Genomic DNA, 268952 nt, shown 5'->3' on the forward strand with positions numbered 1-268952 from the left:
GATGGCCTTTTCTTCTTCATTGTGGAGTCAGAGTTGTTTGGGAACCACCAGCAACTTCATTTCTCCATCATTACTGTTTAAGTCAATACTCAAAATGGGATTTTTAATCCCAAATTAAGCATTTTGACTCCAAACCTCAGCCAAAAATCAGAGTGCAATGGTTAAAAACACGGGACCCACATGGAACCTGACTACCTGGGTTTGGTTGAAGACTGGCTCTACCCCTTTCTCTGTGCCTCCATTTATTCACATATCCAATAGGGCAATGTGAGCACCTACTTTGTAGGGTGGCTGCAATGCCTCAGAACTCTGCAGACTCTCACCTTAAGGACCAGAACACGAGTGCCCAAATGCCACCCACTCTTTCCCCTCGGAAGGTCTGTCATATGCTATAGCATTTGGGTAATGCATTGCACCAAATGCTCCCAGACTTTGCAAAAGTTTGACTTCAACTCATCTGGGGTTTTCTTTTTTTTAAGATGGTAAAAAAAATAAACAGAAAATAAGCTATGTCAACCAGAATTTAAGCATACAATTTGATGGTATTAATTATTCTCATAATGTTGTGCAACCATCACCTACTACTGTCTAGTTCCAAAATTTGTCATCACCCCAAACTGAAACTGTGTGCCCATTAAACAGTAACTTCCCCTTTTCCTGGCCCCTCCCTGGTAATCACTACTCAACTTCCTGTCTCTATGAATTTCCCTATTCAAGATATTTCATGTATAAGTAGAATCATATAATACTTGTCCTTTTGTGTCTGGCATATTTCACTTAGCATAATGTTTTCCAGGCTCATCCATATTGAAGCATGTATCAGAACTCCATTCCTTTTTACAGCTGAATAAGTGGAGACCACATTTTACTTATCCATTTATCTGTCAGTGGATACATGGGTTGCTTCCACATTTTGGTTACTGTAAATAATGTTGTTATGAATATTAATGTCCAAATACCTGTTGAGTCCCTGCTTTCACTGCTTTGGTGTATAGACCCAGGGATGGAGCTACTGGATCCTATGGTAATTCTACGTTTGACTTTTCAAGGAGACCTCAAACAGCTTTCCACAGAGGCTGCCCCATTCTACATGCCCAGCAGCAAAATTTCTCCACATCCTCTCCATCTCTTGTTTTCAGTAACTCTTTTTTTTTTTTTTTTTTTTTTTACAGAGACAGAGAGAGAGTCAGAGAGAGGAATAGACAGGGACAGACAGACAGGAACGGAGAGATGAGAAGCATCAATTATTAGTTTTTCTTTGTGCATTGTGACACCTTAGTTGTTCATTGATTGTTTTCTCATACATGCCTTGACCGCAGGCCTTCAGCAGGCCGAGTAACCCCTTGCTTGAGCCAGCAACCTTGGGTCCAAGCTGGTGAGCTTTGCTCAAACCAGATGAGCTGGCAACCTCAGGGTCTTGAACCTGGGTCCTCGGCATCCCAGTCCGACGCTCTATCCACTGCGCCACTGCCTGGTCAGGCTGTAACTCATTTTTTTTTTTTTTTTTTTTTTTTTTTGTGACAGAGTCAGACAAAGGGACAGATAGAGACAGACAGGAAAGGAAAGAGATGAGAAGCATCAATTCTTCGTTGTGGCACCTTAGTTGTTCATTGATTGTTTTATCATATATGTCTTGACCGGGGGCTACAGCAGACTGAGTGACTCCTTGCTCGAGCCAGTGACCTTGGGCTCAAGCTGGCGACCTCAGGGTCTCGAACCTGGGTCCTCCGCATCCCAGTCTGACACTCTATCCACTGCACCACCGCCTGGTCAGGCACTCATTTGTTTTTAATGGTACACCAACACTATCCCAACCATTTAGCAAACATATTGTTCTAAAATAGTTGGAGAAATTCTGATTTAGTGGTTCTCCATTAGAGACTACTGTGTATCCCAAAGGGACATTTGACAATGTCTGAAAACGTTTTTAGTTGTCATCACTGGGGACAGGGTGCTATAGGCATCTAGTGTGTAGTGGCCGGGGATGCTGCTCAACATCCTATATGCACAGGACGACCCTCCACACAATGAATTATGTCCCAAAATATCCATAACACCGAGGTTGAGAAACCTTGTTCCAGTTTGAAAGTTAGCCTATAGGCCAGTCATCAAAAACTCAGTTCTGTAGAGTCACAAGATTCCAGAGGAAATTTGGGGCTGCCACGGGAGAAAGTACTGGAGTCCAAGGGGGCAAGGTTTTAGCATCCCACCCCCACTTGTACTAAGGAAACTCTTCATTTAATTATTTTACATATTGAGCTGCCCTGTAATATTTCACTCAAAGTTCTGAATTCTCTTTCTTTTACCTACAAATACATTTTTAAAAGTTATTTTAAAAAAAATGGGAAGAGGACATGAACAGACACTTCTCCCAGGAAGAAATACAAATGGCCAACAGATATATGAAAAGATGCTCATCTTCTTTAGTTATTAGAGAAATGCAAATCAAAACTGCAATGAGATACCACCTCACACCTGTTAGATGAGCTATTATTAACAAGACAGGTAATAGCAAATGTTGGAGAGGTTGTGGAGAAAAAGGAACCCTCATTCACTGTTGGTGGGAATGTAAAGTAGTACAACCATTATGGAAGAAAGTATGGTGGTTCCTCAAAAAACTGCAAATAGAACTACCTTATGACCCAGCAATCCCTCTACTGGGTATATACCCCCAAAACTCAGAAACATTGATACGTAAAGACACATGCAGCCCCATATTCATTGCAGCATTGTTCACAGTGGCCAGGACATGGAAACAACCAAAAAGCCCGTCAATAGATGACTGGATAAAGAAGATGTGGCACATATACACTATGGACTACTACTCAGCCATAAGAAATGATGACATAGGATCATTTACAGCAGCGGTTCTCAACCTGTGGGTCGCGACCCCGGTGGGGGTCGAACGACCAAAACACAGGGTCGCCTAAATATGTATTTTCCGATGGCTTTAGGCGACCCCTGTGTTTTGGTCATTCAACCCCCGCCAGGGTCGTGACCCACAGATTGAGAACCGCTGATTTACAGCAAAATGGTGGGATCTTGATAACATTATATGAAGTGAAATAAGTAAACCAGAAAAAACCAGGAACTGCATTATTCCATGCATAGGTGGGATATAAAAGCGAGACTAAGAGACATTGATAAGAGTGTGGTGGTGGTCCTGGCCAGTTGGCTCAGTGGTAGAGCGTCAGCCTGGCGTGCAGAAGTCCCGGGTTTGATTCCCGGCCAGGGCACACAGGAGAAGCACCCATCTGCTTCTCCACCCCTCCCCCTCTCCTTCCTCTCTGTCTCTCTCTTCCCCTCCCGCAGCCAAGGCTCCATTGGAGCAAAGATGGCCCAGACGCTGAGGATTGCTCCTTGGCCTCTGCCCCAGGCGCTAGAGTGGCTCTGGTCGCAACAGAGCGACGCCCCGGAGGGGCAGAGCATCGCCCCCTGGTGGGCAGAGTGTCGCCCCCTGGTGGGCGTGCCAGGTGGATCCCGGTCGGGCGCATGCGGGAGTCTGTCTGACTGTCTCTCCCCATTTCCAGCTTCAGAAAAATTAAAAAAAAAAAAGAGTGAGGTGGTTACAGGGGGTGGGGGGAGAGGGAGAGGGAAAGGGGGAGGGGGAGGGGGAGGGGCACAAAGAAAACTAGATAGAAGGTGACAGAGGACAGTCTGACTTTGGGTGATGGGTAAGCAACATGATTGATTGACAAGATAACCTGGACATGTTTTCTTTGAACATATGTACCCTGATTTATTGATGTCACCCTAGTAAAATTAATAAAGTTATTTTAATCAAGATGTTTTTGGCTATGAACAACAGAATGCCAAATGAAAAGCAGTTAAAAAAAACAATGACATGTGTGGTGGCGCAGTGGGTAAAAGCATCGACCTGGAACACTGAGGTTGCTGGTTCAAAGCCCCGGGCTTCCCTGGTCAAGGCACATATGGGAGTTGATGCTTTCTGCTCCTCCCTCCCTTCTCTCTCTGTCTCTCTCTCCAAAATGAATAAATAAAATTAAAAAAAAAAAAAAAAGCTAAAAAACAATGACATGTCAATTTTTTTTCAAAGTCTGGAAACAATGAGGTTTAGTAGTTCAACAATATCACCGAGGGCTTGGGCTTCCTTCACCTCTCTGCTTTACCATCCTTGGCTCCTAACCTCAGGCGCGTCTCCTCATGGCGTCAAGCTGACTGCTGCAGATCCAGTCATCACATCCTCACACAGCCAGGTACAGAATCAGGAAAGGATCGTTTATGTCTTTGCACCCAAAAGGATAACCAATCCCCAGAATCCAGGCATCAAACTTCCCTCTGGGGTTCATTTATCAGGGTTGCATCACCTGCTCATGCCTACAGCAATGACTGGCAAAGAGAATAAATCACTATGTTAAACCGAGGCCAATCTAAATTTACTCCCTAAGGCCGGAAAGGGACTACCTTCCCTGAGCTCACAGGCAGGTGAACAACCAAACAATAAATTTTGAAGGCACTAATTAATCTGTAGGTTGTTTTATTGGTGTTTCAAAGGTAATGTCATTTAATTTCAAATGCAAATGACAAAAACCTGTTTCGTTTTGTTTTTAAAGAAAAGAAGGAATTATTAACTCATAATTTAAAAATCCAAGGATAGATATACCTGGATACTGGTAGTCAAATGCCATCACCAAAACTTGACCTTGCTCTAACTCTCAGTTCTTCCCTCCTCAGGGTTGGCTCCATTCCCAGGCTGGTCTCTCCCTCCCCTCCACCCCCACTGTTGGTGAGAGCATGACTCAAAGAAAGTACCAAAGCTGAGTTCTCATAACCAAGTCTGGTTTGGAACAAATCACTGCGGCTAGGGGAATGGCATGCTCTGGTTGGTCATAAATGGATCACATGACTCCCCATCGTGGGGGGGGGGGGGATACAATATAAGCAGGAAGGGTTATGGATGCTAGAATTGCAAAATCAACAAATGCACACTACATAGATGTATGGAAAAAAAGAAACCCTGTATTTTTGGCCTCTAGGTAAACTGGATATTTTAAAAATCAATCAATTCATTCCACAAATATTTGTTGAATGCGAACCATGTGTTAGACACAATGTATGGGGGAGGTAAATAAGACAGTTTCTTCCACAAAGGAAAATAAGCCCCTGCCACTAACCCACGGTGTGACTCTGAATGAGCTCCTCGACCTATCAGATTCTCCTGCTCGTCTTCTATGACCGGAAATGGTTGAAGTGCTTGATTTCTGAGTTCCTTTCCAATTCTGTATTCAATTAATTCCATGACTTCCTTCCTGAAAACTGCTTTGAATATTTTTTTCTAGAGGCTACAAATCAGACCAATTTGATTCTACTTGCATGATTTGTTGCCCACCACAGGGGAACAAATGAAAAAGTAATGAAATTAACTCGGAGCCCCTCAGTGACTGAGCGGCAGGCACCCAGAGCTTACTGACTCTTGCAGCCAGACACCTTACGGGTGACGGAAGGGAGGAAGACCAGTGGAGAAAGGGGTCTAGGTAAGCGGAGCAGGGAAGCCTACCACTGGGGAGGAAGCGCTGGGCTGCAGACATGGCTCTTTCCCAGCTCCAGCCTGGGCAAGCTGCTTCCAAGCCATGTCTACTAGGGTGCTTGGCAAAAACTCATTGGTACCCTCTGCAGACTGCAAGCTAAAATTAGCAGTGGGTGAGAAGCTGACTCCTTCAGAGTGATTGCAGGGCCCTGGAGGTGCTGGCTTCTGCTGATTACTCATGATTCTGGCTTGCTAGGAAATGGTGTCAGGTGCTCAAAATGTTTAGTGACCCTTAAAGGACAGAATAGTGTAGCGAAGCCCAAGTGAATGCATCTGCTCTAACAATCCTTTATTCTTCCCCAAAGTGATGAGCATGGAAATAATCAAGAGGCAAGAGGCTGACAGACCTCGCATGAGGAGTTATGCGGGTTGGGCACTGCACAACTTTAGGGGCACCATGCATATTACAGTCGACGGAAGCCTAGGTAAGTGGTGCCCTCTAGAGTACGCAGTGCTCAACCTACACAACAAAACCAGGTGAAAAAGCAGCCATGCTAGTAATTCAGAGATTTTCAATCAATGAACACATGATTTTTATATTGATCCTGTACTGAAGTGACATTTTGGATACTCTGAGTTAAATGAAATACACTATGAATTCCATCTGTTTCTTTTTACCTTTCCTAATGTGGCTACTAGAAAATTTTAAATTACACATGTGGCCTGCATTATATTTCTACTGGAATCATCAAAGGTCCCTGGCAGGATTGGGCCCGCTGCTCAGTGGTAATTCTCCATCACACCCTTTTCTGTCTTCCCTTGCCTGTCTCACTCTCACTTTCTCTCTCCCTCACTGAATTGCGTGGGTTCGCCTCCCAAGTAAACTAACAACCCAAATCTCATCTCAAAGCACGTTTCAGGAGTAAACTGAAAAACAGACTTACTATGTACAGGGAACCACACTAGTATCTTTCCTTACTGCTTATGTGCTCAACTTGCATATGACCCAGTGGAGAAATAAAGAAACCAACACCAAAAGGTTAAATACCAGATTAAAATAACAAAATGAGAAATGGGCATGATTACCTGCCAACTCAGAAGTACAGAAAGTAAGTGCTAAGAGCTTCAAGGAGAAATGGTATTAATATGGAGTGGTGTGGTTGGGGAAGGAGAATTCTGCTTGGTCCCATGAGAGCTAATGGCTCAGCTTGCTGCCAAAGAAAGTGGTGTGAGATGTTAAGTCTGAGCAAAGATCTAGAATCAAGGAATGACTTTAGTGCTGATGGTTTGTGCTGTGTATTTTTGGGGAGGACGTTTTGAACTGCACTGTGCGTGTGTGTGTGTGTGTGTGTGTGTGTATTGGGAGTGAGGCAGGATGCTAGATCTGTTTCTCTTATTTCACTCATTTTTCCTGGGGAACAAAGTTGGCAGGGGGTAGCAAAGCTGCCTATTTCAAAAAGCCCCAACAAAGCACACTTTCCAGAAAGGGATCAAACGTTCCACCCCTTTTCCACGAGAGCCATGCTTTTTGTGGCTGAGATGAGCAATTGTAAATGTCACCGTAGTAGGGGCAGGTATCCATTCTGTGAGCGTTACTGACCGCTCGCTCACTCGGTACCAGGCACTGTTGGAACAGCAGTGCAGCAAGCAACAAGCCAATGTTTTGCAACTTTCAGGAGAAAGAAATACCCGCTGCCACCATTCAGTACTTTAAAATATCAGCAGTAAATAAGCCCAAAAGTACATAAAGGAAATAATTAAAATGTCCTGAAGGATAGACATTTTGGTAGTGTTAACCCTTCTCTTATTTACTGTTCCCCTTTATAGGAAGAAATGATATCTATCTAAAGAGTCCAGAGTTAGTTTGCATTGAAGAGAGTGTACTGAATACAGTATTCCCCTGCAGAATAACAAACCCATGTCAAAAACCAGGGATAGTGCTGTCCAAGGTACCACCAGGAGCTTCTCAGTGAGTCCAAGCTGGGCTTTCAACATAATTATAATTCCCCTTTCACTTTACAGAGGTAACACCATGCCTTCAAAATGTGGGTGGGAGTCACAATCTATAATTACACATGTGTGTGTATTAAAAATAGCTTTTCTTCCATTTATTCTTATTTTAAATGTCCTGTTCTGATTTAAAGGTAAGTTCTTTTATAATACATAGAATCAGAGAGCTAAGGTTTTCTCTCCATTCAGTTCAAATGGTTCTAGAGCGCATTTCATCTCGTAGATGTTCTTTCTTATACCCTGTTTGAGTGTGGAAGGTGAAAATTCAACTCTCTGCAAAGATCAGAGGGCAACGTAAATGACTAAAATGGAACATCTGAAATAGCAACTGACATGGCATCTGTGCTGGGGAGACAATAGACATGATGGGGACTGATTACTAGGAGAGCATGTGTGCTGTCGAAATGGAGAAGTTTGTATTCAGCTCCGGCCATATGTCCCTGCAGGATGACAGACACAGTCTTACGAAGTTATCTGATTATTCAGAGCTCAAAAATCTCTCAATTTCAATTTTTAAAAAATTAATTCAATTTCTTACAATTCACTGTGTGAGCCAAAGAGAACATCTGTGGACTGAATCCTATCCAGACTTCTACTTTGCAGCCTCTGTCCAATGTAAACTCCCGTTTGAAATCTCACAAACTTAGAAAATTGAAAGATGTAAAAATGGTATCTTCTTTCCCATTTCACAGACAGGAAAATTAAGGTACAAAACAACATATTAAATTTCAATTTTTTTGGAACCCCAAACATGTTACCAAGTACACTAAATTAAAAACAAACATCAAACACTAGACAATTCAACAGTTTGTGAACACTTAGAACATGAATTCGCTACAAAAAATATATCATGGATTGAGCACAGTACTTAGTATAAGGTGCTCTATAAATGTGTATTGTAGAAACTGCCAAATGAATGTCAATATAGATACATTTCATGGCTGTGTATCATACCAGTGTTGAATAAAGTTCTTTGAATCATACCAACTTAGAATTGTGCCAAAAAACAGCTTACTATCTATATGTATGACATTCTCTCAGCCTCAGTTTCTTCATCTGTAAAATGGGAATATATAACCTGCCATGTTAGAAGGATCTGAGGTAATACACTATACCATACACATATACACATTAAAAAATATGTTATATATATTAAATGTAATATATATATAATGCCCATTATTTTAACTACACACAGATTACTACACTGGTAAGTCAGCAGAATGTAGAAGAAACACCTAAAGTTTCATGAGAAGGTCACGAGTTTTAGAATTAATCCAAATTGAGTTAGAATCTAGTTCTGCCACTTACCAGCTTGGCTACCCTGAATAAGTTAAACTCTTTAATAGTACCTACTCCTCCTTCATACAGCTACTGTAAAAATTAAAAAATAATAGAGTACCTACTCTATGCCAGGCACTGAGCCAGGCCATTTGCTTCCTTTTGTTCATTTATTTTATGTAGAGCGCTTAGCCCCACCTGGACTAGAGTAAGAGCACAACAAAGAGTAGGGAGTGTTATTATCAGCATACCTGAATGGCAATGAGGCACTTGGCATTGCTCAGGGCAGTCCTGTGAGTATAATAAAGAAACGTGGACTGGATGTGATTATAATGGAGTTAGTAAAAGAGTTGATGATACACACCATGGAGAAAATACTGGATAAAGAGCCAAAAGAGACCTGAGTGATCACTTAGCACTGGGGCAGGAAACATTTTTTCTGCAAAGGGTAAACAGTAAATATTTTTGGCTTTTGGGGACAGTCTCTATGGCAACTACTCAGCTCTTCTCTTTTCATCGTGGGCAATAATACATAAACTTATTGGTGTGGCTGTGTTCCAATAAAACTTTATTTATACAAACAGGCAGCAGACTGGACTTGGCTTGTGAGTTGAGGTTTGCTGACTGACGGCTGGTTTAGAATAAAAAGATGATGACATGCAATATGATAAATTACCATTAAGTTCAAGAAACTTACCGCACAAACACTGAAACCCTTGGGATTTAAACCAAAACTCAGGACAATCATGGTAGGCGAGATAAAAACAAAATCACTAAAGTGATTTTAAGTGAAAGAATTCTACTGTAGTCTGCTCTGGATGGACCATGCCTAAGTCAGTTCCAGGAAAAGTAATGTGAATTGAAGCATGTTCAACTGAGCATGATGATAAAACATCCAAGCAGAGATGGCGCCTATGTTCCATGTGGTGTGTCTGCCACCACACCCCATCCCCAATCAATTGCAAGGAGCTTGTGTGGAAAAGGATTCTGAGACTTCACATCTGGGCCTGGAGAGTGAGGGCCCTGACTGATTAGTAATGCCTGCTGTGGGTATAAATGGGGAGAGTACCAATAAGTGAGCCACATAATCGCCAACTCTAAAACCACATCACATGAGGACAAATAGGTAGCAGATAAATAGAATCACCCTCTCAAAAAGTTGTATAACCCAAAAATCTTTAAGCTGGCAAGACAGTACTACACTTTCTAAATATTAATCTGATCTTGCTAATAATGGACATGACATTTCCAAAATAGTTTTTATTCCAGTGGACAGCAGGGGGCTGGCCGAGAACACCTCTGAATAGTCTTCCCAGCCCTGCACGAGACTCTGATTTTTCAAGATGCCTCATTGTACTATCACAGCTATGTTCCAGGTGGCTTAGTCTTCCCAACAGCTTTGCTTTGAAGATATCATGAATATTTAAACATACTTTAGGCTAAACATTTTTCATGTTTCTCAATTCACCCACAGTCCAAAGGTGGGTTTTATTTGGCAAGGAGGCTCATTTTTGAGATGTGAGTGTGTGTACATATATGCATATAAACCCACAGGCATTGGGTTATATACATACATTCAGACCTTAAAGGTGTGTGCATGTAAATTACTCCTCTTAAATCTTGACACTCAGCTCTGAAGTCAAAGTTAAAGGCCATTGAAATGTCTTCAGGCACAAACCAGCAGCTTTTCAGTATGTAAAGATGTATGAAGTATTTGAAATGACCTACTCATGTTCCCACTGCATTTATTCATAGACTGTGACCTCAGAACCACAGTGACTGTGAAATAGCCAATGTCCCCTTCATTGTCTCAATGAGCAAGAGGCTGAATGGAGTTACAGAAAGTCCCAGAGAGAGGTAGGGGCAGGCAAAGCACCAAGGGGTGAAGTAAAGAGGGTTAGTAAAGTACACATATGTGTTTTTTTCTCTTTTCCATAAAACCCCACCAAAATAATTAGAAAGGTGTTCGTTTTGTCTTTTGTTTTAGGACTTCACCCACCAGAATGGAAAAAATAGGTAAGGAAAAACTAAATTGTAGGAACTGAATACAGAGGAAAAAGACATAACAAAATCCTAAGCAAAGTCGAGAATCATGAATTAGCAGCACACAAGCCCACATAAAGGTACCTCTAGAAATGAAAGTGCAGGCAGTGGGAATGGTTGAGATTCAGTTTAAGAAGCTTAGTCAGTTCCCCAGATCTGCTTCCCCACTTCATGCAGCAAGACAGCCCAGCTCCCAGCCTGGCATGAGCCTGGAGAGTCCTTCTCCAGAGAAGGTGAAGCAAAAGGTCTCTGGATGAAAGCACTCTAGCACCAAATACCACTTTTTTAAAGGAAAAGAGGGATGAAAAATCAAAAACAAACACAGCTCTTTAAAAAATTCCTTTTAATGAAAGAGCAAAAGTGAAACTCAATAGAAAGAACAGAAAATAAAGTTAAGGAAATCTCCCAGAACAGAAAGTAAAAAGACAGACATAGAAGTAAAAGAACTTTAAAGACTGTTATAGGAAGTCTACTATCCAAGTAACAGGAATCCCCAACTAAAAGAACAGAGAAAACAGAGGGGAGGGTGTCATCCATTATATTAGTTACCTACTGCTGCATAACAAATTGTCCCAATGGCTCAACAACCATTCATTCTCTTACCCAGTTTCTGAGGGTCAGGAATCTATAAGCAGCTTAGTTGTGTAGTTCTGGCTTTAATGCCTCTCATGAGGTTGCAGTCAAGTTGTCATCAGGGGCTGCATTCTCATCTGAGGGCTGAAGTGGGGCTGGAGAACTTGCTTCTAAGATGACTAACACACATTTATTGGCAGAAGCCTCAAGTTGCTAGCTGGCTGTTGACAGAAATTTCAGTTCCTTGCCACATGAGCCTCCCATAGGACTCCTTCACACAGTAGCTGGCTTCCCCCAAAGAAAGTGATCAAAGAGAGCAAGATCAAAATAGAAGCCACAATGTCTTTGATACCCCAATCTCAGAAGCAAATTTGCCATTAGTTTTGCTGTATGCTATTGGTCAGAAACCAACCCTGGTGCAATAGTGAGAGCAGAATGCATAAGGGTATGACTATAAGGAAGCAAGGATCACTAGGGCCATCTTGGAGTCTAGCCACCACATCCATGTAATGTGTGTATTTATGTATATTTTAATTCTCAGACTGCAAGGGCACAAGTTTCCAGAGCCAAAAAAAAAAAAAAAAAAGCCCACTGACTGCTTAGCACAATGGGCCAAGGTCTAGCTAGCATCATGAAACTACATAACACCAAATATCCTACAAGCTCACAAAGATGTTAAAGTCAGATCACCAAAGAAGATACAGAGCTGGCCAACGAGTAAATGAAAAGTGGCTGAACATCACTAATGATCAAAGAAATGCAAATCAAAACCACAATGAGAGATCACCTCACATCTGTTAGAATAGCCATTATCAAAAAAAGGTAAGTGTTGATGGGAATGTAAGTTGGAACAGACACTACAAATAACAGTATAGAAAGGCCTCAAATAAACTAAAAATAGAACTACCGTATGATCCAGCAATTCCATTTCTGGTTTATATCCAAAAGAGATGAAATCACCATCTTGAAGAGATACCTGCATCCCCCACAACCATAGCAGCATTATTCACAATAGCCAAGACATGGAAACAGCCTAAGCATCCACTGATGGATGGATTTTTTTAAATGTGGTATACACAATGGAATATTATTCAGCCACAAAAAGAACAAAATCCTACTATTTGCAACAATATGAATGAAACTTGAGGGCATTAGCCCAAGTGAAATAAGACAGAGAAAAACAAATTCTTATATGATATTACTTATATAGGGAATCTAAAAAGAAAAGAACTCATAGAGACAAAGAGTTGACTAGTGGTCGCTGAGAGCAGAGGAATGGGGGAAATGGGTAAAGATGGTCAGAGAGCTAACTTACAGTTACAAGATAAAAATATGTTGGGGATGTAATGGACAGCATGGTGACTATAGTTAACAACATGACAGTGTACACTAGAAAGTTGCTAAAAGAGTAGATCTTAAACGTTCCCATACACAAAATGATAGATGTTGAGGTGATGGATATGTTAACTGACCTTATTGTGGTAATCACTTCACAATATATACATATATCAAATCACATTGTACACCTTAAACTTACATAGTATTATATGTCAATTATATCACAATAAATCCAGGGAAAAAGTTTTTAAGTCAGATCAAAGAATCAATCATCAGAATGACCTCAGGCTTCTCAAGGGCAACCCTGGAAGCTAGAAAACCATACACAATGCCTTCAAAATCCTGCAGGAAAATTATTTCCAAGCTAGAATTAAACCCACCATAATGGAGAGTACTGGAGAGGAAACAACCAAATTTTAGAAGCTGGAAAGTAAATTTTTCTACAAAACCAGCATCTTAAAATTGACAGTGGAGAAAGCTGAGAATAATGAATTAGCAACACAAGGAACCTCTAGATATGGAGGAGAAGGGAGGGAGGGGCCGGCTGAACTATGCTTTAAGTGCTAAGCACTTAGTAAGCCTTTTCAATTCTGGAAATGCATGGGCGTAAATTCTGGGAATTAAACATGAAGTTATACCAACCAAACTATCAAGAAGTAAGTTGAACAGAACAAAAGTATTTTCAATCCTGCTTGGTCAGTTACTGTAAGATGTGCATCTAAATGTCTTAGGGCAGATTTAGACACATGGTGAAAAGTTTGAGGTCGAATTCCTAGTAAGTACACAGAAAACCAGGCAAACAACAAAAATGACAAAAAGAAATACAAGATAATTAATTATTAACTCCTGGGGGAGCACTGTCAAGGGAAGAAAAAGCAATCATAGTTTACAACATGGCTCAGCTGTGACAAGTGTTCATAGTCATAATGATGGAAACACTCAATGCTGACCTAATCAAAATTATGAAATAATGATATTGGGGGAATAGGGGATAACTTCCACAGTGGGAATTTAATAGAGATGCCTAGAACTGGACTATGTCACATTAGTAATAAGTAGCTAGCGATAGAAGCTAAATACCAAAACAATCAGCTAAAAGAGGTGAAAGGTTGCTTCTGGGAGGGGAAATGAAGGAGAGAACAGGACTACTATATTTTGTGGTTAACTTTGTCTACAAATCCTTTGACTTTCTAAATTACAGATGAATGGCTTTGATCTTAGAGATTAATATGCTGCGATGAGAAATGATGAACCAATAGCCAACCATTCATTCGACAAGCATTTAATGTGTTATACTAGTATACCAATCCCTGGGGATTTTAGGGTGGGGTGATCCACTCCCTGCCCTGCCTGGCTCAGTCCAGTGGGTTTCTCAACACAGCCAGGGGTTAATTCAACCTCCTCTCCAGTGAGGAATTAATAAAGACAGATGTCTGGACATCTGCCTGTCTTGCATTTCAAGGTTTGTAGCTAGTGGTTTCTACTGGCTTGCCCTGGGCAGGGGTAGCCTTGGAACGTTGCTATGGGTTTGGCCTCAAGGCCTGATGGTACCTGAGCAGTTGGGGCAGACAACTGCTAAAATAACAACAGCCTCTAATATGGGTAGCCCTCGGTTTTCTAAGCACTAGTGACCTAAGGCTTGTTTCAAGCACGAGGGTCATTGTGCCGGCTGATTTGCTTGTATGACCTTTTTAATCCTCACAATAAACCTCTGGGGTGGCTACTAGTATTATCCCCACTTTCTAGATGAGGAAATAGGAGCCCAGAAAGGTTATATGACTTGCTTAAGGTCACACAACTTGGAAGCTGCAGAATTTAATTTCAAACCCAAGCCTAAAATCCATGCCCTTCAACCTCAAGAACAGAATTCTCAACTACTGGATTAATCATTGCAAGACCTGGATACTAGCTCTTGCTCCATCATTAATCAGCCATGATTAACGGCAAGTCCCTTCCATTCTCAGTGTCTGTTTCATATGTGAAAAATGGAGACGGCTGGCTCGGCTGACAACTAAGCATCCTTTATCCTTTGGCAGTCTATGTTAGGAGGGGGGAAGCCGATGGGAAAAGGAAATATGTGAATGTGGTACAGAGATGAACATTCTTTCTTCCTCTGAGCCTCAATTTCCTCATCTGTGAACTGGGAATCACTAAGACACACATCACAAGGCTATTGAGTGCATTAGGTAAGATAATGTATGAGAAGTACTTAGCATGCACCCAGGCACATGGTATATGCTCAGTAAGCACCAGTCCCTACTCGTATAATGTGCTGACAACCCCACCGTGCATGGACTCCTGAAAGCTCCCACTTCAGGTAAGGTCAAAGCACCATGTTTGTGAGAAGAACGATCAAAGCAGAAGAACAGTAGTCAAACAAAATTACTAACAGGGAAGTGTGCTGTTGCCCTTTATGGGTTTTACATATGAGTTAGTTTACGAATACTTTCAGGAGCATGTGAGTGTGAAATTGGAAAGCGTCACTGCAGGACTGCCACGAGCCACCACACCAGCCATATAAAAGGGGGAGGCAGAAGGAACGGGGTGGGCCGGGGAAAGGAGAAAGAAAGGAGAAAGGCAGAAGGTAAAGGACAAAAGACACCGGGCTGGGGAACAAACATTTTAAACTTCAAAGCTCATTCATCCAGATTTATTGTTGAACACACACTCTTATTTGACTTGTTAAACATGCCCTCCATTCTTCCGCCTCTGTGCTTTCGCTCCAGCCATTTCCTCTGTGTGAAATTCCCGTTTCTAATTAGGGACGCTGCTCAAGGTCCACCTAGGTTCCAGACCAAGGCTGAATGTTCTTTTCTTTCTTTCAGAATTGTAAAGCATTCATGGTAAATAAGAATATCAAACTTCGGGTCAGCAAGACCTGCTTGGGCCAACTTGAGGCAAGTTTTGGAACCTCTCTGAATCTCAGGTTCCCAGCCTGTAAAAGGCAGATATGGTAGCCCAACCTCCAGGGTTACAATAAGTGAGATCATGCATGTGGGGTGCTTACCCATCTGCTCAATAAATGCCAGTTGCTTTTCTTTTCTGTCGCCCACCTTCTCTCCATGCCTCGAGTGTGGCTCCTGTTACGCTGAACTTGAATTACTGACAGCCATGACCATCCATCCCACTGTCCCCAAGGGAAGGGGGACCCTGCTTCTATTTCTCTCTGAATCCCCAACATACCGTAAGTGCTCAATAAGTGTCATCTGAATAAAAGAAAATGACTATAACAGCCTCAAGCTCCTAGTTATTATTTCAAGTAGAGGAAAAACCACCCCCAGCAGTAAGCTACAGGTGACCAGATGAGCATGGCAAGGTTTTCTGTCTTGTTTGGGAGGAGATTGAGGCCCTCCAGGAACCCATTCTCCGGTAGGGGCGGGGGTCCCTTTGGCTCCAATAATAATGTAAACAAGAACAACAACAAACAATGAACATGTACTGAAGACTAGCTATGTTCCAAACACTACTGCTAAGTGCTTTAACCATAATAAATTAGTTAACTCCTCAAAGCAAATTCATGGAAAAGGGACAATCCTCAACCCCATTTTACAGAAGAAGCTGAGTAGGGTGACCAGCTGTCCCAGTTTGTCTGGGTCTGAGGGGATGCCCGAGAGGCAAGACTCCCAATGCTAAAACCAGAAATGTCACAAGCTCACTGGGGTGAGTGTAGCCCACCAATGAAGCACACACATGAAGCAAATGTCCTGAGGTTAATATAAGGAAAAACCAGGATTATGAGCCCAGGACCCTGATCACCTACCTATACAGGCACAGATGGAAGCAAAGGATGACAAATGAGCCTGGTTATAAAGGGGGCAGCCCACCACACTTCCCAGCACCCAGTCTAAAGCAAGTCAACACTCAAGCGGTTGTGCCAACTGTGTTCTAGCCAGGTATGGCCTGTAGCTAACAACACGACCTTGGCCAAGTCATTTATTATCTACAGAAAACTGGACCACACTGCTGAGTCTCCGCTTTTGAGATACAGGGGAGAACCTCAGTTATTTTCACCTTCAAAATAAGGGGTCAAATTAAATCAGGGATGGCAAATAAATTGGCTCCCTTGCCCATAGCAGACAAATGTAATTAAGCCAGTCCTTCCCAACTCTACTTGACCTTGGGCCTCAGAATCCTTCTCAACCCGGCACACTGGGCATTCACAACCCATTTGTAAGAGCTGATGCTTAAGCATGATCTCCTAAGCCAGAAGCTTCATCTTCATAGTCTATTGGCACTGAACTAGCTTCCTGAAATCATCCTGGTCTCTGGATTTAGCCCTTAGACTCACATCTAAGGACAGGAAGCAGACAGAAATGCAGCAGCAATGGCGATGGAAGGGACAGTCTCTGAAGATTGGGCACTCGCCGCACGCAGTCGTACACCTCACAGTACAGCACAGTGAAGGACAGCAGGGACTCTGGGGACCACCTAGACTCAGAATCCTGGCTCGCCATTCACTAGTGTGACTTAGGCAAGTTATTTAACCTCTGTTTCTCAATTTCCTTACCTACAAAATGAGGGTGACAACAGTCCCTACCTCATGGGGTTATTCTGAGGATAAATAGATAATATGGGCAGGTATATATGTGTAGAACTCTTAGTACATTGTGTTATGTGTGTTAATACTATCAGAATTCCCAAAACCACTCTGAGTTAGAGACTATTATTTAACAGATGAAGACACAGGTTCAGAGAGATCAAGCTGCCCAAGGTCACACAACTAGTTAAGCAGTGAAGTCAGAATCCAATATCAATTGCAAAGCCTTCACTTTGCCACACTGCATCCTAGTAAACACTCAAATACTTACTAAAAGAATCAATGGGGAAATCAAAGTGATTCTTGATCACGTGCCGGGGCCTGCCGACCCGGGGCACTGCCGTCAGTCCCTGCCTGTTCCCTGCTGGCAATGCCATCCTAGCTGAATCTGGAACATCGCCCGCTTCCACCCCATACTCATCCACACCGTCAGCCTATAGAGATCATGGCACCAGATTTGAGCAGCAGCCTACAGAAAACCGACCACACTGCTGAGTCTCAACTTTTAAGAAATAGGGGAGAACCTTTAAGATTCTGATCCCCTATCAGTAAAGTGAATTATTTTCTAGATCTGTATCTTTTAGGAAATTGAGCACAGATTAGAGAAAATGGGTAAAGGGATTAAGTACGTAGTTATCTATGCTCTATCTTAGCTACCTTACTCCCCTAGAAATTCTCCGAACCATACTGTATCATTTTGTCCTCTTTATTTTTGTTTTTTTGTGAGACAGAGAGGGATAGGTAGGGACAGACAGGAAGGGAGAGAGAAGCATCAATTCGTTGCACACCTTTCTTGTTGACTGCTTCCTCTTATGTGCCTTGACCAGGGGGCAAGCCAAGCCAGCGACCCTTTGCTCAAGCCAGCAACACTGGGCTTCAAACCAGAGACCATGGGGTCCTGTTTATGATCCCACACTCAAGCCAACCACCTCGGGGTTTCAAACGTAGGTCCTCTGCATCCCAGGCTGACGCTCAATCCACTGTGCCACCACCTTGTCAGGCTTGTCTTCTTTTTTAAATATCATTTTGTCTTAATAATCATAGTTACTCACAAAAATATCTGTTCTTCCTAATGCTAAAGTTCCTAAGACTGATATATTTCCCATCATTCTATTATATCCAAAGAGAGTGAGCAGGAAAGGTGCTTACAGCTTTACCAAAGACAGGGCTTGGGGCATTTCAGCTCTGGAAGAGACCAGAAATTGGTCCCATCCCTGCTTCTGCTGAAGACTGCAGGTGCAGGCTGCCAGCTGCAGCTGAGCAGGCAGTTTGAAGCAGGTAGTGTAGAACTGGTGCTCTGTTCAGATTCCACCGTAGGACACATGAAAGGGTCCACCGACATCCAAAGAGCAGTTCTCCATCTACATTTTTAGAAACCAGCTCAATGGCTCCTATCCCAAGTCCTTACTTCATAGATGATAAGAAAGAAAGTGATCTGGAAAATTACAGATCCATTTTCTCCAAAGGCTCTCTCGTTGCTTATTAGCTAAAGTAGGCTTCACAAGAACCAATTACTATCTACATTCTAAACAGTTCCTAGAACTGTTATACTCACATCTTTCCAAAGGAAAGCAATTCCTCAGCCAATGACTACTCTTCCAACTCTATTGCCAAGGGAGGAACCCACAGTTACCCAGTAGGAGAAAGGGTCCTAGCAAATAAGAGTGTTTTCACCTCTAAAATTTTCTCTGTATGTGTGTATAAGAGCACACAAAAACCAACTCCCAGGGAAACGCTGAAGGAAAAAGGTGAAAATGTTCGGTGTAATTTTAACATGAGGGATTTGGGGAAGGGATCTGGCTTAGAATCTGAAAGCACTGGCCACTTGGTATGTTTAACTTGGAGAAATTACTGAACCATCTTCTGTGACTAAGAGAGTCTGCTGCTATCTCTGAACACCGGTGATAACAGTGTGCTGTCTCCAGGGCTGTTATGAGGTTTAAATGAGATAATACAAGCGAAAGGCACAGCTGGAACTGGCATATTATTAACCAGTTGCCTTTCTTCACACATCATTTTGCACTAATAACTCACATTTACAGACAATATCACTAGGCAGTGCTGAGCTCTGTGTTTTCCAGAATTCAGTCTTGGGTTGATTATATTAATAAGTCAGCCTTAAGTTTGAGAGTATTAGTTGTACTCTTCTGATTATTGTGAAGACTGATCCAACGCCTCCTAGGAAGGGTTTAGTGTCCAACATATACAAAGTGCTCAACAAAAGGTAGGTACTAACATCAAAGGCAAGCCCCATTCACCCTGGTAACCAACAGGAAGGTCAGAAGATTGACCCGAATCTGCTTTCCTCTCCCTTTTAGCCACATCCTTTGCTGCTAGCTCTTGCATCCCCTAGCTCACACGAGGGCCTACACCTCGGGACTTGACTCTTCTAGAACAACTATGGAAGGTCCCACCAGCTCAAGGACCCAGCTTGAAGGTTAAGGTGGTTAAAAAAGAGAAAACTAGTCAGACCAGCAATTACCCGAGGGAGGACTCAAAGGAAGCTGATAATGCTATTTCTTGATTTAGAGGCTGGTTCCATGGATGCATTCGCTTTGAGAAAACAGATTCTATAATAAAGAGCTATTCATTTTTCTGTATGAATGCTTTTACAATAAGATTTTTAAATATGACCACCCCCTCCATTATTCAAAGCATAAAAGCAACCCTTCCCAATGGGTGTGTGCCATAACTGGGTTGCAAGCACAACAGGTCAGTTACCTGGGGTAGCAAGCAGCCTCCTCAGTTTGCTCCACAGGAGCTATAGTAACAGAATGGTTTTATGGTAAGATCTGGAGATACTGCTCCAGAGAACCATTCAAACAATGCTCCCTTCAATCACAGAAGTTTACCTCAAGGCTCCTCCTGTGTTACATGCTGCTGAGTTTGCCAGACTCCTGGTGACCTTACGAATGAGTCATGTCCACAATGTCCTGTCCTCAGCAGACCTTCTCAGCTCCTGCAGACTCATGACTCTCTTTTTCCACGGAGTCAGTCCATCTCATATTTGGTCTTCTATTTTCCCCAGCACCACTGTCTTTTTCAAAGAAGTCTGCCATCTCAGGATGCACCGGAAGTAGGACAGCTTCAATTTTGTCATTTTTGCCTCTAGCGATGGTTCAGGCTTAATTTGCTCTCAGACCCACTTGTTCATCTTTCTGGCAGCCCAGGTATCTGTAGAGCTCTCCTCCAACACTGTACTCCTAATGAATCCATTTTTCTCCCAACAGCCTTCTTCACTGTCCAACTTCTGCACCCATATGCAGTAACTGGGAATACAAGGTTTCCTTCCTAAGGTTAGTTTTATTTACTCAATTCATAACCAGATGCTTTTATCCTTTCCAACAAGGACAGAATACACTTCAGTTAAGGGAAGGGTCAACACCCCTGGACTGCTTTTTATAAAACTGAGAGTTAGTCTTTGACATCAATCTTTTATTTTACTCTTTATAACAAGCAAGTGGCTAGTATCCCTCCCTCCTTCCCAACTTCCTTCCCTATAATAACTGGAGGAAAATCTAAAATAAATTTCAATCATTTATCAAGTCAATGGATGTAACACACACTACGTGCTGGTTTGCTCTTCAAAAGTTTATTGTTATTTCTTAAAAAAAAAAACCTATTACTTTTTTAAATTTTACATTCACCTTTCAGAACATTTAATGGTACCAGTTAACGATGGTATTGTATAAAAAACCCACCAGCTGCTTGAAATGGCTGCAAATTTTTATTTTCTTTACCATGTTCTGGTATAAAGTGGTTTGAACTCTTTGGAAAAATTGGCATAACATTAATTACTGAGATTTCAAATTCCCAGATTAGAAACAAGGTTTTTAAATCAGGAGGAAATTTAGTAAAAATTCAAGGCTAAAAGGATATATTAATAGAAAAACAAAAAACAACAATATTGTAAAAAATAGGATTTTCCCCTAAATTGAGTAAAAAAAAAAAAATGCAACCAACCCTCCCCCATATTTCTCTTAGAAAAGCCACCCAATCCTGAACACAGGGTTTCTCATACAAATACAAGTAGCCCAATCTGCAGATCAGCCTCTAGGATCCCACACTGGCTCCAGTTAGAAGCTTTTTAAAAATTGAAGTTACATTAGGTAGTTAGACATCCATAAATATTGGTATTTGAACAAATAAAAATATCCTGGCTTTGGTAAGGCTACAGTAATAGGGAAACTGTTCAAGAAGACACTGGCTTAAGGAAAGAGGGAATTGGGGAAATACACAAAACCCCCAAGAGGAGGTAAAATAAATATCAGGACACATGGATAGCAAACACTGTGTACCTGAGGCAGACGCCTCGAGCGAAACACACTTACGAAAGGTTCATCAGGATCATACACATAAAGGTTCTTCACCAGAATCATACACGTACAGGTTCTTAATCAGAATTGTCGCACCAGCCTTTAACAAAGTATCACTTGCAAGAAAGAGTTTGAATTTGGGAATTCATGCCCTGGGCCCTAATGAAAGACAGACTTTTTTGGAATAAGAATGGCATCTGGGGCTCTGGCCAGTTGGCTCAGTGGTAGAGCAATGGCCTGGCATGTGGAAGTTCCAGGTTAGATTCCTAGCCAGGGCACACAGGAGAAGCACCCATCTGCTTCTCCACCCTTCTCCCTCTCCTTCCTCTCTTGTCTCTCTCTTCCCTTCCTGCAGCCAAGGCTCCATTGGAGCAAAGTTGGCCCAGGCGCTGAGGGCGGCTCCACGGCCTCTGCCTCAGGCACTAGAATGGCTCCAGCCACAACGGAGCAACACCCTGATGGGCAGAGCATTGCCCCCTAGTGGGCATGCAGGGTGGACCCTGGTTGGGCGCATGTAGGAGTCTGTCTGCCTCCCCACCTCTAACTTTGGAAAAATACAAAAAAAAAAAAAAAAAAAAAAAGAAAGAATGGCATCTGGGCTAAAAGACCTCTCTTACTGGAGGAATCACAAAACCTGCTGCCCCTTCTAGTTCACCTTGCCCATTACAAAAGCTCATCTATCTCCTAACAAGGGGGCTCTTCCAGCTCTGGTCACTACAGGGACCTGAGTGGTTAAAATAATGATTTTTCATCTTTGGAACAACTAAATAAAAAATTAATAAATCATCTGAGATCAGGAATATAATTTACTGTGCTGCGTCTCACACCAATGGCACATTTTCCACCATTTTCACTAGATCATGATTTTAAGAGTTGAGAGGACACTGAGGCAGAAGGCAGTGAGGGGGCCACAGCCATACCTAACTGTGGCCTCAAACACCCTCAAATTTACAGACAAGAGAAGGCCAAAATGCCTAGACCCTGGTCTTCAAATGAGGTTACTTCACAAAAGCACTAAAGGAGCCAACAGACAAGGCAAGGAAGAAAGTCAATTGCTGCTTCAATCCCAAACCCCCAATGGTTATCAATATAATCCTTTCCCCTAAAAAACAAGCTTTGGTGCACTGTTAGGAAGACAAGTTAAGACAATTATTGAAAAAAAAACTTCCATGGCAACACATACTAAATAATTTCCATCACAAGGCATTAGATAACAGCCAATAGCTACTGATATTATGAGATGCTACACACACCACAATGACAATTCAGGCAAGAGAGAGCTCCCAAACAGCAAGGGATGCCAAGAAGAAGCAAAAGGTGAGGTCTGTTTACTGTGGACTTTGTTCACTGTAGTCAACATCCTAGTAAAGGGGGTCTGGGGGCAGAGAAAAATCACAAAACGCCCAGGCAACTTTTAATAAACAGCATCATTTATCCTGTTTTTAAATGAGATTCTGACACCAGAAGAAGAAATGAAAGAAAAAATAGATTATAAATTAATACAAAAATGTATCTGTACAGTCTTCACTCTGAACCAGTAAGTTTGGTTTCTGTTGAAGCCAAGACTTTGGAGAAGGTGATTTGCTTGTCATCAGAGCCCCATGACTCACTCTGGGGTGTATACATCAAGAGACGACACCAAGGGAATCACTTGGGACCAAAGGAATTACTTACAAAGATTTCCTAGGATATATAAAGTCTAGTGATTGCCTACAGAGATGCTAAGACTTACTCGAACCCTCAAAACTTTATAAATATCTTAAGGTGTCAACTGGAATATTAAAAACCCCATCACCCAAAGAACCATTCTCTAGCTGTAAGAACAGGGGAGCGGGAGCGCAGGGGAGGCTATTTCATCAGGATTCATCGGGAAGGGTGTCGGTTCAGTGGCAGCCACAGTGGAGCCTTCTGTCTTCGAGCTGGGCCGGACCTCTTAGATCTCCTGGAGGCCGCGAGTGCCAACAACAAGATTCTGTGGGTTTGGAATGGCCCACATGCAATAACGGTCTTGGTGACAAGAGTGCAATCTGAATTAGATCACAGGTTATCGCACCATCAATCTCACCTCCCACCTTCAACAGATTATCCAGGTAACCAGACTACAGCAGAACCACTGCACCTACTGGAGGCAGGGGAAGTAAATTACAAATGAAAGCATCTGAAATGTTCTAGCTCAAGCTAGAATAACTTTGTGCGAATAAACCACTTGCATTAAATAACATTGAAAATATAGTACCTTCAGCACATTATGAATATAAAACGCCCCCTCCCCTGGCCCCAATTACTGCAGAGCACGTAGTTCCCCAGGCAAATTCTTCTGTCGTTCAGCCAGTGGAGTGCATGGCACGCGCCAGATGTTTCACAAGGCATTTATTTCTCCGAGAGGGCCGAGAGCCAGGAGAATTCATCTCCTTTGGCTAGGACCTCTGCCCCACACTTCTAGGGAAACAGCGAATTGAACTCGACAAGGGAAGCAGCTACGTGATTCACTAATCAGATTCAAAATCATAAAACGCACTGCAGAGCATACCCCTTCCTGCTCCTCTTCATGGTAGAAAGACCTAAAGATAGTTCATAAAATGTTCCTTCAAACTCAAAGGAAGCGTTGGGAAAAAAAATAAAAGCACAAAACCAAAAAATAAACAAATAAGTAAATCAAACTCCCAACACTCCTGAAAGTAAAATCGTCTCATGACCAGCGGCCGGAAGTAGTCGAGGCATAAAGAATGGAACAAGGACGGAAGTGACTGGCCACAAAAGCGCCTTGCAGAATCCACAATAGTGTTCTCCATTTTCCAAGGCCAAGGGCAATTCCCAGGTTAAAAACTTTCTATTAAGAAGAAAACAAAACAAAACCAAAAACCACTCCAGAAAAAGGATCAAGGGAAGTAGAGCACTGTGGCAAGTCAAGCCGCTGACCTCCGGCGGATCACGAAGAGCCCACGCTGAAGCTGGCCCAAGTAAATCCGCATCTTGGTGCTGTCGCTTGTCTTTCTCACCCAGATCTGCAGAGGCAAGGAGGGAACAGGATCAGAGGCTGAAACTGAGGAGTAAACCTTCCAGAGCAGGGGTCGGGAACCTTTTTGGCTGAGAGAGCCATGAACGCCACATATTTTAAAATGTAATTCCTTGAAAGCCATACAATGACCTGTGTACGTTACACATTATCCAACAAAAATTTGGTGTTGTCCCAGAGGACAGCTGTGATTGGCTCCAGCCACTGCAACCATGAACATGAGCGGTAGGAAATGAATGGATTGTAATACATAAGAATGTTTTATATTTTTAACATTATTTTTTTTATTAAAGATTTGTCTGCGAGCCAGATGCAGCCATCAAGAGCCACATCTGGCTTGCAAGCCACAGGTTCCCAACCCCTGTTCCAGAACATGAAGACATTTACATAAACTAAGTGTGGGCAGATAACCAGCCCCCTCTGCCTGTCAGCTTGCAAAGCCTTCGAAAGCACCTCCTTGGCCTCTAGCCCTTCTAAAGGCATGCCTCTAATGTGGACAGCAGGCATTGGCCATGAACTCCTTTCTCCCAGCCATCTCACTTACGCCTTGGATGAAGAAATGAAAAGCACAACGATACTGGGTTCCATTTTGGCCTTATCATAAGGATTCTTTTTTATTTGGTTAAACTATAGCATTACCAACATTCAAGATACATATATTCATGAATATAAACTTTCAATCAAATTACGGAATATTTTCCTTACTTCAAAGGACTTCTATATTATAGCCCTTCAACACTCTGGTTTCCTGGCAATTAAGGCTAATGGTTGTGACAGGATAAAAGAGGAAATAATAACAAAAAAGATGCCCATGAGTGAGCTACGGCCCAATTAGGATCACGCAAAGGCTGAATTAGCTTAAGCCAGTCCTTCCCTACTGACCATAGCGTTCTCCCAGAGGGTATCACGTGCGGTAGAACCGAGAATGAACTCTCACGGCAGGGGGACAGCCAGGGCAGCCAGTGCACTCACCGATGGGCAAGCGCTGCCACACCTGAGTGGGGGCTACTGTGTGCCAGACCCCATGCTGATCACACGGAGCCTCCTCATCCTCAGAACTCCCCCATGAAGGAAGTGCATCACCCCCCTTTTATAGAAAAGCAAAGTTGAATCACATACCCAGTGTGAACCCTGGCACCTGACTTCAAAGCCCTCGGTCTTCTCCACTAAACCAGCCCAACTCTTCTCATAGGTTCCTTCATGTGTTTAACATACAATTAGATGAAGCCCAGAGCATAATTTTCTTAAAAATCTGCATCACATATACGTAAGTATAAGTTTACAGATATTATCTTCTCCCTCCCCCACTCAGTTTTCAGATTTTAAAAAAAAGCTTGTTCTCAGTTTCATCTCAATGCCCTCATTGTGATTATTTAGCAATAGAGAGGCTTTAGAGTCAAACACACTGGTTTAGAAATAAAGTTAAAGCCCTCACATGAAGCTGAACCTCTCAAAGACCTTATATTACCATTTTCAACTAAAAACTGACACCAAGGAGGGCTGACCTGGGAAGTCACCAACACACTCAGATGCACCCAGCAAGTCTGCCCAGAGTAAAGTCATGCAAAGGCCAAGCAGCTCCAGTGTCACCTAGGATGTAATCTGAAAAACGAGCTAGAATACTTCCAAGAAGTGAGAGATGTTTTTCCTGTCAGCAGAGGTGCAGGCTTCTGATGCACTGAGGCATATCCCTTCCAGGAGCCATGTCTCAGTGTCTCTGTTTCCTTGTCAGACCTCATTGACACTCTATTATGTCAAAGGGAGAGAACTTTCAAAAGAGAGACAAAAAAAATCTAACTTGCACTTCTATTTTCCTGAAAATCCTGAGGTGCCAGAGAGGACACCAGTGCACCAGATCTGAAGTCAGGTTTAGGTGCTAGGAGGCCAAGCATGCTCCGAGCAGCAGCCCACACACCCAGGTGCAAACACTATTGTGAAATCACAATAGCTCCTGCTGAGGAGCAGCAAGTGGCTCTCTTAGATCCCGTGTTCTGGTTTTGACCTGGCTTGAGGTGATACACAGATCCTGAGCCCAGGGAAGAATGACACTCATTTATCTGGAAGGCTCTCTCTAACTTCTAGGTAAACAATCATTTTGCAAACTAGTCACATTTAAGGGCATTTTGGATTCAGGAAGTTGGGAGAATAGAAGAAGCTTAAGTTATTTCATAATCCTGTTTCATTAGATTTACTGTGCCCTGGCACAAATAAGTCACAGAGGGTAGAGACACAAAAATCAATTTCGTTGCAGACATTTGTGGACTGATAAAAGATCAAGCCAATCCACCTATTAAAGTTTTAAACTTTAACTATAACAAAACAGGTCACACACTGCTGACATCCTCCTAATGAAGGGCCAGTGGGAGAATTCACAGGCTAGTCTTACCATCCTTGAGCACAGCCTCCTGAGCTGACTTCACAACCAGTCGCCATCCCACAGCAGTGACTGGAGGAGACCAACACCTAATGGCACGATGGGAATGACAGCAGGCAAGTAGTGTGGGTGAGGTCAGGTCAGCACCCAGTTATTGAGCACTTACTGAATGCCAAACCCTGTGCCAGGTGCCTCATGGCATCCTCACAGCAAGAAACAAATCTATTAGTACACATGGAAGTTCTAGAGAAGTAACAGAACAAAGATAACAAAGATGGAGTACGCTCCCCAGGCAGGTCCCATTCTCAAAAGCCGCAGCGTTTGAAAGTGCAGACATCACGGACTTGCCTTTTGTTCTTCCTTGTTGTCTAGCTAGTGGTTCCCAACGGCTACGTATAGGAAGCTCAGATACCACAGGAATACACAACCCCACATCTATTGCAGTCAAGCAAAGTAAGGGATTGCCAATGTGCAATTTTGGCCTGAAAGCGCTGGCTTTGGACTCGAACCATGTACAACACACACAATTCCACTGTTTTCTTAATGGCCCTCACACTGCGGGTTTGGTGCCTTTTGCCTTCCTAAAGAGCAATGAAGTCAGTCCCTACCTCATTGGCTCCAACAGAGCTGATCACACAGCTCAGTTTCTGGTTGTCCTTTGACTCCAGATAGATGGCTTGGCTCTTGTGGTACCTGCCAAAAACAAGACACAGGTTTATTTTTTTAACTACTTTATCAAAGTATGACTGAAATGTAAAAAGCTGTATCTATTTAATATATACAATGCTATGAGTTCGGGGATAAGAATATACCTGTGAAACCACACCAACATCAAAGCCATAGACATACTGAGATGGGCAAAAGTAGGTTTACAGTTGTGAGTACATGAAACAGCGTAGTCTTTTATTATTTATTACTATTAACCTGCTTTTGCCCACCCCTGTCTATATCACCTCCCAAAGTTTCCTCCTGCCCTCTTTATTATGATTGTTTTGTGTGTGTGTGTGTGGGGGGGGGGGGGTATGATAAGAACACTCAACACAGCCCTGGCCGGTTGGCTCAGCGGTAGAGCGTCGGCCTGGCGTGCGGGGGACCCGGGTTCGATTCCCGGCCAGGGCACATGGGAGAAGCGCCCATTTGCTTCTCCACCCCCGCCCCCTCCTTCCTCTCTGTCTCTCTCTTCCCCTCCCACAGCCAGGGCTCCATTGGAGCAAGGATGGCCCGGGCACTGGGGATGGCTCCTTGGCCTCTGCCCCAGGCGCTGGGGTGGCTCTGGTAGCAGAGCGATGCCCCGGAGGGGCAGAGTGTAGCCCCCTGGTGGGCAAAGCGTCGCCCCTGGTGGGTGTGCCGGGTGGATCCGGTCAGGCGCATGCGAGAGTCTGTCTGGCTGTCTCTCCCCGTTTCCAGCTTCGGAAGGGTACAAAAAAAAAAAAAGAACACTCAACACAAGATCTATCCTCTTAAAAAAATTTAGGAATACTATAGAGTATTGCTAAAGGCATAGCTTTTTTAGGAAGAAAGGAAGAAAGAAAAAACCACAACAAAAATGTAATTAAAGGAGTCTTAATTGATATTTGAGGAAGAGTCCAGATTTCAGGTTTAATTTAAACGTTTCCAATTGTGGATTAAATTAGATAATCTTCTAAATCTAAAATTTATACTTCTTGGTCCCTCTACAAAAGAAAGGGGAGGGCAAGAAAAGGGCTAGCAAATTAACTGTATATTTACTATTTGATTTGGACTCTATGACTCAGTTCAAAAAGAAAATTACAATTTTTCAAATAAATCTTTTCACCCCAAAAACAATGAAGAAGGCTGGGCAGAGAAAATGAATAGATGGGCTTAAACAACGGTTGTGCTATTTATTTTCTATTTGTCCAAATGAGTCATCAACAAGAAGGCAGGCCAAATTCAGCCCTTACTTTGGTCACTCATTCCACAAATCCTCACTAATCACGTACTATGTACCACTGACTGTGCTGGAGGCAGACAGTGAACAAGGCCACGAGGTCCCTGCCCTCACAGGCCCCCAATACAATGGCAGTGAAGGAGATGAAATAACCACAGCTGGCGAGCAGTAACTAGGTGATGTTCTGAGTATTGTGACACCCAAGAGTATCTAACATGGCCTGGACAGTCAGGAGAGCTGCTCTGAATGGAGCCAACACAACAGATACTCCCCTTTCAGCCCCTATATCTATTCTCTTGACCTATATAGTGCAGGACCATCATCAACTTCTACAAGTTCAGGGACAAGGCTGAGGATGAAAGTGAGGAAGCCAGGGGAAAAGCCCAAATGGGGCAGTAACAGCTGCGACAGGAGGAAGGAGCAGCTGCTGGGTTAGAGGAGCCGGAGACCCGCTGAGCCGCTGCTGGCAGCCCCGGCCTGGGCCAGCCCCTACCTAGTCAAGAGCATAACCTTTGGTTCATGCTGGCTACACAGATCTGGCTTAACAGACCCACGAATTCAAGTAAATTTCGCCAAAACCAAAATGCATCTCCCAGCAAAGCACGGCATCTTATCGTTATTTCTGTGGGAGAAGAAGGCAGGCTGTGTTGCTGATACAATGAAATGATCTACTGCCCAGACATTACAGTAAAGGATGTACTTCACTCCCACAATAAGCTTTTTCCAATCTAGGTTCTAAGCACTCGTTAGCCAGCTATGTTAGAGGCTGAAAACTCAGGTTTCCAAGTCAATTTACTTCCAGAAAACACTGTTAAAAGAAATCGAATCATAAATGCAATTAGAACAGTGAGATTGGTTTAGATCCAGCTTCCAAGTGGCTTTTGGCCAGAGATTAGCTGGTAAACTGGGTTAGGGGACCGTCATTATGCTAAATATGTAATAACACAAGGTTTGGGTTATACAGTGCGTGAGGAACGGCTGAATTAGTTCACAGCAAAACTCAAACTTGAGTTTTCCTCCAACTGTCCTCTGTAAATGGTTAAAACAGAAACATAGAGGGGATAATTTTATGATTTATTAAAGAGATTAAAAAACACAAAACAGGCAACTAGCCTCAAGTAATTCTGATATTACTTTCAAAATACTTGAATAAAGGAAGGTCATAAATGTGGTGCAGAAGTATGTCACTCATAGAAACATGCTCAATATACTGCTAAACACAGAAAAAACACTAAGTCCATTATGTTCCTGTGTTTGTAACAAAACAAATGCATGCTACACATGTATCATACACACAGGAAAAACTGGGTAAATTTATATATTAAAATACATACTAAAATTCTACAAAAATATAAAATGTAAATTAAGAATGGTATTCTTGGCCCTGGCCAGGTTGCTCAGTGGATATAGTGCCAAGCTGGCATGCAAGAGGTTGTAGGTTCAACTCCTAGTCAGACCATGTACGAAAAGCAATCAATGAATACACACTAAAGAGACCAACTAAGTGAAACAATGAGTTGATGCTTCTCTCTCTCTGGTCCTCTTTTTCAAATCAATGGGGAAATTTGTTTTAAAATGGTATTTCTTTTATTGCATAGCTTTCTTTTTTCTAAAATAAACAGGTATTACTTATATTAAAAAGTAAACAGTAAGGCCCTGGCTGGTTGGCTCAGTGGTAGAGCATCAGCCCAGCATGTGGATGCTCTGGGTTCGATTCCTGGGCAGGGCACACAGGGGGAAGCACCCATCTGCTTCTCCACCCCTCCCCCTCTTGCTTCTCTCACTCTCCCTCTCTTCTGTCTCTTCTCTTCCCCTCCTGCAGCCAAGGCTCCATAGCTCCATTGGCCCTGGGCACTGAGGCTGGCTCCATGGCCTCCACCTCAGGTACTAAAAAATAGCTCTGGTTGCAACTGAGCAGGGGCCCCAGATGAGCTGAGCATCACCCCCCTAGTGGGCCTGCCGGGTAGATCCTAGTGGGGATGCATGTGGAAGTCTGTCTCTGCCTCCCCTCCTCTCACCAAATTTAAGAAAAAAAGAGTAAACAGTAATTTCTTTTTTTTTTTTTTTTCTCTGAAGTTGGAAACCGGGAGCAGTCAAGACTGCTGCACGTGCCCGACCGGGAACCACCCGGCATGCCCACCAGGGGGTGATGCTCTGCCCATCTGGGGCATTGCTCTGTTGCATCCAGAGCCATTCTAGCGCCTGAGGCAGAGGCCACAGAGCCATCCTCAGCGCCAACTCTGCTCCAATGGAGCCCTGCTGCGGGAGGGGAAGAGCGAGGCAGAGAGGAAGAAGAGGGGGAAGGGTGGAGAAGCAGATGGGCACTTCTCCTGTGTGCCCTGGCCGGGAATCAAACCTGAGACTCCTGCATGCCAGGCCAACGCTCTACCACTGAGCCAACTGGCCAGGGCCAATTTCTTAATTCTGATACTGGACAATCCCTAAATAAGAAAGATGGGGTAAAAAGAAAATGTAATGTCACAAATTTACTCATTGGGTGTTAAAACTAATAGTTAACTCTGGGAGACTATGCAAACAGTTCTCGTGAGATGTGTTGCATCTTTCTTCAGATGTGCTCAGAGTCCAAACCCCAATACATTTGACTGGCTTAAAGTAAACATCAGGAATAAATAATGCAATCCAGTCTATTATCCCTGAGAAGTGGTCTGGGAATTAAGCATCTGACCACTTTCCCAATGTGCCTGCTCTGGGATCACCAAATGGTGGTGGCTTCAATGTCCACTACCGGTCACTATTTGCTCCACTGGAGAGCTGGCCAGCGTGTTTCCCAAAGCTGCCCACTTCCAACCCAGCTGATTCCCATCTCTTCCTGAAGCAGAGTCTCCGGGACCCCTGGGAGATACTCATGCTCTGCACAATGATCTTAGGAAACCATTATCCCTAGATAGCAAATCTACTAAATATCTGAACTGTCTTGAAAAACTTAAGTTGCCTCAGTGCTCAGAACAGATGTTTTCAAGACAAAAACAAAAAGTATATGACACTCTTCAAATACAAATTCACTTTCCAATTTCTAAAGACTAATGAAGAGCAGGAAAAAAATCAAACCATACTTAGACATAAAAAACGTTACAAAGCAACATCAATAGAATGAAGTTAGTAAAAATGTACATTATCACTTTTTTGCCCATTAATCCATTTTACAAGCTACAACTCATCTCTGCTGAAAAATACTTAGATAGCCTCAGAGGACAAGCCCCAAATGTCAAGCTAACTTTATTACTTTATTACTAATGGAACTTCTGACCTGGGAATCCCTACAATTAAGTTCTTAAAGCTTTGCCTGTACTATTAAACCCAATGAACTAGAGTCACCACTATTATTATGAAAGAAAGCAATTTCTTTAGAAGCTGGGTCAAAAAGTGGAACAGGGATGGGGTAGAATTAATTTAATTTCATATCCTACCGGGAATCCTGATATTAGTATTTCACTTCAAAGGAAAAGACTGTCACAGCTCTAGTACATCAAGAAGTCTCAATTCTAGTTGTAAATATTCACTGTTTTGAATCAACAGTCTTTCGTGTCAGTCGAAGGCTGGAAGGTTCAAGCAACTCAAGCACGTGGGTGACTTCATTTCTGAGTCACATCAGCATCCCCGGATTCAATGTGAGGAGAGAATGAAAGGTGCCAGCAGAATCAGTTAGTTATTTTTAAATATCTGCTACTTCCACAGTAGCTTCTAAGAAGGGTCATTAGTCCAAATCAGAATGTGAGGAAAACTTACAGGAGGATATAAAATGTCTCAAGAGCAGTATAAGACGAAGGCAGAGGGAAGATGCTTATCTTTCAAAATGAAATGTCACTTGATAACTGTTCTTGCCAAGATGGGACGCCTGAACCACACACATTTTGCTGAAGTCATCTGAAACTCAGTAAAACATGTGTTGCCAAAAATACTGTTTCGCCAAAATACTTCACACTGCTGGAAAGAACACAGTGATGCAGCTGACCTCTCGGCCACTGGCCACGAGTTCTAGGAAAGAAGGAGAAATGACAGCCTCCAACTGACAAGGACACAAAGGCAGACACCAGAGCCTGGTGAGACAGGAGGCTGGTTCTGCACTGGTACACACGGCAGCCAGGCTCCCAGTGCGGGAGGGAGGAACCTGACTTTCAACAAATGTGTCACAAACTCTGACTGCCAAGGCCAAAGAGACACACGGAATACAGAAAAAAACAAGTGTCAATACTTAACAATGTAACAAAAGCAGCTTTACATTCACTGATGAAGCAAAATGCTCTCAAAAACCTTATTTTAAAAATGTCTGGCACCACTGTGAGAAAGACAGTGTAAGTCGTTCAAAATGCTTAGGAAGTCTAACAAGCAAACCTGACCACTCTGTTTGAGTCACGAAACACCAGTCGCTGTGGACCTTTTCTTTAGAAAAAAGAATTTTAAAAAAAAATTTTATTTTACAGCATCTTCACCCTGAAGATATTTTATAAAGTCGAAGGATTAAGCTTTAGAAAGAAGAGCCAAAGCAACGCAATTACAAAATGAACATTATTTGAAATATCACATGGCTTTAGGACTCACAGCTCCATAAATATGTTAGCGATCGATCTCATCATTTTTAAAGACATTTCTTATGTGTGGGCTTGATCTTTAAAGGTAATTTGGTTTTCATTATTTGAAACATTCCTCATCTTCCTCTGCTCCCAGTGTGTTGAGCTGGGAGGGCCTGCCATCTAGTGGTGACACGTTCTGATAAGCAGCAAGTACTAAGATGCAAGACTGACGAAGTATAACCAAGTGAGAGGGCGGAAGGCACTGCGGTCAGGCTATCAGGTAGCGCAAGCCTCCACCATCCACTGGGTAGCTAACCCACTGTAACCTAAAAGGGGAAAATGATTTATTTCAGTTATGACCAGATCACTAGGCATTTTTGCCAATTTCAGGAGTACAATATTATAAGGTAACAAAATGTTGGGGTTTCTTCTCTAAGAAAGCTCAACAAAATTCAAATAAGCCATTACTCAAAACTTGGAACCTTCGGTTAAATAAATATATTTTAACTCAAAAGGTCACTATATAGCCATTATAAGTATTAGCGAGGACACAGAAAATCATTCTGTGTATAATCAAGTAGAAAGGTAAAAGAATGCAAATATATGTCCACCATGACTTACAAAGCTGAGGAAGAGCATGCCACTTATGGACAATTAAAGGAATATATCAGAATTAAAAGAACTATAAAAACATGGCAGGATCAGGGTGACTTACCGTATTTTTTGCTCCATAACACCCCCTCCCCCAAAAAAAAACTGGAGAAAAAAAGGCCCGTGTGTCTTACGGAGCAAAAAATATGGTATTTTATTAAATATTTTAACACACCATTTGGTTCAGAATATTTTTTTTCTTATTTTCCTCCTTAAAACCCTACGCATGTCTTATGGTCAGGTATGTCTTATGCAGCGAAAAATACCTAGCAGAATGCCTAGTTACAGAGTAGACAGTAAATGTTTGCTGAATGAATAAATGTGTAAGCTTTTAAGATTCTTTCATATTATTCTGCCATTTCCTTTCCTACAGGGATACTGGTGTTCTGAAGGTTTTCAACCCATCTTTAATCTAAATTAGTAATGTTTTAGGATATAATTCTGTCAAGTCTGTGTCCTGGAACACCCGTCCAGCAGGTATTCTGCCCCAGCAGAAAGCTCCCTCACCTGACTGATTACATCTTAGAGATTTACAGAACACATTAGCATATCAGAGGACACACAGAGGGCTACAATAAAGAAATCCTGAATGAACATGGTCATCCCCCAAAATCATCTGACCACAAAATCCCTTTTCCACAAAACTATTAATTTTAGCACACAGGGACAAAGTTAAGAGAAGACAGAGGACTAATTAAACTGTTGGCCCCAGTCTATAGGGGCCAAACAGAAAATTAAGCCTGCAAATTCTGGTTCAGTAGCAGTGGCATGGAGAGTTAAAGGGGAGCCTCTATCAGAAGAACGCGTTTTGGAACAACACTGCCTTCAGAGATCTAACAAGCAGCATCAACCAAATGATTCCTGATACACATGTAAATGTTACTCCAACTTGAAAAGTAATCAGTGGCCATGCTCTGAATAAACTATAGGGCCAGCCCTCTTTCCAAGTGGTTCTTCTGAGACCCTTACAAATAATCTGTGTTTCTCTACAACATACCATCTTTTATCATAGTACAATTTGCCATCTTCTATCCGGGCTTCAAATCTCTGGGCTGGAGACTCAGCAGGTGTGGCCGGCAAGTGTTCGGGAGAGGATGGGGACGCTGGAGGAACCAAAGAAATATTTCAATGACTAAGCATATAACAAACGCGAGTCCACCAGCTAACATGCTTTAACTGAAATGCTATTACTTAAAACCATGTCAACACAATTTAAAAAAAAAGAAATGCTATTAAAAGGTGCTAATAATCATAATCCTCAAGTCCCTGCAGTTGTAATAAACAGGAGCCCAATAAAAACTTTGTGTAGGACATCTAACAACCCTCAAAACAAACCTTCGACACAAGCAAGGAGACAACCTCACTGAATGGAGGAGAAATTGAGGCTCAGGCAAACTAAGAGATTTGCCCTAGGCCAACTTTGAATAGAACTAAAATCCCAGTCACCATCAGATGCCCAAAAGGGCAAGAATTAGGTAAATCTCTTTAAATTTATAAAAAATGAAATAATTCCTTAGGAATACAAGGCCAAGCAGGCTACTGGGTATGCATAGAATTGCGCTAATAGAGTGCTAGTAACAAGGTGGGTTCTAATGATCTAAATTCACGCACTTACTCAAATAACCCCATTCCCATCATGCCCTCAGGAGGAAATCATTAAAGAAAGAATTATTTTGTTTTCTTCCCCAAGACTCTGGTGAGTGGAGGGATGTGTGAGTAATCAAAGTGCTTAAGACAATAAAAAGCACCTTGTCAGTTCAGAATTCTAACAGTCTAGCAGGCTCTCGGGTGCCGCTGTGAACACTGGGCCAGCCTCTTCCATGAGCTGGAACTGGGAGCCGCCTGCTAGTCCCTGACCCAAGGCAGGCTATGAAAAGCCACGGTGACAGCAGTGCCTAGCACTTAACTTCAGGAAGAGAGGAATACTGAAAAATCCTTCCGGTTTCATTTTCAGAAATGGGTATGGATTTAAATCTCATGGCTAATGCCACACAGAAAGGAAACTTGTCCCAGCCAATCAATCAAATGTCTCTTTTACAATAAATCCTAAGGAAAAGACAAAAATAAACTTAACATAGCCAGGTTAAAAAAAATCAAGGTTGGGTACACATAAGGTTCCTTTCAGCATTCATGATGACTATGACTACTCTTAGGCAAATGATGAGCACTTTATTTTTGAAAATTCCATCAGGTATTCGCATGCTTCTCCAAAAACACAATAAAAAGATTGCACATAAATGTCAATAATATCGTGCACTTACCTGGTCTCTTGGGTGACTTAAGCTGTAGAAAGAACAACAAAAAATCTTAGAGAAAATCATTTCAGATGCAACTTACGATGTCAAAGGTATTAAAATGATTTAACAAGTACCACATGAACAAAGAAGAGCAGAAACCACATCAAGCCTAAGCTTTCAAATAAATCAAAAAATCAAACCATACCTTATTTAACGTTCTCAGATCCTCCATGATCTGTTCATCTGTTAACAAATAGTTCAGCTGGGGTGTTGAGAGTTAAAGAAACCTGTCTGAAAAGCACTATTTCCAAGCAATACAGAATTCAACACAATGGTGCTAGTATTTTAGAATTTTCAAAGTGATTATGTTACGTGGTAGTTTTATAGTAATAGTTTGTCTCTCTGAAGTTTTTGACACCCCCTCATCTTACAAATGTCAATGATGCGAAGGTGGAATGAGCTTCAACAGGTAACTATGTATAAGAACAGTGAGCACAGGCCACGGTAAAGAGATTCATCTGAATTTATGAAGTGCTTTTGTTCTACAGATCCATTTTGTGCAAATGACTATTAGTTCTCAAGAGAACAGAAATAATACTTTCCTATACATCCTCTTCCTATTCTCAGTTTTATGAGTAAAGGAGCTTCTTTATGTCTGACTGAAATCTCATTTGCTTTAACAGTTTGTAATCCAGGGATATATACACAACTGAGGTGGAAAAGGCAGATAGCACTTTCCTCATTTGACAGGTAAAAAAAAATTAAGGCACACGAAATTTTCAGTTGCCCTGAATCTCCAAGTGGGGCCAGGCTGAACTTCCAACATAAAGCACCTTTACAAATAACTGCTCTTTATAAATCCTTCCCGCTAAAAGCAGTAGTACATGAGGACTCCAGTAACAAAATGGCCAACCCCTGCTTTCCAATCAAGGATGACTATTTTCTTTAGGACAACAGCCATGTGTATTCTGTGAAATAGATAGGCAATGGATTCAATGGTCTTAAGGGAAAAAAAAGTGATCAAGCTTGATGCAAATGGATATCAGGAGCAGGTTTTCTCCTCTTGTCTGGAATGGGGACAGGATCATTTGGTCGTCTCCGCAACTTTCTGGTCATGATGGGTTTCACTTCCATAGAATCTGTGGCAGGAATGGAATGGGTCAATCTATCCAACCCCCACTGTAATGAGAACCTCTATAATGTAAGAATGCTTGCCACACAACCACCCAATCAGAATCCTTTTACGGGAGACATCTGGTCTGCATATGGTCCAAGCCAGATGCTCAAAAGAGGGACCCATGCTCAAAAGATTCAGACCAACAGACTGAAGTGCACATCCACTCAGAAGTGCAACCCAGGCTGCAGTCTACCATTTTAACTGTTTGAGGCATCTCTCCAGTACCCGAAAAACCAGGAATGTTCCTCCTCTTTTCTCAAATTTAAAGAGACCACAGAGTCATAAGCACTTGGGATTGGAAGGAACCTTTGGGTCATCTCAGTCGACTAATTCATGCTGTTTCCACGGAGGGCAGGTGGACTGAAGCCCACTGGTATAAAAGGCTCTTTTAAAGGCCAGTAGCCTCAGTGCCAATAATTTTATATGAGATCTTTATTTACAAAAAGGAACTCTTTCTTACTTTATTTAATAACCTTTTGTAGCTACTTGACTGTCAAGAATGATACAATGAGGCCCTGGCCGGGTAGCTCAGCAGTGAGCCTGGCGTGCGGGGGACCCGGGTTCGATTCCCGGCCAGGGCACATAGGAGAAGCGCCCATTTGCTTCTCCACTCCCCCCTCCTTCCTCTCTGTCTCTCTCTTCCCCTCCCGCAGCCGAGGCTCCATTGGAGCAAAGATGGCCCGGGCGCTGGGGATGGCTCCTTGGCCTCTGCCCTAGGCGCTAGAGTGGCTCTGGTTGCGGCAGAGCGATGCCCCGGAGGGGCAGAGCATCGCCCCCTGGTGGGCAGAGCGTTGCCCCTGGTGGGCGTGCCGGGTGGATCCCGGTCGGGCGCATGCGGAGTCTGTCTGACTGTCTCTCCCCATTTCCAGCTTCAGAAAAATACAAAAAAAAAAAAAAGAATGATACAACGAAGGCTAATAATAAAGATCTTTTCTTTCTCCTTGACTTCTCTCCACAGTTTGACACTGGCTGCTGACTCCTGTCACCTTAAACTTTCTCCTCCCCCAGCCACTGCCACACAAATCCCTCCTTCTCTCCTGATTTGCCTCCTTGGGGTTCTTTTTGCTGGCCTGCCCCTCAAAAACTGGTGATCTCTGGGATCCTGTCAGTCTCAGCCTGCATCCCAGTGAATCTCAGATCATCTATCTGCTCCAGCTCCACCCACCTTTCTGAATGGCTACCTATAGTCTACGATGCCACACACTCTCCAGGCTCCAAACCGATTCACTTCTTGTTTCACCCACATCCAAGGCTGCCTCCTCTCCTGCAGTGCAGGGGCATCACATCTATCCATACTTCCAAGCCAGAACAAAATGTGTCATCTGCAACTTGTCTTCCTGCCTCAGGCATCAAATCCATAAGACAATGGCAGTTCTGCCTTTTAACTACCTCTCAGCTCCAACCCCTTATCATATCCTCACCTCCTCAAAGTGATCTCCCTAAGACACAAATCAGATCATTTTGCCTCACTCAGATATTTCAATGGCTCGCCTCTCTAAACAGAATAAAGGCCAAGCCTCATTTCTGGTCTTCCTCACTTTTTTTTTTTTTTTTTAGCAAAGTAGTTTTTAGAATACTTTATTTATTTATTTTATTTTTTACAGAGACAGAGCGAGAGTCAAAGAGAGGGATAGATAGGAACAGACAGACAGAAACACAGAGAGATGAGAAGCATCAATCATCAGTTTTTCGCCGCAGCACTTTAGTTGTTCATTGATTGCTTTCTCATATGTGCCTTGACTGTGGGGCTACAGCAGACTGAGTAACCCCTTGCTCAAGCCAGCAACCTTGGGTCCAAGCTGGCGAGCTTTGCTCAAGCCAGATGAGCCTGCGCTCAAGCTGGCAACCTCGGGGTCCTGAACCTGGGTCCTCTGCATCCCAATCCGACGCTCCATCCACTGCGCCACCGCCTGGTCAGGCCGGTCTTCCTCACTTTTTTATTTTCACGCACCCTACGTGTGAACTTTTAGCTATTTTGCTATTCAAAGGCACCATAGCTTTTATGCCTTTAAGACTCTGCACATACTGTCCTCTCTGCCTAACCTCCTTTCTTCTGCCCAGTAAACTCCTAAACAACATCCCTTGAGAGAACATCCCTTGAGAGCCAGCTTCACAATCCCTTTCTGTGACCACTTATCAGGTGTCCCCAAACTGCAGCCCCTTGAGGCCATTTATCCACCCTCCCCCCCCCTGCCCGCACTTCCAGAAGGGGCACCTCTTTCATTGGTGGTCAGTGAGAGAAGCACTGTATGTGGCAGCCCTCCAACGGTCTGAGGGACAGTGAACTGGCCCCCTGTGTAAAAAGTTTGGGGACTCCTGACAGTAACCAGAGCATTTGTACAAACCTCCACTGCCAAGCACCCCAAAGTATGCAACGTTTCTCACAGCAGATGCTTGAGTTGCACCCCAGCATGGAATCTACCCCCACCCCAGCCTGAGGGTTAACTCGAGATTATGCACACTATCAACATCCTTGCAGAATTCAAATGTAGCCCTTCCACTACGGTAAACTGTGGGATATACATGTATATAATAAAAGTGCACAAAGTCAAGTGACGTTTCTGCATGCTGCTCTTAAAAACAGAAATAGGCAATACTGATTTTTTCACCCAAGAAGAAATGGGGGAAAGTTTTAAGAACCACAAACCTAATGAATATTCATAAAAGCATACTTTGAAGTGGGGGTAGAATGACAAACACACACACACCTTTGGAGAAAAGTGGGGGTGGAGGCTTCTACCCTAAAAGAAATCTCTTCCCCTATGCCAATATGCCACTCTTTTCCAGTGTGACTTACTGGCTGGTGGCTCTGAATCCCAGCTGCAGTATGTGACCTCAGGTAGGCTACATAAATACTCTGTCTCACGTTTTCTCGTGTATGAAATGGAAATATCAATGAAACTGCCCTCAGGGGTTGTGAGGATTAAGTGAGATGACACGTGCAAAGTGCAAAACCCTCAGAACAATGCCTGCCACAATGAGAGTTCAAGCAATGCTGTCTTCCTTACTGTATTTCCAGCCGGGAGAAAACTATACAAAGATCTTTTTAAAAAGTCAAGGCAAAAAAAAAAAAAAAAAGTCAAGGCACAAACAGCTGAAATAAAAGTTAAAGACTTGGGCCTGACCTGTGGTGGCGCAGTGGGTAAAAGCATCGACCTGGAACACTGAGGTCACCCCAGGCTTGCCTGGTCAAGGCACATATGGGAGTTGATGCTTCCTGCTCCTCCCTCTGTTCTATCTCTTTCCTCTCTCTGTCTCTTTCTCTCTCTGTCTCCTCTCTCTAAAAAATTAATAAATAAAATGTAAAAAATAAATAATAAAAAAAAGTTAAAGACTTGAAGGTAACTGATGTCAACTGTGAGGCTCTGCAACATTCACACTCAATTTGGAAAATGGTCTCAAGGGAACTCACCCAACCCTAAAGAGCACCAGAGAAAAAGCATCCAGCTTGTGAACATAATGGCATGTTCTGTCTACCAAAGACAGAGGCCAAGTGCGCCCTACCCTTTGGCTGCCAGGTGGGGGGGGGGGGGGAGTAGGCAATACATGATGACAGTAAGCAAAGTAAAAGCATAGCTGAAGATCTAGTAATAACCCAAATTGTGGCCAATAAAATAAAAAAAAATAATTGAATTACTCACAAATCTGAAGACATAATTGAATTATTCTTATGAAATAGTGAAAATCAATTATTTTATTAGCCTATTCACAACAATAACCTAATCAAATCAATCTGAAAGACTACTTCAGCAGAAGGAAGGTGCTCGGAAGAAGTCTCTAAAACTTATTAGTATGTCCCTACCACCACCCAAGAGATGACAGAGCAGGGAGTGGCCCTGGCCAATGGTCCAGGTGGACGATGTGATCCAGGGTTAGATGAACATAGAAGTATCACAGCCTCAAAGCTATGATAACATGATCTACTTAACGCACTCTGCTCCAATCCCAGATTTGTCTAGTTGACTTCTAAAGTAGATTTTTCAGAGGGATAGGACATCCTGACCACCTGGGTCTGAGTCTGTGGCAAGTGCTTATTACTCACCGGAAGCAATGCAGTCTCCTGTAGAACTAGTAAGAGTCCCATAGGGGCTCAGTCTGGGTTCTCTGATAAAAATCAATCCTGCAGAGCTGACACTCAGACCTTGGAAAGCACCAACCCTGAAGAAGGCACCTGAGAAGGAAATTAGTCTTCCTCTCAGACATGGTGCACCAAGCACAAAGCACCTCTAAACTGGCTCAACTCAGAAAGCCTTCCAGATCCAGGTGACTCCTCACAGGCTTGCTTCAGTGGGGATGCCATTTGCAGAACCTAACTGAACGTCAAACAAACCAATGGCACAAAACAATGAACAAGCAACAAAACTAGGTACACAGCTCCTCTCCAAATCATCTCCTTTAATCGTGCAAAACCTACCGTATTTCCCCATGTATAAGATGCACCTTAATACTAGGGCCCAAAATTTGAAAAAAAAAAAAAAAGTATTACATAAAGTTATTGAACTCAAGTTTTAGTCATCATAAAATTAATACAACTCCTCATCACTGTCAAAATTCCCATCCATTAGCTTGTCCTCATCTGTGTCTGATGACAAATCAGTCTTCAACAATGAGTGCAAAAACAAGCGTGAAAAAGCAGAAACTGTAAGCAAAAAAATCTACAACCACTGTATAAGACACACTCAGTTTTTAGACCCAAAATTTTTTAGAAAAAGGTACGTCTTATATATGGGTAATTATGGTAATGCTTTCCTCACCAGGAAGAAGAGCTGATGGCCAAACCTTACCCAGAGAGGCATTCCTCAGGCATTCCCCCTGCAGCAGCAGGTCTGCTAGCTAAGAGAAGGGAGCACAGGTTGATCTGCACTACATGGTCATTACAGCCGTGTTCCTATGGAGAGACATTCCTGATAACATGAATTACCCACAGTTAACATACAATCACCATTCACTGGCTGGCCTTTTGTTCTGCACTTCCCCAGGCCTGCTCATTCACTCTAGCAACTCACCTGCCTACAATGTCCCCTACAGTAAGGCTTCATTTCAACATACTTCAACTATTAAACTCATACCTGTCTAGCTAGCTGTTGAAAAAAATTAGTTGTAGTACCCCAAAGGAACACCCCTAAGAAAAAATATGGAAGTAGAAAAAAGCTATCACAGAATAGACACTGTAGACCAGTGGTAGTCAACCTGGTCCCTACTGCCCACTAGTGGGCGTTCCAGCTTTCATGGTGGGCAGTAGTGGAGCAACCAAAGTATAAATAAAAAGATAGATTTAACTATAGTAAGTTGTTTTATAAAGATTTATTCTGCCAAACTTAGTGAAAATCCGACATAAAGTACTTGGTAAGTAATTATAATTATATGCTTTAACTTGCTATAACTCTGCTTTATAAATTTTATAAAGTAAAGTTACTTCCCTACTTTATAAATCACCATTACTGTGGAACCGGTGGGTGGTTAGAAAACTTTACTAACAGAGATACAAAAGTAGGTGGTAGGTATAAAAAGACTGACTACCCCTGCTGTAGGAGATTGAAAATTACCCTATATGAGGGTCAGTGTGACATGGGATTAGAATAGAGGCCCAGAGCAATCCCCAGCACACCATTCCCCTCTCCAATGGCTGGCAGGCTCACCAACATCGTAAATCAACGCTGCAGTGAGGATCACAAACAGGTGCCTTAAAAGGTGTGGTGTGGGGTGGGGTGGGGTGGGGTGGGGCCTCCACAATCAAGGCCAGGTCTTTGGAGGCCACACCAGGGTCGGAACAAAGGAACTGATCTTCATTAGGTCAAAGCTGCCCAAGATTCAGGGATGACATTTAAAGAGTGAATCAATCGAGCCCTCCTCTGAACCCTCCACCACATCAAACATCCTGGATTCCACAATGCAGCATCAGTAAAGAACATCCGGAACAAGCCCACTCCACCCAAAATCCAGGTCACCTCTTCCATTCTCGCTCCCCAAATACTTGTGTGGGACTTCCTCTGAACTTGACCTCCAAGGTTCCCCACTCACTGGCATCAATTAGAGACTGGGTGAAACTTACCACTCCTACACCAATGCAACCACAGACATCTTAAAGGTGTTAGAATCGGTAAAAAGAAGCCTGTCAAATTTTTACCTTCATCTGGGAGCCCTGGCTCCCTCCTCCCCCTCCTCCCTCGCCCCTTGACACTGCCATATATTGGGGAAGATGTGGACTGTCATTCTTGTAACTATCACAACACAAGCTCCCTGAGGACACAGACCTTAGCTTTTAGCCTCATTATGTGTCACTTAGTAGCATGTGAATCCATGATGTAGGCAGGGAGTCCACATAATATGGTAGAGTTAAGAAACCAGGCTTGGAGTCAGACAAATTCTGACTTAACCGCCATCTCATTGGTGGCACTTTGAGCAAACAGCTCTCTCTCTCTCTCTCTCTCTTTTTTTTTTTTTTTTTTTTTTTTTACAGATACAGAGAGAGAGACAGACAGGAACGGAGAGAGATGAGAGGCATCAATCATTAGTTTTTCGTTGTGACACCTTAGTTGTTCATTGATTGCTTTCTCATATGTGTGTTGACTGCAGGCCTTCAGCAGACAGAGTAACCCCTTGTTCGAGCCAGTGACCTTGGGTCCAAGCTGGTGAGCTTTTGCTCAAACCAGATGAGCCCATGCTTAAGCTGGCGACTCGGGGTCCCGAACCTGGGTCTTCCGTATCCCAGTCCAATGCTCTATCCATTGCGCCACCACCTGGTCAGGCAAACAGCTCTTTCTCTTAAGCCTGCTTTGCCAAGTCAAGCGACCGGGAGCTGCAGGAACTGAATCAGGTTATAACTCCCCAATCTCTAAGTGCTTCCACTATGCACCAGCTGCTCTTCAAAGCACCTTACAGGCATTATCTCATGTAATCCTTCCCCCAACTCTCCATGGCAGGTTCTACCACCTTATCAAGTAAGAAAATCCACCGCAAAAGTTCATGACAGGGCCAGGGTTCATCCACGTCTGTCCGACTATAGAGGCAGCTCCACTATTTTTATACCTGGCTTAATGTTAGTACTTGGGAAACAGAGCTCTTATTTTGATTTATAATTTACTCAGGGCTCCAGCTATGAACCCAGTATCTTCTGAAGGCAAATAACAGGCTTTTTACTGATGTCATGAGTAGCTTCAACAGGGGCCAGAAGGTTGGAGGATGCCCCTGGTGGGACAAGAACTTACAAAAGAAAATGAAATGGCAGTTAGCTGTAGGAAGGAGAAAAGGCAGATACCCTGAAGTAGGAAGACTGGTGGTGGCTCAGTGGAAGCAGTGTCAGCCTGGGACACTAAGGACCCTGGTTTGAAACCCTGAGGTCGCCAGCTTGAGCAAGGGTCACTGGTTCAGCTTGAGCCCCCTGATCAAGGCACATATGAGAAGCAATCAACGAACAACTAAAGTGATACAACAAGTTGATGCTTCTCATCTCTCTCCCCCACCCTCGTCCTGTCTTTCTCTCAAAATAAAAAAAAATTAAAAATTTTTAAAAATGATAGAGCTCCCCATATTTTCAAGCACATTAAATTCTTATTAATTACTCAGATTACTTATAACTTTGGCCTCAACTGCAGAGAAAAGTCACACTAAAGTAATTCTACCCATAATCTCACTACTTAATGTGGTCCAACCAGCAGCAGCCCCTGGGAGCTGCTTAGAAATGCAGGTTCTCGGGCCCCGTTCCAGAGCCCCAAACCACAATCTGCATTTTATCTAGTTGGAGAAGCACTGACCTTGAACTTATCTTAGGTACTTTACTGACAATATACCTTTCCACACGCACTGCCCAGATGTCATCATAAGTTCTCCACAAGGGGTTTGGCAGTGAGAAGATCCTCCCTAATTCCCATAGAGGTCTGTCAACGCTTCAAGTCCTATTCGGACAAATCAGGTCACCAGATCCACCCAGATTAAGCTTCTCATCAGTCTTATCTCACTTTGTTTTTCAAGAGATCTCCATGTTGCTCCACACAGAGCTGGACAACACTGAAGTTGGGCATCAATCCACAAAGGTGAGATAAGTCACTCAATGAGAGGAATGAAATCAGGACTTTAATCCAACACCATAGCAGCACCATCTGTGGAAATGCTAATTATCCTTCTAGCTCCAGTGCCTTTTCTTCCGACTCTCCATCATTACCTTGGCAGTGCTCTCCATGAAAGGAGTACAAATGGTTTAAGGAAGGACATCGGTACCTTTAATGCCCATGCTGGCTTTGAGCACTTCTGCCATCTATTTTACTGCATTATAAATGACTTCCCCAGTTTATTTGTCTTTTCTACCCTGGCCGGCTCAGTCAGCCTCAAGTCACTGAGAATGCCTCCTGTCCCCGTTAAGATTCTGGCTGTAAACTGTCTGAACAAACAGTGTCTATCGCTTGTCAATAATTAGGATGCCAAATCACAGGTACGGTGGCGATACGCTTTCCTGCAGATGGAAAGGAAGCAGCTATAATCGGCCAATATTTCCCACTGGCCTAATGAAGGCTCCCAAACATCTGGTGGCTCTAGCAAAGAGCAATGAGGCGTCAATGCCAGCCACAGCCCGCGTCAGAGAAAATGGCGCGGGGTCAGTAAATAGGCAGGCTAGCTGGTACTGAACCAGGGTCCACGGTGCTCCTGGTCTAAGTCAGAAAGCAATGAACCAATAACAAGATGGTGTAGTCTGAAGACTCTATCTTAGCATCTATTTTCACCTAAAAAACGTTCCAGAGCTGCTTTCAGAGGCCTTCAAGGAATTCACGCCTTTTGCCAAGTCTCTCAATGAGAAAAGAGCAGAGATTTTCCAAGAGTGAGACTCCCTCTTTAGACACAACCACATTCTCATCGGTGTATCTCAGGGATTGGCGCTAGATGTTTCCATAAATTGGGAGGCCCATCTGCATCATTACTTCACAGCACCAGAAATACAGATGGGGAAACAACACAGCTCTTAACTGTTACTTTGGTTTCAAAGTCAACCCCAGGGCTTACATAAAAACAATGTATTTGCTACAGACCCCTACTAAATCAGCCATGCCAAAGTCCCAGTACCTACAGAATATGATTATAAAAGTTAAATTTGGGTGTGCAGAGGCATGCCACTTACATATCCAAGTGACCAACTCACCATTGACTTTCCTTCTGGTATTTGCTGATAGAAATTTTGCCAAGTTCCAAAATAGCTAATTTGTGCCAATTCCTGCCCTGTATCCTTCTAGGATTCATCAGTCTACACAGAACAACAGAAGAGTCAGCCCCATTGCTTCTTCCTGAGACTTCTATATACAGAATACTAAATCCTAGAAGGCCAGGGAGCAACTGCCTCTGAGTCAATATAACTTTACTACTTTTATAGGAAAGGAGCTCAGTTTAGCTACCCTTCATATCATATCACCTCTTCCTGAAATGTGCACAGTAAGGCCGGGCAGAAGGGATGTAGTAGCACAGATATTACAATCAAGAGCCTTTGTTCTCACATCTAGGTGAAAAGGAAGACAAGGTCTTTTATGTAAGGCAGACTGAAAAAAAGCAGCAGAGGGACTCAAGTAAGTAATCCATGACCATAACCAAAACACAAATATGGCAGCTGACCCAAGAATTAAAGCATAAGCCAGATGTCACGGTTATTATTTTTTTTAAAAAATATTTTTGTGACAGAGACAAGAGAGACAAAGAGAGGGACATATAGGGACAGACAGACAGGAAGGGAGAGAGATAAGAAGCATCAATTCTTCATTGTGGCTACTTAGTTGTTCATTGACTGCTTTCTCATATGTGCCTTGACCTGGGGGGCTACAGCAGAGCGAGTAACCCCTTGTTCAAGCCAGTGACCTTGGGTTTCAAGCCAGTGACCATGGGGCCATGTTTATGATCCCAGCGACCCTGCACTCAAGCCATCTGCCTCGGGGTTTTGAACCTGGGTCCAACATTCTATCCACTGTGCCACCACCTGGTCAGGCACGGTTACTATTGAAGATCTACCAATTCATTGAACACCTGTTATGTTTAGGGCACTGTACTAGGCACTCATGTTTCTAAGCACAATCGTGTGAGATAGGGTATGATCAGTCCCATTTTATAGAGGGGGTAATAGGTTCAGAGAGGTTAAGAGGCTTGACTAAATTCACACAGCCAACATTAAGACAAAATGAGAAATCTGACCTGTCATGTTAAAGCCCACTCTTAGCTTGCTCTGCCTTGATGAGGAACTGAGGCGTATGATAGGAGTTAACTGTACTCCCCCCGCACCGCAGGCCCCGCCACGGGGCTCCCAGCCCTGCTGGTGTTCTTATACCTCCTGTCAGCTCCATCGTTAGCTTTTCATTCTCAATCATTTTCTTCTTTTCCTCTAGCTCAGCAATCAGGTTCTCTTTCAGCTCAACCTTCTTGTCTTCAAATTCTTTCACTGCTGCCTTCTTTTCCTTAATGTAATTTCTTTCCACTTGTTCAGTCTGAGCAAAAAAGAAACACAGGATAGGGGTACATGGCCCTGGCAGCCAGCTCTCCAACGTGAAGTCTGGCCCTGCACCCAAGAGCAAAAAAAACACCTTTCCCAGATGCATGATAAACAGCTGTCCTCACAGACATCTGCAGTGACGGGGTCCTGGGAGCCAGTGCTCCAGTGAACGCATAAACACAAACCACACAACTCCTAATTGTTTTATGTCTATGTCTCTTGCTAGTCAAGTATTTCCCGCATCTTGTATTTTCTGGTGTGTTAAAATGGAACACTAATTCCTAAAGATAGTAAATAAACCCTTTAAAGACACACTTTCAAAGGAAAATACATTCCAGAAGAAATATCTATATTCAAAATTAACTTAGTCAAGATAGCATGAGTTACTGTATTTTTTGATACTTACAGTAAGATAAAGAGCAAGTAGAGTAGATTATTTACTAGGTATCTGAACTCCAAAATACTAAACACTGAAATTACACTAAATAAACACTGCACAGCTTGACCAGGTGGTGGTACAGTGGATAAAGCGTTGGACTGGGACTTGGAGGACCCAGGTTCTAGACCCCGAGGTTGCCAGCTTGAGCGAGGGCTCATCTGGTTTGAGCAAGGCTCACCAGCTTGAGACCAAGGTTGCTGGCTTGAGCAAGGGGTCACTAAGTCTGCTGTAGCTCCCCCCCCCCATCAAGGCACATATGAGAAAGCAATCAATGAACTAAGGTGCCGCAACAAAGAATTGATGCTTCTCATCTCTCTCCCTTCCTGTCTGTCTGTCCTTATCTGTCCCTCTCTCTGTCTCTGTCACCAAAAAAAAAGAGAACATTGCACAAACACCCACTTTCTAAATCTCATCAGGAGCTACAGTGGGTGATGGGCTGTGACTATGTGTGTTGCACTACTTGAGTACTAAAGTGGTTTGCAATAATGTGGCTCTAATAAACCTCATACTCACACGTGGTTCTGATAAATTCACAACCCCCCAAAACCCACCAACACACACAAGCCACCCCAGAAGCAGCACATCATTCAAGATTCTGGCCCTCATCTCTGTACCAAAGCACTGTGCCCCACACAGTCTGCTGAATGAAAGGAAAGTTTTAATCCATCTTTCCTGCTGAGCCAGAGTCTCAGATGTAAAACTGAACTACTGAGCCAATTAAGAAACTGGGCTCCTTTGAGGATCAATATAACAAATTATTAGACCATTACAATTCAGACATACTTCTAAATGGCTTTAATGTAAGATCAAAGCCAACAAGAGAGCCATGAGGGGTGAGTGTCCCCTAGTCCCCTGTGACAAAGCAGAGGCTGCCCAGCAAACAAATGAATAGATGGAATTTCTGAAATTGAGACCAAATGTCCTTTCATCAAACAGAACGATGACAAAGGCTTCCAGCTGGAGGCTTCCCAACTATCTATTTGGTGATAGAAGGAAAGTCTACCAATAGGACAAGCAAGATTCCAGTCTAAGAGCCTGCAAACCCAGAAGATCCATGGTACTTACTTCCAGCTGGAGGAAGAGTTCTGAAAGAGATGAAATGTGCAATTAGATTCGCTAGGCTGTGTCACCTTTCTAGACAGTATGTTAGGATTCATTTAGAAGCAGTAATTGCTTTCTGAAAGCACGATTACCCAGAGCAAATGTTTTCATCAGTAAAGTGCTGATATACATGAAGGGGAAGGATGCAGGAAGCACTCGTGTCTACTTAAAAGCTGGCCCTGAACAGCATCAGCTCTGGCAGTTCTGCCCAAGGGCAAACACAAGCAGCAGGAACCAAACTAACTTGACAAAATAAAAATAAAAGAGTTATCCCTTCTTTCACTCAGTACATAGTCCTACAAGGCAGGATAGGTCAGGAAAAAGCAATACACCTACTCCAGAAGCAGTCAACATTGGTATTTTTAAAGCACTGTGTGAAGAAGGGCTCTGTGTGGTATGGACAGTCCCCAAGAATTCAGGGGACAGAGGTTCTGAGCCCTCCTGGGCTTTCCTCTCAGGTCGCCAAGCCTCTGCTCATGGCCATGCCTCCACCAACGTCCTCTGGTCTAATTCATTCCCAAGTTTCAGATCTAACGCAGCCTCTACCACCAGGCCTTTCCTGAGGACCCCGTCACTCACTAGCCCCTCTCAGACACCTGCAGTATCTACTCCACAGAATCTGATAGCTTATCAGCACCCCAGGTGCCAGGTGATTAGCCACTGTTAATCCAGCAGCTGCCCACACCATGAGACTAAAGACCCTCTACAAACTCAGGACTTGGAGCAAAATAGGTGCCTGGCTTCTAATCTTTCCTGGGTGAAAGTGGAGCTATAGTGTAAGGTCCACAAGTATTATTGGCAAAACAACTGCAGGGGATGCTGTTCACATTTCACCATGACCTCCTCTGCAAATTTGATAGCTCCCATTAAAAAAAAAAAATCATGTATGCACATTCACATATGTCATGTGATTTTGAGAATTTCAGGGACTACACATTAAGAATCTAGATGTCAAATAAGTTGTTGAATGAGAAAATTAATGGAGCAAAGGGACAAGCCACTCATTATTTTCTAACCCTCCCAAAAGCCCTGATCACTGGGAATCTCTGGACACACAGGCACAGGTGCACGCAATACAACATAATCACTCCATGACTGCCTTCAGACTTGGAGCACTCACGAACAGGCCAGACATCTGAAGTCTGTGCCATTCTGAGAAATCACACCTGCACCAACAAGTCAAATTGACAGTACTTAGAGCTGGTGGTGGTGGTTTTAGCAGGTGGATTATCCACAACTAAAGCAGGTGGATTATCTCTGCATGGAATGTGCTTTTTACAGCTCAAGACATGGCTAATTTAGGAGCTCTTCTGCATTTCTATGGAGTGGGAATGTTTATGAAAGATCACAAGAGGACAGGATTGAGAGCAGAATTAAGAAAAACAAGCGTCGGCCTAGCGTGTGGAGGACCCGGGTTCGATTCCCGGCCAGGGCACACAGGAGAAGCGCCCATTTGCTTCTCCACCCCTCCGCCGCGCTTTCCTCTCTGTCTCTCTCTTCCCCTCCCGCTGCCAAGGCTCCATTGGAGCAAAGATGGCCCGGGCGCTGGGCATGGCTCTGTGGCCTCTGCCTCAGGCGCTAGAGTGGCTCTGGTCGCAACATGGCGACGCCCAGGATGGGCAGAGCACCGCCCCCTGGTGGGCAGAGCGTCGCCCCTGGTGGGCGTGCCGGGTGGATCCCGGTCGGGCGCATATGGGAGTCTGTCTGACTATCTCTCCCTGTTTCCAGCTTCAGAAAAATGAAAAAAAAGGAAAAAAAAAAAAAAAAAAAAGAAAAAAAACTGAGTATTCACCCTGCAGCTCTAGCTTAAGAAAATGGATCACATCAATTTTCTGTCCTTACTTACATCGTGAACCAATTCCGTGAGGTAGATTCCCCTCTATAATGGGGAAACTGAGGCTCTATGAGCAAATACCTGCTTAAAGGCATTAGACCAAGTGATAGAAGACCTAGACGTGGGGCCTCATCCTCCATGGCACCACCTCCTTTCCCTGCTAAAACGGAACTCCAGGAAAAGGATTAAGGATTTTAAAGATGTCCCAAAGAGATGTCTCAGGAACTCAGAGTGGAACAGGGTGTGTGGGGGGTAACCTTAAGGGCAGGAGGGCAAAGGCTAATGGCTATACCGCCAGTGTCCCAGCACCCCTCACATCCTTCAGCTCTTGTTTTATCTCTGGTGTCCACTGGGCCTCTCCTCACTGAGGGAGCGAGGGAGGGCTCCAACAGCAGAAAGCCGGAAAGTCACTGCAGCGGAAAGTGCGCCGACAGCAGCCTGAGTTGAAAACCCGACATCACTTTTACCACTGCAAGAACAAACACCACACCGGCATGCTGGCTGATGAGAAGCTTCAAATTTTCACACTTACAAAACACAGAAATCTCTGTTTACTCACTTCAGCCACTACAACTTATTCTTCGTGTGAGTCTTGATTTAACTTACAAGGTTCAATTCAAACCCTTGGGTATTTTTCGTCAATAAAACAGTGAGTTTCCTTAAGTCAAGGACAATGTCTTGGGCTGCTTTATATCAATCACACAGCTTATATGTAGCAGATACTCAACCAATTTTTGATGAATGAATACATTCACGTGTACAACAGACCAAATGCACATCTTTTTCACTAAAGGCTTACGATATTTGATGGAAATAAACAAGAGGACGCGCTTCCTCCCAGGGTGCAGAATACCAGAAGCAGCCAACTCAGCAGGAGTGAAACACCCTGCACTCCGTTCACACGCCAGTCCTCTGATCATCCATTCACCTGCCACACAGACCCAAGAAAGAATGTGCAATTCTTGAGGCTATAGGGGGGACACCCTAAAATTCTCCCCTCAATGGGATATTTGAGACATTTTGGAAAACAGGTCTTATGACCACATTCCATTGATGATCAGCAAAAGGAGGAGAATGTGAAGGTATGTTGCCACTTCAGATAGTGTCTTACCTGCATTTCGTATCCTTTCTTTGTACTGCTGATCGAGTTTTTTCATCCTCTTCTGATATTCCTGTAACGTACCTGATTTTAAGATTTAAAAAAATAAAACGTGACTTTGAAGATGTGCTCTCCTTTTATTCCTAAAATTATTTTCTACCAACAGTGATTGTCTTAATCACATCAGAATGAATGCGAAGCAAGGAAAGGCACCCACAGAGACAACTGGACTCTGGCTCTCAACCAAGAAACAGCAAATTTCACTCAACCCCAGTGAACTGAGACTCTCCAACAAGTGAGCAGTTATAGAAAAGTGCAGAAAATCTAGAGAGATTCTGATCACTTGCTGCCACAGTTCAAGTCAAGAGGCTTTCCTTTCCTGAAAAAACTTCATTCTTCTTCAGTAAAGTAAGGTCTCGATCGGGCATGGCCAACAGTTTTTGCCCCCGGGCCAGATTAGAAAGAAAACTTTATTCACGGGCCGGACAAAATATTAAAATTTAAAAATGTTAAATACAAAAATGATTCATTTAAGTAAACAAAATTTTATTATGTAATTTGTTTATGAATAAATGTGAGTGAAAAAAATTTTAATATACAATATTTTAATAAAAATATATTTTAATAAAAATATTAATTACATACCATATAAATATCCAAACTATATCTCAATTAGTTGAAACAATATTTAATTAATAGAATGAGCTTGAAGGGGTTATATCGCAAATAAAACAACTATTTCGTTTTACAAACAGCCTAGACACGTTTTCAGTTATCAACTGCAGCTATTATCTATGCTACAATGCCACTTGTTCAGCACACTTAACCACAAAAATAACGAAGGGTTTGACCTTGGGTGCGCACTGGCAAACTTCGCCTAAAAGAATGTGGGTTTCACATCGTTGCTAAAGGTCAAACAGTTCATATCAAGTACAGATGAGTACAAAAGCTGTAAATCTTTATAATGAAATTTTTTTTTTTTCATTTTTCTGAAGCTGGAAACAGGGAGAGACAGTCAGACAGACTCCCGCATGTGCCCGACTGGGATCCACCCGGCACGCCCACCATGGGGCGATGCTCTGCCCATCCTGGGCGTCGCCATGTTGCGACCAGAGCCACTCTAGCGCCTGAGGCAGAGGCCACAGAGCCATCCCCAGCGCCCGGGCCATCTTTGCTCCAATGGAGCCTCGGCTGCGGGAGGGGAAGAGAGAGACAGAGAGGAAAGCGCGGCGGAGGGGTGGAGAAGCAAATGGGCGCTTCTCCTGTGTGCCCTGGCTGGGAATCGAACCCGGGTCCTCCGCACGCTAGGCCGACGCTCTACTGCTGAGCCAACCGGCCAGGGCCTATAATGAAATTTTTTTAAAAAATAAAGAAGTATCGTGAATCCATTCAACCAATTATTGGAAGTTAACCCTAGATTAGTCACACATGGAATTCTTTTCCCGTATCACTATCTTCTTTAATATCTCGATTTCCAATAATCAAAGACACTTCCGCTTCTGAGTAGCTGAGATTTTAAAGTAGCGGAGAATATTAAAAATTTAATCGCAGGCCGCATAAACTCATTACACGGGCTGGATTCAGCCCGCAGGCCATATGTTGGCCATGCCTGGTCTAAATCAATGCCATTCTATAGAAGTTCCACTGCAATGATGGACATGTTCTGTGTCACACTGTCAATATGGTAGCCACTAGGCACATGAAATGTGGCTAATGCAACTGGGGAACTGAATTATTAATTTTACTTAATGCTTTAGTAAGGCATACAAGGTTGAGCAAAACTAGGTTTATAGTTGTGAGTATATAAAACACAGTTAATTCTCGTATTACTATTTATTAATTATTATATTATTTTCCATATGAACAACTTTGAAAATCATACTTTACTAACAGAAAATAGTAAAATGTATACTGAGACAGCTAAAACAAGCCAAACCAAATTTAAATCACTCCCAAAGAAAAGTGAAATAAACAGATTTCAAAGATCTATAATATTAGAGAGATATATTTAGAAATGAAAGATTAAAGCATACACCAACCTTCCTGAAGCTGCTGCAACTGTCTCTTGAGAGAAGCTAGTTTGTCCTGATACATCCTATCAAGAAACAAAAGCCACACTTAGACAAAACATTTAACAATTCCAAAATAATCTACACTCAGAAATTACCTGGGCTCTTACAGGAATGTCATCGCATCCTCTAGGAGAGCGGGAAAATACAAGTCTGCTAGCTGGCTTAACCCTTTGAGTGAGGACGTACGTACATGAACGTTCGTAATACTCAAAGGGTTAAAATGTACCAGCAGCTAAAGAGATCAGAAAGGGATATGGGTTCTGTGTTCTTGAATCCTATCCCAACTTTGTAGATTTCTCCTGTGATCCCACCTTTAGAGAATCAGTCTAAAATCTCCAAATATGAGATTACTCAGATTGTAATAAATAAAGAACAATGGTAAACAGAGTTAGGCAAGAACATACAAAGAAAAATTCAAAGCGTGAGGCCACTTTCTCCTAGACATACAGGCTTAAGTAACACACACATGTAGGAAAGGCATCAAACACAGCTCTTACATCAATTCTACAATTAGACTTTAAGTTCCAGAGTAAGATTATGCCTTCAGCACATTTTTCTCTATAGATAGCACAGTTATGTCAGCACTAAGTTAATAAACCTTCGTGTCATTTTTAAAAGCACTAGTTTTTTTAGGATCAAAGAAATAATAGCAATTTAGCAACAACAGTTAAAATGCGTGAATTATTTGCAGCCCAGCTAGATAACAACACATAGCAACACAAAGCAAAAGAAGCCAGCGTGCTATTCCCTCCCCACTGATGCATTACAGGAAATTATTTACTCTTCTAAGACTGTTTGAATGGTAGATTACAAATGTAAGTCACATTTCAGCAATTTTTTTTGCTCTACCTGAAATACACCTCCAATTTAAAAAATATTATTTGCAACCTGAATAAAACACTATTCAACACATAACAGGCACAATAGTTTTTTACTTCACCAAGTAAAGGCTGAAAATACATTGCCTACTATACAGGTTGAGGAAGAGGTAGGCAGATCTGAGCATTACTCAGGATGTCTGGAAATTTTTGATGTACTCTTAATGCTCACTTTGAATCACACAAGACATTCAATTTTAATGAAAATTATTTTCTGTATCACCAAATATTAAAGGCCAGAATCAATGAAAAGATCTCTAAACAATGTTTAATCACCTCAAATACAGGAGGGAATGGGCACGTAAACTATACACAAGAAGTCAATATTTGGAACCCAGTGTATTACATTTTCTACCACACTGAGTGTATCAGACAACGCCTTTGAATTCTGAGCCTGTCTTTGAAAGTGGATATTAACACACTGAAAAAGTAAATAACAAAAAAAAAATTGATTCAGGAAAAAAATAGGTAAGTGAGAATATATTCCAAAATGGTCCAGGTAAATCAGTAAAAAGTCTGAAGAGAACAATTTTTAAAAAGCAAGCAGTTTCAGGGATGAAGCTATGAGAAAACTACACAAAGCAATCCTCCTTCATTCCACACTTTTCACTGAATTCCCCCTTTGGGTTCCAAAGATTGAAAAGGATGACAGAATCCAGAGGATGGGCACAAAACATTTGCAAATAAGACCAATACGGAAAGGAACGTGTACTACCTAGTTTATAGTTTTTAAAAATTCAAATCAAGAGCCTCAAAAATGCATTCAACAAATACTTATCGATCTTTTTTAAAACTGCCTGGCATCTGTGTTCCTGGTAACAGTGAGCGGTCTTAGTTTCCCTGGGCATACTCAGCGTGGCTGTTGAAGACAGTGGGGAGGCTTGGGTGAGTGTGTGACTAGTGGAGAGGGCACTGCAGTGGAGTCCTGCTCTCCAACACAGGTCTCCCTGAGCTCACTGGAATCTAGATACCATAGAGCATGTAGTTAATGCTTGGGGGGGTTTATGCCCATCCGAGAACCAAGTAGCTGTGAAACATCATTTACCCTCTCTGATAGTTTTCACATCTTAAAAAAAAAAAAAGAAAGAAAAGCGGGAAATGGCTCTCTGCTGTTACATGGCCTTATTCCCCTGGGATCATTTCCTCAAGGTTCTTTCTAGCCTGTCTTCAAAAGATTCTTCTTTAGCCCTGGCCGGTTTGCTCAGTGGTAGAGCGTCGGCCCAGAGTGCAGGAGTCCCAGGTTCGATTCCCAGCCAGGGCACACAGGAGAAGCACCCATCTGCTTCTCCACTCCTCCCCCTCTCCTTCCTCTCTCTCTCTCTCTTCCCCTCCCGCAGCCAGGGCTCCATTGGAGCAGGGTTGGCCCAGGCGCTGAGGATGGCTCTGTGGCCTCTGCCTCAGGCACTGGAATGGCTCTGGTTGCAGCAGAGCAAAGCGCCAGATGGGCAGAGCATTGCCCCCTGGTGGGCGTGCCGGATGGATCCCGGTCGGGTGCATGCGGGAGTCTGTCTGACTGCCTCCCTGTTTCCAACTTCAGAAAAGTACAAAAAATAAAAATTAAAAAAAAAAAAAAGATTCTTCTAACAAGACTGATTAAATGTGACAAATTTAGGCCTGACCAGGTGGTGGTGCAGTGGATAGAGCGTCGGACTGGGATGCAGAGGACCCAGGTTCGAGACCCTGAGGTCGCCAGCTTGAGCGCAGGCTCATCTGGTTTGAGTAAGGCTCACCAGCTTGGACCCAAGGTCACTGGCTCTAGCAAGGGGTTGCTTGGTCTGCTGAAGGCCCGTGGTCAAGGCACATATGAGAAAGCAATCAATGAACAACTAAGGTGTCGCAATGCGCAATGAAAAACTAATGATTGATGCTTCTCATCTCTCTCCGTTCCTGTCTGTTCCTGTCTGTCTGTCTGTCCCTCTCTCTGACTCACTCTGTCTCTGTAAAAAATAAATAAATACATAAAATTTAAATGTGACAAATTTAAAGAGGGGAAAGTACACACATACACATGGTCTTTGGAAGCACTATGGTCAAAATCATACACACAAGGTCATTACTGAGATTTCCTTGTCACTTCTATATTCCAAAAAAGGAACCTAAAAAATTATACTCACTGTTCCTTCATTTCTACATAGTCCTCTTCATCATGCTTTGCCAGGTCAGTTTCACTAGCATCCTCAGTGTCTAAGTAAAATCAGGAAAAAAAGGTTTGTTAAAATCAAATCATAGAGCCTGACCGGGCGGTGGTGCAGTGGATAGAGCAGCGGTTCTCAATCTGTGGGTTGCGACCCCAGCGGGGTTGCCTAAAGCCATCGGAAAATACATAATGCTTATCAGGTATTTACATTCCGAATCATAACTGTAGCAAAATCACAGTTATGAAGTAGCCACCAAAATTATTTTTTGGTTTGGGGTCACCGCAATATGAGGAACTGTATTGCGGGGTCACGGCATTAGAAAGGTTGAGAACCACTGGGATAGAGCGTCGGACTGGGATGCAGAAGCCCCAGGTTCAAGACCTCGAGGTCGCCAGCTTGAACACGGGCTTATCTGGTTTGAGCAAAAGCTCACCAGCTTAAGCCCAAGGTCGCTGGCTCGAGCAAGGGGTTACTCGGTCTGCTGAAGGCCTGCGGTCAAGGTATGTATGAGAAAGCAATCAATGAACAATTAAGGTGTTACAATGCACAACGAAAAACTAATGATTGATGCTTCTTATCTCTCCGTTCCTGTCTGTCTGTCCCTGTCTATCCCTCTCTCTGACTCTCTCCTTGTCTCTGTAAATAAAAAAAATCAAATCATAGAGTTGTTATCACCAGACACACTAACTAAACATCTTTTTTTTTTTAACTAAACATCTTTTTAATGAATTCTAGTCAATGCAGGCCTGAGTGAAGCCATCAATGAGAAATATTACACTTACTTCAGAAAAGAAAATGCTATTTCCAACTTCTAAATAGTCACATTTACGTAAAGAGCGTGCTTTTATCGGAAAAGGCAGCCACAAAACAAGGTGCATCAGACACAGGCAGTCACGGGCAAGGCTGCTTCTTCTACAGAACACTGGCAGTTCAGGAAAAGGAGATGTGAGTGTAAGACCGGAAAACTAACTACCAGCAGGCAAGCCTTGGTCACTACTCCAAGACAACCTAATACATACTTTCTGGTATATGCCCAGCTTGAACCCTTACAGATTTTTACATCACATATACACAAAGCAGAATCCAAATCAATGGACTCTAATAACTGAAATATTTTCAAAGCTACAACTACAAGGAGACAAGATGATCACACGGAAACGATTTATTTCAGAACATTTTAAACATTGTTCTTAGAATAAGCAAACAGCTGGAGTGTCTATATATCAACAATCCTACCTTAAGTGGGGGGAATCTATTTTGGCTTCACTGCTCCCCCTTGTGGGCATTAAAGCAGTACAAGAGCCAAGTGATTCACATTTAAAACCTCTGGTTAAGCCTTATCTTCAAACAAGGTTTAACCAAATGCAATGTTTCTCCAACTTTTTATCTGCATCAACAGCAGCCTTTTTAGCGGAGGTCCATTTCTCCACAAACCCTTTCACCCAGAAACCTTCACGGAACTCCTGCATGTGCAGTCACAGCCCTTGGGGAACTGAGTTGAACACAACATGCTCATTTCAGACAACTGGTCTACTCTAGACTTTTGCTCCACAGCCCTACTGTGTGCCAGAATATTCAGCCTATATATTGGTCCCTATCTCCTCTTTCTTCTTCCTTGTCTGTTTCTCCATCTTCGTCCTCGTCCAGCCAGCTCCTTTAATCCCTTCAAAACAGAGATCCTCATACTTTGCTAAAGTGTAAAGCCCAGTTTGAAAAGCAAGCCTCTGAGAGGCAGTAATGACAATGCAGAGCATGAAAACTTAAAAACACAACACCTGGGCGTTATTAAGAAAATCAAATCCCTCCCTTCTCCCTGGGTCGGTTTCTCCAAAGGTGGGGGGAAAAGAAAGAAAAAAAAGACAGTATTTCCTGCGTTACCAGACTTTAAAGTACCAGTATAATACTTAATGTATGTATCTCATTCAGTCCTCACACCTACACTAGGAGTCCTTATTTGTTGGAGAAACTGAAGCTCGCTCATAAGCTTAAGTGAGCTAAGATCAACAGCTGGGTTAATTTAAATGAGCCAAACTTAGACCCACATTTAACTGATTCCAGGTCCTAATTAACCGACCCGTACTGCACCGCCTAAAATGCATTTCCCCGGTTAGAGCGTGCGGTGGGTGGCGGGGGGGGGGGCAACCTGGGATCCGAGGCCGAAAGGTTTTGTACCCTAATCCTCTCAGGAACGAAAAGGGGAGGGACACTCAGTGGAAGGCATTCTCATTCCGAACAGTGAGAACCGAGGTTCACCCACAGACGGTTGGGGAACGAGGGGCAGAACCTTAAAGGGACCTCCGCCAACTGTGACAACAGCTCCTCAAGTCCCTCTTTCCCCCTATCTGTAGGTGCGGCGTGCCCTGAGCTTCCCGCTCCCCCGAACAGGTGGGGTTGCGTCCCGGGGCCGCGCCCCTTCCAGCTGCCCCAAGCCCCGGAGGTCGCGCCGACCCGCCACCGACGGCCAGCAAGCTAACGGACGCGCCTTCATCCGACTCGCGACCGCGGCAACTGCGCTCGTCGTCCTCGGCGCTCTCCAGCTCCTCGTCCTCCTCGGGGTAATACTCCGGGGCCGGTGGCGCTCCGGCCGGGGCCGGCGCCGGAGCCAACAGCCCCGCGGCACTCATGTCGCCTCTGACAGCCGCCGAGAGCGCCACTCGGGGACCGCGGACACCCGCCTTGCGGACTCCACGCCCGCCAAGCGGCACCCGAGGGAGCCGCCAACTTGTGAAGCTAGAACCGTAGTAACCTCTTCCCCGTCGCCGACGAGCTCCGCCCCTCGCGCCCGCGCTCGGCAACGGGGGCCTCGCTCGAGAGGCAACTTCCGGGTCGAGAGCTGCCCGACGACCGCCTGACTGTGCCATTTTTCAAAGAATGAAGAGACCACTGGACGCCTCCTTGACCTTAACCCCAGCCCCTTAACTGCCGCCTTAAAATCCTTAACGGGTAGCGGGTAGGGTCTCTAGAGTTAGGCAAATCCATGGGCAGGCCTGATCATGGCCAGGACCCCTAAGCTCAGAGGCGAATTCCGGAAATAGCCGCCAGGCGGCGCCTGGGGCTAAAGCTAAGGCAAGGATTATTTGAGACTTGAGAGGCAGAGGGTTTGACAGGCTTTTGGCCTGTGGGGGAGGTCTCTTCTTTAAGCAGGTGAACGACATTGAACCTAAACATCTAGAGTTTCCGTGATCATCCCGAAAAAAACGGTGCCTGGCTCCTCCTCTGACTAAAAGACAAGGATGCTGATATTCCATCCTGGAGTGGGCAAAAGATATTTTCCCAGTCCTTAGGAGTCCTTTCAGTTTGTATAGGTTTACCCAATAAGATGTTATCCCAGTTTCACATATGAGAAAAGAGTTGTAACTTGCCCCCCCCCAAAAAAAAAAGCGTACAGTCTGCCTTGTTTAGATTCTCAGAGCCAGGCCCTCTACACAGCTGTCTCATATTTCTTAGAATATTCATGTTTTTAAAGAGGTGGTTCCAATCTAATGACTTAACCAGTTCTAAACTGGCACATTTCCCTACAGGAAGTTAATAAGGCTAATTTAAGGAAGGTGCAATGTGGAAACGAGAGCAGAATCTCTGCATGACTGATTTGTGTGATTCCCTCTGAGTAGAAGGGGACACGGTGCTACAAGCTTTGCTTAATGAACGAATTTAGGATGTCTCTTCTCTAGTTGTAACAAAAAAAGGGACAAGGAAAAAGAGATGTTTTAATGCTCTGTCCATAATAACCCTACTGTCTATGTTGCACCAAGACTCCATAGAAAAAGTAACTTACAGGTAGTCAAGTTGAACACAATGTAAAAAGACGAAGAATCCAATATTCTGATTCTCAAATATTTTGCGACAAAATTTATCTCTGAATTGGGCCCCATAGAGTCTTCTCAAAGTGTAAGATTTTATTCTCATCCCATTTATTTTAACATTTCTTATTTTCTACTTTTTCTGCATTAAAAGCTTGGCTTTATTTGCGAGGGATTTTTTTTCCTCCCAACAAAACTCAAGAATTTCCAAGTTGTAATGGCTGCGATGTCTTTCGAGAAGTTCAGAGATCTTCTGAAGCCCCGTCTAAATAAGAGTCATTTTCAGGGCTCATTGTAAGACCACCATCTATATATAAACTAAGATTTCAGAACTGTCTCTTGTCCAAAGGGTGATGTCATTTTCTGTTTTTATGCTGTTAGATCACATCTAAATTTTTTGTAATCAGCTATATTGAGCAACTTGAGTTCCTATCCATAACAGTAATCACAGACCAGAAAAAGCACCAACATTTTAGAAATGAGTTCATTGATATAATGCATCAAAAAAAAGTTGATGCCATTGCTAATTAGTTTCCATTCGAGACACCTGGATTTTTATTTTGCTTAGGTTTTCTGTTTTCTTGATTGCAAATACCATCTGTTAATGGTCATGCATTTTCTTTTTTACATGAATAGACACAACTGAACACTTGGGTAGTAAAGACTTACCCCATTTTTTCCAATCCATATTGCCAACTTTAGAATTGGTAGGATGAGCTCTTCATAAATACTCTTTAGAGAAGGAGGACCTAGCTATTTTAATATAATGATTTGGGACAGTTTTTCTAAACCTATCAAAATCAAGTTCCCTCAAAGCTAAGTTTTACCAGCTTGAAATGTCTTTGCAACCCTTCCCCAAATGTCACGCAGTTACTTTGCTCGGCAGACATCTACTTCAGAATTAGTCTTAAGGTCCTGCCAGCCCCCTTTTCACAGGCCCTCTCTATGGATCCTAACACTCAAACTTGAAAGGGAAACATTGTAATTAGAATGGGATGTGATTTTAAACACTAGGGAAATTATAGTGTTTAGAACACAAATTTTGTCAGTGGGAGTTAACAAAAATGAGTTAATGCTGGAGAGTTTTCTGAGCGTGAAATCCTATATACACATAGGACAAGGCTTGGGATCAAACTGTTTCCTAAACGAAACAATTTCTTCACAAACACTTAATTGTCAAAGTCCAGAAACTTTGGGGTTTAGGGGTGAGAGTAGCAGTTTCCAGTTTCCTGTATTGTTTAATCAACAAAATAATCACAAAAAACAGAAAAACTCTGTGGAACAGTATGCACTTTCACCCCTGGCAGGCTCCATCTCTCACCTTGGGTCAAGAAAGGGTTCTGGTTATCACAAGTTGCACTTCGGTCGAAGTTTATTATACTTTTGCTATTTGTTCACGCAGACCATTAAAACATGTGGACCTGTAAAAGAATATGTTGACTAGGCTTGCTGAAACCTTGCTGTAGTTAACAAAGTTTCCCCTACACATAGTTCCGGTTCCGCCTGTAATAATGATCAAAACCCACAAACTGATTATTTCTACAGCTTTGCCTTGTACCTATCAAAATGTGCTCCATCAGTGTTGTTTAGCTGTGCAGAGCATGCATCTAGCATATTTCTGTTTCCAAGAGCATTAAACCGAAGTCTATTAAACGCAATACAAGGTAGGGCAGCTTCCTTGAGAAAGGCACACACACAAAAAAAAAATAGTTTAAATCCAGGAAACATTTACAAGTCCTGAGTGAATAAATGCAATAATGATTTCTGGCAGAATTATTTAGAAAGCTGTGCAAGGTCTAGCGTAAGAATGGGGTTCTCCTCAAAGCCTCTAACAGGGTGGTCCAGAGGAGTCCCGAGAGGGCCTTGGCCTCTGGGAGTCTCCCAAGAAAAGTAAAGGCGCAGGGAGGAGTGCCATGAACTTTGACTCCGGTGCAAGGCAAACAAGAAAGACCGCACCCCAAGCGGGACCGTGAGTAACTGAACTAGCAAGGTCTTCCGTGTCTGAAGAAGCCCCGCCCCACCGCACCCCGCCCACCGTCAACTCCGCCAATCCGCAGGCGCCATCGAACTCTCGGCTTCTCAGGCACCTTCAATCAAGTACCTATATCCGGTCCCAGGCCTGTGCCCCGCGATCAAGGAAGGTCAGTAGAGAACCTATCAAAATCGAGCTGGGGGCGTGGTCGGGGGCGCGGGGGGGCGGGCGGACTGAGACCGTGGGGCGGAGCGCGCTCGGCGCAGTCGTGTGCGATTGGCCACCCCTAGCAAGAGCCGCACCTCGGACAGCAGCAGCGGCGGCCGCGGGAGGGTCGGTGTGGCGCCGGGCAGTGGCTGTGGCGGCGGAGTCCTGCGTGAGAGAGTGGGACGCGACGCAAAGACCGCGGGCGGGGGCTCCGCGCGGCCGGCCCGGGCACTCAGCGATCGGAGTCAGGGATCCTCCAGGGGACAAGCGGCAGAAGCGACTCGGGAACAAGTGTGGGAGAGGAAGCGGCAGCGACGCCGGGCCGGGGTGGTGACAGCAGGTCTGAGGTGAGAGCACCAGGGCTCGGGGCGGTGACAGCGTGAGCCGAGGCGAGGGGACCCTGGGCGGAATGAAGTTGGCGAGCGCCCATGTGAAGGGAGTTCCGGGAGCGACTTTGACAGCCAAACTGGGGTGCGGAGACCCCTGGAGGAGCTGGGCAGAGGGTCCGAGGGAGGACCCCCGGAGAGGCAGGGCACAGTGAGTCTGAGGGGGGACCCCCAGAGGGTCCGTACAGCGGGTCTGGAGAGAAGGGACCCCGAGAGGGTCCATACAGCGGGATTGAAGAGAAGGGACCCCGAGAGGGAGCGGGACAGGTGTGAGGGAGGGTCCCCGCGACGGGTGGGACAGCGAGATTGAGGGGCGTCCCCGAGAGCGGCTGGGAGAACAGCTCTGATGCGGTCGGGGTAGCGGGTCTGACGGGAAAGGGGACCTCGAGAGTGCCTGGGACAGCAGGTCGTGGGGGGATAGGTCCCCGAGAGGGACTGGGCCAGCTGGTCTCGGGGTGGGGGACCGAGAGGGGCTCTGAGCTCGCCCGGGCCGTGCAGGGGCGAGGCCGGAGTGCCTGGGTCCGGGTTGCTGCGCGGGGCGACCGGAGCAGCCGGCTGCGCAGAGGAGAGGGGACAGTGCCAGCCGCGGGGTCTGCAGTCAGCCGAGCTCCCTGAGGGTAGCGCGCAAGGCGTGGGACAGCCGGGGCCCCCGTGACTCCGTGGGTGACTCGGTGGAACAGGGATTATGTAATGAAACGTCTGTGTAGAGCGCACGGGCTGGAGTGGCTGGCCGGGGCACCGGTGTCTTGAAACACCGAGAGGGACCTGCTCTCTGGCCCTTCCCATCCGTTTCTTCGAGTTTGGCGTGGATACCTTGAAAGTGAGGGGGCTTCCTGGCCTTCACAGCTTAGTCGGGACGTGAAAAGTGGGAGGGGACTTCGTCCACCCATCCCAAACAAGTTGAAAGGCAAAGGATCCTTTTGGAGACCCCTGCTGGGGATTGATTCGGATGTTTATTTTGGTAGACTTTTTTTTTTTTTTCATCTTAGATTCAACAAGGACCTAAGAAACTTTTTCAGGTTTGGCAGCCCAACGGTATCAATGTCTACAAATGCAGAGACAAAGGAATGTCTACTAAGTTTGACTGTGTAACTTTGACGTGTTGCAGGTAGTAGGAAGGTCAAACTAAATTTTGGAAAGAGCTCTTGGAGTTGCTACACTTAACAAACAGCCCTTTCCAATGAGATTTCTCATCCTAAAAGTGACCAGGACAGAGCTCTAGGCATAATTCCAGGGCAAGTCTAGGAGAGAGATAAGCCTATTTAAACCTGACACTATGCCCTGCTGGGAGGCAAATGTGTATCTATTAAAATGCTAAAACAAATAGAGGAAAGCAATGCAGGGGTGGGGGGCGGGACGACTAGGGGCAGACTACTTAGAGGCGTGTGAAAACTAAACTCATGACCAGGCTGGTGGTTCAGAGTACTTAGGATGTGTTAATACTGCCCGTACTAACTTTCAAAGGGTCTCCTGAATGCACATGCTTTGTTACAGTTGTACCCAGCAGTTTTGCAGGTGAGTTTTTCACCTGTTTTTCTCTGTGTGTTGCTTCTCTTCACCTCTCTCTTTGCAACTTGTTTATTTTTTACAGAAACAGAGTTAGCAAATGATGGTGAATGTGATTACTAGATCATTCAGTTATTTAGATATCTTTGTTTCGGGTTTAGAATATGTTTTATTAGAGACCTTTGTCCATGGTTAGTAGGGGGCAGCTTCAACTAAAAGAAAAAAGGACTGTGTTCTTTCCCAGCGACTTAATGTGGAAGGCTTTCTTATTTAAATCCAAGACCCAACTTTCAGAAGTTATCTTTAGCAGGGTGGTATTAGATGACATGTGCGTTTGGGGATTTTATTTTATATAGGTCACTTCTTTATTTTTTATTTTTTTATTTTTTTAATTTAGTGAGAGGAGGGAAAGCAGAGACAGCTCCAGCATGCTCCCCAACTGGGATCCACCCGGCGAGCCCACTAGGGGGCGATGCTCTGCCCATCTAGGGCACTTGGTCCGTTGCAACTGAAGCCATTTTTTAGGGCCTGAGGCGGAGGCCATGGAGCCATCCTAAGCGCGGGGGGCCAACTCTTCCAATTGAGCCACAGTTGCAGGAGGAGAGAGAGAAAGAGAGAAGCAAGAGGAGTGATGGAGAAGCAGGCGCTTCTCCTGTGTGTCCTGACAGGGAATCAAACTCAAGACATCCACACACCAGGTGATGCTCTACCACTGAGCCACACAGCCAAGGCCAGACCACTTCTTATCTGGCTTCAGAAAGTATGGAACTTCATGTGGTTATAAAAAATCCACCAATCGGAAGTCCTCATCTTAGAACTAGAAGTCATGCAGATAAGAGAAACAAAAACATCAAACATGCCTGACTAGGCGGTGGCGCAGTGAATAGAGCATCGGGCTGGGATGCGGAGGACCCAAGTTCGAGACCCCGAGGTTGTCAGCTTGAGCACAGGCTCATCTGTTTTGAGCAAAAGCTCACCAGCTTGGACCCAAGGTCACTGGCTCGAGCAAGGGGTTACTCTGTCTGCTGAAGGCCCGCGGTCAAGGCACATATGAGAAAGCAATCAATGAACAACTAAGGTGTCCCAACGCGCAACATGAAAAACTTATGATTGATGCTTCTCATCTCTCCGTTCCTGTCTATCCCTCGCTCTGAATCTCTCTGTCTGTAAAATAAAAAAATTTTAAAAAAAGCAAACACAAATTTTAAATATGAGAAAACTATATTTAACATGTATTAAATGTAATTTTTTTACATTAAATTTATTTTTCCAGGACCCTGGGTAGAATTCAAGTAAGAATAAGACATATATTCACTATGCAGCGCATGTAACATGTGAAATGGTCTGTGGAAGGATTGGGAGTCTCAGTACCAGTAATTCTACAAAGTAACAGAACTGTTTGAGCAGATAAGCTCTTTCATCACACTTATTAGCTCATTTTTGACTCGTACAAATGGTAGTTCCTTAAGATAAAACAGGAAATTTACATCCTTATAAGAAAAGAAAGGGTTCTTATACTCCCTTGAATGATTACTAAAGCAGTCATTTCAACCACATTACGTTATGATATTGATCCGGAGATATTAAAGAGAGATTCATTGTAATAGAATTTTTAGTGATGGGTGGGACCTATAATAACTGTTTATTCCTGGAGGAGAGAAGGGTAAGAATTCTATGGGAATTTACTTTCATTTGTTTCACAAAATAAAATACTAGAAGAACTATAAATATGTGAAGTCATTATACCTATGCTCATTTACACTGTTTCTTTTCCATTAAAAAAATGTAATCAAAAGCAGAGATTAAGAAGGAGCTGTACATTCCACATCAATAGTTACAGCAATCACAGAATGCAAGTTCTTTTTGGTTTGTAGTTCTTAAACTGTTAGTTTAGCAGGATGCAAGTGCTGCCCAGTAAATATAATAACCCATTTCACACTTTCTTTACTACTTCAGTCCTATACAGTCAAACTATTGTAATCTCAGAGTCGACTTTAATATCTCATTTTAATGTTTAAGCCACCTTGAATGAAAGTTCTCATTGCTTGCCAGTGTTCAAATGTGTTGGTTTCAGTAGTATAGGAGAATGAATGAAAACCAACTATTGGTACTTTTATTTTGGAGTCTTTGTTAAAAAACCTCTTTCCTTTATAATCTTTTTCTCCACTCTTTGTTTCTTCCTTTCCCCCAAGAAAGAAAACAAACAGATGGAAAGAAAGTTTCCACCTGAAAGTGTTGTTTGACTCCCCCAAGAGAAAAATATTTTCAGATTTCTTTTTATTCTTCAATGAGAGATTCTTGTCAACCAGAGAATAGTTTTGATTTAGTAGTTTTGAGTTGTGGGAATTGTGAAATTAATTGCATTTCACCATAGGGTGTTTAGTTTGTAATTATTTAGCCTTATATTTAGCCATTTAATTGGTTGCTTTGTTATTTATGAGAGTATATTAAAATGTTGTTACTGTTTCTTAAACTTAGCTTAGTAAAAAAAATAATAAGTAATACCACCCATCTAACTATAATTATAGATTAGATATGTTTATTTATAGGCCAAAATGTGATCTAACTTGTTTCTAAACTGTGGGCCTCAAATGAGAAACAACTGTTTAGAATTTTTATGATAACCAGTAGAAATTAAGTTGATGAATTTTATCATTCCAGCTATACAGAGGTGGACAAAAGTAGGTTTACAGATGTAAGTATCCTAAATACAGTCTATTTTTGTATTATTTATTAATTATTGTATTATTTATATTACAACTGTAAACCTGTTGCCCACCCCTGTATGTTGTTAAACTTAAGTACTTTATAAGTCAACATAATTATTTTTTTCTGACTTAAGATTTGTCTGACTTGAGACTTGAAATATATTTCAAGTCTTTCTAAGTTCTTTCTGCATTACAACACAAAGACTGAAGGGTCAGTTTCTTGATTTAACATGCAACAGTCTCCTAACCATTACCAGCTATCTCCCAAATACACATTTTTCATCCCCAGAGTGAGTGAGAAAAAGAAGTGCCTTGGAATGAACATTTTATACCTAGCAAAGCCTACTCCCATTAAACAAAGAGATGTGGCCCGTGTGTGTTTAGCTCACAACATGGAATTTGCAAGCTAGAGTCTAGTGTTTCAGGCTCTTTCACTTCACCTCTGGCCTCAGTGAAATGGTGGGTAGCAAAATCAACCCCACCTTGTATGTTTTGTTATGCTTACTATTTAATTAGTCAGTTATCAAAGTATTCATTGAAAGAGTTTAGTTTTACTTTCTTCCACTATTTTTTTTTACAGGGACAGAGAGAGAGAGAGTCAGAGAGAGGGATAGAGAGGGAAAGACAGACAGGAACGGAGAGATGAGAAGCATCAATCATTAGTTTTTCGTTGCGCATTGCGACACCTTAGTTGTTCATTGATTTTCTCATATGTGCCTTGACCGGGGGCCTTCAGCAGACCGAGTAACCCCTTGCTCAAGCCAGTGACCTTGGGCTCAAGCTGGTGAGCTTTTGCTCAAACCAGATGAACCAGCGCTCAAGCTGGTGACCTCGGGGTCTCGAACCTGGGTCTTCTGCATCCCAATCCGGCACTCTATCCACTGCGCCACCACCCGGTCAGGCTCTTCCACTATTTTTGATGGACAATGGGATAACTTTTTATTCCCAAATCAAACCAGGACTCACATGGTGTATATTTATTTTTATGGAGTATGTTTCACTTTCTGTATAATGACACTAGCTTATATCGATAGCAATCAAGACTATGACAATTCAAATACATTTATTTACCCATTACAATAGATGACACTAATCAAGGCAGAATGCTTTTCTTAAATAAACTAATCACCTAATTAGTCTTGACAGTCAACACACAAAACCAGAATCATAGTTCATGGCTAATTTTACATCTGCTATGGACATTAGCCTTTATTTTTTGAAGGCTGTGTGTATAAATACACAAATATTTCCAAAAACCACATAAGTATAATTTTCAAATGACATAAGTCAAGATGTAATAGCTGAAATACAAAATTACAATATTTTGCTTTAGTTACCTTTATTCTTCCATTGCCTTTTGTGCAAAACGATTCTCTTATGTCATTGTATACCAGTTCCTTGTTTACAAGTGTTTTACCTTTTACTAGACTGTAAACACTTTGAGGGCAGATATGGGTCCAACTTACCTTTGCATCCGCCGTGCCAACTATAGTACCAGGCACAAAGTATGAAGGATGCTCAGTAAATATGAAATGAATGAGTGAATAAATTAATCCTCAACAAATAAGTAGATTATATTTATGTCCATATTTTGTTTCTTATCCTCATTGAGACCTTTTTGTATATCAAAAGGGTGGTAAAAGAGGCAGTGATTTTTTTTGGAACACAAGAACAAACAACCTTATTTATCTACCATATTAAGAAACAGAATGTGCCCTGCGCAGTTGGCTCAGTGGATAGAGCATCAGCCTGGCCTGCGGATATCCCGAGTTATGATCCCTGGTTAGGGCACACATGAGATGGGACCATCTACTTCTCTCCTCCCACCACCTACCCCCCCCCCCACCTTCTCTCTCTCTTCCCCTCTTGCAGCCAGTGGCTTGATTGGTTCGAACATCGGCCTAGGCACTGAGGATAGCTGAGTTGATTGAGCATCGGCCCCAGCAGGGGCTTGCCCGGTGGATCTCAGTCAGTCAGGGTGCATGCTGCAGTCAGTCTCTATCTTCCTCCTCTCACTTAAAAAAAAAAAAGAAAAGGAACAATGCTATATTGGAAGGAGAAAGGGCCTTAGCCTCAGATACCTAGGTACCTATCGTGGCTTTGTTATTATGCCAGCTGGCTGGCACTGGGCAAGTTACTTAAGTCTTAAAGTTCTCATTAATACATACCTCATGGGATTCTTCTAAGGAACAAATGAAGCAATTTATGTAAAGTGCCAAGCACAGTGACAAACACACAAGAAGTATTTAATAAATGGTAGCTGCTTTTTATTTTAATCACGTGAAACAATTTTTTGTTGCTGTTTTTGTTCTACTCCCAGTATCTAATTATTTGCTGAAATTCATGGCTCCCGACACCAACAAAGAATAACTAATAGATTCACACATTGAGACACTAAGGGTAAGTGACTTCCCAAAGTCATACAGACAGTGGCATTGACTGCTGTGACCTAGATCCAGGTTTTAACTCGGTATACTTTCTAGTTTATAACTCTCAAAGGTTCAGGAAGGAGCTAATGAGAGCCTTGATAAGGTGCGAGGGAAGAAGTGCTGTGACCAGGTTTCAGCCTCCTTTTCGTTTTCCTCTTTCCTGCATTTACAGTTGCTCTCTTATTCTCTCTAAAGTCAAACTCTGAATTTGTCACTCTCATGTTCAAATCCTTTAATAATTCCCCATGGCCTACTGAGTTCAGTACAGATTTATCAACCTGTTTTTAGGTTCCTATTGCCCCTATATATATAATTTCCTATGCCCCAATCGGACTGGCCTACTGGGCTGCTTACTGGCCGAGCATTTACTTACTTGCCACCTTCAGGTTTTTGTTCCTGCTGTTTTCCCCCTAGAATGCCTTCTGTCCCTCATTTTATAGACCTACCTCCAGTGTCCTCTTTCAAGAGGCCTTCTCCAATCATCCTCCTTCCCACTCGCTCCTTTGAATTCCCTATGTACTTGCTTTGTTCACTTTCTTATTACACTAATATTCTCTCTAGGGTTCTAGTATAGGGTTTGTACTTGTCTTATCCTTCCAAGATGTCCATCGTATTGGTTTTAAAAGGACAGTGTCTAATACATCTAACCAACTGTCTTATAACTAGTATCTGCTCAGTAAATATTTGTTGAATTGTATTACATTTAAATACTCATTTTAGGTTCAAAGATAGTATTTTAATATATTTATTGCTGCTAGTGCAGATAACAGTGATCTTTTTTCTTTTTTTTCCTTTTTTTTTTTTTTTTTTTTACAGAGACAGAGAGAGGGATAGATAGGGACAGACAGACAGGAATGGAGAGAGATGAGAAGCATCAATCATTAGTTTTTTGTTGCAACACTTTAGTTGTTCATTGATTGCTTTCTCATATGTGCCTTGACCGTGGGGCTACAGCAGACCAAGTAACCCCTTGGGTCTAAGCTGGTGAACTCTTACTCAAACCAGATGAACCCGCACACATGCTGGCGACCTTGGGGGTCTCGAACCTGGGTCCTCTGTATCCCAGTCCAAGCTCTATCCACTGTGCCACCGCGTGGTCAGGCTGATCTTTTTTCTTTTTAAGATTTATTTTTATTTATTCATTTGGGGTGGGAGGAGGAGCAGGAAGCATCAAATCCAATATGTCTTGACCAGGCAAGCCTGGGGTTTCAAACTGGCAACCTCAGTGTTCCAGGTCGATGCTTTATCCACTGAGCCACCACAGGTCAGGCCAGGGATCATTCCAATGTGAAGAATTCACTTCTGAACCTCACAGTTGCTAAATCCAATGGCAGTGGTAGCAAATATGTGGAAATTTGTATGTTCTATTCAGTGTGATAATGGTTCCTACAGTGACCTTTGACTCTGAGTGTTTGGTATTAGTTTTGTTTCCTTGAGTAATGGTTTTGTCAGTAAGAAATGGGTTTTAATTTCAGATCTTTGGAAGTTTGTTTTCCTTTTGCTAGGTATTAGCAACAAATGAAATAAAATTCTCTGTCATTTGCAACAGAAAGTGATTGTTCTCTTGAGTTAGAGGTGGAGGCTGGGAAAGCTCTAAAACTGGTCTTCAAAACAAAATTTCTTTGTTATATAAGCAATTTGTAACCGTGAACAAATAAACTTATTGTTATCCCTAACCTTTCATATTGTATTCTTTTCCATAGTTCTTACTACCTTCCAACATAACAAATACTTTGTATTTTGTTTACTTGTTTGGCTTATATCCCTATGTTAGAATTTAGAGTCTGTGGAAGCAGAGATCTGTGTTTATTCATTGCTGTATCCCCAATTCATAGAACAATGTCTAACATGTAGCAAGTGCTCAATAAGTATTTGTTGATTATAGATACACTTGACTTTTGGACTTTCTCCAATGTATTGGCTAAAAAGTTTTTATTTTAAGCATAAGGAAGTAAAACCCTAAGAAGGTAAAATATAGAAGAATTGGAAGAGCAGAGTTTATCTGTACATTTTACTCTCTGGGTTTTACTTTTTTCTTTTTTTTTTTTTGACCATTCTTGAATTTACTATATATTTGTTTTATTGACTGCAAATAAAATCCATTCCTACCACCACACTATATTTTCAGAGTGTCTCACTCTGGCTAAAATCTAAGAAAACTGTTCATTGTGACAAAATCTAATGGAAGCTTGCTGACTTGACCCTTAGGCATTAAAGACAGTAAGACCAAAATTACAATAAAATTTAGTAGAAGGACATTATCCCATTCAAAGTACTTGACTTGTTTTTGTTAGATGCTGATATGAACACTATTAATTGGTCAAATCAAGCTTCTGATGTTAATTTAGGGTTATCAGTGTTCTGCAAGAACAAGTAATTGAGTTTGAAATGTGTTTTAAGCCTGAATTAAAAGAACTTAATCATTGGTGACTCATGGTGAGAAGATTTTCCTCTTCCCTACTGAAACATATACCAGTGCTTCCAACAGGGCCTTTTTGAAACGGTAAAAACAAAAAGACTCCTACTTTTTTGTACTGGGGTCTGGAAAAGTTCTTTTAGGTTTAAGGTGGTAGCCTGAACTACAGTGCTATTTAGTACTACATGGACTTTCCAAATCTCCATACAAAGTTTTTTAGTCTCTGCCTTTATGCAAGTTTTCTCATTATACGACTATGAAATCATCGAAAGTCTGCTAAATAGGGTATGAATGACCACAGGGATTTTGTTTTGTTCATTACTGTGTTCCTAGTGCCTAGAACAGTGCTTTGCACAGAGAAAGCAGTTAATACATATTTGCTGAGTGAAGTCACATACATTCTTAGTAACAGTGCATCTTAGAAAAATAATGAGTCTGTCGAAATAAATTTTCCCCAGCCCTTTTGAATTAGGTAATTATTAATTCACAATCAGCCTAGTTTGGGAGGCTCTTGGTATTATTAGCCCAAGATAGTTCTGCCCTAATAGTTCTTAGCATTGATTGTGCCAACCTGTAATCTCCTTTAGTGGTTCATTTAAAAAAGGAGGGGTGAATTGGCAACACCCATAGGCACTTGTACCTGTGGGAACCAATGGGAGTTGTAACAGGAAATAACTTAAGCTCTCAATACCGATAGTAATGTGCAGTGCCCAGGTCACGCTGTTTTTATCTGCAGTTCCTTATTAGGATTGTACAAGTTTCTTGATTTTATATATGTGTATAAGTTTAAAAAATAATTAACTTTAAATCTGAAAAAATGTGAATTATTTGCATTTTCTTCATTATCAAGGAATTGGTGAGTTGTCTTCCTTTAATTTCTTTCTTTTCTAATGTGTCCCGGGAAACCTCATTCTGGTACACAGGGTGGGGGACAAATGGAGGTGCAGAAATTAAAACCTAAGTTGATATTATTATCAATTATAATAATCAGTTCTGGTACTTACCTCATTCCATACTGGTAGACGTTGGTAGAATTTCGTAGATTTTTACTTATTTGTTTAGCTTGAGCTAGTTACCCTCTTTGGTAGGAACTGGTGAAGATTCAGGAAAAGTTTTTAGAAAGTTGTTTTCAAAATGTTGAAATATAAAGCTGTAGAAAATGCTGTTGCCGTTAACTGTCTGACCAGGAAGTACTCTCTTCAAGCCTCATTTATAAAACTGTCTGTAATAACTTCCTTTCTCGGGATGAAGGTGCTGATAGCGTGGTGTTGTTCTTACAACTCAAGTTCAGTTTTATCTTTCCTAAGAGATCGAGGGGCAGCTTGTAAAACAAAGCCACCTCGGGGGCAATCTTATTATTGCTGTAGCTAAATAAAGAATTTTTTAAAGTCTGTTAGTGTGTTGGACTGGAAATCTAGGACGTGCTTTTGAGAAGATCTGCTGCTATAAGCTTAGTGTTTTGTTTTATATTCAGCATTTTATTATGAATATGGTTTATGTCTAAATATTGTTAATAAGCTCTTTGTAGAATTTCATGTGACTATGGCCTTAGCTCAAAGTCCAGCTGAGAGTAATCAACCTCAAGTCACTGGATTCATATGCTCTATTTATTTTAATGTGTAGTTTGATATTCTACAAATAAATAATAGTGGAAATCTTTTTCAAAAAAAAAAATTTTTCCCCTTCCTGCTGGATAAATAAGGCAAATACCGAGCTGCAAATAAAATATCGAAATCTTGTCAGAAGAGTCTTTTACAATTTAAATATGCTACACACTGTTTATTAAATAGATGCAGTTTATTCTAATTATTATATTATTACTGTAAAACAATATTTTAAACTTAAGCTACTCAAAATGGCATACTGTTCATCCTAGAGATTTTTAAAAATAACAAAGACACTTCCTATTTTTCTTCTTTTACAGATGGGAAAATAGGAGAGACACCAGAGTAATTTCTTGAATGTAATACCAAATTTAGAGACAGAAAAGTCAGAAGATTTTATCACATTTACTTTGTTTTGTAATTTTTTTTGTTTAAATACATAAGATGTTACTTACTAAATATAAAAAAATAAAATGTCTTAGCAATAATGTAATAATTTATGGGACTACTCTATGAAATGGAATTAGATGAAGTAGGAAAGTAGATCATTTTTAATTTAGTATCTCATAGTTTGTATATTAAGAAGTTAGTACGAAACAGTTAATGCAAAAATATTTTTTAAACCAGGAAATCTACCTTAATAGTTTCTTTACCAACTTCACTAGGCTCTTAGAACAAGGTTTAAATGAAATGTGTGTAACACTGACTTTCAGATTCCTACTTCATTACACGTTAGATGTGTAAATTAAAGTTTTTACAGGTACTTAGGATGCATTTTCATTCAGGAAGTATTGCAGTGAATACTATTGATTTGGGTGCTCAATTCTTTCTAATATATAAAAATGAAATGAAAGCATTCAAATAATCTTTAAAATGTGGTATCACATAGGATGTTTTTTTCCCTTCAAATTGATGAACGTTAAAAATACCAATTATACAGATCTTAGTTTTTATAAATAGAGAGGACTTTTATGATTGTCTGAATGTTATATTAGCACTCCAGATGTATCCCAGTCATAGTTTGAATGGGGCCGGGGCAGAGGATGTGGGTGGGGCTTCAGAGCAGTGACAGATTATTGCAGATTATATTGCTGCCTGCCAAAATACCACTAGTTGGAGGAAAAAGTGGAAGTTACCAACTGCGTCCTATTAATTTATTTAATAGGATGTTTATTTAACCTGTTATAACTGAACCAATTATATAACCAACTGTTTGCTGGTTTCATATACAGATGACAAATTTTAAACTTCTGAATAATTTGACATGCGCTTACTGTTTTATTCTTTATTTTCCCATGGTCATATTCTCTATTTCTCTTCCCTCATGGTCATATTCTTTATCTGTAGTCTGCAAAGATCACACTGATCCTTTTTTGGAAGACCATGTGTTAGCAGAACAAAGAGGGGTGAGGGGATACAAAATCTTAAACTATAATCGCTTCATTTTCTAGTTAAAATATTGCAGAGTTAAAATATATATAAAGTGTCCCATCATATTTAAACAATTTGTATAAAATACTAATTTTTAACAATCGTATCTTACAAAGGAGTTTGTAATTCTCAATTGTTCTGGTTCAGTTTGAAATTGAGATTATGACTGCTGCAACATAAAAGGAAGCTCTGTGGGAGAAATATGACATCTCTGTCCAGATGCATAAGGAGGGAATTACAGTGGAGAGTTATTTTTAGAAGTGTCTTATGAATGTATTTTTTTACTGAGAGGTTAGTTTCTGTTTCAGGGTCGCTGGAAGGAGTTACATAGGTTGTTCAGATCATGGACTATTCTACTAAGAAAATTACTTTTTTAAACATTTTGATGTCACTAGCCAGCCTAGTTAGTTTTGACCTGGCTGATCTAAGTGGGAGCATTTTTTTAAAATGTGACCAAATTGAGATCCTGTCAATGCCATCAAATTGTAATGTAATGTGAGTGTCCTACTAAAAGAGGAGACAGTTAATTCTCATTTCATCACTGTGTCCCATTCTTCAGGAATACAGCAGTGTTTTCTGTATTAAAAGGAAAGGTTAGAAGTGAGTCAGGGAGTCTACCCATTTGTATCACTGATGCAGTTATTAGAATTGATGCTACCCCTTACACTGTGAGTAGCATGTCCAGGTCCCTTATATCTCTTACTTTTCATTTTGGTCACATGTGTTTGAGGTTGGCAGTATAATCTAATGATTAACAAGAGCATATTAGATGGACATGCCTTCCACTTATTAGCTCACTAGCTTAGTGACCTTATACAAATCCCTTACCTCCTGCAGCCTCAGTTTCTTCAACTGTAAAATGGACATAATCACAGTACCTACCTCACGAGATTATTGTGAGGAATAAATGAGATTATATAATAAAGAGCATGAGTTTGGCCACACATTGTGAAGGAAGAGCTCAGTGAATGGTATATTTATTCTTGCTATTTTGGGACATTTCAGTTCTTCTTTTTTTTTTTTTTTGTATTTTTCCGAGCTGGAAACGGGGAGAGACAGTCAGACAGACTCCCGCATGTGCCCGACCGGAATCCACCCGGCATGCCCACCAGGGGGCGATGCTCTGCCCCTCCGGGGCATCCCTCTGTTGCGACCAGAGCCACTCCAGCGCCTGGGGCAGAGGCCGAGGAGCCATCCCCAGCGCCCGGGCCATCCTTGCTCCAATGGAGCCTCGCTGCGGGAGGGGAAGAGAGAGACAGAGAGGAAGGAGAGGGGGAGGGGTGGAGAAGCACATGGGTGCTTCTCCTGTGTACCCTGGCCGGGAATCGAACCCGGGACCCTTTGCACGCCAGGCCGACGCTCTACCACTTAGCCAACCGGCCAGGGCCAGACATTTCAGTTCTTATTCACAGCTCTTCCAGAAAATGACCATGGAAAGATATATATATGAAACCATACACACAATCATGTATAAATAATAGAATTGGTGTTATATTAATAGAAGTATTTAGAATGCAACATGGGAGTAATCCCCTTAACACATTACCTACTTTCTGCCTATTCTCAAGGGAGAGAGGAAGCAGGGAATCAATCGATTATAGATTGAAATATTTATTAGTCAAAAAACGTAATCTGCCAAATTTAGCTTTAGTAACATTTTTCTTTGTTCTTCACTTCTGAGAATTTTCTCAAATTTGATAACTCAGGAAAGCAAGCTGGCAAAGTGCTGATTTCTTAAATTCATTTTCTCAAGAGTTTGTTTTTATCTGACTGGATCACTACCAAATATAGTCAGGATTGTCTCTCAAAATCTTAGATGAGCTGAAAAAAGTTTGGTTTGGGGGGGGGTATATTTTTCCTGGGGAAGCAGGCAGTGAAGAATATATATTTGAGTATAAAAAAAGAATATTTTTCTCTTTTCATTATCTTAGTCTGTGAGGGTTCATGTCCTGTAATAGGTCAGTTAAAATGGCTTATTTACTGAAAAACAACTAATTTTTACATGAGAAGATTTTCATGGGGCTGTGTAGGCAAAGAAGATGTGAAATTTGGGGACACCTGCCTTAAGTTTACTAAACAAAGCAATGAAACTACTTATAGGTCCTTGCAAAACATGTATGCTTTGTGAATATATATGTCTAGTGTTTGAAATTTCTGGGTCCTCTTAATCTGTGGTAAAACCCCTTTACCTGGTAGGCAACCTGTGGAACAGTCTATGTCTCATCCTTGTTTCTGGCACGCCCTAATTTTACAGTCTCAAGGCCCATCACATTGCTGCTAAAATACACTTTATTTCTGTGCACCTGTCCTAAGCAGACCATTATCTCCTCATTCCTGGAGTACCACAACTGCTTTCCTTCATTTCTACCTTTTTCCAACTCATTCTGATTAACCTTCTTTAAATGCTCCTCTTTCAGCATGCACTCCCTTCACTGGATCCCTATTTTCCACATTAATTTTTTGTATTTTTAGTGCGCACACAAGAGAAAGACAGACAGGGACAGACATACAGGAAGGGAAAGAGATAAGCATCAACTTGTTGTTCATTGATTGATTTCTCATTTGTGCCTTGACCAGGGGGCTCCAGTTGAGCCAGTGACCTCTTGTTCAAGCCAGCGACCTTGGGCTCAAGCCAATGACCTTGGGGTCATGTCTATGATCCCATGCTCAGGCCAGCAACCCCATGCTCAAGCCAGATGAGCCCGTGCTGAAGCCCATGACGGGTTTTGGAATTTTGTCCACAGCATCCCATGTCGACACTCTATCCACTGAGCCACCACCTGGTCAGGCCTGTTTATAGCATGAAATCTAACCTCCTTTGCCTGATTTTCAACACTCTTTCTAATCTGTCCCACACTTCTGTCCAGCTTCATTTTTTATGTTCTTTGGCCCATTCTTCTGCTCTATTGAAGTCCTCAGACACACTGTACTTATTCAAGTCTGTGCCTTTGGTACTGTTGTTTACTTCACTCAGAAAGCCTTCCTCCCTTCTCCCTGCCTACTCAGATTTTACCTTGTCTTCTGGACCCTGTGTAAAATTTACTTCCTGTCTGTAGCTTTTCCTGACTATTTCCGCTCTTGCTGTTTTGTGCAAACTTCAGTGACCTTTAAATTAGCAAATTAGTCAATGAAAATGTGCACTGTATCTTATATCACTCAGTGTTTTATCTTTATTAATGATGTAAGCCTTCTGAATACAAGGACTATATCTTGCAATGAAAACTTTCATAGTTCCTAGCATAATGCTGAGGTGTACCTGACTGATTCAAAAGAAAAGAAAGTCAGTCTATTTCATTATACCTTTCTAAGGTGCAATCAACAATCCTAGTAATATTGAAGGGGCCTGAATATTTTTCCAAATTGGGTCAAGTCTGTCACCTCATTTACAGAACAACAGGAGGCAAATAAAGATAATTTTGTAACTGGTTAAGACTGACATGTTTGCTCAATGAGTAATTATGTATATACATGTGTTATCTATTATATGTAGGTATTCATACACACACACACACACACACACACACACACACACGAGATTTTGTTTCCTTTCTTAAAATAAAGTAGCCAGCTTCACTTGGGGAAATTTAGTTTGATATTATCAACTTTCTATACTATCACTCTAAATCAAATATATCAAATTTCATAGAACCAGGAATTATCCAATTCTTTAAGTAATTTAAGTATAATTAAGTTCCTACTGTGTATAATACTGAAATTGATTACATATTCTCTGCCCTCAAAAAACTATTAGAAATTCTATTAGGGAAGACAAAGTATATACTCAGAAGCTTAAACATAGGAATACTTGATAATTCAATTGGATGTCTGTTGCTTTAATTTTCAATCAGTCTCATCTTCTAAAATAATACATGTCTTTTTTGGTATTGATGCCACCCAAATGAAAACTTTTTCTATGATTTCCTCTTCTTTATTTCACTCCCAACCCCCCCCCCCACAGGGACAGAGAGAGAGTCAGAGAGAGGGATAGACAGGGACAGACAGACAGGAACGGAGAGAGATGAGAAGCATCAATCATCAGTTTTTTTGTTGGGACTCCTTAGTTGTTCATTGATTGCTTTCTCATATGTGCCTTGACCACGGGCCTTCAGCAGACCGAGTAACCCCTTGCTTGAGCCAGCGACCTTGAGTCCAAGCTGGTGAGCTTTGCTCAAACCAGATGAGCCCGCGCTCAAGCTGGCAACCTTGGAGGCTCGATCCTGGGTCCTCCGCATCCCAGTCCGACGCTCTATCCACTGTACCACCGCCTGGTCAAGCCCCAATTTTATTGAGATATAATTGATATATAACATTGCATTTATCCAAGGTATACAAATTTATTTGATATATGTATATATTGTGAAATGATTGCCACACTAAGTTTAGTTACCATCAATCATCACACATTATTACCAAGTTTTTTCCTTGTGATGAGTATTTTGAGATTTACTCTCTTAACCACTTTCAAATACACAATATAGTAATGCTAAGTATAATCACCATGCCATGCATTACATTCCCAGAACTTATTTATCTTAGGAGTTTTTACCTTTCAGCCCACTAACTGCCTCTGAAAACCACTAATCTGTTCTCTGTACCTATGAGTTAGGTTTTTTTAGTTTTCTCATGTAAGACGAGGTCTCCATAGTTCAGGGGTTAGAGCACTGGTCTTATAGATTCTACATAAAGTAAGACCAAACAGTGTTTTTCTCGGTCTGATTTATTTCACTTAGCATAATGCTCTGAAGGTCCATCCATGTTGTCGCAAATGGCAGGATTTCCTTCCTTTTATGGCTGCATAATTAAATATATATATATATATCACATTTTCTTTATTCATTTATCCATCGGCGGACACTTAGATTGTTGCCATGGCTTGGCTATTATTATTAATGCTGCATTGAACTTGGAGGTACAGATATCTTTTCAAGATAATGATTTCATTTTCTTTGGATATATACCTAGAAATGGAATTGCTAGATTGTATGATAGTTCTGTTTTTAATTTTTTGAGATACCTCTGTACTGTTTTCCATAGTGGCTGCATTGCTTTATACACCCTGCCTTTTTTATTCATGCTTTCCTTTGTAATCGTGCCAAAGAACAAATAGTACACCCAAACGAAAACTTTTTAAATGCAGAATGTTTTATATAAATAAAAGTATGAATATTTGGAAATGTCTAGTGAATGCGTTGGATTTTGTGTTGATGCTTGGTTGCAGATGCAGCCAGTAACACTAGAACCTTTTTTTTGTTTGTTTGTTTGTTTTTTAGTGAGAGAGAGAGAGACAGACAGGAAGGGAGAGAGATGAGAAACATCAACTTGTAGTCGTGGTACCTTAGTTGTTTGTTGATTGCTTTCTCATATGTGCCTTGACGGGTGGGGGGGCCCTCCAACTGAGTCGGTGACACCTTGCTGAAGCTAGCGACCTTGGGCTTCAAGCAAGCGACCTTTGGGCTCAAGGCAGCAACCATGGGGTCATGTCTATACTCTCATACTCAAGCAGTAACATTGTACTCAAGCTAGATGAGTCCGCGCTCAAGCTGGAAGAATCCACACTCAAGCTGGCGACCTCAGGGCTTTGAACCTCGGTCCTCAACATCCCAGGCCCACACTCTATCCACTGCGCCACCACCAGTCAGGCAACACCATAACCTTTATTCATTTATTTATTTTAAATACTTATTATCTACTTGTGACAGACCTTGTACTAGTGCTGAATAGGACTATGTCTTTTCTTAAAACTTATAAGCAGCCCTGGCCGGTTGGCTCAGTGGTAGAGTATCGGCCTGGCATGCAGAAGTCCCGGGTTTGATTCCCGGCCACGGCACACAGGAGAAGCGCCCATCTGCTTCTCCACCCCTCCCCCTCTCCTTCCTCTCTCTCTCTCTCTTCCCCTCCCGCAGCCAGGCTCCATTGGAGCAAAGATAGCCCGGGCGCTGGGGATGGCTCCTTGGCCTCTGCCCAGGCGCTAGAGTGGCTCTGGTCGCAACAGAGGGATGCCCAGGAGGGGCAGAGCATCGCCCCCTGGTGGGCGTGCCGGGTGGATCCCGGTCTGGCGCATGCGGGAGTTTGTCTGACTGTCTCTCCCCGTTTCTAGCTTCAGAAGGATACAAAACAAAAACAAACTTATAAGCAGAAAATGAAACTATTTACTAATGCAATACTCTGGAGATTCATATGATGCCGGAGAAACACACAGGACGGTCACTGAATCATCCCTTATTCTAATTACCCAAACTAGTTTACAAAATACAATTTCTTTACTCCTGGTTATGCTTCAGACTTAGACCAGTCATATAAACTTGGGCGGAAATAATAACAGTTGCTAGGTATCGAGTGCTTCCTAGATACCAGATATTGCAATAGTGCTTTATATAACAAATATCTCAATGAATTGTAACTCCTATTACTATGTAGGTACAAATACACACACACTTTACAGCAGAGTACACTGGTATTCAGAGATTAGATGTTTGCCCAAAGTCAGTGGAAGAACCTAGACTTTTTTAAAAAATTGATTTTAGAGAGAAAGAAGGGCGAGAAAGAAAAAGAGAGAAACATTGATTTGTTGTGCCATTTATGTTTGCATTTATTGGAGAGGTGGTTTACCTAACAAAGGAAGACAAGGATGAAGGTGATTTGAGTTCACAGAGAAATTTTTTTTTTTTTTTTTGTATTTTTTTCTGAAGCTGGAAACCGGGAGAGACAGACAGACTCCCGCATTCGCCTGACCGGGATCCACCGGGCACGCCCACCAGGGGCCACCCTCTGCCCACAAGGGGGCGATGCTCTGCCCCTCCGGGGCGTCGCTCTGTTGTGACCAGAGCCACTCTAGTGCCTGGGGCAGAGGCCAAGGAGCCATCCCCAGCGCCCAGGCCATCTTTGCTCCAGTGGAGCCTCGGCTGTGGGAGGGGAAGAGAGAGACAGAGAGGAAAGAGAGGGGGAGGGGTGGAGAAGCAGATGGGCGCTTCTCCTGTGTGCCCTGGCCGGGAATCGAACCCGGGACTTCTGCACGCCAGGCCGACGCTCTACCACTGAGCCAACCGGCCAGGGCCACAGAGAAATTTTAAGGAGGAATGGAGAAATATTGAGGAAACTTACATTCAATGGCCTCAATGTAGAATTTATAGTACTAATGTTTATTAGTATACTACAAATGACTAATTTGAATTACCTAAGCCATAAGTAAAAAGATTAAATTCTGTCTTTCTATCTTACATAAATGTCTTTCTTTAGCTGTGTGTTGGATATATCTTTGCCTAGGCTTTTAAATGCATTTTCCTCCCCAAAGCATAGTTCCATGATGTAATACACAGATTACCAGCTAGACCTATTGAGTCCATTTTTTTCCTGCTATTTATTCAAGCTGTGTATTTTGAGTGCTAATAATAGTAGGAACTCAAGTACAGTATTTTGTTTAGAAATTAGGCTATAATCTTCAGTTTGAATTTTATATATAAATGTTTTATTCTCTCTAAAAGATGCCCCAAACTAATATTATTGTATTTTCTATAGAATAGAAATTTGTTAGTGAGTTGTTCTGTAGTGTAGCAAGCACTGTGGCAACATTTCAATCTACACAGTGTTTATTTCATTAAAAGTAATAATAATGAATACTTACAAATGTGAAATTTTAAATCGCATGTTAGAAGATGTTGCAAAATCAGTTTTAGTCCTGATGTTGCCAGTTCCTAGCAAGACTTGTTGGTAAATGGGTGGATATGGAAGCTGAGATCTTCTTCATTTCTTTTTTTTTTTTTTTAATGTATTTTTCTGAAGTGAGAAGCGGGGGGAGAGGCAGACAGACAGACTCCCACATACACCCATCCAGGATCCATTCAGTATGCCCACCAGGGGGCAATGCTCGGCCCCTCTGGTGCTTTGCTCTGGGGCAATCGGAGTTATTCTAGCACCTGAAGCAGGGGCCATGGAGCCATCCTCAGCGCCCGGGGCCAACCTTGCTCCAGTGGAACCTTGGCTGTGGGAGGAGGAGAGAGAGACAGAGAAAGTAGAGGGGGAGGGGTGAAGAAGCAGAGGACGCTTCTCCTGTGTGCCCTGGCCGTTAATCGAACCCGGGATTTCCACACGCCAGGCTGACGCTCTACCACTGAGCCAATCAGCCAGAGCTCCTTCATTTCTTTTAATGTTTTCTCCTTCCCACAAAACTGTAGGAAGTCCTTGACCCAAGAGAGCTCTTACATAATTCTTTTTGTTAAAAATTATTTTATTAACTGCACTTATTGGGATGACATTGGTTCAAAACCATAAAGGTTTCAAGTGTACAACTCAAAACACCATCTGTACACTACATGGTGCACACTCTACCCCAGCAAAGTCTCTTTCTATCCCCATTTCCCCCTTTGTCCACCTCCACTTTGTCCCCAGCCCCCTTTCCCTCTGGCTATTGCCACACTGTTATCGGTGTCTTTGTGTTTTGGGCTAATTCCTTCGCCTTCTTTCATCCAGTTCCCTCACTCTTGTTCCCTCTGACTGCTGTCTGTTTGTTCTGTGTGTCCATGCCTCTGTTTCTATTTTGTTCATCAGTTTATTGTGTTCGTTAGATTCGCATATAAGTGAGATCATATGTTATTTGTTTTTCTCTGACTGGCTTATTTCACTTACCGTAATAATCTCCAGGTCCCTCCATGCTGTCACAAAAGATGAGATTTCTTTGTTTTTCACAACCGCGTAGTATTCCTTTGTGTAAATGGACCACAGCTTTTTTATCCACACATCCACTGAGGGCCACTTGGGCTGAGAAATGCATGCTTTGCTTTTTATTTTAAAAAATAGAAAGCACAGATGAATAATTAGAAGAAAGTTATCTTCTATACTAGCGATTTTCAGCCTTTTTCATCTCATGGCACACATAAACTAATTACTAAAATTGTATCACACCAAAAAGTATATTTTTTGCAAATTTGACAAAACAAAATGGGTATAAACTTTGATTCATTCATACCAGACAGCTATTGTTGTGTTGGCTGTTGTCATTTATTTGACAATCTAAGGGGAAAAAGGTCAGCGCCCTAACTAAATTGGTTGGGTATTGCATGTTTTAAAAACTCTTGTGGCACACTAGTTGAAAATCACCGGTCTATACCCAATATAGTCTGACATATATACCTCCCAGACTTTTTTTTTTAGATATTTTTTTAAATAGTAATTAGGAAGTTTATACTACATACATGGTTTTATAAGGTGTTTTTAACTTTAACAATATATCATTATACCATATTAACAAATACTCATATTTCTATGTCTTAAATATACTGCTTCTCATCATTTTCAAGCCAGCATTGTTATATTCGAGGTAGATTTTTTCCTTAGGTTATATTCTTAGAAATTATTCTAAATAGCTCCTTAGTTATTCTATCTCCAGTACAAGTCTACATTTCTTTCCAGTTATCGGTGGTTCTACAGCAGACAGACCATAAGAACATAGTTTCCAAGAACATGGTTTAATTATTTTTTTCAAATAGGGTGGGTGCATAGCATTATTACACTGTGTGTCCCAACAAAGGCTTCCATTGCCTAAGAATGTTTTCCTTTCCCCTATTAGAAACCCAAGTTAGCAGTGTCTGACAATTCAGTCAACCAACAAGGGCTAAAAAAGGATGCAGACTTATCTCCCTCAGCACATGGCTCTTCCTCGGCCTGCATCTGCTCCAGAGGAACTCCAGCTCCCCTTCTTCCCTGAGACTGTCATCAGCCTTCCTTCCTCTTATATTCCTGCCTATTCACGATCTTTTTGTTCAAGCTTTGCACTTAATTTCCTGGCTATGAGCTTTTCAAAATCACCATTAAGAGCAGAGAGACTTTGGAATTTGTCCAAAGTGACCAATCACTATAATAATTTAATTAACAAATATTTCTTATTCATTATTATCTATCCTTCATTTAATTTATTCTATTTTTTAGGATTTAAAATTTTTTATTCTGATCTGACCTTTAAAATATACATATTTTCATTCTCATCTTCCTTCAAATTTATATCACTACAGTAAATATAAATACAAGTTTAGAAGCTGCTTCCAGAAAGCAGATATGATTCAGTAGGCTTGAATCATTTTAATTAATGACCAGGTGATTGAGGAGCCTAAGCTTGTAAAATTTGCTAAGTGATCTTTTTAACTAGCTAGCATATTCTAATTATCCTTGACAAGGTGAAGGGGTGTGGGTATTAACAAGAGGAAGTTGGCTAGGGGATATATACTGAATGATTCAATAAAGGGCTAAAAAAATAAAATGTAAATATAACGGGGCTTCAGACTTTAAAAAATCATGACAGAGGCCTGACCTGTGGTGGTGCAGGGGATAAAGCGTTGACCTGGAATGCTGAGGTCGCTGGTTCAAAACCCTGGGCTTGCCTGGTCAAGGCACATATGGGAGTTGATGCTTCCTGCTCCTCCCTCCCCTTTCTCTCTCTCTCTCTCTCTCTCTCTTTCACTCTCTCTCCTCTCTAAAAATTAATAAAGTAAAAAGAAAATTTAAAAAAAAATCATGACAGAAAGAGAAATAAATAGTGCTAACTATGGGAAAGTAAACAACTTATTTTTAAAGCTATAATACTATTAATAGTATTATTTGTTGATCATGATTTCTTTCTTTCTTTTTTTTTAAATTTTATTTATTCATTTTTTTAGAGAGGAGAGAGAGAGGGAGAGAGAGAAACAGAGAGAGAGAAGGGGGAGGAGCTGGAAGCATCAACTCCCATATGTGCCTTGACCAGGCAAGCCCAGGGTTTCAAACTGGCGACCTCAGCATTTCCAGGTCGACTCTTTATCCACTGCGCCACCACAGGTCAGGCCGATCATGATTTATTTCTTAGTTAAGACAGAGCCTTATTTATTTTAATTTTTAACTTAATTCTTTCCATTAGTTCCTAATATGTTTTAAGAGAGGAGAGGAGAGAGAGATGATTTTTAAAAAAACATCAAAAAACAGGATACTGTGAGATCAAAAAGTTCTAATTGCCACATAGCTTTTGTGTTATTAAACATACTGTAAAGTGATAGTGCTGATACCACATTTCTTAGATGGGATTTCCATCACTGTCAAAATATGAATAGGTATTGTTGATGTGAACACTGCTTCTCCCCTGTGAGCCAGGTAAAATGGATGGTTGTTTTAGAATGAGATATTCCGCTTGTTCTGTATATTAACAGAGATTTACACCTGCACTTCTAAGTAACTGAACAAATCAACTCTATAATTGTCTTATCTGAATCTAATGGATTATATTTACAATGACACCTGCTCTTACATTGTTTTAAAAGAATTGAGAGCTTGATTTTTGTATGATATTTTGGTAAATCAGAAAAAATTGGAGTGTACACAGGATAAAGGGCAATTGGTACATTAGGAACTCGGCGGGGGGGGGAATTAGTGAAGTTATATAAACAATAAAAATCAACAGGATTAGAAGTAAATTTGAAAAGTCCATACAAAGTTTCTTATGTTGTAGAACTTGGAACAATTAAGATCTAACAAATTTTTATAAGATGCTTTGAGTTTAAAAAGAAATTGTTTTAATTCATTTTAGAGAGGAGAGACGGAGAGAGAGAGAGGTGGGGAGGAGCAGGAAGCATCAACTCCCGTATGTGCCTTGACCAGGGAAGCCCAGGGTTTCAAACCAGGGAGCTCAGTGTTCCAGGTCTATGCTTTATGCACTGTGCCACCACAGGTCAGGCTGGATGCTCTGAGTTTAAAAGAAGACATTAACGCTCAGTGGTAGAGCGTCGGCCTGGCGTGCAGGAGTCCTGGGTTCGATTCCCGGCCAGGGCACACAGGAGAAGCGCCCATCTGCTTCTCTACCCCTCCCCCTCTCCTTCCTCTCTGTCTCTCTCTTCCCCTCTTGCAGCCAAGGCTCCATTGGAGCAAAGTTGGCCTGGGCGCTGAGGATGGCTCCATGGCCTCTGCCTCAGGCGCTAGAATGGCCCTGGTTGCAACAGAGCAACGCCCCAGATGGGCAGAGCATCACCCCTGGTGGGCATGCCGGGTGGATCCCAGTCAGGTGCATGTGGGAGTCTGTCTGACTGCCTCCCCGTTTCCAACTTCAGAAAAATACAAAAAAGAAAAAAGAAAAAAAGAAGAAGACATTAAGTCTCAAAAATTCTCATCTTCAAATTCTTGTCTTTAAGTATTTCTTTTAAACTAAATGTATTAATGGTTTCATCTGGTATCATCCTGACACTGTATGTACTGTTTGCTAATGCAGTTATCTGAACATATCAAACACTCACTAAGTATTTTTAATTATTTTACTGGTATTTAAGTCCTAGGTTTAATGTAGTATCACATATATGGAGTGCACTAAGACTCCTGAGTTTCCATAACAAATTTTTGCTTTGAATTAATGAATTTACTTTACATTAAGGGCTATCTAGACTTTACCAATGGCTGTGGAAGGAACCACTATGTAGTTTTTTAAACCTGAGACATACTGTTAGGATTTAATATGCAAATTTCATAAAGCCTAATAATTTTTAATTTATGATGTCTCACAACGGAGTACCATCAGATATTTCATATTGCATGTTTTATTTATTGCTAGTACACAGCTTATAACTCTTTGTTGTAATATCTAAGTAGAGTCTGGCATTTACTTTGTTCATTTCTGCAGACTTCTGTGGGTGATAAGGTTCTAACTTTATTATTTTAAATCTTGCACTAAATGTGTTTCTTTGTTACTAATATAACGATGTTTTCAACTCAGAGAAAATATTAACTTTTACCAAGTTTATAAAAGATAAAAGTCAAAGTTATTTCATGTCATGCTAATGAAACTTTTACTGATCATATTTACATAGTTGTCTCTGTTAACAAATTAGAACCTAATCTGTAACTGTCAGCAGATTGATTCCTCATGCTAGTTTCTCATTGCAAACACCAATATTAAATAATATCAAAGCTGCCTACTCTGAGATGAGGAAGCCACATGATCGCTCCCAACTCTAAAGTCCTATGATTTCAAGCTAATTTCAAATGAAGGAGGAAGTATCTGCCCAAAGTAAAGCAGTGAAAATCTTAGAGCAAGCAAGTAGAGGTTACAGAAGTCTTTTGTTAGCATGGTTTACTGGACTTCCTTGCTAAAGTCTCATTATGGAACCATTATTATGGGCAGTTTTGTAGTTAAAACTGTAAGCAAAGAAAATAGTATTTTGCAAATAGGCAAATATGGCTTGACCTATGGTGGCGTAGTGCATAGAGTGTTGACCTGGAATGCCGAAGTCACCGGTTTGAAAACCTGGGCTTGCCAGGTCGAGGCACATGTAAGAAACAGCTATGAGCCCTGGCCAGATAGCTCGGTTGGTTAGAGCATTGTCCCGAAGAATGGAGGTTGCCGGTTCGATCCCTGGTCAGGGCGCATACAGGAACAGATGTTTCTGTCTCTTTCCTGCTCTCCCCCTTCTCCTCTCTAAAATCAATAAAAAGACATTTAAAAAAAAAAAAAAAGAGAGAGAAACAGCTATGAGTTGGTACCATTCCTCCCCCTGCCATGTATTTGTGCCCAGAAATGTATGGAAAGTACTTAGTTATTCTCCATAATTCAGATTTATAATATATTCTCTCCAAAGATCAATATTTTAGTTACTGAAGCTCCAATTTGTTGCTAAAATGGTTATTTTGTGTTTTAAGAGAAATAAGTGCAATTCCTCAGTAACATGAATGATGTATGGAAATGATCACTTTGGGTGGTCAAATATTAATAAGTTGACTACAACATCCAAGATTTTGTGAAGTATGAAGAATACTTATTTCAAAATTTTAAAACTTGAGAAGAGTAGAATTTCAAATTAAAACCCAATTTAGAATAGCATGCTTGTATTGGAAGAATCTGCAAAAAAAAAAGCAATGAAAATGCTCAATAAATGCCTCTGCTTCACAGCCCTATGGTATGATTTATTACACAAATTTTTAAAGATAACAGTGTTGTAAACCATTCAGGCCAGTAGTTATGAAGACTTAACTTCCACAAACACAGTACGTTTGGGAATTGAGGTTTCTGGTAAATTGTATATTATTTAGAACAGAATTTTCATTCCCTTCAAGCCCTTGTCTTAGCTTCTCAGCTTTTCTCTTTCCTCCTTGCTGTTTATCCTCCTCACTGCCATAAGGGTTACCTTTTAAAAGACAAATCTGATCATCACTTACTGGCTTCAAAAACTCAACCGTAGCCCTGGCCGGTTGGCTCAGCGGTAGAGCGTCGGCCTAGCGTGTGGAGGACCCGGGTTCGATTCCCGGCCAGGGCACACAGGAGAAGCGCCCATTTGCTTCTCCACCCCTCCGCCACGCTTTCCTCTCTGTCTCTCTCTTCCCCTCCCGCAGCCAAGGCTCCATTGGAGCAAAGATGGCCCGGGCGCTGGGGATGGCTCTGTGGCCTCTGCCCCAGGCGCTAGAGTGGCTCTGGTCACAACATGGCGACGCCCAGGATGGGCAGAGCATCGCCCCTGGTGGGCATGCCGGGTGGATCCCGGTCGGGCGCATGCGGGAGTCTGTCTGACTGTCTCTCCCTGTTTCCAGCTTCAGAAAAAGGAAAAAAAAAAACAAAAAACTCAACCGCGCTGTTCGTGCAAAGGCCCATATCACCTTAGTGAAGCATCCACAATCAGACTTGTAGCTTTGTCCTTTTTTGCCTCTCCCGTAGAAGACTGCACAGCAAACTCTTTGCCGGTCTCATGGACTCCTGTACTTTTCTTACACCATTATGCTTTTGAATGCTCTATTCCAGGGGTCAGGAACCTATGGCTCACGAGCCAGATGTGGCTCTTTTGATGGCTGCATCTGGCTTGCAGACAAATCTTTAATAAAAAAAATAATAACGTTAAAAATATAAAACATTCTCATGTATTACAATCCATTCATTTTCTACTGCCCATGTTCATGGTTGTGGGTGGCTGGAGCCAATCACAGCTTTCCTCCAGGACAACACCAAATTTTTATTGGATAATGGATAACATACACGGGTCGTTGTATGGCTCTCACGGAATTACATTTTAAAATATGTGGCGTTCATGGCTCTCTCAGCCAAAAAGTTCCCTGACCCCTGCTCTATTCCCTCTGCTTGGAATGGTACTTCTCCTCTTTCCCCAGCTCATCTTGTATGACCCAGTTGAAGGTCACATCTTTCAAGCCTTTCCCCAATTCCCCCCAGACATTGCTAATTATTTCTGCCTCTGTTTCCATAAGCACTTTTCATTATGTCATTTTTTTGTGGTATACACACACTTTTATTTTGTATAATTATCATATAGTTTATTTTGAGAACCAAGCATTGTCTTTCGTGGCTATGTTCCTGTTTTTGTATTGTATTCTATTTGGCAGTGTTTATCATCCTTTCTACTGATTGTTTCATCCTCTCGATTATTCATTGATTTATCAGGTATTAATTGAAAAGTTACTGTGTTCCAGGTACTGTTTTGGTACTGGAGATAGAGTAGTAATTAAAGCAGTCACAGTTTCTGTTCTCTGCTAGTTGAGGACACTTTTTTTTTTTAAAAAATCACAAAAACATCTATATAATTACATTCATGACATCAGTGAAGGTCTCTATTCAATACTTCTTCATAACATAAACTGCTGACCCTGTGACTTCCCCACCTCTACCCCACCACCCTATAAAGAAACACCTTACACATGGTGGCAACTCAATACATGGTCAAAGAAGTAAATGATAATATAAATCAGCCTGACCAGGCAGTGGCACGGTGGATAAGGCATTGGACTGGGATGCAGAGGACCCAAGTTCAAAACCCTGAGGTCACCGGCTTGAATGCCAGCTCATCCGGCTTGAGCGCAGGCTCACAAGCTTGAACACGGGGTCGCTGGTTTGAGCGTGGGATTATAGACATGATCCCATGGTCACGCTGGCTTGAGCCCAAAGGTCACTGGCTTGAAGCCCAAGGTCGCTGGCTTGAACCCAAGGACTCTGGCTTGAGCAAGGGGTCACTCACTCTGCTGTAGCCCCCCAGTCATGGCACATAAGAGAAAATAATCAGTGAATAACTAAGGTGCTGCAATGAAGAATTGATGCTTCTCATCTCTCTTCCTTCCTTCCTGTCTGTCTGTCCCTCTCTCTATATATCTGTCATAAAAAAAGTAATAATATATAACCCAACATGAATTATACAAATTTTTTAGATTAAACTTTATTTGAAACTTTGTAGATTCACACATAGTTGTAAGATATATAGAAATACCTCACACACTCTTTCCCTAGCTTCCTTCAATGATCACATCTCTTCTTTAAAGAACTTATTTTATTGATATTAGAGAGAGAGAAGAAGGGAAAGAGAGAGACAGAAACATCAATCTGTTACTGTGCGTGCCCTGACCAGGTTTTGAACCTGCCTCCTTTGTGTATCGAAATGCTACTTTAACCAACCAAGCTATCTGGCCAGGGCTCAGTGATAACATCTTACAAAATATAGTACCATATCACAACTAGAATATTGATACCGTTCAGATTTCCCCCAGTTGGTTTCACTGGTACTGGTGTGTGTATATGTTTATATGTGTTTAGATCTGTGCAGTTTTTCACCCGGGTAGGTTTGTATATCCACAGTCAAGATAGAAAACAGTTCCGTCATCAGAGGGGTCTTCAGTCACCACACCTACTCTCATCCCTTCCTCCCCAACCCCCATCCTTAACCGGTGGCAACCACTAATGCTTTCTGCATTTCTATAATTCTCTCATTTCAAGGAAGTTATACAAATGGAATCATACAGTATATAAACTTTGGGGATTGGCCTTTTCTTTCACTTAGCAAATTCTCTGGGGTTTCTTCCAAGTTCTGGTGTGCATCAATAGTTCCTTTTTATTGCTGAATAGTATTCCATAGTATGTTTGTATTCTAATTTATTTAATCATTTTTCCATTGAAGGACATCTGGGTTGTTTCTACTTTGGGGCTATTATGAATAATGCTGCTATGAACACTCATGTGTAGGTTTTTATATGAACATAAATTTTCATTTTTCTGGGATAAATGCCCAGGAATGCAGTTGCTGGGTTGTGTGGTCATTGCATGTGTCGTTTTATAAGTGCCACACTATTTTCCAAAGGGCTGTACCATTTTATATGTAAAAGAGCAATGTAGGAGAGATCCAGTTTCTCCATTTTCTCACTGGCACTTGGTTATGTCACTGTTTTCTATTTTAAACATTCTGATAGGTGTATAGTAATATCTCGTTGTGGTTTTAATTTGCATTGACTAGTAAGATTTAACATCTTTTCATGTGCTTATCTGGTATTTATATTTCCTCTTCAGTGAAATTTCTGTTTTATGTCTTTTCCACAATTTTTTCTTTTTTTTTTACATCCTCATACCTTTCTTTATTTTTTTAAGATTTCCATTGATTTGAGAGAGAGAGAGAGAAAGAGAAAGAAGCATCAATTCGCTGTTCCACTCAGTTATTTTATTTGCATTCCTTGATTGCTTCTCATACATACTCTGACTGGAGATCGAACCATGACCTTGGCGTGCCGGGATGATGCTCTGTCCACTGTATTGTCTGGCCAGGGCTTCCTCATACCTTTCTGATTAGCAGGTGGGCAGATAAAGCCTGGTGATGTTGTTGCAAAGGAGAGAGATTCTTTTTTTGTTTTTTTTTAGATTTCTGTACACAGTTTTTTAATTTATATTTTTTCTTTAAATTGAGTTTATTGGGGTTAGTTAACAAAATTATTCAGCTTTCTACAACACATCTTTGTACACTGTATTATGTGTTCATCCCCCCAAGTCAAGTCTCCGTTCATCACCATTTATCCCCCCATACCCTCCATTTTGCATATTATTAACTCTTTTGTTTGATATGTGGTTTGCAAATATTTTCTCTCAGTCTGTTGCTTGTTTTTTCATCCCTTTAGTGGAGTTTTTTTTGTTGTTGTTGTTGTTGTTGTTTGTATTTTTCCGAAGCTGGAAGCAGGGAGAGACAGTCAGACTCCCGCATGCGCCCGACCGGGATCCACCTGGCACGCCCACCAGGGGCAACGCTCTGCCCACCAGGGGGCGATGCTCTGCCCCTCCGGGGCGTCGCTCTGCCACGACCAGAGCCACTCTAGCGCCTGGGGCAGAGGCCAAGGAGCCATCCCTAGCGCCTGGGCCATCTTTGCTCCAATGGAGCCTTGGCTGCAGGAGGGGAAGAGAGAGACAGAGAGGAAGGAGGGGGGTGGGGCGGAGAAGCAAATGGGCGCTTCTCCTATGTGCCGTGGCCGGGAATCGAACCTGGGTCCCCCGCACGCCAGGCCAACGCTCTACCGCTGAGCCAACCGGCCAGGGCCCCTTTAGTGGAGTTATTTACAGCAGTGATCCCCAACCTTTTTTGGGCCACGGACTGGTTTAATGTCAGAAAATATTTTCACAGGCCGGCCTTTAGGGTGGGACAGATAAATGTATCACGTGACCAAGACAAGCGCCAAGAGTGAGTCTTAGACAGGATGTAACAGGGAATCTGGTAATTTTTTTAAAATATTTATTTATTTATTTTTTTCAGAGACAGAGCGAGAGTCAGAGAGAGGGATAGATAGGGACAGACAGACAGGAACCAAGAGAGATGAGAAGCATCAATCATCAGTTTTTCATTGGGACTCCTTAGTTGTTCATTGATTGTTGATTGCTTTCTCATATGTGCCTTGACCACGGGCCTTCAGCAGACCCAGTAACCCCTTGCTCAAGCCAGCGACCTTGGATCCAAGCTGGTGAGCTTTTTGCTCACACCAGATGAGCCTGCGCTCAAGCTGGCGACCTCGGGGTCTCGAACCCGGGTCCTCCGCATCCCAGTCCGACACTCTATCCACTGCGCCACCACCTGGTCAGGCTCATTTTTAAAAAATAAAACATCGTTCAGACTTAAATATAAATAAAACAGAAATAATGTAAGTTATTTATTTTTTTCTCTGCAGACCGGTACTAAATGGCCCACGGACCGGTTCTGGTCCGCAGCCCAGGGGCTGGGGACCACTGATTTACAGAGAAAAGGTTTTAAATTTTGATTAGGTACAATTTATTAATTTCTTTTTATGGATCATAGTGTCAAGTCTAAGAATTCTTTGCCTGTTGCTAGATCCCAAAGATTTTCTCCCATGCTTTTTTTCCTAAATATTTTCTAGTTATATGCATACATTAAAACTGTAGTTCATATTGAGTTAATTTTTGTATAAGGGAATTTTAGATCAAGGTTTGTTGTTTAGCCTATCTATGGCTGTCCAATTGCTCCAACACCATTTTTTGAAAAGATGTCCTTCCTCCATTGAATTACCTTTGCACCTTTGTTAAAATCAGTTGGGCATATTTGTGTGTGTTTATGTTTGAATTCTCTGTTCTGCTCAGTTGATCTATGTGTCTATCCACTAGTACCAAACTGTCTTGATTACTCTAGCTATATACTAAGCCTTTATATCTGGTAAAGTGATTACTGACTTTTATTCTTTTTCAAGACTGTTTGTTATTCTAGTTCTTTTGCCTTTTCATATAAATTTTAGAGTAAGTTTGCTTATATCTACAAAAATACCTTTCTGGGATTTTGAGAGGAATTACATTAAAATTATATACATCAATTTGGAGAGAATTGACATCTTTTCTATGATGAGTCTTCCAGTCCTTGAACATGTATCTCTCTTCATTTACTTAGCTCTCTGACTGTTTTCTTTATTTTTATTAAATTTTTTTATTTATTAATTTTTAGAGAGAGACAGAGAAAGAAGAGGGAGAAGCAGAAAACATCAACTCACAGTAGTTGTTTCCTGTATGTGCTTTGACGGAGCAAGCCCAGGTGTCCTGAACCGGCTGCCTCAGCGTTCCAGGTCAACACTTTATCCACTGCACCACCACAGGTCAGGCTCTTTGATTTTTTTCATCAGCATTTTGTACTTTTCAGCTTGCAGATTGTGTGTATGTCTTGTTAAATTTATACCTGAGTACTTGATATTCTTTGGCACGATTGTAAATGATACTGGTTTCAATGTCAGTTTCCACATGATTATTAGTATATAGAAATGAAATTGATTTCCATGGACTGATCTCATATTTTTGTGACCTTGCTTAACTCAGTTATTAGTTCTAGTGCTTTTTTAAATTCCTTGGGATTTTCTATATCGACACGTTTTCTGCAAATAGTAACAGTTGTACTTTTTTTCCTTTTTAATCTGGATGCCTCTTCTTTCTTTTTCTTGCCTAATTGTCCTGGCTGGAACCTTCAGAACAATGCTGAATCAAATTGGCAAGAATAGATATCCTTGTCTTGTTTCTGAACTTAGGGAGAAAACATGCAGTCTTTTACCTTAAAGTATGATGTTAGCTATGTATTTTATTAACAGATACTCTTTATCAAATGAAGTAGCTTTCCTCTATTCCTAACTTGCTAAGAGTTTCTATAAATGAGTGTTGGATTTTGTTTGATGCCTTTTTTTGCATCAATTGACAGGATTATGTTATGTGATCATATGATTTTTGTTTTTTAGCCTGTTGATAAGGTAGATTATATTCACATATTGACCCACCCTTGCAATCCTTAAATAAATCCCTTTTGATCAAGGTATATAATTCTTTTTATACATTATTAGACATAGTTTGTTAATATTTTGTTGAGAATTTTTGTCTAAGTTCATGAGATAGTGTTTTATAGTTTTCTTTTTTTTTAGGGCTTCATTTTTTTTTTAAATTGATTGATTCTTAGACAGAATGAGGAGGGGAGAGAGAGAGGAGAAGGAGAAGAGAAGCATTCACTTGTTGTTCCACTCAGTTGTACGTTCATTGGTTGCTTCCTCTGCATGTCTTGACCGCAGATCAAACCCGCAACCTTGTCATTTTGGGACGATGCTCTTAACTGACTGAGCTAACTGGCCGTGGCCTATAGTTTTCTTTTTTTGAAAGGGAAACATTGTCTGACTTCGTAATTTTGGTGTCATGGTGATACTGGTTTCATAAAATGAGTTAGGAAAAAGTCCCTCCTTTTCTATTTTCTGGAAGAGATTATATAAAAACTATTGTTAATTTTTCAAATATTTGGTAAAAATTTTCAGTGAAGCAATCTGAGCCTAGGGATTACTTTTTCTGAAGCTTTTACATTACAAATTCAATTTTTTTTTCATGGTTGTAGACCTATTCACGTTATTTATTTAATGTTGGTGGATTGTCAGTGGTTGTTTTTTGTGAAGTTGGTCAATTTATCCTAACTTTCAAATTTTGTGAACAAACAAGAGCTCTTCGGTTTACAATTTAGCGTGGTGGAATCATTTTCTGGGACTCCAACACTGACTACTTCTTATACTCATTCCCTATCTATAGTAATTTAGTAATGAAAGGATGAAACATTGTAGACTTCATTGTAAAGGAAATGGAATTGAATTCCAAGTTACCGTTTTATTTTCTAGTAATTATTCTCTCTTAAAAAATACTAATTATTGGCCCTGGCGGGTTGGCTCAGCGGTAGAGTATCGGCCTAGTGTGCGGAGGACCCGGGTTCGATTCCCGGCCAGGGCACATAGGAGAAGCGCCCATTTGCTTCTCCACCCCTCCGCCGCGCTTTCCTCTCTGTCTCTCTCTTCCCCTCCCGCAGCCAAGGCTCCATTGGAGCAAAGATGGCCCGGGCGCTGGGGATGGCTCTGTGGCCTCTGCCTCAGGCGCTAGAGTGGCTCTGGTCGCAATATGGCGACGCCCAGGATGGGCAGAGCGTCGCCCCTGGTGGGCGTGCCGGGTGGATCCCGGTCGGGCGCATGTGGGAGTCTGTCTGACTGTCTCTCCCTGTTTCTAGCTTCAGAAAAAATGAAAAAAAAAAAAAAAGAAAAGAAAAAAAAAATACTAATTATAGCCTGACCAGGCAGTGGTGCAGTGGATAGAGTGTCGGACTGGGATGTGGAGGACCCAGGTTCGAAACCTCGAGGTCACCAGCTTGAGCACGGGCTCATCTCATTTGAGCAAGGCTCACCAGCTTGAGCCCAAGGTCGCTGGCTTGAGCAAGGGGCCACTCACTCTGCTGTAGCCCCCTGGTCAAGGCACATATGCATATGAGAAAGCAATCAATGAACACAACTAAGGTGCCACAGCAAAGAATTGATGCTTCTCATCTCTCTCGGTTCCTGTCTGTCTGTCCCTATCTGTCTCTCTCTCTGTCTCTGTCTCTGTCACAAAAAAAGCCAACTTATTATATATATATGTATGTATGAATATATGTATCATATGTTTCAAGAAATCCCCTCCCCACCCAGTAAATGAGACTACAGACCTATGTGTACCCTATCTAGAGTTTATATTGCTTGTTTGTCTTTTCGTTGTTTTTAGTAGGTGGCAGTTAGGAAAAGATGAGGTAAATTCCATATTCTTGTTCTTCACACCAAAGGAAACAGATGTCTCACGTTTTCACAAGGTTATGGCCGTTTCAGACTTAGGAACCTCATAAAGATAAATGAGCAGTGTCAAATCAAAGGATCCTTGTTTATCAAGATTGCCTTCTGCACCTTTCCACCCATTTCTGGCTCTTTCTCCCTATCTTTTGCCTTATTCCTTTTTCCTTTCCGCTTTCCTCCGATTTTCCTTTTTGACTGCTTTATTTTTTTTTCTTGGTTTCTTTTTTCCTCTTCCTTCTTATGAGCCAGTTCATTTAAAGTTTAATTAGCAACTGCCTTATTTTGTAATCTAAAGGCACTGCAGCACAATCTACTTCCTCTTGTTAGTTTCTCCTTTGCCCTACTATCAAGTGGGACAGCTATACACAAATGTGGTATCTTAACTATCTGGAGAATGCCCAAGGCCTGAGTTATGATAATGAAGTTTGAGTTAAGAATCTGAACACTGTCTAAAAATACCCAAAGTTGCTTGGCATATTTTAAAATTCATTAGAAATGGGACTCTTTTTTTCCTATCATCAATAGTTAGCTTTTATTGGCATATATAAAAATACATACAACTCTCCTTTGCAGACAAAAGAAGTGGGTAAAGACTCTCCAGATTTCACTATTCTAATATAATTTAAGCAAGCCACTTAGAAACAATTTCATTCATGGACTTGAATGTAACCTTTACATTTATTTTTTCAACATTCATTTTGACGCTTTTTATTTTTTATTTATTGATTTTAGAGAGAGAAAGGAAGGGAGAAAGAGAGAGAGAAATATCAATTTGTTGTTCCCTTTATTTATGCATTCATTGGTTGATCTTTTGTGTGCCGTGACCAGGAATCAAATCTGCATTGGTGTATCAGGACAATTCTCTAACCAACTGAGCTACCCGGCTAAGGCCCTTTGACTTTTTATAGTGAGGGTTTTATTTTGTTTCCCATCATGACATCTCTAGATATAAATAATTTGTGAGGGGAGGAGGGGGAAGACAGGAAATGAAAGTTCAGATTTCATTTTAGGACTTTTGGCATTTTCTAGAAAGCTCACAGCAATGGACACCTAGTGTGTTTTCCCCTTTAAATATTGAAGATATCCAAATATTTTTCTGTGCTGTTGTTGATACAAAGTTCTAACTTAATGGTAAAGCTTGATAGTGTGTTGTCATTGCTCTGTAATTACTTATGAGAATTAAAAGGCAAATAACCTATTGCTCTGCTTTATGTTCTAGTCAGCCGTGTACCAGATTTCCATTTTCTTGTTTGTTTCTTTGTTTTAAGTTTATTGGGGTGACACTGTTAACATAACTACACAGGTTTCAGGTACCCAGTTCTACAACACATCTATACATCATATTATGTGTTCACCCCCACAAGTCAAATCATGCTAAGCGAAATAAGCCAGTCGTAGAAAGACAAGTACTATATGATTTCACTCATTTGTGGAATCTAGTGAACTAACAAGCAAAATAGAGACAGACTCATACATAGAGTTTCATTTTTAAGTCATGGCCGAAGTGGTTTTATATAGTTCTTTATGCATCTCCTGATTAAGTTTAATCTTATCATGTCAGAAGAGTCATCTCGGATCCATATGGAAAGATCAGAATTGAGGGAATATTTGTGTTTCCATGTCCTTTGGTTTTTGTTTAGTTCTGCAGTAGTTAATTGGATACTATTCCCATTTTAAAAGGGCAGAGAGACTGACCTCCCTGGTGTAAGTAAAAGTCATAGAATATAGCTAGCTTTATATTTTGATATAAAAATCTTGCTCCTCCAACCATTATAAGTTTGGAATGTATACAAAATGACTCATGGTTTAAAGAATATAGTTTGTTTGCTGTTTATGATTCTGGCAAATTTTTATATAATATTACTCTTAATACATTATTTTCTTTTCCTCTGGTTTACTTTTTCTTACTATACTCTGAAATAAATAAACAGTATTTTTTATATTTTGCTGGGTTTTAAAAGGTTGAGAATCAATTTGAATTGCTTTGGAATTTAAGTCTCTCAAGACACAAAATCCTTGTGTTTTTCCATGTTAATTCTGGAGAAAAGAATTCAAATTCCAAAAATCAAATCACTATTTCTAGTAGGGGCCACCACACCATTTCTTTCAGGAAACATCACATAACTTTTAAAGCAAATGTTAAACAGAAGTGTTTAACACTTCCATGGCTGAAAGTCGTTTAAAAGAAAGGGTTTTAAAAGAGAGGGGTGGGGGATGTTGGGCCACTGCTAGCAAGAAAACAAAGACCACGTCCTGAGTCCTGAGCATGAAGTCTAAACCATTAGCAGCAGCACCAAGTGGAAAAGGCAACAAACATGTCCACCATCCTAGAGTTGGCAAGCGTTTTCTTATGCATCAAGTAGGGGGATAAGGATGTAGGTTGTTTTGAAAGAATTTACATTGGCTATAAAGAGGATGGAGAAGGTGAAGCTGGGATAGTTCTGTGATGGGCGGAGAGTCCCTAAGGAAGAAGGATCTGCTCCTTCGGGTGGTTGTGGGCCACAGTCCCGAAAGTTCATGTGTAAGCAAGAAGCAGAGGTTCCTGGGGTTTGACGGCACTTGGCCGTTCTCTTCTAGATAATCGCAGAAATAGCCACCTGAAAGTTAATTCAGAGTTCCAACATACACTCAGAAATGTGGGCAGTCTTGTTAGCTGGCCCCCAGCTATTAGCTGTCTGACTGCTCTGTCTTCCTCTCATTCTCCAGCCCTCTGTAATTTCATTTAGGACGTCTAGGAAGTCTCAGAATTGTTTTGTCTTGTCACAAGTGTCAAGGTCCAGACATCTCTGTTGTTACCCAGTGTGTCAACTGTGTTTATTAGTCATGAGCTCTGTCATGCCACGCTCTTTTGCCTCCAGGCCTTTGTGTTCACTACCCCAGCTCAAATTTTGGTTTCTTTGGAACTTCTTTACTCCTTTTCATCAAAAGACTGCTTAGATACTGCCTGACCTCTGGTGGTGCAGTGGATAAAGCGTCGACCTGGGAATACTGAGATTGCCGGTTCAAAACCCTGCACTTGTCTGGTCAAGGCATATATGGGAGTTAATGCTTCCTGCTCCTCCCCCCTTTCTCAATCTCTCTCTCTCTCACTCTCTCTCTCCCCCTCCCTCCCTCCTCTCTAAAATGATTAAATAAAAATTAAAAAAAAAATAAAATAAAAACACAAGACTGCTTAGATAGATACCCTTCATGTGTGTTAGTTACACTGTTTCCTTACTGCCCACACTTCAGGGTTGCTTCCTCACTAAATATAATCTCCTTGAGGACAGGGATCTTAACTCGTTCATGATTATATCTTTACTACCTGGCATGAAGCCTGGCACATAATAGATATTAAATAAGTACATATTTGCTGAATAAACACATAAAATTACAGGAAAAATAGTTAGTTACTTAATTTTTAAGTTTAAAGGCCATTATAAATCTCCTGTATGAATATATGTTATCTTGCTAAACACTACACTTCTTTATACAAGTGGAGAGTTTCAATTATTTGGTGACTTTAAAAATTTGGGACTGGCCAAGTGGATCTCCAGTTTCCCTTGAAGAAAAATATAACTTACCTACTCAGAGGGAGGAAATAGTGAGTTTAACATGTTACCCATTAATATGAATTTCTGAAATAGCTGGATTGTTTGGGTTTTTTAATAGTGAAGTAGAGTTTGCTGAACTCTTCTGTAGAACCTTTTGAACTTGAATGAGGAGTAGCTCAGGTTCCCCATCTCCATGTAAGTAAGGGGTAGTGCATTACATTTATTTAATGTTTCTTCTATAGACTGCTAGCTCCCTGAAAGTAGGGCTTGTGTCTGTCATATTTCTGTAGGAACTTACTAAGAATTTGTTGTATAGCCCTGGCCGGGTTCCTCCATTGGTTAGAGCATCATACCCAGATGCCAAGGTTGCGGGTTTGATCCACGGTCAGGGCATATTTAAGGGTCAACCAATGAATGTATATATAAGTGGAACAACAAATCAATGTTTCTTTCTCTCTGTCTAAAAATCAATAAATAAATTTTAAAAAGAAATTTAAAAAAGAATTTGTTGTATAGAGAGGAAACATTACAGAGGAGATCTTAGTTTTTTGTGTGAACTCTGTGTGGTAGAAGGCATATATGGCCAATTTAACAAGTAGAACTTACTATGTAGATATAATACATTTTCTAAAATAAGCAAAATCGTCCTATTGGGATTTGGAAAATTACAACTTTGAGGTTGGTTTTATGTGATATTGTCACTCTTTTGGGCAAAGTAGATCTAAAATTAATTTATAAAGAACAAATGGACATTTCAAATCTTATCTAGCAATAGAAATTGGGAAGAATAGTGTTTGTGGCATCTGAGTAAATCTTTATTCAGAAAGACATAAGATGGAAACTCAAAATGCCAATTATTTGGAGGCTTGTTTGTGAACATTTTATTTTAGGAGTTTTATAAAAATCCCTCTTTTGCCAGAAAGGAAACTTGAGTTTGAGAACTAGTCTCTAAGGACTTGATATTAAATGAACTTAACTCTTTGTCTAACACAGATTGATTTCATTATTCTTGGCACAAGATCAAATAGCTCAGACATAGCATTTCTATGAATGTTTGGAACATTTTCCTTCACTATTATTTCTCAATATATGTAAGTGCTGTTCTTTCAAAGTGATATATGCTTACATTATATAAACAAGTGGTTCAAACTTCTTTAAACTTGAGCTTTAATGCTATGATTAGAAAGTTAACAAAATGAACTTTCCCTAGTCCTGAATCTTAACCTTTTCAGAACCTCAGCTTCCTCATCTATAAAATTGGGATAATGGTGTCCACCTCTTAGGATTCCAGAGGGAATCAATTATATATATAGAACCTCCAGTACAAAGTAAGTATGTCACAGATAGATGGTAATAGGGTGGAGTCGGTAATTTTTTACTAAAGCCAGATGCAGGGATTGAATTAGACGTGTTGTTTGCCTGTTTCTTTTTGACCATTGTTGTCCCCTAGTAGCCCAAGTATCTCTTTTAAATGAGAAACACCATAAAGAATATTTTTCAGTAATCTCTATGTGAAAACAAGTTGCAGAACAGTATAACTCCATTTGTGTGATAAAAAGAGCATGCTCATTATATGTATTTATAGAAAAACTTTTTGAAGTATACACAATAGTTTCTGAGGATTAATTATCTTTGCAAAGTGAGACTGGGGAAACCAAGCGAAGAAGAAAAAGTTTTCTTCTCTCTCCACCCTTTTGTACAGCTAGAATGTCAAACATGTATTATTTTTATAATAGAAAACAAAAATAAAGACCATTGAATGTTTTGGCAACAATTGGTAGAGTAAAGATTATAAGCAAAACTAATAAAATGTATAAGAGCTGGTGATATCTAAAAGTAAGTTATTTTTTATCATAACTCATAACTTCAATATAATTATATCAGTGACTTTTAAAAATAAAGTGATATAAAAAGATTGCTGTTAAAATGATAGTTAATTAAACCAAAATACCTGACATAATGCTGGATACCTTCAAGATATATCTTTGATAGTTTTAATTCCAAGCAATTTCTTTTCTGTAAAAAATGTAAACAACACAAAAAAGTTGAAAGTGAAATTTTTCTGTATTAATACCACCACTGAGGTTTATTTATTGCTAGTGACTTGGTATGTAGTTTTCAGGAATTTTTCCCATGGACCTACATAAACCCACATGCAATTATATGTATATATTTCTTAAATAAAAATGGGATTTTATTATATACACTGTTCTGCAACATGCCCTTTTCACTTAATATATTTAGGTAAGATGAGGACATACATACTTTTCTTTTTTAACCACTAACCTGTTATACCATAAATTATCTAAGCATTGGTATTGATGAAAGTTAAAGTTGTTTGCATTAAACATGCCCAGTCCACATGAGTATTTCAATAGAACAAATGCCTAGAAGTAGAATCTGTGGGTGACAAGGTATATTCATTCTAAAATATGATGGATATTGCCAGCTTGCCCATGAATGAAGTTCTATTATTATATCAACTTGCACACCACCCACCTGCAGGGTCTGATATAGTGCCTGTTAATACTTCACTACTCTGGTATGAAGAAATGGATAAAATTTAATTTATATTTCTTTGGTTATTACTGTAGTCGAAAAATTTCTTCACATGTCCATTAGCTAATTATAGTTTCATAAATTGGCTATTTCTTTATGCCCCATTTTGATACCTTTTTTCACTTTTTTATTTGTCGGTGCTTTTTATATATTTCAGATACTAGTTAGCTTCAAAGTAATGAAACAAATACACAGCCCCCCCCTAATTGTTGTCTTTCTCTTTTAATAGTGTTTTATGCCAAAGAAGCATTAATTTTTTATGTAATTTTGTTTTTCTCAATACTGTACATTTATATAGTTTTTAAAGATTTTTTCAAAGCTTATAATGAAAAACAGTTGTCTTATGCCTTATGTCTACATTCCCACTCCCAATTCTTGCTTCTGAGAAGCAATCACTTTAAAGTTTTGTAGATGTTTTCCCTGAATTTTTCTTTCATAGTTCTAAAGAACATATTTATACTGCTATCTCGGTATTTCAGTTTTAGATGAAAGATGAGAATTTAGCTTTCTTACACACATGTTTATATTATTCATTACTAGTATATAGAAATACAACTGATTTCGTGTGTTGATTTTGTATCCTGCAACTTTGCATCTGTTTATTATTCCTAACAGTTTTTTTAAATGAATTCCTTAGAGTTTTCTAGATACAAGATTATGTCATCAAGGCAGAATTTTTTAAGGTTTTTATTTACTGATTTTAGGAAGAGAAGAGAGAGAAAAGGGAGGAGTGGGAAGCATCAACTCATAGTAGTTGCTTCTCATATGTGCCTTGACTGGGCAAGCCCAGGGTTTCAAACTGGCGACTTTAGCATTCCAGGTCGACACTTTATCCACTGTGCCACCACAGGCCAGGCAGAATTTTTTTTTTACCATAATATATCTTCTAAATAAAACCAAAGAACATAATTTATGCCAAATGAGTAGAAGCTCTTTGAGTTCTGTGTTTTGGATGGGGAACCACCAGGTTCTCTTGAATAGTAGCTACGCTGTGGTTAAAGAGAAAATTAAAAGAGAAGTTATAAGATAAGATTTATGTGGACAAATCCCTGATCTGTGTTTTTTGTTTGTTTGTTTGTTTGTTTTTGTATTTTTCTGAAGCTGGAAACAGGGAGAGACAGTTAGACAGACTCCCGCATGCGCCTGACCGGGATCCGCCCGGCGCACCCACCAGGGGCGAAGCTCTGCCCACCAGAGGGCGATGCTCTGCCCCTCCGGGGTGTCGCTCTGTCGAGACCAGAGCCACTCTAGCGCCTGGGGCAGAGGCCAAGGAGCCATCCCCAGCGCCCGGGCCATCTTTGCTCCAATGGAGCCTCGGCTGCGGGAGGGGAAGAGAGAGACAGAGAGGAAGGAGAGGGGGAGAAGTGGAGAAGCAGATGGACGTTTCTCCTGTGTGCCCTGGCCGGGAATCGAACCCGGGACCTCTGCACGCCAGGCCGACGCTCTACCACTGAGCCAACCGGCCAGGGCCTGTGTTTTTCTTTTTAATTTAAAGTGTTCAGTTAGAATACTTTAAAACCTGACACCATGTATAAATGTATTAAGAAGGCACAGTCCCCTGCACCTTCATGTTTATTGCAGCATTATTTACAGTAACCGAGACATGGAAACAACCTAAGTGTTCCTCATTGGGTGAATGGAAGAAGAAAATGTGAGCTCAGATATACACAGACACACATGTACACACACACAGGAAATAGAATATTATTCAGCCATTAAAAAGGAAATCAAAATGGCAACATAGATGGACCTTGAGGACATTATGCTCAATAAATCAGAGAAAGGCAAAAAAAAAAAAAATCAGAGAAAGACAAGTACTGTGTGATCTCCCTTATGTGGAATCTAAAAAAATAGCCCAGCTTATAGAAACAGAGAGTAGAATGGTGGTTGCCAGGACCTGGGAGTGAGAGTAATGGGGAAATGTTGGTCCAAGGGTACCATCTTCTAGTTATAAATGAGTAAGTTCTGGGGATCTGATGTTCAACATGGTGACTACACTTAAATGGTGTTATATACCTAAAAGTTGCTATGAAAGTAGATCTTAAACATTCTGGCCACACATACACAATTGTAATTAGGTGAGGTGATGAATGTGTGTTAACTAACACACATTGTGCTAATTATTTTGCAGCATATACATGCATTAAATCATCACATTCTACACCTTAATCTTATTCAACGTTATATGCCAATTATGTCAGTAAAGCTGGGGAAGAAAAAGAAGGCAGAGTCACCTATTAGCTTTAGGAATAAATTCAGAGGAGATCTAATAAATCAAATAATTAGAAACAGTTTCTAAGTAATATATACAACAGGGGTCCCCAAACTACAGCCCGCGGGCCACATGCGGCCCCCTGAGGCCATTTATCCGCCCCGCTGCACTTCCGGAAGGGGCACCTCTTTCATTGGTGGTCAGTGACAGGAGCATAGTTCCCATTGAAATACTGGTCAGCTTGTTGATTTAAATTTACTTGTTCTTTATTTTAAATATTGTATTTGTTCCCATTTTGTTTTCTTACTTTAAAATAAGATATGTGCAGTGTGCATAAGGATTTGTTCATAGTTTTTTTATAGTCTGGCCCTCCAATGGTCTGAGGGACAGTGAACTGGCCCCCTGTGTGAAAAGTTTGGGGACCCCTGATATACAAGATGTCTCATCAGACCCCCCACTCTTGCAATCTTTGCCAATGCCTTTGTTAGCATCAGTACCTTACTGTAACCTCTTTCCTCCTCTCAACATTCTGAATATCCCAGCAGGAACCAAACTGTCTTCATCAATGCCCACCAGTTTATGGTGATCTTGGAGAACTGTCCAATCCAAAATTCACAATCTCCTTTATTTACTATTTCTTCTATCAATTTTCCTTTGTCGTTTATGCTTACAATTTAGTTAATTTTACCCCAAACAATTTTTTCTGACATGTGCATGTAGACTGTCATAATTACCTCAAATAATTGTTCAATCTAGTCTCTTCCATTTTTAGATTCTCCTCTTTGTGGGGGAGGAAAATTATTATTATTTTTTCTTTCTTTCTTTTTTTTTTTTTTTTTTTTTTTGTATTTTTCCCAAGCTGGAAACGGGGAGGCAGTCCGACAGACTCCCGCATGTGCCCAACCGGGATCCACCCGGCATGCCCACCAGGGAGCAATGCTCTGCCCATCTGGGGCGTTGCTCTGCTGCAACCAGAGCCATTCTAGCACCTGAGGCAGAGGCCATGGAGCCATCCTCAGCACTCGGGCAAACTTTGCTCCAATGGAGCCTTGGTTGCGGGAGGGGAAGAGAGAGACAGAGAGGAAAGAGAGGGGGAGGGGTGGAGAAGCAGATGGGCGTTTCTCCTGTGTGCCCTGGCCAGGAATTAGGACTCCTGCATGCCAGGCTGACGCTCTACCACTGAGCCAACTGGCCAGAGCCTTATTTTCTTTTTTAGAAAAGTTAGCAAAGTATTTCAAACACTCAGAATATAACATCTATGAACCTATCTCTCCAAATTGATTTTTAAAGAAATACATTATTATATAATTGAGGTCTCCTTTGTACCACTTCCCAGCCCAATTTCTTTTCTTTCCCCCATCTCAGATCAGTCTTCAGGTTGGCTTTTCCTTTTATGTTTTTGAGATTTATCTATACGTATTGATAAATTCAGACCACATTCATTGATTTAAACCAGTGGTAGTCAACCTGGTCCTTACCGCCCACTAGTGGGCGTTCCAGCTTTCGTGATGAGTGGTAGCGGAGCAACCAAAGTATAAATAAAAAGATAGATTTAACTATAGTAAGTTGTTTTATAAAGATTTATTCTGCCAAACTTAGTGAAAATCCAACATAAAGTACTTGGTAAGTAATTATTATCATATGCTTTAACTTGCTGTAACTCTGCTTTATAAATTTTATAAAGTCACTTCCCTTCTTTATAAATCAGCATTACTATGGAACCGGTGGGCAGTTAGAAAATTTTACTACTAACAAAGATACAAAAGTGGGAGGTAGATATAAAAAGGTTGACTACCCCTGATACGGATGTTTAAGTTTTTTCTCGTTTTTCTACAGTTATAAACAATGCCTTAATGAATAACTGACCACGTGATCATGTGTGAATCATGGGGTAGGCACACCCCCAATTTTATTGGATATTTTTAAATTACTCATTAAAATGGTTATTATAATGGGCTTTTTAAAAATTTATTTCTGAGAAAAAATATGGTGTTGATCATGACGGGCAAACATTGTTATAATGGAAAAGACGCTGGATAAAAATTAGGATGGGGTTTCAGCTCCCAAACTAACTGGCTGGATAACTGGTATTAAGTTATTCCATCTATCCGAGTCTCACTGTCTCTTTATCCAAATTAACGTCAGATTGAACATGATCTCTGAAGTCTTTTCCAACCTTGATGTTCTGTGTGTTTAGTAGTGATGATATATTGTATGTTGAGAGACAGAAGAGCCATATGTTTTAAAATGAAATTAGAGCTAATAAAAACTAATGTCAGCAGTCCCTGAAGTCCTTAAGTAATCCAAAAGTTCAGTTCAGAATACCCTCAAGTCTCCATTTACTACATCATTTTTATGTACTCTATCTTAATTCAAGATTATTTTGAAATTGACTCAATCAAATGTTTTCTGATGTGCATAATTAGTTGTTTTTCAATAGTATTTTTAAAAGATTTTAAAATGTGAAATTAGATATAATGTTTGCGTTATGGTTGGTAAACTGTGGAGTAATCTAAAGACATAAATTCCCTATGAAACATTGGTTTGTGGATAAAATTGTATTTAGCTACAGATAACTAACTTGGTAGTGAACATTTGGAACCCAACACTTTTGCAAGTTGGAGATTTCCTGTAATGTTAATTTCAGGAAATCCTAGGCAAATCTAGTTAGTACTCTAGAAGATACATAGAGGGTGTGTACTCTGTACTCTGCTGGAAATTAAAATGTCACTGCTAAAAGATTTGCATTCTGTGGGCTTGGAAGGTGCTAGGACTTCCTTCTTAGGCTTTTTTTTTTTTCCATTAGCAATATCGTTCATTTTACTACTTCTGGAGAAAGGTAGGCAGGATTAAAGGCATGGCAAGGAGCAAGTTTTAACAAATACTTTATAAAAGGTCAAAGACAACTAACTTCAAGGGTAATGGTGGTGAATAACTTCTTTGCCTGAATTACCAAGTAAAATAGAACCTATAACTTATTCCAGTTTGAGATCCTCGTAAGAAGTTGTCTTGGTTTTCCTTTGATGTAAAAGTTTTGATTTCATTTCTCTAAATGTTTGGCCTTAGATTGCTGAACAGTTGAGTCATTTCTGTGGTGTAAAAATTTATTATTGAAGGATCTGATACAACCTTATAATGGGGTGACTATTGACAATAACCCTTAAAATATTACAGTGTCCCAGTCTTAGATGAAGTTATAAGAAATAGCCTTTCTTTCTTTGTAAGACAGCTGGAAATATCTTCCTTCTGTAATGCCTTGCCTGACTTTTCTACTAGGATCCAGCATTATCCTTAGTTGGTTGGCTATCCTCACATGAATTTTAAACTGTCATTTTTAAAATTTCATTTTGTTTGCTTTTAACTCTTTTTAAATTGCTGTTACCTTCTTCTCTGCATTTTTCCCCTCTTTAATGATAGGAATTGTTTCTGTCAGTTTCTTTTTTTTTTTTTTTTTTTCATTTTTCTGAAGCTGGAAACGGGGAGAGACAGTCAGACAGACTCCCGCATGCGCCCGACCGGGATCCACCTGGCACGCCCACCATGGGGCGACGCTCTGCCCACCAGGGGGCGATGCTCTGCCCATCCTGGGCGTCGCCATATTGTGACCAGAGCCACTCTAGCGCCTGGGGCAGAGGCCACAGAGCCATCCCCAGCGCCCGGGCCATCTTTGCTCCAATGGAGCCTTGGCTGCGGGAGGGGAAGAGAGAGACAGAGAGGAAAGTGCGGCGGAGGGGTGGAGAAGCAAATGGGCGCTTCTCCTGTGTGCCCTGGCTGTCAGTTTCTTTTTCACTCCAGTTTTTAATACAATACAAAACCCCGCAGAATAGAGCCTCAGGAGATAAGCACTTATGATTGATGGAACTCACATCTCTTGTGTTTCCCCAACTGTATTTTTTCCTCTACAGTCTTTCACCACTCTTAAAATTTTGTTGTGCTACATCATGATACTATAGGCCTCTGGTTAAGATTAGTTGTACTCAGTAGCCAAAATAATGTCAGAGTCCAGGGTTGTGACAAAAGCTATTAGAGACAAGCAAAAAATTCATGGTAGAAGTGATACTCACCCTTTTCTGTTGATTCAATATGCAACTTTGGGAATTAGTTTCCTTTAGCTTTGCTTTCATTTCTTCATTTGTAAAATGAAGCTAACAAAAGCTGTCTTGAGGATTGTGTGAAGAATTCAGTTATAAGGCATTTATAAGTTGTGATGTCTATTGAACTGGATATTAGATATCATAGAGAGAGGAGACAGAGAAGCAGGGAGGAGCAGGAAGCATCAACTCTTAGTAGTTGCTTCCCATATGTGCCTTGACCAGGCAAGCCCAGGATTTCGAACTGGCAACCGCAGTGTTCTAAGTTGATGCTTTATATTCACTGTGTCACCACAGGTCAAGCATAAACCTCTAATAAATATAATGTTTTAAGAAGCTGTCCCCTCACTACTATTCACTTCCCTACTTCAAGAAAAACTATCTTACTTTATTGTAATTGTTCAAGGCATGACTAGTTGTAGATTATAGGTTACAGAAACATGGGTAACTATTACCCATAATCATAACATTGTTGCTTATTTTAGAAAATTACAATTGCTAATGTCATTTAACTGTGTTTCTTCCATGGACTTTTTTTAATTTATTTTTTATTCATTTTTAGAGATGAGAGAGAGAGGGAGAGAAAGAGAGAGAGAGAGAGAAGGAGGGAGGAGCTGGAAGCATCAACTCCCATATGTGACTTAACGAGGCAAGCCCAGGGTTTTGAACTGGCGACCTCAGCATTTCCAGGTCGACACTTTATCCACTGCGCCACCACAGGTCAGGCCTTCCATGGACTTTTAAGTAGTCTTATAAATATTAAATTACAAATTAAGGTACTAGGCCCTGAATGGTTTGTTCAGCGCTAGAGCATCGGCCAGGAATGTGAAAGTCCTGGGTTCGATTCCTGGTCAGAGCACACAGGAGAAGGGACTATCTGCTTCTCCACCTTTCCCCCTTCTCTCTCTCTCTCTCTCTCTCTCTCTCTCTCTCATTCTTCCCTTCCCCCTCCCATAGCCATGGTTCATTTGAGCAAAATGGCCCTGGGCACTGAGAATGGTGGCATAGCCTCACCTCAGGTGCTAAAATAGCTCAGTTGCCAAGCAATGGAGCAACCCGGCCCCAGATGGGCAGAACATCGCCACAAAGGGGGCTTGCCAGGTGGATCCCAGTGAGGGTGCATGCAGGAGTCTGTCTCTCTGCCTCCTGCCTCTCACTTATATAAAATATAAAATAAAATAATAAAATAAAATGTTAAGCCTGACTAGGCGATGGCGCAGTGGATAGAGCGTCGGACTGGGATGTGGAGGACCCAGGTTCAAGACCCCAAGGTCGCCAGCTTGAGCTCGAGCTCATCTGGTGTGAGCAAAGATCACCAGCTTGAATCCAAGGTTGCTGGCTCGAGCAAGGGGTTACTCAGTCTGCTGTAGCCCCACGGTCAAGGCACATATGAGAAAGCAATCAATGAACAACTAAGGTGTCACAATGAAAAACTGATGATTGATGCTTCTCATCTCTCTCCGTTCCTGTCTGTCCCTATCTATCCCTCTCTCTGACTCTCACTCTGTCTCTGTAAAAAATAAAATAAAATAAAATGTTAAGGTACTAAATTTTCTTAAATTTTTAAATTCTTTTTTTCTTTTCTTTTTTTTTCTTTCTTTCTTTTTTTCAAGAGATACATAGAAGATAGGAAGGGAAGGAGAGAGATAAGAAGCATCAACTTGTAGTTGCGGCACTTTAGTAGTTCATTGATTGCTTCTCATACATGCCTCGACTGTGGGGCTTCATCCAAGCCAGCAACCTTTGGGCTCAAGCCAGCAACCTTGGGCTTCAAGCCAATGACCTTTGGGATCAAGCCAGCAACCATGCGGTCATGTCTATGATCCCACGATAAAGCCAGCAATCTCACACTCAAGCTGGTGAGCCTGTGCTCAAGCCAGCGACCTCAGGATTTTGAACCTGGGTCCTCAGCATCCCAGATCGATGTTGTATCCACTGCAACACCTGCCTGGTCAGGCAAAATTTTTAATTCTTAATACTGGGGAATCACTGAGGTTTTATAGTTTTAGTCAACTCATCTGTTTTGCTTTTCTATAGCTATATTTTATTTCCATTCTTTAAGGATACTGATTATGAATACATTCATCTTTCATGTGTATAATTTCCTCACAAAAAAATAAAAAAATAAAAAAATAATAATTTCCTCTATTTTATTTTATTTATTCACAGGCCTTTTGTCAGTTTTCCCAATTGCACACTCCATGTCCCCTTACCATGCTTTCCTCTACGTTACAAGTTCTTGTTTGTCCTGCTTCCAGTGCAGGCTTGATTTTGGTAGAGGATTTTGTCATTGTTGTTGTTGTTGTTATTTTCGCCAACATCTCTCTTGACTTCTGCCAGCTCAGACTTTATTCTGTTTTTGGCTCACTGTATATTCCATTAACTCATATCCCTGCAATGAACCCTGTGTTATGTAGCAGTTACTTCACTGCACTCTCATCCTTCCCGTTGCTACGTGATCACTAAATGCAACAGTTCCTGTTTCCTATGTGGTTCTCTTTCATTCCTGTTTAAAGCAAAGACAGCTGGTTAGGGAGCTAACAAAGTGTGACTCGTCTGAGGAAAAAGTAGTAGAGAGAGAGATATGAATGATATTGGTGGTAATACCTTATCTCTCAGAGGTTATGCCAACAAAAACAATTGAATTCCAGAGGAGCCAAGGTCAGAGTTAGATTACAATTTAGATTTTTAGATCTTAGCTTTTTGCTTTACAAGTGATTTCAAAGAAAACATGAGGTCACCAATGCTCTGAGGAAGGGGAGGAGCAAACTGATGGGAGGTTTGATTCATAAAGTGGTAAGACCCAACTTCATTGAGTTTGTTTTTTAATTCATTAGCATTTTAACACAAATTCCATCTGATGTATGGCTTTTTTTTTCTGAAGAGTTCTTCACTTGCCCTGTCTTCTTCTCCCTATTTCTTTATCTTTTATTTTGTTTTTACAATATCTTTACATAGAACTGATGTTGTTTCCTTTTTATAATTACTCATCTCTAGATGAGAGGAATTCTCCTTAGTCTTGTGAGCGTTCTATGTGAGAAGGGCCCAAGTCCATGTTTTTGGCTAGGAAGTTTTCCCTCTTTAATAATATACTTATAGCAAACTTAGGAATACAGAACATATTAAGGCAATCTTCATTATATTGTTTACACAGTCTTGGCTCTGCTCTGTCCTATACTGTATCAGGGGTCCCCAAACTTTTTACACAGAGGGCCAGTTCACTGTCCCTCAGACCATTGGAGGGCCACCACATACAGTGCTCCTCTCACTGACCACCAATAAAAGAAGTGCCCCTTCCGGAAGTGCGGTGGGTGGCCAGATAAATGGCCTCAGGGGGCTGCATGCGGCCCATGGGCCGTAGTTTGGGGATGCCTGCGTATAAATCCTTCTTTCATACTCGCCCCTGCAGGAGGAGAAAGGAGCTATCAAGATCACCAAGCAGATGTGGTCAACCTATTTATACCACTAGTAACAGTGTAGTAGAAGGGTGGTTATAAGCATTTAATAGATAGGTATTATATATATTAAATAGATAAATTATATATTAAATAGATAAATAATAGAAATCTGCCAAACACAACTATGGATAATCTTTATATTTCCATTTAAACTATATAATATGAAGAAGGGAAAGAAAATGTTTCAGGGACTAAATCTGAGAGCCAATTAAGAACATCCAACTATCATAAAGAGGTGAATGAGAGACTTTTTCTAGTGTCCATTTTTCCCAGAGTTATTTTTGGGCAGAACCCTTCATCATGTAAAGTATTGGTACAATAGAAACCAGGTGCCGCTCGGGAAAAAATCAGAATAATAACAACTGATCTTCCTATCTTACCAAGATGTTAAAATAATTTCATGTGATCAAGTATGTGAAAGCACTTTATATAGATGTAAGCTTTAATATTGTTATTTGTTAAAATGTAAAAGGAGACCAAACTTGATTCCAGTACCCTCTATTAAGCAGCTATTTGGAACAAGTACCACCTATCTTGTAGTTTCAAATCCTTCTTTATGAGGACTACTGAAAATGGTAAAAGGTCTTAAAACTACTCATTGGAGCAGTATGCAGCCTAACACTCGCCGTGTTTGAGTAACAAGATACCATTTCCCTGGGTAGGGAGTTCAGCATTTAGCATTAATTTAAGGAATGAGCTCCCTGAACTTTATTAACAGTTTAGGGAAACAACCATTACCTCTAGCTAGTGGCGGGACTCTACTGTCGCATGCTTGGAAGCCTGTATAACAGCAGGAGATAGGAAGGGTAGCTCCAGCTGCTTGCCTGGACCCTGTGAAAACACACAATTGCCATACTCTCATCCTTCCCATTGCTATGTGATCACTAAATGCAACAGTTCCTATTTCCAGTTGTGGTTCTCTTCCATTCCTGTAGAAAACAAAGACAGCTGGTCAAGGAGCTAGCTAAATGCTATCAGTCTGAGAAGAAAGTAATAGAGGGATGAATGACATTGATGTCAATACCTTCCTCCCTCAAAGGTTAGGCCAACAAAACCATTTGAATTCCCATGGGAGGCTGAAGTCAGGTAGACTACTAGTTAGCTTTTTTTTTTTTTTCATTTTTAGAGAAGGGGAAGAGAGAGTAAGAGAGAGAGAAAGGGGGAGGAGCAGGAAGCATCAACTCCCATACGTGCTTGGACCAGGCAAGCCCAGAGTTTTGAACCAGTGACCTCAGCGTTCCAGGTCAACACTTTATGCACTGCGCCACCACAGGTCAGGCCGATTTTTTTTAGATCTAGATTTTTGTTTTACAAATGACTTAAAAGAGAGTATAAGACCTGTTAGATTAGCTATTATCAACAAGACAGGTAATAACAAGTGTTGGAGAGACTGTGGAGAAAAAGGAACCCTCATCCACTGTTGGTGGGAATGTAAAGTAGTACAACCATTGTGGAAGAAAGTATGGTGGTACCTCAAAAAGTTAAAAATAGAACTACCATATGACCCAGCAGTCCCTCTACTGGGTATATATCCCCAAAACTCAAAAACATTGGTACGTAAAGACACATGCAGCCCCATGTTCATTGCAGCATTTTTCACAGTGGCCAAGACATGGAAACAACCAAAAAGCCCTTCAGTAGATGACTGGATAAAGAAGATGTGGTACATATATACTATGGAATACTACTCAGCCATAAGAAATGATGACATCGGGTCATTTACAACAACATGGATGGACCTTAATAACATTATATTGAGTGAAATAAGTAAATCAGAAAAAACTAAGAACTATATGATTCCATACATAGGTGGAACATAAAAATGAGACTCAGAGACATGGACAGGAGTGTGGTGGTTATGGGGGGGGGTAGGGGGAGAGGAGAGGCACAAAGAAAACCAGATAGAAGCTGACGGAAGACAATTTGACTTTGGGTGATGGTTATGCAACATAATTAAATGTCAAAATAACCTGGAGATGTTTTCTCTAAACATATATACCCTGATTTATTAATGTCACCCCATTAAAATTAATAAAAAATTTAAAAAAAGAGAGTATGAGGTCACCAGTGCTGGCAGGGAGAGGGTGGCTGATGGAAGGTTGACTCATAAAGTGAGAAAGCAGTGCTGAACACCTTACGACTTCTTGCATGGTGAGTCAAGAGATGTGTCAATCCCTGACGCAGTGACACAGTCTTCACAGGTTAGTTATGAGACTCATTATTATTCATTTTGAACATAATTACCAGTATTGTGAACTATCTAGAACTGTACTTCCAATATAGCTGCTAGCCAGTAGCTATTTAAATTAAAATTTAATCAACATGTAACAAAACTGAAAATTCGGTTCCCCACTCATACCAACCACACAGTTCAAGTGCTAAATGGCCACATATTGTTAAGTGGCTACCATGTGGGAGAGACAAATAGACTGTTTCCATCATCACAAAACATTCTTTTTGAAAGCACTGACCTAGAACAAATTCTGAGAGCAAAGGTTTAATGTGAAATATATCTGATTTCTAATCAAATTATTAAAGTCCGAAGAGTAATACGCAAAATTAATTTTAAAGATGGTGCCTACCATCATGGCTTGATTTTTCTAGGCATAAATAATAATAGTTTTTAAATGAACATTAGTGTCCACTAAATCAGAGATCAGTTCCACGTTAATATTAGACTCAATGACTTAAGGAAAAGATGTATGGGTTTTTTGTTGTTGTTTTTTTAAGTGAGAGACAGAGAGTCAGAGAGAGGGACAGACAGGAACAGACAGACAGGAAGGGAGAGAGATGAGAAGCATCAATTCTTTGTTGCAGCTCCTTAGTTGTTCATTGATTGCTTTCTAATACGTGCCTTGATGGAGGGGGCTATAGCAAAGCGAGTGACTCTTGCTCAAGCCAGCAACCTTGGGCTCAAGCCAGCAACCTTGGGCTTCAAGCCAGCAACTTTTGGGCTCAAGCTAGTGACCATGGGGTCATGTCTATGATCACATGCTCAATCCAGTGACCCCACGCTCAAGCTGGTGAGCCTGTGCTCAAACTGGATGAGCCCGCACTCAAGCCGGCGACCTTGGGATTTCAAACCTGGGTCCTCTACATCCCAGTCTGATGCTGTATCCACTGTACCACCACCTGGTCTGGCATGTGTGGATATATTTTTTTTCATTTTATTTATTTATTTATTTATTTATTTATTTATTTATTTATTTATTTATTTTTACAGAGACAGAGAGTGAGTCAGAGAGAAAGATAGACAGGGACAGACAGACAGGAACGAAGAGAGATGAGAAGCATCAATCATTAGTTTTTCATTGCACGTTGCAACACCTTAGTTGTTCATTGATTGCTTTCTTCTATGTGCCTTGACCGCAGGCCTTCAACAGACCGAGCAACTCCTTGCGGGAGCCAGCAACCTTGGGTTCAAGCTGGTGGGCTTTTTGCTCAAACCAGATGAGCCCACGCTCAAGCTGGCAACCTCGGTGTCTCGTACCTGGGTCCTCTGCATCCCAGTCCGACGCTCTGTCCACTGCGCCACCGCCTGGTCAGGCTGTGTGGATATTTTAAAACTGAAAAATTTGACTTCATTCACAATCCTTAAGGAGCAAATAAATCAAAGTAAAACAAAAATTTAGACAAAATTTGATAAAGTTATTGGTAAAGGATAGAACGTGAAAAATCTAATTTAAACTGTGTGCACAGGATTCTTTATACATCCTACATTATTTTATGAAAACATGATGTTATCTTGTACTAAAAGAGGGCGTGAAATCACTTAAAAGAATTCCTATAACAAAATTTAAACATCAATCAAAGACTGATCTATCTTTAGTTCTAATAAAGTAATAAATGTTATTACCATATCCAGAATATCATGGTGGAATGATTGAATTAAGGGCGATTGAGCCCTTTTTTGGACATACAGTATATAGAAGAGTAGAAATTTAAGTACTTCAGCTTGACCAGGCGGTGGCGCAGTGGATAGAGCGTCGGACTGGGATGTGGAGGACCCAGGTTCGAGACCCTGAGGTCGCCAGCTTGAGCACGGGCTCATCTGGTTTGAGCAAAAGCTCACTAGCTTGAGCCCAAGGTTTCTGGCTCAAGCAAGGGGTTACTCAGTCTGCTGAAGGCCCACGGTCAAGGCACATATGAGGAAGCAATCAATGAACAACTAAGGTGTTGCAACGCACAACGAAAAACTAATGATTGATGCTTCTCATCTCTCCATTCCTTTCTGTCTGTCCCTATCTATCCCTCTCTCTGACTCTTTCTTTGTCTCTGGAAAAAAAAAAATAAATAAATAAATAAATAAAATAAAAGTAAAATATTAAAAAAGAAAAAAGAAATTTAAGTACTTCATACATTATATATATGCTCTACACAGACTACCAGGTTTAATTATTTTTATTAATACTAATGAATAAAGCTTATTTTTTTCTAATTTTACTTAATTATTGATGAAAGAGAAACATTGATCTGTTGTCCCACTTATCTATGCACTTATCATCTGACTCTTGTATGTGCCCTGACTGGGGATCAAACTTGCAACGCTTGTGTATTGAGAGGATGCACCAACCAACTGAGCTACCTGGCCAGGGCTTGGATGGAGTTTACTGACTGTTTATTCTGTGCTAGGCACCGTGCTTAGTACTTTCTATGCTCTATCTTTTTAAATCTTCACAATAAACTATCCTATGAATTAGGTGTGTTTATTATGTCCATTTTAAAGACAAGGAAGCATAAACTTGGAGAATTTTGAAACTTGACCATGATCATATGACTAGGTAGGGATAGACCAGGGTGGGAATTGGATGCAGTCCTGCTTTAATTAAACCCCATGGTCTTAAGTGGGGTTGCCTTGTCAAGTAGCTGGCTGAAGACCATGCTAGTAAAGCAGCAGAATAAGAGTTAAGCCTATGCTTTTCTGACTCCAACTGTCATGTTCTCTCTAGTTTGCCATATGCTTCTCATATCAACTGTAAAAATAAGGATGAAATGGCCATAGAGTTTATAATATTTAATGGAAATCCCTGTAATAAATTTAGTTTCCCTTAAAAAACAAAAGTTATTATTCATCCTGGTTGGATAGCTCGGTTGGTTAGAGCATCATCTGGAAGAGCAGAGGTTGCCAGTTCGATCCCTGGTCAGGGCACATACAGGAACAGATCAAAGATACTGTCTCTCTCTTCCTCTCTTGCTAAAATTAATAAATAAACATTAAAAAAAGTTACTACACATCAAGATTTGAGAACATTGTCTGAATAAATTGTTTTAAAATGCCACAAATTAAAACAAACAAATATAGGTCATTTATGTGATTTTCAAAACTCAAAATGCTTTAGAGCAGTAGAGATATTTACCAGAGGCTTATTTCAACAGTGTGTTATTTCCGATTACATTCATACATTTATTTTTAGAAAACATTGCAGCCATGCAAACTTGTTGAAAAATATTTAAGGAGTTCCTTACTTGTAAAGATAAATTATGGTAATTTTCCTAAACGAGTTTATGACGAATAATCAAATAACATACCAAGAAGTCTAAGAAGAGGCAATCCACAATTCAAGACTAAGTAGTGAAGACCTCAGTCCGTGTCTGTTTCCTGAGACCTGTGAGGGTTCTAGAGCTTAGTATGAGGAATATCACCAAATATGAAATTTGGGGAGACTAAAAATAAAAGAGAAGTACCTGAGTTTCTTTGGTGGAATTTCCCTCTAAATGAATGAAATGTAATTCAGCCAGTTGAACCACTGAACTATTTTATTGCAGTGGAGCTCATAAAAGAATTTCATTTATAAAACACTGCTTGACGTTTCAACAACTTAAAACCATAGCCTGTTCAATCACTTTATAACAAACCAGTGTGGAGAATGACTTCGCTGAAATGGTGCCAAAATCTCTTCAGTAAAGTGGGGTTGATCTGAGGCAGCAAAAGGAAAGGGCAGGACCAGGAACATTAAGAAGAGTTAACTGTACCTTATTTATTGGCTAACATTTCAAGTATCAGGGCAATAAGGAAATAATTAAGGATTAATATGAGGAGTCATCTTCCAGAAAGTTACAATCAAGTTGAGATAAACCAATTCATGTGATATAATATGAGCTTTATCTTGGAACATTAACACAGGGAAAATGTTGCACAGATAAAAGTCAATACAAAAGAAACTTTAACATTTTTTGTTGTATTGGAATTGATTTATTCAATCTTTCATCAAGTAATTTTTGCATAGCTACTATCTGTCAAACATTGTTTCAGACATTGGAGGTACAACAGTGAACAAACACACTAAAAACCTGCCCATATAGAATTTACATTTTAGAAGGGTGAGACAGAAAATACACAAATTAAGTCAAGTCCATAGTGTATCAGAAGGTGTTAAACACAATAGTCAAAAAGCAGAGACGATGGACAGGGACTGACAGGAAGTTGCAATTTTAAAGGTGGTTAGGGTTTATAATACACTTTCTTTTTAAATTAAAATCATATTAGTGTGTAGAAGCTAAAGGTGAAACAAGGCCAAACCTTCTCTCTAGTGAAGGAATAAGTGAATAAGTGAAAAAGAATTCAATAAAGGAATAAGAATGGTGTTAAGTACTTTGTACTTCCAAAGTCCTGATTGTCTTTTTTTGTTGTTGTTTGGGTAGGTATTTTCAAAGTACATTTGTTATAGCATAGTGAATATAGTTAATAATATTGTAATAACTATATATGATGCCAAGCAGGTACTAGCCTTATGGTGGTGGAAGGGGAATCACTTCCTAAATGATATATATGTCTAACCACTAGGCAGTACACCTGAAACTAACATAAAGTAATATTTAGTGTCAAGTGTAATTGAAAAAAAAACTTTTTTTTTTTTTTTTTTTTGTATTTTTCTGAAGCTGGAAACGGGGAGAGACAGTCAGACAGACATGCGCCCGACCGGGATCCACCCGGCACGCCCACCAGGGGCGACGCTCTGCCCACCAGGGGGCGATGCTCTGCCCCTCCGGGGCGTCGCTCTGCCGCGACCAGAGCCACTCTAGCGCCTGGGGCAGAGGCCAAGGAGCCATCCCCAGCGCCCGGGCCATCTTGGCTCCAATGGAGCCTTGGCTGCGGGAGGGGAAGAGAGAGACAGAGAGGAAGGAGGGGGTGGGGGTGGCGAAGCAAATGGGCGCTTCTCCTATGTGCCCTGGCCGGGAATCGAACCCCGGTCCCCCGCACGCCAGGCCGATGCTCTACCGCTGAGCCAACCAGCCAGGGCCGAAAAAAAAACTTTTAAGTGCATTTGGGTTTTTGGTAGGGTCAGTGGGCCCTTGAGATAAAATGGGATGGCGGTATTAAAGATACTATCACTGATTGATTAGAGCGTCATCCCAAAACACAGAGGTTGCCAGTTTGATCCCCGGTCCAGGCACATACAGGACAGATTGATGTTCCTGTCTTTCTCTCTTCCTCTTTCTCTAATAGCAATAATTTTTTTTTTTAATTTTTAAAGAAAAAAATACTATCACTGTTAGCAGAGCAGTTATCTTCCCCTGAGATCTCAGCACACACTGTATACATTTATGAAGAATGCTTTTACAGAATGGTATTTGTGATCATGGGATTTTCATTTGTAGGAAAATTTTTGTTCTAGCCTCATAAAACCCTGCGAAGTCATCACAGTTAACAAAAAAATCTGTCTGTTTCCATGTCTCTTTATAAAGCCAACTCTATCAAAATATTAGCATTGAATAGTTGTTCATTCACTGAGTGAGCAAGATGCGTAGAAGATGTTTTCCTATTCAAGTGCATTGCAAGTATTTGTTTGCCATCGTTTAAAAAGAAATGACTAAGTATTAGCTGTCCTTGTCTCTTCCTGTTCACTGACTTGTTCCCTCCTTCCTGTGGCAGCACAGATCTCTATGCACAGAAACCTGCACTCGACCCTGCTACGCTCTTGCTTTACTCTAATGTGCCTACAGGTCTTTTCCCCTGATTTCATTTCCTTGCTGCCCCGACCCCCAGCCCCAACCCCACCCCATCTCAGCGATGTTAAAACAGTTTTATCAAGGATCACCAGTAATTTCCATTTTGCCAACTTTAATGGTTTTTTCTAAATCCTTATTTAACTTGTCCAGTTGGTCTTTTAGGACAGTCTCCACCTTGTATTATTTCCCTTAAGGAGATCAATGACAGCGTGTCATAATGCCTGACACCAGAAAGTACTCAGCAAACGCTGGCTGACTCTGAACTAAATGTGACTTTATCCCCTGTTGTTTATTCCAGGCGAATGCCTTATACATTGTAGATACTCTGTGTACTTTGATTTGGTTTACATATGAGTGAATACTTGAACTTACCACTTCTTCTCCGTCTCCTTTCCTGGTTCTTCCTCTTTCAGACCTCAAACATATGTTTAAGAACATATATGTTAGTCATTGTGCTAAAGGCTTTATATTTGTTACATCTTTTATTTTTCACAACCACTTGATCTGGTAGTTATTCTTATTTCTCCTTTACAGATGAGGAAAATGAGACTTAGAACTCTGAAATGACTTATTAGGGGAAGTCACCAATTAAAATAATGAGATTTTTCTAGAGGACTCAGGTATTAGCTCTCTGCCCTTTGCTTGCACTCTTCTCTCCCTTGCAAGGCCTCTCCACTCCTAATTTCCATTGGCAGGTGTATGCAAGTAACACTAATATCAATGCCTTAGGAATTCACATTCCAACCCATTCCTTTAACTGTTTGCACTGGGCTATCTTGCTATCAACCTCTGTAAAACAGCTCTTCAGCATTACTTCAAATTGTACTCCCTCTTAGTGACTTAGTTAAGTGACAGTCTCATCATCCGAATCACTCAGACTTAAAACCATCTTTAATTTCTTTTCCATTTCCTTACCCTAACTCTCATCAACTGGTATAGCATTATTCCCAAAGGATACACTGCAGCAGACTAACCCTTACGTGTATCTGTAGGAGGTGGGAAAGTCAATCTGGGAAGTGTCTTTAATACTTCCCTTTAGTGAATAGCTTACTTATTGTCCCCTGTCATTTTATAAATGTGAAAAAAAAATAACACAAACTGATATCTGTTGGAAAACTTATACTTATTTGAAACTATTTTTTCCAGGATTTTACATACTGGATAAATGACAAATACTGCTAACTTACCAACTCTTCCTGCAGACTGGAAAGATTTTATAGGGTAGATTTTGTTTTTGCTCAATACTTATTCAGAAGCCTCCAACTGAAATCCCCTTTGATTCCATTGAGCAGAACTGGGTCACATGCTTATGCCTAGGTCAATCACTGGCAATGACAATTAAGATCACCATAACTAGTTTATACCTGTTAAGGTTTATCTCGTATCACAAGGCTGGAATTGTTCTATGGGCAGAATAAGGAAAAGAAGGGGCTGTTAGGTAACCAACAAGCAGAGTCTGCCACAGTATTCTTTCTTCATTTTGGATTTATCCAGTACGAAGCATCTGCATCTTGGCAAGCCATCTTTCTGAAAGTAAATATTCTGGTTGTCTTCTTCAAGAATGGGCTACTGCATGCATGCCTGACTAGGTGGTGGTGCAGGGTATAGAGTGTCAACCTGGGATGCTGAGGACCTAGGTTCGAAACCCTGAAGTCGCTGGCTTGAGCATGGGCTCGCTGGCTTGAGCATGGGTCGCCATCTTGACCATGGGATCATAGATGACCCCAAAGGTCACTGGCTTGAGCAAGGGGTCATTGGCTCAGTGGTAGTCCCCCACCTCTTCCCCCAAGTCAAGTCAAGACACGTATGAGAAAGCAATCAATGAACAACTAAGGAGCCGCAAAGAAGAATTGATGCTTCTCATCTCTCTCCCTTCCTGTCTGTCTGTCCCTCTCAATCTCTCTCTCACACACGTGCACACACACAAAAAAAGTAGAGCCCTGACTGGTTGGCTCAGCAGTAGAGTGTTGGTCCGGGTGTGGAAATCCCAAGTTCGATTCCCGGTCAGGGCACACAGGAGAAGCACCCATCTGCTTCTCCACCCTTCCCCTTCTCCTTCCTCTCTCTCTCTTCCCCTCCTGCAGCCAAGGCTCCATTGGAGCAAAGTTGATCCCGGCGCTGAGGACAGCTCCATGGCCTTCCCCTCAGGTGCTGGAATGGCTTCGTCCTCAATGGAGCAAGCCCCAGATGGGCAGAGCATCGCCCTCTGGTGGGCATGCTGGGTGGATCCCGGTCCGGCACATGCGGGAGTCTGTCTGTCTGCCTCCCAGCTTCTCACTTCGGAAAAATACCAAAAAATTAAATTAATTTCCCTAAAAAAAAAAAAAAGTAGAATGGGCTACAATATATGGAATATTTAATATAAGAAATACTTTGAGGAGTTAAAAAGATATTATTCTTGTTTCTTTCCGAATGTGGCATTTATTGGAGTATCAATATACATAGAAAACAGGGACTGTCATTTAATTGTATTATTAATACTAGCTAACAAATATATTAAGTGTGATTTAATATTAACAGTAGCCTATTCATGTAAACCTTACCAACCTATAAGGTGCAGGTATTTTTATTATCCCTATTTACCTATTAAAAAAAATGAGGCAGGGAGAGGTTCAGTGACTTGACCAATACTGTGGTTCAGAGGCAGAAGCACCAGAGTTAATCTTGCATCAGAATTGGTGTTCCTAACGAGTATGCTAAATTGCCTTCCTTAGTTAGCTATAGAGGTGAGAGGGTGACAAACCCTGCACTGTCATTTGGAGACCTGGGGCTGTTGACCTATTTTTTTTTCTCTCGTCAACATTTTCCCTCTGCCTCCTGTCCCCTCCAACATCAGTATGTTGGGGATATCACAGGTCACTCTAATTTCCTTCCTGGATCTGTGCTTTGTTTTTCATTTCCCCATTTCGAGATGGGTGAAGAGGGACAAAGGATGACAAGAGACATCAACTAGAAAAATATCAGAAAGCACAGAAATATTCAGAAGGAGGCTTTGTGAATTTAAATTTTGTTCAGAAGGAATGTGTAATTCTGTGAAAGTTTAAGGAGTATAGATAGTCCAAGAAGAAAAAAATAAGATCACAATATGATCATCTCCAGTCTTTTCTTTTGATGCCCTCAGTCTCATTATGCTTTGAACTCTGACCTATGCTGACCACAACTTCAGGCTTTAATAACTGCAAATGTAAATGAAAAAAAGAAAAATATTTTTGCTGAGTCACTATTCATGAAGTCTCCTAGCTTTGGGAAGGAGTCTAACTACAAAGCACTAGGTTATTCATGGTGAGAAAGGTCCTTAAAATTTCAACAAAACACTTAAGCAAACTTATATTACCAGTTGCTTTCGTATCAGGCACTTTGCTAAGTGCTAGAGGTTCTTTTTTCTTTTTTTAGCTTCCCTCAGCTATTTCGCTTTGATGTTTCCACCCTTTGCCACTGTAATCAAGACTTCCTGATGGTGACATGACATGGGCAGCGCTTGTAGCATTACACTATCTACCATTTATCAAGCACCAAGGAAACACAGGCAGGTGTGAATTGTAGTGGAGAGGAAGCAAAAATGTAAAATGGGCTAAAACACGAGTACTGGATGAAAAACTGGCTTTGGCCACTTTGGGCTGTATAGTGAGGTAAAAAAAAAGAAAAAAAAAAGAGGAAGGGAGGGTCCCAAGAAAGGAGAAAGATGAGCAGAGAATGAGGAAATAATTAGAACATGGACGCACATAATTGTTGAGGAACAGAAATAGCAGAATTCAGGAAGAAAAGAACAATTTGCAAAACATCCTTCATGATACGAAAGATTTTTCAATGTGTGTGTATTTCATGTGGCAAGATTATTTAGAAAACTAACTTGCTCTGAGTCCATCTCTGTGTAGGGTGAGTCTTAGTTTCATGAGTTTGGTTCAACTGTGCTTAAATCCTCGCCTCTTTGGTACTCAATGCGCAACCCCACATGAACACCCAGTCTCAGAATTATCTCTTCTATCGCTTGATATTCAGCTCACATTTACTTTCTCAGACTTTTGGAAGTTACCACTCAGACAGATGCAAATGCCGTATTAATGCCTGCCAAAGCGCCGGGCAGAAGAAAGACTTTCTTTCACACCTGCCATCTTTAGAGCTCTGGGTCCTGCTCTCTCAATGTTTGCTAAATAGTAAATGGGGAGTTTGTTGTTCAGAGGAACAGGAGGGTATTTGCATTACTGAGCTTGCTGTTTCTAGTTCCAAAGAGATTCTTTACAATGTCCTTATCAGGGAAGGAATCGCCTTGATTTCCTTTGATGATGTTTCCCAGCTGACATCCTAGAGCCAGCACAGATGCAATTCATACCCTCCTGGAATGGCTCTTGCCTAGAAACCTGCTTGATTCGTTCTTATTAAGCTTTAATTGCAGGGTTCAGGGAATGGATGGAAAAGAAAGCAGAAAGTACCCACTGCCCTCAGAGTAAGCTCTATCAAAACAGCGTGACTCCCTCAACAGAGACTTGCAGGAATACATTTATATTGTAACTGGATTTTTTTCCCTAGCTGTCAGCCACAGAGAATAAACATTAAAATGTAAAAATATAACCTTTGGTAATTTAAACTGAGCACAAGTAAACCTCCATTAATAATAGTTCACAAAATTGTGAGAAACCATAAGTACCTTAGACCTATAGAGAGCATTTCAGAACACATTTTGAGCCTTTTTTGATTTGCCACTATGAGCTATTATCTTTTATTTTAATGAGTGCTGTATTATATCAAGATAGTAGTAAAAGGCAAAAGGTTTTGAGTCTGTTAAGTGTTTTGTATTAAATTGAGAAAGTTTACCTATAGGGCTGAAGTGTGGCAAAAAAGGAGTAGAGAATGATATGGAATGTAACAGGAAATTAAGGAAGGGCTAGATCACATAAAATTTAACATGGCATTTGATTGATAATTGTCTGGGTACAACATCTCTTTATTTAGCTAGTGACTGGTATCCGAGGCTTTAACAGTTCATGGTTTAAATAAGTCAGCCAGAGAAAAACAAATGCCATATAAATTCACTGTGTGCGGAACCTAAAGAACAAAATAAATGTACAAACAAAATAGAAACAGACTCGTAGATACAGAGAGAGAACTGGTGATTGCCAGAGGGAAGGGGGCCTTGAGGGACTGAGTGAAAGGTGAAGGGACTAAGAAGCACAATTTGGTAGTTACAAAATAGCCATGGGGAAGTAAGTAAAGCATAGGGAATACAATCAATAATATTGCAATAACTGTGGATGGTGCCCGTGGGTACTGGAAATATTGAGGTGAATTCTGTATAAAGTACGTGATTGTCTAACCATTAAACTATAAACCTGAAATTAATGCAAAGTAAAATTAAAAGAAAAAGATAAATTAAAACTCATGCTTTAAGCTCATTCTATTCTGGTTCTCAGGGCAACTTTTTAACCTTGTTTGCTTCTGCTATGACTGAGGCCAGTATCAATCACTTAAAAAATTCTTATTAATTAGGAGAAAGAAGAAACTTCCCGTGGTAGCAAAGTCAAGACCAGAGAGATAATGTAAGTGTGTGAAACTTCAGAGTGTGAGACCACAGATAGAGTAAAAACTGTGGCGTAGGAAGTGGTGCGGGTCCTTCCTAAAAGCATCCAAATAAGTTAGGGAATTGTGATCTGTTTTCCAAAACAGCACACTGGCTAAGCAGAACAGTGGCTTTATTCATTGGTCAGTTTTGCTTCCTAAATACAGTTGCTTAGAATCTGCATTCATAGATAATGACCCAGTTCTGCCTCTCTGTAAAAGTTTATAATAGCTGCTCAATAACTGAATGTGGTAAGCTAAATGTAGTTTGAAATATTTATTATTTAAAACATTTTAGGTGTTGACTAAATAACATCTAAACCGATAGAAAAAAAAAATTTATAAGTTTATTTGAGCCAAAGTGAGGACCTGCTAGCAAGATCTCAGTAGATTGGGAAAGTGCTCCTGAAATGGCCATTTGGCATTCCTATTTTTACACTTAGAGGAGAAAATGTAGGAAAGGTTCCATGAAATCTATTGGTGGTAGATTAAGGAGGTGGGAGAAAGCAAAGAGGGGAGGGGAGTATCTCTGGGGTTGGATAACAAGCAAAATGGAGAGACACATACTTCTTTTACATTGACAGGCACAGGGTAGTCAACATGGAACAGTACAGTAAGTAGAGATGGTATGCAGACAGCTGTGCGTTCTGGTGCACCTGCTCTCTCTCCTGAGGTGCTTATGCCTCCAGGGTGTCTGGAAATGAAGAATACTCTGGCCTTTCAAAAGTATGTTATCTTAGATGCTCAAAAACAATGGACTAGGCTTTATTAAGGTAAAGGTTAACTTTTTACTAAGGAAGCTATACGCCTGGGGCTCGACTACCCACCATGACCTACCCATTTGGGAATGTATTGTCATGTGTGGTTACTTTTGGTCACCGAGCTTGTCAGGCTGGCCACATAGCCCTCTGAGCTTGCTTGTCAGGTCTGCTCTGTAGCCTCTTTTTCATTCGCAATTAATACTTTGGCATTTTAAAAGGTTTTAAAATGCATATAGTACAAGTAAATGTTGTAACTTCAATTGTGAAGACAGTAACAATGTCACCCATCATACAGGAAAAAAAAACTGAGGCACAGAGGTTAAGTGATGGCCTAAGATGTTTTATTGTCAGTCAAAATTAAATGACTATTTAATAAAAGAGAGGTGACCACTGGGGCCCCCATCTCATCTCTTTTTTTTTTTTTCAAACATACATCAAAGTTATAAGAAATTTTAAGCTTTTGCTATGTTTTGCTTTTATCATTTTCTCTTTTTCCTTACCCTGAAGAATCTAATACGCACACACACACACACACACACACACACACACACACACACTGTGCTACACATGTATGTAGTCTGTTCTTCCAGAACATCATACCAGGGCATTCTGTGGGATCTGTCTCAGTTGGAACATGAAGATAATGTACTAGCTGCTGCCCACTCTAATCATATTATGCCCATTCCTCCCACTTTTTAGACTAGAAAGTGATTCCTAATGCTGGAGATGCAATGTGTTACTCAGAATGGGTGCAGATGAGATCGTCTGAAATTTTAAATCATTGTAAAAGAGGACATGAGATTTTTATATTTATCACAAAAGGACAAATGTTTTACAAAAAATATTGACTAATCAGCCTGACCAGTGGTGGCGCAACGGATAGACCTCGAAAACATGAGGTCCCCCGCTTGAACACTGGCTCGTTGGCTTGAATGCAGGTTCACCAGCTTGAGTGCAGAGTTGCTGCCTGAGCGTGGGATCATAGACATGATCCCATGGTCGCTGGCTTGAGCCCAAAGGTCGCTAGCTTGAAGCCCAAGGTCACTGACTTGAGCAAGGGGTCACTGGCTTAGCTGGAATCCCCTGCTCAAGGCATGTATGAGAAAGCAGTCAATGAAAAACTAAAGTGAAGTAACTATAAGTAACTATGAGATGGTTCATCTCATAGTTCTCCCTCTCTCTCTCTCTCTTTGTAAAAAAAAAAAGAAGAAGAAAGAAAGAAAGATTAGCACTAGCCGGACTAAAAACTGGAAGTGGAGGACTGGACAAATTTATTTACAGTGTCAGCAATTTGTATATGTCAATAGAAAAAAAATGTCTTTCTTCATTGTTTAAATTCAAAGAATATTTATAGGGAACCTAATTCAGTGAAGACCTTTGTCCCTGGAGGAACAAATCAAAAGAACATTCCTGTCTCCAAGAAGTTTATAATTGAAAATGGAGGAAATATGTACTACTTTTAGAACTATTACACAATATTAAACATGGTTAGTTTTGTTCGTTTTAAGTATTAAAGAGAGGAAAGAGAAAATCGCTAACATATAGTATCTATCAAAGGTCAGATATACTTTCTTGTTTAATCCTCAGGACAACTCTAAAACAGATACTGATGCACCTCCACTTAATGATGAGGTTACATTCTGATAAACCCATTGTAAATTGGGAAATATTGTAAGTCAAAAATATATTTAATACACCTAACCTACCAAAGATGACAGCTTAGCCTAGCCTTAAATGTGATTAGAAAACTTACATTAGCCTACAGCTGGACAGAGGCATCTACCCACTGTAGAGTATCTGTTGTTTACCCTGGAAACCACACAGCCGGGTGGGAGCTGCGTTCCATTCACTGCTCTTGTCCAGCAACATGAGAGAGTGAGTGCCTAACTCATGTCGCTATCCCCGGGGAACGATCAAAATCCAGAATTCAAAATATAGTTTTTACTGAATGCAGATCATTTTCCTCAAAAAATCCTAAGTGGAACCATCATAATTCTGGCTCCTCAACATCCTTTTTTCTTTATTATCAGATAAAGAAACTTGGGTTCGAAAGGATTAACTTGCTGAAAGTTATAAAGGCAGTCAACTACCAAAGAATACTCCTCCTATCTAGACTAGATCCCACCTTCTCTGGTCCAATCAAGGATGACACTTTGGGGATTTGCCTTCTCTCCTACAACAGCCGTTTTCCCTCCTGGACCAGCCTCCATACATGTTCTTATTTTTCCCATCTCAAAGGCAAACACCTTCTCTTAGCCCCTCTTTCCCTCCCAGCTACCTCTCCATTTCTTTGCCCCCCTTCTCAGGGAAACTCCCCACAAATTGTCTGTACTTGCTGCCTCCAATTCCTTCCCTCTCAGTTGCTCCTACACCTATCCTGTGCCCCTACCAGTCCATCAAATTGTCCTGGTCAACGTCACAAGTGACCTCTGTGTTACTAAATCTAATGGTCCGTTTTTTATCTCTTATTTGACCAATCAGCAGCATTTGACATAGCTATCACTCCTGGCTTTTGAAACTTTGCTTTTGACTCTTAGAATAACACATTCTTCTTTTTCCTTTTATTTTACTGAATATTCCTTCTTAGTCTTTGTTGGTTTTTCCTTCTTCCCTCAATTTCTGAAAGTTGGAGAGTCCCAGAGCTCGACCTCAGTCCTCTTCTGTCATATCTATATGCGTCTCATATCCTTGGCGATCTGATCTAGTACCATAACTTTAATATTATTAATATAAGGTCTATCAGAAAGTTCTGTCCATTTTTGGAATAAAACAAAATACAAATTTTTCTTACCGTCAATAAACTTTATTAAATAATATAATTGCCATTATTATTATTAATGATTTCTTGCCAGCGTGAGGGCAATTTGTATATCCCATTTTTGAAAAATGTTTTATCTTTTGATGCGAAAAATTGAACCAGTGCTTATTTGATATCTTCTTCATTTTTTATTTTTTTGCCCTTCAAAAAATTTTGTAAGGACAAAAACAAGTGATAGTCAGTATTATTCCTTCACCAAACACTTTCAATAAATTTCTACATGCTTCTGTAGCATTTCTTCCTTGTTGAAATTCGTAAAAATTACAGTGGCATAAATGAACTTTATCAGTAGCCATGGGTACACTATCGCTTCACACGTAAGACTAACATGAATCAACTTTGTTTTAGTTAATTTGCTACGTCAGTATGTATACATTGTGATAAAAATAGAGAGGCACGCATGCACCAAATAAACATGTGCTTACGTGTCGAAACTTGTTGTGATAGAAACAGACAGAACTTTCCGGTAGACCTTATAATATGCTGACAACTTCAAATTTAATATACCATTTCATACCTCAGTTTTGAACTCTAGATCTATATCTAGCATGTGGTGAAACATCTCCACTTGGATAATCAAGATATGAAACGCCTAATTCCTGATCATCTTCTTCTAGCCTTTCCTCTTGACCATTTTCTCTGTCTTTAAATAAATAAATTGAATTGAAAGAGACAGAGACAGCAGCATCGATAATAGTTCTACTTATTTATGTATTCATTGATTGATTCTTGTATGTGTCCTGGCGGGGGATGGAACCCACAACCTTGGCATAACAGGATGATGCTCTAACCCAGTGGTCGGCAAACTCATTATTCAACAGAGCCAAATATCAACAGAACAATGATTGAAATTTATTTTGAGAGCCAAGTTTTTTAAAATTAAACTATATAGGTAGGTACATTCCTCATCGAGGTAGCGCCTACACATGGTATTTTGTGGAAGAGCCAAACTCAAGGGCAAAAGAGCCCCTTGTGGCTCACGAGTTTGCCGACCACTGTTGTAACCAACTGAGGAACCCGGCCAGGGCCTTCTGTTAACCATTTTCACTCTCAGCTAAGAAACCCTAAATCTTGTGTTTGTAAGAAGTGGTTATATCCCAATGAGTAATACTAATTAAAAGATGCCTGATTTCAACTTAAAAAAAAATGTTTACAGCATGTTTCTATGGAACATAAAGGAAAATAGCCCACCCAGTTTAAGAGAAAGTCAGGAAACTTTCCCTGACGTGGTACTATCTAGGCAGATTCTTGAACAAATTCCAGTTATCTAGGAAGAAAGATGAAAGGAGTTGCCAACGGGTACTTCTTCATATCCCAAGGAAGTAGTTTGAGATAGCAGCAGCGCCCAGTGTGAAGCCTCAGAGTTTCTAAGGACAGGGTTCAAGAGCAGACAAGGAGCAGGTCACAGATGATTTCATTTCCCACCTGTTGACAGGGAGTTTGGATATTATGTCCTGTACCTGATGGAATTAAAGGGTTTTAAACTGGAGAGTGGCATAGTCAGATTTTTCAGGCATTAATGCTGCCAGAGGATAGATTTCATTCATAAACACTATAAAATTTTTTTAAATCAGGTAGTAGTATAGAAAGCTGTTAAGAGTCATTCAGCTTCTAAATTTAAAGTAAATTACTCAAAGATGAAGAAATTGCTTTAAATACCTGAACAAGAAAGTACTTGTTCAGTAATCACTAATATCTTGTAGAACTTACACATTTGAGGTTCACATTCAGAGGCAGTATTGTTGAAAGATCAAATAAATTTAGAATCTTTGGAAACAGATTTTAGGTAAAAGATATTACGCTTAAGTATGTGTACTCTAGTTACTTATTTGTGTGTGTTTTTTAAGTTATTGCGTGGAGACTAAAGAAATAATTATAACCTATTTTCTTCTAGTTCAAGGAATACTATTTCTACCCAATTCTTTGAATAATCAAGATATATATATATTTTTTTCTTTTTTAAAAGGAGAATGATTATCAAAGGATCAGTTTTTCTAGTTATCTGAAAAGGACCACATTTTTTACTACTAATTGAGTAACCATTTGAAAATTGCCCAAATCTTAGTCCAAAAATGTAAGGAGGCTCTATCTTAGTCTCTTCACTCTGCTGTAATGAAATATCAGAGACAAGGTGTTTAAATTCAGAATGTATTTTCTCACCTTTCTGGAGGCTGGGAAGTCAAAGACCAAGTTACAAACTGATTAGGTGTAAAGCCGTTCCTCCTGGCTTGCAGAATGGCTGCCTTCTGGAATTGGGATCACAAGGCCTTTCCTTCTTGCATGCGTGAAGTGGGGAGAGAGAGGTCTTTTTCTCTTGTAACACCACTAATCCTATTGAATTAGGGCTCAACCCTTAATGACCTTATTTACCCTAATTACTTCCTCTCCAAATCCATTCAGTCACATTGGGGTTAAAGTTTCAAAATCTAAACTTGGGGGGGGACACAATTCAGTTCATAGTGAAGGCCAGTAGACCTTTTTATAAAAAATGCATTTGGGGCAACACTAGAATCTATGTAAACACAATAAATTAAAATCAATTTTAAAAAGTAAATTTAAATGGAAGTATATACTACTTAATTTTGAAGTTTTGGGATTCCCAAATCTGACTGTGCTTAAGAAAAAATTTTATTTTCAGGGCAACAAAGTGGGGACAGGAGAGAAATGGTTCCAAACAAACAACAACAAAAAGATCTTGCCAATAGCTGTGACATTTCAGAAAAATTGCATGTCAGATAATCATTCATTAGCTGTAAGAAGGTTTATTTTCAAAGCTCTTATTTCTGCATGTTCTATTATCTCCAGAGCCCGGCATTGTAATCCTGTAGCAGGGAGTCAAAAGTTATAAATAAAGGGCTCTCGCAGTGCCTTCATGTATTTGGTGATCAGTGGGTGGTAAAATTTGCAGAAGCTAAAGGTGTTTATACCTTGGATTTTTATTTATTTGACTTTGGAACAATTAAAGTGAAATCAATTTCTGGGAATTTTATTTATATTGAATTCAGGGCATTTGTGTGTGTGTGAATCTGAATAAAAGATTTTAAAACCAAGCAACATGCAAGGATCATAGACTTTTAGGGTTTAAGTGGAACTTAGAAATTATCTTGAGTAGCCCCAAGACCAGGTAGCTGGTTCATTTTATTACTGTACTGTGTGTATTTTTTTATCCCTAACATTTTTTTTGTGTGTGTGACAGAGACAGAGAGAGAGAGACAGAGCGAGGGACAGATAGGGACAGAGAGGCAGGCAGGAAGAGAGATGAGAAGCATCAATTCTTCGTTGCATCTCCTTAGTCTCCTTAGTTGTTCATTGATTGTGTTTTCATATGTGCCTTGACCAGGGGGCTACAGCAGAACAAGTGACCCCTTGCTCAAGCCAGTGACCTTGGGCTCAAGCCAGCAACCTCGGGGTTTCGAACCTGGGTCTTCTGCGTCCCAGTCTGACACTCTAAGCACTGTGCCACTGCCTGGTCAGGCTTTTTTATCAACAGTTTTGTCACATCCTCGAGGCTGCCCACCAATTCATATGGAGCCTTGCATGAGAAAATGGGAGAAAGTCTTTGGACATCAAAAGCATCTCAGAACTAGAGAGCATCTGTTTATTTTCCTGACCCCTGCCCAACTTGCACAGCTCTTTCCATTCACTCTCTGAAAATTTTTTTCTCCAGGCCATACAGCCATTTGCTGACTATGCCACATTATCACCATGTTGTTCTTGCATCTACATTTTTGAAGCCATGGCATGGTTGCTATCTGCCTTTTGCCTTCAGTTTTATTGCCAACATTCTTTAAAAGACTGTCATTCTTGATGGGTCTCCCTAATCGGAGCTTCTTGCTTTGGTTGCCTTTTATTCCAATTCAATCAACCCTAATTTCTTGTCTGTTTGATAATAGCCATTCTGACAAGTGTGAAGTGATATCTCATTGTGGTTAGAGTGTTTGTCTTGAAGCCAGATTCTAATTTAGTCTGTTTTTATCATTTGTAGAAAAAAAAAAACTTTTGAATCTTTTGCATGATATTCAAGCTCTTTGACTGTCTGGGCCCAATAGACTCTTCCTGCTTTGTTCCCAAATAACCTGTCCTAACTCTACAGAGCAACTACTTAAGTTACTTGCATTTCAAAATGTGCTGCAACCTCCAATTATCTGCTCACACCATTTCCTATAAAAATTCAATATCTTCTTTACAGAGCTGTTTAAATGCCATCTCTTCCATGAAGCTATCAATCACCTAATCATTCTCATCCTCCACTTCTTAGAGAATTAGAAGTCTTCTCTCCCTCTTTGAACTTCCATAATACTTGCAACACTCACTGATTCTCAATAATGAGTTTCTGGTGAACACATATCTGTATTACATATTTTTCAGCACCTAGCATGATGTCTTAGCACAGCAGGTGTCAAGTAAATGCAGAATGAATAAATGATTGAGTGAATAGTTGAACACTGCTTCAGGGTCACTATACCTCTTATTAACCTCAAGAGAGGAGTAAGATTTTATAGATAGAAAAGAAACTTAAACAAATAAAACTTAAGTTAGAGGGAATTGAATAGGAGACAGAATTAAAAACTAGAACACTCCAAATCCAAACGTGTCCTTATCTTCTGAGCTGTGATGTGGGTCTTGAGCATTCATGAGAAGATACTTATAGTGTGGGTTGTCCATTGCTTGAACATTATTCTGCTTTTGATAGTAGGGTGGCAGTGTCCCTCCTCCTGCTATGGATACGAAGAAGTGCAGGCAGATATTCCTTTTTCAGTTGCCTGGCAGCTGGCATATGACCTAGGAGTAGTCTAAAGATTATTATATTCTGATAACCAGTAACCCCCAGCCTCTCCCGTATTATTTGCTAAGTAAAATTAGATGATCGTTAAGGTCCCTTTTCAATTCTCAAATGGAGTGATAGATGATCACAATGGGCATATATAATTAGCCTAAAAAGCAACTATCACCTAGTTTTATTTTCAAAGCGCAAGTACCATAAAAAGGGTTTTTTATCTCAGAATAACAAGTAATTATTAGTGGCAGACAGTAGCAACAACTAACCAAAACTGTTTCAATCTTTCTTTAAAGACAGTTCTTGGCCCTGGCTGGTTGGCTCAATGGTAGAGAGGTGGCTCGTTGTATGGAAGTCCTGGGTTTGATTCCTGGTTAGGGCTCACAGGAGAAGCAACCATCTGCTTCTCCACCCCTCCATTCACCCTCCCCCTCCCCCTTTTCTCTCTCTCTCTCTTTCTCTCCCATAGCCGTGGCTCAATTGGTTTGAGCACATCAGACCCAGGTGCTGAGGAAGGCTCTGTGGAGCCTCTGCCTCAGGTGCTAAAAATAGCTCGATTGCAAGCATGGCCTCAGATGGGCAGAGCATTGGCCCCAGATGGGGTTGCCGGGTTGTCTGTCTCTCTATCTCCCCTTCTCTCACTTGGAAAAGAAGAAAAAAAAAAATAAGGACAGTTCTCTTCAAGCCTGTATGGGAGGTTGTGTTATAGGTAGAGGAGAGAAGACACTGGACTCGTCTTCATTTTTAAATTAAAAGTCCTGTCACCTATTTTTACTTCATTTTTTACTATTGTAAAATGAAGATTTTATCTGCCTGTGCCTACCTTCTGGGATCAAGATAATGAATGAAATAATAGGTATTTACACAGGCTCATTCATTTACTGTGAATCTTGAGTTTGAGAGTCCTTCATTTACACCAGCCCCTTCTAAGGCCGTTTACCAATTTTTGTGTGGGAATATTGCAAACGTTTTTCTTTTAGAAATCCCCAAGTTTGTTTACTCTTCATCCACGTAAGAACTGAATCCACCACTATATATTCAAGTATTATGAGAGCCTTCAGAGAAGTAATGACATAGAAGTTCAGTCTTCTATTAAAATTTTCTTGATTGTTCTTTGAATTATAGCAAATAGGAAAACTTTTTGCTGTTTTGAAGTCTGACGTAGGTAGCTTGATTCAGAACAAAATTTTCATTTTTTTTTTTCTTTTTTTTTTTTTCTTTTTTTTTTTTTCTTTTTTTTTTTTTCTTTTTTTTTTTTTTACAGAGACAGAGAGTGAGTCAGAGAGAGGGATAGACAGGGACAGACAGACAGGATCAGAGAGAGATGAGAAGCATCAATCATTAGTTTTTCATTGCGCATTGCAACACCTTAGTTGTTCATTGATTGCTTTCTCATATGTGCCTTGACTGCGGGCCTTCAGCAGACCAAGTAACCCCTTGCTGGAGCCAGGGGCCTTGGGTTTAAGCTGGTGAACTTTTCCTCAAACCAGATGAGCCCCACTCAAGCTGGCGACCTCGGGGTCTCGAACCCAGGTCCTCTGCATCCCAGTCCGACGCTCTATCCACTGCGCCACCGCCTAGTCAGGCAGAACAAAATTTTCTACAGTAGAAAATCAAAGGTCCTGAATTTTACTTTATTTTGTTAATTTTTGTTTGTTTGTTTTCTAGGATGAACCTGAATTTTAATGTGGGTGACAGTACTACCTAGGTGTGATTTGACACAACTTTTCTGAGATTCAGTTTAATTAGAAAGCGTTGAAATGTCTAATCTTTACAATTATTTCCCATATGAAACATTCTGATTCTTATTCCCTAAATGAAGAAATATTGTGGGTTTTTCAAACTAGTTAGCTTCAGGTTTATTGTTGAAGCATGATTACAACATTTTAAGGCAACTAAGATCTTCCATGAATCTTTTCTTTTTAAGATACTGGGCTAAGGGAAACTATTAAAAATATTTCCATTTCTATTCTCTATCAAGTGTTCTTTCTTATATTAAGTCATAATGTCTGTGAGAAATAATTTACTCGCTTATCATTGTTGGAAGATTTCCCTTTCTTAGAAAAAGAATGAAGAAAACGATTTCAGTTATACATCTCTGATGAAATCTTTTACTATAAGCTAGCTGGATTGTTCAGTTGGCCTAAGGGCCTAAGACCTGAAATACTACATTCTTGGCACAGTTCTGAGTTCTCACTATAAATGCAATACCTGAGTTTGTAAGAGGTCAAGGAAGAGGGAAAAAATAATTTCATGCATATTATTGCATCTTCAGTTCATTCTTAAAATGCTGTCCTCTTGGAAGGAAACATGTTCTTCATGTTTGGAGGGAAGGGTAAATCGAAAGATAATTTTTCATATCTTTGGAGCAGGAAGCACCAACTCATAGTAAAATTGGGATGGAAAAGGGAAGGATATTTCAGTAGGTTTTCATAGAGTACCTGCTATATAAAAGTGCCACAGGCCCAGCAGTTCAACTCCTAGATATTTAATTGGGAGAAACGAAAATATATACTGCTCACAAAAATTAGAGGATATTTCAAAATGAATATGAAGTGATAAAAAAAGAAGCATTTGATTTTTTTTTATTAAACAAGAACATCAGAAAAACAAACTGACAAGTCAAAGAAAGTTGTTCAATTATGCAAATGAGATGCAAAACTAACTCATTTCATTGGTGAAAATGCACCATACAAAAGGCTGAAAGTACTGGAATATCTGCATGTTCCCTATCCCCTAATTTTTGTGAGCAGTGTATATGTGTATTTAAAACTGAAGCAAAGGGAGAAAATGATTGGTGTTCTAGAGGAGGTGACACTTAGCTAGACTGTGAGGGTAGCTGGCATTTGGTTATTAACGGCAGCGACAACAGCATAAGCAAAGACAAAGGTCTGAAAATATAACTACAGTAATTCATTTTGTCCTGATTATAGAGTTTAGAATTTAGGTTAGAGTAATGGTTTGAGGCCAGTTTTCTTTTTTCTTTTCTTTTTCTTTTTTTTTAGATTTTGTTTATTGATTTTAGAGAGAATAAAGTGGGGAGTGGAGCAGGAAGCACCAACTCATAGTAATTGCTTCTTGTATATGCCTTGACTGGGCAAGTCTTGGGTTTTGAACCAGCAACCTTAGCATTCCAGGTCAATGCTTTATCCACTGCACCACCACAGGTCAGGCATGAGGCCAGCTTTAAATGTTAGTTAGGTAAGGTAGGCCGTAGGGAGACATTGGAGGATTTTGAGCAGAGATATGATGTTATCTGAACTGTGCTTCAGGAAGATAAGTATGGTAACAGTGTTTTTAAGATGAGTTCCAGAAAAGATAGACAAGAGGCTGGAAGAACAGAGCAGAGGACAAAGATAATGAATGCTAACAGAAATGGAAAGTGAAGAACACATAAAAAGAAATATGTGAAAGTAGAATTGTGAACCAACTGGGGCAAGGGAAGGAGAAGAGTCAAAGTTAATGTGAGTTAATGTGTGAGCCATTTAGGGGAGAAGCCAAATAGCTATTTAAAAGTATGGGACTGGAACTTAGAATGGAGGTTAGCACTGTCTAGTGACACCATGTTACATGAAACCATTAAATAGACAGAAATTAGGGTAGTAGCTTGCAGTCACACAGAGGGCTATAGGCAAATATTCTGAGGATCACATTTATTTAGAGATCAGAGAGAAGATAAACTATAGGAAGAATAATTTGGATAAATAGGAAAAGACAGTTTCAGGAGTCCAAGAGACGTTTATAAAGAAAGAAGGGAGGTGGTGAAATGGAAGAAAACTGAGAACATCCTGTAGGTGTAATGGATAAACTTCAGAGTGTAGGTTTCAGCCTCAGTAGCATGTGCAGTGTTCTAGCAGGGGAAAAATAAGCAAAACTGAGAGTTTTATAACATTGATAGAGCCACACAAGTGAAGAGGGGGAGAGTACATATTTTAAGAAAGTATATAAAAATGAGTAAGTAGTTAGAGAGAAGAAAAAATACTAAGCATGCATGTTCATAACATGAGAATATTTTCTAGAAGTGAACATCGCCCACAATTGAAATTAGGGCATGTTAGTAAATGGCTTACTTCAAACTATTTCTTTAGAAATGTTGCAACTAGTGTTCACATAATATCAAAAGGAATATTTTTGTTTATTGAAGCTATAGTCAGACTAGATTAGCAGGGTAGATGCACAGACATTACAGTTTCTGATTATTTGGTGATTTGGTAAAATATGATGCTGAACTCAGGCAAGTTTTAAGTACCAATTAATCTAAAGGATCTCACAGCCGAGGATTAGAAGGAATAATAAAGATACTGAAAATTGGTTTATAAGTACAGACATAAGTGGAGATCGAAATAACCTCATCAGTTAAAGTGTGAAAATGGAGGTTGATATCTTGTTTCTTAAACCTTCCCTTGTCCCATAATGGTCTTCATCTCCAAAGCTAGTCAAGTGTCTAAAAATTATTTCAACAACATGTTTTAAATTGTTGTATTCTTTGACCCAACAACTATGCTTCTAGAAATCCATTTCAAAGAAAGCCCTAAAATATAGATAAATAATATGCACAAAGATCTTCAAAGCACAATAATTTTTACTAGTTCAACAAAGGGTTTACTATGGCCTTGATTTCAAATTGTGGAGAAACAGTTATGATTGAATTGTGACTCTTTCATAAGATATACGTTGAATAGTCATTAAATGATCTTTGGGAGTAGTGTTTGATGACATGACAAAATGCTTATAATAGAATTAGATAAAAGAGGTGGTCTATGAAATTATATGTATAAATGTAATCTCAGCGGTATAACAAAATAAATATTTGTTAGCCTGAAGAAATAAACATTTGCTTGAAGAAACATATGCCAAATTGTTCATGGGTAGGATTGTGGACTATTATTATTATTTTTTTTTGATAGTACCGTATATTTGCTACATTTTCTACACTGGGCATGTACTTCCTTAACAGATATTAAAGAGTAATTATTACTCCCAAAATGCAGATTGATTATAGTAGAGCCTAGGAAAGGGAAGGTAGATGAACCAATATAAACCTTCATGCCTATTGGAGAAGCCATTCAGAATATAAGCCGGGCCCTGGCTGGTTGGCTCAGTGGTAGAGCGTCAGCCTGGCTGGTGGATGTCCCAGATTCGATTCCCGGTCAGGGAACACAGGAGAAGCAACCATCTGCTTCTCCACCTCTCCCCCTTCTCTTTCTCTGTCTCTCCCTCTCTCTCTCTCTTTGTCTTTCTCTTCCTCTCCACTGCCATTGTTCTATTGGTTTGAGCGAATTGGCCTTGGGCAATGAGGATGGCTCAGTGGCCTCTGCCTCAGGCACTAAAAAATGGTTTGTTGCTGAGCAATGGAACAATGACAGAGCATCGCCCCCTAGTGGGCTTTCCAGATGGATCCCAGTTGCGGCGCATGCAGGAGTCTGTCTCTCTGCCTCCCTCCTTGCACTTAAAAAAAGAAAAAATATATAAAAAAAGAATATAAGCCTTACTGACAATCTGTAGTATCTCTGTATGCTGTCAGATTGGTCTTGTCTACTGGTAGCCTCTGTTGAGTTTCCCTGGACTCACACAAACCTCTGGAAGCCTCAATGTAAATTCTGAAATCTATTGACACATTTGTTTCCCTGGTATTGTTTGTAAAAGAGTAGCCTGTGTCTCTGCTATAATAATTTTACCTTTTACATTTGTCCTCCACAAACAGATGAAAATAAAATTTTAACTTTGTAATATATTTGTAAATATTGAAAACTACCTTGTTATAAATTATTTCTTCTTTAATTTTGCCCCTATAATTTTGTACTTATTCTTCTCTTTCCATAGGTGCACCATAAACACAAAAAACTGAAGTTACAAACAAGGGAAAAAGGTTGCTGCTAAAATGAATTTGAGCAACACAGTATATTTTGTGCCATACACAAAAAGGTATTGTCCATAGATCTATGACTTAGCTTTCTCCTTTAAAATGGGAACAAATTGTATATTCTGGTTTTTGTATAATTAATTTTTAGTGTATTTGTAAAAAAATACATTAAAAGGGAAAAATATTAATAAAATTGGGATAGTCTTTTATAAAACTTTTTAGTTTCAAGTAATTTCCTTATAGATTTTTATTATTCTCAATTGTAACTTACAGTATAGAGAATTACTTTATTAAAAGAAATGAGCTAACATTGATTTCTATTATCAAACTAATTTCTGGAATTAGGAAAAAGAAGAAAATAAAAACATTACCTGAAATCCCAGCACCTCCTTCAGATAAAACACAAACCTGCAAAGAAATCTAAACTTGTGGGTGAAGAGGTCATATTTCCCATCTTCAGGGTCACATCAACCCTATGCTCTACCTACTCACAGCCCGCCTTTTACAAAACAAAACAAATAAAGGCCTTGGATAAGTCCTATTAGGTATTACTGGGTCAAAGACTACCCATTCTCTTCTTCCAGCCATGTATCCTCATGCCCACACCTAAAACAAATGTGTCCTTTCTCTATTATTTTGCCAATTTGGGAAGGAGGGATCAAATGAGATATTTTATTATTTTACATTTTACTTCTTTAATTACTAGTGAAATTATGTACGTTTCATATCATGAATGGCCACTGCTATTTCTTTTTTAAATTTCCTGTTTATGTCCTTAAACTGTGTGTGTGGGTGCATGTATATGTGTGTGTTCACCTCCCTGATATCAAGAATAACTGTCAACTACTTTGTAAGAACCATCCCCACTTTATTTGCCCTTCATTTTTTAATTGTATCTTTTTAAAACAACCTTATTGATGTGTAATTGACATATAATAATTGAATATATTTAAAGAACATAATGTTTAACATTTATACAAAATTATTTATTAATATATTATATTTATTAATATGTATTTAGTCATTTGTAGCACTATATTATATTTATTCATTTAAATCAATATACTATATAATATCAACATTTTAATACTTATTAATAAGTATTAATATAGCAATGTGTTGGTTTATTATAAATATATAGTGTTCATAAATATTTTTATTAATAAATATTTTGTTCACATTTATATATAAATATATATAAATGAAGCCATCATCATGATAAATATACATGTCCATTACTCCCCAAAATATCTCATGCCCCTTTTAAATCCATCACTCTCTCCCTCCCTTCCTTCTCTTCTCACCCCAGCCCTATCCCCAGGCAACCACTGGTGTGCTTTCTGCCATATTATGTTAATTTGCATTTTCTAGAATTTTATATAAAGGAAACTTTTTTTTTAAATCTGGCTTCTTTCACTTAGTATAATTATTTTGAGATTCATCCATGTTGTAGCATATATCAGTATAGTTCGTTTTATTGCTGAGTTGCATTCTATTGTCTGCATTTACAGCAGATTGTTTATCCATTCATCTATTGATGGACATTTGGGTTGTTTCCAGTTTGGGCTATTAAAAATAAAGCTGCTATGAACATTTGTGTACAGGGCTTTGCTTGGACATATGCTTTCATTTTTCTTGGATAAATACATAGAAGTGGAATGGCTACATCAGATGGTAGATGTATGTTTAACTATTTAAGACACTGCCAAACTGTTTTCCAAAGTGTTTGTCCCATTCTTACTTCTCCCGCCAGCAGTATATGAGAGATCTGGTTACTTCACATCTTTGCCAACACTATGCTCAGTCTTTTTAATAATAGCTATTCTAATAGTTATGTAGTAGTATCACATTGGGGTTTTAATTTGTATCTCCCTGGTGATATTATAAGCATCTTTTCTTTTGTTTATTTGCCATCTGTACATCTTCCTTAGTGAAGTGTCTGTTCTAATCTTTTTCCCATTTTTAAAATTCGGTTGTTCATTTTGTTGAGTTGAGGATCTTTTTTATATTTTCTAGATATAAGTCCATTATGAGATATGTTTGGCAAAGATTTTTCTCCTAATCTGTCTGTGGCTTGTCTTTCCATTCTCTTAATAGTTTTAGAAAGAATATATATTTTTTATCCTGAAGAAGTCTATTAATTTATCACTTTTTTCTTTTATGGATTATGCTTTTGTTTTTATATCAAAGAACTCTTTGCCTAACCCAAGTTCACAAAGTTTTTCTCCTGTATTTTAAACATCAAGAATTTTTTTTTAGCTGTAGGTTTCACATTTCATCTATAATCCATTTGGAATTAATTTTTGTATATGGTATCAGTATGGGTCAATGATCTTTTTTTGCATATGTATATGCAGTTGTCCCCACAACATAAGTTGAAGATTTTCTCTACTTAATTGCCTTTGCACTTCATCAAAATTTGATCATAAATGTGTGCATCTATTTCTCGACTTCCTATTCTGTAGCATTGATTTATTTGTCCCTGCATACAACAGTATCACACTGCCTTGGTAACTACAGTCTTATGATAAACCATGCGATGAGGTTATGTAAGCCCTACAAACTAGTCTTGCTTTTTCAAAGTTGTTTTGGTTATTCCAGATCCTTTGCATTTTCATATGAATTTTAGAATCAGCTTCTCAATTTCTAAAGAAAATTCAATATTGAGTCTTCTGACCTGTAGCTGTAGTATATCACCTTAATTATGTCTTTAATTTCTTTCATCATTATTTTTTAGCTTTCAGTGTATAGGTCTTTCATATCCTTTATTATATTTATTCTTAAATATTTCATATTTGTGCTATTATAAGTAATGCTTAAAATTTTGTTTCCATTTGTTCTTATATAGAAATATAATTGTTTCATATATTTATCTTGTATTCTGCAACTTTGATAAACTCACTTATTAGTTCTAGTAGCTTTTTGTAGATTCCATTGAAGTTTCTACCTAGGTGATTATGTTGTTGTTTGTTAGTAAGTCTTACTTCTTTCTTTCCAATCTTTTTTTAAAATTTTTATTTTTTTACAGAAGCAGAGAGAGGGATAGATAGGGACAGACAGGAACGGAGAGAGATGAGAACAATCAATCATTAGTTTTTCGTTGCAACACCTTAGTTGTTCATTGATTGCTTTCTCCTATGTGCCTTGACCGTGGGGCTACAGCAGACCAAGTGACCCCTTGCTCGAGCCAGCAACCTTGGGTCCAAGCTGGTGAGCTTTGCTCAAACCAGATGAGCCCATACTCAAGCTGGTGACCTCGGGGTCTCGAACCTGGGTCCTCCGTATCCAGTCCGACGCTCTATCTACTCTCACCACCTGGTCAGGCTTTTCCCCCCAATCTTGATACATTTTTTTTCTTGCCTTATAAACATTCAGCACAATGTTGAATAGAAGTGTCGAGAGCAGAATCCTTGCCTTAGTCCTGATCTTAGGAAGAAAGTATGTATTTTGTCTTTCATTGTTATATTTGACATCAGCTGTAGATGTTTCATGAATTCCCTTTGTCAGGTTGTAATGTTGCCCAGTATTCCTGTATGGCTCAGAATTTTTATCAGGAATGAATTTTGGATTTGGTCAAATGCTTGTTCTGCATCTTTAGAGGTGATCAGTTGGCTTTTGTTTTAGATTGCTGATATGGTGAGTTACGTTGATTTTTGAGTGTTTAACCAACCTTGCATTCCTGAAATAAATCCCACTAAATCATGATGTATTATTTATTTTATATAGTATATTTTCTTTGCTAAAACTTTATTGTGAATTTTTGCATCCATATTCATGAACTTTGGTTTGTTTTTTTTTTCTTGTAATGTTTTTGTCTGACTCTGATATCAGGGTAATGCAGGCCTCATAGAATGAGTCTTAGAAAGAATTTCTTCTTTTCATTCTTCTGGAAGACTTATAGAATCAGTATTGAATTATCCTTAGATAATAATTTGAGGCTGGAGTTTCTTTTGTAATAAGATTTTTAAATTACAAACTCAATTATTTTAATAGGTATGTAGAGGTATTTTGGTTACCTGTTTCTTCTGGAGTAAACTCTGGTGATTTGTATCTTTCAAAGAATTTGTTTATTTGATCTAAGTTGTTATAATTTTATAGTACTTCTCTAATGACTAATCATGTAGAGCATTCTTTTAAGCATTAACAGCCTCTTGTATATCTTTGAAGAAAGATCTATTCAAATCCTTTGCCCATTTTTCTTTCTGGATTATGTTTTTATTATGGAGTTGTAAGACCACAATGCTTTTTAAATTTTTTTTTTATAGAGACAGTGAGAGTCAGAGAGAGGGATAGATAGGGACAGATAGGAACGGAGAGAGATGAGAACAATCAATCATTAGTTTTTTGTTGCGACACCTCAGTTGTTCATTGATTGCTTTCTCATATGTGCCTTGACTGTGGGCCTTCAGCAGACCGAGTAACCCCTTGCTCGAGCCAGCAACCTTGGGTCCAAGCTGGTGAGCTTTGCTCAAACCAGATGAGCCCGCGCTTAAGTTGGCGACCTCGGGGTCTCGAACCTTGGTCCTCCGCATCCCAATCCGACACTCTATCCACTGCACCACCGCCTGGTCAGGCCCACAATGCTTTTTAATATCAGTTTTTATTGCCACCAAACAAAATGTGTTAGAAATAAGTTAATGTCAAATTTAATCTTTCTACAGATACTAAAAAATTGTCAATGAGAGGTAAAGCTGACTGGGATATCAAAAGCAAACCATTTGCAAATACTGGTCATCATGCGGAAAGGGGTGCCAAAGGACCCGGAGATTGCTGATCTGTTCTACAAAGATGATCCTGAAGAACTTTTTATTGGTTTGCATGAGATTGGACATGGAAGTTTTGGAGCAGTTTATTTTGTAAGTAATTAAAAAGAATCATTTAGCTAGATCAGATTAAGAAAATTTGACTTCTACACATTCTGTTACTTGTGAAATACGCTTGGCTTTCATGTTTTTTCTGCAAATTAAATGATATTTACTGTAGAGGCAAATAGCCATTGCTGAAAAGCCAGTCCCAGAATTCTAGGCATTATTCAAGTCAATGAATGGTATTTATATCAACTGACTCTGCCATCAAGGTAGTATAAAAAAGTTATCAGATTGAACTTGAGCCCTACATATTTCCACTGTCTGCCAAGCTTTTTCCCACCTCAGTGCCTTTATATATGCTCCTACCTAGAAAACTCTGCACATTGCATCCCTATCTCTAACTCTTGTTTATCCTACGGATTTCAGCTTAAATGTTACATCCACTAGATAGCCTTTCCTGTTCAACCCTCCAGCACTAAATTAACACTTTTTTGAAATGATCTTCTTTTTTTTTTTTTTTTGTTTTTTGTTTTTTGTTTTTTATTTTATTTATTCATTTTTAGAGAGGAGAGAGAGAGGAGAGAGAGAGAGAGAGAGAGAGAGACAGAGAGAAAGAAGGGGGAGGAGCTAGAAGCATCAACTCCCATATGTGCCTTGACCAGGCAAACCCAGGGTTTTGAACCGGCGACCTCAGCATTTCTAGGTCGACGCTTTATCCACTGCGCCACCACAGGTCAGGCCAGAAATGATCTTCTAACACCTGTGCTTGTACTTTATTTTAGGATGGTTCTTTGTTTATATCTTTGGTTCCACATAAGCATTGATTTTTGGATATAGTCCCTCTAACCTTTATTGTAATTCTAAATTTACGTACCTCGCCTGACCAGGCGGTGGCGCAGTGAATAGAGCGTCAAACTGGGATGCGGAAGGACCCAGGTTCGAGATCCCAAGCTCTCCAGCTTGAGTGCGGACTCATCTGGTTTGAGCAAGGCTCACCAGCTTGAGCCCAAGGTCACTGGCTTGAGCAAGGGGTCACTCGGTCTGCTGTAGCCCCAGTGGTCAAGGCACATATGAGAAAGCAATCAATGAACAACCTAAGGAACCGCAACGAGGAATTGATGTTTCTCATCTCTCTCCCTTCCTGTCTGCCTGTCCCTATCTGTCCCTCTCTCTGTCTCTGCCAAAAATAAATAAATTAAAATTAAATTTACGTACCTCGCCTTTTCTTTGTTGATGAAAATTGGTTATATAAACACATTCTTAATGTTAAATTTTAAAAGCCAACAAAATGTGAGAGAGTTTTGTTTTTATTTTTTTAATTTTTAATTTTTATTTTTTTGTGGCAGAGACAGAGAGAGGGACAGATAGGAGCAACAGACAGGAAGGGAGAGAGATAAGAAACATCAATTCTTCCTTGCGGCTCCTTAGTTGTTCATTGATTGATTTCTCATGTGTACCGTGACCTGAGGGGGGGGCAACAGCAGACTGAGTGACCCCTTGCTTGAGCCTGCGACCTTGGGCTCAAGCTGGTGAGCCTTGCTCAAACCAGATGAGCCCGTGCTCAAGCTGGCGACCTCAGGGTCTTGAACCTAGGTCTTCTGCATCCCAGTCAGACGCTCTATCCACTGCACCACCACCTGGTCAGGATAGAGAGTTTTGTTTTTAATAAGTCAATCTATACCTTCTAAATGAATAAAATGTCTAAAAAAATGCCTTTGTAGAGTCCCGCTGATTTGAAAACTGTAACTAGTGGCTACTGTGTTTTTATAATAAGTATTTTTACCTAAGTACTTGTAGAAAATTCTTTTTAGTATCTGAGGTTGAATTGAGTTTACTTTAGTAAGTTATTGTTTATTGTTTGAATTTAAAATATTTTTAAGCAAAAGGAAACTATTTTTATATCTGAGGAGCTTCATTAATTAGATGTATTTAAGACAATGATCATGCATTTTTCTAGAAAATTGGCGACCTAATTTTATTAGTGAGTGAATTCTAATCTTTTACCTCAGGACCATCACTATAGCTTCCTTGGCTGACAATAATAATATTCTGGAAACAAAATAGCGTACTTACATCAGGAGTATGATGCAGAGCCCTGTTATTAAAAGAGAGCCAGAATTAGATACTCTTTTAATGTCTTTATTTTTCTGAATAATTTTTAGAAAATTATCTAGTTTTAAATCCCAACTAAAAAAAAAAACAAAAACAAAAAAAAATAAATAAATAAAAAAAAAAAAAAAAAAATCCCAACTAAATTAGGAAGAAAAGAATATTATTTGAGTTATTTATAGTATTCATGTGTGCTTTCAATGTACTTATGTGTGGAGTTTGGAGAAGATACATAATTATGAGACTAGGCAATTTTTTTTTCTTTTAAATAACTTTTTGAAAGATTTTTTTTTCATTTATTTATTTTTTACAGAGTCAGAGAGTGAGTCAGAGAGAGGGATAGACAGGGACAGACAGACAGGAATGGAGAGAGACGAGAAGCATCAATCATTAGTTTTTCATTGCGCGTTGCAACACCTTAGTTGTTCATTGATTGCCTTCTCACATGCGCCTTGACCGTGGGCCCTCAGCAGACCAAGTGACCCCTTGCTGGAGCCAGCAACCTTGGGCCCAAGCTGGCGGGCTTTTTTGCTCAAACCAGATGAGCCCGCGCTCAAGCCAGCAACCTCGGGGTCTCGAACCCAGGTCCTCTGCATCCCAGTCCGATGCTCTATCCACTGCGCCACCGCCTGGTCAGGCGAGACTAGGCAATTTTTATAGATGATCACATACATACAAATGTATGTATGTATATATGTAATAAATTCTTTTAAAATATAAGTAACTTGCCCTGGCTGGGTAGCTCAGTTGGTTAGAACATTGTCCTGATACATTAAGATACAGGTTCGATCCCTAGTCAGGGCACATGCAAGAATCAACCAATGAATACATAAATAAGTGGAACAACGAATTGCTGTTTTGTTTCTCTTTCTTTCTCTCTCTCTTCTCTCTCTCTCTAAATCAATTTTTAAAAAATTTAAAATACATGTAAGTAACTTTGAAAATGAAAATATCTACCTTAAGATAAATTTTACATTCTGCTGCACTGTTCAATACAGGAGCCACTATTTAAATTTAAGTTAATGAAAAATTAAATGAAGTTTTAAATCCATTTCCTCAGTCACAGAGCCACATTTCACATGGTACTATATACAATGTCGATATTTCCAACACCACGGAAAGTTCAATCAGAAAGCACTGCTCTAGGGATTATCACTAATGTATATTCTGAAATACCTTTTTTTATATTTTTTTCTACACATTTACCCACATTTTTACAATTTTGCAAAAATAAGATCATACCATACAGTTTTATTTTTGTCATGATATTTTGACATCTTTCTATATTACTATATATGCATATAGATTACCTCATTCTTTTAATGGCTATTTCATTGTAAATGCACCATATTTATTTAACTGGTTCTCTATTCATGGATGGTTATCTATCTATATGATGAAGCCGGTATGGATATTTTAGAAATATAACTTGTTTCTGTTTGGATATATTTTATTAAACCCTAATATTTTTTTAGTGTGATCTTTGCAGGTATATAGAAAGGGTATAAAGACAAGCTATTCTTTAAAGTGAGATGGAAATGTTGACCTAGCCTATAAAAATTTGGAATATTTTTAAATCATGCTAATAATGTGTGAGAATGATAAAGCCTCTATTCAAATATTTAAGTTAAGTTGGCTTAATACAAGTGAGACATCGTTCATTCTTTTTATGTTATTATTTTCACTATCTTAACATAGGCTACAAATGCTCACACCAATGAGGTGGTGGCCGTCAAGAAAATGTCTTATAGTGGGAAGCAGACACATGAGGTAAGTTAAAGACAGTTGTATACCTAAACTGACATAAGCATGTTAATATGAAATTGACAGGAGAAACAAAGTTCTTGAAATATTTTTTAATCACAGTTCTTTTTTTTTCTCCCTCCTTGTGGAGCATACAATAAACGTTTCTAATATTCCGACTCAACTAACTATATTGTGGAATAGATGGGTTAATATAATAGATTTAAATATATATTTGGTGATAGATTTACATGCATTCAAACTAAAGAAATAACACAAGATTAAACAGCTTATTTATTTATTAAATATTTACTTTGTCCATTCAAAAATAAAAAGAACATGATGTATGTGTACTTTATAATAAAATGACTATTTTCAGGTTGATAACTTTTTTTTTTTACTTCAACAGAAATGGCAAGATATTCTTAAGGAAGTCAAATTTTTACGACAGTTGAAGCATCCTAATACCATTGAGTACAAAGGTTGTTACTTGAAAGAGCACACTGCTTGGGTACGTCAAATGACCCTTATTAGCTATCTTTTTCTATTAAAATTTTTTCCCGTTATCTCATTGATCTATAAAGTCATTAGTCCCATTTTTGTTCCATTTGACTTTTGTTATTAGTATTTCACAGAGTATGCCATATGGTGTCTTCCATAGAATGCTATCTAGCCTGTGGGAAATTGCATCCTATAAACCCTCATTGAAGAAATGGTGTTACTGTGATTTCATAAAGATTTATTTATAAAAAGTAAAGGGCAGGGCCTTCTGTTCTCATCCTAGAATTTTGTCTTCAATGTTTTTCATTCCCCACTCCAATTCCTGAACAGTTCAGAATTGTGCTTGGTATTACATTGCTTAAGTTTTACCAAACAGGACCTAGCAATAATTAAAATGAAACAATCTTTTGTTCCACTCTTATCTTCTTAGTATATTTTTACATGATTGTGTTTCAGATGGGCCCTGTTTAGTACATGAAATGTTATACTTAATACTTATTCATACTGCACATTCCAACTTAAAGTCCTATTTAACCATCATTTATTGGGTGCTTACTATGTACTGTGTCCCTTCCTATAGGTGATCTCCACTTAGGGAACTGAATTTTTGTTCCCAGGTAGACTTCAAACAGGACTATGCTTAAACATAAACATTTCTGTTCGGGTAACTTTTAAGATATCTAAAGCCATTGTTTCCATTCTGAGACATTAATTCGGGAGTTTCTCATCTGGAAATCAGTTCTCTGGCAGTCTCCACTGTCTTGAAGGAGTCAAGAAAGGGATTTTGAGCAGGCAGAAAGGAATGTTACAAAATCAAGTGTTCAAGTCTTCAGAAGAATCCTCTGAGCTCTTATTTGAAGCTTATTTATTCTTAGATTACATAGAGTGCTGATAAGCTTGGTCACCTGCTCTGTCTACAACAGAGCTGGTAGGTTAATTAGAAGCTTTAGGAACTGAGCTGCTGGAGACACATGCAAAGAGCCACAAGACTAACTTGACCATAAGGAAGAAGTTGGGAAAGCTAGAATGTAGACCTACTCATTTAGAAGCAGCAATTAACACTGTTTAGTGTCAGGAGCAAACAACCAGCCACAGCTCAGTGCCCTTGTGTTATGGAAAAATAGGGAGAAGAATATTTATGACAAACTATATTGTTGTTTTATATGTAATTATAAAGATATAAATATAAAATATTTACCCCATTAGATTTTAAAGTTCCATGTTCATATTCCATATACTCAGTTTAAGGAAGTTAAATGTGCATATTCAGTTACTCAGTTTAAGAAATTAGGAGAGTATGCCTGACCAGGCCATGGTACAGTGGACAGAGCATCGGCCTGAGGACCCTATTTGAAACCCCACAGTCACCAGTTTGAATGCAGGTCACCGGCTTGAGTGTGGGATCATAGACATGACCTCATGGTTGCTGGCTTGAGCAAGGGGTCACTGGTCCGGCTGGCACCCCACCAGTCAAGGCACGTGTGAGAAAGCAGTCAATGCACAACTAAGGTGCCACAACAAAAAGTTGATACTTCTCATCTCTCTCCCTTCCTGTCTGTCTGTCCCATATTCAGTCCCCTTATAAATCTTGGACTAATTCCAATTCTAAATAGGAGATAACAAAAAGAAATGATAAAAATGATAGAATCTATTTAGTGCCAGGGTCAGGTAGGTCAGAATACTTATTCTTCTAGTATTCTTAGGTCCTAGGTTGGTCAGTTGGTTTTAGCAGTTTCTTATTAACCTTCATTGTCCTGGTTGTTATTTTAATCTCTTACAGTTGGTGATGGAGTATTGCTTAGGCTCAGCTTCTGATTTGTTAGAAGGTAAGAATCCAAACACTGCCCCTTCCTTTCTGTTTTACCTTGACCAGAATGTTACCTACTCCTAAATTAAAGCGCAGTTTGGACAAACTAAATGGATGATGGCTTCAACTTAAGGGTTGTATAGATAAGCTATACAAACTTTGTAACATCACTGTAAGTAGTCATGATCAGCAGCCCTCCTGCTGTCTTGTTACATTCATGGCCCATCCTGAGCAGGTGCTACTAAAATGTTTGGCTAATGGGATGTATAGTATATGCAACCAAAAATATCAAATTTATGTTTATGAAGGAGAGGTAGAAGGTATTAAATTAAATATTGATATTTAGGCTTGACCTGTGGTAGCACAGTGGGTAGGGTGTAGCCCTGACGCGCTGAGGTCGCCAGTTCAAGACCCTGGGCTTGCCTGGTCAAGACACATATGGAGAGTTGATGCTTCCTGTTCCTGCTCCCTTCTCTCTTTCTTTCTCTCTCTCTATCATCTCTAAAAATGAATAAATAAAATCATTTAAATATTGATATTTAACTCTTTCGAACATCTTGACTGACCCAGTTTTCCATAGATGCTGTTATAAACACAGACTGTGTTAAAAATTTACACTAAAAATAAACTTTTTTATATCATCCTTGATATCCGAATAGAAATAGCTTTTTAACTTCTTTCACAAATAATGAACCCCTGTAGTTAGAGGGTTAATATAGATGGCTTCATGACAGAGGAGAATAATGCAGCCTAAAACACTCTCAGGTTTAAAATGTCAGAAGAGACTGGTAAATTTGGGCCTGGCCAGGTAACTTGCAGCTGACATGTAAATTAATTATTCATTACCATGAATATCCGGCTCTGTTTTATTTTGTTTGGAGGGGTTTGTTTGTTTGATTTTATACTTGGGTTTTCTGTTACCTGATATTTTATTGCTATTCTATAGGAAATATATATCCTGTGTATTTAGATGAATGTGTTTCCAATTTGTCCTTTGAGAAAGTCTATATAATTCAGCCTGGTATCACTGTATAAGATAAAAAGAGGCATGAAACTGATCAGCTATGCCTGAATGTTTTTTCCTTCCTCAGTCCACAAGAAACCCCTTCAGGAAGTGGAGATCGCGGCCATTACTCATGGTGCCTTGCAAGGGCTAGCCTACCTGCATTCTCATGCATTGATTCATAGGTAAGATTAGAGACCAGGTATATCGTCATTTCAGCTATAGCTCTCTATTCAACAACCTTGAAAATTAGTGCATGCTCCAGTTTTTAGGGTGCCTAAGGATTTATGGGAAGTGAATAGACTGCTGCTGCTTCTGGATATAAGGAGTGAAGTTGCCAGAATTTAGTTCCTATCTCTTGGTCGCTCCTGTGTAGCCACAAAGACTTCCACTATCTCTGTTCTGTGGGTAACTATTCTCCAGGCCCGGTGTTGCAGGGAAATGTGAAGACGGGCTCAGTAACCTTTAGATACCATATCAGAAGAAAAGGCCAGAAAATTCACCTTCCTTGCATATATTTATACCCTAGCTCAGCTTTTTCTCCCCTTCTGATAGCAAATAACAAGTCTATCTTATATAAATATGCTGTTTTATCACTTTAAAATGGTTCTGTTTCCGTAATCCACATAGGTATTTAGGGTAGTATTATTATTTTATTGTCTTGATTTTGGCAGATGAAGAAACTAGGACTCAGAAAGAATAACTTGCCCATAGTTTCACAGCATTTATGTAATAAAGATCAAAACTCAAATTTCCTAACTCCTAATGTGAGGCTTTCTCCTACCTTATATTTTCTTCTGCCACAGACCCCCTCCACTCCCCACCGCTAACTTCTCCTAAACAAAGACGTTGTTTCTAGTCGTCGCCTTCCTCAGCAGAGCACTTCTAGTGCAGTGACCAGTGACGGTGCAGAAATAGTGGCACACGAGTGAGCTATGAAGGGTCTGAGGTGCCTCAGAAACAAAGCACTTTGACATTTGCTGGGAAGAAATGAAACTATTAGGTCATATGTTCCCCTTTTACTTCTGTTTTAATCACAGGAGAGTAGCAATCACAAGTTACTGCTACTAAAAAGGCAGAACTTCCTCAAGACAGGCAGACCAAAATTCCTGCTGTGACTTCAGCTTGTTTGTAAGGATAGAATGAGCCTAACCATGCATAATAAATATTGATGAACTAAACTGAACCATAATTTTATGGATTTGATGCCTTTAAATATATATATATATATATATATATTTCTTTAGTACCATGATGTCATTATTGAATGTCAACTTGTTTGTGATTTTGCTTGTTCCTGTTAAAGCCACAGTTCAGTTTTTTATGTCTTTACTGTCGTAATCTGCACCTTAATGTGTTATTCTGTATACTTTACCTCTTTTAATATGCAAAAGGAGTTGAAAAGACCAAAAAACTTTTAAGGAATGCTCTTTATTTAATAATAAATGCTATGTTTCATATTTTATTATTTTGATTTAAGAGGCTAGCCAGTCAGTGTTATAATTGAAGATAATAGAGAAAAGATTTTTTTGTTGTTGTAAGAAAAATAAATAATGCTTTTTTTTAGTTCTCTCTGCCAATCCCTAATGTCATCATGAGGAAAGAAACTGAATTTTCAAGGAAGATTTTTGGAAACGTTGTTTTGGAAGTATTTGAACCTTATCATTTTCAATTTGGCATAAAGTTCCCTCATTCTCTCTGCTTTATCTTTTCACTGCCCATCAACTCACAATTCTTGGTTCCTAGTACTCATTACACCTCATACTGTTTTTGAAGACAATAAGGATTACATCCACATCTCCTCATTCTAAATGATCATATTGAAGAGTGAATTTTAAAAATCATATTTTAAAATCTTTTGCTGCATAAAACATCTAATAAGCTTTAGTAGTAAACACTTGCGATTCTTTGCAGTAATGCAATAAATGCTATTTCCTAACCCCTAATCCTTGTTTGTTTTGATCTTTCAGGGTCTTCTTTTTACTGTACAGTGTTATTTTTAAAATAACACCTTCTATATAACATGTACCCTCAAATGCCTTAGAGTTGCAGTTACAATTAAAGGCAGAGAGAAAGGGTCACAGGCAAGAAAGCAAAGGTATGTGTGTAGAGGAGGTTTATTGATAGGTAGTCAATACAGAGTCATTGAAAGTTTGTTTAGGCTCCAAATAATGTCATGTAATTTGGAAAAAAAAAAAAAGGCAGTTGTAAACAGCGCCAATTTTCCCAGCACCAGGAATAATATTGGTGACTGGATTTAGCATCGATGAGTATGGTTTTGTAAGAGTAGCAACTGAGTAGGTTTCCTTATCCACCATGTCTGGCTTTTTCCTCATTGCCTTCCCTCCCTCCCTCTGAAGAAAGCTCTATCTTTTAGTGTAATTACTATGACCTACCTATAAGTATGCCCAGGAATCTGGGCCCCCTTACAACATACAGTAATTACTAAATCCCCTTCTGGCTATCTGAGCAAGTGTTTTTTAAAATAAACTTTTTTGTCTTATTAATTGCATGCGCTGACCTTATTCCATAATCAAAATTAAAAAGTAATTTTCTAACCCTCTTATTTTTTTTCCTACAGGGACATTAAAGCAGGAAATATTCTTCTAACAGAGCCAGGTCAGGTGAAACTAGCTGATTTTGGATCTGCCTCAATGGCTTCTCCTGCCAACTCCTTTGTGGGCACACCTTACTGGTATGTAGAATTAGAAAACGTGACACTGTTTTAAAAAGATGCATACGCAAACAAGATTTTGTTTTGTTTTGTTATTTTGACAGTGTCTCCTCATGTCTCTTAAAATGAGATTTTATTAGAGAAGGAAAGAAAACTCACGAAGCAAAAAAGAGACTCTCTGACTTCGTATAAAATTTCCAGTGACTTTAAATTGTTCAAATAAGGTTGATGTCACTGTGTGTAAACTGAGCAGGATTATCAACATACTGTCCAAGCTCAGGTTTTAGATTTCACTGAAAGTTGCTTTTCGACTTTTCTCTTGAGGCAGAGTCTCTAGGCAAGGATGGTAGCTTCTTTAACCTCCTCTAGCCAGTGAGCACGAATATTGCCTTTCAATGAAAGAAATCCAGGTTCTTGTCTCTGTTGAGTTCTCTGATACTTTACCGAGTTTATCATTCTGATTTAGTTTTACCCCATTCTATTCACAATCTTTTTCCTTCTTTTTACAGATACATTGGAATTTTATTGTACCTTAAAGGATAACTTATGACCCTGGAAAGACACTTACCTACTAAAAAAATCAACTATTAAATTTTTTTGATCATCACATAGCATTTACTAAGCAACTCCTTACATGTACTAATAGAGAACAAACATATTAAACTGGCATGACCCCTGCCCTGCTAATGAAAATCCATTATGGACAAACAAAGGAACATCATAGCATGTTTGTTTGTTTGTTTTTAAAATGTGATATTTTTCAAATAGTTTTTATGTGCTTATTTAAGTGTTTTATAAATATTAAATTTTTTTTTTCTGTATTTTTCTGAAGCCAGAAACAGGGAGAGACAGTCAGACAGACTCCTGCATGCGCCCGACCGGGATCCACCCGGCACGCCCACCAGGGGGCGATGCTCTGCCCCTCCGGGGCATCGCTCTGTTGCGACCAAAGCCACTCTAGCACCTGGGGCAGTGGCCAAGGAGCCATCCCCAGCGCCCGGGCCATCTTTGCTCCAGTGGAGCCTTGGCTGCAGGAAGGGAAGAGAGAGACAGAGAGGAAGGAGAGGGGGAGGGGTGGAGAAGCAGATGGGCGCTTCTCCTGTGTGCCCTGGCCGGGAATCGAACCCTGGACTTCTGCACGCCAGGCCGACGCTCTACCACTGAGCAAACCAGCCAGGGCTAAATATTAATTTTTTTTTTTTTTCTTTTTCCATTTTTCTGAAGCTGGAAACAGGGAGAGACAGTCAGACAGACTCCCGCATGCGCCCGACCGAGATCCACCCGGCACGCCCACCATGGGGCAACGCTCTGCCCACCAGGGGGCGATGCTCTGCCCATCCTGGGCGTCTCCATGTTGCGACCAGAGCCACTCTAGCGCCTGAGGCAGAGGCCACAGAGCCATCCCCAGCGCCCGGGCCATCTTTGCTCCAATGGAGCCTTGGCTGTGGGAGGGGAAGAGAGAGACAGAGAGGAAAGCACGGTGGAGGGGTGGAGAAGCAAATGGGCGCTTCTCCTGTGTGCCCTGGCCGGGAATCGAACCCGGGTCCTCCGCACGCTAGGCCGACGCTCTACCGCTGAGCCAACCGGCCAGGGCTAAATATTAATTTTTAAATAAATCTCTGAAGTAGCTACTAGAATTCTCTTCATTTTTGCAGAAGAAACTGATATACGGAAAGGTTAAGTAACAGTAAAAATCAAACTTAAAGGAGACAGTGGAACCAGGGTTTACTGAAAATAATGTATTATTTCACTTAAATCACCAATTATATTATTTACATTTTAAATAGCATTCTTTACAAATGCTTTGTTTGAAGAAGTAATATCTTTGTCAAATAAAATTTTATAATACCCTCAAAAACAATTATTTCATTGAATCACTTTATTAGATGAATTTAGTTTATAATTTACAACTTGAGTTTTGTATATTATGTTTGGCAGGATGGCTCCGGAGGTGATCTTAGCTATGGATGAAGGCCAGTATGATGGGAAAGTTGATATCTGGTCACTTGGGATTACCTGTATTGAATTGGGTGAGTAAGGATTTGAAACAAGTACGATACAATTGAAGTGATAGGTGCCTGTTACAACCTTCTGAAAATTGTTATGTTTTTGAAATCAAGTAATTTAACCTTTTAATAATAAACAGAAACAAAAACTAATGCCCTGTGTTGCAGAGTTGGCCGTGTTTAGTAAGCTTTAGAAGTAGATACACCGGACTTGAGTTTTGGTTTTACTGACACTTAGCTGGCACACCCACCATGCGTGGCTGCACGTAACTCCAGCAGATGCTCCCATCGTCTAGGATATGGCTGACACCTCCTGGAGTTGTGGAACGTGTTGATTCAGACTGTGAGACCTGGGACCATTTTCCTAATTTCCCACAGCCTCAGTTTTCTCATCGAAGTGAAAATGACAATACATAAATAATAGGTATTGTCTGACTTTCAGTAAGATAACATATGTAAAGTGTTTAGCATAGTACCTGGCACACAGCAAATGCTCAGTAACAGCTACCAGTAATTGCGTTTATATGTAGGATTCTTCCTGTTTCTGTCATTTATATTCTAAAATGAACCAACATTGTACTTAGACATTGAAACCATATATAACTCCTCAGTTCTAACACTCAGTTAAGAGGACGTACCACCCAAGTTCAACTTTACGGCTAGTTAATGCCCACCCCGGTTTTTTTTGTTTTTTTTTGTTTTTTTCATTTTTCTGAAGCTGGAAACAGGGAGAGACAGTCAGACAGACTCCCGCATGCGCCCGACCGGGATCCACCCGGCACGCCCACCATGGGGCAACGCTCTGCCCACCAGGGGGCGATGCTCTGCCCATCCTGGGCATCGCCATGTTGCGACCAGAGCCACTCTAGCGCCTGAGGCAGAGGCCACAGAGCCATCCCCAGCGCCCGGGCCATCTTTGCTCCAATGGAGCCTTGGCTGTGGGAGGGGAAGAGAGAGACAGAGAGGAAAGCGCGGCGGAAGGGTGGAGAAGCAAATGGGTGCTGCTCCTGTGTGCCCTGGCCAGGAATCGAACCCGGGTCCTCCGCACGCTAGGCCGACGCTCTACCGCTGAGCCAACCGGCCAGGGCCCCACCCCCTGTTTTAACGAGTTTTTCTTCTTACCAAAACTTTCTAAAATGTAACATGGATTCTACCCTTTCCAACCTTCTTAAACAGATCGAACCACCTATACCCTTTTATGATTCAAGATCATCACCACATTAGTTTTTGTACTATGTTGATGTAGTAATTACTGAAGTCTCAAAGGACAGCTGACTTTTTTGTGTGTCTTTTTTTTTTTTAATTTTTTATCAGATTTATTGGGTTGACATCGGTTAATAGACTTATACAAGTTTTAGGTACACAGCGATACGTATATCGTCTGTTCATTGCATTTTGTGTTCACCATTCCAAGTCAAGTCTCCCACCATCACATCTCTCCTCCCTCTACCCTCCTCCACCCCCTTCCCCCTTTCCCTCCTGCAACCCCCACACTGCTATCTGTGTCTATGAGTTTTTTATTTTTCTTTGATTGCAGTGTTTTAATTATATGACTTTGGTCAAATATTTTAATTCTCTGGAACTTGCATAATAAGATCTCCTACCTTCTGTGAATGGTCTGGATTAAATGAAAATATGCATTTAAAGTGCTTATTATTGTATAGAATACATAGGATATACCCAATAACTGTTAGCCATTATCAGCACAATGCTGCTCTATATTGTATTTCATTAAAATTTTTAATTTACATTTTAACATATCTTTAAAATTGAGAGGTATTTTACAGGCAACAGCATTTTATAATTGGCAGCATTTTCTCTTCTAAGTTATATGTAAAATAGTGTTGCATCTTATATCCAATGTCATCTTAGGTTTAAAGAAAAATGATAGTATATGCTTAATGTTCACAAAATAAAATTGTTAACAAGAACATTTAACTTCTCAGCAATTATTCAAAAGTTATTATATTGGTAATGTAATAAAATATACAGATACCTTTTTGGCAGCTTTACCATACATCTCTATCTTCTTGGCATTAAAAAGAAGGTTTGTTTTGTTTTTTACATAAAAGAAAATCAAACTACATGTAAGCTCTAAGTAATGCTTTTTCTAAGTTTTTTGTATGTTTGAGGTTTCATGAAATTCCAGGCACAGTGTATTTTAAATTATACTTTTAATGTTGAAATTACATTAGAAGTTGTGGACAGTGCCTAAATGTTTTGATATCTCTTCTAAAGTTCCCTAATCTAGAAGTTTAATTGTAATATCACAAGCAGGAAGACGATGAAGTTACTGGCACTGTCCCCTCTTTCCTAGATCAGGCGGGACCGTCCCTAAATGGTTAAGCCTCTTTTACAAATTATCTTTTGTTACATTGATCTTCCACTGAAAGAACGAGTTAAATGCACGAATCTTTGGAAAACTTTTGAACAATAAAATTGTCCAGTCACTGGCGCTGGCTGGTTGGCTCAGCAGTAGAGCGTCGGCCCCGCGTGTGGAAGTCCTGGATTCAATTTCTGGTCAGGGCACACAGGAGAAGCGCCCATCTGCTTCTCTGCTTCTCCACCCCTCCTCCTCTCTTTTCTCTCTCTCTCTAGACATCTATATCTATATAGATATAGATACAGATATAGATATAGATAGATATAGATATATATTATATCTTCCCCTCCCACAGCCAAGGCTCAGATGGAGCAAAGTTGGCCCAGGCACTGAGGATGGCTCCATGGCCTCCGCCTCAGGCGCTAGAATGGCTCCGATTGCAGTGGAGCAACACTCCAGATGGGCAGAACATGGCCCCCTGGTGGGCATGCCACGTGGATCCTGGTCGGACATGTGTGGAAGTTTGTCTGACTACCTTTCTGCTTCTAACTTTGGAAAAATACCAAAAAAAAAAAAAAAGTCCAGTTACCAGATACATTAATTTTCAAGATTATTATTATTATTTTTTTTTATTTTTATTTTTTTCTGAAGCTGGAAACAGGGAGAGACAGTCAGACAGACTCCCGCATGCGCCCGACCGAGATCCACCCGGCACGCCCACCAGGGGCGACGCTCTGCCCACCAGGGGGCGATGCTCTGCCCTTCCGGGGCGTCGCCATGTTGTGACCAGAGCCACTTTAGCGCCTGAGGCAGAGGCCACAGAGCCATCCCCAGCACCTGGGCCATCTTTGCTCCAATGGAGCCCCGGCTGCAGGAGGGGAAGAGAGAGACAGAGAGGAAGGCGCGGCGGAGGGGTGGAGAAGCAAATGGGCGCTTCTCCTGTGTGCCCTGGCCGGGAATCAAACCCGGGTCCTCCGCACGCTAGGCCGACGCTCTACCGCTGAGCCAACCGGCCAGGGCTAATTTTCAAGATTATTTTAAGAGAAGTTAATGTGATGCTCTTAGTTCACCAGCAGAGATCATGGTAGAAGCTGAAAAATAGCCCATCAGCATTGACAGGGAATTGCCCATGTTCAGAAATGAATTCTCCAGGGGGTGGGGATAGAAACGTTATGTAGTTTCTTTGCTTGGAATTTTCTTCCATGTTAGCCACTCATCATTTATCTGTTCATAAGTGAATGTTGTGTTTGGCTATTGTGTTAAGCTACTTAGTCTTAGAAAGTTTCTACCTTTTTTTTTTTTTTCATTTTTGAAATACGAGTACTATCTATTAGAAAAGGCAGAATTATTGAAGAGGCAATGAAGCCTAGTGAAAAGAACACAGGTCTTGGAGTCTTACAGGACTGGGTTGAAAGCCCACGTTAGCCACTTTCTGCCTGATTTGGTTTTATATTTAGGCTAGCTGACCCTTTGTTTCTTCAGCTGGGAAATCTGAATTATAATAATGCTTATTTTGCCAAAGTATTGTGAGAATTATGAATACATATGGCAAGTGGGAGCCTGACATGTAATAGGAACTCAGTAAATGGTAGCAATTATTATTATCATTACTATGACTGTCAACCATATTTGTTCATCAGAAATCTCTTGCCTTTGTGCCATCTACAATTTAGCATGAGCTTTGCCAAGCAGAGCCATGTCCAAAGGCTTCAAATGAACCGATCTTTCTGAACCTTGATCTCATAAAACACACATGGAACATCCCCAAAAATTTGATCATTGTCTTTAAATTAAGTAGAAATAATTTTTTCTTTTAATTTAGTTAATTCAGCTTTTTTATAATTCCACTCTTTTCTTTTTTTTTTTTAGCAGATATGGATTACCTATCACAAGGTGGCTTCAAAAGCAATCTCAGCTCCTATTCTGCTGCTTATGTAGAAGTTTGTATGTAGATTAATTCATTGTACAGGGAGGGTTGACAAACTTTCTGTAAAGGACCAGATAACTGCTTTAGGCTTTGCAGGCCATACATTTCTCTGTCATAAATACTCATCTCTGCTGCATAGCATGAAAGCAGCCATAGACAGGGTGTGGCTGTGTTCCAATAAAACTTTACCAAAACAGGCTGCTAGGTGAATTTGGCCCATAGTTTGCCAACCCTTGCTCTATTGTATTCTGGATTAGCAATGAATCCTGTCACCATGACTCAGAGGATTTATGTACTACATATGGCAAAGGACTTGAACATATGTGAGGCCATCTGAAATTAATATTTAGTGAAAGTTTCCCAGACCGTAGAACTGTGCTGTGTTTGGCGTACATACCTTCAGTCACGTGCTTCTCTGTATGAGAACCCCTCTGCCACTGTGTGGTCAGTTAAATTCTGTCTGTTTACGGACAGAGTGCCTGTGACTTACAGGTGCTCCCCACTCCTGCTTCTGATTTGAGCAACATTGAACTAAATTTTGTTTTTTGCTTTTGTTCTTTCCTCTTCCTAAATTTCTGTTTCCTTCTTTCTTTCATCCTCCTTTCCTGCTGTTTCTGCTGTACAATTCAGTGTTCTTCTGAGCGACTTGAATTTTATATTTTTTGCCAGCGAATGTGAGGGCTCCTATCCTTCTGATAGTGAATGAAGTCATCCCATAGTATCTGATGCAAGGCCCAAGACTTAGTCTCTTCGCAGTCACTGTGTGACTTCATGCTGCACAAAGATTCTTTGTTGATAGAGTTTCTTCCTTGCCTTATCTTCATATACTCATTTTATAGGTATTTTGGCCACTAAAAATAAATACCAGGTGTTGCACACAGCACTGGAAATACAAAGCTGAACATAAAAGGCATTGTTCCTGCCCTCATGAAATTTAGCAAAGATGACACACATTACCTATAGAATTACACAAATAATTAATTATGGTTGTGATGGGTAATAGAAAGGAAGAGTGTAATTTGCAATGACAAAATCTAATGGGAGACCTAGTCTGAGAGGTCAGAAAAGACTTCCCTGAGGAAGTGATTGTAAGCATATAACAAGCCTGGAGTAAATGTTTATTAAATTAATGCAGAAATGAAATTATATTTCAGATAAAACCTGAAGGATTGGCAAGAATTAACCAGATAAAGTTTAGGGAACAAAAGTGAGATGGGGGTCTAGACAAATAGCAGCATGTGTTGAGATGCTGTGAGCTTGGATCATACAGTGAAGCAAAAGATAACATGAGGAGACGGGGGAGAAAGATTGCTCTTACACTGAAGTGCTGGAGCTAGCCAGGGGCATGTTAGTAAAGGCCAACAGGCTATGTTTAAGGGTCTGGATGTGTCCTAAGAGTGATAGGAAACCATTGATGGTTGCATGATGCATTCCTAGTTACTCGTGGCTTTAAATACTTTAAGTTTTCAGAAGGCCGACTTTCTAGAGTCTACCCCTTGAAAAATATACCTGATCCAGTTATTTCTTTTATGTACTAGAAGCAGATATAAACCTACAGGTCCACACGGCAACTTTCAAACTTTCATTTATTAACAGTTCATGTCCCTATAATACTGGTAGCTATTTCCTGACGATAAAGGATCATGTTGAGAGGTTAATAAATATTTGTAGACTCGTAGACACTTTCAAAGATATCAGAGATCATTAGTCGAGACTCTAAGATGGGTTGGGAACTTATGGCTCGGGAGCCAGATGTGGCTTTTTGATGGCTGCATCTGGCTCGCAGACAAATCTTTAATAAAAATAATAACATTGAAAATATAAAACATTCTCATGTATTACAATCCATTCATTTTCTACCACTCATGTTCATGTTTGCAGGTGACTGGAGCCAATCACAGCTGTCCTCCGGGACATCACCAAATTTTTATTGGATAATGTGTAATGTACACGGGTCGTTGTATGGCTCTCACAGAATTACATTTTAAAATATGTGGCGTTCATGGCTCTCTCAGCCAAAAAGGTTCCCGACCCCTGCTCTAAGAGACCTCTCCAAAATATCACAGATGAATAAGTCAAGTTTCCTTCTTTAGCAGTGCCAGTAACTCCAAGTTCTCTATTCTCAACATTATTCCTTTCAAGCTGGGAGGGGGTGTTTTGTTTTGTACCACTCTGGCTTTTCACTGGTTCTTCCTTCTATGAGTAAAAATACCTTGGCCCTGGCCGGTTGGCTCAGCGGTAGAGCCTCGGCCTGGCGTGCAGGGGACCCGGGTTCAATTCCCGGCCAGGGCACATAGGAGAAGCGCCCATTTGCTTCTCCACCCCCCCCCTCCTTCCTCTCTGTCTCTCTCTTCCCCTCCCGCAGCCAAGGCTCCATTGGAGCAAAGATGGCCCGGGCGCAGGGGATGGCTCCTTGGCCTCTGCCCCAGGCGCTAGAGTGGCTCTGGTCGCGGCAGAGCGACTCCCTGGAGGGGCAGAGCATCGCCCCCTGGTGGGCAGAGTGTCGCCCCTGGTGGGCGTGCCGGGTGGATCCCGGTCGGGCGCATGCGGGAGTCTGTCTGACTGTCTCTCCCCGTTTCCAGCTTCAGAAAAATACAAAATAAATAAATAAATAAATAAAAATATCTTCCTTGTTACTTCTTATTCTATTTCTTAAAATTGCATAGAATAAGCTCAACTTGCCATTTTTTAAGTGGTTAATAGACAAATCTTGACTTAAAAACCAAGATGCTCTGGCTCTGGCCAGTTCGCTTTGTGATAGAGCATCGGCCCAGCATGTGGGAGTCCTGGGTTCCATTTGTGTGGAAGTCCCAGGTTTGATTCCCGGCCAGGGCACAAAGGAGAAGCGCCCATCTGCTTCTCCACCCCTCCCCCTCTCGTTCTTCTCTGTCTCTCTCTTCCCCTCCCGCAGCCAAGGCTCAATTGGAGCTAAGTTGGCCCAGGAGCTGAGGATGGCTCTGTGGCCTCTGCCTCAGGCAGTAGAATAGCTCAGGTTGCAACAGAGCAATGCCCCCTGGTCGGCATGCCGGGTGGATCCTTGTCAGGCACATTAGGGAGTCTGTCTGTCTGCCTCCCTGCTTCTCACTTCAGAAAAGTACAAAAAAAAAAAAAAAAGATGCTCTGATGAAACTAGAGATCAGATTATGAATTACAAACTGGGACTGTATGAAGAACCCATTAGGATAAGCATGGTAGAATGAGATAGTGATTTATCTCTTATGACATAATAACTAATAAATAGCATAAAATTAACTGTACTCAGAGCTAGAACCTTGTTTCTTTGGTCAACAAATAGAGTGTCTAATATGTGAATAGAATCTTATTACATATTCTCAGGCAATAAATGAAATAAGAGTATTTGGCTTATGAGATCTTGCTCTTAAGAGTTTATGATTGTCTTTAAAAGAAAAGATTTTTATGTTTATGTAAATGCAATAAGTGAGCACATGCCAAAATGAGCAGTAAACTAAAAAAGAGCGGTAGGAATTCCAAAGAAGAGATCACAGTAGGCAGGGGTGGAGCAAACCTTCTATCAATACTAGATTCGCGGAGTTTCTTTTTAGAATGGGATGGACTAAGCCTTGTTTATTTCTTATCCTCCTCCCTCCCACTTACCCTCCACCCCTTCCCATACCAGTTCTCTGGCCTGGGTGATCCTTCAAACAGTGTTTGTTGAGTTAAATCATTTTATCTCCCATACTGTGTCAGTGACATTTAAGATGTTCCATTTTATAATATTTTTTCACTTTACTTTTCTATGCTTTCTGAATTTTTCCAATGAATACACATTTTTTAATTAAAGCACGCACACACACACAAAGATATGGTTGACCTAAGAACATCCAAACCTATAGAACAATTTTATGAGTTTATTAGTATTTATTTGAGCCAAACTAAGGACATGCCCAAAGCAAATTCTCAATGGATCAAGAAAATGTTCCAGAGAATGGCAGTTAGGCAGTTCTTTTTATACAGTTTGAGTCAATGGAGAAAACGTAAGGGAGGTCCCATGAAATTTATTGGTGGTAGAATAAGGAGGCAGGAGAAAGCAAAACGGGGAAAGCTCTGAGATTGGATACAAAGCAAAATGGAGAGACGCATACTTATTTTACATTGGTGGATATAGGATAGTTAACGTTTAACATATACAGTAGATGAAAACAGTATGGTGGCAATAAGATAACAATGAGGAGTTTTGGTGCACCTGCTCTTGTGAGAGTGGTTAAGCCTCTGAGTGGGCCTGGAAATGATTACTCTGGTATTTCAAAGGTGTGTCGACCTGATGCACAAGAACAATGGTCAGGACTCACTTATGGCAGAGTAACCTTTACCAAGGAAGCTATAGGCCTGGGGCTTGATTATCCACCACGCCCTGCCAGTTCATAATTTATATTGGGATCATGGTCATGAGTGGTCACTTTTGGTCCTGTTACATTAGCCCCCTGAACTTGTCAGGTTTTTGTTCACAATATTCATACCTATTGTGAGAAGATAGGAAAAGACTAGCCTTTAGAACAGGGGTCCCCAAACTTTTACACAGGGGGCCAGTTCACTGTCCCTCAGACTGTTGGAGGGCCGGACTATAAAAAAACTATAAACAAATCCCTATGCACACTGCCATATTTTATTTTAAAGTAGAAAAACAAAATGGGAACAAATACAATATTTAAAATAAAGAACAAGTAAATTTTAATAAACAAACTGACCAGTATTTCAATGGGAACTATGCTCCTCTCACTGACCACCAATGAAAGAGGTGCCCCTTCCGGAAGTGCGGCGGGGGCTGGATAAATGGCCTCAGGGGGCTGCATGCGGCCCGTGGGCCGTAGTTTGGGGACCTCTGCTTTAGAAGATATGTGAAAAACATTATACAATTTTCTTTCACACTCTTGAAATGGGTCCATTAGGAGCTTCACCAGTGTACATTAAGATGACCAGCAGCTTCTTCTGAATGACTATTCTGGGCTGACCTAAGATATTAAAATAAGTGGATTATGAAGCATGATGACAGTAAGGAGCTATTGATTTGGCAGCAACGGGTTGCTCATAGTTCCTTATTTCTCTGTCTAATTTCTTTCAAGCATTTCTTTATTATGTTTCTTTCCCTTTCAGCGGAACGGAAGCCCCCTCTTTTCAACATGAATGCGATGAGTGCCTTATATCACATTGCCCAGAATGACTCCCCAACTTTACAGTCTAATGAATGGTAAGACTACCATTGTTTGAAATCTCTAAGGAAATCACTCTATGTGTTTGGCAGTGTCATTAAATTTCATGTTAAATACCTTACCTGGAAAGCATTCCATTTCTTCATTGTACATTATAAAGAGTGACATGGCATTAACTGGCTATACACATACACACATACAAACACACACTTGTTAGTTCTTCCCTCACTGTAGCTTGTACTGTGTTCTTAGTATGTGAAGTACCTGAAAATCTACAGGGAACATGCCCTGCTACCTTCCTAACAACTCTAGTCTCAAGTCATGACAGTCTTGTACTGGTTGTCCCAGCTCTTATCACTTCTAAACAAACATAAAGTACCCTCTTTGATGTTATTATTTTTCCAGGTGTCTTTTTTTTTTTTTTTTACTATATGTATATTTAAATATATTGGGACAGAACATATACTATCTATTCAAAAGATGTAATGTTCCTTGCTGAACATGACAACATTTTGATAAACATTCGGGCCACAAGGTGAGTTTTAGGAAAAGGGCAATTTTTTAAAAGAGTAGACAAAGTGGACTTTTCAAGCTAGGCAGTATTTTCATCCAGGAAGCATATTCCTAGGTTCTCTGACTTATGCTTCAAACTCTAGTACCTGGTTATAAGTTGTGGGTGATGGAACACTTACCAACTGGTCATGGAGAATATAGGCTTGAGACTTAGAGTTATCTTTGGAGAGAAAAATGTATATAAAACTATTATATAATTATAGTATTTTCACTGTCTCATAGATGTTTTGGTTTGACCTTGCTTATATATTAAGATATGTTTATGTTGACTAATTTGAAGTGTCCACATTCATTAGCCAAAAGAATTAATTTTAGATACTATTTTAGATACCTCTTGAAAATGGTTCAATTCCTCTAATATCCCAAAAGGTATTTTATTAAAAATCTAACATGTAAAATTTTCCCTGGAATGAAAATTATTTTAAGTAATCCATGTGTTCTGCAGACCCTGATTTCATTTTCTTTCAATGTATTTGCACACACAGGACGGACTCTTTCAGGAGATTTGTTGATTACTGCCTACAGAAAATACCTCAGGAAAGGCCAACGTCAGCGGAACTATTACGGGTGATTGTTTTTGTTTTGTTTTGTTTTTCATTTATTTGTTTTCTTGTTGAATTTATTGGGGTGACACTGGTTAATAAAATAATATTCCAAATTTATGTTTGAGGAGGGGGATTTAAAGCCACATTGTAGTGGAATATAGTGAGTCTTTCCTGCGGCAGCTCATCCTGACAAGCTGGATTAGAACGTGCTGCCTTGTCATTACCCAGAGGTAGAAGCTGAGCATGGAAATATCAAGATTATCTCAATGTATGTGCTAAACATACATTCCCTGTGTTAGTTTTCCCCTCTCTTTTCCTTTGTCTTACACCCACCCATGTTTTAGACTTATGACAAAGAATATCTTTCCTTGCTCTCTGTTCTGTTATGAACTTTCAGGACAGAGTCTGCCAATGTTCAATAACTGAGAATTTCAGGTTGTTGCCAAATCATCAGGCAGTAAAGTTGGATGGCATTAAATATATAAAGCAGACATTTACCTAGCGTTCCATCATACATGTTGGTGACAAGAGTAGCGTGTTAACTGCATTCACTTGATTTCACCATGGTATTTTTGAGCATCTCTTTTCATGGAACATTTTATTATAGACCTTATACATAGGCACTGTGTTCCATCTATATCAGTAGAGTATGTGGGAATCTTTTAAAATATATCTTTTCCTTGGCACAAAATAGTCAAGATTTCTTTAACCTTCTTCCATATGCATGTTTTTCAACTCTTGTTTGTTTTAAGAACAACTCTGAAGAGTTGTATTGCCCAAACGGCAGCTGCCTCTATAATTGATGAGTACTTTGGCTAGGTCACCAATTCTTTTTTTTTTTTTTTGTATTTTTCTGAAGTTGGAAACGGGGAGGCAGTCAGACAGACTCCCGCATGCACCTGACCGGGATCCACCCAGCACGCCCACCAGGGGGTGATGCTCTGCCCATCTGGAGCGTTGCTCTGTTGCTACCAGGGCCATTCTAGCACCTGAGGCAGAGGCCATGGAGCCATCCTCAGCGCCCGGGCCAACTTTGCTCCAATGGAGCCATGGCTGCGGGAGAGGAAGAGAGAGACAGAGAGGAAGGAGAGGGGGAGGGGTGGAGAAGCAGTTGGGCGCTTCTCCTGTGTGCCCTGGCTGGAAATCGAACCCAGGACTTCTGCACGCCAGGCTGACGCTCTACCACTGAGCCAACCGGCCAGGGCTTAGGTCACCAATTCTTGGTTTCCATTTTCTTTTTCTTAAAATGCTATAAACATTTTTCTATCCTTTTCTGGCTTTTAGTGTTCCTGGAAGAGATAGGTCTGAAGCGGACTAGTTTTCCACCCAAAAGCAAGCTTTTTCTTCTTGTGAGTCACAAACCACAAGAATATGGTGACAGAGATCAGGGCAGAGGACTCTACCTAATTTTCATTTGGTGTAGAGCTAGCACATGTCCTGGATGTGAACTATTCTGTGAGCCTTAGCAAAAGCTCTACATTTCTAGAGTGAGAAATGGCAACCAGAACAAAACACTGTAGCACAAGATGAAGTAGTATCTTTATTACTTTGAAGCAAGCAAAGATCTTTTTAAAGGACATGAAAAACATTACCATAAAGGGGAAAAATAATAAATTTGGGCTATATTAAAATTAAGGGGGGGGACCTTAAAGAAGAAGATACTACAAGGATCCAAAGATGAATTTTAGGGCAATAGACAACAAAAGGATACAAAAAGGAAGTGGGCAGGAGTAAAAAAAGAAATGGAAGAGCAACATCAAAATATAGCAGATTAAAATTATAAGCAACAAAGTAATATAATAAACCAATCCACTTAGGTTGTTTCCCTTGGTAGATAGTCTTAGGGAAATAAAGCAAAATTAAAAGCAAATTAAAAAATCCTACAGATGATTTTAGTGATTTAAATTTTTTTTTAATTTTTTTATCTTTTTATTTTTTTATTTTATTTTATTTTTTGTGGCAGAGACAGAGAGAGGGACAGAAAGACACGGAGAGAGATGAGAAATATCAGTTCTTTGTTGCGGCTCCTTAATTGTTCATTGATTGATTTCTCATATGTGCCTTGACTGGGGTGCTACAGCAGACCGAGTGACCCTTTGCTCAAGCCAGTGACCTTGGGCTCAAGCTGGTGAGCCTTGCTCAAACCAGATGAGCCTGCACTCAAGCTGGTGACCTCGGGGTCTCGAACCTGGGTCCTCCACACCCCAGTCCGAAGCTCTATGCACTGCGCCACGGCCTGGTCAGGCTGATGTTAGTGATTTTAGACAGATGATTTTAACATATGCCAGCCTATTACTCTTGAGGAACAAAGCAGAACAAACACATGGAGCAGAAGATACTTAAAGATATACCTGAAGAAAACTTTTTGTCAAAAAATGTTTGGCTTTTGACTTGATTTTTTTTTTTCTTTTTATAGAGAGAGAGTCAGAGAGAGGGATAGACAGGGACAGACAGACAGGAACGGAGAGAGATGAGAAGCATCAATCATCAGTTTTTCGTTGCGACACCTTAGTTGTTCATTGATTGCTTTCTCATATGTGCCTTGACCATGGGGCTACAGCAGACCAAGTGACCCCTTGCTCGAGCCAGCAACCTTGGGTCCAAGCTGGTGAGCTTTGCTCAAGCCAGATGAGCCCGTGCTCAAGCTGGTGACCTCGGGATCTCGAACCTGGGTCCTCCGCATCCCAGTCCGACACTCTATCCACTGCGCCACCGCCTGGTCAGGTGGATTTTGACTTGATTTGATTTGATCTTTATTTGATTTGTTGAGTCAAATCAGATGAGCCCATTATTTATTCAATAAATATCTACTGATTATCTGCTATGTGCCAAGCACTAAAAATGATTTTTATAAGTACATAAGAAAAAGAGTTCCTGCACTCACAGAACCTACATTCTAATGAAAGAGTATAAAAACAGACAAATAAATATGTGATGGTGTAATGTCGGGTGGTGGTAAATTGTTTACAGAAAAAAATGAAGCAGACACAGGGAAAAAGAGTGGCAGGAGCTGCTGTTTCAGAAAAGGACTAGAAAACAAAATACATGCAACCATAGTGTAGGGTGGGGAGGAGGATTGAGGCAGATTCTAACAAGAATATTCTATAGTCTGCATTGCTTTTATTTTATTACATAGTTTCCTATTTGACCTTAAGTTACAGCTTCAAGTTTCCTAAAACCCAATATGCTCTTCCATAATTTCAAGCTGTGGTGTAGCAAAATAATTTTCTTTCTCCCTGTCATTCTCATCTTGAAATATGCAGGCTGCACTTACTTCCGGGAATGGCGTTTCATCTTCAGAAAGGACTCTTTGCAGAGGAAGAGATATTTTATAAAAGCAGGAGCAAAAGCCACAATTTCCCTAACAGCAAAGTCAGGGTGAAGAACCACAAGACATGTAGTTTTTTTTTTTCTCGCAATGCTTTTGTTCCTCTTTTTCTATCTTTTAAAACTTACAAAGAAGTAAAATCCATTCCATCATGTAAGGCCTACCACATTTATCTCATTTCCTCAATATCTTCAAATTATAATTTTACATGAGTGAATGCTCCATATAACTAAACCTTTTCCTTTAAGGAACAAAACCTTTTCCTCCTACTTTTGATCATTTTCTGTGTAAAAATATAAGGTGTGCTTCTCTACCTTCTAAAGAAAGTATAGTGAACATAATTTCACTTCTTGATGGCTCAAAAACGGTAGTGTTTTGTGAACCCTTGGAGCATAAAAAGACTATATGGAGGCATTGCCCCTTTGCCTGTAGCCCACAAACCTTTGCTGGTTTTCATTTGGTTGGTGGTAGGTGGGTTAGCCATGGAATTTCTCTTTCTCTACTGTCAGGCTGTCAGAGAACTTTCAAAGTGCACATCTTGTTACAAGAAATAACCCTCCCTCTAACAGTCCTCCATCCTTTCCCTCCCTCCCACTTTCATTCCCTCTTTCTAACCTGCTATAGGCTGAGAAAGCAGGAAGCCAGAATATGCACTGAAAATCATTGGCAATATTTAAAGTGAGGGCCTCTTATACCAAGAAAAGTTTATGGACTTTGAGGCAGATATTTTCACTCCTCAAAGGCCCTTTTCCCTTTTTTCTGGTTGTAGGACTTTTTAAAGGGAAGGTGAAGTTGCAAGAGCAAGGGTAGAAGAGAGGAGGGTATATGGGCGATAAACTGTGAGGGACAAAATCTTGACTTGGGGGTGTGTGAACACATAATAGGGTGTACTGAGATGTTGTAGAATTGGAGATCTGAAACCTCTATAAGTAGGTTACCTAGTGGCACCCTAATAAAATCCAATTCAAAAAATGACAAAATTGTTTTTAAAAGATGAAGTCGCCAGAATTCTGACCTCTGAATAAATTTAACAGCTGTCACATTTTCAGTCATACACTATATGTGACCACAGAAGTAGAGAGCAGACAGCTTCATTAGTTATTAGGGAAATGCAAATCAAAACTACAATGAGATACCACCTCACACCTGTTAGATTAGCTATGATCAACAAGACGGGTAATAGCAAATGTTGGAGAGGCTGTGGAGAAAAAGGAACCCTCATTCACTGTTGGTGGGACTGTAAGGTAGTACAACCATTATGGAGGAAAGTATGGTGGTTCCTCAAAAAACTGCAAATAGAACTACCTTATGACCCAGCAATCCCTCTACTGGGTATATACCCCCAAAACTCAGAAACATTGATACGTGAAGACACATGTAGCCCCATGTTCATTGCAGCACTGTTCACAGTGGCCAAGACATGGAAACAACCAAAAAGCCCTTCAATAGAAGACTGGATAAAGAAGATGTGGCACATATACACTATGGAATACTACTCAGCCATAAGAAACGATGACATCAGATCATTTACAGCAAAATGGTGGGATCTTGATAACATTATAAGGAGTGAAATAAGTAAATCAGAAAAAAACAAGAACTACATGATTCCATACATTGGTGGAACATAAAAATGAGACTAAGAGACATGGACAAGAGTGTGGTGGTTACCAGGGGTGGGGGGAGGGAGGACAGGGGGAGAGTTAGGGGGAGGGGGAGGGGCACAGAGAACTAGATAGAGGGTGGCGAAGGACAATCTGACTTTGGGCGAGGGGTATGCAACATAATTTAATGACAAAATAACCTAGACATGTTTTCTTTGAATATATGTACCCTGATTTATTAATGTCATCCCATTACCATTAATAAAAATTTATTTAAAAAAAAAAAAAAAAAAAAAAAAGAAGTAGAGAGCAGAATACACTCTACAGTAGTGTAGTGGGGGGGAGGGACTGAGGCAGATGCTAGCAAGATATTCTATACCCTGCATTGCTTTTGTTTATTGTACAGTTTCACATTTGCTCAGTGACTATTTAAAGTTATAGTCGTTGTTATTACTTGCAAGAGAAGGTAAACCTCAAGAGTTCTCATGTAAACTAGGACAAAGTGGGGCTTGAAGAAGAGAAAAGCATTATAGTTATCTCATGATGAGATTTAGACAATATGAGAGGCCACCTGAAATGAAAATCATATCTTCTTACTTTTGCAAAGTCCATGGAACTGTTTCATGTCTATTTATGACTAGATCTACGTTTTGCACCTAAAAATGTGTTTCTCCTGATCAGTTTTTGTTATTTTCTCCTCTCTCAATTAGCATGACTTTGTCCGACGAGACCGGCCTCTACGTGTCCTGATTGACCTCATTCAGAGGACAAAAGATGCTGTTCGTGAACTCGATAACCTACAGTACAGAAAAATGAAAAAAATCCTATTCCAAGAGACACGAAATGGACCACTGAATGGATCACAGGAGGATGAAGAAGTAGGTTCAATTTATCTTAGCAGCCCTTGTAGAGGGCCTCCTGTGTGACAAACTGCTGAACTGGGCACAATGAAAACACTTCCCGGGATAAAAATGTAACGGGTGCCCTCTGCCTTAAGAGACAGACCGAGTTGCAAGAGAGAGAGATATTCATGAAATACTCTTCTACAAAGGAAAATGCGGACAGTGCTGCAGAGGTGCCCACCAGGCAGGGCCGCGCAGCGGGAGGATGAGCTGCAGAGGTGCCCACCGGGCAGGGCCGCGCAGCGGGAGGATGAGCTGCAGAGGTGCCCACCAGGCAGGGCCGCACAGCGGGAGGATGAGCTGCAGAGGTGCCCACCAGGCAGGGCCGCACAGCGGGAGGATGAGCTGCAGAGGTGCCCACCAGGCAGGGCCGCACAGCGGGAGGATGAGCTGCAGAGGTGCCCACCGGGCAGGGCCGCGCAGCGGGAGGATGAGCTGCAGAGGTGCCCCACCAGGCAGGGCCGCGCAGCGGGAGGATGAGCTGCAGAGGTGCCCACCGGGCAGGGCCGCACAGCGGGAGGATGAGCTGCAGAGGTGCCCACCAGGCAGGGCCGCGCAGCGGGAGGATGAGCTGCAGAGGTGCCCACCAGGCAGGGCCGCACAGCGGGAGGATGAGCTGCAGAGGTGCCCACCAGGCAGGGCCGCGCAGCGGGAGGATGAGCTGCAGAGGTGCCCCACCAGGCAGGGCCGCACAGCGGGAGGATGAGCTGCAGAGGTGCCCACCAGGCAGGGCCGCACAGCGGGAGGATGAGCTGCAGAGGTGCCCACCGGGCAGGGCCGCGCAGCGGGAGGATGAGCTGCAGAGGTGCCCACCGGGCAGGGCCGCACAGCGGGAGGATGAGCTGCAGAGGTGCCCACCGGGCAGGGCCGCGCAGCGGGAGGATGAGCTGCAGAGGTGCCCACCAGGCAGGGCCGCGCAGCGGGAGGATGAGCTGCAGAGGTGCCCACCAGGCAGGGCCGCACAGCGGGAGGATGAGCTGCAGAGGTGCCCACCGGGCAGGGCCGCGCAGCGGGAGGATGAGCTGCAGAGGTGCCCACCGGGCAGGGCCGCGCAGCGGGAGGATGAGCTGCAGAGGTGCCCACCAGGCAGGGCCGCGCAGCGGGAGGATGAGCTGCAGAGGTGCCCACCGGGCAGGGCCGCGCAGCGGGAGGATGAGCTGCAGAGGTGCCCACCGGGCAGGGCCGCGCAGCGGGAGGATGAGCTGCAGAGGTGCCCACCAGGCAGGGCCGCGCAGCGGGAGGATGAGCTGCAGAGGTGCCCACCAGGCAGGGCCGCGCAGCGGGAGGATGAGCTGCAGAGGTGCCCACCAGGCAGGGCCGCACAGCGGGAGGATGGGTCTGCCCAGGGTTGGTGAAGGCTGCCTGGAGGACGTGATGTGGCTGAGTTTGACAGGAGGGCGTGGGGCATTGTAGATGCAGGAAAGTGCTGTGAAAGATCATCTTGGACACAGAATAGAATAGAAGATGGATTTGATTGGGTGACTAGTCCATGCAAGAGGTCAAAAGGGCAGTGTCAATGGGAATGGTGGTGGGGGGAACCCTTTGGAGAAGCGCTGTAGAGGTGGGTTTGAGAATACAGTGCTTCTCATCAAAAGTGGCAGTGACAGAGGAGGAGGACTGTAAGGCATCCCTGAGCATTTGGGCCTGGGAAAGTAGAGTGGGTCAATACCAAGAACAGGAAAAGAACCAAGGAGGAAGAACAGGTGTAAGATGATTTCAGTTTGGTGCCTAAGGAGCTGACGGTCCTAGCGTCACATGCCTGACATGGTATTCAGATGGAGTCTTCAAAGGAGAGATGACTTCCTAGTTGCGCATTCGAATGACTTGAGAAGGGCTGGTGGAGGCACGGGTTAATGACAACTGGAACACCAAACAGGGTCTAGTATTGGTTAGGGTATACAAATCCAGAACGGAGAAGAGAGGTCTGAATAAAGGGTAGCTGGTTGAAGGTCAGAAGCACTAAAATGATCATGAATCAAGGAGTTGATTGTAGAATGAGAATACCGTGTGAGAAAAGGGAGGCCTAGGAGGCAATGGCATCGCAGATGCTAGGGGAGTGTACAGTTTCAGGGAGGGAGCAGCCAGGTCCATCAGGTGCTGCCAACAGGTCAAGTTAGACCAGAAAAACCTTGTGCTTTCGCCTGACCAGGCAGGGGCACAGTGGATAGAGCATCGGACTGGGATGCAGAGGACCCAGGTTTGAGACCCCGAGGTCGCCAGCTTGAGCGCGGGCTCATCTGGTTTGAGCAAAGCTCACCAGCTTGGACCCAAGGTTGCTGGCTTGAGCAAGGGGTTACTCGGTCTGCTAAGGGCCCACGGTCAAGGCACATATGAGAAAGCAATCAATGAACAACTAAGGTGTCGCAACGAAAAACTGATGATTGATGCTTCTCATCTCTCCGTTCCTGTCTGTCTGTCTCTATCTATCCCTTTCTCTGACTTTCTCTCTGTAAAAAAACCAAAAACAAAAAACCTGTGTTTTCATGGAGGACATTCTCATTGACCATAGTAAAATAGTCTTATAGGAATAGTTAGACTGAATAGTAAGATTTCTAGGGGTTTTAGAATAAATGGGAAGTGTGAAAACAGACAGCAAAAGTTTGTTCTTTGAAGATTTATAGATTTGGCAAAGAAGGGAAAGGGACAATGGACAGTACGGGGAGGGGTACATGAATATGGGGCCGGCCTTCTCAGATCCACAGGTGGAGAGGAAGGAGCCAGGCCCGAGGCATCAAAGGTCGAGTCAAGAGATACAGTTAAAGAAGTGGGGTCTCAGGAAGTGCTTAGGGTAGGACCTAGGGTAGTTGAGCACAGATTAGCTGATCTAAAACTAGATAAAAAGGAGGAAAGGAATGAAGGATATTATTTTAGCTTTTTGATATCAAAGAAAATAAAACAAAATTATTTTATCAATAATTATAAAAATGATAATTAGAAAGCTGAATGGGACTTTAAAGTCTCTTTATTGTATATATACAAATGATCTCCTTTAATTGGGAAAATAACTCTCTTAGAAATATAATGTATTATCTAACATTTCAAATTACCCCAATTACTGATGCCAGTGATTTCTTATATTACCAAATAACAATTTTTTAAAGTTATTTATGTACCAAAAAAATTAAATTGTATATGTATGATACATGTGCTTCTTTGAAAATAGGGTTTATTTGGAACTAAGTTGCTTTAATTATATTTAATCTTATATCAAAAGATATCCCACTGTGATGGATAAATTATATGTTCTGATTATTTTATCACTTCTCTAATAGTGGTGAATACCAGTATTATTTAACAGATATATTTAATAAGATTACAGAGGTAAGCATGATCGAATTGCTTAAGGGAGGCAGAATTTAATTACCTATCCAGGACAGTAAAATTAATATCCTTGCTTAGATATGAAGTTACTCAATAATGCCTAGCAAAAGAGTATATTGCTTGTCAAATCTCTGAAAACTCTTTTCACTCTCTTTTAGTTTCAAATGACCACTGCTGTATTTGCATATATCCTAGAGGTCACCTGTCTAGTAGCCTGCAGTCTTTCTCTGGCACCTTGAGGTTCCTGAAGGTCTCTTACAAACCTGGCCTGATTCTGCTTCTTGAATAGCAATACAATAATATGATAGTTGCATATGACAGGGGAAAGCCCTGGGATAGCAGCATTTGGAGCCTTATGACTCATGTCCAGAATGGCCCCTGGGGAAGGCATAGAAGTGAATTTGAGCTGTCTGAAAATAGTGGGGGAGTAGTGGAGCCACTCCATAAAAAGTTTATCTTTGCAGATTTGGCAGAAAAGCAACCTGGCACTGCAAAATTGAGTGTGCTTAATAGCTTAGTCAATGGATTGGCGCTTTACCTCCAGTCATTTTTTTTTAACCTGAGTGTCCCATTTTTATAGGACAGCGAACATGGAACCAGCCTGAGCAGGGAAATGGACAGCCTGGGCAGCAACTATTCTATCCCCAGCATGTCTGTGAGCACAGGCAGCCAGAGCAGCAGTGTGAACAGCATGCAGGAGGTCATGGATGAGAGCAGCTCTGAACTTGTCATGATGCACGATGACGAAAGCACAGTAAATTCCAGTGCCTCTGTCGTGCACAAGAAGGTAGGTTTTACAGTCTCCTTCAGAGCGCTGGGCTTTGTCAATCACAGTGAAGCCAGCTTGGGCCCCTTAGCACCAGATATTTTAGTTGCCTTTTTACAACTGCAGTGTGGGACTAAACCTAGCACTGGATAAGTTCTTTTACAATAGAAAGGCAATGAAGGACTGTGTGAGCTGTATCTGTACCCATTTCTTTATCTTCCTCTCCCGGCACTCTGATATCTACCACCATCAATAAGTAGAAATTTAAAAACCCATAAATCTCCAAGTCAAAGAAACCAATAAGTCCCTCTCTAAACCAATAACCTCAATACTGTAGACCAGTGGTCCCCAACCCCCCGGGCCGCGGACCGGTACGGGTCCGCAGAGAAAGAATAAATAACTTACCTTATTTCCATTTTATTTATATTTAAGTCTGAACGATGTTTTATTTTTAAAAAATGACCAGATTCCCTCTGTTACATCCGTCTAAAACTCACTCTTGACGCTTGTCTCGGTCACATGATACATTTATCCGTCCCACCCTAAAGGCCGGTCCGTGAAAATATTTTCTGACATTAAACCAGTCCGTGGCCCAAAAAAGGTTGGGGACCACTGGTGTAGACCAACGATTTTCGACCTTTTTCACCTCATGGCTCACATAAACTAATTACTAAAATTAGTATAATATACTCACATAAACTAATTACTATAATTAATATAATACAGTATAATATATTTTTGGACAATCTGACAAAAAGTAGGTATAATTTTTATTCATTCATACCAGACAGTTATTGTTATGTGTGGACTGTTGTCTTTTTTTTTTATTTGACAATCTAAGGAAAAAGAGGTCTGTGCCCCTGACTCAATAGTCAGGTGTTGCATGTTTTGAAAATTCTTGCAGCACACTGGTTGAAAATCGCTGCTGTAGAATTTTAAAACTTCCTGAGTAAAAAAACCCCTTGGATGTATCTGTCCTTTAAGAAGTACGCTTTTTCAGAGTATGTTTCTTAATGTATAGTCCCAAGATACTATTTGTTTTAGAAACACTTTCTACTCTTTTCTGTTATTTCTTGGATGTGTTGTTTCTAATTCTTCTAAGACTAGCTCTTTGTCATCTTAAATATTCTGACTTTTGAATGAATGATTGTTTTCTTATTTTTGTGTTACTTTTCCAATTAAAGATCATTTCATACAAGCCTATCATGGTTCATAAATTGAAATAATCTATGAAAAATATTTTAAGCTTCTCTCAAAGCAATTTCTGTACAAGGAACGTTGTACAAAATTATCAATAATTTTTGGAGGAATTTTCAAAAGTGTTTTTGAGTGACCTTAGTAAAGAAGTTCATAGCATGAAATTATAGGAGGGGAAAATCCTTTATAATTTTGTCCTTATTAGGTACATTTGACACATGTACTTATTTTAATAAATGATAGTGATCACATTTTCATGCCAGTGAGAGAGCATGTTTAAGAATTTTTTCCACTTATACGTCTATTGGTTATGCATTTTGGGGGTGGGGGGAAGAAAAGAAAACTGAACAGGTAAGGATGAAGGGCAGAAGAAAATATGTTGGTCCCTGGTTGTAAATAGTGAAGGGATACATATTTATTTTCTGAACCAATTAACTTATTCATTTATTCAACTAACATTGGTGGGGACTCCATTATGTGCCAGGAACTATGGTAGGCCCTGTGGATAGAGAGGAATTAAAACAGACATGGTGTTTTCATGGAGTTTATAATGTGTAGGGGAGATTTAGCAAATAATCATACTAATAACTATATCATGTAATTATGAAACTTGCTCTGGTAAAAGGAGAACTTCATCTAGCAGGGAGTCACCGAAAAGCCTATGCAATAAAGTGACATTTAAGCTAAAACTTTAAAGACAAGTGGAAGTTACTAATTGGGGTGAGAGGTGGGGATAAGGCAGACAGCAACAAGTGCAAAGTACCTGAAACAAAAAGAACTTTGTATGTTCAAGGAAGAGGTGAAAGGTCAGAGAGGTTAGAGCTTGGTGAGCTCTGTGGCCCGTAAATTGAGACCAGAAAGACAGCAAGGACCCAGATTACCAGAAAGCCATTGAAAGGAGTGATATCAGAAAGTTTGAAGAATTCAGCATTACCAGCTGCCCTTCTTTGAGTATAGGCAAGTGATCATATATTTGAAAAGTAGAAAAGGAAGTTTTGCGAGGCTCTCTTTTTGGAAGAAGCTTTCCTGGATGCTGGCATCTGGCTCTTCCCTTTCTAGGCTCTCTGGAGTTCCATGGGGTGTAGATAGCTAAAAAAGAGACATCTTGTGGGGTCTTTTTACTCCAGGACCTCTCCAGTGGGAACCCACAATTAGAGGCAAGATACTACTGGTATAGTCAACAAGAAAGAACACCCTGATCTCAAACTCATTGAGAGTTTTCATTTTAATTTTGGCATGCTAGTGTGGAGCTTTCCTGCGATGATATGGGTGTTTCAATACTTGTTTCTCCCTGGTGTAATCACTTAAGAACAAATACTAATTTATATTTTGAAGTAGAAGGTGGTTGTATTTGATTCACAAAACAGTGCTTATCAGAAAGACTTTAAGTTATATAATACATTTCTCTTTTATTATGAGATCAAGGAAATGTGATGGAAGAAAATGGAAAAACCTTTACAAATAAAATTTTGAATGAGTTAATTTAAAAATAAGCAGGCTAATCAAAAGACAATGTCAACAATCAAAAGGCAACCCACAGAATGGGAAAAAATATTTGTAAATTATGTTGCACATTTAATACTTTGCATTTATAATATTATTTGCATAGCTAATAAGGAGTTAATATCCAGAGTATATAGAGAACTCCTAAAACTCAATAACCAAACACAATCCAAATCCAGTTTATCAAAGAACTTGAATAGACATTTCTCCAAAGAAGATATACAAATAACCAATAAACACATGGAAAGATACTCACTAATCACTAGGGAAATGCAAATCAAAACATACATTGAGATACCACCTCCCATCTACTTCTCCAACCCTCTACCTCTGCCTTCTCTCTCTCTTTCTCTCCTTCTCTTTCTCTCCCTCTCCCACAGCCATGGCTCGATTGGTTCAAGCAAGTTGGCCTCAGGCTCTGAGAATGGCTCCATAGCCTCTGCCTCAGGTACTAAAAAAAAAAAAAAAAAAAAGGCTCAGTTGCTGAGCAATAGAGCAAATAGAGCATCACCCCCTAGTGGGCTTGCTGGGTGGTCAGTAGCAGCACATGTGGGACTCTATCTCTCTGCCTCTCCTCCTCTCACTAAAAAAAAAGGGGGGGGGGGAGATACCATCTCATACCCATTAGGATGTCTGCTATCAAAAAAGGAAAGAAGATAACAAGTGTTGACGAGGATGTGGGAAAATTGAAACTGTAGGTGGGAATGTAAACTTGTACAACTTCTGTGGAAAATAGTATGGCAGTTCCTTAAGAAAACTAAAAATAGAATTTCCATATGATGCAGCAATTCCACTTCCGGGTGTATACCCAAAAGAATTGAAAAGAAAGTCTCAAAGAAATATCTGTATTACCCATGTTCATAATAGCATTTCACAATAGCTAAAACACGGAAGCAACCCAAGTGTCCATCAATGGATAAATGGAAAAGCAAAATTTGGTATATATTGTACATATAACAGAATATTCTTCAGCTTCAAAAAGGAAATTCTGACATAAGCTGCAATCTGGGTGAACCATGAGAACATTATCCTAAGTGAAATATGCTAGTCACATAAAGACAAATACTGTGTGGTTGCACTTATAGAGTCCTTAGAATAGTCAAAATCATAGAGACAGAAAGTGGAATGGTGGTTGCCAGGGGCTGGGAAAGGGGGAAAATGGGGAGTTGTCTAATGGATATAGAGTTTCAGTACAGTGTACTGAACTGTACACTTAAAAATGATTTAAAAAATGGTTAACATGGTAAGTTAATATGTATTAACACAATAAAAAGAGGAAAAAAATATAAACAGACTATAAAAATAAAAATAGAACATATTATACTGTATTTTTTGCTTCATAAGACATACCTAAGGTTTTAAGGTGGAAAATAAGAAAAATAATATTCTGAACCAAATGGTGTGTTGAAATATTTAATAAAATAGCATATTTTTCGCTCCATAAGACGCACGGGCATTTTCCCCTCCACTGTTTTTCTTTTTTTTTTTTTTTTTTTACAGGGACAGAGAGAGAGTCAGATAGAGGGATAGATAGGGACAGACAGACAGGAACGGAGAGAGATGAGAAGCATCAATCATCAGTTTTTCATTGCGACGCCTTAGTTGTTCATTGATTGCTTTCTCATATGTGCCTTGACCGCGGGCCTTCAGCAGATTGAGTAACCCCTTGCTCGAGCCAGTGACCTTGGGTCCATGCTAGTAAGCTTTTTGCTCAAGCCAGATGAGCCCGCGCTCAAGCTGGCAACCTTGGGGTCTCGAACCTGGGTCCTTCCGCATCCTAGTCCGATGCTCTATCCACTGCGCACCGCCTGGTCAGGCTCCCCTCCACTTTTGAGGGAAAAAAAGTTTGTCTTATGGAGCGAAAAATATAGTATATGAAAATTTAATGTTAAATATGGTATATTTGCACTTAAAAATACATCATCTTGGCCATGACCAGTTAGCTCAGTCAGTTAGAGCGTCATCCTGAAACACCAGGGTTGTACATTTAAACCCTGGTCAGGGCACATATGGGAAGCTACTAATGAATACACAGCTGAGTGGAACAACAAATGAATGCTTTCCCCTCTCTTCTCTCTCTCTCTCTCTCTCTCTCTCCCTTCCTCTGTGTCTCTCTAAAGTCAATCAATCGGTCAATATATGTGTGTGTGTAATCATCTTTAAACACAAAAGAAACAAAAAATTTTCAGATACAGTAATTTATATTTGTTGGTTCACTTGAATTTCTAAATGTTTTTCTCTTAAGAACCCAAATAAAATGGGATCTTCAACTCTCAATGGAAAATTTTGTATAATGGACTGTAAGAACGAAGAAACAAGTTTATAGTTTTATCTGTCCCTGTTCATTTTACTTTACTTTGGACAGTCACAAACCTCTCTGGGCCTCAGTTACTCCATCTGTAAAATTAAGAATTGTTCTCTATGATTCCAAAGGTCCTTTCCAGATCTAAAATTCTGTGCTGTGATTCCTGTAATATTTAAATATGAGTTCTCTAATGTGACCCTCAAGCTAAGTTGTAGAGGTACGTCAGGAGCAAGCCTCATCCACACCTTACCCAGGACAAGGTCTACTTCATCTTTTATTATATATTTGGATTCCATTTCAGATTTCACTTGCAAAAGGATTAGTTTTTTTTGTTGTTGTTGTTTATTTGTTTTTTTCTAAAAGTCACTGCCCTGATCAGTCCCTTTTCTGAGCAGATGAGATGGTAAGTACAATATATTCCATATAGCCAGGTACAGATAATATTTATGCCACAGTTTAGATCCTCTAGGAAGTAGAGATGCAACAATTTATCACAGCAAATCAAAGGCTTTATCAACCTTTGGGATGAATACCCGTGGAAGGGGAAGAGAAGGAAGCCACACTGGTCAGAGGGCAACGCTGAACGGAGATATAGGCCCAATGGCAACCTCAAACCAACGCCCCCAGGGAGCTCCAGAGCTAAAATGGCCCTTTAGATTTGGGCCAGGCCAGGCCAGGCCTTGATACCCGAACCGAGATCCACCAATGAATGTGAGCAGCCCAGAAAGGGTGTGAACTTGGGCGAGGCTGCCCTCTACAGCCAAGGCAGTTCCTAAAAGAACCAACAGCCAAAGACCACAGCCAGCAACACGTTTTTCCTTAAAGGGGGTAGAGGGGAGAGCATTTCTGAGTCTGCCACCACTTGTGACCACAAAGATTATTTTAAAAAGGAAGGCATCAATATTGTTTTACAAAATATTTGCCCATTCTGCCTGGATTCAGATCCAGAATCTTAGAAAAGCCTATAGATCACTAAATTACATTATAAACAATGTTCTACCCATTATCTCATTTTCCTATTTTATTTTCTATTCAATAGTTGTCACTATCTAAAATTATATTATGTAATAACTTGTCTGTTATTTTATGAGTAAAATGTAAATTTTATTAAGGCAAAGACTATGGCTTCCTTTGCTCTGCCATGTGTCTCAACACCTATAACAATAACTGACACAGCATAGGCACTCAGTAAATAATTGTGGAACAAATGAATGAACAACAGCAACAACAAAAAACCGGAATGAATTAATTACCAGCTATTAAACATCATGCTATTTCAACTCATTGAATATAATGGATTTAAGGGGTTAAATAATCTTAAGCATTATCTTTATCGTTTGAAAGACTTAAATGAATAGAGTTTCTCCAATAATATTCTAGATGATAAGAACATGCTTAATATGAACATGTAAGAATAGGGTGGGGAAATGTTTTGCCCTTCTGGATTGTTATAATCAAGCATGCATACCCTCAGTCAGTCTGGTCACACATATGAAACAGATTACCATTTTATATAGGAAGTAAACTTTTAAAGGCCATGTGTAACTAGTAAGAGTGTGACTTGGGGTTAACTGCTCCACATCCGGAATAAAGATGCCCTTATTTTAGCAGGACTGTTCTATCATAGCAAGCCCCAAAAATGTAAAGTGAAACACTGGGAATTTTCCTCTGACATTGGAATTTCAGGTTCCTCCCATCTCTCCAGTTTGGCTGCTTCTCTAGTCTTTCCTAGGCCCCGAAGGGATCCTAATCTAATCTTCCTTTTGAGCAAGAGTGATTTGATGAGTCTAAAAGTATATTCTGACAACATAAACTTTAATCACTGCTTTTCACAAGAACAGGAGTATCACCATTTCTCCAGACTGGTAGTTCCCAAGGACTTCTCGCATTACTGACCGACTAGCACAGTGTGTGTCACACAGTGAGCACTCAGTAAATGTCCTGTGAACTTTCATAGGACACAACTCTGCACTGTGGTAGGTTATTCACAAGTGGTTCCAGTGCAACTTTTCATCCAGATTAGTTTTTCTGCTGTCACCTGGCCTGCTTCTGAGCCTCCACTCTACTTCTTAAAATCATTGTGTGTAGGGTAGTTGCAAACAGATTTTTATACCTTCCGAAGCAGGAAAGTCTGTTTTCTTAATTTGTCAGCTAAAAGGTATACCTTATTTTGTTAAGTCTAAAATTAGCTATCTTTGCCAGCTGCTGCCTTCTATTGATATAGATCATTAGACTTTCACATATTAAAAGTATTTCTTCGTTTATTTGTTATTTTAGCTGTCCCTGAAGAGCTCTAGTCATCGTGGGCCCCTTTTAGTGACTATTTTTTTTAAAAATCATTCTATTCTATAACTCCTAAAGCTTTACTGGGCCCTTCTTATTAGTCCATTCTTTTTCTTTTTTCTTTTTTCTTTTCTTTCTTTTTTTTTTTTTAAAAAACAGCTTTTACCAAGTTCATGGAAGGAAAAAAAAAAGGAATGTCCTTGAGGGGATAGGATGATCTAATTTAATTTTCACTTGCTTCAGTGGCCTTTCCTATTTTTTTTTTTTTGCTGAAAAGCGGGGCAGGTTCTTTGACTCTTCAACTCACATTTGGCAAAGTAAAAGTAAATTAACACATGAAGTTATTGTTTCTTGAACAGAGCAGTTCCACAAACCCGCTCTCGATAGTAACATCTTCACGCTCAGCATTCTGTTAGTGATTTTTCCTCCCCAGCGGCTGTCCTCCCAGGTGAAGGTGTCCTTTTCCATCCTCTCCCCTATCTCTAACCCCAGGTTTCAATAGTTTCACCTGTTTAGGCAACACACCATTTCATACTGAAATGAACAAAACAAAAGAGGATGGTAGATTTGCTGATCCTTTCTCCAGAGCGTAAAAAGTGTCAATCTATGAAAATGTTTCTCATCACCATAAAAGCCATTTTTAGGTCCCCCGTTCCCTCATGTGTTTGTGTGTGTGTCACTGTTTTACAACTTTCTTGGTGTACAGAGGGGCAGGTTTTTGTGAAATATACATTTGAATTTTGTTAACTAATATAATATAAGAGACAACTTCATTTCCCTGACATCTCAAACCTACATTTAGTGAATGCCTAGTAAGTATCAGGCCCTATGCTAGATGCCAGAGTGACGGAGATTTCTCAAACCACATTTACTCCGCCTTCAAAAATCCCACAGTTTCATGCACAGGCAGATAAGAGTGATGAGGATTGTAATAAAGATACACCCAAAACTTAACAGAGTTCAGAGGAGTGATTTCCAGGATTAATTTCAAGTTAAGCTAGAAACTCTAAACAAGTTGCTACACCATCAATCTTCATTTTAGAAGCATAAGATATCCAGACACTTAGGGGAAAACTTCTAAATAAAAGTAAAGCCCTTTATCCCTGATATAATAGTAAAAAGTTTGTGCCTTGTGCTTCACACACTTCACTGTATTGTATACAAGTTTAATTCTTTTGACTAAAGATTTGGAACAGACATTATGACAGCTTGTTTTTTAACCTGAAGAAGTTTTACTTCTTATGATGAAAGAATGTTATGCATTTACCATATTAACACAGATTTACTTAAAACTGATCCCCAATCATATTGGTTATTTCAAAATAATTTGTTTGTTTGTTCCTGGATGAAAATGTTTTAAAGGTAAATTATAACCAAGTTATACATTTTATCTTGATAAATGTAGAACACGATAATTGTTCTTCATATTCTAAAATCATCCTTCAACATCAAAGAAGATGGCCCTCTTGTCATTTGTAAATAATCTTCATAGACACCTAACTGCAGAAAATAGCAAACTGACTTTTTCCACTATTAATCTTAAAATGTCTGTGGTTCGGAAGCTCTGGAAGCGAAGTATAGTCATTTTCAAAGGGGCTGCTGCATAAAGGGGCAGCGTAACCAATGGACAGCACAGCCAGGAAAGTGAATGCTTTAATTTGTTCGTATTTGCTTCCCAAGTCACATTCCCCCATTTCAAAATAGCTTCATTATTTAAGTTGTCCTCAGAGTTTTAACTTTCTTTATGCAAAGGAGTTGGCTGTTTTAAAATTAATTTTCCTTTGTACTTGAAGTAGATATCTACTGTTAGACTAAAATTCTGCTCCATTTTGTGATCTCTTGCATAACTTAGTGTTAGTGATCTCTGTTATAGAGCTGCTATGCAAAACTAAAAACTCTTTCCTAAAAGAAAAAATATATTTTAGGCTTCAAAGCAAAGATTATACTGTTCGCATTATATTATATTTAAAGTAAATTAAAATTTTGAACCTATTCTTCAGACTAACTTCTAAAATAGCATTATTTTAAAATTATACTTTATTGGGTTATCTCATTATTTTATGTGTCTACTAAAATCACTATGATTATGAGTTTTAACTTTTCCAGTATATTCCAAGATCCTTGAGTTTAAAAACTTAGCTACCATAATGTGACTTTTAATTTAATAAGCACGATCCTAACCCAAAAGTGTTTATTTTTATCTGAGAGAAAACAAAGTAATAATATTAAAATTATACATATTTGCACATGACTATATTTTGTTTTATTCTGGCATGTGAAGAGTGTGGAGGCCATTGTCACTGGTTATCTTTGTAAATCAAGTTACAGTTTGAAACTTAGCGGCTGCCACATCATTTAAGATCTTAGTTGATACACTTAATATTAACTCCTCACCAAAACTAGGACTTCTCGGGATTTACCTAGTCTCTCTCTTCAGCTTTGTAGCATTTAAAAACTTCTTGCTTTTCTGGTACTGTAATATTAAGGGAAATCAACTATGGAGAGAATTGTAATTTATTAATGAACATTCAGCAACTTGAATGGTAGCTACCCAAATACCTTTCTAGAACCTCAACCTAGTGCATAAATTTCAGTCCCACACCTCATCTTTCTTTGCCCTTTAAAATAAGAATTTAGACTTCCCAGAAAATAATGTAGAAAAATTTTAATTGACCTATTACTTCTTTTATAAATTTGAAAAGTGTGAGTTGAGATGGATTGTAAACCTCAGCACTAACAGTACTTCTTGCAATGAAGGTAAATCTGCACTGTTCAATATGGTAGCCATAATTAGTGTGCACCTCAAAATATAACTGGTGTGACTTAAGAACTGAATTTTACTTTATTTAATTTAAATATCCATGTAGCCAGTGGATTTTTTATGGCACAGTACAATAGTGGAATGTCCATTAAATTTGATATATGTGCCCTCAGTGGCATTTAGGGACCCTTCATTATTTGAAAAAAAAAAATAGACCTCAATACAGTAAATTGAAAAAAATTTTTTTTCTGAATATAGATATAATGGGAGATACCATCCCAACATTCTGAAGCATTCTAAATTTATTAAAGCAAAAAGAAAAATCAGCCTAATGATAAATTTGCTGTTGGCTCTTGGCTTTTACATAAAAACCTGGATGTAAAATTTAATATTCCTCAAAGAATATATGTATTTTGACTTACCAGAATTTTAGACTATATAACAAAATTTTGTATTTTCTAAACATTTAATTTGTTTGCTGATGAAGGAAGGGGCACAATTATAAAAAAAAAATTTTCAGATGGTCATGGACAAAATGCAAAACTGACCTCTCACTAATGGTTTCTCCTAAAACCCTAGGGAAATGAGAGAATTAATTTCTCCTTCACTGTCCTGAACATGTACTATTTAAAATCCCCCATGGTTGTACATGTTTTTGAGCTATTAATTATTATAGTATCCTCTTTTCTGCAGGGTTAGAGCTACTTACTGACTGACCACTCCATCTTTTATAGAGAGACACATCACCCTTTGAAAGCATTTTCTCCTTTAAAAGTCATTTCAATTGCATTTAAGACACATCCATTACTATCCTTCCAGGGAGTGTTATTTTTCACTGAGCGTTCCAATAAGATTAATCATCTTTGCCCATCAAGAAGCACAGGCTTGATTAAATCAGTCAAGGGCATTAAATTCCAGCTTCACTCACTCTGGTGAGCATACTGAGACTGAGTTGAGGAAGAATTTGTGAAAGTACCATTTGGTTAAAATTGTATGCCTGTCTCTTTAAATCTAAAAAAAAAATCCTTTCAGAAGCTGTAGAGAGAAGGTGCTAGAACTGTGTACGATCATGACTGGAAAGCAGGATCCCTCAGTGACTGCCGAATCTTCCCAGCACAAGATAGAGAGGCAGTCCGGCACAAGCCTACACTCGTTCTAGGCAGAACGATGATCCTACCGAACAGATCTCAAATAAAATTAAATTGAGAAAGCAGATCTTTCAAGGGAATGAGGCGGAGGCTCGCTTTTATGTTAAAAGCGACCAGCATCCTCCTTGCTAGACATGGACATGACATTTTCAAAGGAATTATTTGGTTACAGCGCTTTAAACAAACTGTTCTAAGGAGTCTGTACATTGCATTGTTTTTTTTATTCTTTTTTTCTTTTGCATATATGTAATTCTGGAGGTAAAGAAAAAGCCTGCCAGGGATTCAGAAGGCATCCCACTAGCGATCAGCTGACATTCCTAACTGAAGGCTGCAATGTGTTGCTTATTCATTTTGTACCGTGGGAGCTGCGGGGACTAGCAGAGAGCTAAACTATGCATTTCAAACAGCAGTGCTTGTGCAGAAAGAGGGGTGAGAGAGAGGCAGCCGGCGAGGAAAGAGCACAGCTGGACTTTCTCCTTGTTTTTATCCATTTCTGCAGGATCATGTATTCATAAGGGATGAGGCGGGCCACGGCGATCCCAGGCCTGAGCCACGGCCTACCCAGTCAGTTCAGAGCCAGGCCCTCCACTACCGGAACAGAGAGCGCTTTGCCACGATCAAATCAGCATCTTTGGTAAGCAAACACCCCTCTACTCACCTTCCCTTCCTTCCCCTCCTCCCCATCTGGCAGCCTCTCGCCCTCCCTGAGCCTCTCTCGGCTCCATGGATGGGAGGAAAGGAGTCAAGAATGTTTTCTCCCTCCTAATAATTTTATTCATTTTAGAAAAAATCTGTTGGCATAGCAACCTGATCTCAGATATTTTAGCATTGTCTACGGCATGAAAAAAAGAAAACCTTTGTGTGAGTGTGTATATGTGTGTGTGTATTTATATATGCTGTATGTGCAAAATAAAAGGCCTTTAAGATGAAGTTGCTAACATATCTAATTTTTTAAAAGCTTTTTGTCTTTTCATTAAAATAATAAGGCTAAAAAATATTTTAAAGGTATTTGATGTATATGTTTGCAGGGCACTATGCTTTTTATATAGATTCATGTGTGTCTCTATGTATACACATACATCAAAAGATAAAACACATTTTTAAAATATATATATGGTTGCCGGCTACTGTATATAATTGTAGAAAATAAGATACTGGCTTCTCAGGGATGGCTTGCTGGTTCGTTCTGGTTCATTCATTTATTTATTACAACAATGGTAGTGGCTGCACTTCCCCATTTAACCCCTGAAGAATTTCCTGGCACCAATAAAGCAAGAAGGGCTTTGTAGGAGAGGATAGGGATGGTTGTGGAAGGAAAGATACTGTAGGATCCTTCAGCATTTTTACTATTGCAAATGTGATTGCTGGATGCCCTTGTAGTAGCAAAAGGGGTGTGTGCTGGAAGAGTTAGTTTTCATGCCTCCTCCCCTTGGTCCCCAATGCGTGCGCGTGCGCGCTCACACACTCACACACACACACACACACACAGTCATATCGTTTCATCCTTGGCACTCTAAACTCTCTTTAATCTTTTGCTTCTGAATCTCACTTCTCAGCCAAAAAAAATTATTGAAATATTGGTTGTTTTGCCCAAATTGATGTTAGAGGTTACATGTGCAGTAAGAGTTAGTGTACACTGCCTGGCTATTACATTTAGAACCTATGATGACATCATCCAAGGCCGACCCAGAAATGATTATTTTTCTTGTCCTATTTTTTTAAACATGACTCCCACTTTTATTTCTCAAGTCTTTAAAAGGCTTCGATTGCCTTTGGAATTGATAATGGATTATAATCTTTAAAAACCCAAATACAAGGAAAATGGGAGTTAAAGCACCTACATATTGCTATGCCTGCTGCTGTCTAAAAGCAAGCAATTTAATGTAGGCTCCTTATAAATAATCAGCTTGCCTTTAAGTTCCTTTATATAGAAGTTTTTTGTATTCTCTTCAATGGGCAATTTTTCATTTTAAATGAATGCTATACTGTGTAATGGAGATCTTAAAATGTCCACTATGTATTTGATAGTGATTGTTAAGCACCTAAAAAAATATGCTTCTGAGTCTAAATAAAGCATGAAATATTAAATAATAAGTATCTTCATGCCATGGTATCTGATGAAAGAAGAAATATGGCATTTATGGGCTATTGCTACTTACTACCACTCTTGTGAGACTTGTAACCTTTATTCAGCCCTGTTCATGTTGAAATGAGAGGAGAAGAAATGCAGCACCACTGAGAATCAGAGCACCATAGCAGGTTTTCAGTGTGAAGCAGACATTATACCAAGTGGGTTTCCCCTCTGTGGGACAGGTTCTCTTCTTTCTCACTCGCCACACCCTCATTCCCACATCATATATTCATGACCTCTCCTACCTCCTAGTAAGTAAGATACTACTACTGCCGTGCCAGAATGAGCTTACGCTTGCATTTGTGAACTCACCCAGGGCTACTCTGTGTACAGATCAGCCATCACAGCCTTTCTCTCTGGAAAATGAAAGCTGCTTCCCTACTAAGCCAGCTCAGGGGCTATAAGCAAAGTCCTCAGGAACCCCTCTGAATCCTGCAGGCTTCAGAGTGCCCATCCAGAGAGCAGCTGGGATCTGTCCCTCCAGTGGACTTTGATTTGCTAAAAGGCCCCTGCCCCTATGTTAAGTTAAAAACAGAGTAGTTGATAGACTGTTGGCTGTAGCTACAAAATAAGTTATTTTTTTGTGGAAAATCTTCTCCAAATGTAGTGCTTTGAGAATCACAGTGGGATTGATGGAAGTTAATCAGAGTTTAGTGGTATTTGTATCTAGCAGTTTTTAGGGAGAGAAAAAAATGAATGGAAGAGAAAAGTGGCATGATGTATGATTCCATGACCCATGATGGACAGTGTAACTATTGGGATGGATATTTTAATGTATATTATCAAGTACTACAGTCCTACTACCATTATATATATTATTTTAAAGACTAATTTCAGTAGAAATATATAAATCAGGACACTGGAATATAAAAAGAAGCATCCAGTTTTTAAAAATATATTATGTATTGTATTGTTTTTCATGAATCCCAACTCAAGTGAAAAAGGACTAAAATTACTAAAGTGACACAAGAATAAGCAAAATCATGGGAAAATGAAGGTCCAGTAAAAACAATCAAATCATTGTTGAAACCTCTCTTCCCTTCTCAGAAGTGGTAGCAGTAGTATTGCTATGTTATATTGTTTTATTTATTTGGGTTTCACTTTTTCTTTACAACCTTCTAGTAGAAATAACAAGCCACAGACTGACCCAGAAGTGAACAGCCAAAAGAGGAATTTAGAAATGAGTTTTTCAATTGCTAGATAAATAAGTGATGAGTATATATTTTAAATAGACTTGCAAGCTAAATATATATATATATACATATTATGGTTCCTCACATTTGTTTTATCAACCTGTCTCTTCTACATAGCCTAGAAGAGGCCCAGCTCTGTGGTTTCCCCCCTTAGCATTTCTCTCTAAATTGTGCTTTTGAATGGGGTCATTGACAAGTGGGTGAAGCCCATGGGCTACAGGTTCTTACTACTGGATTTTTTTTATTATTATTTTGTCACCTTAAAACTCAGATTTTGGCCTGACCTGTGGTGGCGCAGTGGATAGGATGTTAAAGCTGAGGTCGCGGGTTTGAAACCCTGGGCTTGCCCGGTCAAGGCACATATGGGAGTAGATGCTTCCTGCTCCTCCCCCTCTTCTCTCTCTCTTTCTCATTCTCTCTCTCTCCCCTTTCTAAAAATGAATGGTCTTTAAAAATTTATTTTACTGAGATTTTGATTTTATTATGCACTCTGCACAATTGCATTTGGAACAAAGGAAAAGCAAGGACTGGAGACCTTGATACCAGGGGAAACCCTGAGGAAACTTTAGAACTATGTAACTGTAATCATTTAAGGGAAAGATTATTGATCTTATTTTGAAAAATTAGAAAAACTAAGGGCTTTTGGTGGAACCTCTTAAATTTTATCCTTCATCTTCTGTAAGAAAGTTCATATCTGGCTGATTGGTTATCTGAAGAAAGGAATTGTTTATATAGTTCTTCAAAATTACTGATTTGTTGGGCCTTTGAGATGTGCCTTTTGAGTTTTTATTGTTGATGAATGGAGATCCTAATATTTTAATTAGATTTGTGACCCACGAGAGTGTTTTCAGCTGAGGTTACATCTGGTGTCATTTCTCCTTAAAATTTCATAATATCCAGGGTCACTGGCTGTTCCCATAGTAGATATTAATATAAAGAGCACCAAGGCCATATCTATCAGACAGTTCAGCTTTTGGTCTTGTGAAGGAATTCTCACCAGCCCGCTACTACACAGGTGAATTTATATTAGAATACACATTAGGGAGGACATAAAACTCTTAGTTTCTAAGCTCCAGGAAAGCATGTAGGAGAAAATGATTATTGTTCTATCTAAGTAAATATAGATTATTTGACTTTGGCTTTACTGATTGAGTAGAAAAGCTCATATAAGAATGGAGCCTTCATTTGGATTTTTTAAAAATAATGCAACCTAATTATTCAGCTAATTGTGAAATTGGGTACCTGAATGAGTTTGACAGGCACACATTAAAATATTCGAGCCTCTGAAGTAAATGCTACTATTTCACCTCTCATGAGCCCACTGTTCTCTTTAGAAATTCTTGAAAATATGTCCTCTTCCTGGATAGTATATCAGAGGATGCTTATCAAAATATTGCATATCTCCTCTTTCCTTTTTGTTGGCATCTTAATCTTAATACAATCATTGCTGATAACATTTTCCACTTGTGTTGCCCAATCTAAATGCCCATCCCACATGACCTAAGGCTCTCAATAAATGTGGATTGAATGAATGAATGGACAAATGAATTAACGAAGTCTCTTCCAGCCTGCTACCATGTCAGAATTTGGATTTATAAGTGTACATTTCAAAGTTCTTGTCAGTTTTTCTGTATGCGGCAGACTTGCCTGTTATCAGTCATTACTTTAAATGTGAACTTAAAACGTTTTTCCCCTAGGTATTCTAAAGAGTGGAATGTTAAAAGTCTAATGCCAGAACGTGACTCATTGTGTTCTTTTCGAGAACTTGCTATAAATTTCATTTGTTCTAAGTTCTGAGGGTGGCCAGTGTTATCATAAGCATTATTTTGACTATTACATATAATTAATCTTGTAAGTTGGCTTTGATCTCTTAAGAGGGTAACATTATCAGCCACCATGCTCCTCTTTTATGTTCAGTAAGTTGCTTCTGAGCCTTCTAGTGCAGTGATCTGTACTTGGTAAGCATATTGTGAGGTGGTGTGTTTTAAGGCCACATTTTGCTGGAATTAATTCGGGTAGAATGGAATAACTATAAAAACTTTCTGAAAAAAATTCAGTCTTCCTTTATGGTTTCTTATTTTTTACATATTATTCCAGATATATAAAATAGTTGATAATTCAAATTCAGAAATGATACATACTTATATTATAATCCACAGCCTCAATACAAGTACAGTTTTGTTGTTAAATGTGCCCCTTGTCCTAGACCACTTCTTCTGATCTGTGTCCCCATTTCTTGAAATGCTCAGTGGAGGGGAAAAGAGGCCAATTATCAGAGTCTGGCAGAAGAAGGAAGGGAAGCCACATCTAGTGAACATTTCCTATGTGTCAGACACTTTGCTAGCACAAGTGTCATCTCATCCGTGATCTCATCGTAGGGGTAGTTCCTTTTTACTATAAAAACTGAGAGACTTCGAGAGGTTAAGTAAATTGCCCAAGGTCAGATATATACTAAAGGATGGAATGAGATTTGTCTCCACGCAACCTTCTGGGTGTGCAAGATAAAACTGCTCCCTTTCAGATGATCACATTTTCGAGACCTCTATTGTGAAAATTCCAGTCCCTACATTTTTATAACTTCCTCTCATTTTAGACTTATTTGGTTGGTACCTTGGACTTACCACTCTTTTCAGCTTTGATTATTTTGGGTATTGGTTGCCTTCATTTCTTTATAACAGAAAGTTTCATTCATTTCTGCCTTGGTGATATGAATTTCCTCAGGCAATTTCAGAACCATAGGACCTTTAGTTCAAATCCCAGGCTTTATAATAAATAGGTAAATTACATGAGAAAGCACACTGTAAATCATAAAGCATGATAAGAAAATATATGAGTTCTTTTAAAAAATTTTTTTACAAAATACTCTTCATAAAACACAAAGTGTAAACTAAAAACACACAGGCATACATAACTATATGTAAAAATTTTTTGTGTGTGTATTTTTCTGAAGTTGGAAACGGGAAGCAGTCAGACTCCTGCATGCGCCCAACTGGGATCCACCCGGCATGCCCACCAGGGGGCGATGCTCTGCCCATCTGGGGCGTTGCTCTGTTGCAACCAGAGCCATTCTAGCTCCTGAGGCAGAGGCCATGGAGCTATCCTCAGCGCCTGGGCCAACTTTGCTCCAATGGAGCCTCGGCTGTGGGAGGGGAATAGAGAGACAGAGAGGAAGGAGAGGGGAGGGGTGGAGAAGCAGATGGGCACTTCTCCTGTGTGCCCTGGCCAGGAATCGAACCCGGGACTCCTGCACACCAGGCCGACGCTCTACCACTGAGCCAACCAGTCAGGGCCTGTAAAATTTTTTAAAATAAATTTTATGTTAGACTTCACATAAGAAACATCTGATTATACTCTTATTTACATTCATCTATCTAGCTCAAGCATGGAAGTACAAAATTCAGTACTGTTATATTTATCTAAAAAGACAATGACTTTAAAACTTAGAAAGTTTAGTTGTACAAATGGGAGGTGATGTTAGTTAGGAATTTAAGAAGGTTATTATTCAAATTATGAGATGCATTGAAAAGCAAAGTATCTCTCCTATAATTTAATGATGTCCAATGCTAGCATGTTGAGCTTTGTAATTTGTTTTTGCCACATAATTGTATGATCTGCTATGCAGTAGGACCACCCTTTCCACAAGGACTCACCCACCAATGAGGTTAGAAAAATGTTCTTGACACAACTCATTTCTGTTTTATCCTTAGGCTGCCTTGTTTAGGCCAATGGCCACACTGTATTTTATTGACCACAAACCAGTCAAACATTCTGCTGGTAAATTTAAGTGTATTATGATAGCTTTAGAGTGTGCCATGCCCCAGCTTTGGGAATCTGATTGAAGAAGGAATACTAACATAGGAGAAAATATGTACACAGATGAAACATCTCTCAGACTCATCACCCTCCAACAGACACTTTACTGCTATATTTGTCTGAAAAACAAGTGAATTTAGAAAGGATGAAATGGTATCCCTTCTGATGATTGGAATTGTTTTTAATTACTACAGTTGAACTTCAGGAAGACACAAGCATGAGGAAGTGAAACACACACATATATTTTCTTTTTTATCATGATTTAAGTCCATTAGAAAATCCATAATTGTGATGGCAAAATAGATTATTTATAATCTTTAGAGTGTTAGTAGCCTCTTTGGTGATGATATTCTTTCTTGGTCTTGAAATATCACCTACTCTTATTCCTCATCCTTTAAAGAGGATTATCCTCTAGAAAAGAGAAATGAATATGAAACCAAGCACTAGTTTCTGCTGAAAAGGTTTCAAAGTTCGGCTAATGTCTAATGGTGTACTTTGATAATACTATCCAGTTACAGAACAACACTCTCTTGATAGTAAGGACTCAGTCTAATATGTAGGGATACCTTCTAAAAAGAGCAAAGAAACAAACTGTTCTTTGTACAGAATACACTTTGACCCATAAACTGAAAATAGTAGACAGGATTAATAGCAGCATGAAAATTTTCAGTAGAACTTGTGTGAGGTTTAGATTGAGGAGAAGTGGCTTATATTAGATAGGAGTGACTAAATTACCTTGTGAAAAACAAAACAAAAGTGAGAATTTTGTAAGTTAATTCTTTTTTTAAAAATAGGAAACATGAGAAGGAACTGACAGACAATCTGACAGGAAAATAAAGAGGGGTGATAAATTGAAGGAAAGAAAATCAGAAAAGGATTCACAGATAGAAACGAGATATCAGAATTCACATTTGCAATCTTTAGTTTGTTGGCTATTCACTTGAGAATGAGTTAAGAAAAAACTACTAAGAAAAGTAGCCATCCAAAAGATCACAGGAATGTTTTCCCTTTTTAGGAGGCAAGGAGATGTATTGTAATTTGTTAACATCTCTTCTGCAGGGAAGGAGGGGAGGAGGGAGACAGATGATTTAAAGGGAGAGAGAGTTCTTTTTCTCTCGATTCATATTAAGAATAGGAAATCAATCTTGTTCAAACTATTTTTGAAAGGATATTCAAGATTCCTGTGACTGCTAGAGATATGATTCTTAACAAACAAGTAGTATGATATGGTACAGTGATTCTCATCAGAGTGATTGTGCACCCTACCCCCTAGGAGGCATTTGGCCATGTCTGGGGACCGTTTTTCATTGTTTTGACTTGGGAGGTACTCCTGGACCCTAGTGGGTGGGTCAGAGATACTGCCAAACATCCTACAATGCACGGCACAGCGCCCTCAACAAAGAACTATCCGGTTCATTGTCAATCATGTCAAGGTTGAGAAACCCTGGTATAATGGAAATAGCATGGCTTTGGAATGAGACAGAAATAGGTCTGAATCCCTACTCCACTTCTTATTAGCTATGTGACCTTGAGAGCGTATACAGAGGTGGGCAAAAGTAGGTTATAGTTGTTCATATAGAAGAAGACATGCAGGTTATGATTATTGCAACAGCTTTATTAACTAAAGAGAAAGTCACAACTGTAAGCCTACTTTTGCCCACATCCTGTATATAATGATATATCAAAAACATGTAAATATATTTTGACTGAATGAGTTAATTCTCTCAAGTCTCAATTTCTTTATCTAAAATGGGGGTGGTGCCTAACCAGGTGGTTGTGCAGTGGATAGAGCGTTGGACTGGGATGCGGAGGACCCAGGTTTGAGACCCAGACGTTGCCAGCTTGAGCACGGGCTCATCAGGTCTAAGCAAGGCTCACCAGCTTGAGCCCAAGGTCACTGGCTCGAGCAAGGGGTCACTTGGTCTGCTGAAGCCCCACAGTCAAGACACATATGAGAAAGCAATCAATGAACAACTAAGGAAGCGCAATGAAGAATTGATGTTTCTCATCTCTCTCCCTTTCTGTCTGTCTGTCCCTCTCTCTGACTCTCTCTGTCTCTGCCACAAAAATAAAGAATAAAAATAAAGTGGGAGTGGTAACGCCTTCCTCATGGATGAATAACATGACGGAGTGAATGAGAGGGTCTTTGGGATTAGAGATAAAATCTATGAAGAGCACCCAGCACAGGGCCTGGTACAGGTAAGCGTTCAGGAAATAGGTACACTGATGGTGACAGTGATACACAAAACTCTGCCAAAGGGTTCTTCTCCTTCTCCTGATAGTTTGCCGTTCATGAACCTGGTGACCTGAGTTCTGTTCCCCAACCCAAATCAGGTTACACGGCAGATCCATGAGCATGAGCAGGAGAACGAGTTGCGGGAACAGATGTCAGGTTATAAGCGGATGCGGCGCCAGCACCAGAAGCAGCTGATCGCCCTGGAGAACAAGCTGAAGGCTGAGATGGACGAGCACCGCCTCAAGCTCCAGAAGGAGGTGGAGACGCATGCCAACAACTCGTCCATCGAGCTGGAGAAGCTGGCCAAGAAGCAAGTGGCTATCATAGAAAAGGAGGTCAGTATGTGCACGCATGCCTGCGTGCCACAGCCACGCCACGCCAGTGGCATCGTGGTTGCAGGAGGCAGGAGGGGTGTGACTTTTGGCGATAAACAAACAATATTGCTTGGGAGGGTGTGCAGATGGTTTAATGGGCTACTTAAAGTTATCATTAAAAGTTAAAATAGTAATTTATGGTATGTATCATATTCTTGTCTACACACCTATATTCTGAGCATCATTCCCTTGCTGGCGGTCTAGGTAAAATTTTTAAAAATAAAAAAACAATGCTTCTATCCTGTGGAAACTGGCACAATTCAAGTCCGTTACTGTGCCTGCCACACCCACAGTCCTCTTCACACTGCTCTATAAAATAGTCCCTTTTGGCGGAGATAATCCCTGCCTATGGATGATTGGATTACGTTTAGGCGCCTGACCAATTGCAGCAAGTAATTAATCTGGCTATTGCTTGAGTGTTTAGAGAACATTTCTCTCCCGCAGTTAGGCTCTAAAACTAATTTTCAAAACAGACAAGAGGGTAAGGCAGATAGAGAGTCAAAATATCACCCTTATTGCTGATAAATGTTAGATAGGAGCAGTAATTTATGTCTGAAGGAAAATGAGTTCGTCCTACTGAACAAAATGAACCAGCCCAGCCAATCCAGGCACTAGTAGTGCTAAACCAGTTGTCTTCCCTGCCACCCCACCTGAGACTTACCTAGTGTGGAAAAGCAGGGTGAACATGTGCTCCTTGGGGATGGAGTGACTGGGGACAGGGTGCCAGGGGTGTTTCAGTGATTAGGCTATCACTCTCCATGTGAAAGGAAACTGCAGAGCTTAGAAGAAGCATCCCCCTAACAGCCATCCATCCACAACACGGTCTGGCATGAAAACCTCAGCACAGACAGGGACGATGTCGATTAAATAAGCTGGTCAGATTCTTTCTTGGGAATTTGACTTCATAAATATGTGGAGGCAATTGTTCCTCATGGAAGAACTGTTGTTAATGAATGCTAAATGTTAGATAAGATACATAAAAAGTCCTCTTCGTACTTAAGGATAAGCACCTTATTTACATACATGCTTCATTGAATGGTTCTCAACAACTTAGATTTGGTCACTTTCAGGTACCAATATTTATTGGGTTATTTTTATTTGGACTGTGTTCAGTCCACTTAGGAGCCCCCAAAATATCCTGGTGTGTAACTGTTGTGGATTATAACAGTTACCTAAGAAATCAAATGTTACCAGCTTTTGTTATTATACTAGAGGTGACCCCACTGGGGAACTTGATAATTGAAATAATTAAGAGTCTTGGAATAAAACTGGCCAGTTATATTTGTCCATTTTTATAATATAGCCCTTCAGCTACCAAGAATATAATAAAAAATTTGATTCTAATTCTTAGTTTAGCTCGCCTTTCATCTCATGTATTTTTTGTCTGTTTATGGTTTTTCTTCATCTTTTGCCCATAATTGGGAATATTTTTAATGGTAAAATTTTGCATATTTTTTTAAGATGCAGGAAAATCAGAACAGGCATTTCCTTATTTTGTTTTTAATTAATTATTTGACAAACATGACATTATTCAGCATTTATGGGCTTTTTAAATGCATTGGAGAATACATATAGTTGAATTATGTGTGAAAAACAATTTATCCAAGATCATATTTGTTATTTGTGTAGGCAAAGGTAGCTGCAGCAGATGAGAAGAAGTTTCAGCAACAGATCTTGGCCCAGCAGAAGAAAGACTTGACAACTTTCTTAGACAGTCAAAAGAAGCAGTATAAGATTTGTAAGGAAAAAATAAAAGAGGTAAGAGTACCAATACTTGTAGTCACCAATTTGCCATTAGAATGGTGGGAACTTAAATTTGATTCATCTTACATTGTGATCAGTATATTTATATGTAGTCTAACCCAGTGTTCCCCAAACCCCGGGCCGCGGACCCGTATCGGTCCGTGGGCCATTTGGTACCGGTCCGCAGAGAAAGAATAAATAACTTACATTATTTCCGTTTTATTTATATTTAAGTCTGAACGATGTTTTATTTTTTAAAAATGACCAGATTCCCTCTGTTACATCCGTCTAAGACTCACTCTTGACGCTTGTCTCGGTCACGTGATACATTCATCCGTCCCACCCTAAAGGCCGGTCCATGAAAATATTTTCTGACATTAAACCAGTCTGTGGCCCAAAAAAGGTTGGGGACCACTGCTCTAACCCATTGACTCTCAAATTTTGCATTAGAATCACCTGAAATGCTTATTAAAACAGATCGCTAATGCACCCCTAGATTTTCGATTCAGTGGCCCTGGAGTGGAGTTTGACCAAGTCCCCAGATGATGCTGATGCTGGTGGTCCAGGCAACACACTTCAAGAACCATTTGCTCTAACTCTAAGCATTCTTCCTTACTTCCAGCTTATTCTCCACACTTCAGCCAGAGTGATCTTTTCAAAACATAGTCTAGTCATATCACCTCATGGATATAACATTTACTAGCTTCCCATTGCTTTTAAAATAGAACAAAATACTGGAAGCCCCTACATGGTCTGCTCTCAGCCTCCCCTCCAGTCTCACCTCACACCGTGTTCTCCCCACCTGCTTACCCCACCCCCAATTCTTTGCTGCTCCTGCCACAGAGTGTGTCAAGCTCTGCCCTTCTCAAGGTCCTTACTCCTGCTGTTTCATCCACCAACATGCTTTCCCATCCCTCAACTTCAATCCCCCCCTTACCACAATTCTGCTGTTTATTTCTCCTCCTCTTCCTTGTAGGATGTAGGATTGTTTATTAGTACCTTAAATATCACTTCCTCCAGGAAGCCTTTCCTGACTGCCTTGACCACAATAGGAATGTCTGGTTTCATAACACTAGTTTTTATTTTGTTTTGTTTTGTTTTTGTATTTTTCTGAAGTTGGAAACGGGAAGGCAGTCAGACAGACTCTCGCATGCACCCGACCGAGTTCCACCCAGCATGCCCACCAGGGGGTGATGCTCTGCCCATCTGGGGCGTTGCTCTGTTGCTGCTGGAGCCATTCTAACACCTGAGGCGGAGGCCATGGAGCCATCCTCAGCGCCTGGGCCAACTTTGCTCCAGTGGAGCCCTGGCTACAGGAGGGGAAAAGAGAGCTAAAGAGAAAGGAGAGGGGGAGGGGTAGAGAAGCAGATGGGTGCTTCTCCTGTGTGCCCTGGCCAAGAATGGAACCCAGGACTTCCATACACTGGGTTGACGCTCTACCACTGAGCCAACCAGCCATGGCCATAACACTAGTTTTTAATTAGACATTTTTAGTGATTCTGTGAGCTGTTTTTCCTCCTGGCCTACTGGCTGGTAAGCAATATAGGCAGAGCCCATGACTGTTTTGTGTTTTTTTTCTTTCTTTTTTTTTTTTTTGCCTATAACTGCATCCCATCTGGTACATGTGAGTATGTGATAAATGAGTGATTAATTCTTGGCCGTTTGGTTGAAGACCACTAGTGGCTGTAGTGAGGCCTCCCGAGGAACTGCAATTTGATCTGAAAGTTCCTATTTCCTCAGTTCTCCTTTTACCGGTACTGAAAGGTGAATTGCCTCCAGTTCCATAGACGTTCCTTCTCATAAGACATAGTATTTCTTATTTGTCGACTATTAGTGTATTAAGATTTAATGCAGTATGGGGCATTGGTCTGGTGTGTGAACTCGTGTTTGAGTCAGCCTCTGAGTTAACAATATGGGGGCTTAGCAAGGTTCCTCTCCATTTCTTTTTTTAATTAAGTGGTAAAAGCAAGTGATTGGGGGTGAGGCCTTGGGATCTTTTGCCCCACCGACCCAAGTCACTGATAATTGTTGGGCTTGACAGGAATTTGTATTTACTCCACACGGCCAGAATGGGAAGGCTCTCTGACACCGAAGGTCTAGAAAACCAGGCTGTAGAGAAAAATCGCCCAAGTAAGAAGGTTCCACTTGTCTCCAGTTTCTCTTAGTTGTCGCTCGAGCCTAATTAGTACATCACAACAGAAGGATGTTTCTGGATCAGAGATAACCTTGATTTTTCAATAGGGACTTTAGAAATTTTCTCAGCTGCAAATGCATTCTCATTTCTAATGCCCTGTGTTACTGGTACTGTGGAAGCTGTACAGTATGACCGCAGCCGCCATTTTGAGCTTTTGTAATACCAAGGTATTTGGAAGTGGTGTGAACTCCGCCTTTGGAAGGTTCTCCCACAGAGCAGCATTCAGAGTCCATACCCAGTCTTCAGGCATAAGGCTATTTTTGGTTCACCATACTCAGATTTATGAGTGCAAGAGCCTACAGGCCTAAACTTTGAAGTCTTTCAACACGTTTATGAAGAAAAACAAGCCTACACCCAATTTGAGACAGCCTTTCCATGCAAAGCTAATATTACTCCTCATGAAGGAAAGCTTAGTTCATACTGTTTAAAGTGGCATGGCTGTTTAGATACTGTTTGACTTGAAAAGTATTGTCCTTGAGATGACAGAACAATCTCCATTATCCCCGCTATTGATCGATAACGGGGATGTGGGTAATACAGAATGATGGATGGTCCAGAAAGAACTTATTCTTGATTTAGGAGTGAATTTTGATTATCATATTTGAATTTGGATGTGCAGTGTAGTGGGTAATGCCAAACCCAGTAGTGCAGTCATAGCATCAAGAAATGAGTCACCGGCCTTCCTGTTGTGATCCCAACTTACTCCATGCTGGAAACGGCTCATGCTCTTGTTGATTCTAATATTTCACCAAGACTTCATTGGCACAGGAAAGCTGATTTACAAGAACTTCTTGACTAAGTACAAAAATAATCTAAGTGATGTGTGATGTCTGCATCGAACACAACATTTCATAAAATAGGTGTTAGCAATTAAAGGAGATTTCACTGAGTGAGTCGTTAACCAAACAGTGTATGTCAGGCTCATCCATAGGAACAGAAAGAACGAAGAAGAGCACGCTGTACTTCCTTTAAAAGTGGTCATCTTCTTTCCCCGTGGATTAACATTCTCTTAGCTGTTCTGATTCACTGCTTTCTTCCCTCTACCCATATGGGCTGGAATAATTATGCATTTTGTCCTTTTGAAAATATAAGTGGTTTTTCCCTAAAATTCAAATGAATGACATTTACAGAGTTACCGCCTGACTTTAAAACCTGTCTACTACCTCCCTTGGTCTTTTCACCATCTCCTTTATCTAAGCTACTGTCATCTCTCCCCTGGACCTTTGCACTGGCCTCCTGGCTGTCTCCAGGGACACACTCTGGCCTTCTTTATTCTATTTCCCACATGGCAGCAAGTCATCTTTTTGAACTGTATCTCATTATGATTCCTACAAACACACACATACACGTAAAACACATTTCTCCTATCCTAAAGATCAGTGTCGGCCCTGGTCGGTTGGCTCAGTGGTAGAATGTCAGCCTGGCGTGCAGGAGTCCCGGGTTCAATTCCCGGCCAGGGCACACAGGAGAAGCGCCCATCTGCTTCTCCACCTCTCCCCCTCTCCTTCCTCTCTGTCTCTCTCTTCCCCTCCTGCAGCCAAGGCTCCATTGGAGCAAAATTGGCCCGGGCGCTGAGGATGGCTCCATGGCCTCTGCCTCAGGCGCTAGAATGGCCCTGGTTGCAACAGAGCATTGCCCCAGATGGGTAGAGCATCAACCCCTGGTGGGCGTGCTGCGTAGATCCCAGTCAGGCACATGCGGGAGTCTGTCTGCCTCTCCGTTTCCAACTTCAGAAAAATACAAAAAAAAAAAAAGATAAGTGTTCTTAACAGTCCTGGTTATCTGTCCAGCCTCATCTCAGACATGACTCTCTACCATGCTCTGGCCTTTCAGTTCTTTGACCATACATACCCTGTTTCAGTTTACCCACCCTAAAGGTTTTGCATATGCTGTTTCCTCTACCCTGCATATTCTTCCCTTTCCTTTTTGTTGACTGCTTAACGCCTATGGTTTTTCAAATTTCAGTTTAATTCTGACCAAGGTCCAAGACTTTTCTATTAAACAGTCTTATAGAACCAAGAACTCACCTTCAAAGCAGTTATTCTTTGATTAATGATTATAGATAGCATGTTCTTTTGGTCACCATTGTGTCCTTATGCTTTGCACAGTGCCTGTCACACGATGGGAACTCAGTAAATGTATTTGATTGAATGGGTGGACAGATAATTTCTGAGAGTTGTGAGGTCAGGGACTTGGAAACTAACAAGTCTCCCTCTCACTTAATAGTCATTTAACTGGTAAAAAAAAAAATGTGTGTGTATGGGGGGGGTGCAACATCAAGCCTTTCTGTCCTTACATTCTCGTTTGCTTTCCAATAATTTAACCCACCATTGCAATGGTCCCCCCCCCCTTTTTTTTCTTGTGAAGGAGATGAATGAGGACCATAGCACACCCAAGAAAGAAAAGCAGGAGCGGATATCCAAGCATAAAGAGAACTTGCAGCACACACAGGCCGAAGAGGAAGCTCACCTTCTCACTCAGCAGAGACTGTACTACGACAAAAACTGTCGTTTCTTCAAGCGGAAAATAATGATCAAGCGGCACGAGATGGAGCAGCAGAACATTCGGGAGGTATTTATGTTCTTAACTATTGTCACTAACTTGTGGACAGCAAGTCTGGTGAGGATCATAACCAGGTCCGTTTTGTCTATTCGTCCACCCTTGGCCTTCTTAGTCTTTAGCACAGGGTCTGACACAAGTAGGTCTACAAAGAGCCAGGGAATGAATTTGCCACTGATAAGGGAAAGCCCATTTACAGAACAGGAAATCAACTTTTTCCAAATAAATATTATAGAATTTTACCAAACACCCCATTATAATCCATATCATGCAGTGGAGAATCAAAAAAGTAGACTAACTTTTGTTTTCAGCTGGCTTTTCAAAGACTAGTGTCTTTGTCACTCCACATCACACTTCAAAAACAATATGGTGCTCTACATTTCAGTTCACTCATTCAGTCGTCCAGCATTTACAGTGTGCCTCCTTTGTGCCAGGCACTGTGCTCAAGACACGAGACTCGGGGCCTTCCAAGGAGCTGTACTCCTCGTCTTCAAGCAGAGCAGCCCTAAGTCTAAGAGGCGAAACAGGCATGCAACAGACTAGTTACAAGAGAACATCTTAGGCACAATAATAATAGACACAGAAATAAAGTGTTGTGGGCACGGAGTCATGAAAGGGCTTGTAGGCTTCAGAGACCGGTGATAGGTTGAGTGTTCTGGGTGTGGGGAGTGCAGCGTCAGCACCAGAGTAGTTGGGAGCCGGGTGGGGAGGGCGTCTTTGTTAAGCCAAGGCAATTCGGATTTCAGTCTGAAAGCAGCTGTGTGGCCACCAGAGGTTGTGAAGCGGGGAAGTGGTGATAAGCTTTCCTTGTTTTGAAGAATGAGCGCGTCAGTGTGCGGGGTGGCTGGAGTGGTGAGATGTGAAGTCCAGTGAGGTCGGCCGGGTGCCCTTCCTCCAGTCCCACCTGGAAGGGGCAGTGGCAGGTAGAGAGAGATTAGATCTTTTTTTTTTTAAATTAGCATATACCTTCCCTAGCCTAACACTGTAAGATTCCTATAAACTGTTGGGGATTAGCTCTGAGTTCCATTTCTGAAGCAGAACTGAAAATAATTCGGACGTAACGGTGTAAGAATTTCAGAAGAGGTAGAAGTCAAACATGACTTCAAAGTTCCTAATTTGGGAAATTGTCTGAATATGACTTCACTGAGATGAGGAATGGGGAAGGTGGACCAGGTGCAGAGTTGAAGGTCAACAGGAAATCACCGTAACCTGGAACTGGAACAATCGGAGGAGAAGCCTCTCCAAAGAACCAGCACATCAGTAACAACACCAATCTGATGCAGACCCGATGTCACCTGTGCCTGCATGCCAGGAGCGAGTGCTTCAGGGACTGACAGTGGAAATAGGGAGGGCGCAGCTTTTCGGAGAGCAAGATTCAAATGGGAAGGACAAAGGGTGGTGCTGACCACAGCTGACTGAGCACAGATTATCATATTACGGGCCGGGCTCCGGTTCTTCATCTGTGTTCTCTGATCTCCTAGGGGAGGGAGAAGCTGCCGCACCTCTCTGAGCCAGGCAGTGATATGGCCACAATTTTGCTTTAGAGCCGCCAGCCAGTTTGGTGGCCCCATACAGATTGAGAAGAGCACAAATTCTCAGGGGGTTAGAAATGGGTCTTGTTGGGGAGGGGTCTTTGATATGACAACAGTTTGAGGTTCCCTGAAGGTCCACATCACATAAACAGATGTACAGTATATCTGCAGCATTAACATTTCAGGGTTAGTGATGGTCAGGGGTAGGGAAATCTAAGAAAGCTCCTGACTGTGTTAAGGGAAAATGGTTGAGAAACACTGGACTAGAGGAAAGACATGAAAAGCAAAGACATTGAGTGGTAGGAAATAGGGTGTAGACCAGGGATAGTCAACCTTTTTATACCTACCGCCCACTTTTGTATCTCTGTTAGTAGTAAAATTTTCTAACCGCCCACCGGTTCCACAGTAATGGTGATTTATAAAGTAGGGAAGTAACTTTACTTTATAAAATTTATAAAGCAGAGTTACAGCAAGTTAAAGCATATAATAATAATTACTTACCAAGTACTTTGTGTCGGATTTTCGCTAAGTTTGGCAGAATAAATCTTTATAAAACAACTTATTATAGTTAAATCTATCTTTTTATTTATACTTTGGTTGCTCCGCTACCACCCACCATAAAAGCTGGAACGCCCACTAGTGGGTGGTAGGGACCAGGTTGACTACCACTGGTGTAGACCAAGATGGTAGCTATCAAATGAGAGGTTGGGTGTGTGACATAGTCTGCAGGATCAAATAAGCAGGACTGGGCATACAGAGGATATGACAGAAAAGACAAAGGTAGAATCAAAGTTCTGTCTAGGGCAGGGGTCAGGAACCTATGGCTCACAAGCCAGATGTGGCTCTTTTGATGGCTGCATCTGGCTCACAGACAAGTCTTTAATAAAAAAAAAATAACGTTAAAAATATAAAACATCCTCATGTATTACAATCCATTCATTTCCTACTGCTCATGTTCATGGTTGCGATGGCTGGAGCTAATCACAGCTGTCCTCCGGGACAACACCAAATTTTTATTGGATAATGCATAACGTACATGGGTCTTTGTATGGCTCTCACGGAATTACATTTTAAACTATGTAGCGTTCATGGCTCTCTCAGCCAAAATGTTTCCTGACCCCTGGTTTAAGACTTGGGAAATGCAGATTTGGGTGGAAACAGAGAAGCTTAGGGAGAGGTGTTGGTGAGAAACTAATTAATTCGGTACTAGACAGGCTGAGTTTTTTGGAAGGCAAAAAAGTCTCAGTGAAAAAGTCCAACAGCCAGTTGAAAATAACTGTTTGGGCTTCTTTTCATCTGGCAATTATTTTGATTCTAATAGCACATGTTTGGAAGAAGTCTGAAGTTAAGGGGATAGTTAATGCCCATAAAAGCTATGACAGACAGTTATTCCCCCAAAATGATAGAAACTATATTCATGACTCCTTTAATACCAGGTTCTAACCAATTCAGCGAAGAATAGCTCTATGAGGGTATTTTTCTTAAAAGCCTAGATTTACTTTTGTTTAGTCTTATTCCAGAGCCTTCTTCATGAAAATGTTCAGTTTTTCTTTCTGTTTACACAAGTAATCAATGAACATTGAAAAAAGGCAAAATGTAGAAAAATACAAATTTAAGTAGTGAAAGTTCTTGATATTCTCATCCTATCCAGTCTCAACCCTGAGAGAATCACCATTAATTTGGCACATAGATTTTCTTATTTCCAGGTTTTTTTCCCTGTACATATGTATACATACATATAGCTTATATATAAGGTCTACCGGAAAGTTCTGTCCGTTTCTATCACAACGTTTCAACACAAGCACATGTTTATTTGGCGCATATGTGCCTCTCTATTTTTATCACTTAATGTATACATACTGACATAGCAAATTAACTAAAACAAAGTTGATTCACGTTAGTCTTATGTGTGAAGCGATAGTATACCCATGGCTACTATATTTTTACAAATTTCAACAAGGAAGAAATGCTACAGAAGCATGTAGAAACTTATTGAAAGTGTTTGGCGAAGGTACAGTTTCTGATAGGACATGCAGAAGATGGTTTGAAAAATTCGAAACAGGTGATTTCGACCTTTCTGATAAGCCACATTCTGGGCGACCATCTTTGATCGATGACAATGTTGTTAAGACCATGTTGGAGTAAGATCCTTTTCTGACAACATCGGAGATTGCAGAAAGGCTTAATTCAGCTCAGCAAACCATTTTGGACCATATTTGGAAGATATGATTGGTGTGGAAATATTCAAGATGGGTGCCACATGAATTAAGTCAGAAGAATTTGTATTTTGTTTTATTCCAAAAACGGACAGAACTTTCCGGTAGACCTTATATTATATAGAACTTGAACTTTACAAAAAGAAGGCTACATTAGTACCAGTGACTTATTTGATTTGTAAGCAATAGAAACAAGCTGGCTGACCTGGCACGGTAACGGCATAGGTGACGGAGCTGGAGAATCACACTGAAAGAGATGAAGAGTCAAGCTGGAGAGGCGACGTCCATGACCCAGAGAGCAAGAGCCAATGGACAGTGCTCAAGGCACCGCCTTCTGAATGTGTCTGCAACCATGTTTAATTTTGTTTCATTGCTGCTTCCCATTCTAATTACTAGGAGAGGTAGAACTTGATTGGGTAATGTGCTTATTCCCTTAATCCCTGATTACAGAAAGGGTGGGGTAGTTTCTTGGAAAAAGAGGAGCCTGTTAACAAAGGAAGGGAAAAGTGATACTAAACCTACCAAAAAAAAAAAATTCCTATGCCCACTATACTGCTTTGTAACTTTTTTATTTCCATTTACTATCTAGGACATACAGCTCTGTCTTGTTCTTTTTAACCATTAATAGTATCTATTTTTTGGTATAACTATAAGGTTATTTATTTAATGAGGTACTTCTCAGTTGACATTTTGTTGAAGTGTTACAGTATTACTAACAATGCTACAGAGAACCTTTTTGTACAGAGATCTTTTTACACATATGCAAGTATTGGGTATACTCTCAACCAGTGAAATTTCTGCGTCAGAGTAGATACATCTAGGTTTTTAATAGATATTGCCAAATTACCCTCTAAAAGGGTTTGTACTTCCACCGACAAAGAGTACCTGCTTTCCTAAGTCTTTGCCAAAATTGAGTATTAACAATCCTTTTAAAAGACCATTTTTAAAAGATCAGCATAGACTCGGCTGAGCCTCTCCCTCTATCATCACAGCACACAGGTGCCCACTCTTTTCTAAGCAGTGATGAAACTACGAACTGAAACTAAGAAGCATGAACTGTCTCAGGCTAACAACATCTCCATTTAAAAGTTTGAATTCTTGTTCTTACTCAGCCTCTGTGGGCATGAGGACAAAAAATTTGACTTGAGTAAGATCATCTGCTTTTTAAAGAAGTCAGTAGCACTTCCACTGAGACACAAATCAAATAGAATGATGGGGTCACAGCTGGGAAGGGTTTATTCGAGGACATACCCTGGATCCATGTCTTACGCAGGAGGCAGATTCACGTGAAGTTTGGTGATGTGCTTCGGGGCCATGGTATATGAAAATACCGGTTTCAATACTAAGCTCATACTCAAGCCTGGTGAGATGCCCCAAGCCTGTGATGTCTCCCATTTCACACTCCTTCCAGGGCACGTGGACATGAGTACACTGGTGGGCAGAAGCACCTGTACAGTTACCTTTGTTTTTGTACTTCTCAGCTCACTTTATTGAATTTGTATAAGTTAAAGGTGCCCATGGTGTGGTTCTACTGCATGTTATGTCATTTGTACCGACAAAGTAACCATTGCAGAGTGTCTAGCTAGAGCAGAGGGATTCTTAAGAATATTGTATCACAGACTGAAAAAGCATAAAACAGAAAAATATAAGCCTTCACTGGGATATCTTTTAATGGAAAATGTTGAAAATCTAAAAACCTGAGTTTTGACCTCAGTTCTGCTTTATAGAAGTTGCATGATCTCATATGAGTCTCTCAATTCCCAAATTTCTTACTATCCTCTAAAAGGAGGTAACTCCTTACAGACTTACCACCACATAGGTTTGCAATTAGGATTCAAATATATGAAGTCACATTTAAAACTTGAAAGTACATTCCACATTATTATGTAAGCTCAGCACTGGGCTCATAGTAGGCTGAGTGATGTTTTTCCCCCCATGGTTTAAAATACTATAGGCAGCTTACCGACTTCCATCTGAGCAACTCAGATGTACGAATTTTTTTTTTTTTTTTTTTTTTTTTTACAGAGACAGAGAGAGAGTCAGAAAGAGGGATAGATAGGGACAGACAGACAGGAACCGAGAGAGATGAGAAGCATCAATCATTAGTTTTTCATTGCGACACCTTAGTTCATTGATTGCCTTCCAATACGTGCCCTAACCGTGGGGCTACAGCAGACCGAGTAACCCCTTGCTCAAGCCAGCGACCTTGGGTCCAAGCTGGTGAGCTTTGCTCAAACCAGATGAGCCCACGCTCAAACTGGCAACCTCTAGGTCTCGAACCTGGGTCCTCCGCATCCCAGTCCAATGCACTATGCGCCACCGCCTGGTCAGGCAGATGTATGAATTAAAGGTAAAGGGAACAACCTACTATTACAATAAAAAGGCCATTTCAATATTGTGTTTCTTTCACTGATCTTATAGTTTATAAAAACTAGTTTTAAGACATTCATTTATGAATACAGAAAAATAATGACGTTTATGTATTCTAAAGCGTTTTCTTATGGTCTTTCATTTCACCTTCACAAGAATGGTAGTTTGTGGTAGAAAAGATATCCTCACTTTATACCTGTGGAAACTAAAACTTAGATTAAGAGACATGCCCAAAGCCATACATGAGTCAGTGGAAGAGCTGAAACTGACTCACACGACCTCAATATTTTTCCACTGATTCTCAAACTTTAGTTTATGTCAGAATTAGCTGGCTGGTTTGTAACCAATTGCTCATAACCCAGGTAGTTCTGATGGACGACATCCTGTAGCATTCCATTAAAAAAAAAAAAAAGCATTTGATTTCCTCTGAAAGTATTGTCGCTTTGATCTTTTATTTTATTTTCTGTTCCCCATGAGCTTTCAAAGCTCTGGACATCTCAGACGCAGTTTGGACTTCCTGGGTTAGGAAAATTTGGAATGTAAAAATGCCCAGTATCAGGAGACCTGGTACCCAAAGGTTCAAAATGACATAGTGACCTAGAAACAGGACATTTACCCATTTCAAGGGCTTTTCTTAGCTTTCCCTTGGTCGTTGGACTGGAATAGCTGTAGTCTCTGGGAAAGACGCACTGTCCTGTAGTGCCACCTAGGGGTCAGGTAGTGATTTTTTAAAAAATGATATTTGATGGGCCCAGGTAAAGAGGAAAAATAAAATAAGTAAAAGAAAATACAAGAGGAAATAGAAGATGCTTTGGGATGTTATCTTTTATTGATTAAAACAAATGTAAATTGCATTTCTGATATTTCCCCACTAGAAAATGAACACAATGGGGAAATGTACTTGTTCATGCTGTACCCCTCGTGCCTACAACAGAGCCTGACACAGAGGGCAAGTTCAACAAGAGTGTGTTGAATGATTAACAACTTTGTGCCAGTACTAGATGTTGTGCTGTTTAAAGTGCTTCTCTTCAAATGGATAGAAGGCCCAAGAATGCAAGATATTTCATCCACACCAATATACAAACGTTACTGATAATTCTGTGGAAATGAATGGCTGTGTTTCCTTCCATAGCGGAGCCCATTAGAGAAGAAAGGCACCGTGGTGTTCTTACGTTAGGCCCAGTACAGAAGTTTTTCCCTTTCCTTGGCCTTTTAACTAGTAGTAACACCACCCTTTTCAGGAATACAACAGCATAAAATCTTTATCTGTTATATAGCTTCTAACCTTGCTCTCTTTTTTTAATTTATACACAAAACTTAGTTCCCTGCATTAATCAAGGTTCTTTGTTTGCATATTACTAAAATTTATCTGAACTAGCTTAAAGCAAGGAATTTGTTACGGAAATATGGGAATGTTTCATAAAACCCTACAGCAGTAAGACAGCCGGACCTGCAGGAGTACTTAGAATCAGTTGGGAACGTGGGCATCAATATATTCCCTGTACCTCCTTCTCTCTTTTTTATTCTTTGCTCTGAAGCCCAGCTTTCTCTAATCACTTGGCCCTCATAGCAGCAGATGGCTACCTCATACGTAGTTATTATATGCTCCTTCATTCTAGCTGCACATAAAGATTAACTGTTTCTAAATTCCAATTCCAAATTTCTAGTAGCGAAAATAGATTGATTCATTTAGTTGTGAGCTGAGCATGGGCTTCAGTACATGTCTGTTCTAGTTCCCAGGAGAGGGTTAGCTAATTGAGGACAGAGTCGTGGCTCAGTAAACATTTTTATGCACCCAAAGCACATGGTTCAGATTTTTGATACAGTGCCAGTCAGGAAAGATTCTTGAACTGGTGAAAAAAATTTTACCCAACTCCCCCCCCCCCCCTTTGCAACAAAAGAAAGAAAGACATGAGTAAACCCGGAAAGTATGGAATGATTAGAACTAGAAATGATCAAACAGACTATAATGGAGAAGATAAAAGTGGAGAGATCTCTGCTTTTCCTCATCATGCCCTGAACTCTCAGATTTAAAAAAAAAAAAATAGATAATTGGCCTACATTCTGACACATAAAAAAAAAAACAACCAGGGTATTTTCCCATAAGAACATTGCAGACATCAGTTTACGTCAGTGATTCTCAGCCCTGACTGCGTATTAGAATCACCTAGGGAACCCTTCAAGACACTGATGTCATGGGCTCACCCCAGACAATTATCTGACTTTCAGGTTGTGGGATTCAGTCAGCTTATGTTTTAAAATCTTCCTTGAGTGATTTTAATGGGCAGCAAGGGTTGAGAACCAGTGGTTTAACTGAAGAAACATTTATTGAGACGTGTGCATAATAACACAGGTGTGATGCACCATCTAATTAAGGGTCAGCAGCTCCAGGAGGTAAGACGGGCTTGGGTAGAATTAATCCCATTTTACAGATAGGGTAATTGTGATGGCTGGGAAATTGCCCATCTCATAAAAATGGTGGCCCCACATACAGAATCTCAGTCTCCAGGGATTTGTTCATCTCATCCGACAAACACTAGGGGGTTTAATTAAGAGAGCTCGTGGTGCCATCCTCTGCCGTCCTCCCTCAGTTGCGAATTCCCTCCAGGCAATTTCCATTTCCATTCACTTCTCTCCATTTTTTCTTTTGTTCCTGGACGCAGGAACTAAATAAAAAGAGGACCCAGAAGGAGATGGAGCACGCCATGCTAATCCGGCACGACGAGTCCACCCGGGAGCTCGAGTACAGGCAGCTGCACACGTTACAGAAGCTACGCATGGATCTGATCCGGCTACAGCACCAGACTGAACTGGAAAACCAGCTGGAGTACAATAAGAGGCGAGAAAGGGAACTGCACAGAAAGCATGTCATGGAACTTCGGCAACAGCCAAAAAACTTAAAGGTAAGAGGAAACGGAAGGATTTCCCTGTCTGCGCCACAGGACGGAGTTGGACTGGATCACTGGTTCCTACACCAGGATGATTGTCACAGTCACCCAGGCCGCTTTTCGATATTACCAACTTCTGGGCCCTGCTCCTACTGAATGAGACCCTCCCGACGTGAAGCTCGAGAACCTGCTTATAACAAACTCCTGAAGAGACGCTGTGGGGCAGGCCGGTTTAGAAGTCTTTATACAAGATGATCTCTCTCTCCCTTTTTCTTTATGCAATGTCTCTGACCCCTTCATGACCTGCCCGCTGAAAAATTGTAACGTATGGTCCAACGACAGCCCATGGTTCTAAAGCCTGGAAATGACAAAATCGCCTGGCAGGTATAGGGCAGATAAATTTCATCTGTTATACCAGTCATGTGAGAGCTACTGTATTGAGAAAGACTCTAAAGCCACATCTAGGCTCTTAGGAAAGAGTGCGATTTACTAGTGACATCTGTCATGCACATGGGACTCAGGAAGAATCTAGATGTGCTGGGCACTCATTCCCCCACGGAGCCCCTCTGGCCCTCACTGCCTCCAGATCACTTTAGCTGAGAGCTGGCTGCCAGACCAACTGGACTAAACTGTTGCTCTGCATCGAGGGACACATTGTCAGTATTGACATACCGATGAGGCCAACCTCGATCCCTCGGGCCATACGCCTCTCTAGCCAAATCCTAACCCATCTAATTAGTGGTCCATGTCATCACAGCTCTCCCCAGTGTCCCAGTGCTCGTGACATGCACAGGCGGCTGTGAGGCACCTTGATAGAAAGCCTTCGGGACTGATGATACACCCCACCTGCTCCTTACCAGAGGGCATAGTCGGTATTTCCACATACAAGTGTAACCTCTTAATGGGGTGGAAATAACAAAAAATCACTTTTCCTTTTTATTTATGCTAAAACGGAATTGTCAAGGAAACACAGAGCAGTGAGGACCGGCTTACACAGCGCCATCAGTTTTCTAGCTTGGAAATGGGAGAGGGTGCAAAATGGGGGAAAGCAGCAAAAAAAATAGAAGACCCTAAAGATTCTGACTAGGAAACCATTAAAACAATGAACAGACTTTTAACCAACTGAGCTTCACAGGGTGTCACAATCTGCTTAGAGTTGTGATCCCCCTATATGTAACAGGTCATATTTTTAATCCACTCACAAATTCAAAATTACTCCTATTTAATATAAACCTGGAAGTACTGGTAGAGGTCACTCTTGTCAGTGTCATATGTATCATTTTCATTCTTACTGACCAGTAATATAGGTCATTGCACCCAGAGACAGGTGGTCCCAAACCTGTATCTTACCATTACAGTGGAAGACTTTCTGTATTTACTGATGTTTCTTTATTTTCTTTTTGTCTCTTTGTCACACAGGCCATGGAAATGCAAATTAAAAAACAGTTTCAGGACACTTGCAAAGTACAGACCAAACAGTATAAAGCACTCAAGAATCACCAGTTGGAAGTTACTCCAAAGAATGAGCACAAAACAATCTTAAAGACACTGAAGGACGAGCAGACGAGAAAACTGGCCATTTTGGCAGAGCAGTATGAACAGAGTATAAATGAGATGATGGCCTCTCAAGCGGTAAGTGGGTTAGGTTCAGTGCCACGGCCTCCAGAGCTTTGGGAGTCAAGACAACTCAAGATCCAGCCTTTTGTTCCCAGGATGATTCTTGCACAAATGTAGGATATCGGTCTTTGTCTGCCCCGAGGACTGACGAAGTGACGACGCTGAATAAAGCCAAGCCAATGCGGATACTTGCTGCAGTGTGTCTTATAAGAAGGAACTCAAGGAATGCCATGAGAAATCATTCCGGTGGCACATAGGGACGTAGAGGGCAAGATGGGATAGATACCACATATAATGTCATATTTTTCTTCGTCAAAGATCGTTCAACTCATGTCAGGAGTAAATGAATGAGACGTGCAGACACATTCATTCGATAAACTTACTGAGCATCTGTGGTCAGCCCCCAGCTGGGCTCAGAGAGAATGTGGTGAGCTAGGGAGACAACAGTCAGTCCCTGTCCTCACACTTGAGTCAGTCAAGCAAGAAGGTCAGATAATTAAGCAATAAAAATAAAGCATCGTAAGTGCTTTCGAGTGGGAGGTGCTGGGGGCTGTGGAGAGTAAGTAGGAACAACTGATAATCTGGTCTAGGAAAAACTTCCCAGCAAGAGCCAAGAAGTTTGAATAAACTTAGGGAAGTGAACAGGTTCCATAGAAAGGGGCCTGCATAGGCAAAGGTCAAAAAGCTGCAAAGTGTATCTTTGGGGACCGAAAGAACTTTAGCGTGAGCCCAGAACTTAAGGAGGAGGATTGTGGGAACCCAAAGTAGAGAGGGCATAAAGGACTTACTAAGCCAGGGATGGGAGCTTGCCTGGTAGTTCTGTGAAGTTTTCACAAGGAGATGAGGCTTAAGGAGTAATAGTTGGCCAAACAGGCAGAAGAGGGAAAGTTATTACTGGCAGAGGCTACTGTATATGCAGAGATTCAAAACCCTGAAAGAAGATAGCACATCTCAGGGACAATGAGTAGTTGATATGGCAGAGGTATAAAGGGAAGCAGGTGGATGGTCAGAGGTCAGGTCTTCAAAAGCCAGGAGTTTGTATATTATTGTAGAAGCAATGGAGAGCTCCTAAAGCCTATTTTCTATTTATTTATTTATCTATTTATCTATCTATCTATCTATCTATCTATCTATTTAAAATGAGAGGAGGGGAGATAGAGAGACAGACTCTCACATACACCCTGACTAGGATCCACCAGGCAACCCCCGTCTGGGGCCAATGCTTGAATCAGCTGAGCTATCCTCAGCACCTGATGCTGTCACTCGGACCAGCCAAGCTATCCTCAGTGCCAGGGCTGACACTTAAACCAATTGAGCCACTGGCTGCAAGAGGGAGAGAAGGGGGAGAGAAAAGGGGAGAGAAGCAGATGGTAGCTTCTCATGTGTGCCCTGACCGGGGATTGAACCTGGGACATCTGCCCACTGGGCCAATGCACTATCCACTGAGCAAACCTACCAGGGCTGCTGAAACCTATTTTAAAAAGGAAAGTGACAGGGCCTGACCAGGTGGTGGCGCAGTGGATAGGGCGTCAGACTGGGATGCAGAGGACTGAGGTTCGAAACCCCAAGGTCACTGGCTTGCGCGCGGGCTCATCTAGCTCAAGCATGGGGTCACTGGCTTGAGCGTGGGATCATAGACATGACCCCATGGTTGCTGGCTTGAAGCCCAAGGTTGCTGGTTGAGCAAGGGGTCACTCGCTCTGTTGGAGCCTCCCCCCCCTCCCCATCAAGGCACATATAAGAAAACAATCAATGAACAACTAAGGTGCTGCAGCAAGGAATTGATACTTCTCATCTCTTTCCCTTCCTCTCTGTCTGTCCCTCTCTCTGTCTCTGTCACCAAAAAAAAATTAATTAATTAATTAAACTCACTTCCTTTTAAAAAAAATAAAGTGACAGGATCAGATTTGTATTAAAGAAAGGTCCTGGCAGTTATATGACAGATATAGGTAGAGAGACCTGTTAGGAAACTATTGTAATAGTCCAGGAAAAAAGGAATAGCGGCCTGAACTCAGAGAGAACATGCTTACGGAGATGGTGGGGAAGAGGACAGTTTGAGAAATATTTAGGAGGGAGAAATATTCAGGAGGTAGAAATATTTAAGAGATAGAACTTAGTGATCATATGAAAGGTAGGTTTGATAACAGTGGATTGGTTCATCATTTTACCAAGATAAGTAAGGAGGGGTGAGTTTGGATGCCTGGTAAATAACGGGCTAAGTTGTGGAAATGTCATTTGAGCTATGTGAGTATCCAAGAGAGAGGTACAGAGATGGAAATCGAGAAAGTATCAGGATTAAAGACAAAAGGTTATCACTGTTATATGGCGGCAGTTCAAGCTTTAGCAATACATGAGCTCTTTCAGAGGCAGAGGTAGTATTGGGGGGGGGGTGGTGTCTAAGGACAGAGTTGTAGGCACCATCATGTGAGGCTGAGTAGAGGTAGACCAAAGAAGATGAATGAATCAGCATTGTGGGAGGGGAACCAGAGGGCTTGTCACAGAAGCCAGAGCAGAAGTTTCCAGTTGATCAATTCAGATGTGGCAGAGACCAGTTGGACCACACAGCGGATTTGTCCATTGACTGTCACAGTCAGTAGAGTGGTGGGAATAGAAGGCATTACAGTGCACTGGAAAAGGCATTGTTTAGTGAGATAGTAACTGTAAGGGAAATTGCTTTTCCCAGGTTTACATCAGAGAAGAAACAGAGAAAAAGAATTACAGGTAGAGAAAGAAACAGTTAAAGGAGGACTTCCATTCATTGGGAAAAGCTTAACAAGTCGTTAGGCTTAGGATAGGACCAGTGTATTCATTCATTTGTTCATTCCTTCATTTACCCAGAAAGTGTTGAGTGTCTATCTGTGCCCCAGGCATCCTGGATACTGTGGTGAATGAGACAGTCATCAATCATGTCCTCATGGAATTTATAAAACAGTAGAGGGAAAAGGTGTTGAAAAGGGCACCCACTCGTTGTAGTGGGAGAGCAAGGGAGGTGTGCCAACAGAGTGTAAGCCAGGAGAGCCGGGCCAGTCCAGAGTCAGGGAAGGCCTCGCAGACAGTGATTATCCAAGCTGGAGTGTAGGGAGCACTTCCAGGCAAAAAGGAACCACGTTTGTAAAGATGGGAGAGACAGTGGCACTTTTCTAGAACTCAGAGAAGTCCATTTCGTTTGGAGTGTGGAGAACTAGAATCCTAACATGGGCATAAGTAAGACTGGAGGGTAGGCAGGGGCTTGGTCATGTAGGAGCTTACAAACCTTTCTTAGGAATTTTTATCTTTATCCTAGAAACAGTGGGAAGCCATTGACAAGTATTAAGCAGGGGACTGATGTCAGATTTGTGATTTGAATGGTCACTTTGGTGACATGTGGAGAACAGCCTGCAAGATGGCAAGAGTGATATACAAAGAGGGAGGGACATAAGGATGTGGGTACGAGGGAGTGGTGGCTAGACCTGAGAGGGGGCAGTTGGGATGAAGGAGAAGTGACTAAATTCGAGAGGCCAGAGACAGAATTGAAAGCATTTAGTAACTAACAGCTTGAATGTGGAGAGTGAGGTATTAAGGATTACTCCCAGTCTCCAGTTTGAACAAAACGATAGATGGTCATACCTTTTACCTGTGTGGTTAGAAAAATAAATAAAAAGGAAGTGGAGCAGATTGGGAACTGGGAAGGGAAAGATGATTAATACTAGTCGTGTTGAGCTTGATGGCCTGGGGAACATCCAGGTGAAGGAGCCTCTAGTAGTTGGGATAAGCCAGCCAGGACGTCAGAAGAGAGTCTGAAATAGAGGCACCGATGCAGGGACTGTCAGCATGCAGATGGGAATTGAAGCCTTTGGAGTAGATGAGATTCCTTAGGAAGCGGGCTTAGAGGAAGAAGCGTGCCCATGACTAAGCTCTGTATGTAATGGTCCAGTGAGGGAGGGAGCAGCTGAAAGAGGAGAGGAGGAAGGGAAAAACCAAGAGGGTGTGTGGTATCTCAGAAGACAAGAGTAAAGCTTCAGGAAGAAAGGGACAACCCACAATTGCGAATGCTGCTTGGGAAGTTGGGGAGGATGAAGACCCCTTCAAGGTGGTCACCAGTGACCTTCACGTGTGCGGATCAGCAGAGGAGCAGGATCAGAAGGAGGGGTGCAGGACGGGGCTGCAGAGGGGCTGACAGGAGGGGGAAGGGGAAAGTTGCTAGGGACATAAATGTTGATAGGATTTTTGTCTTGTTCAGCTGTGTGTTCTCAGTGCTCAACGAATATTTGTTATATAAGATGAGAGATAATGGGTCAAGAATAGCGGTTCATGGATAAGAGGAGAGAAATACCCTTTCCTCTGAAGCAGGAAGGAAATCAAAGTAGTTGTGATCATCACAGCTGTCCTTTCCTGCCTACCAGTCTAAACTGCCTGGCACTGTTGTGTTTTCTAAGTGTTATCTCATTTTTGTGAAACCCTTTGAAGTTGTTACTATTTTTTTTTTTTTTTTTTTTTTTTTTTCATTTTTCTGAAGCTGGAAACAGGGAGAGACAGTCAGACAGACTCCCGCATGCGCCCTACCGGGATCCACCCGGCACGCCCACCAGGGGCGGTGCTCTGCCCCCCAGGGGGCGATGCTCTGCCCATCCTGGGCGTCGCCATATTGCGACCAGAGCCACTCTAGCGCCTGAGGCAGAGGCCACAGAGCCATGCCCAGCGCCCGGGCCATCTTTGCTCCAATGGAGCCTTGGCTGCGGGAGGGGAAGAGAGAGACAGAGAGGAAAGCGCGGCGGAGGGGTGGAGAAGCAAATGGGCGCTTCTCCTATGTGCCCTGGCCGGGAATCGAACCCGGGTCCTCCGCACGCTAGGCCGACGCTCTACCGCTGAGCCAACCGGCCAGGGCCTAGTTGTTACTATTTTAACCCTAACTTACCTATGCGGAAACTAAGGCTTTATTGAACTAAAGCCACTTGCTTAGGCTGGGAGTTGGCAAACGTTTTTCTGTAAAGTAGATAGTAAATATTTTAGGCTTTTGGATCACAGGGTCTCTGTCACAAAGACTCAACTCTGTCATTGTAACACAAAAGCAGCCAGAGACAATACAGAACTGAATGAGCATGTCTGTGTTCCAGTAAAACTTTATTTACAAAAATAGGCAGCAAACCAGATCTAGCCCTTGGATTATAGCGTGCCAACTCCTGAATTAGGATGTCACATGATTAACTAGAGATGAAGCTGAGATTTGAATCTACATACTTTCAGGGGAGACTACAAGCTATATGTTTGGCCACTACTCTCTTATGCTGCCTCTATCACATCCTTTTCTCCGGTTTAATCCACTTCATAAAACAGACATGATATTTACCTCTACTTTTATTTATACAACTTTATAATAGATTTGTATGTGCAGCTTTTGGGGGATTGATACCAGTTACTGGAGTATCCTTTGATTTCTAGACTGGAGCTACTGTAGAGTCAGAGCTGGCACAGAATAACATAGTTACTGACGTTAATAACGGAATACCAGAAATAAGAGGAGATCGAGGTGTTTCATGGTCTAAACTGCCCATAGGATGAGCCTCTCACCCACCTGACCAGGGTTTATAGCAATTAATGCAGATGAGTAGAAATGAACAGACTTTCATTCCCCTTCTTGGTAAGGAACCTCCCATATCAGGAGGAAATTGGTAACAATCTCATTGGGAGCCAGTGAACCCTTTGACATTTATCTGTAAGGCTGTTCCTGATGCAGATTGGCTGTCCATTGTGTCTGGTGTTTCTTCTGCCTTCATTTCTCACTGGAAAAAAAAAGAAGAGAGAGCTTCTCTTTAGCGGGTTTCAATGAAAGCTGGTGAAGATTAATTATTGGAAAGCACCATGGAAATGTGATTACATTATTTATTTTGTATTCATCTACTATAGTATATATTTCTCCAAAAGTACCAAAGATAACGCTATGCAAATAACTTTCTAAAGCTATTCTAATAACATTTCTAAAAGTCATTTCTCAATTATCATGTTGAGATATATTGTTAATTGTCTTGTTTGTCTTTGTGTTCTCAGCATTGTACAGATAGGGAAGGAAGTATGAGGTCAATGGTAACTGTCTTGGCGAAGTGGTCTGTATGTATGGAAACATGCAGACAAACTCACGGTAGAATGATCTGATTGAAGGGTACTAATCCCAGAGTTCCCAGCTAAACTTAGGGCCTGCTACCTCTAGACAAAACCAAACCTGGGGCAGGAGTGTCATCATTTCTAAACACACTCCTGCTCATGGCCCTGAACCTTCAACTACGCTCACTGAAAGGTTGGTGTTTCAGCTGGCTGACTTGGCCCGTTCTGCACACAGGATCGGTATCACTGTGTACAGTATAACAGAGTTCAGGTGCTATAGGGAAACAAGGGAAACTTTATCAGGCTGGTTTCTGATCTGGACTTGACTGCTTCGAACCAGAATACGCCCCTTAAGATGATCAAGGCTACTTTCTGTGGGGAAGAGATTTTGAGCCACTTGAGGTTGGCTGGCCAGCAGGATAACATACAGCCAACAATAGGGACACTTTACTTGCTAGGAGCATAACTATGCATGGTACATTCCTCAAGTGTTCTGGAGAGTAGACTCTTTCTTTTTAGAGCTAAGGATATCTAAAATATATTATGGTGTGGGGGTTAAAATATCTAAATATGGAAATTGTTACTTAAAATCAAAATAATGTTAACAAATCTATTTATTGAACACTTGGTATATGTCAAGAACTACACCGAGGATTTTCTATGAAATCTTTCCCTTAATCTTCATGCCAGTCTTAGACACTTGTATAGAACTTGCTATTTTCCAGAGATGGAAAAGAAGAGACTGGAAGAGGTTAAGAAACTTGCCAAAGTGCCACACCTAAGTAAGTGGGGGAGCTAGAGTTCAGGTTCAGCAGTCTGTCTCCAAAGCCCCAAGTTGACTCGCTGCAGTGTATAGCATACCTGACTCCTGCTAGCATGGTTTTTCTTAAGAATGTTTTTTTTTTTAAAGAAGGAATGTTTTTAAAATGTCTGTTTAGAAGTTTGCAGCCCACAGGGCTTGTGTTCTATTTTTGATCCCTAACTCTGGATGTACCAAGGGCATCTGTTTTTCTGAGGGGACCTGTTACAATCCAAACATGAAACACCGTCCAGTAGTCGCCCAGGGCTGTACACTAGGAGTGAATTACAGTCTGTGTCTTCTGTGCCCGCAGTTACGGCTAGATGAGGCTCAAGAAGCAGAATGCCAGGCGTTGAGGCTACAGCTCCAGCAGGAAATGGAGCTGCTCAATGCCTATCAGAGCAAAATCAAGATGCAAACAGAGGCACAACATGAGCGTGAGCTCCAGAAGCTAGAGCAGAGGGTGTCTCTGCGCAGAGCACATCTTGAACAGAAGGTACGAGAGTTCCTGTGGGTCCTGTACAGGTGGGCGGAGGGTGGGCACAGCCTAGCAAACTGCCATTTGCACCGGGGCCCTGCCTGTGCACCAGGGAATTAAAGTAGGCACTGTTTACTTGTTATCTGCTTTTATAGTCCTGGTACTCCTGAGAGGTAGGCGTAATCTCCATTCTACGGGCAGGATACCAAGGCTCAGCATGGTTAGGTTACCTGCGTAAATCTGATCCCAGAGTCTAAGCTCTTTCTATTACTCTGCTAGGAAAATGTCCACCTTCACAGCCAGAGGAGTACAGGGGTTCCTGGGTAGCTGATACGACATAGGGAAGGTACAGTGAGCTGGTGGCATGGCTGCTAAGTGGCATGAGGAAGCCAAGCGCAGATTTAGCTATTTCCAAATGAAATCACCAGCAGGGCTCTTTAAAAAAACTGAAATGGAGATAGGCTGATATTGCCATGCATAATAAATGTTATCTCAATTGAAATATTCATTGCTTTAAATATTGCTGAGGAAGATGAAGTAGAAAAGGTTTCATAAAGCATCTCAAAGCTGTTAAGCATTTATTTGCTTAACCAGTTATTTTTGCTTTCTTCCAGTAGTTCCCTGAGACCAACAGAAAAGACCGTTGTCCCAGCTCCTGTTCTAGAACTAAATTGCTAATGACCCAGGGGGCATTTGGCTCTCTGTGGGATAGCAGCACAGTCTAATTGTGCTTGACTGTCTCTTACCTTCTCCTGAGCTATCTCCTGCTGAGACAGGACCCTGACCTATATCAGCCCAGCTGCTTGGCATGCTAGAATGCTAGTGCTAGTCCCAAACATTTTTAATCTTGTGAGCAAGTTTTAAATATAGTGGATTAGATACAAAACATTCATCACAGGACCTCCTAGCTGGCCCCAGTGTAGTTTACTCTTAGCTCCTGTGTGTGTGAGCGTCAGGTGTGTGCACATGTGCATGTGGGTACCTGTTGGAAGAGCCTTCCCATTAAGATCTGCTCCTTGTGTTTATTTCAGATTGAAGAAGAGCTGGCTGCCCTTCAGAAGGAACGCAGCGAGAGAATAAAGTATCTATTGGAAAGGCAAGAGCGAGAGATTGAAACTTTTGACATGGAGAGCCTCAGAATGGGATTTGGGAATTTGGTTACATTAGATTTTCCTAAGGAGGACTATAGATGAGATTAAATTTTTTTGCCATTTACAAAAAAATAAATAAAACAAAAAAATTCAGACCCTGCAAAACCACATTCCCCATTTTAACGGGCGTTGCTCTCACTCTCTCTCTCTCTTACTCTTACTGACATCGTGTCGGACTAGTGCCTGTTTATTCTTACTCCATCAGGGGCCCCCTTCCTCCCCCCGTGTCAACTTTCAGTGCTGGCCGCAACCTGGCCACCTCTTCTACTCATAGTACACGTCACAGTATTGATGTGATTCAAAATGTTTCAGTGAAAACTTTGGAGACAGTTCTAACTAAACCAACAACAAAAAGCGTGGATGTATATTGCTTTAAGCAATCACTCATTACCACCAATCTGTGAAAGTAAAGCAAAAAATTAAATAAATAAATAATAAATAATAATAAATGCCAAGGGGGAGAGAGACACAATATCCGCAGCCTTACACCTTAACTAGCTGCTGCATTATTTTATTTTATTTTATTTTTTTGGTATTTATTCATCAGGAATAAAAAAAAAAAACAAAGTTTTATTAAAGATTGAAAATTTGATACATTTTACAGAAACTAATTGTGATGTACATATCAGTGGTGACATATTATTACTTTTTTGGGGCTGGGGGGGTGGGTGGGGTGAAGAGAACTTGTGATTTTTAAGAACCTGCTGGCAAGAGTTTAACTTGTCTTCAGCATATTCTGATTGTATCATAATCATTTTCTGCTGTCGCAGAGGATGTGAATACACTTAAGGAGCTCACAGAATCCCAGTAGCACAAATTGGGCTTTGGCAAATCGTGTATTTTGTGTATAGAAGGAATTTAAGGAGAGGTATTACTTATTTTCATATTGTATTTTAACTGTTTCTCTGATCAAATTTTTTTACTTCCTCCTCCTATTCCTCCCCACCTCCCTCCTTTTCCAATTCAGTATTTGGAGTTCAACACTGTCTCTCAATCAGATCATCTTGATCTTTTTCTTTATTTCCCTTCCCCACTCCCAAGTCCCATATCTTGGTCATAAATATTGCATTATTCACACTTTCAAACTGTGTATTTTCTTACAATAAAAAATGATGAAAAAAAAAAGGCTTTACTTCTTTTGCATGCACTTTAAAAAAACAAAACATTTTTCAGGTTCCAAGGAAGAGCATGATAACTGTCAGAGCTTTTAATTATATTTGTAAATAAAAGTGTTCATCACATTGCCTTGCTGTGTTATTGTAGCAGGAAGTTTCCCTTCTAGGTTTACCAGCTCGTCATTCAGATGGAAAGCCACCCTCCAGAACCCATTCTCCGTAGCCCAAGAAGAGCCACTCGAGATTGCCAGGTAAAGCCGTGTCTTCCAAGTTCTCCTACAGGATTGAAGATAGTATTGCACTGTTTGAAGTGGTCAGCTGCACCTCTTTACCCTTAAGAATAGAAAAAGGCACATGCATATGTGCACACTCACCAGCATGCCAGTTGTGCACAGAAGTATGTGTTGCTGAGGAGAGAGGTTGGCCACCTTAAAAGGAAGGCAGGCTAGGAAGAAGACAGCATAGCCAAATATTTGAAATTATCCCACTGGAATAGATCCCCCTTCTCTCATATTCTGCTTTTATTAGAATAATTGTATGTGCTTATCAGTGAGGCAGTAAAACAGAGCTTCTAGGATATTGCTTTAGGGGTAAGACAATCTCAGTAAGATCTCATACTCTTAGGGTTCTAAGTCCTGGACATTGAAAATTGAACTTTAGCACAATGACCTGAAAATCACTCATACCCTACATCATATTCAGTCATCACAGACATGTGACCAGCCACGTGCACTATAATAGACTAAAGCAGAGAGGTATACTCAAAAAATACAAAACGATTATCAACATGGGTTAACTCTAACCACAAAGTCTTTAATAATTATCACCTGGTTTCCTAAGCAGCTTAGCTCATTGATGTTTCTGTGTTGGGTACAACAGAAAATAATGGAAGGGTTGGAAAGAAGACTCATAATTACGTGTGTCCCATGCTTCCACTCACCATGTGATAGGACACCACACTAAGCATTTTACACACGAGGAAGTAAGCTCAGCCCAGGGTAAGGGGTGGAGGTGGAGACTGAATCCAGACCTGTCATTTCAGAACACTCCTAAGCATAGGTGAGACTGTCATTCAGGGCATTAAATCTTCAGTAAGCAGAAAAACTTCATTAAGTCTATTTCATCCATTTCCCGCTGTAGTGAAAAATGTCTAGTCTGTGAAAACCTTATGTGTATGAGATGATAGGTGCTGATCTTTATAAAATTTCCCTCTCCACAAGTTTGTCAGTGATGTGTTCCAAGGTAGAGTCACCAGAAGGAAGGAACGTGAGTCCCTGCTCGTAACACCTGGGACAGACTGAGTCTTCCAAGTCCTGGTACCTTCACAAGGAGGCAGTGAGAATAGACAAGGACCAGAATGGCAGCAAGAGAGCAGGTATGAAAGAGGTGCTGGGACAGCAGCAGGGAGCCGGTGTCCTATAATTGCAGCATACACTAAACTCCCAAGTTAGAACGAAAAGAATTACTACAGGTTTGTCATACATCTTAAGAAGGGCTGCTTACCATTGATTTGCAATGATTTATTCAATAAATATTTATGGAGTATTTTCTCTGTCAGCTGCCAGGCCAAATGCTTGAGATACATCCATGTATCTTCAGGTAAAGATCCTTGTCCTCACGGAGCTTACATTGGGGGTGGGAGGAAACTGATCACATACAATAATTATAATAAATAATCTTAAACGATAGGAAGTGACATAGATGAAGTAGGAAAGGGGATTAGAAGTGCCAGGATCACAGTATACATTCAAGTCAAGAAGTATTGGTGTGCCTGACCAGGCGGTGGCACAGTGGATAGACATTGGACTGGGATGCCAAGGACCCAGGTTCGAGACCCTGAGGTCGCCAGCTTGAGCGCGGGCTCATCTGGTTTGAGCAAAAGCTCACCAGCTTGGACCCAAGGTCGCTGGCTCCAGCAAGGGGTTACTTGGTCTGCTGCAGGCCCGCAGTCAAGGCACATATGAGAAAGCAATCAATGAACAACTAAGGCGTCGCAATGCGCAACGAAAAACTACTGATTGATGCTTCTCATCTCTCTGTTCCTGTCTGTCTGTCCCTATCTATCCCTCTCTCTGACTCTTTTTGTCTCTGTAAAAAAAAAAGAAGTATTGGTGTGCACCTTCTGTGTGCCTGGGGGTGCAGCAATAAGTTATTTGGATTGGGGTCACTACTCTGTTGGAGCTCATGGTTTAGATCTCTGCTGAAACAGTGAATTGGCAGTAGACTAGGTTATCAAAAGTGGACTAAGACGAGCCATGACGATGCAATACTAACTGGGTGCCACCAGGAGTTTGAAGGAACTGCAACAGTTAGTCACATAGGGTGTCAGAGAATACTTACCAGTGATGGCTAATTAACAAAGTTTATTTATTGAATGTACCATCATCTGGAATTATTTGTTTCTATATCAATTGGAAAAGAGTATTCCTGGGCAACTAAAAACATGTCCCTGGAAGAATTTCATATACCCCTCTGATTCTAATTTAGTAGTATGTTTTGCCATAGAGATGGTAAGATATAAAAAAATTCCTTTTTATTGTTCCAGTTTGGCAGAGCAGTATAAATCTTTCCTGCTGATCACAATTAAAAACTAGACAAACTGAGAACACAGAAGAATAAAGTAGGCGGATTACAGGAAAGCTCCCTAGACCAGGGGTAGTCAACCTTTTTATACCTACCGCCCACTTTTGTATCTCTGTTAGTAGTAAAATTTTCTAACCGCCTACCAGTTCCACAGTAATGGTGACTTATAAAGTAGGGAAGTAACTTTACATTATAAAATTTATAAAGCAGAGTTACAGCAAGTTAAAGCATATAATAATAATTACTTACCAAGTACTTTATGTAGGATTTTCACTAAGCTTGGCAGAATAAATCTTTATAAAACAACTTACTATAGTTAAATCTTTTTATTTATACTTTGGTTGCTCTGCTACTGCCCACCATGAAAGCTGGAGCACCCACTAGTGGGCAGTAGGGACCAGGTTGACTACCACTGCTGTAGACAGAGGATTGAGGGCAAAACTAAACCATTCTCAGATGAAAAAAGCTGAGATTTCATTGTCAGCCATGCCACTCTACAAGAAATGCTAAAGGAGTTCTTCGTACCGAAGGGAAATGACACCAGAAGGAAACTTGGCTCCCTGGGAATGAAGGAACAGCCACAAATGGTAAGTATCTAGATGAATATAAAAGGCTTTCCTCCCTCATATTCTTTGAACTATTTTGAAATATGTACTTTGAAAGCAACAATTATAACATTGGTGAGGGTTGCAATGTATGTAAATGTAATCCATATTGCAACTACAGCATAAAGGTTGGGGGTTAAAGGACCCATTGGTTACCATGCTTCTACATTTTACATGAAGTGGTACAATTTTTATTCTAAGTACAGTGTGTCTGTAAAGTCATGGTGCACTTTTGACCGGTCTCAGGAAAGCAACAAAAGATGATAGAAATGTGAAATCTGCACCAAATAAAAGGAAAACTCTCCCAGTTTCATACCTATTCAGTGCAGTTCGATGTGGGCTCACGCACAGATTTTTTAGGGCTCCTTAGGTAGCTATCCCGTATAGCCTCTACAGACTCGTCACTGACTGATGGCCTGCCAGAATGGGGTTTCTCCACCAAACTGCCGGTTTCCTTCAACTGCTTATTCCACCGAGTAATGTTATTCCTATGTGGTGGCGCTTCGTTAAAAATGCGCCGATATTCACATTGCACTTTGGTTACGGATCCAAATTTAGGGAGCCACAGAACACACTGAACAGTCCTCTGTACTGTCCACATCTCGACTGGCATGGCTGTGGGCTGCTCCGCTGTATACATGGTGTTACATCATCATCTGCGCATGCGCACATGCTGCCACATCATCCTACAGAAACTGGGAGGGTTTTCCTTTTATTTGGTGCAGACTTCACATTTCTATCATCTTTTGTTGCTTTCCTGTGACTGGTCAAAAGTGCACCATGACTTTATGGACACACTGTAGAATGAAAAATAGTGATGTATAGCATAAAACCCAGAGAGGTAATAGCCAAAAACCCAATTGCTCAATTAAAATATTCAGATAATCCAAGGAAGGCAGGAAAGGAAGAAAAGATAGCAAGGGAAAAGGAGGCAAACAGGAAACAATAAAATGGTAGACCTGAATCTCACCATATCATTAATTACATTAAATATTAACAGCCTCTAAACAGTCCAGGTAAAAGGCAGAGATTGGTTGTCTTCATGAAGGGTCCAGTCTAAGAGAGGAGATAAACATTAAATTTAAAATTGTAGTTATGTATTTTAAATTACAATTGTAATATGCAATACCATAGTACAAAAGGATCAAGTCTAATCAGAGAAGGATTCCCTGAAGGTCAGTTAACATACTTAGTGAAAGGGATGTTGTCAAAGTAAGGAGTAGGGGAGAAAATTCTAACCAGCATTTGTAAAGGACCAAATCCGGAAGTAGCCTGGCATGTTCGAGGAACTGACAGGAAGCCAGCAGGTGTAGAGATTAAGGAGAAGACAGCTGGTTGGAAGCTAGAGAGGCTAATGGGGGTAAAATCAGAGAGAGCCTGACAGGTCATGTTGAGGATCTGCTCTATATATTCCAGAGTAACCGTAAATTGCTGAAGAGTTTTAAGTTGACAATATAAAAACATAATTCCCTTGCTGCCTGGTAAAGAGGACTTAGGCCAGGTACTAGGTTTAAGCATTAGAGAGGTATCAATCCCATGTTTCTGAGATCTGGCCTTGTCTGTTAACCATTAAGGCCCTTCAGTTTGACAAATGTTCTACCATGAAGTCTGAGTAATGAGCAGTTCCCCAGGTCCCAGAGGTGTGCTGGAAATACTGGGGTTGGGAGGGCTTGCTAAAACTGTACTGTGAGAGTAGACTCCTGTGTCTCTACATTCTAAACCCTGAGAAACACACTTTTGGTAAACTTGCAGCCAGGCAGGAAGCAGCCTGGGGTAAACCGGGTTTGTAGACTTTGACCTGGTATGTCAATCTGATCAAGTTTTGTTCCCATCTGTCAATTGGGTAAAGTTAATCATTTACATGTATTAATTCACTTTATCTCAACAAAAAAATTATTTTGTTGTTCTCCAACAACCCCGTGAGGTATGTACGGCCGATCAACGATTCGCCCCACCCCTTTCCCACAGGAGGACGCTGAACCTCAAAGAGAACCTGTAAGTGGTTGTGAGCTGGGTAACTGGTTATGAAGGCCAGCACTGGGTGCTGGACCTGGACCACCTGCTTTCTACTGAGGTACCCTTGAGCAAGGTCACCTGAACTTCCAATTTAATAGATGAAGCATGGTATCCCATTGTTTCTAAGGTTACTAATGTATCTTTTCATGTGCAGTATTCTTTTCATGGAAACTTCTTACACATACACTTCACCTTTTCTCGTAGGGCTGTTGACCTTTTCTAGAATCATTTATGAGTCTATACCTGTTTTAGAAAAGGAAACGATTACTAGAATTCCTCATTAATCTTCAGACTATAACTAAAACAGTACTTTGGCTAGCAAGATAAAAGTCTCAAAAAGTTTCAAGAAAGAGTGTATGATTTTAAATATACATAAATACCCAACTTTCAAATGTTTGAAGACTGAGAACACTGGTTTAAGGGTGTGGAAAAAGTTGCTTTCATACACCACTGACAAGAATATAATTAATATGATCTCTTTTTGGGGGGGGGTGTCAGTATCAGCACTGACAACCTATCTATTCTTTGAATTGATTATTTCAAGGCCAGGAATTTATTCCACTAAATTACTCGCAAAAGCATTTTATACACATAAAAAAAAAAGGCCTGCTGAAGCACTATTTATAATAGCAAATAATCAGAAATAATCTAATCACAGTAGGGAATTAGACTGGTTAATTATAAAACACATTCATAAAGTAGAGTATTTGTTCACAATGACGTGAACTGTGCTTACCTATTATCTGAAGATATATTGCACGAAGGATTATTAATCAGGGCAAGACAGCAAAACTATGTCCACCAGTTTGTATAGCAAGACTGTAATCTTTTAACAATAAATATGTAAATATATATTGAAATCAATATTTACATTTTCTTCTGAAAGAAAACTGCTGACAGCAATTGAGACAGGAAGGGGGAAACCAATTTCTTCGGGTGCTGTTCGCCTTGTCTAACCACGTGCATTAGTTTTCACATTTATTAAGGTCAACAGTTTTTCTTTACAACTTTTGTTTTATAAAATATTATTTTTAAATGAATTCTAAAACCCTAAAATTAAGAAAATTACTCTCTGCCTATCTGCCCTCAGAGATTACGAGGCAGGATTTCCAAGTTTTTCAGAGAAGTACTTCAGCAAAAGGTGGGGGGAAACCCAGCTGTACTCAGCACCTGCCCGGCCTGACTCAGAATCCGCATCTCCATCACAGACCAGGTCAGTGAGACGGATCTTTAAACCTTGCCTTTCTTTTAGTACAACTGTTCAGAGTGATCCATCCACCCCCAACCCCACCTTTGGTATTGTTCTATAAGGATTATAAGTCAGAGCAAAGGGAGGTGTAGGCGGTTTCTTAGCCAATTGTTATGGCGTCCGCACACAACTACACCATGGGGAACCACTTACAAAAGGAAAGGTGTTTCTTGGGCAAGAAGACTTGCCTCAAGTTTTGGGATTTAAAAAAAAAAAGAAACCCAAATTTAAATGAATTGTTGTCCCTGCTATAGTTTAATGGCATGTGTGTGAGTGTGGACCCCATGTGTGGTCCCTGAATAAGTCTCATTTTGGCTGTTCAGGTAAACTTTTGAGGTTGTCTCGTGACTCCCCACATTTATGAAACCCCATATCCAAAAGGGCAAAATACATGGAGGCCCAGTTTGTCTACATAATGTTTTTATTTATTTATTTATTTTAATGTTTTTATTTTTATTCAACTATAAAGCAAACAGCAGAATTAAGACAACATTCAGCAACTCCAGACCAGCTTTTGTTACACCAATGAAGAGTGATCAATTTAGCAGACACAGACTCAGGATTTGATAACCTCTCACCTAGACGCCTGTGCCTGAACACGAAAACCAATACTCTACTGCTTTTCCCAGTACTGCTCTTTAAAGGAGCCAGAGCAAGATACTGACACCTAGTAACCAATCCAAGATGTACCATGTTGGGGGCTAATGGCCTTACCAGCCTCTGTTGTCCGGTGGGAGACCGGGCTGTAAAAACATCTGAGACTATGCCCCCATGCACATTTCTGGAGTCAGGCTCATAAACACAGAGGCAGTGAATCTTAATTTCCCTTTCAGATTTTTTGATGCTCTGCACTATTACTATAGGCCTGTTCTTCTTACCTAAACTTTTTCTCCTTTAAATTCTGGGTTGCTATTCTTATAACAATCTGATGGCCACATCATTTACCAAAACAGCCCCCAAAATGGAGTTCAAATTTGATCAAAACATGTAAACCAGGGTGCGTGACCCTGTACAATTATAAAGGACAGGCAGAAGGAAAAGTCACCCTACACCACTACCTGCTCAGGTCTCGCCCGTGAGGATGGGAACAGGGAAGAGAGACATCTACATGCATCACTGAACTTGAGAATTCTGCTTGGGGCCCCCAGGCGGTGTCTGTCTCCTGGCTTCCCCTACTTCCCAGACAGCTGCTCATAGAGCTTGGGCACATAGTCGTCCCATTCTGCCTGGTAACACGTGCCGGCCACTGGGGACCCGAGCTCGTACTTTTTGCGGAAAGATGCCACCTTGAATTTGCCACGGTGGTCTCCAGACCGGTTGCTGAGAATGGGCTCGTCACACTTGAGCGGCTTGCTCTGCTCGTAAACCAGCCAGACATAGCGGTGGAGGCCTGCAGAGAGAGGACGGAGGGAAGACATACACACAGTGAGGCATCTGATGGAGACACCATCCATGTTCACAAATGTGTCAACATGGAGGGACCCACACCGCCCCATTTATAATATAAGAGCACTGAGGACACAGAGAAGTAGAATGAGTCAGGTCACTCACCTGCTGAAAACTGTTCACGTTCACCCCACTGCAACTGGCCTAAAGTCCACACCCTGCATTACAACCTGTAAGGCCCCATAGGCTCTGGGCCTTGCCCACCGCTCTCCTGTTCTCTGCTCCCCAATCACCCCACTCCAGGATCCCTGCCCATCTGCAGTAGGGGCTGACCAATCCTTTCCCACCACTCCCATGAGGATGCCCAATTTACTTCTGGCACATTAACATGGCTATCTAAAATTCTTACTTTTTAATTTAATTGTCTCATTGGAAAGAGCACCATAAAGCTACCATGTTTGTCTTGTCAAGCACTGTCACTCCAGGACCTACTTTCGTTAGTGCCTCACACATAGGAGGTGCTAAAAAAATCTCTGAGAAATGGATGAAGGCACAGCAAATCAGTGACCAGGTGCTCACCACACCACAATCAAGCCTACACAGAACATTACTTTCTACCTCCAAAACCTACTTCCTTGGAAGACAAGAGACCTGCTTTGAAAGAAATGGCCCAACTCACTTGAATCAACTAAGCAAAGAATGTTTTTAAATGAGCCAGCAAGCACCCTATGAATCTTGCAGTTTTCTATAAGCTCCAATTATGTCCTGGACACAAACAGGTGCCAGGACTTGTTTTAAGTTATTTAAAGAAAAGTTATTTAGATATTTGTACACCCATGTTTACTGCAGCATTATTCGCAACAGTCAAGAGGTGGAAGTAGGCCCTGGCCAGTTGGCTCACTGGTAGAGCACTGGCCCAGTGTGTGGAAGTCCTGGGTTCCATTCCCGGCCAGGGCACACAGGAGAAGCGCCCATCTGCTTCTCCACCCCTCCTCCTCTCGTTCCTCTCTGTCTCTCTCTTCCCCTCCCGCAGCCAAGGCTCCATTGGAGCAAAGTTGGCCCGGGCGCTGAGGATGGCTCCATGGCCTCTGCCTCAGGCACTAGAATGGCTCTGGTTACAACAGAACAACGCTCCAGATGGGCAGAGCATCACCCCTGGTGGGCATGCCTGGTGGATCCTGGTCCGGCACATGCAGGAGTCTGTCTGACTGCCTCCCCGCTTCTAACTTCGGAAAAAACAAACAAACAAACAAACGAACAAAACAAAAAAAGGAGGTGGCAGTAATCCATATATCCATTGGCAGTTGAATGAATAAACAAAACGTGATATAAACACACAACAGATTATCACTCAGCCTTAAAAAAGAAAATCCTGTCACATGCTACAACATAGATGAATTTTGATATGGATCCTTCTGGAAAACTTTATATACTGCTGATTAGAGTGTAAAAATTTTCAATCATTTTTGGAGAACTCTTGGGCAATTTCTATGCCCCAAAAATTCTGCTCCTAGGTATTTACTCAAGAAAAATGGAGACCTATGCCCACAAAATGACGAGAGTGTGTACAGCAGCTTTATTCATAATATCCAAACACTGAAAACAACCCAAATGTCCAATAACGGAAGAATGGCTACAAAAACTGGTATCATCACACAATGGGGTACCATTTAGCAATAAAAAGGAATGAACTATTGATACAAACAACAATATGGATGAATCTCCGACATTATCTCAAGTCAAAGAGAACAATTACCAAGAACAAATGCATAGCACATATCATTTGTATGAATACAAAAGTAATCTATGGAGAGAGGTGTCAGAAAATGGGTTAGCGCTGGGAAAAGTTAACTTAAAAGGGCGTGTGCATCCATCAATATTCACTGTCTAAACCCTTACAATCTATGTTTTTTATTATATGTATGTTATACCTTACTAAAAGAATATTAAAAAAAGGAAGGTGAGTTACTGAAGTGTTTTTTGTTAATGAGAACACAGCTCCTACTTGAGAGAATTGCTTTATTCTCATGTGTGTACTTCCCATAATTAAACTGCCTAATTTTATAACTGCCCTAGAGCACTTAATAGATCCTCCAGAAAGCGGTACCTTTACCTTCCTTTTATGAATGCATGAGAGGGCTGAAGCCATCTGAAGCTTCTAGGATCTACAGATAAAACATGGGTCTATGGCCAACTGTCATATTCAGGGATCTTCTTGTACTTCCTTCAGACAAACTCATGGCTGGACAATGTGTACAAAAGCTAGGATGCTGCCATGCTCTACCAACCACTGCTTACTTGTTCTGCAGTTAGGATAGGCAGCATTTATCTAACTTGGAAAGTTGCAATGTAGTATGCTCTTTGTATAATATAGCATAACACAACATGTGTGTGTGTCTTCAATATAGTTCTTAAAGTCTTCCAAATGTTTTCAAGATACCATACTAGATTTCTGAGAGAAAGGGGAAGCTATCAAGAGATAAAGAAGCCAATTTTTAATAATTAACTTGGAAACTATGATCATTTCTGAAAACTTTTATGAGAACTAAAAGCTCAAAGATCCCACAGGGCCAAGGTTGAAAACAGAAGAGAAGATGGTCTGTGTTCAATCCATGAGACCCTTAGGAAGTTGTTTCAAGCATTCTGCAACATTGCTTTCTTGGCATCTTCTCACTTCCTTGCTTACTATAAAGGCTTAACAGCTAAGAGGCAACACTTAAGGGCCCATCTAACCAGAGCCCCAAGTTCTCCTCCCTTGACTTCAGCCTTGGAGTTGAACTGCACTGCCTGAAACCTCCACTGGAATAAGTAAGGGCTCTCATAAATAAAAGACTAAAGTTCTAAGAATCAGACTGAAATTTGCAGCACGTCAGGCCAGTCCTAATGTGCACCCAGGCACCCCACCCACACCCCCTTAACAGGACCCTTTACTAACCTGTGCCCTTAGGAGGCCCAGAGCCCACATAATCAGAGAGGACTGTCCCACTGCTGATGTCGTTGCCCTTCATGTTGACCACCAGGAAATGGTGCCATTCCCTATGAGAGAATACAGGACCACCAACACCACAGGTAACTAGTATGCATTCACTGCACCGCCAACAAACGTGCACGTGCACAAAGCCCATGTTCTGTGCCAGGATGCAGGGATGAACCAGACAGCCCTGCGTTCTTGGCCAGTGCAAACCTCCAGTATCTGCAGAGGAGGGGACCAGCACTAACCCACCTCTGAGACAGTCTAGAGCAGAGGTCAGCAAATTTTCTGCAAAGAGCCGGACAGTAAATGTTTTCCACTTTGCAGTTCATACCGTCTCTCTCATGACTCAACTTTCTAGCTGAATCATGAAAACAGCCATAGACAGGATGGAAGTAAGTTATCATGGCTGTGTTCCAATAAAACTTTACTTATGGACACAGAAATTTGAATTTTATTTAATTTTCAGATGTCACAAAGTATTCTTTCCATTTTTTTCCCAATTATTAAAAAATGTAAAAACCATTCTTAGATCACAGGGCTGTACAAAGACAGACCTCAGGCAGATCTGGCTCTCAGCTGTAGTTTCTCATCTCCTGCTCTGGGGAGCGAAGAGGTCAGAAGTGTACGCTTTGGCTTAAGCATGTATGTGAACATCCCAAACCAGGTCTACAAGAACAGCATGTCCAGTGAAAGACACCGTGCAAGAAGCACCAGCTCATATTTGGATGACTTGCAGTTCCCCAACTTCCCCCAACTTGCCTATATTTGGGGTCCTTCCTGCTTGGAGCATCCGGGTCTGTCAAGACCAAAGTGTAGAGTTTGCTTGAATCAAGGCCATCCCACGTAATACTGGTGGGCCGATTCTTCACCTATTGGAAGGAACCAGTTTGGAATTAAAAAGTCAGAAATGCTAAAGAAACTAACACTCAGGTTCACAACAGAGTGGATTAATAATTGACTCTACTAAGAACCAGAAACTGAAGTTTAATATACTCTTTGTATTATTTTATTTTAGTCCCAACAACACTTCAAGGCTGGTTTCCTAGCACGTTATTAACAGGAAGAGCTGGGGTCAGGATTTCAACCTTTGTGCTGACTTGAGTCCTCTTAACAACCTTACACTGTGTGGAATGTCAAGGTCTCCAGATTTGGTGACCAGGAGGTTACCTGGGGCCTGCTAAAAAAGAATCCGAATTAACTGAACATTAAAAGACGAGGTGGGGAGGTGGGCAGTAAGCCTGGGAAAAGGGCACTTCACATTTAAACGTCCAAAACAATCAAGTGTCAGAGAAGGCAGTTTTATTCACACCACCGCTCCGGAGCTTTGTGACCAACAACTCACAATGGTGTTGGGCATTCTGGTTTCTCCACTTTTGGTTGCCAGGACCTCGTCCCGCCTCAATCATGGACGTCAGAGGCCAAATAGTAAAACAAGGCCCGTTGCCCTCTAGCCTTCCAGCTGCAGAAGTCACTACCATGCTCTTGACCACTAAAACAAAGGAGGCCTCGCTGGGCACTGACGATCACGGGTTACATAACGCGTCTTATGTCCTCGGGTGGGCGCTTGGCTCCCAAAATAAGACCTAAAATCCCGAGACCACAGGGGAGGCCCTGGGCACGCGGGAGCAACCAAGGCCAATTTGTTTCTGGGCATGGCCCCTCCCTGCCCTGGTCCCCATGCCCCACAATCCTGGCTGTTTCCAGGCCTAGACCCTGCCTGTGCCTAGTCCCGTGAAAGTGGATTAACTGCTCCCACGGGTCGCGGGCCACGCGCCGCCCGCCTGGTGCGGAGTTCCCGGTGCTCCGGCCAACCACAGACCTCCAGCGTGGGAACCTGAGACCCTGTTCCCTCCCCGGATCCGGCGCATGCAAGCTGGACCGCCTCCTCCACCTCCACCCCGTCCGCGCCCCGACGGCCTGCAGGCCTCGCGGTCTCGGGTTGCAGGAGGCCCGCAACCGTTGGATACCTGGGTGGGCGTCAGCACTTTGCCCAGCTCGTCGATCTCCGCCCCGGCGTATTTGACCTGCAGCGAGTGCTGCGGCCGCTCATCCACTTCCTGCAGGCTCAAGGGCCCGGACCACTGGCTGACGTCCACCGGCATTGCGGGGCCGAGCGGGAGGACAACCGGGAGAGAGAGATGCAAGTCCTGGTGCAAGTCCTGGCGCAAGTCAACGACACCGACTCGGAGCGGTTCGCAAACTGGCCGAAAGCGACGCGAGCCCAGCGGCAAGGAGGACGCATGCGCAGGAGCCGACGCCCCCGCACCCCTCTGCTCTCTGATTGGTAGCGCGGGGCGTCTGGCGCTCCTGGGTCAATGCTGCTGGCTTTACCTTTCTGTTTGTACGGAGGGAATCTCCAACCTGTCTTCCCGCAGTTCCCGAAGCTATGGCTCGGCTCTCAAGATAACAGTTTTTTCAAGAATTCAATTGGGCTACATTGATCTTTTTCATTTTTACCTTTTTGCATGATGCTTTGTTCCACTTTTTAAATTCAGAAATGGTAAGGCCTTGCTTTTCTACTGCATTTCCTAAAACAAGTGGGATTGCTCTACACGCCCTGTAATTTCGCGCATGCTCACTTGTTTTGATAATAGCCCGGTGGAAAGGCCTGAGCGAACTTTTGAGCATGTTTTGCACATATATTTGATTCTCAACCTCCCCTCCCCCAACTTGGTCTAAACAATATTCCTGGGAATTGATTTTTTAAAACTGTAGTTCCAATTTTGGTGACATGTGGCTCTGCCTCTACCAAAACTGCTCTTCACCTTAGCTACCGAATGCTTTCTTTTTGCTAACTATAATAGGCACTATTTAATAGTCCTTATCTAATTTGACCTTAGGACAGCATTTACCATTGATATCGCCCCCCAGGGAATAAAAAGTTTGTTTTCATTACTTATTAGGAAATAATACAAATTCATTGTAGAAAATTTAGAGGAAAATAACCCCAAAGAAGTAAATAAAAGTCATTTCTATTTCACTACTTGGATATAAACAGCAGAACAATTTTTAGTATCTTTCTAATTACAAAATTATGAGTATAGATAATTGTTTATTCATAAAAATAATTGCATTATACTACCATTTTAGCATATTCCTATCAAAATGAGGGGATCCTTTCACAAGGATACATGTATACATGTATACATAATATCAAGTCACCAGATGTACACTTTAAATATCTTCCAATTTTATATGTCAATTATACCTTAATAAAGCTGAAATTAAAAATAAAAATAGATCTTCATTATTTATTTATTTTGTATTCATTTCAGAGAAAAGAAAGAGAGAGAGAGAAGGGGGGAGGAGCAGGAAGCATCAACTCCCATATGTGCCTTGACCAGGCAAGCCCAGGGTTTCAAACCAGCGACCTCAGTGTTCCAGGTCAAGGCTTTATCCACTGCGCCACCACAGGTCAGGCCAGATCTTCATTATTTTAATGGCTTATCCTACCCTAGTTCCACCACAATTTATTCAACAAATTTCTTGCCCTGGCCACATAGCTCAGTTGGTTGAAGCATCATCCTGGAGCACGGAGGTTGCCGGTTCGATTCCAGGTCAGGGCATATACAGGAGCAGCTCAATGTTCCTGTCTCTCTCTCTGCCCCTGCCTTTCTCAAATAAATAAATGAATAAATATTAAAAAAAAAAACTAAAAAAAAAACAAATTTCTTGATGTTGGACATGTATGCTGTTTTGTTGCTACTTCCTTTAACAAATACCACTGAAATGAACATCTTGACACACACACACACACATATATTTAATCTCTTAGTGGAAAGTTTTGTTAGACGAGGGCTAACTAGGTCAAAGAGTGTGTATTTTATGAGGATGAATCACAGCTAGTTCAGTGTAAGGCCAGTAGCCGCGGCCATCACAACCATGCACATGCAGGTTCCCATTAGATACGGTCAGACAGTAAAGAAACTGCAAAGCCGAAAACTGGTGGGTCATGCCTTTATTCTAGCCTCGCACCCAGCTGGTGAGTAAACACAAACACACTGGGTACCAAAACCCACTCACACATTCTCCAGTTCCACAACCAGGAGAATCTTTCCCGGGTTTTCCTAGAATCAAAGGCCGCCACCAATTCAGCAGAGTTCACAAAGCCCCTCACCCCTCTGGTTCCCTATCTCCTTCTCTCTGCACAAACTCTGCAAAAACATGGCCTCCTCCTTCTTCTTCTTCTTAAAATTTTTCATGTGAAAATCCCTCCTCCAGCAACATTAGCATGACAATGGCCCTTCCCAAGCAGGAAGGTAATTAGCCATTTCATGTGGGCAGCAGCCATTTTTATTTATTTATTATTTTTTTAATTTTTTTTTGTTGTATTTTTCTGAAGTGAGACAGTGGCCATTTTTAACAATAAAAGTGAGAAAAATCAAATAACACAAATTTTACAAATTTACTTGCCCAATATTCAGCATCTAGTTAAGTCCTGATTGGAAACAACTCCTTCAAGACAAAGCACTGGTACAATTATTGGTTCTTTCCATCATTTGTTCTATAAATGCATTTTTTGAGAAACTTGTGAACAAAAGGAGGAACAAACCTTACCCTCATGGAGTGTATAGTCTAACAGTGGAGAGAGACAGTGTTGGGCAGATAAAATATATTATGCTCACTTTGTTAAAGATGGCGCTGCCCACGTGGAAGTCATTGCCCAGGTGATATTAATGTGTGTTGGGGGCGGGCTGTGGGCTAGCAGGATCCTTGTAGCCTGGGGCTTGGTTTTAGGACTAAGCCTTTCCTACCCTTTTTGATGTGGGGTGGTACAATCCCATCATGCCTCAGATAAGTGACTTTGTATTAGAGACTTCCCTATTTTGTATATTGGATTAAAGGTTTTGATTTCTACACTATAAAATGAGGGCAGAACAGGAGCTTGCTCTCTCAGTTCCTGAGATTAGCATTAGAGAGCAGAGCAGAGAAAGGCCTCGTGAAGGAGGCCAGGAGAAGCAGCCAAGATGGCAAGTGTTGAGTGAGAAGCCAGTTTGTGCAGAGTTTGTGCAGGGAGAAGGAAGGAGATGGGGAACAGAGGTGAATAAGTCTGGTGAGCTAGAAACCTTTGATTCTAGGAAACTCGAATAAGTCAGTAGCTTTGTGAGTGTTGGTCAAATAAGTTTGTAAATATGATATATATGTTTGCTCGCTTGTGACTTATATTGGGTGTGGGGGACAGGCTATAAGCAGGCCAGGTCGTTGTAGCCTAAGGTTTGGTTTTGGGACTAAGCTTTTCCCCACACCCTTGACTGATTGTATGATCTGGGTGGTGCACTCTCATGAGGAATCCAATGGGAACCTGCATGTGAATGGCCACAATGGCGGCTCCTGGCCTTACAACTGGCGTAGTTTCCAGCAGGATTCAGAGATTGGTATGGAGCCACCACCCTTGATGGGTGGGATAGAGTACTGGTTGCTGCTCTGGCTCCCCATGGCTGTCCTTTTAGGGGCCATGGGCTACATGTTTTTTACTCAAGAGGAAACTGCCCGAGGTCAAAAGCTTCAGTATGAATTGCAAATAGAACGGCAGAAAAGGCTGGAATTGGAGCGAGCACTGGAGAATGACAGTAGATTACAGGGAATTTAATAAAGTTGTTCCCCCTTTGCACGCTGCTGTTACCTCGATAGCTGACATGATGGATCGGATAAGCCATGAGTTGGGGACATACCACTTTGTGGCAGACTTGGCCAATGCTTTTTTCTCTATTGATATAGCCGCAGAGAGTCAAGACCAATTTGCCTTCAGTTGGGAAGGGAGACAATGGACCTTTACAGTGTTACCCCAGGGCTATTTGCATAGCCCCACCTTGTGCCATGGGCTGGTGGCTGCTGACCTGGCTAAATGGAAACAGCCAGAGGTAGTCCGCATGTACCATTATATTGATGATATTATGCTAACTAGAGATTCTCTTTCAGAATTGGAGCAAGCAGTCCCTACCCTGCTATCCCATTTGAAAGCATGTGGCTGGGCAGTTAATGAGAACAAATTACAAGGACCTGGGTTATCTGTTAAATTCTTGGGAGTTGTCTGGTCCGGTAAGACAAAAGTTATCCCTGACACAGTTATAGATAAGATTCAAGCATACCCCGTGCCCACTACGGTAAAACAGTTACAGGAATTCTTAGGTTTGTTGGGGTATTGGCAAGCATTTATACCGCATTTGGCTCAGTTACTACGCCCCTTGTACAACCTTATTCGAAAGGGGGTTCGCTGGGATTGGACTGAGCAGGCGCAAGGTTCATTTGCAGCTGCTAAGAGAGCTGTCAAGGTGGCACAGGCCTTGAATGTGTTTGATCCTGCCAGGCCCTGTGAGCTGGATGTTCATGTAACCTCGGAGGGGTTTGGATGGGGCTTGTGGCAGCGGACAGAGCGCCTACGGCAACCTATTGGATTTTGGTCCCAATTGTGGAAAGGTGCTGAAGTTCGTTACTCATTAGTAGAGAAGCAGCTGGCAGCTGTGTATGCTGCCCTCCTGGCAACTGAGAGTATTACAACCACAACACCAGTTACAGTCAAAACAACATACCCTATAGCTGGATGGGTGAGAGATTGGGCAACTAAATCATGTAGTGGTATGGCCCAAATGTCTACCCTGGCCAAGTGGGGTGCCTATCTGCAACAACGCTGTGCTCTTAGCACCAGCCCATTGAGGGCAGAACTGCAGGAAGTCTTGGGTCCAGTCACCTATGCGACCTTAGAGTCAGGTGCAACTGGGGATCAGGAGGCAGAACCTGAGGTCAGTCCCTACCAGGAGGGGCGGGTGCCCATCCCTGAAGATGCCTGGTATACTGATGGTTCCAGCAGGGGCCAACCTGCCAAATGGACGGCTATCGCCTTCCATCCGGCCACTGAGACTATTTGGATGGACACGGGTACAGGCCAAAGCAGCCAATGGGCAGAATTAAGAGCTGTTTGGCTAGTTGCCCATAATGAACCTTCACCTCTGGTGATCTGTACTGACAGTTGGGCTGTCTATCGTGGACTGAGCCTTTCGATTGCTACTTGGCACATTAACCAGTGGATGGTAATGCACCGTCCATTATGGGGTCAGGCCATGTGGCAGGACTTATGGGAAATAGGTCACCAGAAGCAGGTGACAGTATATCATGTCACAGGGCATGCCCCTCTAGCCCATCCTGGGAATGATGAGGCAGATACGTTGGCAAGGGTGCGTTGGTTGGAGACTGTACCTGCAGGTGATGTGGCACAGTGGCTCCACCGGCGCCTGCTCCATGCAGCTCTATGTGGGCTACGGTTAAGGCTTGGAACTTGCCTGTGTCCTATGCAGAGGTACTTGCAGCCTGTGAGCAATGTGCAGTATGTTCCAAGGAACACCCTCGGAGACCACTGGTGTCACCTGGACAGATCCAGAGGGGTCATGTCCCACTGACACGATCATTGGACCCTTACCAAAGTCAGAAGGGTACCAGTATGCAGTCACTTGTGTAGATACTGCCACCGGGCTGCTTGCTGCTTACCCCGCTCGTAACCCTGACCAGAGGGCAGTCATACAGGCTCTGGACCGCCTGAATGCTGCATACGGGCAACCACTGGTCCTTGAAAGTGACAATGGTACCCACTTCACTGGTTCAGCGGTGAGGCAATGGGCTCAAAAGCTGGGGGTGGACTGGAAGTACCATGTTCCCTACTACCCCCAGGCTACTGGTATCATTGAGCGTTATAATGGACTCTTAAAGCAGGGACTGCGACAGGAGGGGGGCACCGGCTCTCTTACTGGATGGACACGCCGCTTATGGACAGTACTTCGGATTTTGAATGAGCGACCTCGACGGGGAAGCCCAGCTCCAGTAGAGGCCCTCCTGCATCGGACAGCTGCCCCTATTCAGTTGCAGATACGCACCAAGGACATTTTACTCAAGCCAGGTTTCGGACAGCAGGGCAACGTGCTCTTGCCTGCTCTAACAGCCCTTCTTAAAGGACAACGGCTTCAATGGACTTGGCCCTGGACTGTACAGGCCCCCCATCTGAGATGGGTGGCCTTGTTGGCACCATGGGGAAAGAGGTTAGAGGTGGACCTCCAGTTAACTCCTTGGGCAACCAGCACCTGGCCACCTAAGGTAGAAGTGTATTATCCCTTGAGTGCTCAAGGGGACAGCATTTTGAAGGGCACCTTTGTAATTTCTTTATGGCCAATAATGAGTTCCCCTATTTTACTACACATAGAACCAGCAGATGCTGGTGTATTGGCCAATAAGGTTTGGTATGCCCGCTCAGGGCGGCCTCTGGTGCCAGCTATGGTGCTGTCTGCAGACAAAACTCTGGCCTGTATTCTGCCAGAGGGAAAAGATTTTCCTCTCTTGGTGCCACTGACAGCTCTCTCATTTCGCCCATAGTTTTTGATCTGTTAATCCTATTGCTGTAGTTGGTACTATTTCTGTTTATGCAATGTATCCTACTCCTTGCACAGTGACCATCATGGAAGATGCCTGTGGTTTAGATTGTAAAGCGAGCAAAAGGGGTGGAATGTTGGTCAAATAAGTTTGTAAATATGATATATATGTTTTCTCGCTTATGACTTATATTGGGTGTGGGGGACAGGCTGTAAGCAGGCCAGGTCGTTGTAGCCTAAGGTTTGGTTTTGGGACTAAGCTTTTCCCCACACCCTTGACTGATTGTATGATCTGGGTGGTGCACTCTCATGAGGAATCCAATGGGAACCTGCATGTGAATGGCCACAATGGCGGCTCCTGGCCTTACAGTGAGCACTGAATGTGAGTGGGTTTTGGAGCCCAGTGTGTGTTTTTACTTGCCCGCCGGGTGCAAGCTAGGATTAAAGATGATGGCCCACCAGTTTTTGGCTCTGTTGTTTCTTTACCGACTGTCCGAATCCAATGCGAACCTGCATGGGCCAGGCGGCTCTGATGGTGGCCTTGGCTTCTGGCTTTACAGACAGTAATCAAGTGACATTCAATGATGTAAAATTACAAACTGATAAGCGCCAGGGAGAGAAGATAGGCTCAGATTGTTGAGGAGTGTCAGAGCAGCTTACTCCCCATGTGACCTCAAGAAAGCCACCCCCAGGCTCAGGGCAGGGATGGTGCTTTGAGAAGATAATGGATGCAAAACCTTTTAGGAAAGGTAGAAAGAAATTCCAGATATTTCTATTCCTGGCTACCATTCTAGCCCCTTTCCTACCCCAACAAACAAAGGGACAACAGACCAATGAATTCCACCTCTTTAATGGCCCTCCAGTGGGTCCACTTCTCCATTTTCCCCTTCCTTTCCTGGTAATGATTCATGACCCTGACTGCTGGCTCTAGTTTTCCTTTCAAGCCCATTCATCTTTCTCAGATGTAAATCAGGTCAATCCACACCTCACCCCTCCCATTTTCCTATTGCCCTTTATAGCTCCTTATTGCTTCAGGATGAAATCCAGACCCTTGATAAGTCCCTATAGACTTCCCAGCTCTGCATTCTTCTCTCCAATCACTCTTAATTTGTTTCAGTGTGATTTGTCTTTCTACCTCTGGGACTTTGCACGTTCTGTTCCCTCTTCCTCATCCATCACTGTACTCTTATGCTAGCTCACCTAGACTCATCTCAAAGATCACTTCCACCTTCTCCCACTCATCAAGACTGGGGAAATGCCCTGCTCTCTGCATTCACACCTGTTCTGTCCTTTCTCTTTTCTAATATTCAGAGCATTTGGGATTACAAGTTTAGCACTTGAAACATACCAGGCCATTTCACCTGTAATTCCAATGTCAATGGCACCTCCTTACTTACAGCAGTTGGAGAACGCAGAACGGCTTTCTCATTTAATGCTCATGAGATAATAGATGCTATCCTACAAGCTCTGTGCTGAAAAAGGAAAACTATTTGGTCAGAAATGATGGTTGCAGCTTCACAGAAAATGCTCAGGAAGGGATGTTTTAAAGATGTGCTTTGAGCTATTCTCTGGGACTAAGCACAGAAGCTCATTGGATGTTTAAGAGGTGGAAGTAACCTTATGGAGAGCCTTTGGGGTATAAAGTACTTAATATGCTTTATTTGGGTCCTTCAACTGTCCTGGGAAGATGGTGTTATTCTTCCTACTTGCTCAAGGAGAGATGAGACCACCAGGATATGCCTGCACCATCCTGTCTTTGTTAGCCCTGAGCTGTTCTCTCCACTGAGGAGAGAGAATGGAACCACTTCCACTAAAACAATATTTGGAACCAACCAAACCATATTTACTGGATGCCTACTGTGTGAGGGTGAGCATGCATCAATAATGACCATTACTGTTGACGAGGTGCATGCTGTATGCATCCCGATAACGACTATGCCATTTACCAAGCACCTACTGAATGTATGTGCCAATGACAACAATCACCATTTACTGAGCACCTACTGTGTGCAGGTCATCCGAGTGTTCCCATGAAGAAGGCTAACTGTCACCACTGCCACATGCCAGCCCTGACCAAAGGCCTTGACATTGAGTACTTCATTTCATCCTCATACCAACCCAATGTGGGAGGAACTGCTTGGAAAGTTATAAGGACAAAGCAGGGTGAAGGCTTGCCTAGCTCCTCCAGAGGCCAGATGCATAGTTCTTAAGTCCACCCTAGCTAGGCATGCCGGGAATAGAGGGGAGGCAGACCTGGTCTCTGCCCTCCAGAAAGCTTCATCCCCCAGCAAAGGCTTTATATGGTAAGTCACCAGGATGATCCACATGGCATCCCTGAGACAGCGCCTCTCAGATCTGACTGGCAGGAGAGAAACAAGCTCCGCCCTCCCCTCCCCCACTGCTGTGCTCTGCTTTCAGCCCAAGGCCACTCTTCCGCAGGTCTGCTGACCCCTTAAATTTAACCCTGTGACACCCACTTCAGACTTCTGGCCTCCAGAAGTAGAAGACAAGAAATTTGTGTTGTTTTAGTCCATTCACTATATGGTCATTTGTTACAGCAGCATTAGGAAACTAATACAGCATATGACTTATCCAAAACCTCAGCCTCAGTTTTCCCCTCTCTAAAATGGGTTTATCAGCAAAGAAAAAAAAACCTAAAATTTAAATAAATAAATAAATAAATAAATTGGGTTTACCAACACCCCTGAAGTGATCATTGTGAACATTAATTGACACAAATAAGATGTGCCTCCTACACTGCCTGGAACCTCCACAGTGGGAAACTATTACTGTTATTATATGTCCGTTATATAAACACTCATAAATACAATTAAGCAAATATAAAATTCACTAATTAAGTAACGACCTTTAATAAGCCTTACCACCCCAAAGCAATGAACATCTTGCTGTTTTTCCTGCCAGACTTCCTTCTATGTAAATAAATGTGAACAGGCGTATATGAAAGAATGTATTTGGTATGAATTGGGTCAAATGATACATATTGATATATGCTGTTATGTCATTTGCCTTTCTCCACTTCCTCTCTTCATATCTCTAAATAAATTTTTACAGCAACATTCTTAAAGGTGGCACAAGATTTGATTGTGTGGATTGTCACTTGTTTACAAACACAATCCCCCATTTGGCAACAGGTGTTCCCACAGTGATGCTCTAAAAATATCTACAATCTGCATCCTTTTACATGTACCTTACTGTACTTACTTGGTGGTTTGTTTTCTCCTTAGGATAAAATCCTGGAAGTGGAGTTTACTGGGTCAAAGAACATTTGCATTTTAAGTTTGAGACACCAAATTTCACGTTTGGTGGGGCCTCTGTGGCTAATCAATTTTTAAGCCAAAAGGGAACCTCGTGATCAACCAGATTTACCCTCTCACTTGTTCTCAAACATTTCTACCTCCACAAACTTTTGTTTTCATGTTTCTGAGAAAAGGTATAGAATATGTGATCCAAACGTTTTTTAAAACGACTACCTAATATGATGGCACGGTGAATCGTTTGAGCAGGCATTTGTTGATAGAGCTGAGGCTATTTCTCATTTACACCCTCCTTTGACAGGTGAGAAAACTGAAGTTCAGAAAATCTCAGGAACCTGCCAAAGGCCCACATCCAACTGAGGAGAGAACCTGTTTGGTCCGTGGTGACAGCTCCCTGCAGAGTTGGGGCAGGCCGAGGCAGACGCAGGACACCAGAGAGCTTCTCCCAGCCAGAACGCAGGAGCCAGGTGCTCTGGCAAATGTCTACAGAAAACCTAGTTTTTATCCAGAAACCAAGAAGTGCCCTAAAAATCCAGGTAAAGACCCAGCAGCCCTGGGGGAATTTAGGAGCTCCTGGCATATCACAGACGCTCAGTATTTACTGGTTACTCAGAGCACTGTTCATGTACTAAAGGATGTGGGAAAGCAATTTTTAGAAAGAAAGAAAAGAAAAAGAAATATTGTATTGGTGGGCGTATAAACTCGCCTTTCTGGATTGTAATTTGTGTGTGTGTCTAAGCAGGGAGCTCCAGTAGGTGGTGCGGAGGGTAGGTTGGAATGAATGAGCCTATAAAACCACAGGATGTTTTTGTTTGTGGAGTGAGGGGAGGAAATTCACTGATGTGGTTATTTAGTGGAATGGCTTCATTCCAGGGTTACTTACTGTGCTTCTGCCTGAGAAAGTGTTTCATAAGGAAGACCTGGACAAAAATAAAGCTCTATCCTGTGGCCACCATTCAGAATAGTGGTCAAGGCCATGCCAGTGACTTGTCATAGTGACTCTAGGTCCCCTGGAGTTACAGCGCTGGCTATTAGTTAAGGCTCTGGACTGAAACTTTGTTCTGGAAATTGAACTACACTGGTCTCCAGGATTCCACTTGTTGGACTTTTTTAATATTGAGATTTTTGCTTTTTCTCTATGAGAATTTCAAAGCATATTTTTGAAAAAACCTTTTTACATTCTTACTGGCATCTTTTGCATAAAATATTTTTAAGAGTTAGGCAGAAAATTTGTTTTAAAAACAAAGCAAATTCTAGTTCCTCAAAAACTTAAAAATAGACTCAACATGTGATCCAGCAATTCTACTCTGGGTATATATCCAACAGAACTGGAAACAGAGCCTTGAAGAGATGTTTGCGCGTCATGTTCACAGCGGCATTCTTCACAACAGACAAGAAGTGGAAGTAACCCAAGCATCCAGCATAGATGGATGATGGATGGGTAAAGAAAGTATGGCTAAGCCCTGGCCAGTTAGCTCAGTTGGCTAGAGCATCATCTCAGAACACCAAGGCTGTGGATTCGATCTCTGACCAGGGTACATATGGGAAGCAACCAATGAATGCATAACTAAATGGGTTGAACAACAACTGAATATGTTTCTCTCTCTCCTCTGTCTCTCTAAAATCAGTTTAAGAAATTGAAGAAAGAAAAAAATGTGGTGTATACATATAATGAAAAATTATTCACCCTGTCCGAAAGAATGAAGTTCTGACACATGCTACAGCGTGCATGAACCTTAAAACCATTGCATTAAGTGAAAGGAGCCATATCCAGAAGGACACATATTTTGACTTATGTGAAATGTCAGGGAGAAGTAAATTCGTAGACACAGAATGCAGAGCGGTGGTCGCCAGAAGTGAAAGGAGGACGGAACGAAGAGCAACCGCTCAGCGGACAGGGGCTTTATTGTGAGGTGATGAAAATATCCTGGAATTAGATAGACTTGGTGGTTGTACAGCATTGTGAATGTACTAAATGCTAGTGAACTATTCACTTCAAAATGGTTAATTCTGTGTTATGTGAATCTCACTTTTAAAAAAAAGCAAATTCTAGCCCTGGCCGGTTGGCTCAGCGGTAGAGCGTCGACCTAGCGTGCAGAGGACCCGGGTTCGATTCCCGGCCAGGGCACATAGGAGAAGCGCCCATTTGCTTCTCCACCCCTCCGCCGTGCTTTCCTCTCTGTCTCTCTCTTCCCCTCCCGCAGCCAAGGCTCCATTGGAGCAAAGATGGCCCGGGCGCTGGGGATGGCTCTGTGGCCTCTGCCCCAGGCGCTAGAGTGGCTCTGGTCGCAACATGGCGACGCCCAGGATGGGCAGAGCATCGCCCCCTGGTGGGCAGAGCGTCGCCCCATGGTGGGCGTGCCGGGTGGATCCCGGTCGGGCGCATGCGGGAGTCTGTCTGACTGTCTCTCCCTGTTTCCAGCTTCAGAAAAACGTAAAAAAAAAAAAAAAAAAAAAAAAAAAAAGCAAATTCTAGAGATCACAGCAAAAAAATGTTTGTAGGCTCAAAGATTATTTGCAAAATTACTTTACAAACAGCATATCCTTTTATTTTTTTATTTTTTATTATTTATTTTTTTGCATTTTTCCGAAGCTGGAAACGGGGAGGCAGTCAGACAGACTCCTGCATGCGCCTGACCGGGATCCACCTGGCATGCCCACCAGGGGGCGATGCTCTGCCCATCTGGGGTGTTGCGCTGTTGCATCCAGAGCCATTCTAGCGCCTGAGGCAGAGGCCACAGAGCCATCCTCAGCGCCTGGGCCATCTTTGCTCCAATGGAGCCTCGGCTGCGGGAGGGGAAGAGAGAGACAGAGAGGAAGGAGAGGGGGAGGGGTGGAGAAGCAGATGGGGAGACAGAAGGGAACAGATTAACAGGGATAAGCACTGGTGTTGTTTTTGCCAACATCCATTTCTCTTTCTTCAATTAGCAGCATCCCACTTTTCCTTTGGGGAACCACCCACAGTCACTTAGTTCATGTGGTTTAGGTGGGGGAGAGGCACTAGGGGGGGTCATGTGACCTGAGGCTGGCCAATCAAAGCATTGCATCCCTCTGGCCTAGCCATTGGTTCAGACAGACACAGGGAAACTAAGCCAGGCCAATGAGACTCAGTTCTGTGACCTGGGTTGGAACCAGTGAGAAGTCAGGGTCTCTTTTCCAGCCAGTGCTGCTGAGGGAAGAGGATGTCAGCCTGGAGCTGCTGGTGACCATCTGGCCACCAGGACTGAAGAGGTTGCCAGAGGATGGAGTCAACACTGAGGAAAGTAGCTTCAAGAAAGAGAAGCAGAGAGAGAGTCATTATGGTGTGATGACATTGACATAGCTTGACCTCTGGATGGAGCTGAGCATGAAGAAAGATTTACCCTTGGACTTTGCAGATACCTGAGCCAGCTAATTCCATTTTGGACTTGTGCCTGTTTAACTTGTTCTTTACTTCTGACAGAAACAGTCCTTGGTTATCCTGCATGACCTGCTTATTTCAAAGGAGCTAGAAATAGAAACCAGGCCTCCCCAATCCTAAAACTCAGTGAAGCCTCACTCGGCAGACTGTAGTGCTGTCAAACCAGGGACTATTAGAACCAGAATCCTTCCCATCTTTATGGAAAATGGTTTGCCTTTGTCTTAGGCAGCACAAGGCGCAGAACCCCTGCCACGCCCTCAGCCCCCAGGAGGCCCTCATGAGTCCATGCCTAGCCCACCTGCCAACCAGTCCACAGGCTTGTCATGCCAGCTATGAACCAGCCTGGCTCACAGCATGACCTGAACCAGGTTTGGCCTCTTGAATCTACACTAGGACATAAAGAGAAACACGTAGGTGTATATGGTAGGAGATAATGCAGGAAGGAAAAAATGCAAAGGGGGCCAGTCAGGGTCTTGCAGGCCCTGGCCAGGTGGCTCAGTGTATAAAGCATTGTCTCGGCACACCGGAAGTCGCGTGTTTGGCCCTGGTCAGGGCACATAGGAGAAGCAATTAACGAGCATACAACTAAATGGAACAATAAAGTGAAATAACGAATTGATGCTTCCTTCCTCTCTCTGTCTCTCTCAAATCAATAGAAAAATTAAAAAAAAAAAGTCTTGCCTGACCAGGCAGTGGCACGGTGGATAGAGCGTTGGACTGGGATGCGGAAGGACCCAGGTTCGAGACCCCGGGATTACCAGCTTGAGCGCGGGCTTATCTGGCTTGAGCAAAAAAACTCACAAGCATGGACCCAGGGTCACTGGCTCGAGCAAGGGGTTACTCAGTCTGCTGAATGAGGAGCCACTGTGCCACTTCACCCACAGGTTGAAGGTACCAAAAACTACAGAATTAATATTAATATTTTAAGAAGCTTGGAGAACATTTTATTAATTTGGGTTAAGGTGTGCAGAGAAATTGTGAGGATAGTCTCTGTACTGTGTGACTGGCATAACCAGGATGGCCCTTGGCATTGTATTGTAAATGCAAAGGGGAGGAAAACATGGAACCCTAGACATTCCACCACACCTGTGGGGAAAGGGGTGAATGGCTAGCCAGGTGCAGGAAGAGAAAAGCCAAAATAAACCTTTTCTTATAACTATGAGCCATTTGCGGGCATTTGTCCCCATGGAAACTACCTCTCCTATGTAAATGCATGTGGTTAATACGTGTAACAGAGAGATGGCGGATGAACACTAGAAAATATAGGAATGCCTTTTAATATGTAAAGAGACATCTTTCTACCATTGTGTTGATTTGTAAATTTTGTTTTCTCCAAAAGGATGTATGGCTTGCAAATTGAACATGGTCCTATCATGTTAAAGGATGTATGACTATAACCAATAGTGGTAAAGGGCTCTTAATTACAATTTTTGCTTCTGTACTTCCCACTTCCAAAACTATAAAAACTAGGTAAAACAAAGGGCCAGCGCGCTCTCCCTCAGATTTCTGTTGGAGTTGCCGCTGCTTGGCCAAGCTAGACAATAAAGCTTTGATGTGTAATCGACGGACCTTGTTCATGTCTTCAATGTTTCAGGTCCCTCTGGATTGGGCTTAACACTGAAGGCCCGCGGTCATGGCACATATAAGAGGGCAATCAATAACAACTACGGTGTAGCTACGAAAAACTGATGATTGATGCTTCTCATCTCTCTCCGTTCCTGTCTGTCTGTCTCTGTCTATCCCTCTATCTGTCTCTCTCTCTGTCCCTGTAAAAAAATTAAAACAAACAAACAAACAAACAAAAAAACTCTAAAAAAAAAGTCTTATGCAAACTGGAAATCCAAGGCAGCAGGGAATATGGGTAAAAGGATAATGGGATGGAGAAGAAATGGCCCATCGGCAGTGGGAAAACAGAGCGGATTCACAGGAGAAATGGACCCCTGAGAGAGAGCCTCCGGCCTCTAGCACTGACCCACTGCCCAGCAGGGCTCCAGGTGGGTGCCAGGCTACCAGCATCCTTTCTGCAGACACCTTGTTCTTAGGGTGACCTCAATGCAACTCTGTCCCAGGAAATGCAAAGAATCTGGCCAAATATTTTTTAAGTTAATCAGGACTCTTTCAGTTGCAAGTGACTAAAACCCAATGCAAACTGGAATCTTTAAAGAAAACTACAGTTGGGGTCCTGGGATGTCAATGTCTGGCTGACTTCAGAAGTGCCGAGGTCCAGGGCCTTAAGAGGTACTGCAAGTTTCTGTCTCCTTCCTATTTCGCAGCTTTGTTTGCTTCTAGTCTAGGCTGGTTCCAGTCTCAAGTAGACTCTCCCTTGTGTGGCCAGATAGCCATTGTGTTCTTAGCAGCTTCTAGGAGGTCCCAGGGATCTCCTGGCATTCACAGCCTTGTGTAAGCCCTTTCCTTTGAGTAAATGCTTCCATTCCCAACAACAATAAGACAATGTTAATGTGATGTCACTGCTGTAATCAGGTCACATAGGACGCTCTCTGCTGCCTTCTCAGCTCTCCAGTTCTCATGAAGTCAGCTCCCACGTGGAGAGGCCCAGGTGGCAAAGAACTGAGGGTGGCCTCTGGCCAACAGCCAGTGAGGATCTGAGGCCCTTGGTTCAATATCCCGCAAGGAACTGAAACCTGCCAACAACTACCACGTGAGGTCCGAAGCGACTGTTCCCCAGCTGGACGTTCGGTGAGTGAGGCGGGTGTCCCGCTCCCAGTTAAAAACCTACATGTGGTTTCTCAGGCCTGCCCACAGGCACCGACCAGGGCTGTACCGGGAGGCCCAGGCCGGGGAGTCTCCCCCGAGGTAAGCCACAGTCAGGGACTCCAGCACTCTCACCAGTCCTGCTCTTTTCCCTATTTGCATTCCTGGCCCCAGCTCCTTCATTCCTGGGCCTCTTTATCTGAGGCGTTGGGCAGAGATCGGCTTGAAGATGCTTTTCCCCCTTGACCTCTGACTCGGTACCCAGTACTTCTTCCCTTTGAGCCCTTTCCCTCATCCTGGGCACCCCTCCCTACCCCCACGCCTCTGTGTCCATCAAACTGGTGGACCCTTGTGTTCCGGGCTCCTTCAACAGTGAGGGACCCCCACTCTGCTCTGATCCCCCTGCCTCCTGACTGGGGCATTGTTCCCACCTGGGGGAAAAGGCAACAGGGCGAGTAGGTGCCCTCTCTGTCTTTAGCCTCTTAGACCAGTGCGGTAAACCAGCGATTTTCAACCTCTTCTACCTCATGGCACACATAAACAAATTACTAGAATTCTGCTGCACACCATATATTTTTTGCTGACTTGACAAAAGAAATAGGTATAATTTTGACTGATTGTGATGAAAATTATACATGTCAAATAAGTTTGTAAAATATGATTTTTATGTTTGCTTGCTTATAGTTTGCATTGGGGGCTGGGCAGCACCAGGTGTATGTGGTCTGTGAAATTTCAAATTACCTTCCTGCTTGGGAAGGGCATTGTTTTGCTAATGTTTGCTGGAGGAGAGGTCCCCCCCCCCCACCAGAAAGTTTTGAAAAGTTAGAAGAAGAGGAGGCAGAGAGAAACTATGTTTGCAGAGTGAGTGCAGACTGAATGCTGAAGAAAGAAGCCGTGTTGGCAGGGAAAGAGAAGGTGTGCAGATGGGAAGCCAGAGCTGAGGGGCTTTGCGAGCTCTGCTGTGACTGGGGGGGGGCCCTTGACTCTAGGAGGAACCGGAGAATGTGTCAGTGGCTTTGGGAGCCCTGAGTGAAAGGGAAGTATTTTCCCTGCCTGTTTGTTCATCGGCTGGTGCGAGACTTTAATAAAGGAATGGCCCACCATTTTTTGGCTCCACAGCTTCTTTACCAGCTGTCCAAATTCAGTGCATGTGTATGGCCGCGACTACTGGCCGTACATCACCAATATAAAGTACTGTACCTCATTTCTGTGGGTTCATGTAGAGACACCAAGTCCAATATAATTTTGAGGAGTTTTATTACGAAAAGCCAGCGGCATACACAGGGCAATCCTCCTACCCAAATCATGCAGCCCCGATTACCTCTCAGAGGCTGCGTATGTACTCTTGGACCACATACAGGTGGGGGGAGGCATAATGTCATGACACAAGCTTACAACTACATACAGGTGGGGATTCACAAGACAGACATTTCACAGATTCTTCCAATGTCTCTCTCCCCCCTCTCCATAACCTAGCTCTAGGGGCATGCTATTCCTAGGATTCAAAGAAGGGGAGAAAGAAAGCAATATACAAATTCTATGTCCTATTGAAAGAGCAAGGAAGTTCTTCAGATACCTTACTACATTCCCCCCGATCTTATATCATAAGTCAAATCCTTGACTTATTTTACTGAAGAGCATGAGGCTGTAATAGATATTTGACAATACAATTCAACAAATGCCATTGATTTTTATAACTTGTACAAACATTCTGCAATTTACAAAAACTAACTGGCTTTCATAACAATTTACTTTTTCCTTTCTCTTTCAAAAAAGTATTTCTATATTTTATCTTTTTAGTTACTAAAATTATACAATTCCTTTTTTAGTCTGAACTTCTTAAAGAAACAACCTTAACCTTTAGCGACAGCCAAGCTGGCTTTCCTTTTACCCTGAAGTCTGATTAAAAGGGGTCCTTATTGAGTTCCTTTTGGCATTAATCGTACATATACAAACCAGCCCCCGGCCTTCGGCTGGAGCAGGGCATGCTGTCCTTCTTATGGTTAATTTACAAGGATTGGTGGAATCAGTCTCTGCCATCCACGAGGGTGTCTGTGCTGGGACTGCAGGCTTCAACCGGCTATGGTGGACCCAGGCGGGCATGCCTTCCACCTTGGCAGCAGTGGGAGTGGTCAGGATCACGGTGTTTGGGCCCGTCCACGTGGGAGTCAGTCCTTGGTGATGTACTTCTTTACCCAGACTAAGTCCCCAGGCTGAAAAGGATGCACTGGCTCTCCTGGCATCGCTGGAAGTCCCTCTCAAATAGTCTTATGAACAGCCTGCTGTGTAACCTGTAAACCCTGCAAGTACTTAAGCAAGGAGTGGTTACTTAATGCAGCTTTTATTTCTTCTCTGAGTTTTGGCAGTAATGGAGGGGGTCTTCCAAACATTATTTCAAATGGTGTAAATCCTTTTTTATAAGGGGTACACCTTGCCCTAAGGAGGGCCAGTGGGAGTAAGGTGGGCCACTTTTCACCGGTTTCAAGAACAAATTTGGTTAGAGTTTCTTTTAAGGTTCGATTCATACTCTCTACCTGCCCTGAACTTTGGGGCCTGTCTGCACAGTGTCATTTCCACTTAATATTTAAAGTTTTAGCTAAGTCCTGAGATATTTTAGCAATAAATGCTGGATCATTATCAGAACCCATGGTTGTGGGGAGGCTATATCGTGGAATTATTTCATGGAGTAATTTCCTAAGCACTGTGGTAGCAGTCTCTGACCTAGTGGGGAAGGCTTCCACCCACCCGGAGAAAGTGTCTACGCAGACTAGGAGATACCTGTACCCTGCATGCGGTGGCTTTACTTCAGTAAAATCAATTTCCCAATGTTCCCCTGGCATAGTTCCCTTTTCTCTAACTCCTAAGGGTGTTCTCCTACCCTGTTTCACATTCACTCGTGCGCAGGCCTGGCAATATCCTATAATGCTACGTAGTATCTGGTCCAGGCGCGGTATGAAATACCTGGATTGGAGCAATTCAGTCATTTTGGACATTCCGAGGTGGGATGCTTGGTGTATCTGGAGGGCTATTGTCTGCCCTAATGTCTCTGGGATCAAAATTCTTTCATCTGGTAGGCTCCACCAACTATCGCACTTTTGGTAGCTTTTTCCTCTTCAGCTAAGGTAGTTTCCACCTGAGAGCAGTGAGGGGTGTTAGGCAACTCAGGCAGAGGCAAAGTCACTAAAACTTGGAGTGGCCCAGTGGTTTTGTGGCTACTGTCCGGGCCTCTAGGTCCACTGCTCGGTTCCCTCGGGCTACCTTTGAGTCTCCTATTTGGTGCCCTCTGCAGTGAATGATCGCTACGGCTGAGGGGAGTTTGATAGCTTCTAGTAATGCTAAGATCTCTTCTTTATTTTTGATATCCTTCCCAGCCAAAGTCAGTAGCCCTCTTTCTTTATAAATGACGCTATGTACGTGTGCCGTAGCAAAAGCATACCTACCGTCTGTATAAATGGAAACTGCTTTTCCTTTTCCCCATCTGAGGGCTTGGATAAGGGCTATCAGTTCTGCCTTTTGTGCTGAAGTTCCCTGGCTCAGCACCTGCGACCAGATAACCGATCTAGGGTTGCTGCCGCAGCCCCCACGTACCTGATGCCGTCCTGTTTGTAGCTGCTCCCATCTGTGTACAGTACCTCATCGGCATCAGGCAGCTCAGAGTCCTTTAAATCGGGTCATGCGGTCTGTATGATGTTGATTACCTCCGTGCAGTCATGTAACGGGGTGTTCAGGTCGTCATCTGAGAGTAGGCTTGCGGGATTGATGGCAGTTGTTTTCTGAAACCTTACCCTGGGCTGATCTAGGAGTAAAGCATGGAACTGGGTTACTCGGGTGTTAGACATGTATCTCTCTGGAGTTCCCCTTAGGAGCACTTCCACTGTGTGTGGTGCTGTTAGAGTTAACTCTTGACCTAATGTGAGCTTGTCAGCTTCTTTAACTAGGATTGCGGTCTCTGCTATGGCCCTTAGGCAGGCAGGCCATCCTGCTGCTACGGGGTCCAGTCGTTTGGACAGATAAGCAACCAGTCATTTCCATGATCCCAAAGGCTGCATCAAAACCCCTTTTGCGATTCCCCGAGCCTCATGAATGAATAGCTGGAAGGGCTTTGAGACGTCAGGTAGGGCAAGAGCAGGGGCTGATGCTAAAGCCCTCTTAAGGTTTTCAAAGGCTTTTTGTTCTGTCTCAGTCCAGCATAGAGGTTGTGACCCACCTGTACAGGCATAGAGAGGCTTTGCTAGTTCAGCAAAACCTAGAATCCATAGTCTACAATATTCTACAGCCCCAAGAAATTCTTTTACTTGCTGTTTAGTTGTTGGAGTGGGGACCTGGAGTATGGCTTCGATGCGTTCATAGGACGGAGTTCTTTGTCCTTCTTTATACCCTGTAGCCCAGTGGTAGTCAACCTGGTCCCTACCGCCCTCTAGTGGGCGTTCCAGCTTTCATGGTGGGCAGTGGCAGAGCAACCAAAGTATAAATAAAAATAGATTTAACTATAGTAAGTTGATTTATAAAGATTTATTCTGCCAAACTTAGCAAAAATCTGACATAAAGTACTTGGTAAGTAATTATTATCATATGCTTTAACTTGCTGTAACTCTGCTTTATAAATTTTATAAAGTGAAGTTACTTCCCTACTTTATAAGTCACCATTACTGTGGAACCGGTGGGTGGTTAGAAAGTTTTACTACTAACAGAGATACAAAAGCGGGCGGTAGGTATAAAAAGGTTGACTACTCCTGCTGGAGTAACCTCTGGAGTGCAGAGTTGAGCCTTTTTGGCTGACACTCGGTACCCTAATATTGTAGTGAGGCTAGGAGATCTCAAGTGGTCTCGAGACAGCGCTCCTCCGTGGATGCCAACAGTAGTAGGTCATCTACGTACTGGAGTAGGGTACAGTCTTGGTGTTCCTGCTGGAAGGCTACTAGGTCAGCACTCAGGGCTTCATCAAAGATAGTAGGAGAGTTTTTGAAGCCTTGAGGCAGTCCAGTCCATGTTAGTTGGCCAGAAAATTCTCCTGCTGGGTCTATCCACTCAAAGGCAAAAACAGGCTGGCTTTTAGGAGCTAGCAGGATACTGAAGAAGGCATCTTTAAGGTCTAAGACTGTATAGACCCGATGCTCAGGATGCAGGAGCCTAAGCAATGTGTACAAGTTAGGGACTGCAGGGTTTATGGTCTCTATCAACATGTACAGGTTAGGGACTGCAGAGTGTATGGTCTCTATCAATGTGTACGGGTTAGGGACTGCAGGGTGTATGGTCTCTATCAATGTGTACAGGTTAGGGACTGCAGGGTGTATGGTCTCTATCAATGTGTACGGGTTAGGGACTGCAGGGTGTATGGTCTCTATCAATGTGTACAGGTTAGGGACTGCAGGGTGTATGGTCTCTATCAATGTGTACAGGTTAGGGACTGCAGAGTGTATGGTCTCTATCAATGTGTACGGGTTAGGGACTGCAGAGTGTATGGTCTCTATCAACGTGTACGGGTTAGGGACTGCAGGGTGTATGGTCTCTATCAATGTGTACAGGTTAGGGACTGCAGGGTGTATGGTCTCTATCAATGTGTACAGGTTAGGGACTGCAGGGTGTATGGTCTCTATCACCATGTACGAGTTAGGGACTGCAGGGTGTATGGTCTCTATCACCATGTACGAGTTAGGGACTGCAGGGTGTATGGTCTCTATCACCATGTACGAGTTAGGGACTGCAGGGTGTATGGTCTCTATCAACGTGTACGAGTTAGGGACTGCAGGGTGTATGGTCTCTATCACCATGTACGAGTTAGGGACTGCAGGGTGTATGGTCTCTATCAATGTGTACGAGTTAGGGACTGCAGGGTGTATGGTCTCTATCAACGTGTACGAGTTAGGGACTGCAGGGTGTATGGTCTCAATCAACGTGTACGGGTTAGGGACTGCAGGGTGTATGGTGTCTATCAATGTGTACAAGTTAGGGACTTCAGGGTGTATGGTCTCTATCAACGTGTACGGGTTAGAAACTGCAGGGTGTATGGTCTCTATCAACGTGTACGGGTTAGGGACTGCAGGGTGTATGGTCTCTATCAACGTGTATGGGTTAGGGACTGCAGGGTGTATGGTCTGTACCCGTTTGTGGACTTCCCGAAGGTCCTGTACTGGTTGGTACTCTTTTGTTCCGGACTTTAGGACCGGTAATAAGGGAGTGTTCTATGAGGATCGGCAGGGCAGCAAGATTCCTGCTCCCGGAGACGCCGTATGTGGACAGCTATTCCCTCCTTAGCTTCCTGACTCATTAGGTGTAGTCTTACCGCTACTGGAGTCGCAGTGGACAGCAATTGTATGACCACAGGCGGCTGGTGGGCTGCTAGTCCGGGAGGGTTGGTTTCAGCCCATACTTCTGGAAGACTCTCCTGAAGCTGTTGGAGTAGCGATGGGCTGCGGGCTTCTTCTGGTTTAGTTGATTCCTGTAAAAGGTATTCTTCGGAGAGGGGGCAGGTTAGGAGTAGCTGTAACCGAGCGTCTGGAGTTCTCTTATTGGCTCCTATAGTTAAGGTGTATTTTCTCCCTTAAAGGAGACTGTGGCTTGGAGTTTTTGTAATGAGTCCCGCCCTATCAGGGGATAGGGACATTTCAGTATGAGCAAGAACAATGGGTTCCTTGCCCTAGATTGACTGTCCGCTGCGTGGTCCCTGGGTAGTAGGCAGTTTTTCCAGTGGCCCCTTGTATTGAAGTTTTATGTGTAGTAATGAGCCCTAGAGGCTTGGTTAAAACCGAATGTGTTGCTCCAGTGTCTATTAAAAAGTCCACAGTTTCCCCCCCCTATTTCTGCTGTTACTATAGGCTCCCGGGGGTTCAATGAACAGGAGCCTTGGCCCCATCAGTCCTCAAGGTTCAGAACCTTAGAACTTGTCTTAGCTGCTTGAAATTGGGGACATCTATTTTTCCAGTGCCCCTCCTCCCTGCAATATGCCCACTGATTCTTTCCTGGCCGAGTCCTAGTCCTCCTCGAACTTCTTTCTTTATCTCGCTCCCTTGAGGGTCCCGTCTCTTGGAGTGCTGCTACAACTACTTTAGCTATCCTTTTATCCTGTTTTACCTCAATTGTCTCCCTATTATGAAAAACTTTCTGAGCTATTGAAATTAACTGGGACCTACTCATGCCTTCAAACCCTTCTAGCTTTTGGAGTTTCTTTTTAATATCGGGGGCTGACTGTGACACGAAAGCCAAATTAATAGCCACACTGTTTTCGATAGCATCCGGATCATGGGGGTGTACACCCGGTATGCTTCACAAAGGCGTTAAAAAAATGCAGCAGGGGGTTCCTGCGGGTCCTGGGAAATTCCAGAAACCTTCGAAAGGTTGGTGGGCTTCCGGGCCGCAGCCTTTAGGCCCGATAAGAGATACCCATGAAAAGCATCCAACGAGGCTCTCCCCTCCAACGAGGCTCTCCCCTCCAACGAGGCTCTCCCCTCCAGCGAGGCTCTCCCCTCCAGCGAGGCTCTCCCCTCCAACGAGGCTCTCCCCTCCCAGGAGTTGTGACCCCATTGAGGTCTAGTAGAGGGGAAAGCCGCCTTGATGCTGCCCCTATTTTCCTCTATTGATCCCCCTCCTGGCCCTAGAACTGCCTTTTTACCTTCCTGCCTAATTCTATCCCTCTTTTCCGAAGTGAAGAGAGTATTTAAAAGTTGCTGGCAGTCTTCCTAGGTAGGTCTATGAGTTTGTAGGATAGTTTCTATGAGCCCTATTAGAGCTTGAGGCTTTTCTGAGAATGGGGGATTTTGGCTTTTTCAATTATATAGGTCACTGGTGGAGAATGGGACATACACAAGGAAGGGCCGTTCCTCAAGGTCGGGGTCAGTTCCCGAAGAGGGTGCTTCTCTGAGTGGCAAGTTAGGATCCTTTCTCTGCCCATACTCAGATCCACTCCGAGTGTGAGGTGGGGATGTGACTGGAAGTTATAGCCTCCTCTTGTAGCTGCTGTGTAGGATCAGGGGCGTTAGCTTTGGCCTATAAGAAGGTGGTAGCTCTATTTCCTCAGGAGACTCTGCAAGGACAGGAAGTCCTGAGGCTTCCTTTTTATCTCCTCTCTTTTCTAGACGCAAATCCGACCCAACTAGGAAGACATAGTGCCCTTTCTGTTCGGAGCAAGCTTTTAGCCATTGTGGCAGATTCATTGTTAAATTTAGCCATTGGTCAATATATGGAAACTGCTCAGGGTGGCCTGGATCCTCAGTTATGATGTTCCAAACTGCCCTTACTAGCCGGAGGTTAAAGTCCTGGCCGATGGCCATCCTACCCCAAAGGTGGGCCATTCTGATTTACAGAGAGTGCGAAGCCTTCTTTTTGACCATTTAATTCTGTACCCATGGTAGTCTCCATAAGCTTCTTTTTTTTTTTTTTTTTTTTTAATTTTTATTTTATTTTTATTTTATTTATTCATTTTTAGAGAGGAGAGAGAGAGGGAGAGAGAGAGATAGAGAGGGAGAGAGAGAGGAGAGACAGAGAGAGAGAAGTGGGGGAGGAGCTGGAAGCATCAACTCCCATATGTGCCTTGACCAGGCAAGCCCAGGGTTTCGAACCGGCGACCTCAGCATTTCTAGGTCGACGCTTTATCCACTGCGCCACCACAGGTCAGGCTCCATAAGCTTCTTGAAAGTGCTTTAGGAGACAGCCTAAGGGAGTCTTTTGTGTCCTGGGCCCTCCTCCCATGTTTAATAGTTCAAGCCACCAATATACAAAATTGAAACTGTCCAAAACATGCAGAAATTAGCACACCAATAAAAGCAAGAAAGACAGACAGTTAACTAGTTCCCAGATATGAGACAAGAGAGGAAGAAGCCAACAGAAGAGCATCCGGGCAGGGGAGCCAGACAGAGTGCCCTGAAGCTAGAGGCTTGGGTCCAAGAGAAGAGAGTTTATATTTTACGAGCTCTGACAGATAATCACTAACCTAAAATGAAGCTTATAAATTTCCTTTTACTTTTGCCCAGAAATTTCCAATTTAATTTTAATTTGGGAATTTCCAATTTTGCATACATAAAAATTCAGGCCTTACACAGTTACACATTAAACAAAGACTTCACATACACAAATCACAAAAAAAAAACAATACACAATTCAATAGACAAGGGAAAGGGTTCCACTTTCAGGGTTTCTCCGGTTCTGCTAGCCACGTTCCGGAGCTTAGACTTAGACACCAGAGAATCCCATTCACACACCAAACCAATCACTCAGGGCCCTCTCAGGTGTTTGCAGGCCGCTTTCCACTCACGCACTAATTAACAAAGACTGAGATCTCCACAAACACCCGATGAACACAAAGAAGATGTGTCTGGGAGTCTGTGGCAAGATCAATTAACCTGGTTAACTCAGTTTCCTCTGATGCCTCCCTAGACCATGAACGAACGAAGTCTCCACTATGCCTTCCTCTGAGAGCGTATCTAGATGCCTCTGGAAATCCTGGGCAAGGCGAAGTCTCCCCTCCTTTTTTTTTCCAGAGCACAACCAGACATCCCCCAGGGAAGTCCAAGGCGAGCCCCCAAACCCCCCCACCGACGTCTCGGTCTTCGAGGGGCCCAATGTGAGAGTGTGACTGCGTCCAGTCCTCTACACACTGGTCCAAGCTGACTAGTTCCAAACAAAAACCCTCGGAGTCCCAAATCAATAAAGTAAAAAAGTCAACCCTGTCTACAATCTCCAAGGTCCAAAATTTCACACTCCTTGATTTCTTTGCCGAATTGTTGAATTTAGGGACCGGAAATGGTGTCTGCCGAGAGACTGTCTGAACCCACTGGAGAACCGGAGCCCTGAAATGTTTCAGGGGTGCCCCTCCTAGTAAGCCAGTGGGGTCAGGCAGCCCCCCCGGAGAGGCCAGCCGATTTGAGTGTCTCTACTCATGGTAACACAAAATACTGCATCCCAGATGAGCCCCCAAATGTTATAAAGTACTGTACCTCATTTCTGCGGTTCATGTAGAAACACCAAGTCCAATATGAATTTTGAGGAGTTTTATTATGAAAAGCTAGTGGCATACATGGGGCAATCCTCCTACCCAAATCATGCAGCCCCGATTACCTCTCAGAGGCTGCGTATGTACTCTTTGACCACATACAGGTGGGGAGAGGCATAACGTCATGACACAAGCTTACAACTACATACAGGTGGGGATTCACAAGACATACATTTCACAGATTCTCCCAATGTCTTTTCCCTCCCTCCATTGCCTAGGGCCATGATGGCGAACCTTTTTATAAAAACTGCCCACTTTTGCAGTGCTGGTCAACCTGGTCCCTCCCACCCACTAGTGGGCATTCCAGCTTTCATGGTGGGCCAATTATGGCTCTGTTTGGTTGCTCCGCTACCACCCGCCCGCCATGAAAGCTGGAACATCCACTAGTGGGCAGAAGGGACCAGGATGACCAGCACTGCAAAAGTGGGTGGTTTTAGAAGCTCCATCTCCACACATGCTGCAGATGGCTTTTCCAGTCTACCTGAATCATTACCAGCTAGAAGCAGCAGTTACTGGGACTTGGACATGAGCTGCAAAGTATAGAATTGTGACAACAATTCCAGTGCCATGCGGACTTTTCCTGGATGTGGACTTTTCCTGGACTCCTGCTCCTGTGACAGCTCCTAACAGACTGAACTGGGGCTGGGTTGCATCTTTCAGGGATTTGGCATGGTGACGGTGCCAACTTGGACTTGGTGAACATGTTAAGGACACTACTCTTTTATGGATTCTTGCTGTATTGGCCAAGAGTTTGCTTAAAGGCTTTAATCACTGCAAAAAAAAAAAAAAATAGAAGACTGGATAAAGAAGATGTGGCACATATACACCATGGTATACTATTCAGCCATAGGAAATGATGATATCGGATCATTTATAACAAAATGGTGGGATCTTGATAACATTAAACGGAGTGAAATAAGTAAATCAGAAAAAAACAAGAACTGCAGGATTCCATACATTGGTGGGACATAAAAACGAGACTAAGAGACATGGTCAAGAGTGTGAAGGTTACGGGGAGCAGGGGGAGGGAAGGAGGGAGAGGGGGAGGGGTAGGAGGAGGGGCACAAAGAAAACTAGATAGAAGGTGACGGAGGACAATCTGACTTTGGGTGATGGGTATGCAACATAATTGAATGACAAGATAACCTGGACATGTTTTCTTTGAATATATGTACCCTGATTTATTTATGTCACCCCATTAAAATTAATAAAAATTTATTTATTGAAAAAAAGTGGGCAGTTTTTATAAAAAGGTTCACCATCACGGGTCTAGGGGCATGCTATTCCTAGGATTCAAACAGGGGGAGAAAGAAAGCAATATACAAATTCTATCTCCTATTGAAAGAGCAAGGAAGTTCTTCAAATACCTTACTACAACCCAAGGACATAGTGTACCACAGTAAAATGTATCAGGTGCCTATACTTGTATATAAGGGTTTCTGGTACCAAGAATTAACCAATCAGATGCAACCTTATTATGTGATATGATCCAACTCTATGACATGACCTGTATATTTTTGGTTAAAGACAGGGCATTTACACAAGGTGGCTATTGTTGTGTGGGCTGTTGTTATTTTTTTATTTGACAATCTAAGGGAAAAGTGGTCAGTGCCCCTGACTAAATAGTCAAGTATTGCATGTTGTAAAAATTCTTGCTGCGCACTGGTTGAAAATCACTGCAGTGAGGAATTAAAGCTTTAATTATTTCATTTTTGGCATGTTGCTTTATTCCATTACTCAGACATCTGACAGTTCCCCGCTCCTTGTGTATACCTTGGAAGACTTCCTGGAAGAGGTGAACATTTGAGCTTGAGGAATTGCTGGAATCAGCCAGGCAAAGGAGGAAGTGAAGGGTTGGTGAAAAAGAGCAAGAACATGGGCAGAGGTTAGTGAGGTGTAGAGAGAAGATGGCTTGGTTGAAACAGCCATTGTCAGATACAACTGGAACAAGGGGGGTGAGTGTGAACTCCACAAGGGCAGAGCCCATGACCCCAGCACCCAGCACAGAGCCCAGCACAGAATGAAGGGCAGGACTCCAGTAAAGTCAGAGGGTGCAAGGGAGAGGAGATGGACGCCAGGGCTGGAGTGCGTGAGTGACTGAAGGGTACGTAGAACGTTGGCAATGACCAAATCTGCTGCAAAGTTCACATTCCTTTGGGTTTGCCTTCTGGAGGTCTCTTGTTTGTAAAACTGTAATTTCATTGCCATTTTATACATGCTGAGAAGAAAGAGGAGGTCTAGGGCTATTGAACTGAAGAGCAACTTACTTTTCCAGGAGTCTCATCTTCTGTCTCCCTTCTTCAACCACAAACACCCTATATTCTGTGAAGGCACCCAGCTGATGCCCTGCCCTCCAGAACCCAGCTGAGAAGAAGCATGCTACAAAACCAATGTCACAACGTCCATGAAGAAACAGGCACTTTCGGCCCTGGCCGGTTGGCTCAGTGGTAGAGCGTCGGCCTGGCGTGCAGGAGTCCTGGGTTCGATTCCCAGCCAGGCACACAGGAGAAGCGCCCATCTGCTTCTCCACCCCTCTCCCTCTCCTTCCTCTCTGTCTCTCTCTTCCCCTCCCACAGCCAAGGCTCCATTGGAGCAAAGGTGGCCCGGGCGCTGAGGATGGCTCTGTGGCCTCTGCCTCAGGCGCTAGAGTGGCTCTGGTTGCAACAAAGCAACGCCCCAGATGGGCAGAGCATCGCCCCCTGGTGGGCAGAGCGTCGCCCCTGGTGGGCGTGCTGGGTGGGTCCTGGTCAGGCGCATGCGGGAGTCTGTCTGACTGCCTCCCCGTTTCCAACTTCAGAAAAATACAAAAAAAGAAAAAAGAAAGAAACAGGCACTTTCCTTATTCAGTGCCTATGTTTTCTTATTTTACACTGAATTCTAATCAATGTCGTCATCTGGGTTCTACGGGAGAGCACCTCTAAAACATCAAATTAAACTACCAAACTGACAGGAACAAGCAAGTACGATCATATTCATAGTTACCAATTATTGGGCACCCAGTGCCTGCTGGGCACTTTATTGGCATGTGCCTCATGAAAAGCCACTCGGGAACCCCCAGAAACTGAAGCTCACAGAGGGAAAAATAATTGTCGCAAGGGCACGCAGCAAACCTGATGGTTGGGAGACACTGTGCTCAGTGCCTCTCCCACCCACCCACCCACAGGAGTAATTAGAAAAGAAACAGCAGCCGGAGCCCAGTTTGTGTGGGGGGCGGATAGGCCCTCCGGTTCCCACAGATAACACAGCACTGTAGCCAGTTTCACGATGTTCACATGCACAGAAAGCTCATTCCTTGACTCATCATAAGAAAATATTGCAATGTGTCCACTGTTTCAGAAATATCAGAACTTGGACGTGGGGGTGAATCCTGGCTTTGTCCAAGAGCCATGACCTTGAGCAAGCTGCTGAGCAATTCTGGCCCTCTTTTCCTCCTCTGGACAGTGAGAATTATTGTTTGAACCAATAATTTCTGAAATTTTTTGAGTCCCATGAAGCTTAGGCTAACTCTTATCTCTTAGAAGACCTTGACTCTGAACTGAGGGTCCATACAGGGTTGATAGCGCCACCTGGTGGTTCAAGTTTACAAGTAAAAAAATTTTTTTTTAATTTACTTCCTCCTGGACCCGGTCAACCTGGTTTATAACTACAGTTTAGACCTGCAGGATTTCCACCGCCAACTCCATGAAACTGTTTTTTAAATGTCATAAATTTGTGTCTTTTCTTGGGAAAAGAGTATGTAGT

General features: G+C 41.4%; 3 protein-coding genes across 5 annotated transcripts; 1 reads left to right on the forward strand and 2 right to left on the reverse strand.

Moving 5' to 3' along the window:
* Positions 1-20846: 20846 nt before the first annotated feature.
* Positions 20847-60281, reverse strand: SUDS3 (SDS3 homolog, SIN3A corepressor complex component). The gene is made up of 12 exons (XM_066370801.1): positions 59985-60281; positions 57479-57548; positions 54454-54509; positions 52427-52498; positions 49446-49465; positions 47780-47936; positions 37349-37444; positions 36511-36572; positions 36330-36351; positions 35066-35171; positions 27585-27669; positions 20847-24591 (listed from the first exon to the last, which is right to left on the reverse strand). Exons 1-12 carry the CDS (start codon positions 60124-60126, stop codon positions 24493-24495), a joined length of 987 nt encoding a protein of 328 aa, XP_066226898.1. The 5' UTR covers positions 60127-60281; the 3' UTR covers positions 20847-24492.
* A 3271-nt stretch (positions 60282-63552) lies between these two features.
* TAOK3 (TAO kinase 3) lies at positions 63553-226798 on the forward strand. 3 transcript variants are annotated; one of them, XM_066370802.1, is made up of 22 exons: positions 63553-63828; positions 95650-95797; positions 141844-141945; positions 146545-146739; positions 150499-150570; positions 150953-151054; positions 152825-152870; positions 153943-154039; positions 156436-156549; positions 158467-158558; positions 167897-167990; positions 169011-169092; positions 174710-174877; positions 178803-179009; positions 190685-190819; positions 199657-199893; positions 201562-201690; positions 206237-206440; positions 215210-215449; positions 216854-217066; positions 224242-224424; positions 225438-226798. In XM_066370802.1, the coding sequence occupies exons 4-22, from the start codon at positions 146620-146622 to the stop codon at positions 225597-225599; spliced, it is 2697 nt and encodes an 898-aa protein (XP_066226899.1). In that variant the 5' UTR covers positions 63553-63828; positions 95650-95797; positions 141844-141945; positions 146545-146619; the 3' UTR covers positions 225600-226798. The 3 variants fall into 3 exon arrangements, with proteins under 3 accessions (XP_066226899.1, XP_066226900.1, XP_066226901.1); XM_066370803.1 differs by lacking the exon at positions 63553-63828 and adding an exon at positions 73634-73782; XM_066370804.1 differs by lacking the exons at positions 63553-63828; positions 95650-95797 and adding an exon at positions 111398-111423.
* A 6726-nt stretch (positions 226799-233524) lies between these two features.
* Positions 233525-239724, reverse strand: PEBP1 (phosphatidylethanolamine binding protein 1). The gene is made up of 4 exons (XM_066370806.1): positions 239453-239724; positions 238245-238354; positions 237447-237547; positions 233525-234515 (listed from the first exon to the last, which is right to left on the reverse strand). The coding sequence occupies exons 1-4, from the start codon at positions 239585-239587 to the stop codon at positions 234298-234300; spliced, it is 564 nt and encodes a 187-aa protein (XP_066226903.1). The 5' UTR covers positions 239588-239724; the 3' UTR covers positions 233525-234297.
* Positions 239725-268952: the final 29228 nt, after the last annotated feature.

This window comes from Saccopteryx leptura, chromosome 2 (assembly GCF_036850995.1).
Source record: "Saccopteryx leptura isolate mSacLep1 chromosome 2, mSacLep1_pri_phased_curated, whole genome shotgun sequence".
Classification (NCBI taxonomy): domain Eukaryota; kingdom Metazoa; phylum Chordata; class Mammalia; order Chiroptera; family Emballonuridae; genus Saccopteryx; species Saccopteryx leptura.

Coding starts and splice junctions, on each gene's coding strand:
- SUDS3 (XM_066370801.1), bottom strand. CDS start 60,126: ATGAGTGCCGCGGGGCTGTTGGCTCCGGCGCCGGCCCCGGCCGGAGCG. Junction 54,510..57,478: donor TATGTAGAAATGAAGGAACA/GTGAGTATAATT, acceptor GTTTCTTGATAG/GATGTATCAGGACAAACTAG. Junction 36,573..37,348: donor GAGGAGAAAACCTGCTCCTG/ATATCCATTTGC, acceptor AACTCTCAACAC/CCCAGCTGAACTATTTGTTA.
- PEBP1 (XM_066370806.1), bottom strand. CDS start 239,587: ATGCCGGTGGACGTCAGCCAGTGGTCCGGGCCCTTGAGCCTGCAGGAA. Junction 238,355..239,452: donor AAGTGCTGACGCCCACCCAG/GTATCCAACGGT, acceptor TCCTTCCAATAG/GTGAAGAATCGGCCCACCAG. Junction 237,548..238,244: donor AGGAAGGACCCCAAATATAG/GCAAGTTGGGGG, acceptor ATTCTCTCATAG/GGAATGGCACCATTTCCTGG.
- TAOK3 (XM_066370802.1), top strand. CDS start 146,620: ATGCGGAAAGGGGTGCCAAAGGACCCGGAGATTGCTGATCTGTTCTAC. Junction 179,010..190,684: donor CCTCTGTCGTGCACAAGAAG/GTAGGTTTTACA, acceptor CCATTTCTGCAG/GATCATGTATTCATAAGGGA. Junction 217,067..224,241: donor AGATGATGGCCTCTCAAGCG/GTAAGTGGGTTA, acceptor CTGTGCCCGCAG/TTACGGCTAGATGAGGCTCA.